The sequence below is a fragment of the Pezoporus wallicus genome, unplaced genomic scaffold (assembly GCF_028554395.1).
Source record: "Pezoporus wallicus isolate ANWC-B61680 ecotype Strahan unplaced genomic scaffold, APGP_CSIRO_Pwel_v1 contig_360, whole genome shotgun sequence".
NCBI classification, from domain to species: Eukaryota; Metazoa; Chordata; class Aves; order Psittaciformes; family Psittacidae; genus Pezoporus; species Pezoporus wallicus.
The window spans coordinates 738,156-1,026,513 of record NW_026640059.1 but is presented as its reverse complement, the minus strand read 5'-3'; the positions used below and the strand labels follow the sequence as shown (position 1 = coordinate 1,026,513).

General features: G+C 38.6%; 6 protein-coding genes across 11 annotated transcripts; 3 read left to right on the top strand and 3 right to left on the bottom strand.

Moving 5' to 3' along the window:
- The first annotated feature begins 7,574 nt into the window (after window positions 1-7,574).
- RGS2 (regulator of G protein signaling 2) lies at window positions 7,575-10,699 on the top strand. Its single transcript, XM_057417197.1, has 5 exons — window positions 7,575-7,688; window positions 8,026-8,127; window positions 8,224-8,285; window positions 9,167-9,333; window positions 9,728-10,699. The coding sequence occupies exons 1-5, from the start codon at window positions 7,576-7,578 to the stop codon at window positions 9,920-9,922; spliced, it is 639 nt and encodes a 212-aa protein (XP_057273180.1). The 5' UTR covers window position 7,575; the 3' UTR covers window positions 9,923-10,699.
- A 58,467-nt stretch (window positions 10,700-69,166) lies between these two features.
- Window positions 69,167-87,572, bottom strand: UCHL5 (ubiquitin C-terminal hydrolase L5). Of its 2 annotated transcripts, XM_057417174.1 has the most exons (11): window positions 87,293-87,572; window positions 85,829-85,892; window positions 84,024-84,129; window positions 76,268-76,393; window positions 76,123-76,184; window positions 75,915-76,045; window positions 74,239-74,302; window positions 73,054-73,156; window positions 72,497-72,610; window positions 71,582-71,680; window positions 69,167-69,783 (listed from the first exon to the last, which is right to left on the bottom strand). In XM_057417174.1, exons 1-11 carry the CDS (start codon window positions 87,372-87,374, stop codon window positions 69,739-69,741), a joined length of 996 nt encoding a protein of 331 aa, XP_057273157.1. In that variant the 5' UTR covers window positions 87,375-87,572; the 3' UTR covers window positions 69,167-69,738. The 2 variants fall into 2 exon arrangements, with proteins under 2 accessions (XP_057273157.1, XP_057273158.1); XM_057417175.1 differs by lacking the exons at window positions 85,829-85,892; window positions 87,293-87,572 and adding an exon at window positions 80,486-80,569.
- Window positions 87,573-90,324: 2,752 nt separating this feature from the next.
- On the top strand, window positions 90,325-97,290 carry RO60 (Ro60, Y RNA binding protein). Of its 3 annotated transcripts, none has more exons than XM_057417177.1 (8): window positions 90,325-90,987; window positions 91,490-91,710; window positions 91,970-92,116; window positions 92,678-92,815; window positions 93,136-93,252; window positions 93,971-94,084; window positions 94,536-94,682; window positions 95,943-97,290. In XM_057417177.1, the coding sequence occupies exons 1-8, from the start codon at window positions 90,414-90,416 to the stop codon at window positions 96,093-96,095; spliced, it is 1,611 nt and encodes a 536-aa protein (XP_057273160.1). In that variant the 5' UTR covers window positions 90,325-90,413; the 3' UTR covers window positions 96,096-97,290. The 3 variants fall into 3 exon arrangements, 2 of the variants coding, with proteins under 2 accessions (XP_057273160.1, XP_057273162.1); XR_008973168.1 differs by having other exon boundaries at window positions 90,328-90,987; window positions 93,971-94,077; window positions 95,943-96,078; XM_057417179.1 differs by having other exon boundaries at window positions 90,371-90,452.
- Window positions 97,291-102,361: 5,071 nt separating this feature from the next.
- On the bottom strand, window positions 102,362-107,227 carry GLRX2 (glutaredoxin 2). Of its 2 annotated transcripts, none has more exons than XM_057417184.1 (4): window positions 107,105-107,227; window positions 106,050-106,118; window positions 104,248-104,424; window positions 102,362-103,792 (listed from the first exon to the last, which is right to left on the bottom strand). In XM_057417184.1, the coding sequence occupies exons 2-4, from the start codon at window positions 106,107-106,109 to the stop codon at window positions 103,661-103,663; spliced, it is 369 nt and encodes a 122-aa protein (XP_057273167.1). In that variant the 5' UTR covers window positions 106,110-106,118; window positions 107,105-107,227; the 3' UTR covers window positions 102,362-103,660. The 2 variants fall into 2 exon arrangements, with proteins under 2 accessions (XP_057273167.1, XP_057273166.1); XM_057417183.1 differs by lacking the exon at window positions 107,105-107,227 and adding an exon at window positions 106,695-106,783 and having other exon boundaries at window positions 106,050-106,116.
- A 475-nt stretch (window positions 107,228-107,702) lies between these two features.
- Window positions 107,703-225,797, top strand: CDC73 (cell division cycle 73). Of its 2 annotated transcripts, XM_057417180.1 has the most exons (17): window positions 107,706-107,981; window positions 113,506-113,611; window positions 114,491-114,560; window positions 115,495-115,557; window positions 115,644-115,696; window positions 116,397-116,485; window positions 118,300-118,516; window positions 132,454-132,552; window positions 133,776-133,854; window positions 143,819-143,883; window positions 205,046-205,103; window positions 207,804-207,839; window positions 208,288-208,375; window positions 217,428-217,589; window positions 219,575-219,675; window positions 223,078-223,219; window positions 224,288-225,797. In XM_057417180.1, the coding sequence occupies exons 1-17, from the start codon at window positions 107,851-107,853 to the stop codon at window positions 224,322-224,324; spliced, it is 1,596 nt and encodes a 531-aa protein (XP_057273163.1). In that variant the 5' UTR covers window positions 107,706-107,850; the 3' UTR covers window positions 224,325-225,797. The 2 variants fall into 2 exon arrangements, with proteins under 2 accessions (XP_057273164.1, XP_057273163.1); XM_057417181.1 differs by lacking the exon at window positions 217,428-217,589 and having other exon boundaries at window positions 107,703-107,981.
- B3GALT2 (beta-1,3-galactosyltransferase 2) lies at window positions 167,731-175,270 on the bottom strand. The gene is made up of 2 exons (XM_057417182.1): window positions 174,663-175,270; window positions 167,731-169,830 (listed from the first exon to the last, which is right to left on the bottom strand). Exon 2 carries the CDS (start codon window positions 169,692-169,694, stop codon window positions 168,426-168,428), a length of 1,269 nt encoding a protein of 422 aa, XP_057273165.1. The 5' UTR covers window positions 169,695-169,830; window positions 174,663-175,270; the 3' UTR covers window positions 167,731-168,425.
- Window positions 225,798-288,358: the final 62,561 nt, after the last annotated feature.

The window sequence follows — 288,358 nt, the reverse complement described above, 5'->3', positions numbered from 1 at the left end:
TGAGGTTCCAAATGAGCTGACCAATATGGTCAGGTGGCTCTACAGCTTGGCAGCCTTATTAGATCTTTCCCAAACTTACAAATATGAGTCTGTTCACAGGTATATTTAACTCTTCAGCATCTCTGTTCAATCTATACCATCTTTTGAGAACTGGGAAGACTTCCTTTTTTTGATTTTAAATTATCTATTTGATACATTTTAGTAATTTTGGTCAGTGAAGAAATTTTAAATTATTGTTGATTCTTTTGTTAATTAAGGTTTCTTGCTCTCTTTTCTCAGTGATGCTCCAAGCAATCCTAGTAGAGTATCTTCTTGCAACCAGAAAAATACTGAGTACATTAATGTAGAGGTCTTATCACAGCTTCTAACTGAAGGCTGTGACACAGTGTGGAATCAGCTACCATCTATTTAAAATAAAGCTGGAAAAAAAACCCATGCAGCCTCTTAGAACTCTTAAGTACAACCCATGCTAATGTTCACTCCTGCACTGCCATTACCTAGCACTGTAAACACCTCCGAAAAGATTTCTTAAATGCAAAATTGCCTATCACGGTTGTCTGCTGTGACATTAGCTACTCTGCGTAAGTGTAGCACTGGAATAACTGCAGAGCATATCTCTGCATATTTCTGTGGAGTTTTACCTGTTTAACATATATCTAAATACAAGAAGTGACATGTTATCCACGTAATTAAGAAGTTTGGACCATTATTTTCCACATGAAATGATTCAGCCTAAGTCAGCTATTAATTGCTTAGCTCTGAAGACCTGCTTGAATGCTGAATTAATAGCTGATGAGAAAAATGTTCTAGGGGAACAATGTACTTGCCTGCAACTGGTACACTCAGAGGACTGAGACATTATTTTGCAACACTTGGCATTAAGGGAATGACTAATTTGTCAAGTTACTTGGCTATTTGTCTCTCCCAGGCTACCTGCAAGACAGTCTGCACCCACCGTCCAGTCCTGGCTACAGTGGAAAACTCTTCAGTGTACTCTTGAACCAGACAGGAGGGAATTCCCACAGTTTGGTGAAGCCAGACAAGCATCACCTTATCCTTCATTTCTCTCCCAGTCTTCACTCTGGGAGTAGACCAAGGTGCCACTGGATAAATGTGGGACTACTAATAGTCCACAAGAAGTGTTCATTCTGGCCTTTTCTAACTCCAGAGAGCTTAACTTTACAACTTTGTAATAGTTTTTGTCAATCTGTCAAGTAGAAAAGGCATAAGGCTGCCCTTACTTAGATAAGATGTCCTCTGACCTTGATAAGAGGATTTGCTCAGAGTGTTTTCTCTCCTCTCCATTACAAAGCATCCTTTACTACAGCTCAAGGACATTCATTACCTTTCTACTTTTCACAGAAAAACCTATACTGCAACACTGAAAGAGATAAGAAAAGTTTTAAGAAAATGGGGAAAAAAAAATATCTACTCACAAATTTGATATTTTACTAGCGTTTTAATTTTCTACTAGGAAAGTCTAATTAAACCTAAATTAAGTTCCATCCAGCATGAAGATCAGGTTGTTCCAAGTTTAAACATTTCTGCCCATCATGAAATAGGAAAGACTGACATTTTACCTCGATTTCAAAGGAAATGCTTATTTTCAAAAATTTAAGCTTTTTAGGCTTATAGTAAATATTTTATATTTATATCTATTTTATATTTATATTTAATTTATTACATTTATATTAGATTATATTATTATAAGTATATTATTATAATTATATAATTATGTCATTATTTATGTTATATTTATTAATTTTATATTTAATTTATATTTAATTTATATTAAATAAAATTATACTCCTCTCTAACCTTCAGCTTTCTCACTGTTGTGCTCCTGACAGCATTCACCTGTAGGAGCTGTAAAAGGGATTGATTTTGTAAGCCATAGATACTTTCTAGATCAATATCTGGCTAATATTATTTGGGCATTTACAGAGAGTTTCATTAACATGGATTAAATAGTCATCGAAAGGACCATATGTTGACTATTACATGCAGATAGTATGATAAAGAAGGTGCCCACATCCAGATTTAACAAATATATTTGATTATTTAATGTTCCTCTGCAGACCCGTTTAACAAATACAGCCTTTGGGGAGGGAAACAAACTAGACTGCAATTTGAACAGAATATGGAACCAGTGTTCTGCATCACCTAGTTAACCTTAAACAAGATTAACCAGATCTCTTTACCCAAGGTGGTGTAGCTCGTGTCTGCTAAGAAAAATTCATTGTTAAAAACACACTGCTTCTTGCTAAACTGTTTGCTTTCTGTATTGACAAAAGACGTAAGGAATACGAGAATGTCCTGTCCCTTAAAATGCAGACTGTATTAATGGGACTCCTTTCAGCTTGTCTTTGCAGAAGGGATAAAGCAGATCTTACATGAACAGGACAGACATCCCAGAGACCACAGGTAACCCACTGTTCCGACTCCTGCCCTCCGTTATCAAGTATCTCCCCTTTAAAAGCTAACATTTCCAAACGTCTGTGAGTAGAAACAGAATCACTACCAGCTGCTCAATGTCCAAATTTGTGTTCTTTTTACAGTGTCACTATGACAGACGTATGCATCTACATAACAGCAACACTGCAAGTATACACATAGTCCCAGTTTATGCACTTTTTGATAAATCTCAGCTCTATTTTTAGAACTTTTATAAACCAATGTGAGTGTTTATGTAAAAGAAGGTGGCTGAAGGCTGGGAATGATGAGTTCTCAGAGAGTTCCGTCTCATTTATACATTACTCAGAGGATTTTGTTGTTAAGTGAAACAAGATCCATTTGTAATGAGATATATTTTATTTTCTATTTAGGAAAGACTAAACATTTAATTGGTCCAGTCTTAGTGTTAATCCACAGTAGTGCTAAATTTAGATCCAGAACTGGCTTCTTACAGTTTGCATGTTTTCAGCTTTGTGACTGGAAAATAGTACTGGGGGAGCATAACAGCCAGTCAGACAGAGCCTGCAGGATTGAAGTCAGAGGATGTAACAGCTTGACCTCAGCAAGCTTCAAGCAATTAAAAAACCCCCAAGACCAATGCAAAAAAACCCACAACCACCAAAACCCAGCACCCACACACACTACATACCACTGAAATTGTAAAAGGGACTAGGTAAGCAGAATGCAATGAACAGAATTAGAATCCGACTGAGAGTTTGAGTAAACATCTTCACTCACACAAAAGATCTCAGAGTGGCAATCATAATATTAATCTAGAAAATAGTGCCCTGCCATAGGTACCATGCATGATTCCTATTACTTAACTATGCACAGTGCAGAAGCTTCTTCCACCCATAGCAGGGCACCTCTGTGCTCTTTTGTACAAATACCTATCAGTCCTTTCTGCCTTAGAGAAGAGACAGTCTAAAGTAGAGTCAAGAATAGAGACTCAGACAATGCTATTTTAAGCAACATGGTGGCGTTCTGTTGCTTACATGAGCCATCTCATAGACACACCACGAGGACTGTATGTCCATAAATTAAAAAAGAACATTGTAAAAATACAGGAAAGTGCCCGTGTCTAATTTGTACTACAAACCAAAAAGAGCTCAACATCTTATTCTTTCTTTTGAATATGATTTTTCAGCTAGTGAAAGACACCAAGGGTTCAGTAAGGTATTCTTCAAATAACTGTAATGAGTGGTTTGAATCACCATGCAAAAGCATATCGCCCTCTCTTGGCTTTATGAAACTCAGCTATAAAGTCTCTGGACCAGCTTTCATATGTTCTTTTGTATCATCCAAGCCTTTTCTATAAAAGGAAGAAACAAAGACTAGCGTTTCAGAAAATGCAAACATAGATTTAAGTGAGACGCAGTGAGAACAACTACCCACTGGGGACTTGGAAAAGATCAGCATAGCTCTTGCAACATATAACGTAACTGAGATGGAAAAAACCTCACCTTCCATCTCTGGATGTTTATTGCATATGTTACTGTCCTCTGTACATCCAGCCATCAGTGATGTTCATAGAAATCATATAAGCAGAGAAAGGACAGAACATTCTCAAGAAAGCCTGTACCAAGAGAAGTGTAATCTCCAGGGTGAGAGCTTGTGTCATTAAATGTCTGACATCAGATTTCACTGCAGGCAATAGTGAAATTCTCACTGACTGCCATGGCAAAGTTTGGGCTATAGGCTCCCCCCCCCAGTACTTTCCATTGGCCTTTCTCCTGGACAATAAGATTACTGTTACAGAAATAGACTGAAGCTTTAAGAAGCATGTAAAGGAAAAGACTTGGCACTATGTTTGTATTTTTCCTCAGCTACCAAGAGCTTCACTTTTTTTAAGGAGCAGAAGTTGGCATACACACAGACAAATCTGCAGTGATGGTCCGTGCACCTGTTTGACTCACACTCCAGGGTTGCACACCCCACACACCACTCCCGATGAGAGGCATCAGGAGTTGAGGACACTTATTTTTCAGCAGCATTATGCACTGGTATATGCTAACACACTGATCCTGTGCTGTAATTGCAGTCCAGGGCTTTTCCAGAAAGCAGTAATACCTAATTTTCCTGAAAAGTTCAAAATACTGCTGCAAGAGAGCATTTAGGACATGGTTGAGATGTCAAATCTTACTTTCCCAAGTCATTGTGTGGCACCGTTTGTACGAAACGAGACCCATCTTCAGGAAGACTGAGCCATTTTGCCACATCTGCTTTGAAAAACTAGAAACTGGTAAAACAAAGTAATACTTTAGTTTGGTGTATGTTAAACTGCTCAGAGAGCCCAGATGCTGTTTCATGCAGTGCCCAGTGCTGCAGCTGGACAGCCAGGGCAGCGCATGTACAGCTCCCAAGAAGAGGGGCTCAAGGGCCAATGGTTCTCTCCCAGAAGCATCCCCCTGCTATCCCTGTCTGATGGGTCACTGGACAGCACACTGGTGACATCGAGGGCCGATATGTTTTCTTGCTTTTAAAACATAAATGAAATACATCTTTTATAGTGTAGATGTGCAATTGATGGCCTGGCAAAGGATAGTAGCTTAGCCAGAAAACACACTGTACAGCATGATGAAGTGAGAAAGTGTTTTGTAAAGTTTCTCTTTTACTGAAAAGACAGTGATATCCATGCTTAGCAGCATAACAAAAATGTAAACTGAAAATATACCTTAATGCAACCAGTCAAATTCAGTATTACTCTTAATAGTTTATAAACAATATGTTACTGTGTGCATGATTTATAAGGCCATCTAACCTCATGAGTCCACATTCACCTCATTTTTTTACCTGGAACACAATTTTTTCCACTGTTTAAGATATTACAAATGTTTTAACTCCTTTCCTTAACTGGCACTTCCATTTTTATGGGTATCTGAAAGAAGCAATTAAAAAGGTTAAGAAAAAATTATCGGACAAATACATGATTCATGCTTCAATTTTCCATACGCTGACTACTGCCAGCTTTACAGCTTGGTTAATGCTGGGAGTATCCCAGCTCTACTCTTGCATGTCTCCTCCAAGACCATCAAGAAAATATTCTGTCAGGCTTCAAACACCAGCAGGACCTCTAGTGTGCTATGGGTAAGCCCCCAGAATATAAATGCTTAAACAGACCCTGCTGTAGCTTACTAGACTTTGAAGTTTCCCAGTTCCCACCGTTCCTGGCTACATTTCCCCACAGTCAACTTTAAGAATCAGGTGAAAGAAACTTGAAATCCTTATTAAAAAAAAAAGAAATGTAGAAACCTCCTACAGGCCAGGCGGAAGGTGAGGATGTGCTGCTCTCCTTGACAGCATTTAATCCTTCACAGAGGCTCAACTTTGGCTAAAGCCAGGGGCTGAGTTTCAATCTGTTATTGCAAGTCAAGACAGCCTGGCCTCTTCCCTCCCTCCCAAATCTGGGTGCTGTGTGCTGTGAGTTTTGCACTTGCAAAGTGTTCCCATCCTCAGACGTGTTACAGGCAGCTCCACAGCTCCTGGCAAGATCCTGCCCAAATCATTTGCAGCTGCACAGCTTGGCTGACCCTGGCACTCAATGCAAGTGACGATGGAAGCGCTGGAAGCGAGTCAGCACAGCTCCATCTATCACACAGGCACTGCCTGCCCCCGCCACCTCTTTGGCAAGTTCCCCCCATAAAGTTTCTGGAACTGATGCATTTACAGCACTAGAACCTTACCTCTGTTAGTGGTTCCACATTTCCTCCCTTCCATGGTAACACCCTTGTAAAAATTTCCCGTTTAAAAATGTATATACCATATACAAGACTAAAACCTACCTGTTTCAAAACTCATTTAGAGTGATTTGGTAAAGTTTAGAGGATGGAGCTTTATTTTCCTATCAGATCATCAGTATATATTGCAAAGGACTCACAATAGGCAGCACTGAAGAGCATCTTTGAGTGCTTGCACAAATCGCAGCATTCATTTTGTCTATACATCTCCTCTAAAACTGCACACCTTTACAGTTTTGTGTGTACTGGTGAGCAGCGAGGTTACAATATTATGTTCATTACCTAAAAGGATTGGACAATGCTTGGGAACGGCTGGACTTGATGATCTTAAAGGTCTTTTCCAACCTCGTTGACTCTATGATTCTATGATTTGGTGCTTCATTATTGTGCTGAAGTCAGGCAGTATTTGGGGAATCAGTCTCTCTGAACACTGCTTTTTATGGCTGGAAAATACATGCTGCAGAGTACTGTGGAGAGGCAGACACATGCACAGAAAAGAGCAGAAAAGCAGGGCAGGTTAAAGAGAAAATCACATGATTCCTAAATCCAGATTCTTTGGATATGATGCCCTTCAGCTGGACACTGCTGAGAAGGACCACATGGCCTTTTCAACAAGCCGAAGGCTGGAGTAATTGCAGTTTCAGCTTCGTGTACCGGGAGTAATTTACACAATTCACTGCTAGGTGGCAACACTATACAAAGATAAAACACATGTGCAGACAGCTTATTAAAGTGAAAAATAGCCTGGGTTAGTGGGGACGTGGACACTAAAAATACCACATACTCAGATTTATGGTTTCTTCATTTTTTTTTTGAAGATATGTGGCTAAGTCCTTCCTTACCCTGTCTCATGTACTGGCCATACTCAGAAATCTGAGTTTTCCTTTAAAATATAAATAAAAACCTGCAGAAGTGCAGGGTACATTTCTGATTGACAGAACAGAAAGGACAGGTACCCCACTGCCAGTGCCGCAGGAATGGGCACCCTTCCAGGGGGATGTCATTGCGGCAGGCTAAAAATTTCCAAAAAGACACTAGCAAGGGCAAGTGGAGAATGGAAAGGAAAGAAAAAGAGGAAAAAAATAGGGAAGGGAAGAGAAAGAAAAAGGCTTAAAATGAAAAGGAAAACAAAATAAAGGGGAAAAAAAGAGACGTAATCCCTGCGGAAAGGCAAAACTTTCCCATACTGGCACACAGGGACAAACACCCACTCCTGCCCGTGGGGCTGACGGCGCAGCACAGCCCGCACCGCCTTTCCCTCCCCTCCCCGCTAGTCGGGGCGGCCGCGGGAGCCGTGCGAGGCGGGGCGGCTCCTCCCTCCCTGCCCCCGGCAGGGCTATAAGGGCGGCCGGCGGCGGCAGCGGTGTATAGCTGAGACGCTGCGATGCCGGGTGCACTGTTTCTGGCGCTGCAGCACGACAGCGGGCGCATGGAGCGCGGTGGCCGCCGCCGCAGCGAAGCGGAGGAGGCGGAGAAGGGCAGGATGAAAAGAACGATGTGAGTGGGTACCCCCGTCCCGGGCCCCGCGGACTCCTCCAGGGAGCCGCCTCCAGCCGCGGGACCGAGACCGAAGCGGGTGGGAAGCGTGAGGGCAGAGCAGCTTGTGGGTCTCTGACACCAGTCACTGGCTAGAGGTCCAACCTGTTGATTTAAGCGAGGGGAAAGTCATTCGCTTGCCCTCAGATGCTCTGGGTGACTCTAGTTACGGTTGGCAAGGAAAAGTTTTTTTTTTTACTGCAGGAAAAGTTTTGCAGCCTTTGCCAGTAAAGGGGTGGGTGCCTAAAGATTTTTCAGTTGTTGTGTTTAACAGTCATCTTTCTCTTGGTTTTTCCAGTATTAAAGATTGGAAAACGCGACTGAGCTACTTCCTGCAGAACTCTTCCAATTCTACTAAAATCAAGTCAAAGAAAGTGGGGAAACACCGCACCTACTTCAGGCAAGTTGCTGGAAAGAGATTTTGTTTAAATACTGAGTGTTCTACAGAAACAAAGCTTGAGCAATGAAATCTAATATTCTCCATCTCTTTAAGCAGACCTTCCCCTGAAGAAGCCCAGTTGTGGTCAGAAGCCTTTGATGAACTTCTTGCTAACAAATGTAAGTTTGCCTTCAAAAAGTAACATTCAAGAGCAAAGGGGCCGTTCAGTTTGTATGTCTGTAAGAGACTGCTTCCTCATTATGCCTTTTTAATAGAAATAGATTTGATTCTGGTCTTGAAAGTTAAATCCTGTAGACAGTTTAAAGCCAAAATTATAGCAGTACTCTTTAAAAAAAAAAAAAACAACCACCCTGTAAGTTAATATTAACAACATCAAGAATACTGCACTGTAGTGGATTTTTCTTTTCTATAAGCCTTGCGATTAAAATCATACCTGTCAGTTCGGCTTTGCCAAGTATGAAAAGAGCGTTTGTTCACCGGGCTCACGGCTTAACTAAGTAAATGCATTCAAATAACTTGGGAAGGCTTCTGCAACAGAAGTTCAGCGATCTAGGGGTTTTACTGTAGTTCTACAAGGAAGAGCACTCAACAACAAAGAAAAAAGACTGAAATAAATTAGCATTTGCTCTTTGAACTTGAGTCATCCATTCCATAAAAAAAATTAAAAAACATCCAGATGTTTGTAGCACAGTCATAAATATTTACTCCAGTGTAAAGGTTAACACTAGAGTTCCCATCTGGATAGGGTTTGTTTTTGTTTTTTTTTTATATATATGCAGGCATCACAGAAAAGGCAAGTAGAAATGGGTTTCATTCTTTACATTTACCTAAATGACTGAAGTGAAACCTGCCGAGCTGTTAGAGTGCCAACTTGTTTGCATACGTAAATGTGGAATTTTTTATTGCTATGATACCCCTGAAAGAATCAGACCAGAACTACTGCAGAAAGTTTTGGTAGGAGCAGATGTGACCAGTGGATAAATTCAAGATTCCTGAAATAGTTAATCAATGTGGTTTGATTTCGTTCTCCTTTCCCTAGATGGTCTTGCTGCTTTCCGAGCTTTTCTGAAGTCTGAGTTCTGTGAAGAGAATATTGAGTTCTGGCTGGCCTGTGAGGACTTCAAGAAAACCAAGTCACCCCAGAAGCTGACATCAAAAGCAAAAAAAATCTACAATGACTTCATTGAAAAGGAAGCTCCCAAAGAGGTAAAGGAAACTTAAATATAAGTGCCCTGTTCTGTGAGTTCTTACAGCCTTGCTTTGTTTCTCTGAACTCTAAGATACAGAAGCTAAACTGCATCACATATACCTCACCATTAATATTTGTATCTGGATATAAGTCTCTCCCTAACTGCCTTCTCACCAAGCTAGAAAACAGCATGAGCAGTATTTCATAGTTTTCATCTTGACTGGGAAAAGTCAACAGCTGTATGTAATACCTGTAACATATATCAGTTTTGTATAAAAGAATTACTTTCTTTAAGCTTGATTAATTGGATCCTGTAGTAATAGGATCTTGCATTTACCTCTTCAGAAATTTTATGATGTTTTATACTTCCTTGAATTCAGTTCTCAGATGTAAATGTCCTTTTTATTTCAGATAAATATAGACTTCCAAACCAAGAACATGATTGCGCAGAATATTCAAGAAGCCACACACACCTGTTTTAGTGCAGCGCAGAAAAGGGTTTACAGCTTAATGGAGAATAACTCGTACCCGCGGTTTTTGGAATCTGAATTCTATCAGGAGCTGTGCAAGAAGACCCATATCACCAGAACACCCCAGGGAACATGAGATGGAGAAGAGGAAAAAGGAAGCCTCTCGGCTAATGAGAAAACAAGCCACAGCTCATGGCAGCATTCTGACCTGAAAGTCTGAGACACCAAGTGCTCAGTCTGTTTGCCACAATGCAAGGACAAGTACTGACTATGGTGCAAAGCTGATGGCAAAGAGTGATGCTGTTGGAGGACATTCAGTGGTGATGAAGAAGCCTGCCAGCCAGGTGCTGGCAGTGGGCTTCTTTGCTAGTGCTGAAGTGAAAGCATGCATTAGACCGAGCTGTATAACATAAAAGCCATTCTGTCATGGCTGAGGTGGCAATGCAGCAGGTCAGAACAGAGCTTTGTTCTTGTGAACAGAAGCTGCTGGGCATCACTGGGAACTTGAGTAATTGGTTGCATACTTGTTTTTCCTAAACATCAACCAGTGCTGCTGTTGCCAGTCACTTGGTTTGTTCACACTGGTTCTGTAAACTGCCTCTGGCTGCTAAGAGATGTGTTTGGTTTCTGTGCAACTTCCAGACAGTAACAGCACTGTGCAGTGAGGAAGGGATTTAACTCTGTTCCCAGAGGAACAGGCTCTGCAACTCAAGTATGCAGGGCTGGGTTGTGTCAGCAGGGCTGCACAAGGCCATAGTGAGAGCAGAACGTGGCCAAGGTGAACAGGAGCTGTATAGTATTATATGTGAATTATGATTGTGTTGAATGCTGCAATAATGTCATAATTCTGTCTTGAGGACAGCAAGCTTCAGTGAAGTCTGTTATTGTTTTTATTAAACTATTTTGATACAAAGTTTCTTTTGTTGCTTAGCTTGTTTTGCACACACAAATACATGCTGTCTGTCACTGAGCTCTAGAGTAGTGGGACTGTGTGTCCTGGGTGTGATCTTCATGTGGCTTATTTTAAAGCAGTTACTTCTTAAACTACTAGCAGGTGTTTTGCTTATATTTTAACAGAATAAAAATTCTCAGTGCTCAAAATCTTAACAGGGGAGACATATCACATTCTCAGTCTTAAACATGTCCCCATGAAACCAGTCTTGAGGGCACTGCAAGGCACATGTATGTTGTCACCCGTGACAACCGATCAGCCAGAAGGCAACAGTATTGTTGCTCAGCATCACAGGCATCAGTAGCACTGCTGATCCTGCTCAAGACCTCTTCTTCAAAGAGAGCTGAAGAAGGCTTTAGTATCAGGCTTTAAAACCTGTGCAGTGTCAGTAGAGGTACCATACAGGGTACAATAAAAACATTTCACTTGCCCTAATAAGCATTCAGGAGAGAAAGTTACTTATCATTATTCCATATCATTTTTTTTTTTTACTGATAGCATCCAAAACCTGTACTTCAAAAACAGTTTTCAATTTGTTAGTTCTGTGATTTTGCCAAGTTCTAGATATGTTTAGGTCCTGGGTCCAGCTATTTTGACTCCAATCCTCAGGCCACAGCCTTAATTGCTTAGTGCACATATATCCACCTCTGCAAGCATCAGGAAGATTCTAACTATTTTCCACTTCAATTACACTTACAAAATTGTTCAAAAGCAACTATTATGTCCATGTATACATACATACACACAAATATGTATACCTATTATACTGTCTCTATACATGGAACAAAACAAATATGGTACAGCTCCCACTCTGCTACACCCCCATTTCTAGGGCTGTGAAAACTAGCTCTCATATAGCCAAGTTTTCTGATCAATTAAGTCCACATAAAACAAGCATAAGAAACACTCAGCCCAATGATTTACTGCAACAGAGAAAGGTGTTTTTTCTCTTTTTTAATTTCCCTAACCAGGAAAAATGGATTTGGGCTGATAATTACTTCTCTAATCTAATGAAACAATTTGAAAAGCATAAAAAATAACCAGAACTATACCTATTAATGACTCAGAGCCAGGACAGGAATAATCCCATGAAACTTCATTGGCTTCAGTGAAGCTGCATTAATCTGTGCCAATTTGTGATGTGGTAATTAACCACTGCTGGTGTCTGGTTTCAGGGAAAGAAGCATTTCTAGTTTCAGCAGGTGCCCGAGCTACTTATAGCACAGTATGTAGTTCAGAGGGGAAATTAGGTGGGGCCGTTAGGCAGGGCATCACTGCCTGAAGGCTGTTACTGTATATTTTTAAGACCTCATTCATGAACATGGGTCTTTAGGAAGGCAGTGGAGGCAGCGCCGTAGCTTCCACAGAGCACACACCAGGGTAGCAAACCAATCCATGCTGAGTCCCTGGCATGGTGTGTCTACAGCACAAGAGCCCTAGTTTCAAGGCTAAGCTTTGCAGTAAATTTATGTGGGTCAACAGCAAAAGTAATAAAAAATTATATTTTTAGTAAAACACAGCAGATCTGCACACACAACATTCCTTCCAGTTGTTGCTTTCTCAGTTTTTGGTGGGAGCCCTGTTTTCCCAATCCCTAGGGTTAAGCTTCACCATAAAAAAGGGCACTACAGGCACATTAGGAGTGCTGCAACCCAACAGATTGCTATGAACATTTCCTGGAGAAGTACAAAAACACTGATTGCTTTAAGAGATGCTGGTTCCACACTCTGGGCAGCCTTACAGCTGCAGTTAAAATGGTACTCTGATATCAGTATCCAATGGCTACAAATAAACTGCTCATTCCTCCACAGCCTGGCCAAACAGTTCACCCTCCCACCCCAGTCCCACCAGGCTGCACACAGGAAAGCTTGCTGCTATGGTGGGAGAAAACTGGTCTGGGAATGGCAAAGGGAAGGCAGCAGAGCTAGAGTCCAACAGGCGAAGGTGGGGGTGCTGAGGAGCAACTGGCCAGAGCATGGTCCTTTATTTTTCAGCTTTCGTCAGGTTATAAAACTGCTCCATGCTGCTACTGACAGCCACACAGGGAAATTAAGATGGGATCCTGACAGGAGACTACATTCCAGGAACCATAGCTGTGAAGGAGCACAGGTCCTGAACGAGTCTGTAAAAAGCTTAGCATTTTTAGAGAAAGGATCAGCTGTAAAAAGCTGAGGACAGTGAGAAGTGGACATCTCTGGAGAGCAGTGGGTAGGAAAGCACCCCAACTGTGCTTGTACAGCTCAGCTTCACAGCAAGACCAGGCCAATCCTGAGAAGGTCAACGCCAGTTCATGCACTGCTAACATGACTAACGTTAGCACTTATAGTCCAAGGATCTAGAATTGCTGAGAAACACCAACAAATCCAGAACTTTAAACTAAGCATGTACCACTGTTTTTAAACCACAGTCTTAATACTGGGTGCTTTTCTTCACTGCTGGAGTCAGGCTATTCCCCTGCTTTCATGCCACAATACATATACTTCTCAGCTTTATAATTAAGAAAACTTTGAAATCACAACTGGATCATCCCTAGTAATTCCCCAAACAAGAACTTAATGCAAAGATTATGCAACCATTAAAAAACAAACAAACAAACAAACAAAAGATATTATTTTCTAAGCCAAACTCATGATTTCAGGAAACTAAGTCACAGGTTTTAACCATCTGGATCCAGAAATGGCTTCCATTTTTAAGGGCTTGTGCTGGCATTGCAGCATAAGGCCATCTGAAGGATGCTATCAAGAAGGCAACACAAAGTAATCTCCTAAAATACAACCCCAAAGCAGATGACTTTCAGCAACTGCCCTGGCCCAAAGGCTGGAGAGGACCTCTGAGAACAGGGTGAGCTCAGCAGCGATGCTGACTCACCACTCCAGTTGAATGGGAAAGCAGTGCTGCTCAGTAAACAAACTGCAAGGCAATGCTTTTGCTCCATGTATTTATGTATTGTGGCTGAAAAATGTACTAAGGCTATAAATAAATTCTGCATTTCCACTTGAAATTCCAGATCTCCATTTGGAGAAGGGGGCACTAATGACGGTTTAAAGGGGTTTATAGGCACATGCATATATGTGTGGAAGGGTTTCTTGGATGAGACTTTGTAATTTCACAACCTGCATGGAGCAGAAAGATGACCTTTAGAAGCAGGTTTAGGATCTTCATAGATTTTTTTTTTTCCTTTCCAATTTAACCTCCTGGGGTTCAAGAGGGAAAAACTGGCCAGATCATGGGACAACAACCCACATTCATCTCTCTTCAGGCGGCAAAACATTAGCAATGACTTGCCCTCATCCTACACACAGAGCAATACCTGGTGGCCCTACTGCCAGGAACAAAGTGTCAGGAAGCAACAGCAAATAGGGATGCGACTGGCAACAAAATACTACATCAAACCAAAGTCCACCCCAGAGACCTGGCAGTGACAGACCTACTAGCAACATAGGTCCTTGATCCAGTCAGGAGAGAAAAAGCTGGACATGAAATTGTACCTACACCAAAGCTCAGGGAAAATAAGTAGTCCTCAAGGCTGAGCTTAAATGGAGCCCCAGCTGATGGGCAGCAGGTGTGGATGTGGGTTCAGGTGAGGCTCAGGGCAGTTACAACCATTAGTGTCCTCAGGGTCCTACCACAAATACCAACAGTTACTGCAAGGCTACTGTGGGCTTCTGCACCAGTTGTATGTCACAAGCTGCAAAGCAGTCTGAGTTTTTGAGGAGGCTCTGCATTTGGATTTGTGGTGAACACCCCCATCAGTTAGCCTTGGACAGTTCTGTAGATGTGCTAGTTGGCATTACCATGAGCACTGTAACTGGGAAACAGTGGCTGGGCAGCACAGAAACCCAGGAAAAGCAGTCCTACTGTTATCCTATGTAGGAGTTTAAAATATGAGTCCTTTGGCAATCTTTCATTAACATAATCATTTAGATCAGAGTTTCCAGCATCTACAAAGTACCCATGAGCAGCAATTAAGCAATGTTCCATTAAATGTATTTAATATTCCATTCAAGATAATCTAATTGACAGAAATTATTACTTATGTTCCCCAGCCAGTTTTCCCACTTGGGATCTCATGGAATAAGTTGTGTTTCTGCATTACAGATTTCGACCAGAGAGCAGCTCTGTAGCTTCTTGGATGAGAGCCTGAGTTTGAGCTTTCAGGGGACATGGTACAAATAAAATATTTATAGGGCTTGGAAAATCAGCTGTCTGATATGGAAAAGGCGCTCAGGAGCAGGCTGTTTACTGAGCTGGTGTGTTCCTTCGCCTTTGTGGATGTTGAAGGGAAATTGAAATAACAGCACAGCAGGGAGCATGGCACTGCTCCCCTACAATGCATATGAAATAACATGCATTGTAGGGGAGCAGTGAGGAGCTTTGCTGCACCCTCCTGTTTCAACTGTTGCTTTTAAAGGCTGACAAGATTAACCCTTTCACTGAGACCCCCTGGAGCTGATGGGACTGAGCCCAGGACTGAGGCCATCCCCACTGTCCCAGGCTGTTGCAGCTGTGGTATATGCAGATGTGAGGCTTCTCCCACTCTCAGCAGGCTCCATACTGCGTCAGAGAGATTATCTGTCGTGTGTGGCTGCCCTTCCTGGCGTTCACCCAGGCTGAATGCGTCTGTTTGCAAAGTTGAGCTGTCTCCAGACTCGGCTGTAGTTGGCTCCTGCTGTTTACTTTCCCTGATACCACTGTGGGCTGGGACCAGGAGCCTGAGCAAGGGGAGGAAGGGCTGCCAGGTAGGCCAGGGCTCTTCCAGCTGCCTTCAGTGCTATCAGCTGACTGAAACCTTGGGTTTGCTGCTCATCCTCCCTACAGGCTGCTGGGTTTCGAAGCAAGGTCCCTTCACTTTCAAAAGGAGAGGTCAGCTCACTTGATAGCAGTGGCCCTTTCAGATGAAAATGCCAGATAAATACACAGCATAAATGGGTCACAGTTGAAAGCTGAAGAGATGATCAGCCATGACCTTAGGATCAGATAGTCACAGAACTTTATGGAGGGCAGGGTGGAATGACATAGTTACGTGATCCCACTGGCTGCATTTCTATGATGCTATGGAGATCATACTTGATTCAGGAGGCTAATGCCTGTAGGAACACATAGGTAGCTATTGAAAATGCGCAGAATTTTCCCAATAAAGCCTCTTGGCTTCATCTTTTTAGAGAAAAATCAAGGTGCTTGACAGAGCTGGTTGTGGGAAGAGGTTGGGTTAGCCTAACACAAAGATAGCAACATGAATTTTCATCTGGAATTTTGAAAACTAGCTGATGTCTCTCTCTAGAGATTTGGCCCTTATAAATAAGGGCAAAATCAGTCATTTTGAGGAACTGGAACTGGAATCAGCTCAGCATCCATATAACTTTTTCCATATGTCAGCAAGGAAGAAACAGTGGAAGTGTCTTTTGCTAGCCCTAAAGCAACAATATGCTACATACCCATCTTGATTTACCTACAACTAACATTTGCTAACTGTTCATGGACTGTTATAAATAAGCTCTGGAGCAACTGTCTGCCAGCAGGCAGATTTGGAAAGAGGTGGATACAAGTGTGAAAACAGTGCATGGTATAAGCCTTCATATCTCCTTTGGAAATTGGATTCTAGGACAGTTCCTAGCTAAACTGAGCTTCACTCAGTCACAGAGACTCTGCTGATCCTGAGACTCTGCTGACACTGACATTGGTCGCTGAGCACAGGTCCTCACAGTATGCCTTAGAAAGCTCATATCCAGAAGGGATCAGTGGAATCTGGATATTTAAAACCTAGGAGACAAACAGATCATCTTCCTCAAGACCAATATTTAAGCTGTGTTTAGATACAAAACCTGAAAAGGTTTGAAGAGCACCAGCCCCTCCCCTCTAGCCAAACTCCCTTCTCCTTTTCATACCCCCCATCCAAGTATTTCTTCCCCACAGTCTAAAATATTGCACTTGCATCATAATGTCTTGAAGTTGTTTGTCTCAGAGAAAATACAAGAGTACACAGTTTTTTTCATGAAGTGGGGTGCTCTGAAACACATACACAGTTGTAAACCATTGCTCCTTTTGCAAGTTTCCTTACAGAAACAAAAATCACAATGGCATAAAAAACAGTGCTCTGGAGCAAGCAGACTTTGCACACTGAAAGGTCACATGTCTCTTGGCATGCTCACACGCTGTAATTTATGGGGAAGCTCCCTACACTATGCACCCAAGAACTTTAGAACATCTCTTTGTATTTTTTTTCGCAAGGCTTCTAATTATGGGGAAACATCTTGAAAGTGGCTTCTAACTGCCTTCCCTTTTAATGGCTGGAATCAGAACAGGTTTCGTATTCAGCTTTACTAGTCACCTGAAAACAGTTATTATTTTTCAGTAATTTCACTCCTATGAGAAGACCAATTATTGGGGCAACAAAATTATGACAACATCCAGTGTCAGAAGGAGCACCAAGCAGCAGCTATACAGGCTGTACCACACATCCCAGCTAATGCACCTGCCCGGCAACTTTCCTGTAGTATTTAACCCAGAGTAATTACTATGTAAAGCCTGATTGAGCAAAGTCTGTTTTTTATGGTCTCCATCAAGAGTTTGAGCAAGGTGTTGGATCTGGTGTCAAATCATCCCAGCACATCGCTGAACCTCTGCCCTCTGAGTGTTAAGAGTTTATAGTTAAACGTCAGCATTGCACAGCTAACTGCCAGCACTGCAACTGGGGATACCTGCAGTCCTTCTCTAGTGTCTTCCAAACAAGGGGCTTTACATCTATCAGCAGGTTAATCACCACTGCCTCACTCTGTGGCAGAGGTGGGGAGACCATATCACTGGCTAGTTAAGTGGCGTACAAAAAAGGAAGAATGGTATATTAAAAAATAATAAATAGAGATGCTCAGCTTTGCCCGGAGCAATTATATCAATCTGGAGTATCCAGAAGATCCCAGCTAATGCAGTGTAACTAAAACAGCAAAGCAGGGAATATGCCTTTAATGCAGTTGTAATAGCTCTAGCTCACAAAAGTAGCACCTAGAAACCTTAGAGTAAGGTGAGTCTCTGAAACACCACTCCAGGAGATAGTGGTATGCTTTTAGAACACAAGTATGGTTCCAGCCCAGCACTCTAGCATGATTACAGGAGTACTGAGATTGAAGAGTAGCTCCCTTAGCATGGGAAGTGGCTTTCTTTCCTAGAGAGGACAGAGCATTCCCATCAGACCAGACACGTGGCTGGCAGCATGGTCAAAGCAGGATGTTATAGAAGGTTGGCTGGCTGGCCACTAGCAAGGGGATCAAACCTTCCAAGCACTTTCTTCAGCCCTGTGAATCGCCACCAAATGAAGGTTTCAGTGGCAGCCTTAGAATGGGAGAGTCATTCGTATTCACGCATGAGCAAGTAGAATCAGTACAGACTCAGAGGGGAGTCCATGTTGAACATATTTTTCATTAGGAAGTAGTAAGTGACTAATGATGATGGAAGTCATTAAGAAGGTGACAAGCTAGGAAATAATGTACAAAGACAGCAGCAGCTCCTCTGAGTAAGCACTGGCTGGTACAGAATCAGCCCTGCAGCTGCCCTGGGGAAAAGGTTGGGCCTGGGCAGGTGCTGCTGGTGAGAACCAGAGCACTGGGAATTGATGCCACTAGAAACAAATAAAAGGGGAACAAAGTACTATGTACAGGCAAAGAACTTGTCAACTGTAGGATTTGCATGAGGTTTTAGTGTGACAAACAACAGCAGAGTGTGGATGAAGTGTCACTAACGAAATGTGGCTGTAGCTGGTAGCAGATTGCCAGCAGATAGGAAATATTCCCCGCCTCAAATTGAGAGGAGCTGGCAGAAGCATCACTGCTTGCAGTCCCCAAGGATAGAAATAATGCAGTTGCTTTGCTGCTTTACTGTCAAGAGTGTGTAGCTTGTGTCTATGGGAGTTCAGATGGAGCAAATTACTTTTTCCTGGAGCAAGCCAATTGTAGAACTGATACAACCACAGATGGATACAGAGGACTATTTTAATAGCAGCTTACCAAAACCAGCCACATTTGGGTAGCTTGTTTTAAATCCAACATGCTATTAACAGGCACATGGAAGGGCCTTGAGCAACATCGCCAGCTGGCTGACAGCTGTTTGGTCACATCCTTCCCAGTCCTTGCCGCACTGTGTGACTGACAAGGCACAGGATATGCCTTTGCTGGGACAGTATCAGCATTCCTCAGTGAGCTTTCCGTCAGGTGTTGCTAGCAGCACGGACTCAGGGAATCTTGCTCAGACAAAAGAAGGATATGGTTTTCACGTTACGCTTCAATATGACGTCCCACCAGGAAGTGGGACAGTCACATACCTCTGCTCCATCCCCTTCCCCGGTCCCTGCATGTCCCTTGCTGCCTTTACATCTGACTTAGCAGCTGTGCAGCTGCTGCAGAACTGGATGAGCAGGCTGGTTGGGCAGGGAATTTGGGATTTTCGGTGTTTTTTTTTTTTTCTGTGGGATCAGACTGCTGATCCACTTACCCTGCAGCTACCCAGGTGTTAAATGAGGGTGATGGGGAAGACAGGAACATGCTGGGGGAGGATGCATGGCCTGAGATACAAGAAGGTAGGGCTGACCGACCTTAAGGTTTAAGTCTGTTGTCACTGTTTAGTCATACTTTCCCCTTTGTCCTCCTCCTCCACCTTTCTCTGGCACATCACCAGCCTCATCATAAGGAATGCCATTCATCTGGAAATGGCACTGCTGATTTTCTGCCCCTCCTTCCTCAATAACCCAGCCACACCAGTCAAATAACAGCATATCAGGAGATATTCAAAAACTGGGGGAGAAGTTCAAATGGTAGATATCACCAGCAAAGCTGTGAGCATGGTGATGCCCAAGCGAAGGAGCATCTTGGGTCTGTCATTAGGAAAGAAAAGGGCTCATTGGCTCTTTTAATGTCCAATAAATGGTTTCACATTACAGATGACATGAATTACAGACTGACGCTTAACAGCCTTGTTGGGAGGTCCAAGGTTCAATTATGGCTTGAAAATAATTTTAGAACACTGGCAACATGACCTGATCTGAGTCATTGTCCTAATGCAAATGGGTAAAAGTGTAAACGGACAAAGCTGCTCAGCACCATCATTTTCCAAAAGCAGCTCACCTGATACCCGAACAGAGCTAGAAAAGCAGTGATGTAAATTCATATCTTCCAGTAGTACATCCTCATATATTTATCAGTTTTCCAGTGATGAGCACAGTTTCCAGAATAAATGAAACCCATGCAGTTACGGAATAGGGAACGCTGTCTACAGTGTATTGAATTTTATAAGGCAAATATCAGATTGGATAACTCTTTACTACAAATCCACTGCCAGAAGCTACTTTTACCAGTGATGAAGACAGCTGGATTTGTTGCTTTCTACAGTATTTCAATGCCACCAAGGAGTGATGTCTTCCCAAACTAGCTAGGATGATACCAACTTAGTAAAAAATCCAGTGTATTTGAGATGAGGGTTAGTTTTAACTGAGTTTGCTGCTGTATCTTTCTCTACTGTGTAGCTTTTAAATATTCTACCCCTCTCATGCACTACCCATAAGGGAGAAAATTATTTACTGGAAACAGGCATAACTGAGAAGCAGCAGCTGAAGCTGTTGTTAGTATTGACAGCATGGCCTCTTCTGCACTTAACAGACTTATACTTTGATTGAGGCCAAACAAACTAATTTGGATTGTGAGCAAGGACTTTAACAATTCTTGATTGAACAGCTTCAACTTTCACCTAAAATTTGCTGAAGTGTCATTGAAAATCCATTTAGAATACATATGTGTTTATCAATAACATGTACGTCCTAGTTTAATCTCTAGGTAGGGGATACATTACTTACTCACTGTGACTGACCCCTGCCGCAGTTTCAGAGATATCAAAAGACTTGGACAAGTTGACGTAGTAGGTTATTTCCTTTTCCCATACCCTAATGTCTGATGATAATTGTTTCTATTCTTGCAATCTCCTCTGATTCCCCAACTACTGTTTCTATTTACTGCCATAGCTGCTGTATTGCAAAACTCAGAGAATCCTTTTCACCCACATTTACTCACTGGCAGGAGTAAATGAAGTCAACTAAGTCTTTTTTCTCCATCATCTTTTTACAAACAAAGAAACAAATCTGTCCTTTGTCATTAAAAGCTGGATCCAAGGGGCAGAAAATAACTGAGAGATGACCTTGGAACCAGGTTTCTGGTTTGAAATGCCTTGAAAAGGCTGCTTTTCCAAGTCACTGAATGATTGCCAGTTACAGACGGGCACATGTTGAGCTGCAGGCCGCCTGCACAATTTTCCTTCCGTTGACTTCATCAGCAGCAACTCTCCTCCCACGGAGAACATCTAGTGTGTGCTTTCCAAAAAGGTTCCTTGCGCAGTCAGCATGTACATTTCCAATTAACCCTTTAGAAGAAGCAGGTGTCTGAAACCAAGCTGGTGCTGAAAGCTCAACCGACACCCCTTCAGTCAAGTCACACTGCAGTAACAATGTCTTGGTTTCTTTCAGGGTGAGAATCAAACCTTTCAAGACATACAGCTTTGTTTGAAAGTCTCAGCTTCAAAAATTGTCCTCGTTTCTGGTGATAGAAATGGCTAACTGGTACAGCTCTTGCTTTAGACCCAAAATTAAGCACAGTGGCTTACATTACAAGATACCTGTTCACTCTATAGGTAGTTTAAAGCATATTCCTTTCTGACTGATAGGCAATATATCCAAATTATCCAGTAATAGCTAGATCAGGTGCAAAGGGAAATAATCACATTTACTCCGAGGACTGGTCATACATTTCAACATACAAGTTAGTGCTCAGATAGAAGTTACTATATTTAGAGATTGTATTTAAAATACAAATACTTGTTAATATTAAGACGTATATGAAATAGCAAATCTTTTGAATAAATAAATATTCCCCTCAAGTTCAGTCTTTCAGAAAAGCCTGAAATTGATACCAAGTAATCAGCAACAGCAGCATTAACGTAATCCTTTCTCATTGTTCCATCTGAGGCCTCGTCTGTACATGTATTTTGTCAGATTGCAGCAAAATAAAACAAGGAGAGTTTTTTAAATTTATTTTTTAAAACAAAACTATTAAGACATGAAAATTGAAGAAATACCATAGTGGACATTAGGGCAGCCACAACAGTGGGCACAAGAAACAAAAGCAAAAGGAATATATATGTTAAACTTGCTTATAATTCTTTAATCTCCAAGACTAACCTACACTGGTTTAAGGAAAAAGTATTATCATAAAAAGGAAGTATTTTCCAGTATCATAGAGCATAACTGTTGTACTAGGCTCTGGGTCACTAACTTTGAGCTAATTAGGTGTATGTGCAAACTGCAGTTCAAGGTAGGCATAGACAGCCCAGTGCCTATGGGAGATGGGTGACAGGGCAGCCCCATCAGCAGAGGCAGCCTCTTGCTTTGCACCTTTCCTCCTGCCCCCGAAACAGCCCCACCTGCTGCTAGCAGCCAACGTCAAGTTTCCAGCTCTGCAGCTTTCTGTCTTCGCTTCCTGAAAGATATTTGCTGAGAAGTGCTGCCAAAAAATGGTCACTATGTTCAATAATAGCAGTTGTAGGAGTAGGTGAGTAATGGGAAGATCTTCTGGCCTCTCTGATGCCCATTCCTCTGTACGGGTGTGAGGTGAACTGGAGATGAGAAAACTCATTTTGTGAAAAGGCCTAGATTTTGGGGACACATTTAAAGAAACAAGGATATACACCCTGGCTTAGACTTAGCTCTATCATACATGAAGGCTGGCACACTTCTGTTACAAAAACGGAAGTTACTTTGCTATATCTTTCTTGCTTTTCAACCTAAAACGAGGCCTGTCACTCCAAAGACAACTCTGATCCAAACTGAGTACAAGATTTTGCAAAAAGAAGATGGTTGGTGTAAGAACCGGCATTTATAAATGTCAGCATAACAGAAATTTTGACTTTTCTGTCCAAAATATCCTTCTCAGTTCTTTAGTCTGGGAAAATATGAAGCAACTCAATGAGGTTACAGTGATGCTTCAGTTTACTGGAAAAAAAAAAAAAAAGGTTTTTTTTTAATTCTTTCCACAGTTCCATTAAATATTTTCTTCACAAGAGAATTTGCTGGAATAGTTAATGTGGAATAAAATATTCCATAGCATCCAGTCCAATATAGAAATATTCAGATGCTGGTACCCAGTTTTCTTTCCCTTACTTAGTTTAGCCCATTCAGAGACTTTCATTTGGCATAAGGTTCCAGGAATATTCAGGAATCACTTCAAATTTTAAAGAAATCTGAACTAACTGCAGAGCAATTTCCTAACACTAGGTCTTATTTTATTGCCATACATTACTGAAAGGAGATGGAAAATGGAGATGTACAAAATCCCCAAGCAACATCAGAACAGCTTTGAAAAGAAATTTTGGCTTCCCTAGGCTCCCGCTGCCTTCAGTAGCGAGTGCTTAAGAGAAATCCCGTTACTGCGTTGGACAACTTTCCCTTTCAGAGATTCATTTCCCACAGAAAAGCCCATGGGAACAAGATGATAAGCAGAAAGACCTGGATTGTGAAATTGGATCCACACTCATTTCCCCACCAGGCCGGGAGCTGGTGGACAGTCCGTTCTCAGGAAGGACTTCACACTTTGTTCCCTAGCAGCCAGTTTTGAGGTGATTTAATACTTTAAGCTGAGATAAAAAGGCAGCAGAGGGGCCTGTTTATAATTTTGCAAATAGCTCAGAGAATAAAAAAAAAAAACAAATTAAATCCAAAAGTCCTCCCTGCTTCACGCAATACAGGAAGCATCTGGCACCCAACTGCATCTGCTAGGAGGCAGATTTAAAACAAACAAGTAGAAGCGCGTCCTTGCGCACTCTATAATTACACTCTGGATCATCCGGAGGCCAAAAGTATCAACAGCCTTAATATATGACTAGCTAAAATAACAAATAAATAAATAAATTGGGCCGAGTGATTATTAGAGCTGAAGGTCTGCTTGCAAGAAAGCTCCAAGCAGTGGTTTGCAGCCAAGACACAAAAGGAGAGGGATCATCTTCTACTGGCCCCCTTCAGCATGCTGAGTAAGGCATTGAGCAGCAATTCATGCTGTTGTGCAGAGCACCCTTAAAAGCTAAGGATGTTCAGCTGATGTGCATTTAGGAATGGGAATGAGTAAAAGCAAAGGTGAAAAGCTTTTCAAAGTTTTTGCTGAGGCTGTAATTAGGAGCTTCATATTTCACCTGTCCCTCCTGTGCTTTCCTATAAGCACAGATGGTCAGTGCTGCCAGTTGCTAACTGTGCAGCTAAGGAAGGGGCAAAAATGCAGCTGGTCACAAATGGTAAAAATCTGTGTGATTAAAATTTCTCTTTCTGCACACCCACTGCAAGAGCCCAGGACAAACTTCTTCAACATCACAGGCAGGCACATACACTTGAACACAAATATACTTGCCCAGCATTACATCAGGGATGTGTTTCTATATTGTGTCAAAGCTGCTAGCACATACAAGGCTTGAATAGCATAGCACAGGGCACTTGAGAAAAGGATAAACCCACATTATGCTGCAAAAAATGCAGTATGAAAATCATATGCTATTGTCAGAGACCGGAATGCAGTCCCACAGGAGCGTAGCTGGGGACTTCCCATCTATATTTAGGGTGTTGCAATCCTACCCTCTCACCCACACATCCTCACTCTCAGAGGGATGCCAGCTCTAGCATTTCTGGAGCAGAAAGTGAGCTGGTTCCCTACATCCCCTTCCATGCTGATGTCACCAGTATCAGCTCTCAGACTGAGCACAGGGTGAGGCAGGGTTTGGTAGCAAAACTGTTCATCACTTCCAGCTACGTAGATGGCTGAGAAAGAAGTGACTCGAAGCTCTTGAATACTTGATAGCACATTGCATTAAACCTATATGCATAGTTCTCATAGGAGCTGTTTGCATTGCACCTGGAGTCTGACCCACAGCATGGGCATTGATATGCCCATGGTGGTGCAAGCCATGACAGAGTTATTAACAATCCTGTAACCAATTACACTTTATAAGTATATCCCAGTGAGCAAGAAGGTAGTATTTACACTGCAGAGTCTGTGCACATTCCCTCTCTTCCAGCCGACAAGAGTGGGGATTCATATTAAGTCCCCATCATCCCACCTTACTAAACAAAGGTGCACACTTCATTGTACAGTTCTGCACAAAACCGAATGAAATGTTCAGTTTAAGAATAGAAACCCAACACTCTCTGCTTGTTTGATTTGCTGTTGACATAAGCCAGCCCAGAAAGCTTAGGTGCAGTCTATTTGTTCTTACTCTCTTGGTTTAAGACTTATTCAAACAATTGCCAGGCGTGAGGCTTTTTTTAGTGAAGCCCACGTACACCGAACCCTCCCACATACACTACTCATTATGCTGCTTCTTAATACTTTCCATATCAGTCACTGCTGCACACCAGGATATACACATTGAAATTTGCCCTTCCCTTTTGATTCATTTAGAGATGTCATTGTGCACAGATGTCAGCTAGAGATGTCAGTGTGGTGGCACTTACGTGTCCCCGTGACACAGCTTCCTGAGCAGAGCAGTAGAAGTATTGCAGTGAGGAAACAACCCCTCACTGCTACCAGAGCAATGGCAGAAAACAATGATGGCTAATTGTTGGCAATGATGGTTAATTAAATGGATATTTAGTTAAACACTGTAGTGAAATCGATTGACAAGGTATAGGCAAGGGAATATAGAAAGTGAAAGCTTAAGACTTAGAACCAAATGTAGATTAAAAGCATGTTGTCATCAGGCAGCATTTCTAACTTCTGAGATTCTTTTTTGGTTTTATGAGAGCTCTCCATTCTTGATGCTGTAGTTTTACATGACAAACTCAATTTTCTTTTTAAAACATGTTTATAGCACTTGTGGTTGCAGAGCAAAGGTTGAAATATGACTTCCAAAAGCAAAAAAACCTACAAAGCTAATAACCTTCCCTATCACCCCCCAATCCAAATCCTCTTTTTCTTATTATTTAAATGGTCTTTAATTTTTAATTCTTATTATTTTGAGTGTTTAGGGCTAACATAAAATAAAGCAATGGCATTGTCTTTGGTTAGAGCCCCTGCTGCTGCAGTGCAGGGGGCCTGCTGGAAGGTAACAGACTCTCACCACTGTGGAACATTTAAAAACAACTATTCAGACCTAGTTGCAGAAGGTCAGAGCCAGACTTGCAGCAGCATCTTCTTAAAATAGCAACTGTTTTACTCGGTTTATGAATCTAAATACCATTTATGGACACAACCCCACAGATGGGGGTGGGATCCCCTTTTGATTTATGAACCTCATGTTTCAGACTGAGAAAATCAAATGAAACTGCCAAAATAAGGGCACATCATGGAAAAACCTGCAGGCAGGCAGGAGAGGTGATATATGAGCATGGAACTGTGTGCAAATCTAGAAACAAGCACTGCATCATTGTTCGTTTAATATCTACCAGAACCCCATGTCTTTGTGACTGTCTCAGCAGACAGCACGTCCCAGTCCCTGCCACCAGTAGCAGGGACAGCAGATCCCATGGCAGCCTGCAGTATCAGCAAGGTCATGCACAAAGTGCAAGAAGACTAGCACAGGCTACTGCAAGAGTAGGCAAGAACTGCCTCGATGAGAACAAAGAAGTGATTTCACAATTTGTGCAGAAATGAAACAGACTGCTATGTTTGTCACATACCCAGAGAGTGTTGCAATGTCTGTGTGTCTCTTGCCGGCCACCATCATCTCACTTGTCAGTGCAACACCTTGTACTCAATTGAGTGCAGCTATTGTGAGCTCTCAAAAGTGAGGGCGCTTGGGTTTTTTCTTTTTCCTTTTTTGTATAATCCCAACTGTAATTAGCAATGGTATGGAAGAGCCTGAAAAGTTTCAGTGGTTGGTTTGATTGGTTTTAATTTTGCTACTGCAAGCTGAATGCAAATAGCGGTAATCACACTTAGTAGCGCATTATTTTGGCTTCTGAGGACAATCTGTGGAGTCAGTCAGGGAGCTGTTACAGACGCTGTCAGTCCCAGTTTTCATTAAGTTTTCTGTCCAGCCCTCACACTGTATCTACATGGATTCAGGATAGAATCATAGAACAGTTAGGGTTAGAAAGTACCTTAAGATCATCTATTTCCAACCCCCCTGCCATGGGCAGGGTCACCTCACACTAAACCATGTCACCCAAGGCTCTGTCCAACCTGGCCTTGAACACCGCCAGGGATGGAGCATTCACAAGTTCCTTGGGCAACCCATTCCAGTGCCAGAATCTGAGTACATGGATGTAACAGGTCTAAATATGTTTGGTTTATGTCACTTTTTAAACACACTAAGGCTCTCTTCCAAGTGGATGACACTGAGAAGAAATATGTAGAGGAGGAAAAAATAATGTGCAGGTAGAACCCAGAAGTCAAACATTTTACACAAGAGTCTCTGGAACTGCACATTTTTAAACAAGTGCTGTAGTTTAGCTCTAAACCTTGTTGCATCTTTCTAAATGCAAGAGCAGACAATGAGTAAGCATAATAAGATATTTGTATTTTCTATGTAAACATTTCAAGAGTAGAAAGAGGATGGGTTCAAATTGGATGCACAAGTTAATGTAAGGCAACATTATTTATAAATAAATTCTCTGAGGAATGATACAAGTGACTTTTCTAACACAAGACTTAAATTCTTGCCATATTTTCTTTAAAAACTTTGAGGACCTTCGATTATTCTTTCAGAGAAACTGCTAATGTCACACTCAGATCTCTGAGATAGTTTAGCAAAGCACTATGAAGTGAAGATCTCCAGAGTCAGTTAGGTCTTTGCTGCCATTATTGGGCTCAACAGATGAACTGGCTCACAAAGTTCAAAGTGAGAGAAGAGTTTGATGGCAGCTGAAAGAGTTCATGCCAGTGAGCCATGAAGATAAAGAGCAGTGCTGCAAGCCACTGCATGGGAGGGTAAGAAGACATTTCCATTACTGGCCATCCCTTACTGTAGGGAAACCCATGTTTTGTTTTGGATACCCTGGCTCTGACACCACCCTGCAGCCACAGCACATTTCTGCATGTGCTGAGTGAATAATTGAGTACCTCTGCTCTGTGCAAAGTTTTGTAGTTTTGCCTTCAAATATAAGGCAGAGCCCTGCACCTCCTCCTACCAGCAAGCCTGGATCATTGACAGGGTTTGCGACTCCTTTGCTGCATCACTGGAGATAGATTGCTTGTACATCAGAGATTACTGCAAAGTCCAGACCAGATCATTCTTGTTTGGGGAGAAAATGAGAAAGTACAAAAGGTGACTGCAGGTTATGTTTATAGACTTACTGTGCAATGGCAAAGCAGTACAGAAACTAGAGAATGCAGAAGGGCACCAAAAAATACCAGTTGCATGCGGATTTTCTGTGTCACCTAGCTGTGAATGATCAGCACAGAGATAGGGGTACAAGCTGGCTGCAGCCATGTCCAAACTAGAACAGCAGTATGCATTTAAAGTGTCTTTGAAAAATCAAAGGAGTACTTGAATTCTATATTTAAAGCCCATTTTACAAGCTACCATAATTCAAGTATTTCTCTTGCGTGCTCAGTTTTGCATCCATGATTATGTTCTTTTGACGCAGATGTACATACATAATTTATGCACTGATGCAATATCTATTTGTATAACACACAATGCTCTGTGACATTCACCAGAAATTCTCAGGCAGGAAATCCTGATGGCTTGGTGCTGCCTTCATGCAACCTTTCTTCCTTCCTTCCCCCTTCGCTGTACAGTGCAAAAAGTACAGAGAATGTCCTCTGCCATCAGCTGTATATCTAACAGTACAAATCCTTTCTCAGTCGCTTCTCCATATGGCTCAGGCTCATTTTACACTATTCACAAATAGATACACTGTGTTGTCAGATGCAATTTCACGGCATAAAATATCTCTCCTGTTTTTCTTCCCTGATGTGCTGCATGTCATTCTTTTTCTGCTTACTACACAGACAGTAAATATGTGCCTTTAATGTGGTACTTTTTCTCTGCCTTTGAGATAGCCTGCGACTTCTAGCTCAGTAGCTCTGAATGTTTGTGCCAGCTTTCTTGGAATAACTCATCTTTCAGAAGACTCACTAGATTGTCACTATTGACTTCAAAAGAGTTTAACCCTAGCCAATATTTTTGAAGCAAATAATTATTTTTATGATAGAAACAGTGTTTCTTGATATTCTTACTAATGCTTTATCTACTTTTTGTGACTCTTGATACAGTCTATGATTGGGATTATGAAAACTTGGAAAATGCAGGGGAAGGAATGGAAAAACCTTAAAGCTCCTAGTTTGGGATCTATCTGAAATGCACTGATGGATGCTGATAGCATGTACACACTCAGTTACAACAAAACACCCACTGCCACTGAGATTCCATAAATAAAAGAATACCGAACTTTGCTCTTCCATGTTCAGATCATTTCAAAGGGGAAAAATTACAGTCTCATATATTATAGTGGGATTTCTACAGTGAATGTTATTCTCAAAGAGCTTTTAAGATGAAAAGATTTTTTTTCTGTAGATGGAAATGCTAGTAACTGTGAAAGTAGGTTTCATTAGTTGTCCATAATCAGTTTTTCAAGTATTACACGTGCATGGAGAGGTTTACCACAGCATAAGCTAGCAGTGAGCCATTTGCAATTATTAACATCCAGTTCTGAGCTGTAACCCATACACCACCAAGCATCTGTTGTCCACCCACTTCTGCTGTATTTTGTAAACATTTACTGGCCTTTGCAGCTGTTCTGGACAGCTGGAAGATAACTTTATCAATACATATTCTGTATAAATTTACACCTTCCCACATCTCTGGCTTTTTCTGACCTGTGCTGCAACTGCTTCTTACCAAATGCAAGCACCTTGGACAAAATATAAAATCTCTTCCTGAGTGGAGGTCACATTGTTGTACAGCCAGAGCTTTGCTAATGCCAGGAGTGATTTATTATTGGCTAGAGGTTTTGATCTGATAACATTATTTGTGTTGGTAGGTTGTTCACGTGTCAGGATTAGTGCAAGACACTGAACAAGGAACACAGTGTTCTGCTCCTATTTATGCTTCTTGCTATAGTTCCCTCAAAGACTAATGTTATTAACTTCTCCTGTCAGACAAATGACACCCAGTTTCAGGTCATTTATATCTGCCTTTTACACCTCATGAGCTTAAAATCTGATGGAAAGCTGAAGTATAAACATAACAGTGTACAGTACATATTTATGTCAAAATAGATGTTTCTGGATGGCTCCCTGACACAATATAAGACATGAAGCCAGCAGCAGTACACTAAGAGAAGCTATATTGACTTCAGTGGCATTACTTATGTGCTTTGCCAGATGTAAGTTCTCAGCGCTTCCTTTCTGGAAGTTTTGGAGTGACACTCACCAAAGACAGACCTGACCCATGCCCATCAGACTCTGGCAGAGAGACACCTGCATTTCAACAGGGCAGGGTGGCCTCTAGCATGCTCAGCAGCTCTGTACTGCAGAGCCCCAGCTTTCTGCAAATGCCCTCAACAGGGACCCTGCTGGGACCAGTGGTATTGCAAGTAGCTGGAAAGATGGGCAAGAAGAGATCTGCAGAGAATAGTGCAAAGCAAACGCTTCTCTAAGCCTAATTTTTTGAGTTGTATATTCACTGTCTGGAGATTCCTTCTTTAAGTTAAGGAACTGAAGCCCTTCCCTCTTTACAGAGCAATCCCACTTACGGCCTGGGCTGGGACAGTGTCTGTTTATTTCATTTGCCACTGGATGCAAAGCGCTAGGCAACTAAAACACTAACACCTACTGTTACGATCACCTCAGTGATTGTAACAACCTGCATGCAGGACACAAAACAGCAAGCAAGATGAGGCTGATTATACACACAGAAAACAGACCAAGTTAGTCAGAGGCTGACATTTTTACACAGCTGCTTTCCAGCACCCAAGCGCGCTCCAAACACAGAATAGTTTCCACTGTTCCCTTTTCACACATCCTCAGAGTTTTCCAAACCATTCACCTTTGGCAAAAATCTTCATGCCTGGCCCCCACTAGAAGGTCAGCTTATTTCAAAACATGAGCAAAACTCCTTCAGTTTTTAAAGAAGTGGGGCAAACAAATTCGCTTTTAGATGTGATGTCTTTAACTCATCACAAAATCTGTGCACCTGCTTCCTTAAAATTTATAGTTCATGTTTTGAATGAGGCTTTTGCAGACAGGTGAACAGGATTATCCCCTAATAATTTAAATCTGTAGCAGGGAAATTAGGCCTCCCATTGCTACACTTTTTTTCCTTTTAGCAAAACCTATTTTAGTCCTGTACTTTTTGTGCCATTGTCAGATTTTTTTACGTACACACACTGACATTTGCATAATTTCCATGAGGGAGACTGAAACGTTTCAGGGAAACACAATGCCAAGTCCAGGAAGACAAAACTTTTCATGCAGGGAGAAAGGAAACAACAGTGACAAGGTTAACTGGAAAAGTACTTGCCATTGTGCCATGCAGGGCTTGTTCCCCAGTTCTGGCTGTGTTCATTCTGACATGTACTCTCTAAACCATACATTTTCACCAAACCGGTGGGTTTTGATCAAGTATCTCTATACAGACCAGCAGTTCCCTAGAGTCTCCAGCAGAACAAGTAAAAACAGATGTGATGCCAGTAAGACTTGACTCTAATGACAATCCTGATAAATCCCTCTGCATAGACCTTTATTTTCTAGTCACCTCTGCTCTCAGCCAGCTTGCCCAGGATCTGCTCCAACACTTGTCAGACCCTTCCATTTAACTCGATGAAATGGCATAAAATGATAAAAAAAAAAGTTTCTGTATGTTTTATATTAGAAAGATAAATTAGCTCAGTTACGGTTCAGGACTAGTTCAAGGATGGGACAGGACTGCACAGCCAAAAACAAGCAGAGGAAAGGGCAGAGGAAGGAAGAGGTAGGGCAAGGAAGAAGAAAAAGCAGGAAAACAAGCTGCTGCATTGGCTAGACTGCCACAGTAAATAACACTGAATACCTACAAAACTTCATTATGGCCATCAAGATACACCTTGGCTGGACCATAGTGGATAACAAGAGAACATAAGAAGTAGTGAGACTTGGTGGAATAGTAATAGCAATCTTAAAAATGTCTAATCATGACATACATATCATAAGTTAGTCCATTAATAAATGGAAAAAAAAAATAATCGTCCGAGAGACAGTATCAGTTTTAAGCCACATTGCAGCTATCTTTTACTTCCAGCTTTCTTCCATTTCTGTGATTATACTCCGTTAACTCTGATAATTTCTTGGCCTCTGTAAACTTTATGTGTGTTAGATTGTTTTCTCATTCAGCTTTGATTTCCCACAAAGACCCCATTTGCTATTTCTTAATAAATCTTTTCTAGCAGAATACTATTTGCATAATTGACTGCAATGGCAATGACATTTCACTGAGAGGCTCAACCATAGTTCACACCTTTACAGTATTTCCAGTTGTCCCTGTTAGACACAAATTTAAAGTCAGGAAAGATAAAAATAAGAAGGCTGGACATTTTAAATGCAGGATCTTCATATACATGATCTGCACATCAGATAGCCTCCTCTCATCTAAAGGCAAACTTTCTTTACTCTATCAGGTTATCCCCCATATCCAATAGCTCAGAAATCTAGAGCTGGAAGAGCAGAAGCAGAGAGGCTGCCAGGAAAGATGCTTTCTCTTTTATTATATGCATAGCTGATGAATTGCAGTTTGTTTTAATTATCTCACAGTTAAAAGTCACATGGAAATGTAGTATACAACAGAAAACGTTCATTTAAGGATTGAAAAAAGCATTTGTGGAAATAAATGTCTGACAATATACATAAGAGAAAGACCTATATTCATTACCCACTGGGGAAAAACAACTAAGAATATATATGCTGATGAAACAAGAAGACAGAGGTGGAGGTTAGATCTGAATCTTTAATTCGTAGTGTTTCCCTGCTTATTGCCTCCTGTCCCCTCTCCACATTTCTGGTACAGAACACCAGAAACACTCAAATACTCCAATACTGTTCTCTAAAAAACCTTGAGATTTTGGACAACTCTGTTTCCACACATTTCTGTTTCCTCATTAGTGATTTATTTATTTATCTACCTTTCTGGCCTGTTTCCACTTATAACCTCTGTATGGCAGGTAGGAGGCAAAATGAATCTCAGATGCAACAAAGCATTGAGTCTTACTGCATGACAGTAAAAGTCCTTATGACCTTCACTGGGACAGAGTAACTTCACATTTATTATTCCACTGTACAGTCTTCACTTATTTTATGAGAGCTTTCTGGCACATCTTCTTGATAAAAGCCTCACTTGTTTTATGCTTGAGAATCAATGCTGCTTTTTTTATCATTTCATATGAATCCCCCATATGTAACTCCATCCCATCATCTTTCGGTACAGGCCAAAGATTTTTTAATATTCTCAGGAATCTGAATTTGTTAAAAATAGAGACCAATAGCAGGGGGAAAAGAAAAAAAAAAGAAAAAACAAAAAGAAAAAGAGAGACAGAGACCAAAAAGCTATACAAAACCACAGCTGGTCTAAAACTTTGATGCTCACAAGAGAATACTGACTGCATTTGCACCACTGACTAAAATTAATGGACATTGCACATTTCAGCTACCCAGCTCAGACAGCTGGCAAGTCCTTAGAAGAACAATTTTACTTCTCCACAAAGTCTAACCCTGAGCAAAAGTCTGGAATGTTTGCCTTCTTGCTTACAATAATGTTATTTCTTTTAGAAGAACGTCCCTGACTCTATCAACGAGGAACTCAAGCATTTATAATACTATAATTTAAATAAAACATGAATAGTTTAATATTGGGTTAAAAAGTCTGGCTTGTAGTGCTTAATGGAAGATGGAAAATAATGCAATCAACAGAGAAACATTATACTTCACAAGAGAAATGTTCTGATCTATTCTTAACTCACTTTATCAATAATCCCCACAGTTGGCTTCTGGCCATTCCAGATGAATAATTTAGAGCCAGGAAAACAAGAAAGCAATTTGGACAGACATTATCCACATCTGTAATTCATCTGCCTTGCTATATTAAGTCATTCACCTGTTAAAAACTAATTTACTAGTATATAAATGAATTTGTTTAAAGGTTACACAGCTAAAAATAACACTGCCTCCTGGATTTTCTATACTGTGAAATACATAAGTTATCCTTGTCAGTATGCTGCTAAAAAAAGGCATTGGCTTGTATTTCCAGAGGCAGACATTTCAAAGTTCAGTCAGAGGTTACATTTTGAAAATACAGCTTAAATAGCTTTGCAGTGTATACAAAGATGTGTATTTTATTTTAAAATACTTTATTTTGACATTATTCAGCAAAATATTGGGCTCACCATGTCAATCACAGCACACACCTAAAACTGCAAAAAATTATGAGGTTTTGTTTGAGGGTTTCTTTTTATCTTTCTAAACTTTTTTTGCAAATGCTCTATGGCTGATCCAAGTTAAACCTGCAAATTTCCTTTCTGCAAAGTCACTGACCAAACATTCTTTGAGAAGGGTGACTGCTCAGCTGAGAGCTCCTTCTTCCCTCCCACAGCCATTGGATCCCAGCTGGAGCCTGTACTCACACTCCCCATAGACCCAAATCCCAGCCATGCTCCCCATCAGCTTGCAGCACAAGGGAGCCACTGTGATGCCACCCAGTGTCCATCCCCCACTGTTTCCACTCCCAAGCTATCTTGGGCTAGAGGGAACCTGGCTTTATTCTATCGTGAGCATCGTGAATAAAGCCATTTGCCAAGCTACACATGTGCCTCACAGCCTCTGTGTTGCTATTGCTACAGCCCTGGTAAGGCCTAATAGAATATTTATCGTTTGTCATTTTCTCCAAGATTGACAAATTGCTCTTTGACTCTTGGGAGCCTGAGATGACTTTCACTCTCCTGAAAAAAGGTAAAAAAGAACAGGGCTCCATCTCTACTTTGGATGTAGAAATCACTGTAGAGTTAACTCTACGGTTTACTCTAGCGGTCAGGACATATCCCTTCGGTGCCACTCAGAAAGGTCTTAACAGAAATGACTGAAGTTGTCCACATGCAGCCATTGTGTTGCAGTTTCCTTCTGATAATGACAACGCAGCAGGAAAGCCAATGTGGCAAAATGCCAGTTACATTAATTATAAAATATGCAGCTAGTAAGATTTTGTCCATAAAAGAAATTACCCGAGAGTGAAAACAACAATGGAAAATTGTAGTTCCAGTGTCAACGCTATGCCAAGTATTGTCAGAAACAGAAAGGATTTCTGCTCCAACCAAGCAGATGGAAATTATCTCTACTGCATCAAGATAAAGCAAGTTTCCCACCCAGGAGCTGGCTACACAACTACATCTCTTTCTGCCTGTGCTCAGCCTTTCAATCACCCCCTGTGCTCAACAGCTTTCAGGAAGAAGTTTTGATACTGCAGCTATTTTCACTGTTGCTCCCTATTTTTCTTGTCCAGAGATGCAAGCACAAAGATGACTCGTTCAGTGAAAAAACAAGAGACTTCCTTTGATAAACAGCATGTTGGGTTTTCTTCAGAATTGCACTCATACCTGTTCTCTTTATGGCTGTGTAAACATCCTCAACTCCCCACAGATCCTTTTATATACTGTACACATAACACATCTTCCTTTTGCTATATTTATTGCTGGGCTTCAGTGGGAGCTGTTGGCATGTTACTCAGAGTGCTGATGCTGGTAACGGGGGACATTAGTCACTCATTATCTCATTTACAGTGCTCTGGCAGAAAAGCACAAAGACAAATACATGAATCCATTCACAAACATTACAGAGAAATACACAAGATTTCCTTTTAGCAGAACAAATATTGAGAAGTGACCTGTCAAATCACAAGATCAGCTGGCATCCTGGTCTATAGTATTACTTATATTTACTTTCTCTTGTTTCATCTAACTTGATTAACTGGCATTCAGGATATAAGCATACATTCATGTTTATCTTTCCAAATATAGCACCATGACTGGAGTAAACCTCTGCTGGACTGAAATTCCACTCAAGTCAATGGTATCCAGCCACATTCCAACAAGTGGGCTGGGTTATCTTTTGTTTTGACTATTTAGATCACAACCTTAAGTGGTGCCATAGCTGCACTTAAGTCCAGCAGTGTCCATGTTGCCCTTTGGACACAGGGTCTGGGCACTTCAGCCTCTACCTCCAGCAGGATGGTTCGGGATGCCATCCTCCCAATGTTTCTGAGGAAATGAACAAGGAGCAGTGTCCACATCTCCATTTCCACCTTTCTACACTCTTGTGGGTCTGTGCTTTCAATCCAGCTTTCTTCTTCATAGCTCCTTTCCTCTCTGTCTCCCCAGATGCATCTGGGCTTTCAGTTGCTCATGTGCCCCTTTGCCTTCCTTTGCACCCAAGCATCATTTAATTCTTCAGCACAAGTCTTGGCTGGCTTTCTCAAGAGAAATCTAACTGCAGTATGTCAGAAGAAGCAGGCAGACATGAGATACTAAGTTCTGATTTAAAGAAAAGGTTTACATATAGCAGTGAGGGCACTGCGCCTGCAGACAGGAGGTTCTCCCAGCAGCAGAGGTGTCTAAGTTTACATGAAGACCTGAAGAAAATGCGTAGCATTTTACCAGATCAAAGAAACCTAGGCTGGCTTAGGGTTCAGGCATGAAAACAGAACTTCAGTTTCATATGCTTACAACTTTCAAACCCCCAAAAAGCAGCAGTTTATGAGCTGCAGCCCCCGTTCAGCTTTGGATCATTTAACTCTGAAGCTTGAATGGTCAAGTAGCAGTGCATTTATGTACCTGAAACCTTCAGGCTTTGCATGTATCCAGTTTTAGAGCTAATGAAATTTAAAGAAGATTAATATCTTTATTTCTTTAGTAACAGCAGTACCTTTTTAGAAGTAGTCTGTCTCACAGTCACTCAGTGGGAGTTAGTTTAAGAGATGTAAATGCAAACCATTGTTATCACTGTTCCTGGAAAACAACTAGTCCCTTGTTACTGACAGCCTGGAAATGAAGTAATGACACAAAGAACAGAGAGATGCTCAATGGCTCTTCTGGAGGTATTACACTTGTGATTCAACTCTTAAATCTTGGGTAGCAGTTTTCTTGTGAGATCAAAGAGATCCAATGTATGTAATGAACGACTGACTTTATCTTAAAACATTTATCAACATAATAAACAAAAGGCAGAGAAAGTAGCATGAAATTAATACATTCATTTTTAGAAATAATAAAGAACAATGATCTGAGGAAGAATAATAAGAGGAAACAGAGAAGATAAAGTACACTAGAGTAATTTTAGACAGAAAGAAGACAGAAAGAAGACAGAAATTCCTCTAAACTAGCAGGGGAGCTAGACCGAGGGTGACCTGCGTAGCTAGAAGTTATAAATAGTATAGAACAATAGAGAACAAGAAATATCAGAACTTTTTGAGCCAAGGGAGAGGAAATAAATGAAACCTGACAGTCCCACACAGGTTTTTTTCAGTAACTAATACCCATGTGAGTGAGGCACTACCTTTTTTTTACTCATCATCGTGTTTATGTGTCCCTTTCACTATATGACAGAATTAGAAAGACCAGAGCTGAAGAAAAACTTCAGCTAAATATCAGGGCTGTTGGCACAAAGCACAGGGTAAAATAAGAGAACTTGTACTTGAGCATTTCTAGTGAGACTGACAAGATTAAAATGCTGAAGAACTTAGTGAAGACAGTTTCCAAAATGACTGTGAAATAGAGGGAGATCTCAAATACAATATTTGGAGGGGGCAGGGAGGGGAACTTTCACTTTAATCCCAAACAAAATAAGAAGAAAGTCATCATTTTCCATGACTCTAGTTGCCTTGATCTTGTTAGAAATGATTGATGAACTCCATGACCAGCTTGTCTTTGAGAAGAACCAGTCTCCAGTGTAATAAGCTGTTGACCATTTAGGAACAGAGTTCATTTCACAGGGATTACTTTTTCTTTTCTTGAGAATACTTTACAAGATAATGAAATCATTCCTCTGACTTCACTCTCCACCCTACTCCATTCTCATTTACCTTCACGAAGCACCAAAGTACAACAGTTGCAGGCATTTACTATTACCCTGCATTGCACAAGGAAAAATTATAAACAATGCAACATGGGAAAGAACTAATGCAGGAGGGTCAACCAAAATAAAGACCACACTGTAATACTTGCTGTGACTTAAGAATTCTTAATCATTCCTCTAGATCAAACTCAGACAACCCCACCTCCCACCAACTTAAATGATTTGCCCAAGTCAGCACCTGGATATTTCACTGAAATCCCGTATGTAGCTTATGGAAATCTATTTATAGTAGTTACTCTAATCACGCAGTTTTCAGACCTTTCATGGGTATTTCATTACACTCTCTGCTTTCAAAAATGAGTCATTCTTGCTTCAGAGTAATTTTTGAAGACAACAATACAATATGAGGAGATAATGCAATATTTTCCTCCCTCAATAATTTTCTTATTCCATTTCAGAGGGCATTGTAAACATGTATAATGACATTTCTACTGTTCTTGGGTCATCAGCTGCTTTTAATCAGCATAGCTGCAGTTCAGTTACCAGTTTTAATGAGTTCTTTTTCACTGACATTAGTGGAAGGATATAAATATACATTCAATTAAGATTTGGCCCAATAGCATCAATAAGCTAATGCCTGTAGCAAGAAATTATTTAAAACAGTTGGAGAAACAACAATTCATTTAAATTCAAAATAACTTTAAGGATAGTACACACAGGACAAGCAGTGAAAAATAATCACATATGTGAACACAGTAATTTAAAGGGGTAAGTACAGTTCTTGATAACTAGCAACTCTTAAAAATGCTTGTGAATCACAAGGCAGTTATCTCCTCAAAACCTCTCTTTTCCCACAGAGCAGTGGAGAACAGGACATGTACCTTTTAGACCAGTGTAGTATAAATCTAAGAGTTTGGTAAATATCAATTTTAAATATTTTAATAAAGCAGGGCGGATATATTGTGGCAATTGACCTCATATTAAACATGAGGGAAGAGAGGACATGAAGGGAGAAGACACTAGTCTCCTCTCTGGCCTTCTGTTCCCAGTGAGTGTGGGACCCTCAAGAAGTGCTTTGGGTGGGAGAATTTGATTTACCTGCCACTACAACAGCTCCTCCACAAGATCCCCAGGGGGCATAAGGGCCTCTTTTGGATCTTGACTAAGTACTGCAAAATTAACATCCCTACCTGGGCTCTGATGAATAGAATAAGGAGAATGAGTCTCTAGCAAGACCCTCTTTTGCGTGCAATGACATTTTCCCCAACTTCATACTCCTAAGTAAAAAAATCTGTGTTTGGACTTCCTGCCTAGCTTTCTTTTAAGGTTAGTGAAGAGAAATAGACATTTCAGAGTTGTTTACTCTGCTTTAAATGGAAAGATGTTTAAAATAGAGCAGGCAAATGACAGCCTGGATGAACCTATTTCTCTGCTCTAAGTGGAGTGCTAGGCAAGCAGCTGAATATCAGCACCTATACTTCTAAAATCGGCAAGATAAATCCTACCTCTTTGTTTTTCACTGGAGGTAGCTGTCCAATAGCAAAGGGCATGGCCTGACTTTAAGTTCTGTCACTATCACAACTGCCATTCATTTATGTGCCAAAAAGAACGGCAGCCTCCCAGCTGTGCAGGATGCATTCAGAAGAAATCATAAATATGTCCCCACTCTGACCACCCAGACAGCACAGACCTGCAGAATGCTCAACACCAGTCGCTGACAGACCATAGTTTGCAAGTCTTGATTAAAGAGTGTTTACAGCTATTTTTAAATCCTAGAAAACAGGCCTAACAAGGAAAGACAATTAAACTATTCTATGTTTGGAAAGATAGTCGCTGACAATGAATTTGGCTTCCCTTGCCTTTGCCCTTTTCTGACCCCAGTGATTCAATGTTCATCCTGATCTTCAGCCTAAAAGACCAGGACCAGACGTCTTTGATACACATTCGATTTCCATGGCTGATCTATTTAAATATACTGATAAATTCTTGTCTTAGTTCCTCTTTGCTTCTCCTCCCTCTGCTCTTCTCCAGGCAAGAAATAAAAATACCTCTATGACCTGAAAGGTCTAGTCAATCTCATCATACAAAGTCTGGTCAGAAACAACATTTTGTCTGAGTAAAGATTTTGTAATATAATCCTTTCTGCTGTGCTACAGGATTCACTTTCACACTCGTTTAATATAAATGAGAACTGAAAACAGTAGAGTTCGGGGGGATTTTTTCACTGTATCCTTCACTTGGAAAAAATATTGAGAGGAAATGGCAAGCACTTTCTGCACAGATGTCTTCAAGTTAAGACCAAAAGAAAATCTGTGACCTGGGAACAGGCTGACTCTGTGTTGAGGAGAAAAGTACCTGACTAGCACAACAGTAAGATCCTGACAGAATGTCTTAGAAGGAAAGGGTTAGGACAAAAATAAACTCCTAAAAAATTCACAGAATGACAGAATCCCAAGGGTTGGAAGGGACGTCAAAAGATCATCTAGTCCAACCCCCCTGCAAGAGCAGGGTAACCTAGAGTACATCACACAGGAACTTGTCCAGGCGGTCCTTGAATATCTCCAATGTAGGAGACTCCACAATCCCCCTGGGCAACCTGTTCCAGTGCTCTGTCACTCTCACAGTAAAGAAATTTTTCCTGATGTTCACGTGGAACCTCCTATGCTCCAGTTTACACCCACTGCCCCTTGTCCTATCACTCCGGGATGGAATGTAATTGGTTTAAGCTAGTTACCTTGAGAGCTGTAAGCTATATCTACCCAATTGAGACTATTGGGAAGAATTTTGATAGCAAGATTGAAAACAAGAAGTTTGCAAAACTGTGGAAATCTGCTCTCCTAATAAGACAGAAGAGAGTCCTAAACTCATAGACCAGTGGTATAGTCATGAAACCCAGCTTCCCCTACCTAATTATTCTTATCAATGCTAAGTTTGCATTGGATACACTGAGACACCAGGTAGGGAAAATATAGCAGGAGTTGATCCACAGGGATTGGGCTGGTGTTACTCAAGACAGGCTAATATTTAGCATGCTAATATTTACACTCATTTTCTAGTGATGTTAATCTGAATTTTTAGAGTGGCTCCCAAACACCTGAGTTGGTCTCTAAGGGAAGGATAGCTACAGAAAACTGATTTACTCCTTACTTCATCTTGTCCTTAAGTAGCATGTCTGTCTGCTTTCAGCTATTCCAACCTGTTTTTTCAGGCTGAACCTGATGGTTTGGATTAATGTCTGTGAAAGATCAAGTCAACTTTTGTCTGCTTGTTCTCGCACGGTTTTTAATTGCTGTTAGTATCTCCTACCCTACAACAATAAAAAGCTTTCGATTTCTTGATCATGGAAAATCATGATCCCTTTCATGGAAATGCTATTAGTACCCCCTGACATATTGAAAAAGCCCTACAAACACTGATGCTTGTGGTTTAGATGAAACAGCAAAGGAGCAGTCACTATTTGTACACAGCTGAACATTGGAGAGGTCCAAGCTTGAGTATCTTGCTATTTCTTAGAATTGACTGTACAGTTAAACAAAAAAACCCCACCAACCTTAAAAGCAAACTGCCCATGCAGTCAAGTATTCCCCTGTAGTTCATTTGAAATTTCTCAAGTACACAGACCAAAATCATAAAGATGACAAAAAGACAGAAAAACCTGCAGTTAATATAATTTGCAGCAATCTATTTTCATATTGTGTTTAATGTGCTTTGATAGTAACAAGAAGATTGGTAACAATCCCTCATCTCAGTGCTCTCATCTAGGAATCTTAAATCTTACATTTCTATATTGAATGTATTGTATAGGATCAGTTACTATTTTTGTAGCACTTTAACCTGATTCTGTAAAAATCTGATTAAAAACAAATTTAAAAATACTCCACAGTAATATAGCATCATTTTCCCTAGGCCAAGATTGAGAGGAATGAGAGATTACTAGAAATGGAAGCACAGTGGAAAGAAGAGAATTCAGCTCCAAAGTAGGGACAAATCAAGAAACCCAAGCTTTTCAAGAGAACCTCATTCTCAAAAGGTTGAAAAAAAGTTAAAATTAGAGTTTCGTTTCAGCCTTCTGAATTTGGACAAAGAATTTGAGGCAATCTGAATGCAATGTCTGAGGATGAAAAGTTCATAGACGTGACTGCAGAAATGAATTACAAGGTCAGTTATATTTGCTTTTGCTTAGAAATGGAAATGATTTCCATATGTATTTACTGGGCTCTTTGACAATGTTATGGAATAGATTTCGTCAGTCAGAAGATTATTCAGTGTGGTTCAGTGTTATCATATGCTTTGCTCAGATGCATTGCAAGATGGATAGAAGTTTCTGGAAGAAATACCTGAAAACACAGTGAATTTCTTCAAAGAACTTTACTCAATCACTTCAAGCAGCCCAGGGTGGTCCTGTCCTCACTGCAGCTCTGATATGATCACTCCTCTCCTGTGTCAGATAGTATGGTTTATTATTTCAGCTGTCGTTCAGGCAAAATGAACTAACTTTCACACCAAGCAAGACCTGGTTAAACATCTACATGCATCCACTGAACTTCACATCTTTTGACACCTACACAACATAGCAACACACCTGAAGCACAGGAAGGATCAGGTTACTCAGGCATTTATTTGAAGATATATCTGTAGGCAAGGAATTGCATACCTAAAAAAGTGCTGTCTTTCCAGGTTTTCTTTGTGTCATTTTACAAAAGTTACAGTCTAACTGGAGTTTACACATTTGGTAGTTCGCATACAAGAGAAACATTAAAATCTTTGACCAAATCAGTACAGATGCGGTTTATTTTGCACTTTGCCTCAAAGTTTAAAATTATAATAATGAGGGTCAAATTCTTTTCTTTGTTGCCATAGAGTTCACCAGGATTAGAGAGGAGAACAGAACAGGATTTGTGCCACTTGCAATAAATTATGGCCAAGTGTCACTTCTTTTAAACAGGCCTTATTTTGAGTAAATAATTAAAAAACAACCAAACAAACAAAACCCCAAACAATCAAACCCCAACCCTGGCAGCTACACATTAAAGCATTCACTAAACACATCACCTCCGACACCCTCACTGATGACACCAAGCAAACCTGAGAAAATTCTGGACAAAGATTTTTCTTTATCTGACCCCTCATAAGGCTTTGTACATAGTTGCTTCCCTCTACTCAGAACTGACAGCAACACAGTTATCAAGGTGTTTTGTGAAGTAGGTTCAGCTATTCATGTCAAAGCATTTTAAGAATCCGGCTTTAATTTACTGTTGGAAGAAGCAAGACTGCTGAACCTTAGGGCTTTTGCGCATTGTGGGAACACATCAGGCCTTGAAATCTTTGCCCACAGACCCCACAATAAGTATGACTCATGAAATGCTATTCTTTTCTCAGTATGCAATAAAAAAAAATATTTATAGCATCATGCAAATGATTAAGAAACTGTTTTTCTTTGAAGTTTAGGCATAGCAAGGGAATAATCTGGGTAACTCATAGCATTTACATTTTCTTTGAATTGGGGCCACACTTCATATCTTGGCAATTATGTGGTTATGATGAAGGATTCCAATTCCCCAAAATATTTTTGACATTTGCAAGTTTTCTGAGGTCTAACATCTGAGGGTTTTTGGCTCAGAAGTGATTTCAGCAAAGTAATTTTAATAACATGAATACTGGAGCAGTTTCCTTGCCTTGGCGCTCTCACTCCCATTCCTCATGCTGGGTCTTTACATACACCCTCAAAAAGGTCCTCCAGTTGTCAAAAAATACCCTGGGTAGGATTCATCAAAAGCTTTCAGCACAAACTCATCTGTGCCCAGCAAAGTTTGTGGTAAGAGCTTGGTAAAGCTCTGCAGCAGTATTATAACAAGTTGTATGTTACAGGACTGCTACCGCTGTTGTCAGTTGTGCTCCGAGAGCTTCAACCGCACAAGAAATAGCTCAGGAGTGTTCATTTTGGCCCAGATGAAGGAGATACAGAAAGTTATCTTCCCAAAGACAATGCTTGAGGCACAAACCACCTTCTTACTGAAAATGAGACTGAATTGGTTGTTTCGCATGTAGCGGTCAGAGAAGAAACATACATACAGTTCCAAATAATGCTGCACCTTGTAACCTGGGCTATTATATACAACCACAAATCTGTGAGTGAGTGTTTAAAGCCAGGCTTAAGCCTTTTAGTTTCAAGCCTAATCTATTCAGGCTAAATTCTCTTTCTCATGCCTGCAGGCCAGTAACTTTCCAACTCTAGTAATATTTGTGCAAGACTCAAATAAGACAAAACTCTCAGTACATGCAAAAAACTACCCTATGTGAACTAGAACATGGCAAAGATCTGTTCAGGAGCAGACACCAGAAAATGGATGAGACACACAGAGAACATGAGTGAAGAAGCTTGTACACCCCCTTTAGCATTGTCTTCATCTCCAAGGCTCTTCTAGTCAGCATATAAACAGAGAAGACCTCAACGGCAGTCCTGCTATGGAAACAGCACTAGTTCTATTCAATGGTGCAAAGTATATTCTTCTGCAGTTGCTAATTTACAGCACAACTTTAAAAAAAAAAAGCATTAAAAATGTTTAGATGAAAGATTTAAAAATATGAGTAATTTCATTTTCATGTTTCCTGCCTTCCTGGCACAGTGTGAATCTGTACAACATTCATAGAACAAGACAACAGGTCACCTTTCCCCTTAGAATATTGCTTTAAGATTTTCTATTTTTTACATTTCCATTCAGAGCAATAATATAGGAATCAAATGCAATGAAAAGCTGCTGCTAAAACATACACTGAAACATGACCTGGGCTGAAAGAACAACTGTCGCATTTTGCACACAATGCAGAAGGGCATTTGGGTTCCTGCTGTCATCAGAAGTTGTATTTTAATCACTACAACACACGATATGCCCAAGATAAGCATGCAAGAGCTGAAAAACAGCCAGTATTTTTCCTCAGGTCATGTCAGGCAAAAAGTACCATGATTTCTTTTCTTTCCATCTGATTTCATGCCAACATAGAAAGCTGTTGTCTGGCCTTTCTGTCCCTGTGATATATCGCATGAATCTCCTAGTTCCCACAAGTTCATTTTTAAAGAGCTTCTGTTCATTTACGTCTGCCTCATAAAAAATTTCTTGTGTTGTTTTTCTCCCCACCCCGTTCAAGATTAATAAACATTCTGCTCAGACAAAGCTTTAGCATCAATCAGATTTCATAACTGATTAGACAGGAGATACTCTGGCTGCATTTGCAGTGAGCCTCTTTCAACTGTTTTTGCTTCTAAAATTAGCTTAGCTATTTCCTGAGAGAAATCTCAGGATAGAAGTAGACACCCCCACAATACAGTGGTGTGTCAGAAAGCACACTGAAAAGCTGATCAGGCTGTCTGAGGCTGAGAAACTGCTCACTTCCCCACTGTCACCAGGGGTCACAGAAGCCCATGCTGCAAAACCCAACCTGGAAGTCTGTATTTGAAAGACTGTACGCCTCTGATGCAACAAAGAAAAGTCAGAAATATATTTTGAGGACAGAACACCACTCAGTAACTTCACCCCCTATATAATCAGATCTGCCATTATTATTTATGCCAGGATTTCTTCTCACTTGGTTTGCTGCTGAGCAGTCAACAAACCACCTTTGCCAACAGTAAGATATAAATTTCCCAGAGATGCCCTAGGTGCAATACTGCAGCTGCCTGAAAGGCAAAAGTAGCAATTCATAAAATGTTTCCCGTTCTCATGCATAACAAGATACTTGACCCAATTTTTCATGAGTTGTCGAATTCACCCAATCTACTCAGTTCTGTGAAACTCAGTAGAATAAATTTTGGAGTAAAGGACAACAGTTCTGATAGCCACGCTGTAAGTAAAGTATGTCAGAATCTGTGCAAGCTCTATTTATAAGGGTTTACATCCTTTTGACAATAGGAAAAACACTGGAACTCAATAAAAACAGGTTAGTTACTTTTGCAAGACACACACCTCCCTTTGCTCAGGTTTACTCTCCCACCAGCCAGACCATATTATGAAATAACAAACACATTTGCTTCAGGTCATGGTGTACTGGGTCTCATGAAAGAGATTTAACAGGAGACATTTCCTTTTAAAATGAAGAACTGCAAACCCATGGTCTATTAGGGACAGCTCTGAAAGAGCAGGCTGAGGATGGGTATTTCTGAGTTAGAAGCAGTTCATGACAACTCATTAGAAGAACACAGACACTGACTACTTTTGAAGGTCTGCTCTAGCACTGCTTAAAAACAAACAAAAAGTCATAAAGTTGTACCAGAATAGGAGGTGTGCCCAATATAAGCATATGGTTCCTGTATCTAAATGCACTGTATACATAGAAAAGATTCTCAGTGACTGAATGAAGCCAGCATAAAAAAACCCAAACATGAAACAAACAAACAAAAACCAAACACCAAAAAACCCAGCACAGCCTAGGTTTCTATGGAGCTAATACTATAAATCCTGAGCACCCCTCTGAAGCAGGATAACTTGGCAATACTGCAAGTAGCACTTTTAGATTTTTAAATGACATTTGGGATGACAGAAAGAGGCACAAGGAGATCCCCGTGTTCTTTTGTTTGTTTTTTCTTTCTGAGATTTTATACCATAAATTAAAAGTTTAAATTTTAAAACTTTAAGTTTGATTTTTTTTTTAAAGATCAAAACTAAGAACAGGAAAAGAGAAGGGAGCATGTCTGCAGCCATCATTGTCTTTATGCACCTGAAGTTTAACTGATGCCAACTAACATTGACAAGCAAGCGCATAACAGACAAAGCTGCTCTTGCAGCCCAGAAAGCCAACCATATCCTGGGCTGCATCAAAAGGAGCGTGACCAGCAGGTCAGAGGAGGTGATCCTGCCCCTCTACTCTGCTCTTGTGAAACCTCACCTGGAGTATTGTGTGCAGTTCTGGTGTCCTCAACATAAAAAGGACATGGAACTGTTGGAACAAGTCCAGAGGAGGGCCACGAGGATGATCAGGGGGCTGGAGCACCTCCCGTATGAAGACAGGCTGAGAAAGTTGAGGCTGTTCAGCCTGGAGAAGAGAAGGCTGCGTGGAGACCTCATAGCAGCCTTCCAGTATCTGAAGGGGGCCTATAGGGATGCTGAGGAGGGACTGTTCATTAGGGACTGTAGTGATAGGACAAGGGGTAACAGGTTAAAACTTAAACAGGGGAAGTTTAGACTGGATATAAGGAGGAAATTCTTTCCTGTTAGGGTGGTGAGGCACTGGAATAGGTTGCCCAGGGAGGTTGTGAATGCTCCATCCCTGGCAGTGCTCAAGACCAGGTTGGACAAGGCCTTGGGTGACTTAGCATAACGTGTCCCTGTCCATGGCAGGGGGGTTGGAACTAGATGATCTTAAGGTCCTTTCCAACCCTAACAATTCTATGATTCTAAAAAACAAAAACAAAAAACAACACAACCCAAAACAAAACCAAAACACAAACAAATCTACAGCTACATGTAGGAATATGCGATACGCATTCATATCTGAACTGCTTCTGCTCTGTCTGAACTTGTTGATGCAAAATGGTGGGGGAAGAAACAAAAAACCAACCACAAATGCTAAAACATTTTGCTTTCAGGAACTTCATTAAATTTTGTGACTGAATGTCACTGACATTTTTCTGTGATAGTGGATATCTTACCTTGCTAAGAGACTATACTTTATTTCTTGTGGGGGAGGGTAGGGGATTGGTGTGGAGAAGCATCTTTTATAAGTGATAACATACAAAAATCATATCATTATTCATGTAGGATTTTAAATCAAATAAAAAGTTCTTGAGGAAAAAAAAATTCAAAATGCTGAGACAATGGTATTGATAATTTTAGGCCAACTTTCTCTTATACATGTGAAAACACTAACATGATTACTTCAGAATATAAAGCACAATATGCCTGCTCATGGAGGTCATATATAAACCTCCAAATAATAATGACAATAATGATAATGATAGTAATAACAATAATAAATATTACAGATAAAATGGTATTGAAAACCCAAACAAAACCAGGAAGTCAATAGCTGAAAGTCTTGAGCCAAAATGGGATGCTGCTACAATTATTTTTTTCAGTCCTGTTCACAATATAGACAGTGTTTTAACTATAAACATGACTGCTCTCTTTAACAATTAGTAAGTGCCAAGGACTTAAGATAAAGATACAAACTAAATGGATCATAAGAGAATTGACACAACTAAATATAAATGCAGACTTCCTCACTTAATGAATTTCCAAAATATAATATAATTGAGTTTATATTAACTTCTGGGAGCTTGTGGTTAAGCTAATGTACACATTCAGTCAGTTAAGACAAGACTCAAGACTTCTCTACATCAAAACTATTCCTAGTGACTCAGTTATTATGATTTGCTTGAATTGTATTAAAAAGCAAATTTTTTGTTGTATGCTGAAAGCCAAATCATGTTAAACTTTGTAAATTATAATCCAATTATAAACACTGTTCAGCCTCATCTAGCATACTCAGACCTTCTGCTAAAGGAAATAGCACAGAACAAACAAATCCAACATGCTACAGCAGTGCTTTACTGCAACTGGGAATGAAAATATCAAGCCAAGAAGCCAGCGGAGACCAAGAAGTAATTGAGCATAGTCCCTGCATTATGCACACCCATTCATTTGTTGACACGCTGTGCACATTGATTCTCCTCACTGCTGTTAGTAAAAAGATATAGTTCCAAAAGTAGTGTTTCATGTAAAATATATGTTGCTGTAGAAGGCATTGGAAGTGGCTGAGGGCAAAGATTTTCACAGAAGCACTTGGCATCCAACTCCATTAAAGAGTCTGGGAATTTAAATATGTATCTTTCAGTCAGATGGTCTCTGAACTCCAGTAAAGTGTTGTTTACTACAACACTGTGGGAGAACTTAGACAGTATCCAAAACAGCCAGGAAGAAATAGGCTTCTACAAGTGGCCTATAGCAAACACTCAATGTAAACACTCCCGCTCTTTTCTCTGTCAACACAGGACACTAAACTCAGGAGAATATGAGGGTGACATTGTGTGTAGAGAGTCCAGTGCACACCTGATGAACACATTACACGCTCCTACAACTTTCCTTTGCAAGAAAGGACAGGATTCACACTTTTCTTTTAAAGAAGTGCAGAGGAAAAGAGCAGTAATAGTGCTTACCTGCTTCATAACCTACCCGTGGTTAAGGCATTCCACATGGAAAAAGGCAGAAATCCTCTCCTTTTCCCACAGTGATGCCCCTGGGTGTAACTTAACAGCAGGATCAGATGTACCTTAATCTAGATAAAGTCAGAAAGTAAGAATACAGTAAGATTGCATAAACACTGTCCAACCTGTAAGCAGCAAAGACCTTTCTACACCAGCCCTTGGTGGCTGCATTTTCACTCTAATTAATCATAATAAAACACAGTTATACTGTAGCCAACTTAGGCTATATAGATACAGCCTGAAAACATGAAAAGCAAAGAGCTAGACAGGATCCCATGCTATCTGTTTTCTCAGAGTTTAAGACTAAATATTCACTGAAGACAGAGTATTTTGAACGTACTTGTAAAACAGAAGTGGCTCCACTGCAGGACAATATGCAGGCTTGGTGCTCCCCCTGTCTAGCTTAGGTAGAAAGTGGAGTCTCATTTCTGCAGCAAGCTCATCCTCCAAGTTCCTGATATGCATTATCTTTGGAAAATAAACTATCTCAGCTGACTAGACTCTGACTAGACTCCTCTTACCAGTGTCAGGAGCCTTTCTGGACATGTCAGACATCACTAAGCCTATGATGTAGTCTAAAAGACAAAAAGAATCAGTCAGTAAAACTAGCTGACACCTATCAGCACTAACTGTAGCTCACAAAGAAAGGCATGTCCAGCTTTGACTTGGTCTTACATGTTGTATCCTTGACCTACAAAAAGAGTTTGACTATTTGTAAATCCTGAAATAATATTAACAGCAAAGCAAATACCAGCCTGACTTGTGTTTATGCTTTATTAATTCTGTATGTACTAACCATGTATGTGGTACATCACGCACTTATAAGTAAAAATACGCCTGAATACTTCCAACATTTCCAAAGTCAACTGAGGAAGCTAGACAAAGAGATCAAACTATCACGGAAAAAATTACCTTTGTTTTCCACTTCTACATAGTAGTAAAAAAAAAATGAGGTTTTCAAGTTTAAAAATACATTACTGTATGCTTTATCCTCAGAGATAAAAATACAAATACATACATTAGGCCTGGATTAATACTTCATGCAAAGCTGACTAGTTTAATATTTTGTAATTTCAAAGTAGCTTTTGCATCTATTTTCTGTTTTCTTTCCATCAACTTTCTGCTTTCCCTTAACGCCTTTACATCACAAACTTGGTCAAGAAAAATATATCACTTTCACATGTTGCAAAAGAAAAAAGGTCATGAAAGCAATTACATAAGTAACAGAAATAAAGGCAAGTTTAGGTAAAAATGAAGAATAAGAACAGTGTAGACTTTTTACTTACCTGTTCAATACATGTGTTAGCAGAAAAATAAGGGCAACCTCAAACACTGAGTGCTTTGTAAAGACACAAAAGAGCAGTAAAGCATAAAACCATTTATAAATAATGGACTAAGAACAATATGGACTAAAGCCCAATCTAAATTAAACATCTAACTTTTATTTCATCACTCCCTCAGAGCTGTTCTGAATTTAGTTTTACTTAAAGCATGAAAGAAAATATTGGAGGTATTTCTCATCTGCTTCAGTTAGACACTAGGATCTCATATCTGAAAAGTTTTCAGAAATACAGCAAGCAGTTACTCAAAAGACAGTGAACTAATCAAGTACATAAATATTATATGGAGGCATGAATTCATGTCTACATTAATTATTTAGTAAGAAATCAGACTTTATTAGGACGCTTCATACACACATAAATATTTGCAGAACTGGGAAAAAAATCAAATGCAGGGAAAAAATAATGTTTCTTACACTAAGAAAAAAGTTTCAAATAGGTTCTGATGACATCTAAGAAAGTAATTATATTTCTAAATTTTTGGGGGGATGGGAGTTGGGTGGGTGAAGTATATAATGATTTTATATGGACAAAACAAACCTTTTTACCAGAGCAAAGATCTGGACTTTGGGTTCACCACAGTGAAGATTACTATCTTTAGAGCTAGCATTTTGCTATATAGCAAAGGATTATATTTACCAAGATACAAGGGCTGTAAATTCAGGTTACCTAAAATAGAACCTGAAGCATACAATGTACCCACTGTGTCTGCTGAGAATGCAATCATTAAGATTTTACAGCTTTTGAGAACTATAAACTTTATCTCCTGTACATTGTGTTTGTGTATGCAATAAACCATGCGCTAGATAGAAGTCACTGAATTTAGCTCTGCAGAGAAGCTATTATCAACAAAGAGGATGCATGAATGGCTTTGCATACCCATGTATATCTCCAGCTGCCACCTACAGTAATGTATGAATACAGACACAAGAGCAAGTTTGATAACTCTGCATAGCAGAAGCCATCCGGATCTGCCAAAAAAAAAAAATTAAAAAAAATCATAATTTCTGAGACATTAGTGTTAACAAAAATTGAGGTGAGAGTTAAGAATAATGAACAATTGCTATTTCCTTACAACAAAGAAACAGGGTTCTTCATTCCTCTTGCTCTCCCATCCAACCAAAGCATATTTACAAGTGTTTCTTCCACCTTCATTACAAACTTTCCAATCCCTGCCCCAGATTTATGAGAACAAGAGTCTCAGGACATTTTCTTTTATGGTACTAACTTGCTTCTTGCTTGTGTATCTCATTGTACTCGTTTGTTTTGGAACGTGCTATGGCAGAACATATGATGCAATTATCCTGATGCAAATACTGCACAAATATTACTACAATATAGCTCCATCTAACATAAAAACAAGTAGCTGTAGCATTATATAAATTCTTGCCTTTCTGGTTATTTTTTTCCATTTCTGCAGAAGATGCCAATTGTCTGTGTGACAGAAAAAGCCATTTTTCCTGTTTTCTCAGTCTGAGTACTCTTTGCTAGTACCGAGCTCCATTTCTCAGCCTTTTGTTTCCAGTTTTCCATAAACTCTCCAAGTTCCAATTCCAGCATCATCCTTAAAGCAGGAGAGCATTCAATTTCTGCAATGGACTAAGCCTTTTCAATCACACCTGGCTTCCTCTCAGGTGGTCACAGCTTTTACCAATTCGGTATCCTGAGTCTGTGTTGAGATCCAGGCACACTTAGTCACACTTCTGTTAAGCAACCCAAACAATACTGCTGATGTTGTTTTGGTGGCTTCAAACTATTAGCAGATGGCACAGCAGGCAGCTTTGAGTGATTCATGAAATACAGAAAGGATAACAATCTACTGGAAGTGTCTCATCCCACTTCAAAGCACTGAACCAAATTTCCAGCTGCACAGAATTTGGATACTACTGCATCATTTCCAGGGAAAACATTTACTCTTTTTCCTCCCTCTCCTTTCCCTCACACAAACACTGTTTTGGGCCAGGCCTCCAAAGCTAACCATAGATTATAGCATCCTATCCTGAACAAATGAAATAGTATTTCTGAAACAGCCAAGCTTTATCTTCTGGCTTTGACTTTATTTTACTGTAAAATTTCACAGTTATAAAATATTTTTTAAGCAAAATACAAAATATCATTGGCATTTTATATCCCATTTGGTACCTGACAAAATAAGAAATTAACACATGGAATTAGACTTTCCTACATATGGAAGGGGTTTATGCATGTAAAGGCTATACACAAAGAAGGGACCACTACCAGGACATTATTAGACGCTTAAATTGAATATTTTCTCATTGGGACAATTCTGGTATAAAAGTTACTGAGGATTGCTTTCACAGTAAGGATATGTTAACTACACCTTAGGATTGCCAGGTAGGAGAAAGGCAGAAGCTAGAAAAAGCAACATCTGCAGTGCAGTGTGAGCACTGAACAGTCTTTAGCATCACTGAAACTGATTGACTTGGAATATGAAAAGTACAGCACGAAGCAAAGCAAGTAAAGAAAAATCAAAATCTAGAAGCACATTAAGCTGCAGGGAGCCAGAATGACTGATTGATATGAAAAATAGCTAACAGACAAAATATTAAGCAAAGAATCTAAGTGCAGTGCTTTCAGAAAGCAGTGCAATTATGCATATAAACCCCATACATACCTGAGGATTCTTTAAGATTTATTTATGCATTTAAATTTGATTAAAAGGAAACACCAAGTCCTGCACACAGCTGTGATTTTGATTGTATTCGGTATGTTTTAGTTTGACCTAGGTCAAGGCAGTAGGCTGTTGTAGCCTGATCAATGCTTGGTACAAAGCAGTACACAGGCAGGGAGCAGAGAGGGCAGACTGTTCTTACCTGAGAGGATAAGCTGGGCTAACAGGCAGGCAGGGAGGACAGGGCCCTCACTAACAGCAGTGCGCACCCACTGTACCTGGCAAAGGTGAGCAGAGCAGATCCAGTGATGGGGGCCAGGCTCAGACTGCAGGATATGACAAAGGCCCAAGGTTAAGCCAAGAAGTTGAACCAGCAGGTAGGGGTCAGGATCAGATAACGCAGACAGTAACTGGGGTCAGGCACAAGCAGTAGAAGAAAGCCTGCAGCATTGAAACAGGTCTGAAGTCAATCCAGGAAGTAAAGTCTGTGGGTCAGAGCTAGGGTCTGGATTAATGGGGTAGACAGCCAGGCATGGGCATGGCTGCAATACAGGGATCTTAATTGTAGCAACAGGAGGGAGAAGCAAGAAGAGAGATCTCACAAGTTGGGACTTTTTGAGTCCAAACTGCCAGAGGCTTTATTCTGTATCCTGCATAAACTGAAAGAGGTTCAGGAATCTTCACAGCTTTAAGTCTACCATTAAAACAGAGTTTTGGGGGAAAAGTGGGATGAAGAAGGAATGTTTCCTTTAGGCATTGAACACAGATACAGCATTTTCCCCTCTTCATGTGTCAGGTTATTTTCCATGTTTGTTGTGCAGCAACAGCAAGTCAAATGCATCAATTTAAATGTATATAGTGAAATGATCTCAAAGTGAAAATATATCCTTCTTAAAACATAAAGCAATGACTAAAACTCTGTACTCAAACTTTATTCCTTTAATTTTTTTTGTCTTCAGTTGTAAGATTCAATTTTCAAATAACTTTGGTTACAGAGTTTACATAACACATTTCTGATCCAGAATGCTTCCTACAATGAAAAAATTTGAGGGGAAAAGAATTTGTCACACTACAAGAAATTTGAAATTCAGAAATGTTTCTTTTAAACTGCTCTCAATTACTTGCTTCAGTACTTTGTCTTGCTTTAATTGATCAAGCTTTTCTGGTATCTGAACTATTAAACATTCCTTATGACCAGGAATTTATAAGTAAATTCTTATGGGAAATTTCATGAACAACTGGAATACCTTCAGTTAAGCAACTACTGAACAGACTTCCCAGGCAGAACCAAATCTCTTGGCTATTTTTACTGGACATCTCCATGCATTTTACAATGTCAGGAAGATCATTTTATGTTTAATCAATGATTTATTCTGAGTCAAAGAAGTGAATCACATTTAATGGAACATGATTCACATACCACAGCATTATCTGTCGCTACTTCCTCAGGCTAAATTTCTTGCTGCTCACGGAATTCACTGATGTTTTTATTGTCCTGTCTGACACCTACATGTTTCAAACACACTAAGAGGTTTAGATTCTTCATTACTTAATATTATGAATTTCACAAACACAGCAGCAGCAAATGCCAACAGAATTAACTTTCTTAAACAACCAAACTCATCCACGTAACAGCATACTTCAGATAAGGAACTGTCTGACGTAAAACTGAAGAATGGCTTTTGAAGAGTCAAAGCTAAAGGCCAGATTCAGCATTCCCTAGATTCAAACTTAGGTTATATGATGCTCAACATGGTAGAAGAATGAAAAATAATGTACTAAGAAGAGGCTGTATATATTGAAAAGCTTCTTAAAGAAACAGCACAGTGGAACATGAATAGGTCTATCTACATCCAAAAGGCACTGCTGTACTCTGTAAGAAAAATAACTATCACAGGAATTAACATTTGTAAATATTATTACAAACCTGTCAAATTTACTTTGAAGAAATAGATCTTCTGTTTACTATGAACAAAAAAAACCCTGTCTTGAGCAAAACACTTGGCTCCAAAATATTTCAGGAAACTCGGACTCAAGATTTCATGTAAACACACGTGAAAAGCCCACATGGTTATTTCAACATGCCATGTATTGAACTGAAGGGTCACCCTAGCAGCTCTAAAGAGGAGCAAACCTTTGCCCCAAAATACTCAACATCCGAAGACTTTGCTTGCAACTTTACAGTTAGATTGTCATGTAATTACTGATCATCTCCTGATCACCAAAAGAAGTACCTTTAATCCAACTTTTCCCCCTTCTGGGGAAAGGAAAAATAACAAACTAGAACAAAAAGAAACAACTAATTATTTCTGTATCTATTATTTCTTAGGCTCTTCCATTATTACTCCCACTTGGGTTTTACCACCTTATTCCAAATTTCCCTTGCTCTTCTTTACAAGAACCAATAAACACTGCAACCTTTTAATGCTCCTGTCTGTTTTTCAAGACAAACTCCGAGGCAGAGAGAGTGAGAGACATTTCTCAAGATTCTTTGGCCAAGATACCAAGTCTTGAAGCTGGAGATTATGAGATCCAGCAAGACCACTCCACAGCCTAAGTACATGCTGGAAGTCTGCCATACCGGCATCTGGTTTACCAGCTGTTTCTACAAAAGGGAGATAGCTTCAGTAAGAGAAATCTGACTTTCCAGAAACAGGAATTTCTCTGTTTTCATATGGGGGTGTCTAAGTTCCCATACTCATCACTGCATGCACACATATGCTCATTCATTTTCTCTTAGAACTAACAAGCAACTTCATGCTTCAAAATATGATTGTTGAACTTTAAAAAGCCTTTATCACTGAACAGAATACAAGTTACCTTAAGGACCAAAGTCAGTCCTGTAGTTATTGTAAAATGAGTTCTTACAAAGTATGGGTTATAAAAGCACAGTTTCAAAATCTTAACAGTAAATACTTGATCCTTCAAGGTGTGCAGGTAGTGAGAGAGATCTTTTCTTTAGGGTAATGTGGAAATTTTGAAGCATCTCACAACATCCTTTGGTAACCACTACCTGTCACCAGAAGAACTGCATTACAGAGAACTAACCCCTGGCCAGTTAGGCTGCATTGGTAAAACCTGTTTGTCTTCTGGCTTACAAATGCACAGAGAAGAACCTAGAGAAATAAGTCAGTGCATCCAGTTGTGAGGTCTGCTTTCAAATGATTAGTAAACTGAATGACATGAGAGAAGCAGCTGCACAGATCTCATTTTCCCCAGTGTTTTCCCCATGGCACATGTCATACTATCCAGAGACATACAAACAAGTTCTAGATAATGAGTCTCAGGTATCTGGGACAGCATAATCCTACTGTCCTTACCTCTCCATTTCTCAGCACAGTGTGGAAACTCCCCTTAGACAAGCTTGTTCTTTATCATCTGCCAGTCCGGCAAGAAGTTTTCTTGCTAGTATGTAGACAATGTTAAGTAAGAGTTCTCCCAGTTCCTGTTGAGTGGGACAGTTATGTCTGGCTCACTTCCATGCATCAACATTTAATTCTAATGATTTTTTTCCAAGCAGGTAAGGCAGTGAGACAGATACAGAAAACTCATACATCCCTCACTGCCTTTTTACTTTATACCAAAAAGCTGGACATGAGTTGACATGGGTGGGAGGCAGGGGGGGGAGGGAAGTCAAAAGGGAAAACTGGTAAATCACCTTACACTAGTAACTTTCAGTAGTAAAAATATTCTCTGAACTGAGAAAACAATGGTTTGGAGGAAGACAGGAGTCACTGTAAAGGTAGCACTTCTTCCCACACCGCAGCTTGAAGTTAAAAGATGAGATACATGAACATAAATGCTTTTGTCATCCCCAAGGCTATTGTAACAACCTACATTCATCTCTTTCTCCACCACTAGAGCACTTCCAGGATTAAAGTCACACTCTGTTTGGTTAGTTATGCTTTCTGATAAGATAATTATCACTCTAAGACATATATGGGTACCAGAAAACACATACAATGCTGCTTCATCACTTTAGACAGCTAATCCCTGCTTTCCTTATGTGAGTGAGGATACAGAGCTGGAGGTCAGGGTGATATTTAAAAATATGGAACTGAGGAAAAAAAATTAAATGTAAGAGGCTGAAAAAGCCTCACTGTTAAATTTCTTCTTTTTCCCCTTAAGACCAAACTGCATTTTCAACAGCAATCTACAAATCTGTAGTCATGTTTAGATCACTTCTCATTGCTACCACATTAAGACTTCAAAGTAAACATTGAGCAAAAAAACTTCCTGAAATGCTTTAGATTTCTAAGTGATTGAGAAATGACCAAAACATTACTGGAAAAATAAAATAAGGAATGAGAAAGCTGTGGTACAAGGAAGCTCAGATTATTCTATTCCACACTTGCAGAACAATTTTTTGATTAAGAAACAAAATTCCTAAACCAAAATTTGTAATTCTTTGAAGCACACAACACAGTAATTAACCATGATGAGTCAAGTCAAATGCATCTGGACTGTTCAAAAGGTTACTTTTAAATACTATCAGCAGAATTATGCATGTGTCTTACTTCCTCAAGATTTACTCTTTGTTTTTCCATCAACTTTAAAAGCACAATTGCCTGTTAATAGACTTAACAGGGAACACTGAAATATGAACTGTTAGATCTTATATAGTACAATATTGTCCATACTGACAAGGAAGTCTTACTAGTTATTATAAAACCCATTTTTCAGCATTTGATGTGAAGAAATGGTAATTCATATACACATTTCTGAGCACACTTGCAGAAAGTGTTTCAAGTAAGAGGTGCTACTGGATATTCAAGTTGGAAATTATTTTTATGAGAAATATCTTTCAGTTGTTTCACATTTATTATTTTTTTTTAATTGGGATACAGCAGCTATCTTGGTGCCAGACTGCCATCAATAACATTAGCAGAAATTAATAAAAATATTTGCATAAAGCACTCTTTATTTTTCATTCACTGAACTGTAAATATCAGACACCGATAAAGTTACAGATGATTGCTTATTTGTTAGCGATGTAATCCTAGCAATCAGCAGTGGGTATAGTAAAAAAAAAGAAGACAAATATTAATATAATCTCCAATTGATGTAAATAAAGCATAAACAAACTGTACAAAATATGGAAAATACTTGCTTATCATGGCAAAACATTTAATGAGATTTGCAAAGTGCCTTTAATACAACAAACTCTATTAGATCTTATTAACACAGTGAAGTGAGGTTACACAGATCAGACTAAAAGGCTCCCTGGCTAAACTCTTTTTTTGCGACATTTGTGGCTATTACACATAACAGTGAAAGCTACCTCAATTTCACTTAACCTTGTAAGTGTTACTCTGTGGGAACAACTCTGCATTACCACCACTTTCACTAAATAAGAGATTTCTTGAACACAAAAGATTGAGAACACTAGCAGAACTTACTGTTAGCATTGTTGCTACTTTAGATCTTAAGGGATAAAAATACATTACATGGAAAGAAGAAAAAAAACAACAAAAACAACCCAACCCAAAACCCAACCCCCCCCAAAAAAAAAACACAACCAACCAACCAAAACCAAACCAACAAAACCCAAATCAAAACAAAAAACAACCCACCATTGCATACAGATGATTGCTTTAAATGTTCCTGTCAGGATATTAAAAAAATAAAGAACAATAACATAGAAACATGATTATTTCCTCCATAGCTGTTTCCCTAAGGCTGCATTTCTATTTACACTTGATTTCATGAGAATGCTCAGGGACCTCAGAGAAAAATCTATATTTTATAATCCTATGTACTTCCCGTTTCAGAAATGCATAAACTTTTACAGAAAGAAGTTTCACTAACAAGGCACAAAGTGGTCAAACCCACACATCCTTAATCTAATGTTGACTGACTTTTTTTTCTAACAAAGTTTGTTCCTCCTCTACAAAGCCTAGTATCTGTAACGTATTCCACAATTAATAAAACTTTTGCTGCTATAATTATTTCAACTTTACTGAACGCTCTGTAAGGATTTAGTGGATATAGCCTCTTCAACTAACAAATTCTATTAAAATGCTTTTGTGAGAAATTTTCTCAGAAATGTATTTGGCGAACACAGGCTATAAACCTGATGCTTCTTCACTGAACTTTCCTATTATGCTTCTGAGGCTGAAAACAAATAAAGATCAAGGTTTGAAGTATTCTTTGTTGGGCATGATTATTTTGCTCTAGGAGTAACCACGTTGTCAGTTTGATGCAACTTAGCCATCCTACTGACACCTAATAATTTTGAAGGGACTTATACAAGATTCAAAAAGCAGTCTAATGGTATTTACTTCAGCATCAACTCTAATTCTTCCAGAAATCTCTTTACCTTCAAGCTATTCAGGCTGATTAATCAAGCACTTTTCATCAAGTAATTGCACAAAGAGTTGCAGTTTTCTCAAGACAGGACTGAAGAAGTGCTTCCAACACTGAAGACATCTAACGCATTGTGTTTCATGTTCATCAGAAGCCAGAATGCTCCCTATAGCTGCCCTACAAATCCAATAAGGTTGGATGCTACTATTGCCATATTAAAACACACTTTAACTTAAAGAGATTGATCAGTCACTTACCAACAGAAACATATACAACATGACTGAGGTTAACATGAAATATGAAAGGTTTAGAACCACACAAGACTTTGGAAACACATAGAATGTAGAACTGTTTCCCTTCAAACCCAGTAGTTAGTAAGCCAACTTTTAAGGAAGCTGCAAGATAATCAACTGAAAAGATTTCAGCCATCAAAAGAGCAGTTTCAGAGATGTGTAAGAATTTTTTCATTTGACATTCATCAGGTCTAACCACAGAAACCACCTAAGAGTTAACATGAAACTTTCATTTATTCATATGATGTTAGGATAAGAGACAATACTTTGCCCACACTGTAAGATCACACTTGAAGTCTGACAAACATGACACGCACACTAACATGTCCCAAATTGAACAGGTAAATATTTTTACTCATCACACTGGTAAGTCCTACTTCACTAGCTAAAAAAATAGGATTTTTGTTTTCTGGCAAGTAAGCATAACTTAAAACAATAGGTAATTTGGTATTTTGAAGTTTTTGTGCCAACTCTATTACTTCGTTAGGGAACAAGAGAGAATATCTGAGAGTTCACAAAGAGCATCTAGAAATACAGGCCTGCAAGTTTTGATGGATGCACTACACAAACCACGGTAAATGCTCTTAAAGCTCAGGTTCATAGTCTAACTATGGTAAACAATGAAAACTAACAATTTTCCATGTATATTTTCCTTATCCTTAGTAACTAATGCAAGGTAACATACTTTTACAACTTTCATTAACAATGACAAATGCAACTATGCTTTGCCTCCTTCGCTAGCTGATAATCACCCATTTTATGCAGCGCTATGACATGACTGCCAAATCCAATATACGATATTAAGCAAAAAATACTTTTACAGATCTGAGGCATAAAAAAAATCCCCGCTTAGTCCCATACAGTTGAAAAACACACACCACACGCTACCTAGACACCTTTCCTTAGTATTTGCATACTTCAGTCTCCATTCATGTAGCTGTCATAACCTTACTGCCCAGAGGTCAGCCCTTAGAATATACACCACTATTGCAACTGAAATAAAGATTTATCTGTTTCTTATTCACTCTTCAGAGTATACCCACACGGCAGATTTAACTAAGTCACTAGCACCAAATATCTTGCAAAGATAAGGACTTCTAGCACTTGGAAACTCAAGGATAAATCCACTGTTAATTAATCAATGACCTTCAACATTACCCTGCAAGGTAGTAAGGTGACACACATCCAGCATTAAGTTCTGGGAGGGTAAAAGGGATCAATTCCTGCAGTTCTACGGAAGCATTGAGAGGATTCATGAATATTTATATTAAAATATAGTTAAAAAAAAAAAAAAAAAAAAAAAAATCTGTCAGTGGATAGCCAAGTTCAAGTCAATTTCAAAACACGCAGTAGGAAAAACATTCAAAAGAAGGAATTCATACAAATAAGTCAATACAATAAATTTTCCATCCCCAAGGGATTTTTTTTTTTTTACTATTCCCTCATATTTGTGTATTGGGGGAATGAATAATTTTCCTCTATCGTTTCATGGGCAAATAAAAATTTCTCTGTCATAGCAGTTGACTTCAGTTATTTTTCAATTTAATGTCTAAGAGAGGAATCTCCTGGAGTGACTGTTTTTATTGATTACATTCAGATAAATTGTACAGAAGTACCCATAGACTTCATATCCTCCTGTCATGGTTTAAACCCTAGCCAGACAGCTTGTTCACTCACTCCCAGTGAGTGGTGCCGGGCTGAGAGCAATCGAGGGCCTCCCCCCCACCCCGGGGCTCTCCCCTTCCCCGCTCCCAGAGGAACGGGGAGGAGGATCGAAAGAGTGCAACTCCCACGGGCTGAGACAAGAACAGTCCAGCAACCAATGTACAACACAAATCGCCACCGCTACCACCAACGACAACAATGATAAGAGGAAATAACAAGGGAAGAGAATACAATACCACCGGCCAAGAAACGAGTCCCACCCGGAAGCCCGTGTCCTTCCGGGTAACTCCCAGTTACCCCCCACCCCGGGCATGACGTGCTGTGGTATGGAATACCTCCTTGGCTAGGCTGGGTCAGGCGCCCTGTCTCTGCTTCCTCATGGCTTCCCCTCCTCCCTGGCAGAGCATGAGCCTCACAAAGTCCTTGCTCAGGGTAAACATCACTTAGCAACAACCAAAAACATCAGTATCACCAGCACTGTTCCCAGGCTGGAAGTCAAAACACAGCACTGCACCAGCTACCACGAAGGAGAAACATGACTGCTACTGCTGAACCCAGGACATTATCCACCCCTTATTCCATACCATTCACGTCATGCTCAGATCCTACATTTTCAATACACCACCACTCTCCCACATATATACATCCATATACATACAGACCAAGAAAAAGAGATCATTTTTTTAGTACATGGACCAATCCCTATAATGCTGCCGAGTCCATTCTGTCCATGATGTCAGGTTCCATCTCTTGTAACAATCTTTCAGGGCAGGAAAGGCTGTGTGCAGTATTGGATCATTGCCTGCTGATGCTGGTCGTTCCTTTACTGCGGAACTCATCCAGTTCTATCAAAGTTCATTCTCTGTTGGGATGATGGTTGGAGGGAAGTCAGGGCTAGTCACTGGTGACCTGGAGACATCTAGCTGATGGGCTATAAAAGTATTACACAGCAGGCAACAGCATACAATTAAGTTCACTGGCTGTTTTCCCCTAAAATCAAATCCCCTTGAGGTATACATCGGACTTGCCATCTTCCCACATTACCCACCAAGTATATCCAGGTCCCTGAGCAAAAGCAATCCCACAAGTGGGTTTGCCTTTACCTGAAGCAGGAATAACCCAGACTGTCTTCCCCAGCAAATTCTTCTATGCACCACGGGAACTTTGTCCCCCTCTACAATATGTAACAGTTCTGACTGGGCTGGGCCAGTCCTGTTGGCAGATCCTCTGGTGTTGACCAACCAGGTGGCCTTCGGTAAGTGTGTATCCCAATGCTTGAAAGTTCCCCCACCCATTGCTCTCAGTGTAGTTTTTAACAGCCCATTGTACCGTTCGACTTTCCCAGAGGCTGGTGCGTGGTAGGGGATGTGATATACCAACCCCTGGGGCAGTCGGTTCCAAGTGAACTGGACACCCCTCCAAGTAAAAGCAAACTGTGGCCTGCACTCTGCTGCCAAAGGAATTGAGAAAAATGCATTGGCAATATCAATCGTGGCATACCACTTGGCTGCCTTTGACTCCAGTTCATACTGAAGTTCTAGCATGTCCGGTACGGCAGCACTCAAGGGCGGTGTAACTTCATTCAGGCCACGATAGTCTACTGTTAGTCTCCATTCTCCATTAGACTTTCACACTGGCCATATGGGGCTATTAAAGGGCGAGCGGGTCCTGCTGATCACTCCCTGACTCTCCAGTCTACGGATCAGCTGATGGATGGGAATCAGGGAGTCTCAGTTGGTGTGATATTGCCGCCGGTGCTCTGTTGTGGTCGCAATTGGCACTTGTTGTCCTTCAACCTTCAGCAACCCCACAGCAGAGGGATCTTCTGAGAGACCAGGCAAGGTGGACAGCTGCTCAATTTCCTCAGTCTCCAAAGCAGCAATACCAAAAGCCCACCGGTACCCTTCTGGGTCTTTGAAGTACCCTCTCTTGAGGTAGTCTATGCCGAGGTTGCATGGAGCCTCTGGACCAGTCGCAATAGGGTGCTTTTGCCATTCCCTCCCAGTCAGGCTGATTTCAGCCTCCAGCACAGTCAACTCTTGGGATCCTCCTGTTACTCCAGAAATATGGATGGGTTCCACCCCTTGACAGCTTGATGGCATCAGGGTACACTGTGCACCGGTATCTACTAGAGCTTTATACTTCTGTGGGACTGATGTGCCAGGCCATCTGATCCACACAGTCCAGTAAATCCGATTGTCCCCTACCTCCACCTGGCTGGAGGCAGGGCCCCTCTAATGGTCATCACAGCGTTGGACACTTAAGTCGTGTTAAAAGGGATCATTCTTCGTTATCACAGGAGCTGGAGTAAAATCAGCTCTTCCACTCCATCTGGGAAACTGCTCACCAGAGACTGAAGCCGTAGCTCTCATGGGACGATCAGTCTTGGCCCTTGCTCCCCTCTTCAGTTCACTCACCCGTTCCTCCAAAGCTGAAGTAGGTTTTCCATCCCACTTTGCCATGTCTTCTCCGTGATCCCGCAGGTAAAACCATAGGGTAGCCCATAGCGTATACCTCCTGTATCCTCTCTCGAATAATAGGACGCCTTTTGTTAATAGCTGAGACGTGTGATGGTACACGTGAGGAGCTGGATAAATGAGATAGATCGTCCCTCAATTGTTTGAGGTCCTGGGACAGTTTTTCCACAGCTGAGATGATGGAAGGGGTGAGATTGTCTTCGAACTCTCGGAGTTTATGAACCATTTCATCCACTGTTAGTGGTACTATGTCATTCCAGGTTACTGTTGCCAATGAATGGGCATATGATGACGGTGCATTCTGTGTAAGTTTTCGCCACATGGGTCGTGTACATTCAACTTCATCTGGATCTATGGGTGTATCGCCGTTATTCAGCTTGATGTGATAGATCATCTCTACGATGGCTGATTCCCTCAGAGACTGGATGCCTTTGTCTATAGTACTTGGCCGAACGACTCATAACATCGTCCTTGTATGGAAACCTTTCTTTCACAGCTGCCAAGAGCCGCCTCCAAAGGCTGAGGGACTTTTTCTCTCTTGCAATTGCTTTGTCAATTCCCCCTTCTCTAGCAAGTGATCCTAGCTGCTTGGCTTCTGTACCTTCCAGTTCGTGACCATTGGCCCCATTGTCCCAGCATCGGAGTAACCAGGTGATGATGTGCTCCCCTGGTTGACGGGTAAAATCTTTTCGCATATTCCGCAGCTCGGTTGAGGTCCGAGGTCGAGAAGTTACCTCTTCTTCTTCTTCTTCGTCATGTGGTGATGACTCCTGATCAGATGCTAGACCGGGTGGTGAATTCATTGCTTCTTCATCTTGCTTCACCCTTCTTGCCTCTTTTTAGCTTTTTCTCTTGCGTACAGGAGCAACCGATATTGGTACGAATTGGTCCTCTGGTTTGGCTGCAGTGATTATCACTGTGGTTTGAGTAGCAACTGTACTTGTTGCTGGGGGTGGTGTAGCTGCTGTGCTTGGAGCTGGGGTAACCGCGCTGTCTGTTGCAGTTGAAGTTTGAGCAGCTGCTGTACTTGCCACTGGGGTAGCTGCACTGTTCATTGCGGCCAAAGTTTGAGTAGCAACTGTACTTGTCGCTGGGGGTGGTGAAGCTGCTGTGCTTGGAGCTGGAGTAGCTGCGCTGACTGTTGCTTTGCCCTCAGATCCACCGACATTCTTTTCCTTTTGAAGGTGCTGGATAGTGTTGAACAAGGCCCTGTAAGCATAGGCCAAGCCCCAGCACGTTGCCATGATTTGTCCGTCTCTGGTATGGCCAGAATGACCACACACCTCATTTAAGTGTTTTACTAATTCTTCTGGATTTTGCAGTTGTTCGGTAGTGAAATTCCAAAGTACTGGAGGGGCCCACTGACCTAGATACTTTCCCATACTATCCCACACACCCTGCCACTCATGGCTGTCCAGCCTCAGGGAAAATCTCTTGGCCCTCCTACATCGTCGTTTGACTCCAGACAAGACCCAAACCTGACCCTGCTTAACTGTTGAAATCAATTGTGGGCAAAACACACTCTGTATGCGTGCTAGCATGGTGATTCCCATCACGATCAGCAAATAAGTCTCAACAGCATTAAAAGGCCATTCAAAAAATTCAAAACTCTCTGGGGGGGACGACTGGGAAGGTAAAAGGATGTCTCCTTCACAGGTTGAGCACCTGAGGAGAAAAAAGATGTGTAATTGCTAAGCACCTCCATCATATACCTCCCAAAGTATAAAGATGGTGACCACACTGGGAACATAAGCCAGATCAGTTTCATGATCAATGATTCTATTGTATTACGAGTCATTACCATAAAGTACAATGAGACAAAAACCTTAGCCCAAGCCCCACACTTGAAAAACACTAATACAGCAAATACCGGATGGAAGTAAGGTACGATATACTGAAACTGTGAGAGCAAGAGGAACAACCTTGAGAGCCAATAAATCAGCATTGTGATGAGTGACTATCAATCTGGACAGATCTGTTGTTATCTCAACCCCTCAGGCCCCACGTTGGGCGCCAAAAAGAACTGTCGTGGTTTAAACCCAGTCAGGCAACTTGTTCACTCACTCCCAGTGAGTGGTGCCGGGCTGACAGTAATCGAGGCCCCCCCCCCCTGCCCCGTGGCTCTCCCCTTCCTCCTGCCCCGTGGCTCTCCCCTTCCTCCTGCCCGTTCCTCTGGGAGCAGGGATTGAAAGAGTGCAACTCCCACGGGCTGAGACAAGAACAGTCCAGCAACCAATGTACAACACAAATCACCACCGACACTACCAACGACAACAATGATAAGGGAAAATAACAAGGGAAGGGAATACGATACCACTGGCCAAGAAAACGAGTTCCACCCGGAAGCCTGTGTCCTTCTGGGTAACTCCCAGTTACCCCCCACCCCGGGCATGACGTGCTGTTGGTATGGAATACCTCCCTGGCTAGCCCAGGTCAGGCGCCCCGTCTCTGCTTCCTCACGGCTTCCCCTCCTCCCTGGCAGGGCATGAGCCTCACGAAGTCCTTGCTCAGGATAAACATCACTTAGCAACAACCAAAAACATCAGTATCACCAGCACTGCTCCCAGGCTGGAAGTCAAAACACAGCACTGCACCAGCTACCACGAAGGAGAAACATGACTGCTACTGCTGAACCCAGGACACCTCCATTTTCTACCTCTATAGTATCATAAAAATAAATAAATCTGCTACTATCTGACAGGTAAGAAGCTGATATGCATATGTACAGATTTCATTACCATCTTCCCTGCAATACTCATTTATTAAAAACCATGTCATGAACTTAAAGAAAACCCAGGTTTGCACTACTAAATCAAACAGCCAGCTGTAGGAGTTTAGATGTTGCAATTCAAATGGAAGAATAGGCCATTTTCATGAACAGATGTAAACAAGTATAAACACCTAAAGATACAAAACCACAGGCATTGTATATGCCTGACAATTTTTATTGTTCAAGAATCTCCCCGTCTCCTTTTACAGAGCAAAAGGACTGTGTCATCAGCACCACAGCCATCTGGATCCAGTCTTCCTTTTGATGCTTTGCTCTGCTCAGGGGTAACTAACTCTTCTGCTACAAGTTCATTCTATCTGACTTTTGTGTGACAAAACCAAATTTTGAGTAATTGAGGGAAAAAATAATAATCTTTTCTCTGAAGCAAACAATGAGTCTTGTGGTATGTCTCACTGATTTCTTCTCACCCTCTTAGCCAAAATCCAGACTACTGCATTTCCACATCTTTGGGCAGCTATTCACTCATAAATCCAAACACTGGTGAACATGAAAATTTGTATTTTAATTTTGCATCTGTATACCAAATTTGTTTTTTAAAGTAATTCATAAAATGTTACCCTTTGAAGGAAGACATTGGGCTACAGCAGGGCCCTTAAATTTTAATATACCATGTTAAGACTGGCAGCCAAAGAACAATGGTATGAGATAACACTGAAGTTTTATGTTGGGATTTAACGTTAAACTTTTAGCAATAAGACACACTGACCTCTATCCAGCAACAGGAAACAGCAGCTGTAAGTTAGAATTCTTCACAAAAACTGAACTTTCGGTTTATATGCATTATACCCAAATTTCAGTTCTGACACCTACGCCCCACCATATATCAGCAGAAAGCAGTGGCCCTTGAAATAAATCAGAACACAAACCTTTTGTCATTCTATATACAGAAAAATATGGCATCTAAAAACTATAAGATGGATTAAAGCTCAAATCTCTATTTTGACCTTTTTTTAGCACCTTTATTTTGGTAATCACTTTTGTGGTTTAACCACAGCCTTCAACCCCAAGGCCCAGACAGTCTCTTCCCCCCAAGTTCATATGCTGAGCATGATGTCATATGGTATGGAATGCCCCTTTGGCCGGTTTGGGTCAGCTGTCCTGGCCATGTCCATCCTGGCTTTTTGGGCTCTTCCAGCCTTCTCACTGGCAGCGCATAAGCTGAAAAGTCCTTGACTTAGTATACTAACACTACTTAGCAACAACCGAAAACATCGGTGTTATCAACACTATTCTCATATAAATGCAAAACAGCAATGTACCAGCTACTAGGATGAAAATTAACCCTATCCCAGGTAAAACCAGGAGCCATTGACTTCATATACAGTTTTAAATTTATGTGACGAACTACTGTCTTAAAAGTAGGCAACATACAAGTAACTGCCTCTAAAACCAAGATAGACATTCTGAAAAATGGTTTTACAAACTTGGTGAAAATGGTCAAAAATGAGCATATGGGTTTTGATCAAGGGAAAAAACAAAGATTCTAAATATAACAAAGTACTAGTACTCAAAACTAGTTTTGAGTTGTTCTACTTCTGCATTAAATACCCTATTTAAAAAAAATACCAAACATTTTTCACTCACACATTTAGCTAACAAACTTCGTTAAAATTAAATCTTTACATCCATCCTCTTTCTTCATTCTACAAATCCAGAAAGATTGCTTGCAGTAGAAGTTATTCTCATATATAAAGAAATGAAAGTATACTTCATAAAAGCATGGATACAATCAGAAAGGCCTCTTATAGAGGAAGTTTCCCCCTCCCCTAAACCTAAACTGCTGCAATGAATTGCTGAAGTAGGGAACCCCCACATACAGCTTATGTTCTCATCAACCTGATCAATTTTTATAAAACATTGGCATGGATCACATGTTCTTTTCTGAAACAGATCTTCCCTTTCCAGCCACAGCAATGACTCAAGTGCATCCTTTCAGCACAGTATAGGTTTTACTTCTTGTGATAAAATTTTATCCTTTCAATATATACAAAACACCAACAGGTAACAGACTTTGTTTTACCTGCTATTTAAAAAAAAAATCCCTAAATATAGTATGTTTTTACCTCATAAGCCTACAAGATTAAAGGACCTCACAGTTCAATGAAGTATGCCTATATGCAAAAGTAAGTGAAATGTATCTTTTACTGGTTGTATACGTTTTCCAAATAATCAAAATTCTTTTGCTTGTTTTTCCTTCTGTTTCTTCTCCTGGTCTTTTAGGAAGAAAAGGGAAGTTTCCTAAATGAATTTATATACACTACACACTTAACAGCGTTTCAGTAATTCAAATGGCCTATTACTATCCTTACCAAAATTATTTGCCTATTCATGTTGACATACAAGCAGCAGTAAGAGGCAGAACACTATGTGAGCTCCAATCTCCAGACATTCCCTTTGGTCTATAGAAGAAAGTTCAAGCATTTTCCATTGCAACACTGTTATCCACAAGAATCTTCAATATATGTTTTCCTAATATTAAATTACCTGCCATGGTCAGCTAAAAAGCACTGCTTTGCAGACTTAAATTTAATGGACTCTAGGAAAGTACTACCTTGTATCCAAGAGCTTTAACTTCCCAAAACAATAGCGTACCTTCTTTCTAATCCAAGCTTAGAAAACACCTATACTCAGTCACAAGGCTGATGACCTTCTAATCATCTCATCTAATAATAAAATACCACAGAAGAAATTTTGCCAAAATAAAAATGGGAATATTTATTATCTTTTCTACTAAAGCAATGCAGAACTTCTGAGGTTATACACTGGTCTTTGCAAATGTTTCTAGAGCTAAATTTATACTTTTTGATTTCGTAAAAAAATTAGAACACATACTTCATAAAAACAAAAGACACGGTATGTCACTGAACAATTGGATAGTATTATAATTGTTAGTACGGATGAGCAAAAAAAGCTCATGCTTACACAATTCTGGCATTTGCATCATTATCATATACTCAAGTGGGACAAAATGGGTACATTTTCCTTGCATATTTTCAGGCCCACTTCCCAAGCTTTCAGAAATCAGACAGACTGTTAAATACTGAATTTGACCAAGAGAACCTAGACATTAGTTAGCGGTACTACATGCACAAGATGCAGGGGAAGGAAGAAAATTAGACCCGTGCATACAGTACAAGACAAACTGTTTCAACTGTCAAACGTGCGCTGGACAAAATTCGAAGTTTATGAAAAGTTTTATTTCTTGTCATGAAAATAGTTTCGGAAGCACATAATTGTATGTATATTGCAAAGTCATCTTCACTTGGCCTCCTGAACTTTCTTGGCATTCTGTTTTTCTTTTGCCTAGAAAACAAAGGGAGATGATATTAAACTCTGACAAGACAACGACTTTCTTTTTGGAGCTTTGCATGACTACTCATTACACTTTTGAACATTCAACAAAATATGCTGAAGTAAGAGACATTTTAAATTTAAATTTATATCCTTCAGAAACACCCTACTATTAGGTTCATGCATAAAGCTTTTCAAAATACACATAGGTTTAAATACAATAATAAGAAACTAATATTAGGTAACTTTCATAGAGGGAAAGCAGAGATTAAGAAAAGCTCTATTTTTAAAACAGAATTTAGCCTTCATTTTTATACCTCCATATTAATTTAACACTGAAATAACTGTTCTTAATGAGATTTTATTTCACAAGAAAACACTGCATTCAGAAATACTGGTTATCACAGATTAAACTAAAATAACCAAGATCTTAGTTTTCTAGATCTTTCAAAACAGCAGAAAGGGAAAAAAAGCAAAGGTATTTGTGAATGGAATCTTATGTTACTTGTATCAACAGATAGATAGTTCAAATTGACAAGGAACGAGCATTTTCTTCCTTACGAATTTAGTCAAAAAAGATTAGGCAAGAAGAAAGGACAATTCAGATGCAATCACTTGTTCATTCTGAATCAGACTGCTACTTATTACCACTTACTATTGAGCAGAACTGGATCTAAGTCAGTGATTTAGAATCAAGATCTGTTATCACCAGCTGCTCAGGTGCACTGGCAATTTACTTCTAAAAGAAGCTTGCTGGTGTTATACATAACTTCTATTAACATGAAACCAGATTAAAACTTCACAAACGACCCAAAGAAGGAAAAGATTAAAAAAAAATCCAAAAGTTACTGCCTTATAAACTATAAGTATGGCCTACACATACTTTGTTAAGGAAATTCAGCTAAAGAACATACTCATTAAGTGATCTTTAGTTCTTTTATTATAGTAATAGAGATCCTTTTTCAGCCCGAGTTCAAATTTAGGGATACTCTCTATTGCACAAGATTAGATATGCAAACAAACACTCTACTTCAAATACCTGACTAGCCATACAGTTAAATAACCTTGCCAAAGTAATTTAATCAACAAGCCTAATACAAACTTTAATAGCAAACCAATGTTAGTAGCTAGACACCTTACAAAGCGGAAAACAACAAGCCACATTATCAGTATAAGAACAGAGAGATTACGAATTTCAGGCTACCTAAACTACCAGAACCTCTGTGCAAAGGTTGCCATCTAGTGCTTACACGTAGGTAAATCAACAAAACAGAGTATTAACAGTCCAAGTATGGAAGAGGGATCAATCTTTACATACATGTCTGTGTATGTATACATTCAAATAGTCTTCAGTTCAAAAAGGGATATCAGGATAGGATGGGGAACTCTACCACATACTAAACTGGAGATACACATCAGAATTTTAATGGGACTTTTAACTTCCTTTGTAGAAAAGCCCAAATCATGCATCTCTTGTACAACGTGATCTTTTATCTGATATTGAATTGCTTCTTGTTATATCACCATCAGAAAAAGTTTGTGTAGGTTATCAAAGGGGAGATACAATTTGCCTCTGTGTAATAGTGAAATTTGGTTAACCCTACAATCTCCAGTCTGTTAGAATTGTGTCTCATAAGAACTGCAAGAGTATCAGGTAAACTAGCAGTGAATGTGAACGGAGCAGATTAAATAAACCAACCCATGCCATTTACACTTCCAAGATATTTGGCTGCATTTATAATCTTAAGTAGAAGGCATGAAGAATTATAGTAATATACTATTTCTTGACAGTTAGCTAGGAAATACTCACTTTTTCTACTAATGGTATTAACTGTTGATGCTCTGCTAATGTCTTTAGTAATTCCATGATGAAAGGCAGGTAGTTATGTTTTCTTCTAATATTTTCAATCTAAAAATAGATTAAAAGCATTAACAGGATTATTTTACAGCTAAATGGGGACTTTTCCCTTTCCTGTTACTGCACCATTCCCCCACCCCCGACCCTGAATCTGGAATTCTTTCTTAAATTTCAACCAGTTAAAAATAAAATTAAAGCAATAAAATTCTGAGCACATAGTCATAAAGTACATGACAGATTAATTTACTGCTTTGGGCACAAATTCTCCTTAAAGTCTTTTGTCATACTAGCTGAAACAATGATTAAGTAGGTTATATGGTTTAGTCACTGCTGTAACACTGACAAGTACTGTTACCTAAACTATTTTTTTTCCTCAACTTATGCAGTTCGACCCAGGTATTTTTACAGTACCCTGCATAGCTCTGCCTAGGCAGAAGACTTTAACATTTCTGTAATGCAAAAGCATGCCTATTTTGTTATACTAAACACTTAGCAGCTGTTACAGTGATTAAATCGTTCAGCAAGATAGGATATTATTTGCTTTTTCAACTGAAAGACCTCCACAGACTCAAAGTAGACACCCTAACATAAAAAAATAGACTTTTAATCGGTTCCCACAATATTTCCACATACTATTAGGAACACTGCTTTAGAGACAAGAAACAACACACTTTATAACTTAACATATGTACCAGAGAAATACATTTGACATTATCATTACAACTATCAAAGTCTTGGTCTGTACATTCTCTTTCTAGTACCCACCCAATCCTTCAGATTAATTACAACATCCTCCAACAGATATAAAACCCACCTTTGTCTTACAACTTTCCCAGTAATCTCATCAGAAAAGCAAACGCTACATACCTTATATCTTTTTAATTTTTGATTCTCTTCTTCAATTAACATCTGGTACTTTGCTACTTCTGACTGTATTGAACTTAACACATTACTACTTTGATCTGTATCCATAGGCTCCTCCTTCCACAGAACAGAAAAATGTTAAATGGAAGACATTTTTGCAATTTTTAAGGTTTTTTTTTTTTATTTAATTAAATTAAGTCATAAGAGTATTTGTAATCACAGAAAGATTAGAAACATTCAATGAATTTCCGCAGTTAACTATAAGCAGATTATGTCAGGAACTAGGAAAAGGATAGTTCCATTACCGTGGCAAATTAGTCAAGACAGAGAGCCATAATGACATGGTTATACTGTACCAAGAGCTCAAATTAGCTCACACAGAACTAACCAGAGCCGCATTAGTGCATTCACAAAGCACTGCTCTGTGTCTTTTTTCTAGTGCTGTGCTTTTTATTAGTGATACTGTATTTGGAGCAAGGAAAGAAGAAGGTGAATAATAAAGCAAGGACACAGAACTATTAACAGAGAACTACTCCAATAACTTAAATACCATGGCCTACCTCTGCAAGTTGCTGCTGTAATTCTGCAATCCTCTGCTCATATATCATCTTTCTATCAGACACAATAGCCATCAAGTTAAACCTTATCTCACCTTCACTGTATCTGAGGAACAAAAAAGAAAAAAAAAAAAACAACACTTGCAAAATCAGTTATTAGCATGACCACACAGAAACCTCCTCCACAATTTTATTATAAGGGAATGCATTTTGTAGGGAAAAAAAAATGTATATGGGTTATTAAGTTGTACTACAGATCTAATCTTGACATGAAATAAAATCAGACCTCAGACGAATGCTACCCAGTAACTCATAATAACCTCCTCTTCCAAGATACTACTAATTCCTGTCTGCAGTCATAAAAAGTAAATATTGAGACTGTCCAAAGCAGAAAACAAAACATAGACTCATAGAATTGTAGGCCTTGGAAAACTTGATATAGTTGATAACAAAACTTCCACAAGCCTGGTGCACACAGTAGTTTTCACTTTCTCCTTACTGCTACTTGTTAGAAAGTGTTGGAGACTTCTTCATATAATGTGAACAGTAAACTCAACAATTAGATTAGCAGTCCTTTCAGAGTTTAAATTCTCCAAATGTGATTTGGTAGTAACATTTTGCTTATGAAAAAGACTTTGAAAATTATCTTCTAAAAATGGTGTAAAATCAACTTTATTTCCAACACATTTGGGGTCAGAGCTGAGAAGTAGGAAAACATCTACAGTGTGTTTTCCTAGCTTTAATTTCTAAAACAAACCACATAACTAAGGAAATTACCAGCTGTAGTGATATAGTTATTATCTAGTATTTTTCATTAAAAGCACACCCCCAAACTTTATTTTTATGGCACTCTTGGCTTTTACTTGCAAAGACCCACAGCTGTCTAACAGAATCAATCATCTTGCTCTCCCTTTTTTCAGTATACTAGTAGGATCTCTCTTCATTACACAGATAGTTACTTTGATTAATCATACAGAAATACAGAATATAAGAGACTTGGCTATCATCACATTTAGCTCCTGTTGGTCAATAGGGTCAAGTCACACAGTGATGTGCCGATAAAAAATAAAAAATATTCATCATTCCTCATAAATTCAGTTGAAAGCCTTTAACTGAAAGAAATTAAGAATAAAGAATTATTAAAAATATATAAGGTATTATATTCTTAAAAGCATCATGACCATTTACTTTTGTATACGTTTCTCTATGACAGGCCGTACAGCACTTATCCAGTCATCTTGATTGCATGCACCTACAAAAAAAAAAAAAAAAGCGAAGAAAAAAATTAATCCTCTTTGCAAAACTAAATGTAAATTCAGGGCTTGTATAATTCAGGTTTATCCAGCAACTTCAGAGTACATAACAAGTTTTTCCTTGGCAACTGCAGTCTCAAATTACTCGGGTGATTTTTTTAGGAGGTGGAAGACATTTTTTAGTAGCAAAATTTAGATAATATACTGGCCAAAGAAAGGAAGCAAAACTAAATTTTAAGGGCATAAGCATCTAACTTTTATTTTATTGATAATAAGGAAAATTGGGAGGGGGTAAGTATGTTACATAAGATTTGTATGACACAAATTAGTTGGTATGACAACATACAAGTAGATAGCAAAACAAAAAAGTACGGATAGTTACAGCTGTTCCATTTAAACGAAGAGTTAATACTATGTAGATGCCATGCAATGGTAAAAAGTCAGACACAGAAAAAAGCATAAAAGGATATATAATAGATAACTTGATTTTAAGATAAATGAGAGAATAACTAAAGGTGATTTTGTAAGTTGATAATGCATCTAACAATTTCAAGACCTCACAGCAAATGAAGAGACTCATGATCATGTTACCATAAAATTTATGTTACTGGTAGTCTGCAGACTGTATAGTCTCTTTAACCAGATTAAAGATGAGATTTAGCAGAAACATACTGCTCAGCCTAAAAATAAATGCAATGGTCAAGAAAACTTGGGAAACACTCTGGAAATGGAGTGTGGAACATGTCGAGATTATATCAGGCTGAAAAGTACACACACAGGATAAGCATCGTAGAACTTTTCAAGACCCAAGATGGCACACCCCGCAAGTTAAGAAAGATTACAAGACATGAAATATGAACTAGCCTTACAGAGAACCAAACTATGCTAAAAGTAGCTATTCTTTTTTAAACCACTGGGGAAATGTCTGCTACCTAAGAATGAGGGCACTGTGTAAACACCAGACACATAGCATACAGAAGCATATGGAGCCAGCTCTATACATGCTCCCACAGAAGAAATTAACAGTAAAATAAATGGATAGCTTATAGTCACCCTAGGGAAAAAAAAAAAAAAAAAAAAGCAGCTTTGAAAACACGACATCGAAATTGTCTCAGGTGACAACAGCACAAAAAGGAAGATGTGGGGAAAAATATTATCAAAAGGAGTTGCACACTATGGGTAAGGAAAGCCAAAAAGATTACATAGTTTTACCAGGTTTTACTAGAGACAGCTCAGAACAACTTATTTCCTAACATAAGGAGAACAAACATCCATGATAGGTGGGTTATGTAACCCTCTCTCTTGCAACAAAACTATTCAGATATTAGAAGCTTCCTCGAATGCACAGCCTATTCAACCGATTATTGAATGAATAGAGAGATAATCAGAAACATGGAGGAAGCAACATGAAAATTGCATTTTCATGCCAACAAAAATAAAGCAATATAAATGACTGCAAATAAGTATAAGCCTGAATAGCACATTAAGAAAACTTTAAACATATGCTTTATTTTAATACATAACTTGGTTTGCTCCTGTAACATACCACCAATTTGTTACAATAAGCTATTGTAAAAAAGAAGGATGTTCAGAAAAAATATGAAATATTACCTAGATCTATTGGCCCTTCTCTTAAGCCATCTAGTTCATACAGCCTTCCATTAACAGGAACATAGCTTACAAAGTGAAATGCATCTTCTTCTTTTGCTGAAGACTTTGCATCAAATTCAAACATCTGCTGTCTGCAAAGACAAATTGAAAATATCTGAGATGAGAAAGAATATGCTCAAATTTTGCCTAGATTTAAAACATATGTTACCTGGCAAAACTGTTGTGAACTTGCCGAATCACTTCTGAGTTGCTTAGTGCCAAACCTTTCATCTGAAAATAAGTAACAAAATTAAATTAAGCCAACGTATTACAACATTGTAATACTTGAAATACAGAAAATAGTAAGCACTTACCGCTGCATCAAAACTTTGTGAAAATTCTTTGAATTCTGACAAAGTCTCTCCTAGATGGATATCTTGATGAGCACAATTCAAAAGCACACTTACTATGGCCTGAGTAGCACAAGCATTATTAATTACCTACGAAAAAAGCATGGAGAATTTGTTCAGTAGTGGTGATAAAAATTTACTTTAAGATGGACAACATTTTTCACTACAAACACACGCTTTCTATGCTGATTCACATTAGAGTTTCACTCCAACACAGGCAACAAATCTAGCCTGAGTAGCCACAGAAAAGCCTTTGCTGCAGGAGACTAACACAACCAATGCTGAATGGTCCTCATATACAATTCATAGATAAAACTGGTATTTCAAACCTCCACTTAGAAATGCTGTCATCCTACTGTCTCACCACCTCCCTAAAGCAATTAATAAAGGACTTAGAAGAAATAAAGGAAACTTGATCCCAGTGGAAAAACAAATTAAGTACTATTCAAAGCAAGCTGCCCAAATAACACAGCTTTATCTATGGTCTTGAAGAAACAAGTCGACTCTCCCCAAAAGAACACCCTTCAAATAATCAGAATTCCTACCCTAAGTAGGAGCAGAAAAACAAAAAAAATTGGGGGCAATAGATGCAGAAGCTAGAATTAAAACAAAAACAAAATAAGCAAACAAAGAAAAAAAAAAAACACAAAAAACTTGTGTTGGACAAAAAATTTCAAAAACCCTAGCGATAAACTGATGAGATTTAGGTATTTTAAGATGCAAAGATTTTTTTTTAAGATGGTTTGCTGAGAAATAAGCCACATGAGATTTTAAGTTTTGCATGTGTTTCTTAATTTATAACATGCCAATCTTTTTCAACCACATGATTAAGTTACCAGTTTATGACATTATGACATATGACGTAAACAAACTCTTTCATATTACAGCCATGGTTTTAATGTTACTTAGTAATACCCAAACTAAAATACTGTATTTAAAGAAAGAGAGAGACTACAAGGATTATTTAATATAATCTGAGATTTAATTAAAAGCACAGTAGTCAAATGGATTAAGGCCATAATATAGTAATAACTTCTTAGCAATTTTTTCTCAGTGAGCTCTAGGCTAGGAAAAAATAATGTACTCTCAGTCTATGAGACTATTTTGCAATTGCAAATGCTACTTAGTCATTAGGACTGGCAGAGAATATGTTGCTTTTGTATTACAAAAAGAAAATTAGCTCATGCCCATGAATGCGAAACCACTTACAAGAAAAAATGAGAGAAATTGATTTTCTATACTTCAAGATGTTCTCAGTTCAGGTTTTGTATCTGTATAGTGCAGGTCATAAAGAAATAACAAAGCACTTCTCAATTTAAGAAAAATACAATCTAATTGATTTAAATGATAATCAAGGGAACCAACTACACACTGAGAACAGATTACAGCAACTGAAACTCAGGCTGCATGTAGACGAGCTAAAGGCTGGAGTTCACGCAATTACAAAATAAAGGACATAGAAGGAAAATCCATCAAGTGCGGTGGAATAATGAATAGCAAAAGAAAATTTAACACCTTCCCCCCCCCCCAACTACTAGAATGATGTAATTAGAGAGAATTAACGCTGTAACACAGAAAAATGAAAAATGAATCTTAGAATAGGCAGGGCTGGAAAGGACCTTAAGATCATGTAGTTTCAACTCCCTGCCATGGCCAGGGTCACCACACACAAAACCATGTCATCCAAGACTCCGCCCAATCTGGAATGAAAAACGAACAAAGAACTGAAGATTTTCTATGACTAGAGAATGGTACCAGAAACAGTTGTAATAGTACTAGGATGAAAGCAGGAAGATCCTAAATGGATTAGAGCAGCCTAACCTGAAGCAGTGGTGACAAACATTGCAATTAACCTGATTGAAAAAGGAGAAAGTGGTGAAAAATTATTAGAACAGTGTTATTATAATGAAGAGAGGGTCACAACAGCAAACAGCACTTGTTAAATGTGTCACGGTTTAAGCACTAATGAAATATAACTAATACAGGACAACATAGGGGGAGAAACCCCTCAGTGGTAGCTGTCTTTACTGAAAGATCAAGATGCATACTTCAGCTGGTATGGCAGATCATTAACCCAATAATGAGATCAAAAAAAGTGCAAGGAAATGAAGAGATTTTGTGCCTACAGGCAAGATCAACACAAACTGTTGGACTAGCCAGATACAGGAGCTTTAAAGAGCAGTAAAAAACAGAAGAAAAATTAAACTTGGAAGGCAATTTGTGGCTTCATCAAATATTTGCCTTTCAGCATAAATATATTTCTGTATTCCAATTACAGTAAGAGGAATATGCTTAAGTATATAAGGATCAAACTAAATCTTGTCTCACTGCTAGAAAACAATAGGCAACAGATTCAGATCTTAGATCAGCAGCCCCCAGCTGTTGAAATGGAAATATATTCTGGAACTACACTCTTCAGAAAGCGAGAGGTGGGAGGTAAGGAAAAGGCAGCAAGAATAGTCCTGTAGCAGAAAAGAAGCAAGTGCTGATATGCAAAAAAAGACTGCATTCCTGGATCTAAATAACAGGAGAGAACTAACAAGACTGAAGAAGGAGGTATCTAGCTAGTGGTACTTCATGGGCAGGGTGAAGAGCACAGAGAAGGAGGCGACTGCAGTACAAAATGTAGATGGGTGCAAGGTTTATTTGCTAAATGGGCACTGCATCCTATCAATGCACACAGACAGTCCAGCACTGCTATACACATAAGTTAATAAGTCCTTCAAGAGAGAAACTGGTCAGGATACCTATCTACCCTAATTTCCAATGTATCTCTTACTTATGGTGGTAGAAAACATGTCCTCCATTTATATACCATGATAGTATATGCAGATAGTCCAAATAATTTTGTATTTTGACTTGAGGAAGCATAAGAGGGATTGTGTATTTGTCCAGAAATCCCAATATTTGCCTGTTTATTTCTGTCCAGGAAGTCCTGCTGAGATATTTGATCAACCAATACTCAGGAACCCAACTTAAAGCAGATACCCATATTTGAAAGATTTTGCTAGCAAAACTACAAGGTGTATTTTGTAATATTTAAAAGTAATATATATACACACAGAGATATATATGAGAAAGCCACCATATCACCAAGCAAACCTTAGCTTAAAACAAACAAAGAAACCACATGAATAGCCTACTCTGGCAGACTCTTCGAATAAGATGCTTAACTTCATAAGCACGCAGCTTTTCCTAAGGATCCAATCCAAGTTTCTGGATCAGCTTAAGGCTGAAGCACTCTAAATTCATGACTTGCATACTCTATCTGATGGATTACACATTCTGTTTTTTAAACAGCTGTGGACAACCCTGTACTACTGCATTTGGTAGTATAACCAGCAAATCTCTGGGATTCACTTACTAAGCATGCCAACATTACAAACCAGTTGGCTTTACAAAGCTTAATGTGAAAAATTTAGCATTAGGACAAAGTTACAAAACATTCTTGTTTAAAACCCCCATCTAGATTTATTTATTTTTATTCCTTTGGAATAAAGATGTAGTCTTTGCATAGTTAACTTCAGTTCCTGGAACCTATTTCTGACTTTGATTAGATGTGTTGAAAGTTCATTTTACGTCTTCCAAGTTACGTTATCCCAGGTTTTGGCTTTAACAGAGATACCTGGTCTATCTTAACGTTACCAAACCTGAAAATGTCAAAATTTTGAGTTTGAAATCAAATGAAGTATTGGAAATGTTTAAAAATATAAAATATGCTTACATAAGTGGCACAAATGTAATTAAAAGACAGATTCTGTTACTTCTTCCTCATTGAGAGGATCCTCCTTTTGAAAGTATATAGATTTTATTCCCAGTAAGGAAGTTAATGCTTTATTATCACAATTGTAATCGTCTATCATCACAATGCAGTATAATACACGGCACAAACCAAAGGCATGATACCAATACTTCAGTAATAAAACCTGAGGAGGTTATTAAGCTAAAAAAAAGTTAGTACATAAGTGTGCAACAATGGCATTTTTTGTGTCCAGAGACACTTCTGCTTCTGCAGTGATCAGCACAGAATACAGCTATTCAAAGCAGTGCTGAAGATAGCCAAACACATTTAGTGGTACAATTGTGTAGCTGCTGTGTGTAAAAACAACAGCAAGGGCCTACTTAAGCAACACAGAAATCAGGAAATTCAGAGTTAAGGCTGAAATTGTATCCTTAACTCACCTCATTGTGCCTAGGTATCCTAGCTCAAAGGGTATGTAAGATCATCCAGAGTTCTGTGGCCTCAAATAGAGGACCAAATCATACCTAGGCATAACAGGGAGGCCAAATTTAACATGAGTGCACATTAAAAAAAAAAAAAAAACAAACCTTTAATATGCATGCAAATTAGACTTCAAAATTCAACCCCCCAATATACTCATGATCTAACTGTGAACAAGATCTAGTTGTCATTTCCAAGTCAACTACAACATCCTAATGAAAGTTGGTATGAACAAAGTGTGAGCATGCACTAAGTTCTTATCAAAATTGTGTTTCCTAATGCAATTTTAAAGGTTTTTGCTAGACACAATTTAAGAGCTGTAGCCTTTTACATATAACTGAAGTTCCCCCACAATTAAACAATTTCTAAGATGGAGCATTTAACTAAAATAGAACAGAAACACAGCTATGCTGCAATAACATCATTTATTTGCCGTACTAAGTTGTTGTTACATATGAACAGTTACTTAGTTTTGCTCATACACAATTCAGAATGACACTTTAGAACTTCTCTGCAATAAACTGGGCTGTACCAAATCTCTTAAGTGATAAATTTAAAAGAAGTATGTGAAATTTAAAAGATGTTTGGGAAAGCCAAATACCCGAGATTTTTTGGCCTCCAGTGTCACATCTGTTTTGAAAATACAGATCAATAGACCAATAATCTTAAGTATCATACAAATTTTCTTAACCTTGTCTTCCTTCATGCAGCTGGGTTACTTATGAGGATTCAAAGACCATGGTTTCAAGAATTGTAATAACCTCACTACTCCTCTAAAGACATTTCTGGTCTCTTTCACTTACCTTTTACCAGCTTTTGCTTGTACAGACTCACTGAACAAACAGATCTCAATGTGACAGGGGACCAGCCCAGAAAATATGCACAGAGGATCTACAGAAAACTGCTCACTGATGAACTGCACTGGCTCATAGAAGTTCAATAGTTGAGCCATTGCAAGAGAGGAGCAGAACCACGAAGTCAAAAGGAGACAGGTTGGGATGACCCAAATATACCGCTTTCACCCTCAGATTCACCATTCACTTTAGAAAATACTATCAGTCCTCAAAATATAGCTCATCAAGCTGGATCTCTAACTAAAACTAACTTCCTCCAAAATGAAAGTCACTAAAGCTAAACTGGTATTACAAATCCACCCAAAATATCAAAACCAGTTGCTTTCCTTTATCTTTTGACATTAGATTTTAATTTTTCTGACAATTTCACCAGTTGTTCAGTCACAATACCTCAATCCAGGCAAAACTGACAAGCGACATGAAACACAACCATATATATGTCTACAAGAAATGTTTTGACTTTGCTAAGCCACTGCACTTGAGTAACAGATAATAACAAAACATGAGAAAGATATTCTAATCTTATACTCTTCCAAATTACTTTTGAAATATATATTCCATGCCATGAAGTGGCATAACTGGGCACTACAATTTTAAAATTGCAAGCATTTCTAGAAATTGCTTTCCATGCTGAAATTAATGAATTCTTAGTCACCCAAGCACACCCTCCTTTAAAGCAGCAGGTGAAGGAGGGCAAAGATGAGAAAGTTCCTACACCTCTGTAAAGAGGTTTCAGGCTTAAGAAAATAGTAAAATATAGGTGTTTCAAAGAAAGCTACAACATAAAGCAGACTTTCATTATTTCATCAGCCTTTAATACTCTGGTTTTGTTAGTGAATCTAACATTATCCAAAATTTCTGATGTACATTCTGTAATCCCAACTGACAGCTTAATAAAGGTCCTCTTTGCTACTTGCTTTTAAACATGATGTCATACTTTAAAACATGAAGTGGAAGAGGAGAGAGGAAAAACAAAACAGAAGTAGTGGAGCAAGGAGACAATCGTTTGAATCTTTTCAGCACCCACAACAGCAACTCTGTGAGAACCTCATTACTCATAGGACACAAGAAAGATGAAAACTGTTGAATGATGGTAAATCTTGTCTTCACCTTCAAAAAACCTCCCTAAATTCAAATCAGAGTAATTTCCTTCTATCATGTAACTAGCCTTTGAGTGTAGTATCATAGATTCTCCCTGAGGTTCTCTGCATCAAGGTTATTCTTCACCCATGGATCACTAATCACTAGCAGTATGTTTGACTAGATATAAATCACAACCTAAACCAGTGTCTGTCAGACCTATTACCTATAAAGACATTTGTCAAACTACTGCTGATCACTCTACCCTAAGAAGAGTGGACACTGCTTGGCAGGACCCAAAAGATGCAGCAAGGCAAAGAAAACTTTATTAAAAAAGATCAAGGAATAAAGTCACCCACAGTACCATGAAACAATTAGGTGATTATAAAAGAAGCAAATTAAAGATTATTATTTGCACAACAGAAGCACATGTACAGGGCAGCCAGGAGACCTATAGATATGTTTCAACTGTTTTCTGTATTTCTATACTTTTAGCTGGAAGTATTGAGAGACTCCTTTATATCCTGAAATTCACATAGAAAACACTTCTGCATTTGTGGAAAAAAAAAACCAACCAAAACACAAACCAACTACAACATCAAAACACACACACACAACCTTCCTCTCCCAAAAAGCAAACCAAACAACAAAAAAACCAAAACATCCCCACAAAAAAACCACCACCCAAAACCACCACTCCCCTCACCCCCTAAATACCTCAAAAAAACCAGACCAACAACTTGCCTAACTGTCATTCTTGATAGAAAGCCTAATCTTTTGCCCTTTGATAGGAATGCTTTGTAATTAACACCTGTAGTAACTCTACCACTTCATGGTTGGACTGTTACATTTACCACTATTTGAGAAACACATTTTGAAAAAAATCTAAAAAAAATTATTAAATACTCCTGCTTTCATTGTGGTTACTTTCTCATGCTTTTCTTGCTTGCAAATAATATGCACGTCACTCTGTCAGAGCCAACACAAAATTTCACACCACTTGGTATTTAATAAAACCAATATAGACTATCAAACCCAATTTTTCCTGTAGTTTCTAATTCAGACTCACTGTTATGACTTATATACTGAAAACTTATATGCCAAAATGGCCTGCAAATTCTTAAACGACAGTGCTATCCTACAGTTATGCTGCCCTGGCTGCAGAATATTTGAGAAATACAATAAATGAGAACTGGACCAAAATAAATCTTTCCTTCTAGAATTTGTCGAAAGTGGTTTCAAAAAGACAAATTTGCTCATTCTGCTGAGAATATTTACTAAGTAATTTTTACTGCACTGAAGAGTTATTTACTTTTATCAGAGGCAGTTGACAAAGAAGAGCTTTACTCTTCCCTACCTGCTGATACTTTTGTCTGACTTGCTGATTAATCTGATTTGCTTTGATAATAATATTTTAATACACAGTCCCTACTCCCACAGAATTTATTAAAGTTATTTCACCTTGAAAATTGATTTTAATGTACATATTAACAAAACCATTATTTTTTACTATTAAGAGATGTATTTCATGACATATCAAAGAAAAACACTGAACCTGCCTTACCTGTTTAGCAAAAAATATCGTATCCAGTCTGGAATCCTGAACAACAGAACCTGCTGGTTCCTCTCCAGGCTGCCACTTGAAGAGGAAAATTAGCCCATGTACTGGCCTAAAAAACAAAAATGACAGGAGAAAAAAAAAACCAAACCCACATGTACTGATGAAAAAACAAAGCCAGAAATCTCAGCTATAATTTAAATGAATGCTGGTACACTCATTCTGTTAGTTATTTCCTGCTAAACATAGGGAACTTGCACTAAATTTTTCAGATGTGGTCTTTCAATTAGGTAGAACATACTTGAAGCGTCTGTCTATATATGCTAAACAATCTCAATGTTAATTAGCATTTCATCAGTAATTTAAGTCAGGACCAGTTTTCCTGGTTACTGTAATTATTACAGTTCCACAACACTCATTTGAATTTGTTAATGACAAATAGCTATCAAAATATTTGTCAATCACATACAAGAGCTAGAACTAAAGTTCTGGTAGTCCTTTCAGGCATAAATGAAATAGGCAAAGAGAAGCTGTTGTGAAACTGCATGCTTTGAGTTCTCTCTCTGAGACAAGAATTCCAGCTTTATCTTTTACTAAAATTGTCTTTTCAGACTGCAGGTCTTGCATCATGCACTGTACTTAGTTTACATCTTGCACTGTATTTAGTTATTCCCATAAAACAAAAATGTATTAGTAAAAGAAACAATTCTTACAAAATCTACAGCTATATTAAAGCAAAAACTTATTCATCATATCAACCTGCAGTTAAGGCCATCACCACAATGATGCCACAAACGGTTTATCTACAAAGAGTAAACAGACTACTGCACTGCAGAAGAAACTTTTCCAAAGCTCTGACCAGCAGATGTCTTTTTAAACAGTGGGACCACTGAGGGAATTTGAAAAATTCTACGTGTTGTTATATTCTTTAACTCTTAGCATTTAAATAATGTGTAAAATACACCTGCATGGGAAGGAAGCTGGCTACCACTCAAGACTAGGAATATATACATCAGACAGTACAAGCAAGCAAAGTTGTTACTTTATGAACAGATTAGGTAACATTCTGATGAAGTATTATATGAAGTACATAGTGCAGGCAGTAAATAAACCACTTCTCAAAGAACACTTCTGCCATTAAGGTATCACTTGTCAAATACCTTCAGTCAGACAAAAAATCTAAAGCTGCGTTTTCTGTACTAACTGCTACATCTTCTAAAACATTAATTATAAAAGTGTATGACATTCACACAGTAAGAAAGTATGGTTTGGGTTAGATGACATTTTCCTCTTCAAATCTTGTACGTAAAAATGTATTTTCCTTAATGCATCCCAGACAAAATGGTACAAGAATCTTGCCTGATGAGGCTCTAACTGTTCCATATGATATCAGTAATTGTCAGTTACAAGACTATTTGCCTTCATAAACATATGGAAGCAGTTCTGCAGGAAAAACAAGTTACAAAAGTATGCGAGTACAGTGGATTAATTTATTTAAGGCAACAGATGCAACGTTATGCGAGGAAGAGATAAAGCAAGAAGTTAGTCAAAGAACTTGTCAAGCAATGACAAAATCATTAGACATCGATTTTCACATTCTAGCTGCTATTAGCATCTTTCCAAAACCACAAAAGCTAGACAAAGAACCAAGACATTAATAAAAAATAATGTAATTGCCAGGTATTCAATTAAAACAAAATCCTAGTGAACCGCTGCACCACCAAAAAAGCCAGAGGAAGTTTAATATACGTTCTTTCAGTGACTTCAGACAAACATACATAAAATCTATGCAGATTAGAAAAGTGCCTTACTTCAATTTTTCAAAGTTCTCTGGTTCCAAACTCCATATTTCTTCAACTTGTGCTCCCCTACAACCTGAAAGAAGGAATGATACAGGTTTCTTCAACAGCCCCATTTAAATAGGACACAGCTAGTAAAGACAGACACACAGAAGAAATATAGTAATATTTACAACTTGTATGTGCAGGTTATGGAAAAGTCTATTTATCAGCTTTAATGCATGCTCATTAGAAAACCAAACAAGACAGGTCAAGAGAAATTATTTCATGAATATCTCCTGTGTATGGTGATCTTTATTTCTTTATAAACACAGCTGCTTTTAAAAAAGAAGCAGAGGAGATGAAAATATCTTTGGTCACCTCATTCCCTTTGCTCAACTGTAAATAATACTGTTTTTAAAGATGCTGTCAGCTTGTCCAAAGCAGAGCTTAAAAAAAATCTACCTCCAGAGAAAGACCCGGTAGTAGACTGAAAACACTGTAAGCAATACACTCAAAAAAGACATTTACATAATAGCCCTAGAAGTTCAAATCTTGGCATGTTGAAGATTAATCTATTAGTTAAATAGAAATGCAAAAGGAGAAACATGCCTTGGGCTACACATGTGAGATGCAGATGTGACAGAAATTACAAATCAATGTAACCTAACATAAAATCATTTTGCTTCTTTAGCCAAAATCCTGTATAGACTTATTTGCTGTTATAACCATATAACTACGGTATCTCCAAAGACGTTAAATTCAATTCAACGTAATATTTAGTATTCTAAAGGCCAAAGAAGCCCATTACTGGTTACCCAGCCTACTGCCAAGCACCACAGCTCAGCTTGGTCACACACAACCCTTCACCGCAACATCCTCCCTCCAGGAGTCTCTGCAACCGAGTCGCCTGTCACACGACCCAAACACAGACCCTTTCCAGACGCTGGTATTCCCTCCTACGAGGCATTTACTTATATTAAGCTGCCCAGCAGAAGCGTTCATGTGCCATAGGCGACAGGACGGGCTTCGCTGAACAGCGCGTCCCGCCACTGGCCACCCACAGCCCGGAAACCGAGAGCACAGGCTACGCTGACAGCCCCCTCAGCCAAAAGGCCGGCTGCTGCCGGCAGCAACGCGGGCGCACGGCCTGGGAAGCCGCACAGAGGTCACAAGAGTCGCGTTCACTCTCAGCGTCCGCGTACCGCCACGCTGCCAGAGCATGGCCGCGGCCCCAGCCAACCTCCACCGTTCTTCGTGTCCCCTGCCGCCCCCGGCCGGGCCGCAGCCACGCCGCGGCTGGGTTCAGCCTACTGGCGCCCTGTACCCTTCGTCGGGGAAAGAAGGAGCACTCCGCTGAACCGGGCGAGCGGGCGGGCTGGTGTTGCACCCGCGCGGGAACAGCCACAGCCACCAACGGGGCCGCAGACACAGAGCGCCAACGCCTGCCCACCAGCGCGACCCCAACACCCGACCCCAGTCCTGCTTTTCCCTCACCGAAGCCCTTGATGAGCTCCGTAAACACGCCCGGGTCGCTCTCCATGAGGCACCACTCGCCAGCGCTACTCCCTCCCGACATGGCGACAACCAGCACACTCCCTTAGGCCCGGCACCGCCGCCGGCCGGTTAAACTGCGAGGCCGAAACACGCCGCTCCCTTCCCGGCAGGCCCCGCGGCCCACGCCGCGCCTGTCATCGCTATGGTGAGGTGGGGCGGGAGCCGGAAGTGGCGGTTGAGATTGGATCCGGGGCAGCCGCTCGTTGCCGGTAGCGGCAGTGCCCCTAGAGGGACCACATCGGTTCGTGCCGCGCCTCCACCCTGTGGCTCCGTTCCTGTGGCGGCAGATGGGCGGCGGGTAGAAGGAATCCCCTACGCGGCGGAAGGAGGCGGTTCCGGGTCGGCGTCGCGACTCCATCCGGGCACTGGGCTGCGGCCGTGGGGGGCGGTGGGCGCGGCCCCATCCGGGTCCCGGGTATGCTGTCAGGACTCGGGTGGGGGGGGATCAGGTTGTGGAAGACGCGGAGCTGCCGGTGGCTGGAGGGACCTGCCCTGCCTGTGCCCAGCGCCCGGAGCGGGTTCTTGCTTCCGCTCTCCTTCCCAGGCTCCCTTCTCGTCGCCCGGCCCCCGCCGCAGCTCCCTGGGGCTGCGCTACTGCTCGGCGGAGGAAGCTGCGCTGGCTTGGGCGGGCCCTGCCCCGCGGCCCCTGCGAGGCCGCGTCCTCTCAGGCAAGTTGCGCCGCCCGGCTGGCGCTGAGGGTGGAGGGATCGCGCTAGCCCCGGCGGGGTTTTGGGTTTGGCGCGGGTGTTGAAGGAATGTGAAGAAGCACCCACTGTAGATAGCCACCCCCTGCTTGACACCTGGGCGGTGTAAGCTCCTTGAGGGGATTAAAGGGCACATCACTTGGGCTCATTCGCCTGCTTCGCTTCATCGTTACTTGTTTTCGTAGTTACAGAAACTGATAGCTAATTCAGAGGTCTTTGGGTATCAACTTTAGATGCTTTTTCCTCATAGTTTTGTTCTGTGTCTGCAAAGTTGCCTTCTACCACCGGTCAATAATTTTTTTAAGCAAGTATGCTTTTAAGCAACTTGTATAGTAGATGTATTTTTGATCAAGTGCCTGATTCATGTAGTCCGGTATCTCCTGTACTGTCATCATACCAGTGAGCATACCGTTTGCGATTTGCAAAGTGTTCTCCAAACATTCCTGTTTACATAGAGATACTTATGTTGTGGAATATGAGAACTTGCGTTGTCAGAGCTCTGCTGTAGTGCAAGTGTATTTTGTTGCAGCCACAGCTTTGTAAGATCTTTTATGCTCCCCAATTCTTATTTTTCCTTCAAGATAGTGGTGTTTTCCAGTATCTTGCATATATTTTTTTTTGGCTGATAAATAAACTAATGGGTGCTGACTGTGATGCCAGGATTTTTTGTTTGGGTTTTGTATATGTAGTATGAAACATTACCTACAGTTTAATGAAACCAGCCAATTGAAATGTATTGAAATAAAATGTATTTAAACATTAAAATGTACTGATATGGTATTCATGCACAGCGAATACCACCCTTGTTATTTTCAGTGTATTTGCATGCTTCAGATGTCAGTGAAAAAGTCGACTCAACCATGATGTGTATTTTAATGGGTTTGCAGGGAAACATGATTAGAATATTTAAGCACTAAGAAAAACAGCTGAACACTGGTGCTCAGAATAATGCAATGAAAGATATTTTGCAGCTAATTTTTAACTAAAATCTGAATTTTAAACCAGGTATCAACATATGGCTTCTATTTTTATGATTCTAGCAGCATAAAGAATACAGTGGGAACACTGATTATCATTCATTATGTAATTCTGGATCACTGCAGGTAGGCAAGAGTGGAGGAAAGGTACATTTCTAGTTGCTTGAAGTGAAAGGGAAATTCTGTGTCGCAGGGAAAGTAGGGAAGTTTGCAAATCAGCGTGTTACTTAAACTGGGGGGAGGATCTGTCTACATTACTGATATCTATTTGTGACAGCTTATGAAGCAAAATGGCTTTTATATTCAGTATCCAAACAAGCATCTCAGAAGTAGATAGCTTCAGTGCTTAAAATTTGTTAGGTAGATTTCTTTGGATTGGCATTTCTGTGTGCTCAGACTTTAGTATATGCCTATTTTAAGGTCTGTATGTGGTTTGATGGAGTGGATTATTGGTGCTTTTTATGTTTAAATAGGACCCCTTGGTGCTGTTTAGTGGGGTTTTTTTGTTGTTTGGTGAGAACAGCAAACACTGAATTTATTCTTGTCATATTAATGTTTTGGAGACAGTGATGATGAATTTTCTTCCCCTTACCATGCTGATTTCATTTCACCTCCATTTATTTCGGTTTAAATGTTACAGCTTGAATTTTACCATGGTATAGGGTCTCCATGTAAGAGCAGTGTTGTTGCTTACGAATATTACAGCTGAACTCTCTTGCAACTTAAAATTGTATAAAGACCTGAAAGATTGTGAATTTTTGTGTTTTTCTGTGTTGTTTTCTTGGATGTCACTTAACAGCAGCTATTTGAGTCTGTAATAATTTTTTTTTCTTGAGCTGCTGTCAATTGTTAAAAAGCTGTTGTTTAAGCCTCTCTGAAACCCACCATATTTAAGCTCTACAAAGCCTTCTGACTAAACAGTTTTTCAGTATTTTAGTTCTTTGTTTTAGCAGTGTGTTTCTTCAGTTGATTGGTATTACCAATTCCACCAAAACAGAGTAGGGCAAGATCTGTTTTTTGAGCAATTTAGTATGCAATCCAAAAATCTACCGAAGAAAGTGGTGGCAACACTTATTAGTGGCAACAGGGCATAACCGCAACCATGTTTTCTGTGTGCCATTTATTGCGGTTAAGTAGTTTCCAAGTTATTTTTAAGGAAATATATTTGTCACCATTGTAACTCAAGAGATTTTTTGTTTGTTTGTTTTCCCCTAATACATGTTACTGCACACGTAAGAGTATACTTTTATTAAATTTATGATGGAAAAATTGCAAGTGTATTACTTTGCTAAGAACTCACAGGAGGAGAGTCATCAGATTTTCACAGTGTTCTTAATGGGCTTTATGATTCTTCCACCAGACTTCTTGGAAGTGTAGACAATGGAGGACGAGGAAAAACAACTCCTGAATGAAAAGCAGGTGCCAAACTGTGAGAGTGGTTATGTGTGGCATGTCACCGATATGAATCGACTGCAGCGTTTCTTATGTTTTGGTTCAGAAGGTGGTACTTATTACATCAAGGAGCAGAAGCTGGGCTATGGAAATGCAGAAGCTTTAGTAAGACTGATTGAAGAGGGTAGAGGTTGTGAAGTTGTTCAAGAAATAAAGACATTCAGTCAAGAAGGCAGAGCAGCAAAACAGGAACCCCTACTTTTTGCTCTTGCAATTTGCTCACAGTGTTCTGATGCAAAAACAAAACAAGCAGCATTTAAAGCTGTTCCTGAGGTGTGTTGCATACCAACCCATCTCTTTACTTTCATCCAATTTAAAAAAGATCTGAAGGAGGGCATGAAATGTGGTATTTGGGGCCGTGCACTGAGGAAAGCTGTTGCAGATTGGTACAATGGAAAAAATGGCATGGCTGTTGCTTTAGCAGTTACAAAATATAAACAAAGAAGTGGTTGGTCTCATAAAGATCTTCTGAGGTTGTCCCACCTAAAACCTGCCAGTGAAGGTAATACATTTTTATTTATCTGAAAATACTGTGTTTTAAACCTTTTATACTTACTGTAAAAGTATTTAGTTTAGGAAACCCAAGTACTGATGACTTCTTAGTGATGGTATCCTGTAAATTGCACCTTTAAACCATGAGTTGTCTTATCAGAAATTGACCTGATTATCGTCAAGTTAAACAGAGTTTGTTTCTTCTTTTTCTTCTGTATGTGGAGAGAAGAGAAAATAAGACAGTTCTCTCAGTTTGTTCTGATTTGCTTACAAATTATGAAACAACACTCTTGGGAAGATCTGTTGATTTCAAATACATAAGGCTCCATTTAAGGAGAATAATACTAAAACAGTCACTAAAACTGCTGCTCTAAGTTGCGTGTGACTGACAGTATTTATAGCTGGTTGGCAGGTCTGAGAATGCGATCTGCTAACTCATTGGCTTGCTAGAATTGCTAAATGCCAGTATAAAGGTGGTAATCCTGCTTGGAAAATATTTTTATTTTCAATAGGAATTGGTATAGTCACTAAATATGTTACGAAAGGGTGGAAAGATGTCCAAGAAGCTTATAAAGACAAAGCAGTTTCTGCTGAGACTGAAAAACTCTTAAAGTATCTGGAGGCTGTGGAGAAAGTAAAACGCACAAAAGATGAATTGGAAGTTATTCATCTAATAGAGGAATATGGTCTAGTCAGAGAGCATCTCCTGACAAACCACCTGAAATCTAAAGAGGTAGGTGAACTTCATTGGCTTTGTAATCTCTTCAGAAGAACACTTTTCAGAGTCTGAAGTCTACATTTCCATAAAAAATAGCCCTTACATTGTTTGTCAAGTTATTTACCCAAGTACCTAATTTAAAATAATAAAGATCTTAATTTAAATTATATGCTTATTATTTAAAAATACACTTATTTAATGTACAGATGTAAATTCTTGTAGTTTTGGAATCTTACCTCTTTTTTTTTTTTTCATTCTCTTTGTTTGTGCACAGGTTTGGAAGGCATTGCTGAAGGAAATGTCCATTTCTGTATTGTTGAGAAATTTAGGAAAGTTGACAGCAAATTCAGTGCTTGAACCACGAGGTTCAGAAGTGGCAATAGTATGTGAAAGACTGAGAAACGAGAAACTGCTAAAAAAGGTAAGAATGTTTCCGTAATCAGTGCCAGCCTTTGTGGTTCTTAATCTCTTCCTAAACTGTAGTTCTTCAGGCAACCTCTTCACAAAACAAAAGGGATGTTCATTTGAGGAAATGTGTAGTTTATTCTTTAAAAAAAAAAAACTGCAGCAGAATACTTGCTGCTGTATTTTAAAAGTTGTACTTATAATTTCTGATATGATTCCCCTCCCCTCTCTATTTCTGAAACTATTCTACAAATTAAGTATATTGACAACTAGGGTCTTTTCTTAAATTGGCACTGTAGCAAGCTTCTGGCTTAAGATAACGCTTGGCATAAGATAACAACTGGAATTCATTGGAGGATTCTGGAAAGGGCATAATGTCATTTACCAGTAACTGAACAAGTATCAGTTCATGAAACAGCTGTCTAAAGACTGCAGGAACTCTTCAAACTTAACAAATCTAAAGGAACAATATAATAAACCAGATATTTGTAGTAGGATCTTATTTTTAGTTTCTTACCTTTTTTTTTAATGGAGTTCAGATTTTCAAAAACTGCCTATGGATTTCTTTTACCTATAGGGTAGAATACATCCATTCCATGTCTTGGTTGCATTAGAAAGCTATAAAGCTGGGCATGGAAGCAGAGGAAAGCTTTGGTGGCATCCTGATGAAGACATTTTAGAAGCCTTAGATGCCTCATTTTACAAAACATTCCAGGTAATATGGTTATTCAATTTGTTAATACTTTTAAGAAATCTCTGTATTCTGAAAGCCTCAAAAAGGATCAAGAAAAGTTTCTTGGGTGGAAACAATTTTGAAACTTTATAACAAAAATCCTAGGAATTGGGATTTTACTAGGAACCAAATCAAAATTTTATGATACATTCAGCTTTTGGCAACATTGTTTTGCTAATGTTACCCCAGAAAGAATAAAAAAAGACCCATTTCCAGGTCAAAAGCAGAAGAAGGAAGAAATGAATGTACTAACTATGTGTACCTATATTCTTTTTTTTTTTTTCTTTTTTCTATTTTTATAGACAGTTGAACCAACAGGAAAACGCTTCTTACTTGCAGTTGATGTCAGTGCATCAATGACACAAAAAGTTTTGGGCAGTGTACTCAATGCTAGCACAGTTGCAGCAGCAATGTGTATGGTAAGGCATTAAACTTCTTTTATTTATAATTATTTGCAGCTTGAGCTGCTCTTTTGATACAAAGGTGATCTAAAGCTGCTTAGATTTCGGAAGGAAACTTACCTATAATATATTTGAGTACGAAAAATGTGACCTTGTGTCTCACTGGTAGTCCAGATGCTTAAAGCCAGTGGCAACCAAATTCAGGAAGATCAATTTGAAGTTGATTTCTAGTCTAAATGAAATTGGTCAAGGCTGCTTTTTCGCTTATCCTAGCTGAAAATACATTGTATTTATTTATTGCTTCAAAAGCACTCACTGAATAACACAGATTGGATTAAGAAATTTTGGGGTAATTCTTGTGTGCATTTGAGATATCTGCATGTCCTTTGTCTCACAATCACTTTCCCCTCAATTTGGTATTCTGAAGCTTCTTGTGTATTTATATTATAAAGGAGTTAAACTTCTGTTGCTGTTTAAAAATGTTTACTGCTTTATGTCAGGGGAGAGAAGGAATATGGAAGTATATTTAGAGTAATTAGAGGAGTTCTTCACCTTTGATTTTTACAATGTTTATTTGCAGTATTACATTTAAAGTGACTAGTGAAGCATTAGTGCATATGAGAAGCCATGGTAACTTGAATGAAAAAGGATCTGTCATGTTGTGGGAATGCCTTGATTCAGACAGTAAAAATTCTGAATAACGTAACTAAATTATTTTTGTCTTCCCCTTTCTCAGGTTGTGGCACGTACAGAGAAGGATTCCCATATAGTTGCCTTTTCGCATGAAATTGTGCCCTGCCCAGTGACGACTGATATGACGTTGCCTCAAGTATTAGTGAAAATGTATGAAGTATGTAAAACAAACCAAACCAAAAACATTAGGAAATAGCTGTTACTAACATCACAGTTTAGGTGTCTCAGCAGTTACATTGTATTTTCTTTATATTCAGTTGTATACTGTGTTTAGTCCATATTTGTGTCTTTTATTTAGAGACAGTCCAGCAAGTGTCATTGTTTCAACTGCTGCATATTACACATTGCAATCTAGAACGGCAGTGTTAGGTCACAAGGAGTTAGGTTGAAAAGAATATGTAAAAAGTCAAGCAAACAAGCAAAACCAAAAAACCCTAGGCAAAACTAGTAAGGGAACTGTTGTTTAACAAAGAAGCCTCTGTATGTGATAAAACATGGAGCCTCCATAAAAATAATTTTTCCATAGTTTACTACTTTTTTGTATTATTCTGTATTCTATGTTTGGTTTGGTTTTTTATTTATTTTTATTTTTTTAAATTTATTTTAAGATTCCGGTGGGCACCACTGATTGTTCCCTTCCAATGATATGGGCTCAAAAAACACAGACAGCTGCTGATGTCTTCGTTGTATTTACCGATAATGAGACTTTTGCTGGAAATACTCATCCTGCAACAGCTCTTAGAGAGTACAGAGAGGTAAATATGCTTCTGACTGTTTATAATTGATGAACACAGTACAAAATAAATACCAGTTCTAAAAATGTCTTAAAAACTGAACTAGTTGTGGCTTTCTTCAGTAAATAATTATATGTTGCTTAAAACTGATATATTCTGCAGTTAGGCAGAATTAGTGCGCATTTTGCACTAATTGCATTTATTTAAAACCTCTGAATTGCTAAAAGGATTAATAATTACCCCACCTTGCTCAGTGTACTGCTATATCAATGAAAATCTGTTTGGTTTTCAGAGAATATATGAGTTTCTGCATTCTGTCTGTAATAGATTAAGTTTCTTATAGTCCTTACAGAAAAAAAACTTGGCTCACAGAATTAAATTGAACTTTGATGTCTGCAGTAGATACCACAAAGTTTAAATGAAGTAATGAAGATAAACCTGTATGGAAGGTGTCAATAAGATGAGGTGATAGCATCTTGTGAAGGCAGCTCATTATGATCTAAATGGGCTACTCTTAAGCTGTGCAGCTTCATAATTTTAAAATAGGACTAAGAAAAATATCCCCTTCAAACATATTGCTGTTAGAAACTCTGGTTTAATCAGCAAACCATCTTTTATGCTTTTAAGAAAATTTTTAAACTACAAGAAATATTTTTTGGCAAGCATGTACACATGGATCTTTGTATCATGTCCACCTAGTTGAAACGAATACCAAAAATCTTTAACTTGCCCACTGTGTTTCTGTTTTCTTAATTAAGACTAGCTCCCATTCCTAAATTTGTTCTTTAAAACAGAGTTCTGTACTCTTAATGCCACTTGCTTTGCTTTACCTTACAGGTGATTAACCTTCAAATTCAGCTCATTTAGCAGAATTTTTCAGGCCACGGTTGTTGTATTTGTTCAACCACAAAAACATACTCTCTGACTCCTATTAGAGGATTCAATAATTATTATTGAAAGTTCTCTCTCAGAATGAACTCCAGAATAGCAAATGAAATGTTTGATATCTATCTGTGAATAATCTGTGAATCTTAGTATTGCAGGAAAGTTGTGTACACCTCACTGCAATTATTCCCATTAATTTAAATATACCTACTGCAGGTTAAGTATGATGTCAACAGTCTGCAGTTCTGGTTATGGCACATCTAGTTCCTATCAGTATGCCTATTCAGACAGTGGTTTAGGAGGCAAGATAGCAAGATTTGGCCCTCTGTCTTGTTTAAGTTACTGTATTATGTGTGTTCTCATGTTATTTTTTCCCTTTTTTTTTCCTTCCTCTAGCAAATGGGTATTCCTGCTAAGCTGATTATTTGTGGAATGACCTCAAATGGCTTTACGATTGCCGATCCAGATGACAAAGGCATGTTGGATATATGTGGCTTTGATACAGGAGCTCTTGATGTTATTCGAAACTTCGCTTTGGATTTGATCTAATTTTCTAGGCATCTTCTCTTCCCTGTGGGTCCATTGCTGGCAACAGACTACACCCTGGGAACTCCTAGCCAAATATACTTCATTAGAATATGGCACATTAAATACATATCAGTATGTTACCTTTTTGTGAAGGGAAAACAAGAAAAGCAGATGAGAAATCTCTTTTCTCTTTTTTTCCTGTTCTACACAATTTAAAGTAACAGTGGGAAGTTTGATAAAAGTAACTACAGGGTTACACAATATATAATTTAATTTCATTTATAATAGATTATAAGTACTGAGAGACTTTTAATTCCCCCCTCCCTGCTTCCAACCTCACCCCTCCCTTCCCCCATTGCTGTGGAATGGCTTGTTTGCAAGAAGATACTGACTTACTGTTAGGATGGGGCAGAAAAACAAAAAGTGGGGTTAGTATTTTTAGTAATGTCAGTAAAGTCAGTAACTTCATTGAGAGGGATTTTTCTTTGGTCTGTTTGTCAGTCTTTGTGTTTTAAACAAATTACTAAGTTTCAACAGTTTCCATTGTTACACTTCAGATCTACAAAAGTATTTTCTGGCACATACGAGACCATGTGACTGTGACGCAGTATAAAAGCTGTCCAGTGAAATTTTATACTGATGAAACTGAAAGTGGAAGAGTTTATGCTAATCTTTTTCCTATCTAGATTATCATCCTAGTTTTCAGGAGTAAAGTGTAATTCTCTGTAGGTAAATTGAGGTGTGGTTTCAGAAGCACTATTTTTAAATTAATATGATTTACAGGAAGTTCTAAGAACTCTTCTTACTAGAAAAAGACCCTGGAAATGGCTTAGAAGCTACATTCAGTCCATCTTATAAGAAAGCAACAGCACACTTTCAGTGAGAAAGATCAACAACTGCATGTGTCTTGGAGTGCTCTTGAAAGCTGATTGGTAACAACCAGAAACAAAAAGCTACATTTTTTCCAAGACAACATATTCAATGATGCAGAAAAAATCTTCCTAACAGGAGAGTATTTCATTTTTTGAAATCTTTTTGTAGATTAATATCACTTCTGGTTTTCTTAAATTAATTCAAGCTTACATTTTTCAAAACTACCTCCACTTTATAGTGACCAATTCTAAAAACTTCTATGAAATGTACAGCTGCCTCTTTCATGTTCTCAAAGTCTTGCTTGGGAAGTGGTTGAAACTGGATTTTTTTATTTTATTTTTTTTAGTTTAATATAGTGTGAGTTAAGTAAGGAGAAAGCTAGTGAAAAACTTACCACTTCGGAACAGGAATTAATAGCAATTCATGTGTATATGTATGTAATTCTCTGTGGTTTTGTATATGTGTGTGTAGGGGGGAAGTTAAAAGATCTCTTTAGTAGGTCACAATCTTAGAAGATGGGAAAAGTTTTTAGTGATGCTTTTACAACTTCCCCTAAGACATGCACATGTCAACCTCTTTTATGCTAATTCTGGCTGTTTTAAACAGTGAATTTGATGTTAATTTATAAAAATAACCCAGTTGCGGTAAATGACATGTAAGACCATATTTTTCTGCCTAAACCCCAAGCTTTTTAATGTAAAATTCAAGTTCATATTATACTTTTGATACTTGTAACACTCTTAATTATGACTCACACATATGGATTATAAATTCAAAGCTTGCATTCTGTAGGATGGATATCCCTTTTGGTGCTAAAATGTGAGTTTACATGTTACTGAAGGTATTCTGCTAAATACTTACATGCTACCTTAATGAATAAATCATTGAGGGAAGCCTTTTCTGACATTAAAACCGTGGCTTAAAGAACTGATGGTAGGAACGTTACCTTTCCATGGACTTCTGAATTATTGCTGCTCTTATGACACAGCTTGACAAATACAGGACTGCCACCAGCTTGTCAGGTGACCTTGAGAAAAACAAGTGTTCCTAAAAAGGCTGAGACATAACACTATGAGTTTGAAGATTAGCCATTTCTTATGAAAAATTTCTTAACCACTTTTAGTATCCTTTCTAAATAAACACCATGAATATGGGAAGTAAACTCGTTTGGTCAATAACATGTCAATAATTATTCTAAGTAAATGCGCTGATGTTTTGGGGTTGGATTTGGTAGTAGTGTGTTTGAAATTACACAATAGTCAAACATCTGATAAGGTGTTTCCTTCTAAGCTAGAGATGTTGAAAATAACATAGATAAGTATCTTTTGCAAGTACTTTTTTATTATTTGGAGTAGTATTTGTGAAGTCATAGGAAATATTTTGGATTAAATATAAAAATAAAAAAACAGGTATTTCAAGTAACTTTGTGCACTTAATTGCATAAATTTACTGCAAGCGAAAGATTAGAGTAGTTACTAACAGATTGAATGAACGGTTACAGTAGTGTTGCATCTGTGAAAGCAGTCCAGTTGAAAACACAATTACTTGAACTAGAGCATAAGTTGAGATGAACTTTTCAGTAGAACTGATAGAAAATGTATCTCCCTGTATCTGTTGACACTGGATAGCTATTCACCCTGTTAAAGACGGTCATCCGTGCTGGAGTACGTAATATGCTCCTAAATATTTACTGTGTCTTTGTATTAAAAAATCTTGTTAGAAATAGAATATTCTGAGTGGTTTGATTACCTCATGTAGAACTAGCACCAGTGAGATCATGTTGTCATCTGCTTCTCCTTTAAGATTTTCAGAGAGAGGAAACTGAAGTAAATGCTGACAGCTGAAACTTTATAGTGTGTTGACCTTTGTTTCTACTGGTTTTGGTTTGCTTTCATTGTTATCTTACAATAAGGGTCATAGAAGAATGATGCTTCGTATTCCTTTTTCCATAGACTGGATCTTTTTTATCTGCCCATATACTGAATTTTAGGGGATAGTGTGACTCATTTGCCATAACACAAATTAGTCCTGATTTTCGTCTTCAGTTATTAGACTGGTAATTGATACAGTTCTAAAATGATATCTGGCCATATAAAAAGGCAGTAAGTATTGTAATGCTTTTAAAAAGAGAGAGAGAGCAGTAAAACAAAGTTGCTGAGCTTAAGCATTAGTTTAGTGTATAATAAATAACCTACTCTTTCACCAGAGGAGACATGGACTCTTTCAAGTTAATAGTGGTGTTTGCGTTGGAGGAACACCTTGACTAATAAAGCAAAACTGAGGCTATAATTGTGCACTGCAGTTTGCCAGTAAAAACTGAACAGGGACAGGTTTAAAGATTTTTCATTTTACTGCCAACCTTAATTAAAAAAAAAATGTCTAAATGCAGAGTGTAACTGTAGAGTGGGTGAATGCAGGTTTCCTGGTACCTAGCAGATCTAATAGGCTTTCAGTTTGACTGCCATTTCACTGTGACACCCTTAACAATTCTTAAGTATTAGATTGTTACGTCTAAGACTGTAATGTTCTAGCACTTTAGCTTTAAGAAAGAAGACCAGTTCCTGGTTGGAAGCACAGCAGAGGTTAAAGGTTCTTATCTTAAGAAGGGCTGTAATGAGTGAACATAAAAGATCAGGTTTCTTCATGGAAGGGATACAATCAAGATACAATGTGGAGAGGGCAGAAGAGGCACTCAAGATTTCTTAAAAAACTATGCAATGCATACATCGGCATTGTATAATAAATTGAATAAAGATGGGAATTAATTTTTCAAAGAAATAGAATTTCATGTCAGGAATTTTAGACCTACAGCAAGGAGGAGTGTTTGGGATACTTGTAGAATTAGTGCATACACAGTATGGGATCCTTACCTACAATCCTGTGTTTACAAACAGGGATGTCTAAAAGTAGGTGTAGACTTGAAGTCGGCAGGACCAGTCTAAGTGCCGAGTCTGTGAGGGCCACTAATAACTCTCCCTAAACACCTTGCTGCTTAAAACCACTGTCAAACCTGTTGGTTAAATGTGAATCGGGGGGGGGGGGGGTGGGGGTGTTTTTCATTGTTGTTGTTTAATTGTGGACCATAAATGATTATGCCTTTAAAAGGGTATTCAACGAAGTGTATGTTTTTGGCTTATAAAATACACCAGCATTTTTGGAAATGTATTTTAATAAAGGCTCTGTCTGTAAAAACACTAGGAAAATATTTTTTGCAAGATGCTGTGCTGCTTAATCATGTACCTGGCTCAGCCACCGTACCAGAAGCATCAGTTCCATTTATTGTGTTTCTTGTGTTACCTTTTTGCTTCGCCCTTCCTTTTCTCTGCTAAGGTTGGCTTTTTTTCCTCCTTTCCCATTTCCTTGTTGCCTTAGGCCTACACTTGGATCTCTCTTCACATACAAGGTGTCGTCCATTTCTTTTGCCTCTGTTCTTCAACAGCCTTGCTGTCGTTGACCATGCTGAACTAAGTAAATTACACCAGAACCTATGTCATAATATTTATCTTACTTTTTAAAAACTGGATATTTTTCTTTCATTTGATTATATTAATGTCTAATAAAACAATTTGCTGTATCTTTAGATTTTTTGGTAAAACTTTGTGTAAAGATCAATGACAAAAGTATACTTTGGTTATTTGCAAGAATCCAGCATCTGCCTTTGAATGGCTTTATTTTTATGAAGTAACCACTTAAAATTGTTTTTTCAAATTTAAAGCTCTTTTCTAGAACTAGTTCAGTGGGTTGGAGCTTTCCATTCTGTTATATGCAGAATTAGGGAAACATTGCAATTAATATTGCAGACAAACGGGCAGCTTCTTTGCAGTAAAAATCTTCAAACAATGGGCTGTAGAAGTAAACCAAAGGAAATAATTGTCTTGCTTTTGCTTTTTTTTTTTAAAGCATTTACTTAGTTTGTAGGGTTAATTTTGCTACTTGCTGTAGCTCACAATAGACAAACACACTGTAAGTAAGATGGTTTAGTAACTTTATTGCTGGAATGGTAGAGATTTTATCTTATCATGGTCCAGTAGAGTGTACAGAATTGCAGAGTCAGTTACAGGGGGAAAGTAAAACACAAGGACAGTGTATTACAGATGTGCTGCTCTGAGCTAAGATGTAAGATTAGCTAATTTCAGCAGATGGTTTGGTGTCTTTAAATACGTGTGCTTACATTGGGATTTATAATTTTGATCCCGTAAGGTGTGGTTTCTTTAGGTATTCATTCTGACTTTAAATACATATATTTGCATTTATATATGTGGTATGTTGAGAATTTTACAAATGCTTCATTAAAAAATAATGAATATAAATACCTGTTTTCCTAATGTTACAAGTTTCTTAAGCACAACTAGTTACAAATAAAATGTCTTTCCTGTTACGTTCTCCTATAAAAGTGCAGTTCTACTCTTTAAAAATAATTCTCTATGAAGAAGCAACAGATGGGTACATTCACAGCTGTATCTGCTTCATTCAGTGATTTGATGTTTCCAGCTTTTCAGGCTTCTTTAGGAGCATGGTATATGAAGTGGATGAGCAGCTTTGTCCTAAGTACAGATTCTTTTGGTAAATAAGTTTTAACATTCAGATCTCAGAGCAAGCATTATTTTAAGATGAACAGCTTTGTCCTGGAGACAACGCTCAGGAAAATCCACAGGAATTTTAAATTACTATTTTTTATTCTCTCCCCCTTTTTCTTTTTTTTTTTTTCCTTTTCCCAGAGTAGGACCACACTTTAACTGCCATATCTTGTTTAAATAACTTAAACATCATGGCTTTGTGCCAACCAATAATCACTGCACTGTCTTGCTGCTACTTTCTATGAATTGTTACAAAATTAATGAGAAATTATTTGGATGTGGAGCCTTAATATGCCTAAAAAGAAACATAATTAACCCTTTGAGTGCCTTAGGACATATCTTTTTTAACAAGTGGGCACTCACTTGGATTTGCAGGCATACAGCATGCTTTCTTATCAGCTGGAATAGAGTGTTGGCTTAAGTGACAATGCCCTGGGAGTTCTGAAACTTAGAACTCAAAGGGTTATTTTAGACTACTGTTTTGGGACTTCCTGGTTTGTTGGTATTCTGGGTTTTGTTTTGTTTCCTTTAACAGGGAGCAGAACGAAAAGGTCTTTGAAAAAATCCTTTGTATACTATTATTTTTACATGATGGACTTACCAGGTTTCAGGTGCAAAATTACTGTTAATCTGAGAAAACATTAACTGGCCTAAGAATTCTACACAGAGAAAAAGAATACTTAGTTACCACCACATGTGCAAAATAAATTGCTTTATTAAGTACATATTTAGGGAGAGAGGCACATTTGTGTGTGTTCACCATAACGAGTGTGTCCTTGTAAACAAAATTTTAATAAGGCAATGATGAAACTAGGAAAATACAGTAAACCACAGTGATAAAACCAACATTTACATGTTTAATTAGCCGATTAATATGTTAAAAGATGCACAGTGCAGCCAACTGTATACTAAAGACTATACAAATTACGTGGTTTAAACTTCTTTCAAACCCCCATCACAAAAACGAAGCTGTCAAATTTAAATGATACTTTTACAGTCCTAGTTATCTGGAGTTGAAGATAAATGTGACCCTTTTTCTCCCTTGGGGGGAAAAAAGTAGCTTAGGTGCATAGTGCTGAAAGCAATGGTAAAAACAGGAGTCTTACAAGAAGCAAGTAAAAATTCACTGACTAATGTTTTGATTCTAAACTGTGCACCTGTAGTAGTGTAATGGTCCCTTCTACTGAAGAGTGGGATATAATTTTCTACTTGCATATGAACTTGAAATAACCAAGAGTCTTGGCATTGGTCTGGCTTTGGATTTGCATTGTACTGTAACTGTTGAATTTTAGATGCTTTAGGCATTTAACTGCAAGTTCACATCGCTAGTAAACTGCATTCTGACTGTAGAATTCAAGAACTAAATAAATTCTACGCATATCACACTTATTTTACTTGGTCTTAAGCTTCATAATAGCATTGGATTGATTATAACGCAAGTTGTAGTTGCAGAGTTTAGTGACAGTGAGCTGTCTGGCTCCCCTAGAAGCTGTATTTTGTCATATTTCTGAATGACTGTATAGACTGATACTTCATAGTGCAGAAAAAAGATGAAAGACATGACCTACCTTCAAACGCTGCAAGAATCTTTATTCCCTTTTCTCTCACAACTGGACATACAATTTCATAGCTAGATGATCAGATGCTGATATGGAATCATATGGATATGGAAGAGGCAGACATGCATACACAGTATCACTACAAACTTATTTTGCTTCATACTTTCATCATTACTACAATTTGACATTCAGAGAAGAATTTACTTTAAAAGAACCATTAAACTGACCATTGGAACAAGGCTAGAATGCAAACTAATCTGCAGCAGAAAAAAACCAGGATTCCTCTTGTACAATTAATGCTTCTCTGAAACATGGCATCAGCATTATAACAGCAATAAAATGACATCATTTTGTCACACGTAGAGCCCCGAGAGTTACACAGTGGCTTTGATCACCATTTTGGTTGTAGGAAAGCTGAGGCATGTAATTTGTCAAGTCCCTAAAGCATCTGTGTCAGAAAACGATCTATGATTTGGAAATCCATGGCTTGAAGCTGTTGATTCCAGCTGATGTAGCATGTATCTATGATCTTCTAAGTTGCCTAAAATTCTGTTATACAAAGGAAGACTAAGCTGAGCTAAGTGGCTGACTGGGTTTTACTTTTCACCTGACATTGATGAATTAAAGGCAGCAGTTTGCCTTCCTCATGAAGCCTTTGAGTATCTGTAGCACCTCCAACAAAAGACCCATTGACAAACACTCTTGGGACCTATCAAGAAAATTAAAATTATGTTTGTTACTTCAATAAAATATAAAAACCTAAGCGACCCCACATGGACTGTGGTATACACACAACAGTCGAGTTCTTACATATGCATATTTAATACTACTGTACAACTCATACATTTCTGTAATATTTACAGAGATCGGAAACTGTTCACATGCCCCTCAAAAGGGGCATAAAGTCAGTATATGGGAGATTGTATTAAAATAACTGAGTCAAGTGAGACTATATAAAATTAAGAAATTACAAGGTGTATATACACCTATACAAATGAAAACTGACTTTGATATCTCAAAGTGGCACCCTCAGGGTGAGGGTCTCTTGTATCCCAAGTTTACATGTCTTGAAAAAGCAAAGAACTTGATATGGTCATAACTCATGAGAAACAAGTGCAGTGTAAGTTCTTATTTTGCTTGTTACATGTAAGAATGTATACTTACGGTTCTGCCACCAGTCATCTGCTCAAGAATGTCTTGGATCTGACTTCCATTTGTATTCATGTCCAGTTCCACAGCTGTATAATTCACATTTATACTCTCAAAAAGCTTTTTTGCCATTATGCAGTAGGAGCATGTTGTTTTGGAGAAAATCACCACACAGTTGTCTGAAATAATCTCCTGTATGCTCAAAAGAATGTTGAAGTCACCGTGTTTTGTTTTTAAGTCAGTGTATTTCAACAGTATCAAGCAGTCATGAAAACAAATGTAGAAGTTATAAATCTGCTATTACAGTAACAAATAATGGACAATTATTCTGTAAAAGGCCTTCTGAAGTATTTTTAGACAGGGACAACTGAGGAGTTCCCAGCCATGCTACAGCAATGGCTGGCTGTTTTTTAATTGTTTTCAAAACATATTTTTTACTCACTTTTTAAGGTAAAGTGAAAAGCTAGTTAATCTTCTAAATCTCCCCTAATTCTAATCTAGAGCCACAAGAATCTTAAGGTGAGGAATAAACTATTACTCTTTAAAAACAAGGAGCAGAACAGCAACTTCCTCTATCAAGGCATCTATTAAGATATCATCACCTGTATGGTGAGTGTAAAACATATCCACCCTACATCTGTTTTGAAGCCTCTGTGGTGGCCTAACACCTCCTTTAGGAATGCATCTGATACTTCTGCAACAGAAGAAAAATTGCTTCCTACCCGACTACTAAGAAAGTCAGGCTTTTAACCTCAAGTTCAGATGCTCTTGGCCAGATCCCAGAAAGTGTCTGCACAAGTGCAATAAGCAGCGAGATGCAACTTTAGCAGTTTGCAGAGCTACACAGAACATAAAAGTGACTTCTCTTGCTCCACTTGAGCTTTTCAGTTAAAGGTATGCTCTTTTCTTTTGAGTAGGGTACCAGGAATCAGTTAAAACTGATCAGTTTCTGACTTTCAGGAATGCTATGATCTTGTGGGAGCAGAGAAACAGAGGAGAGTTGACATTAATAATCGTTATGAGAAGCACTGCTGGCACTTGTGAAGCTGTGTCTGACCTGTACTTGACCCTGAAAGGGAGAAGAATGATTGAGACGCATGTGTTGTGATTGTCATGCAATGGTGCCAATCCTGAGCCCGTTTTAGCTCTGCAGTCACAGACCTCCTACAATCTGCCAAACAAGCTGTATCTCCTTGAACTATTTAGTACAGCTTTCCCTTTCCATCAGGCAAGCAGAATGTGCTGATGGCAAGCAGAATGACAAAAGGGATATTTCTTTTTTCCACCCCTGTGGAAATTGTACTTAATGCCCTACAGAGTGTTCGTTCTCTTAAATTTGTGATCCTGCAATTTTCTTATAAACTGGCTATGAAGAGCAGTGGTTTGCGGTGAGTAGGCAACTAAGCTGAAGTCCAAGGATTGAACTTCCGACCAATTACACCTTTTTACTTTACTGTAAATTCAAAGTCATTTCAGGCCTTCATTTATTATCAGGAAGTTTACTCTAAAAAACAACTTACTCTTTAGATGTTTAAACTTTACTTAATGACAGTCATTTTCCGAGACTTAGTCCCCAGTACTGATAGCACTACTGAATTAGAGTAGAGGTCTGCAAAAGATGTAAAATGGATGCAGCCTAGGAAGATAAAGTTCCAAGGCTGTGGATAAATAAATAATGCTAGCAGGCTTACTAAACATAAGAATCAGGTTGAACATATAGAACTATTTACAGAATTTCTTTATATAAATCAGAAGAGCTTTTAAGTAACTATGGCTTTCAGAAATGTTGAAAAAAAGAATTGCATTAATGATGTTACCTGTATTTGATTCACAGCGGCATCATTAGACAATCCCACGGTAGTCTGATCATTCCCCATTCTAAAACTAAAGAGAAATTAAAGTCAGATACTTGAGCTTTCAAACAAATGACACATTTTATATTTCACGAATTAAAGGTTGACTTTATACTGTTTTAACAGTCAATGTGATTTCTACATTATATGTGCCATTTTTCTGCAGCTGCAGTACCCACAGCCATGCTAGTTCTCACATGCCTACAAGATGATGAAGAGAGGGATGGTGCAGACTATAAAAATAACAAATACGGCTGTCTTGATAAGAAAAATGCTTTCCTCCCCCCCCCCCCCCGTGATAATACAGACACATGTGCCAAATCCGGCGCCGGGCTGTGCTCAGCCTCACCACCCGACTCTAAAGGAAAGGAACTCTCATTTTCATCAACAGAGCGGGCAGACGTGCTGCTCCGAGGCCTGCGCGCCACGATACCGGCCGCCTCCCCGCGCTGCCACAGCCCGGGCGGCCCCGGTGCCTGCCGTTCCGGTGCAGGAGGGTTGCTCCTATGAGAGCGAGCGTCCAAAGGCCAAAAAGACTTAAAACAGGATCCGTACCAAGCCCAAGGTGCCGGGTAGACCTCCGGCCCCGCGGCTCCCGATCGCACCTACCGACTGACGGACCGCGCGACCTGCCCACACCCCAGCCCCGTCACCACCCGTCGCAACGCCCCCTGCAGGGCCATGGCCGCCAAGAGGAAGAGGCGGGACTTCTCCCCAGTCCTCACGGCGGTCCGTCACCGCTCGCAGGTCCCCGCACCGCCTCTTAGAGGCGTAGGGCTGCCCAGCAGGCTGCCGGTGTCCTGAGGCGCCGCTGGCCGGGGCACGCCCAGCGGCTGACGGGTCCTTCCAGTGAGGGTATAGAGCCGATAAATAATTTCTTAATCACTTTGTTGTGTGGTGTTTTAACGGCTTATTCTTGTCAGAATTAAATTGCGCCTTTGTGCTTGATAAAGCAGATATTTTCTTTTTTTATTTCCTCCCCTTTGTACCCAGGTTCGGGGTGTTTTTCTTTCTGATCTGCAGTCTGAAGTGCGTACACCGCCTTCTTGCGGGAGCTCCTGCCCAACTGTCTCGAGGCGCTACTGGCCCGGTGCCAGCAGCCAAGCGCTGCCTAGCCGGGGTGCGGGTGGCACAGGCGGGCTCCTGGGCTGCAGCTGCTAACGTGACGGCGAAAAGGCTTTATGCGCCTGCCCGACACGGCGGTGCGGTGTGGACTCTGCCCGTACTGGAACTGCAAGACACCAGCGGCCACGAACCGGTCGTGATCCCCTGCGCCACATGCAATCCCCCTCACGAAGATACGTGTGTACCCGCAGCCGCTAAGGCCGTGACGATGCTGCCACGCTGGGGCACCATGACCGCGAGGGGCGACGTCGCCCAGCGGCCGTTACGCTCCGGCTGCCCAGTGGAGGGCCGGTGTAGGCCCGGGGTGCAGAGTGGCCGGTTGTCAATGGCCTGTGCCATCGATGCCTTTGACTCTCTTTGCGCTCTGGCGGTAACAACCGAACCTCACCACTCTAAACCGCGTTCGGACCACAGTATTAGAAGCGGTGCGGGCGGGGCCTTAACCAAATCAGCCGGGTGCCACCCTGAGGGCGGGGTCGCGTCCCTCCATGGCAACCGGTTCGGCGTCGCCCCCTGGAGGCGGCGGAGGTAGTGGTGTTACTCAGGCGTTTACGGTAGGCAGCCTGGGTCCTGTCGGAGGGGTCTTTGCGCGGCTGGTAGAGGTGCCGGAGCGGCAGCGGCCGGTGGCTGCGGAGCGAAAATGGCGGACGTGCTGAGCGTGCTGCGGCAGTACAACACGCAGAAGAAAGAAATTGTGGTGAAGGGGGACGAGGTGATTTTCGGCGAGTTCTCCTGGCCCAAGAATGTCAAGACCAACTATGTCATCTGGGGGTGAGCGGCGGGGCCATGGCGGGCGGCTGCTCGCGCGGGGAATAAACGGGCGGGGGGAGGAGGAAGAAGTTGCCCTGAAGTTGTGGGGGAGCGCCCGGGGAGCGGGGAGGTGGATCCTGCCTCCTGTTGTCTCCCGCCGCTTTGTAGGGAGCTGGGTGGGCGGGGGGTCTGGTTGCCACCTCTGGTAGGGCCCCTCGGGAGCTCTCCGGAGCCGTGCGCTTCCGCTCCGCCTGGGCGCGGTGTCCCGGTGGGGTGTCCAGCGGCCTACTTCACTGGTGCCTTGCGCGTCGCGTAGGGCGATACCCTTCGCCTGTGCTGTTGGCAGCGCGGTAGGTCAGGGAGGTATCGCTGGTCCCTTCGGGAAGGTTCCCAGAACCCCGCCCGGTGCCCCTGCCCCGCGCCGGAAGAGCAGCGGGTCCGTGGTGCGGCATTGCCTTGGCTCTCGGCCTTTGCGTGCCACCTGGGGAGACTGGAGGGTCGCAGCGGGGCTAGGTCTTGCGGGCTCATGCGACGAGATGGAAGGAAGTAGCTTCTCCAAGGTTTTTTTATCTGTATGCAAAATAGAGGTTATGTACTTACTGTTTTAGTTTATCTGGGGTATTTTTCATTTTCTGGAGCTTTACTCTGCTGTAGGAAAGTCAGTGAGGTCCAAATCGAGTCTCCCTCTGTGGTCCCCTGCCAGCCTTGTTGTTGTTGCACCTGTGGAGGTGCACTGCTCCTCAGTTGCTCCGAGCTGCGGCTTCTTCCTGCACTGGACCTAATGCAAGCTGGTCTTATCATAATAAACAAGTAGAGACAGCATTTTTGTTGGTTAAATGCTTATATTAGGTTAAATGCTTATTTTTAGAAAACTTCTAGAAAAGGAGACTTTGTACCTGTTGAATTTTCTGGTATGGTACGTATTGCTTGCAATGCAAGAGAGCTTTTAATTCTCCTTTCTTCTGAATTTCTTCTGAATTCTTCTGAATTGAAAACAAGCAGCTGTTTTTAATGTCCTAATAGAAGGATTCAATGAATCTCTTTTAAGCCCAAGAGAAAAAAAAAATACTTATTGTTAAGTGTCAGGTAGTGAATGTTTGAGGTACTGATCAGTGTCCCATCAAGCCTGATGGACAATCAGAAGAATCTGCAGATTTCACAAACAAAACCCCACCCTTCTACTTCGATCTATAATCAGGGATTGTTTTGTTTAGTTTTCATAGCTATGATAAGAATTTAAGTATTGATCCGGTATCCCAACTTTTAGCTTGAGGAAAAAAACCTTTTTGTCCGAGTTAACTTATGGACAGATTTATTATAAGACTGATTTTACATTGCACTGTGCTTAAAACTAGGAATGTGCTATTTTATTACTTAGTTCAAGCTTTCAGAAACTCATTTTGGATTTATTTGCTTTTTCTGGTTGAGGGGTGAATACCAATAGCTAGACTGAAGAAGAAAAACATTTGGATAAGCAGTTAAGTTTTCAAATTCTTGAAAAGTCTTCTGGTTTTTGCTGAGCAACTGTATAGACAATTGTGATGGTTTCCTTGCTGCAAGTTGATTTTTCCAAAGCAGTAGTAAGTAATGGTTAACCAGAGAGACAAATTTCATTGCTCTTTTGTAGGGAAAGAGAAACAGGTACACCAGCCTAACTCTACTGCTGCAAAACAACAGCTGTAACCTCATAATATCTATGTCCTCAGCCTTTCCAGCAGATGTGTTGTAGGATTTGGACGTTTTTTGTTGTTTGGCTTGTGTGAAGTAAGTTAGTTAGCTACTCGGTTTAGACCAGTAGTGTCTGAACTTCTGGTAGTATCAGACCACTATCAATTTGCAGTGTTTCTTGTGAATTACCATGGAATTATTTGTGTCTAATTACATTGAAGACACTGCAAAAATGAGACCAGTTATGCAAGCCATACTCAGTAGCTTTAACACCACAGTTTAGAGGCTGTTAATTTATGTAATTTCCAGACTTATGCAGGGATTTATGAGGAACACTTCCAAAAACTTTTATATTCAGATCACTTGACAGGATCCAAACTGCGCTTGCACTGAGAAAGCTTAGTGGCTTAGTCTTTCATGAAGCAAATCTTGATTTCGCTTCTAGGTGTCAACAGTGTGGTTGCTGTAATTGCATCTCAGCTGCCAGTCTGGAGAGATTAATGCAAGTCCAAATGCCATGGTGGCATTCTGTCCCTGCTAGAATTAGTAGTCCCACTAGACATTTAAGACTGTGGCTCCTTAAGCAGCTAAGCTGGCAGAAGTCAGCAGCACTGCCTTCTTTCTGTGGTAGCACAAGTGTCAACCAAGCAGTGAATTGATCTGAGAAACAGAGCCAAGTTCAAAGTAACCCAGAGGGGAAGGGAAAAAAAAAAAAGGCAGAAATTAAATTTAATCCAGGTTAGTCTCCAGATAATAATTGTATAAATGCTCTTGGTGGCACATGAAGGCTAGACAGTCTATGATTAGATGTTTTGTGTGTTTTGATCTAATGGTCCTTGAAGACTATATCGTCTGTTTCAAAACTAAAGGAAGCAATCGGTCTAACAGAGAAACTTTGCTTTGTTTACCCGTTAGGTTTGTACAGCTGAGTTTTAAACCAGTGAGCAGCTGGTCATGGGTATACTAATTTACGTGATACTCTGCATGCCTAGTCTTGTATTTTTAAAGTTTACTGTCTCGTCCGTGAAAGAAAGCAGGCCTCTAGTACCTCTATAAAAATTCGTGCTTTGAAACATGAAAGAGGAAATAAAGCAGTTAGAAATGAACGGACTTCTGACACCCACAGGTTGAGGGGGAATGAATGAGCAGAAAACAGATTTGTGGTGTTAAAAACAAGCAGGTGAAACTCCTTCTTGCATTATGTAAACATTTTCTCCATTTTTTAAGCTGGAGTTTTGTTTGTTTAAGAGATGCAATTCTTAATAACTATTAAAGCAAAATTGTAACTACTGACTTCTTAGGGTCTGAATCTTAAGATTTTTTTTTTTTTTTTTTTTTTTTTTTGTCTTAAGTAAATAAGGCCATTACTGAATATAGGAAATAAGAGAATTAATTTCTTTGGCTACTTGAGACGTTTGTGAATTGAACAAAGCAATTGAACCTCTGGGCCAGGTTGCTTTTAGTTCTTTTTTGTTGAGAGGGTTCTTTATATCGGAAAATCTGAAAGGAGCTCAAATTTATGCTGAAATGTCAGCTTAGACTTAGATTTTCTCCTTGCATACAGCTGCTTGTCCAGCTGATGCTTTCCCTTTATTGTGCAATATCTTGTCCTCCTAATAAAGCATCCTCTTAGAACTGTAATGAGCATGGGGATTTCTTGTGTGTGTGTCTTAAGTGATGAAGTATCAGATGTGCCCTGCTGAGCTTTGGCAATGCCTATAGCTTTGTAATACTGTATTTTCAAATTAATAGATAATTGTTTAGTACTTATTTTCTGTTATGCCGTTTATTGCTAAATATTGCTAAAGCTTGAACAGATGACCAGCTGGACTTTTTATATAACGTTCAATGGATATGGCACACTTCAAAGAAATAATGAGTTATTCTGAAGTGTGACATTCTAAAATATTGGGTTTAAAATGAAGTGACAACTGTATCACATGACATAGGCTTCACTTCAGAGCCAAGTGTACGTGGACTAAACGTATGGTTTTACCAGTGCTCAGAGTATGTTTAGATATCACCTCATCAAAGATAGCAGTGAAACATAAAGATACTCAAACAGTTCCTTGCTGAGGAATCCAGTTCTGTTGGCTGTAATTGTGAGGACAACTTTTGGCTTCTTAGCGGTTGAGATACTATGTCTCTTCCCATTGCTCTTCAGCAAAAAACCATACATGCACACCCTACCCCTTGCAGCAAGTTTTGGAAGTTCTTGTAAGAAAGGAACAGTGATGGAGAGATACCTTACTCTAGCATTCTCCTTATATTTGGAATCACTTCTTACTGCATGTTATTCGTTTTGTTTTTCTCAGGCATCATTATGAAAGTAGAGTTTTCAGTCTTATGCCGGTAATAAGTTCTGAACAGGTTATTGTACATTTCCATTCTAGATAATTTCAGAAAAGTAATTGGAAGGAAAGCAGTAGTGGCGTTATATCCACAATATGGGGATGAGAGACTTGCACTTCTGTTGCATTTGGTATATGTTTGTGTAACTCTTTCAGATGCAAGGAAGTTATGTTTGAGTTTTTCTAATTTCCTCTTCCTTTTGCCTGTGAGGTTGACATTTCTGTGTTGCATGTTTTGATGCTGCTGGTGGGCTATGAGTAAAGCTACTGTACTTGGATGGAAACACTCTTTCTTACACTTTTAATGAAAGTGTTTCTTCCTGAAATCTCTGGTTTGGTAGAATTTCAGTGCCAGTCTTAAATTGTACAGTTGTGTCCTGTTTTTCTGGTGGATTGACTTCCTCAGGCTTTGGGGTGAGCTGTCTGCTCTGGCTAGTTGGAGATGGATGCTGGGCCGCACAGAGGAACCCCTGTCCTGCTCGGAGCTGGGATCTGACAGATCTCCAGTCTGGGCAGTGGAATTGCTGGGCCCACTGGGGGCTGTGAATATGATGGAATATTTTAACTGATCAGAGAGTTAAAATATTTAGGGAGCAGGCTTTTTTCTGAAATGGGGACAAGCATTGCTTCTGCTACGACATCTTGTAATAATAGCATAAAGTGGTGAGTGTGTATGTGAGGGGGGAATTGCATTTGACACACATGCAGCCAAGCTGAAACTACAGTTTTGTTTAGCCTTGTTTTGTGGGAATTTTTTTGGTTGGTTTTGTTCTGCTTTTCAAATTGCTGCACAGAACTGATTCCTCCTTAGATTTAAAAGGCATCTTTCAAACAAGCTGTTTTGAAACTGAGATTGAACTTGATGTTATGTTGCTCTGAAGTTACCTGACTTCATTATGGGAGTTTGTTGTGATTTTGTAGTCTGTTTCGCTTTTGGTGGTCTTGTGTGCAATTAGTTTCTGTCTACTCCTTGTTTCGACCTTCTGGCACCATTTCAAACCTTTTGTTCTCTACACTTCATGGAGCTTCATTATATTCAGAGTTCTTCATTGTGTTTTCTCTAGTGGTGAAAATTCTGTCCCATTATACCTGAAAAGCATGTAATACGATTTTTTATTTGATTATTTTTTCCATTTGCAGTTCAGTTACGTTCCTCTACCTGTCCCAAATAAGGTAGATAGTTCCTTTGATAATCAGAATAAGTATGTTTGAGATGTGGGAGCATGTGTTCTTACACTTTCTGAAGTCTTGCTTCATGTATATTTTATAACCCATCCAGCTCTTACTTTGGATTATTTTGGACAGTTTTTATAATTCATTCAGTAACAAGGCTGCCAGAACATATATCTTTTGCTCTTAATTAACACAATTGATGGTTCACTAGTTTGGCAGTAGCCTGGTAATAATCTTACTGCTTGCTTTTTGAACTTTCATCTGAAAAGAATTGAAAACTTTGCTACAAAAGTTGTGTAAGAGAGAGATGGAGAGGTTAAATGTTTTAAAATCTTTGTTTCATGATTTTACAGGACTGGGAAAGAGGGACAACCCAGGGAATACTACACTTTGGATTCTATCTTGTTCCTGCTTAATAATGTGCACCTTTCGCATCCTGTTTATGTCCGCCGTGCTGCGGTAAGTAAATCAGAGTAGCATTTAAGTGTATGAATTTGGCTAGAGAAAGGGAAAAATATATGCAACAAAGTGATCAAGTCACAATACTTGTAGAATATTTTTCTTGATAATACATTCCCTAACAGATTATCCCTTCAATCCACCAGGTTGAATTTAAAACAAGAGTCCATCACACAAGTATTAACAGTAATGAGAGCATTTGCCTTCGTGTTCTATGGTCCCAGCTGTCTCTAGCACTAATTATTTCTAAAGTACTTTTGTCAATCTGCACTCTGTTGTGCAATCCCAATTTAGATGATCCTTTAGTGCCCAAGACTGCAAGGATCTACAAAACGGAGAAAAGTTCAGTAGAATAGCATTGGAGTGGACCTGGAAGTATGCAATCTAATTCAAGAAATTATTGAATAAACTCTACAAATAATGATAGGGCGACTGAGAAAGTCCGTTTGATTTCCAGTTGATTTCTATGAGCCCATTTTTCATCTTCCCCTGTATCACATGGTTACCTGATACAGCAGTGCTGCGTGTTATGCGTACTCAGAAAGACAAAATTGAAATACATGATTTATGTGTACCAGCATTGACTCCTGGCAAAGAAGTGTGTGTGTGTGAAAAGTTAGTTCTTAATCTTACTTGCAGATTTGAAGTGAAGGAGGAAAAAGGCTATCCTTTTGGTTTTATAGCGGACAACATGTTTCATATTGTGTAGTGGAACATCCTCTAGGAAATAATTGTATTTTTAAGCTTGATCTTTTTGGGAGGCAGGACAGATATTCCTGTCTCTGTGAGCATGAGTAATTTTCACTAAAAGTGAAAAAATATCAGCAAGAGGCTTTCTGAGGGAGTAACAGTTTAATGTCAAGTCTGCTATCTTTTCAGACTGAAAACATTCCTGTGGTAAGAAGACCCGATAGGAAAGACCTGCTTGCATACCTAAATGGTGAAACATGTGAGTGATACTTTCGTTTAACTTATACACATGGTGTGTGCTACTGCTTCCGATTTATGACACAAGGAAGCATAGGATGGGAAGGATGGTTAACGATGATCAGTTAGCAGGTTAGCTGAATATGTTCAAGTTTGTCAAATGAAATTAGGATTTCTTTTATGTCCAGAACATTGTTAAAAAATAATTATTTTTATGGTGCTTAGAAAGGAGCCACATTACTACATCCTTTGGTAGATAGCTATGTGTTATAATGCTTACTGTTTGTATTTTTTCTGTCTCTAGACTGGGAAAATTTTGGTAGTGCATTGATCATGATGCAGTAAGGGTGTGGGATAAAATGATCAGTACAGTGAAATATATCAAGTCACTGCTTTGTCAGTGTGGCAGATTTGTCTACTATTCTATCATCTTTTTTGTTAACAGGAGTCAGAAGAGAGGTTTCTGTGATGAGAGAAAGATAAATATGGCTTTAAGTTGCTCTGTTTTGCAGGTGGTCTTACAATTTCAGGTATAGTGGAATGTGAGATTATTTCTGTAATATAAGCAGTGAACCATTTTTTATATAAATATATTTTAAAGAGACTAACGTCGTCTTTATTCCCAAAACCGGACAAACTAGTAGATCTTGATCCCAGGTTATAAAGTAATTACCTTTGTGACTTTGCTTTCTTTTATGTGGTATATACAGCTCAGAATCACTGACTGATTCATGTTGGAAGGGACCACAGTAGGTCATCTGGCTCAACCCCCTTTTCAAAGGAAGGCCAACTTTCTAACTTCATATTCATTCAGGTTCTGAATATCTCCAGTGCCAGTGTTTGACCACCTTTGCTACCTAATATGTAGTTAGAATTTTCTTGTCGCAATTTATCTTCTTCCTTTTATACTGAAATACTTTTGCAAATCGTAAATGAAATGTTCTGTTTGATTACAGCAACCTCATCAAGCATAGACAGAAGTGCTCCGCTTGAAATTGGTCTACAACGCTCCACTCAAGGTACAGTTTAACTAAAAAATAACTTTGATGGTTATTTTATGAGTCTACTACAATCTCGTGTTCTTAATGTCCTCTTTTTCTTTTAGTTAAAAGAGCAGCAGATGAAATACTAGCTGAAGCAAAGAAACCAAGAATAGAGGTAATGAGAATAACTATCATTGCTGCACATTGTGGGTGGTGATAAGTAACAGTATCTGTTTTTTGTAGCAGTTCAGTTGGGCTACCTGTCCTCTGTATGCACACAGGACTTCTGTTAGTGTGAACATGAACTGGAAAGAGGTTGAAATTAAGCCTCTGATTGAAACTTGGAATTTTAGTTGCTAGATGTATGTTGTAGTATGAAAGGGGAAAGCTTGACCACGTATGTGTAAGTACCTGTTGTTGTAACCTGTCTAAGAGTTATGGGATGGGAATGAAAGTGCTCTTTAATAACTTACTACAGTTATTTGCCATCCATGAGTTGGCATTTTAACTAAATGCCAGTCTTACCTCTAGTGATGGATTCTTGTTTTACCTGCTGAGGTCTTTCATATTAAGCAGTATATGAAACTGTCCCTGTGATTACTCTTGTGTGAAGCTGTGTCTTGGGTAAATAATTTAACACTGTATTTTCACAAGTGCCTCTTGAATATAAGTAATATGTCCAGTTATCGGACAGACTGTATTTCTTAGCTCTGATTTTAAAGCCTAGCTTGCTGTTTTCTGAGTAATTGTTTTTAAACTATGCTCATCCAGGTGTCTCCTCTGAGCTACTATAAATCTGGCTGTATCTATATTCAGAGTGCTTATTTTTTTCTGAGGAGAATGCACAAAAAATTAAACATTACTGTTACTGCTAGGATGAAGAGTGTGTACGCCTTGACAAGGAGCGGTTGGCAGCTCGATTGGAAGGACATAAAGAAGGTATCGTGCAAACGGAGCAGATCAGGTAGGAATAATTTTTCTTACGGATAATGCTTAATTAAAGGACTGATAACACTTCTTGTGCTGTTCAAGGCTACAGTTTTACTCCTGTCCAGCAGTTCTCAGCAGTAGTTTTCCTCCCTTAGGTGCTATCATTAGTAATGTCCTGAGGAGGCAGAACTTCTTGCCTATTCAGACTCTTGTTTAGTGGAAGTTCAGGTGTTATGGTGTGAAATTTGGTTTGTCTTCAGAAGAGAGTAGACAGTTGTCTGTCATTTCTGCATTCTTCTGCCACAGTGTTTGTCAAAGCAGTCAGATGTAACATGCAGAACTGCAAGTGGAAGCTGATTATCTCTCTTTTAAAGAAAAATATCCTGTATTGAGGAATGTCTTGTATGCAAAAGATGGTAAACATTGTAAGGGTAACACAAGCCTCTGACTCCCTACAGAGGTGATCTTCATGCCTCTAGTAGGCTAGCAGAGGGTAGTGTACTGTCATTGCCATAAATTGTAATAAGTATTCAAGTGCTTGAAAACTTGCCTATCCCCTTTCCACTTTAGTTGTAGCCATCCAGAATTTTGCGAAGCATGACAACTAGTTTTGAGTCTTATACCGTATCTTCCCAAAACCAAGCAGGGAGGGAATTCTTTCATGAACTTGTTGATGCTAAGGATCTTGGCTTAATAGGATACCAGACTCTTAGTAGTTTGTTTTCAAATATTTGAGTTCAGGAGTCTTAAGGTAAAGGTAGCTGCTTAATTTATTTAGGGTGTCAGCTCACATAACGTGAAATGGAAATTATGTGTGAGTGTGAACTGATGTACTGTTTTGTCCGTATTGGATTTTGCAGGTAAGTAGTTTGACTTGATGGATCAACTATGTTCTTGAGAAATGTATGATTTTTAAAATTTTTTTTCAACACTGAATGTAAAAGACTGCCCTTAAAAACAAAAAGAAAACAAAAAGAGAAAAAAAAAGAGAAAAAAAAAGGAAAAAAGGCAAAGTAGCCTTACAGGCAGCAGAGCTTGAAATCTGTGCTTGTCGCTGTTGCTACTTTTAACAGCAACACAAAAAAAGTTCCCTTTCCAATAGCTTAGTTGTAAAAGGAGAACACAACCAGGATTGTATTAATTTTTCAGTGTAATCTCAGAAAAAAAAAATCGCATAGAAGCGAACTGGTTCTGTGCAGTCAGGATTGTGTAGTTCAGTCGTTTTATTTTTTTTCCTTCAGCTCAGTGTTTGGTAAGCAGATTCTGTGTTTACAATTAAAAGCAAATGGGTAAAAATGTTGCGCTCTTGGACTGAATTGAGCTACCTCAAACACAGATTAGTGTTGGCAAAGTTACTACCATCTGTTGTTTGTTTAGCCTACATGCTCTGAAAAGGTACCATGACTCCCAAGTGGTGAAGTCCATGTAATAGCACCTCAGCTGAAATTTTGGTTAATGTTTTGAAAGCCTTGGCATAGCCAGGAATTTATTGACTGGACACAAAATTGTAATCCACTAAAAATAAGGGGGAGCTGAAATTCAGATGATGTAAATAGTAGTGCTAGTCCTGATGTTTGACATTTGCAGTCTTCTGCTTGTTAATAGTTAGAGGTTTTGGATGGTTTTAATGCTAAAACTAAGATGGCGTATTTTGTCTGAAGTTTTATTCTCATGCCCAAACCAGCAATGCCAAGCTCATGTAACCTTCAAATATATGTAAGGTGTCTGTTCTGTAATTTATAGCATAGCCGCAAACTTTATGCAGAATGAAGTTACTCATTCACAATTCATTCATTCAGAATTGTTTGTACAGTTTTTCAGTCTCTCCTTTTATTTTTGCTCATTTAGGTCCTTGTCTGAAGCCATGTCAGTGGAAAAAATTGCTGCTATCAAAGCAAAAATCATGGCGAAGAAAAGATCTACTATCAAAACTGATCTGGATGATGACATAACTGCTCTTAAACAGAGAAGTTTTGTTGATGCTGAAGTGGATGTAACCAGAGATATTGTCAGCAGGGAGAGAGTATGGAGGACAAGAACTACAATCTTGCAAAGCACAGGCAAGGTAATGCTCTGGATACCAAGCTGGTTTTATGATCCAAGTGACAAATCACATTTTCTCTTTCCTGTATCTCTAGCTTGGTAACTGTAGGTGACTGGGGAGATTATGCTTACTGTTTGTCCTGGGTTCAGCTGTAACAGTTGTTTTTCTCCTTCTTAGTAGCCAGTGCAGTGCTGTGGTTTTGGCTTTAGTCTTAGAACAATGCTGATAGCACTCTGATGTTTTTAGTTGTTGCTAACAAATGCTTATCCCGATCAAGGACTTTCAGTCTCTCATGCTCTGCCAGTGAGGGGGGGCACAAGAAGCTGGGAAGAAGCAGAGACAGGACTCCTGACCCAAACTAGCCAAAGGACTATTCCATACCACAGCAAGGCCCAGATCACTGCTTGGGGTGGGCTGGGTATGGTCAGCAGGTGGTGAGCAGTTGCATTGTGCATCACTTGTGTTTACTGTTGGGTTTTGTGGTTTTTTTTGTTTGGTTTTTTTTTCCCTTTTTAGTTCTCTCCCGTTGCTATTTCCCTTATCATTATTATTGGTGGTAGCAGTAGTGGTTTTGTGTTATGTTACAAGGCTGTTCTTATCTCAGCCCGTGGGAGATACATTCTTTCAATTCACTGTCCATCGGGTTGAGAGCCTGGGGAGGAAAAAGAGGGGGGAGTGAGGGAGTAGCTGCATGGTTCTGAGTTACTGGCTGGGCTCTAAAGCATGACAGTGTTCTATATAAAGGTAGGCTTTTGTAAAGGTGGGCTGTTGACAGAAGAGTTTGTTCTTACCTCATTACAGTAAGCCTAAAATGTATCTCAAAAAAATTGCTTTAGACATTTAAAAGACATTAAGTAATTGGTTACTTTTTGAGCAAAGCTGGCACCAGCCCTACAGTTAGAAAGGCTGTATGAAAGTGTCCAAGGGTTTGAAACGGAAGTGGGGAGTTACTGACTGAAGTAGCAACATACGTACCTTTTAAATCCAAAGGTTGCTAAGCCATGGAAAACACCAGAGAAGCAGGGAGAGAAAAAACTTAAAATGAACAAAAAGAGGGAGTGTTACCATGAAGAGACTTTTCAGTGTATTTTTGCCCCTTCATGCTCCTTTAATCCATGTCTTTAGCCACACTTCATTATGTGCTATCCAGAACATGGTTGCAAACACACCTGACAGCTTGTTTTCTTTGGACAGTTCGGATGTTTTTATTGCAGTGATACTTGGCACTTAGATTTCTCATGTCAATTTCGAAAAGATTGCAGATGTCTGATTTCCTGAGGTTGTTGTCAAATTGTATCCTTTTGCCTTCACTTAAGTACTGTCACAGGAAAATAATGTCTAGAAGTGAATGAGGTCCCAGTTCTCATTTGTCTCAGTTTTAACAGTACTCATTTTTGCAACCTGGTCTCGCAGCATTAGTGGTAGAATAATTTCATTTATGTTTTATGGGGTAATTACTAGGTATGCGGTGCGTATACCCTGCTGCATGCAGAGTGGGTGTTGCTTCTTTGAGTCTGAGATATGTAGCAAACTGAGTGCTGAACTGTTGATAAAAGCTTTTAATGTTTTAATCACTGGAAATGTTTGTACTGTAGGAATCTGGATAGCTTTTCCTTCAGCAGTTCATTCATGGCATTCATAACTTTACATGTCTTCAAAGGGGAACTTGCAAAGATACTAGGGGAAGAGTTGAATGTTTTATTGTAGTATCCGTGCAGGAATGGTAAGATGAGTTAATAGTTTTAAGCAGAAAATAACATGGGGAGGAAGACAAGAAATTAGATCAATTTTGGCCTTGGACTGCAGTATGCATTTACCTCGACAACATGATGAATGTGATGGGCAGAATAGCAAGTCTTTATTTCTGTTTGTGCAGCATTGCAGGGGCTATCTTGATAGCATGGACAGAAATCATCCAATGGTAACGTTTACGGTTTTGTACAATTAACAGTGAGAGTAAGTAGATGGGGAAACATCACTTGTTACTCAGGGTGTGATTTATCCCAGAACAGCTCAGGGTTTTTTGTTTGTTTGTAGGTTGGCTGGGAGGGTTTTTTTGTTTAGTGTGTATGTGGTAGTGTGACAGTGTTTTTTTTTTGTTTGTGTTCTGTTTGCTTGTCGTTTTTTGTTTTTATTGTTGTTTTTTTGACTTTTTGAAGTACTTCTCAAAAGTTATGAAACCAGGATACTTTCTCTCAGGCAGATCATTCCTTATGTTCATTTAGAGAATTCTGATCAGGGAAGCAAGATACCCCTTGAGAAATGCTGATTTCAGTTTTTGGTTATGGTACTGGAATTGCTAATGTGCCTGATAATTCTTTTTAAATTTTCACTCTCTGGTTGGTGCAGATTTATCTGCAGTCTCTTGAATCCTCCTAGAATATTTAAAAACAAAATCGACTTCAACTGTAGTTGCATACCATGTAGTGTCAGACTTTTTTAAATGTCTGAATTCCTTTAGAATTTCTGCGTGCATGGTAGCAAAGAGTGAGCATCACAAAGTATCAGGAGTTGCCTCAGTTTGAGACAGCTCCTCAAAATCTCTTCTCCACAGAGGAAAAACTTCTGTGTGTGAGCTTTCCCAGTGTTCTCTGTAGTAAACAAGATAGTTTAAGGTGCAAAAGGAAAACAGTAGGAAGATCAGGCCACAGCAAAAAGAAAATAATCTATTGTCCTTATCAAGTTCTTGTCAGGTTTCCTCTGTCTTTGAGCAAGATACTCCTCAAAATTCTATGTAGGTGGCAATAATAATAACTATATTTATGGAGTATTTTCTGGTTTTCCTTTTGGACCCATTTTCTGATTCCAGAGCTTGACTTTTAGTTCAGAAAGCATTTTTTTGCATTATAGAACTGCTCCGGCTTTTTTTAATTTTTTTCTTTTTTTTTTTTTCCTTAGGTCTCGAGTGATGTAGTGTTCTTTCTTAGTATCTTTAAAAGTTTTCATGATGGTGGCAGTCTGCCCTTTTAGATGCTGCTTTTAATTATCTTGGATAGCATCTTCATTGTTATGTAGCTCCCCTTGCTGAAATTAGTGGTGAATTTTTTTTTTTTCCTGGCTGTAGGGCTGGGTTTTGTTTGTTTGTGTTTGTTTTGTTTTTTATTGTTTTGTTTTTTTTTTTCCATTTACAAGAATGTTGAATTTAAGTGCGTTGATACTCCTATTATAGAATGTTCTCCAGCAGCTACCTCTTTAGAATAGGTACAATGGACTAAATCGGGAGATGCTTTTCCTTTTGTGACTGCTGAGGCCAGTTGCTCCCAGAAGCAGTTACTTACTATAGCTAAAGAGTTAACCGCTGAATCGCTTCCCTTGTTAACACTTAATCCAACCTGCAAAGTTACTGGATCTTTCATAACTGCTGGTTTCTTCTTTGGAAGTCTTTGTAATGTTGCCTTCATATTGGCAATATAGCCCTAATGCTCTGATGATTTGGGACAGGTTATCAGGTTACTATAAAAGTGATTGTCATTCATAGGTTATTTGACTCAAAGGTTTCTATAATACACCTGTACAACTCCGTCTTAACCCTGTTTTGATCAGATGCTGCGTTGATCCCTTGCTGTCTTTTTACTGATTTTTGTGAGGTTCCTATTGTTTGTAAAACTAGACATTTCAGCTCACCTGCCTACTTCTGGTTTTAAGATTTTTAGAACTTGCATTTGTCTGCTTGCTTATATTTGAGTTTTGTTTAGACCTTTTTGAGGTATTTTTCCATGGTTTTCTGCCTGATTATTATGCAGTTCTAATTGGAAATTAGAACTGCATAATATTGCAAATACTGTTTAGTTTAATTGGTAGTGGATGAGTCATCCTGCACTGTCTGTTTTAAATATCTGTTGGCCTTCCTCAAGTCTGTAGTGCGGTCTTCAAGATTTTATGAATAATGTGACATTTTTATGTAATCACTTCTCAGAGACAATTTGGATCTATTGAGTCTTAAGGTGGTTTTGGTTTTTTTTTTTTCCCCTCTCATAGTAGCTTAATTTTAGAAATACTTGAGGGGATATATTGCTTAAAGCAATTTAATTTAAGGTTTGGCTAAAGAGGTACAGCGTAACACTGCAGTCGTGGGGAGTCAACTGACAGTCTAACCAACTGAAAAGTTAGTGAGATTTTTAAAAGCAATAATAAATACTTGATGCTAGATCTGCCTCTTAATACTTTGATCATTCTTTTAACAGCCACAGTTGCTTTGAGTTATAAAAGATTAGTCTCTTCTGTTTGTCTTCATTCTTCATGCAGTGCAGTTTTCGACATCTTTGCAAACAGACATAAAAATCAGGGTAAGGGAATTTCTAGGTTAAGATCCAATACAGATGGATGTGCTGGGGCAAAGAAGCAGTACAGGTGTGGAGAATATTTACCATCAGAAGTGTTTCAAGGGTTAAGTTTTGAATTACTGCTTTGGAGAGCTTTCAGTTGCTGTTGCTTACATGTTTTCAAATAAATGTCTGGCTGTTTTTTTAAATAAACCATTTAACAACTAGGAAAAAGAATTAAAACTGAAATTGATTACTTTTGTGTCCTTCCTGAATAGTCCTTTGATCTTTATAATCACTTGTAGCAGGCTTCAGCCATTTTTTTTTCTGGAGGGAAAACCATCCTCATTCCATCTTAACTGTAAATGTGTTTGTGACACTTGAATGCTTCCCATAGGAACAAATTAAGCATGAATTTCAGCATTCACAGGTGTGTTTGGAGGGTTTATTTTTGTCCGTGACTTGCAATGTACTTAATTTTTTGCAATTTTTTTGTTAATCTCCCAGATTGCTTAGAGATATTTCTTAGATAAGCAGCATGGTAACTGAGTGGGCTGGGTTGAGCATGCTCTGCTCGTACGTAGAGAAATCTTAAAACCGGAATCTTGGAAATACACTAATAGTGGCCTTCTGGAAGCATAGCTTTTTGAAATGAGCCAGTGTTCTTATAAGAATAGTGAGCTCTGGACATTTTTGCTGTTTGTTTTTTATTTTGTTTTGTTTTTACGTCTTCCATCCTTTTCTTTGTAAAGTGTGGTGTGTTGACCTTGTCGGAATTCCAGGTGCCCAATGAGCTGTTCTATCACTCCCCTCATCAGCAGGACAGGGTGTGGAGAAAATAAGATGGAAAAAAACCTGTGGGTCAAGATAAAGGCAACTTAATAAAGGGACAAGCAAAGGACACACACACAGAAGCAAAGGAAAATAAATTATTTATTCTCTACTTCTCATCATCAGGCGATGTCCAGCTACTTCCCCAGAAGCAGGGCTTCAGTACATGTAGCAGTTGCTTTAGAGGACAAATGTCATTAACAGATTACCCCCCTCCCTTCACCTCCTCTCTTTTAGCTTTTATTGCTGAGCAGACATCGTATGGTACGCAATGTGCCTTTTGTCGATTAGGGTTCAGCTGTCCTGGCTGTGTCCCCTCTCATGATCTTGCCCAGCCCCAGCCTACTGGTGGGGGGAATGTTGGAGAGACAGCCTTGATGCTGCATGAGCACTGTGCAGTAGTGGCCGAAGTGCTAGTTTGTTATCAATGACTTGCCAGCTACCAATACAAAGCATAGCAGAAGGAGGGCTTCTGTGGGTAAAAGGAACTCCATCTCAGCCAGACCCGATACCCAGGGATATGTTATAAATTATTGCTGAAACTTTGAAGTTTGGGTAGTGCTCTTGTTTCGCATTTTCTCTCAGTTGTGAGTATATTAGAATTACCTCTAAGCCTATGTACAGGAGAGAAAATACAATCCATCCTATCGATCATAGTAAAAGTTTTTAAAATTATACCACATAACCTTTCTAAATCACTTTGACTATGATTGGAACAATGGCTATACATGCTTCATGTATGTGAGTCCAGACGCAGATGCACATTTGTATGTGTGTGCAGCAGCTGAGTGGGACTTGTCCAGCTGCTAGCTTTGTGGATTTCTCAGTGTCTTTTCACAGATAGGTATATCCCTTCTTTACTGTTTTCCTGGAGCCTTCTGTAAGTCTTCTGAAGACTTGGTAAGGCACTAGGAGTCTGTAGTGACCTGTACAGTGTCTTAACTTTAGCATGTGCCTGGATATATTTCAGGGAAAAGCAGTGAAGCAGAGCCATGAAAGTTGGACATCAGAAATCTGAAGTTAATGTAAACATTTTTCTAATGGAATTAGCTGTGTATAAAACCAGTGATCAAATGTGGGCCCCTTATGCAGACATCCACTAATAATGGAGAAACTATTTAGATCATTAAAACTTGGTATGGGATTAGAGTTACGTGGAACTTGGTCCTTCCAGTTTCATAACCTTTGAATTTATGAATTTTGCCAATATAAAGTTGTTTCTTTATGTGCATATTGCTAAGTCTAGGCTGAAATGTTGAAGCAGAGGACTCATTACTTGCTTTTCTTCACTTCTGCAGACTGACCATTTTGATTCTCTCACAGTCTGGTTAGTTAATTGCTTACCTGTTCAATATTTACCAAAGACTTAAAAGAATATTCTGAATTATAGTTTCTTTAAATATATATACAAATTGCCTTCTTCCCAATAGAGAAGTAATCCTGAATCACATTGAATGTTTTTTCGGCCTTAGTTGTGATAATTTTATATTCTCTTTTCTCCTGTGAAAGACTTACACTAGGCTATTCAACGCGTATTTCTCTTAAGCTTTGTTTTGAAAGCACAGAATTTTTTTTTTTTTTTGTATAACAAGCAGTTGCTTTAAATGTTTTTTTTTGTTGTGTGGTTAGTTTTTGGACTTTTTTTCATGTGCATAACTTTTAGATTTGCTGCCTTTAGTTGTTGCAGTCCTGTTCTAATGCCCTAGTTATCTATACTTTTCTTTGTATAGAAAAGTCATCGATCCTTCATGTATTATATATGCATAAAAAAGACATTAATGCAGGCAGGAATGGACTCAGCTCAAACTTAATTTTGTAGCTCATGACTGTGAGTTGTATGTATTAAATTCCATAATCTTGATTGCATTTCCTCACTGCCTCACCCCCAGCTTCTGGGTATTTTTGTGGGCATGGTAGTGAGAAGTCCAGAACTGAGTAAGATGATTGGAGTTTGTAGCTGACCTAGCTAGAGGGATTAGTGCTTTCTTTGTATGAGGTAAACCTTGGGTCTACCCCACAAACCACAGATTTATCTAATAAAGTATCTTGCTCTGAACTATTTCAGAACGCTATTCTTTTGTGGTTTTCTTTTTTCCTATACATAGGTATTAAATAGCAGGACTTACCAATTTCTGCAAATGAATCTTATCCTTGTGGTGATCAATATTTTTAGGTTTTTATCACCAGGAAAATATTACCACTGCAGTTAGTATTTGCACACTTTATTTTACTTTTCATTAAATGCATTTTATTTGTAGGCTTGATCCTCTTAATAGTAACTAACATATTTGAAGTAAATGCTGTAAGAAATTTTTTTTTTTCAGTTATTTTGAGTTCTGATATTTTTGTTCTGATCTCTTCTGAGCTTTCTTAGTAGTGAAGTCACCTATGAGGGGATTAATACTACAGTGACAATAATTATAAAGGTAAATTCTTTTATATGATGTTTAACTCTAAAATATTTAAAATGACTTTCTAGACAGACTAATGTAGTATTTTGATCACTTCTGGTAGCTAGAATATCCAGGAGTAAAAATTTGGATATTCTTGAAGAAATTATTTTATTGTAAAAGCAACTTTACGTATGGGCTCTAGGTGGCAGAATTAGCCCATGATCCTGAAATTCATAGTGATGGTGAATTTAATAGGGAAACTGAAAAGCCGAAGGTGTGCCAGGTTTATAGCAACTAGTATCCTCATTAATATTTTGAAACAGAACAAGCATGTGGTTTTAGCATGGCAGTGCACAAGTGTAATGTCATGGTATAGCTTAAGTTCCCAGCTTCACTTTATCTTACATTAGCTTTCTTAGTAAAACTGGGAAGACTGTTCTATTTCTGCTAAGTACTAGTACAAGTGTTTTGCATACAGCATTCAAAGGAAAGATTAGCCAGATTATAAAAATTGTATTTCTGTTGAGCAATAGTGAATCTTGTTTTGTAAACAGGTACCTTGAATTTGTCAGAAGAATTTGTAGAATAAAGCATGCTTCCTGAAAGCAAATTTAGATTGACTATAAAGAAATTTCACCATTTTTAAGCACTACTTCTATAACTATTAAAAAAGAATAAAAATCCATATGCTGCCTTCATAAGAGAAATAAATTAGGTTATGTATGTGAGGGATTTTCAAGCAGATTTTAAGCTATGCTGTATCTCAAAATATTACAGTGTTTCTCATACTTCTGAATTAGCCTTTGTGCTGTTTCAAACTAAATGTTTCACTTGTCTTTCATAAAATACTCCTGCTATAAAAGTATGGTGAAGATAGTATGGAACGAGTGAGGAGTAGGATAGGACTTCTTATTGGCAGCACAGTCCACAGATACAGTGGGCTAATATCTATGCTTCCAATTCAGTGCAGTAGAAGTACTACTATAGTAGTACTTGAATGAACTTTTTGATTGGAATATATAAAAAAATGTTATTTGATTCCCAGAGTAACTTTTTGTGAAAGAGTTAGGGTCTGATTCCCCACTTCTTCCCTCTAACAGTTAATAACAAATTCGGTTTTATGAATAGTTTTTGATAAATTTCCTGATCTTTAAAAGAAATTAGGTCATGTACTCTGTTTCTGTTGGTTAGCTATATAAATTACGGTACTGGGTCGGAGCAGTCCCAGGCACAGATACAGGTTGGGCAGAGAAGAGATTCAGAGCAGCACTGCGGAGAAGGGCTTGGGGATGCTGGTCAATGAGAAAATGAACATGAGCTGGCAGTGTGCTCTTGCAGCCCACAAAGCCAACCGTATCCTGGGCCGCATCAAAAGGAGCGTGACCAGCAGGTTGAAGGAGCTGATCCTGCCCCCTTACTCTGCTCTCGTGAGACCTCACCTGGAGTATTGTGTGCAGTTCTGGTGTCCTCAACATAAAAAGGACATGGAACTGTTGGAACAAGTCCAGAGGAGGGCCATGAGGATGATGGGAGGACTGGAGCACCCTCCCATATGAAGATAAGCTGAGAAAGTTGGGGCTGTTCAGCCTGAAGAAGAGAAGGCTGCCTGGAGACCTCACAGCAGCCTTCCAGTATCTGAAGGGGGCCTATAGGGATGCTGAGGAGGGACTCTTCATTAGGGACTGTAGTGACAGGACAAGGGGTAACGGGCTAAAACTTAAACAGGGAAGTTTTGATTGGATATGAGGAGGAAATTCTTTCCTATTAGGGTGCTGTGAGGCACTGGAATGGGTTGTCCAGGGAGGTTGTGAATGCTTCATCCCTGGTGATGTTCAAGGCCAGACTGGACAAAGCCTTGGGTGAGTGAGGTGGTTTAGTGTGAGGTGTCCCTGCCCATGGCAGGGGGGTTGGAACTAGATGATCTTAAGGTCCTTTCCAGCCCTAACTATTCTATGATTCTACTTGTTACAAGTCTCTTAAATTACTGTTGTCCTGGGAGAACAACGATGATAAACCTATTTATTTAGGAGATCCTTTTTAAAGGTGTCTGTTGGTAGTGTGCTTGTTTTATAACTTACTGTAGTAAGGTATGTACAGGTCAAAATCGCATGGAGAATAGTTTGAGGTACCGTGAGCTCTCGGCAAACATGCCTGTCAGTGCCATTGGGCATCTTGTGCGTTTTAGGTGTTACTCAAATGAAAGCAAGTAAGGAAAATGGGAGAGGTGCATGTGTATGCAATGCAAAAAGGAGGATTGAGTTCATCACAACTATATAATTGAAGAGCATGTGTTTAGCTGTGGCCTTTATTTGAAGGGTTCTTGTATAAGGAGAGGAAAGATGCTGGGTCAGAAATTATGGAAATTTTTATGGTTTTAAGAAGCACAGTGTAGAGAATACCAGCAGGTTGCATAGCTGTTCTACTAATGTATTTGCATGCTTGCAGTTGCTCATGACAGTCCCAGAATATCAGTCTTTCGTATGTTAAAACTTTGATTCTCAGGACAGCTTAGCACACAATATGAAAATACAGTGCTTTAGGATTATCTTTTAAATTAGAAGAGCAAGGAGAGAAGATCGACTTCACTGTTTGTGAACAGTTCACAAGTTGAAGATGCAATTCTGAGGCAAAGGAAAGTGATGCCTTAAATAAGGCTTCCAGATTTAAATGTGTGCTTTAAATGTGCAAAATATTTTTAGATAAGCAGTTCATCAGTTTATGTTCTGTATTAACAATTTCTTAATTTCTGCTGTACTTTTAGGACATCATCTGAATACTGTTTACATTTTTCATGTCATGCAGTACCTAAGAATTGCTGAAAATGTGTGACACGAATACTGCATTTCTGGTACTGCTTCATGCCTTTCAGTCTTGTCAGTGGCTGCAAAGGACGTGGGAGTATGCCTGAGCATATCAAGCACATGTGTAAAGAGGTGCAGTAGGGACTGGATTCTTCCTTCTCCAGCCCCACTAGAAGTCTGGACAGTGATTATTAGATTTCACAAATCTTGATCGTTCTGAGATGCATGTCAATAAGTTGATTTCTTGTTTGACAGCTCAGATAGGAGTTTGAGTTTATACAGTTGTCCCTGGGCTTTTCTCTCTGTAGTGAAATACCAGAATGTAACATTCGATTGAAAATTGCTTACAACTTAGCTATGGGAAAGGTTTGAAGCCCTATAAGCCTTTCTGTGTAGCAGTGAATATGCTTCTACTTTAGTATGTTAGATTTACAATTTTATTTTTGTTCAGATGATTGCGATGAAGTATGCTCCCCCCCCCCCCGGAATTGTTTTCTATGAAGTTGAAATTGGTATTTCCCTTTGATGATTACTGTTATAAAAAAGAAGTATTTTTATTACAGAAGGAGTCTTGGTAATCATGTAACTTGATCGAGTCTTCCCCAGCAGAGCAGGCTGATCTTACATATTACTTCTCCTTAAACAGCCTGGTGTTAAATTAACACCAGTGATAGTAACTTGACTTGATGTTTGTTAGTTGCTGTGAAAAGGGATAGAGCATCTGTGCCAGTAATTTTTGAGGATTTACATACAATCACAATATGACTATGTGACTCTATTTCTGTAAGATGATTGACTACATTTATCTGACTATAGCTGCTGTTACTGATTGTCTTTTGACTACCGTTGTTCTCCCTTCCAATTTACATCTAATGCGCGAGTCTTCATTTTGGAAGCATGAGTGAGGATGGGCAGAATAATGTATTACAGTAAGACTTTATTTAAGATAATACCAAAACCCTGATTTAGTCGATCCTGAAATATTTTGCCCCCTAAGTGATGATGAATTATGAGATGTAGACACAGTTGGAATCAGCAAAGAGCTTTCGATGGGAGTACCAGTGCTCAAGGCAGGTAACAACAATAATTGGTGGAACTGGTCTTTTACATAATAAGGATATTCTTAAACATGTTTTTTAAAGCATGTTCCGGTTTTTTTTAAGACTTAGTGCAGAGAAACTTGTTTTATTTTCTTCGTTTTTTCTTCCTTTTCCTCTCTTTTTCTGTGCTTTCCCCAGATAATTTTTTGGTAATAAAATGTTGCATTTAATACTAAGTTTAACTAAATGTAGGGCAGAAGCTAGGGGATATTCGTATTCTGATCTCTGAAGGGATGAACAATGGAAACTAGAGGTCTTGCAACTCTGCAGGGCTTTGCAAATCAGTTGGTGCCTGCAGAGGACTTCCTGCTCCATCATTTTTCTGTCATAGTAATGTAATCCCACATCCCCAACCAAGCCCATGAACAGCAAGATAATGACATTGGTTTGAGTGCTTGTTAAAACACTGCTGTGTTTTCCCCTTAGAAACATGCAGTAGTTGTGGCCTTGGGGAACCTGCATTTTCATGCTATGGAAAAAGACATGAGCAAGAACACTCTGTAATTCCATGCTTATTAGCAACTTGTTTTCAGATAGGAGAAAATCCTGTCAGTGTGGGTGGTTTGGTTGGTTGGTTTTTGTTTATTTGTTTTGTTTGGGGTTTTTTACCTGAAAGAATTTTAAATTTTGTCCAGGTTATTTCAGGCTATTAAAACCCGAGATACTAAAATGCCTTGAAAAAAAAAAATCATTTGAAATTTAAGCTCACTTTAAGAGTATGTTAACGATAGGTTTTGTGAATGAAATATGGTGTGAAAGCTGGTCATAAATGCCATGTGACTGAAAGAAGACTTGGCTGCTACATAGAGAATCACTCATATAAAATTCCTCCTCTTGTTATTTAATTAGTTCCTCCTCCTGAACTTCAGAAGACTGAGTAGCTTGTCATATTGAAGAGACAGAATGGGATAAAGCAAAGCAATGACAAGAATTGTGATTGATAGGCTGCCCAGTCCACAGTTTGGGAGAAATCTGCGAATTCCCAGTAAAAGTGTGTATTTTAGACTTATGTTCTGAAGAACAGAACTGATCATGTAGTTGATATATTCATGGATCACAGCTCTTTCAAGTTTTTCCACACCACCTCCCATACTTCCTCCCCCAGGACTTTTCTGACTGAAAAGAAGTTCAAATACAGTTTTGTGTGAGTTCTTTCAGTCTTTGTGAAAAGAATTGGGTTTGCTCAGGGAATGGCTTTGCCTTTGTAAGTGGTTTCTGGTGGTCTTCCAGTTCCTGCCCCTCCAGTCTGGAGCAGATTGCCAGGATGGTGGCTGAGGTTAAGTGAAAAGACTTGGAGAACTTTTGCTTTACAGCAGTCTAAATCATTTCTACACAATTCACCACAGAAGTCTTCGTTTTGTATTTCTTGCATTTATTTTATAACACCAGCAGTGTTAAGTAACACTGCTTCAGTGTTAGTACACAATACTCTGGAAGAATCTAAGCATTTTGTGAATACTTTATACTGTTCTGAGCCATGAAAAAAACCTGTTTTCCTTAATTGATAAAAGGTTTCTTTTACTGATGAAGTGTTACTGAAAGTTGACGGTAATGACAGATGTGTACACATACATCTATAGCTTAAAATGCCTATTGAGTGGTAACGTAAAAAGTATATGCCTTTCAAAAATGTAATTAGTGTTTACATTTTTGTTTAGAATAAAGCAGTCCTACTATTACCACCAGGAGGAATGCTTTGTTTAAAAACCTTGATTGGTATTTGTTCCGCTGTGTCTCATTGATCTGGTTATCTGACAAAGTTGTGAATGTGATTGTTGTACTTGCTTCCTCCAGTTTAAAATGAAAGGCTCTACTACTCAAATTACTTGGTGCCAAATGGAGTGAAATTGTGATTCAAGGTAAATATTAAAATAACTGCGCCCCGCTGAGATGGGGTTGAGCCTGTGAACTGTTAACAACCATCTAAAGCATGTTCTGCCCTGCTCAGGAGTCTTGCTGGAAAGCATAGGGAGTGGTTGCCTGTGTTGCCTCAGCAGCATCAGGGTTCTTGAGGACTCTTCCCTAAGAGGAGCTGAACATGCTCTCTTGGTGGAGGAAAGCTTTTAGCAGGGTTAGGCAAACAAAGGAGCTGTGCCCAAGACATCCTGTCTGGAGGCCGGAGGTGAGCAGGCAGGCTCTCATTAGCAGATGTGTACTTGGGTCTCAGAGATGAGACTTGTTCTGGAAATCTTGAGCAAAACCTTTTCCTTCTTAATACATCACGAAGAGTTCTGAAGGGACTGTAAGGGCATGGTAGACAAGAGGGGAGAAGCAGATTACAAGAGCTTTTTGAAGAGTTTGGCTTACCTTGTGGTGTAATGATGCCAATTAGGTTTAAGAAGTTTGGGCCTTAAAGAATGGGGTAGCGCATAGAGGACTTAAAGAATAGGTGCCTTAAAACTTTGGATTCCATCACAGAAAAGTAATCAGGGAACATCTATTTAGAAAATTGATGTATTAGTTCTGTTTATTCTGTGAAGCACAAGTTGACTAAATGGTGTCTTTTACCCGTGGTGTTAAATGAAACCCGTACGTTCAGCAAGGTTCATGGTTATCTCATATGTTTTTCAGAACTTTGCGAAGAATATTTTTGCAATTCTTCAATCAGTAAAAGCCAGAGAAGAAGGCCGAGCACCTGAACAAAGACCTGCACCAAATACAGCACCGACGGTAAGAGCAGCACTTTTATTATGAAGACTGTGACCCCAAAAGTGAGAGTGTCATGTCATAATGAAATATAAAATTTAACTTCAAGCACAAGTTCATAGATAATCTTTGACTTAGATTGTGTACTGGTATTTAAGGAGTTGAATATATTAGTTTAATTTGTTCAGTATGTTATTGTTACTTAGAGATTAAATTGCTAGTGCCAGCTTCTGCATCTATCAAACGTTAGTGACATCCTGCATCTTTTTGTGAAAAATGTATTAGATGAGACTACTGCCATTTCAAACAAAATATTTTGCAGTTTTTCTGACAGGTTAGCAAATGTTTTCAGAATCTGGAACATGACTCATGAGTAGGAACAGCTTGAACCAGCTTTCTTTGGTCTGTAAAATCAGGAGGACAGACTTGGAGCTTTACTGGTTAAGTCTTTCTAGGTATTAGACAGGATTTGTTTTGTCTTATGATGTTTACTATCGAGTTCTATTAAAGCTAATATATTTTTGAACTAAGTGGCAGTCTGCTATAAAAGCTGTTTAATCATACTTGGATTTGTTTTTCCTGCTACTGCATTTAACTAAGAACGAAATTTAAATAGCAAGATGAATTCCAACATTTAAATATTTACTTAGTGTTGCATTTTGTAAATTGTGCACAGCACAACGTCCCATTCAGAATAGTTGTGAATATGTAACGAAGACATCCACAAAAAAGATTGGATTAGTATTTAGTGAGCCTCTATTTTAAAACTTTTTTCTCCAGAGTGCCTTTTATTTTTCCCTCCAACTTTGTTCTGGGTTTAGCAGAATTTTAGCTTAATTGGGCTGGCAAGGAACATGGTGTGTTCCTTGTGCTTGTGTGTGTGGTTGAAGGCTTAATCATGAATTGTCAGTTGACAGTATTTTTTTCCCCTGCTAATTCTTGAGATATTACAAAAACTTGGTGGTTTCATAAAACATTAAACTTTTAGCTAATGCAGTTTGTTACTGCTACTTTAGTTTTGCCTCTGGGAGTTGTCATAGCTTTCAGTATGTACTTCTAAACTGTTTCTGTTAGATTGTTAGTGGATGTTGAAGGGAAACATACGAGAATTTTTCAAATCCATTGGAACTCCTACAAAAATGAACTAGTTTTATACTCTTGAGCAGTTACCTGTAATGGCTTACTAAGTTCAAAACCCATGAAATACATTTTAGTATGTTTTACAGTTTTTATTTAACCTGTTTTAGGATCCCGCTTTACGAAATAAGCAACCTATTCCAGCTGCCTACAACAGATACGATCAGGAAAGATTCAAAGGCAAAGAGGGTAAGTTGATTGTAATACTTCTTTTAAAACAATAAGTAAATAAATTGTGAAATGAAACCAACGACCTGTAAAGTTAGGGTTAGGAGTTTTCCTGTGCAGTTACTTTTCAAGCCTAAAACAAGGAAAAAAAAACAAAACAAAGCAGTAACTATGCCTAACGATAGCTTTTCCAAGTAATTAAGTCTAAAAATGTTATTTATTAGAAATTATTTGTTAGGAAGTAAGGAAAAACCAGAACTATTTATGCATCCTTCTGAGGGCTTTCACTTCTTGCTGCTAGAACTTACATGCTACTAAATTGCATTTTAAATTGTAGATGAGTGGTTCAGCTTGCATCTTTTAGAGTATTTGGCTTTGCTCAAGTTAGTACCGTTTTTTGTTCAGAACATTCATATGCTGTGTATGTGAATGCTCAGATTTTGGAAGAGCTGTACTGTAGGTGATTGTTCAATTTTATATTGAAATGATGTGATTGTTTTTGCTATATAAATAAAAAGCAAGAGTATATCACATTATTACTTGGATATTCAGTTTTGATTGCAATGGGAGAAAGAAAAGCATAAAATATAACACCAATGGAGAATTTCATGCCATAAGAAATTTGTGAAGGTTGTGTTTTCCATGCACCTCATACTGAATAATATACAACAATTTGAAAATCTGACTGTAGCTATTTCTGCAGTTATTTAAAAAAAAAAAAAAACAACCCAAGTTTAGTAAATATGCACTTACACCTGAATACATCCTTTTGGTTTATGATTTTGTGTGTGTGAAACTGACTAGCAAAATTGGTCATATGTTCTATTATATCCTCTTGAAGTCTATTCTGTGTTGGCCTTAATATATGTTGATTTCAGTGCAGCAGTTTTTATTTACTGCTACTCATTGACAAGTGCATTTGGGGGTAGAAGGAAAAGGCTAAGCAGAATATTGGGTGGCTTTTTCAGCATGGAAAAATAACCTGCAGTAGCATTCATGAAGAATTAGGTGTTACAAGAGTCAGGAAAAGAAAGAGGGGACACGGGGGAATGGGACACCAACAAACCCAAAAATCCAAATCAGTCTTTCCATGAATGTTTTAATTAGAATCATATAATCATAGAATAGTTGGGTTTGGAAAGAACCTTAAGATCATCTAGTTCCAACCCCCCTGCCATGGGCAGGAACACCTCACACTAAACCATGTCACCCAATTAGAATTTATTCAGTTTATTTCTGATAATATTTTAATTGTTCAGCGGTGGCATATTTGCAAAGTTTTTTTCTTTTACTATCGTTTCCTATTAAGAGTTAAAAATAGTAGATAACTTTACTGTACAGTATGAAATAAAAGGTGGAGAAGGAAATTAATGGACAAGTGTTAACAGTTCAAATGTAAAATTGCCTATAATTCATTGTGGACTCTTCTTCAACAAGAACGTTAGGTAAAGGTGTAGTCTGCATGCCCCTAGATGACATAGTTCCAGTAAGCAACCTCTGTAGAAACATCTGTACTGAACAGGTGAATGTATTTTATGCTTTTACCCCATGTCTGTGGTTTGAGAGGGAGCAGAAAATAACAGGATTTGCATGGCAGGAAGAAGAAGCCAGAAGTGTTTGTCAAGCAGCTCACCAGTGCACAATTAATGTAGAGCTTTCTAAGCAGAATTCAAAAAAGAGATTAAATTATTGCAAGAGAAAAATGTTTCTGCCTGTAATTAGTAATACTTAATGATAAAATATTCCATTCATATGTTAATGTGATTCTAAGAATGTGGTCTTGGGGTTTCCTTCAGTGCTGAAGCGGACTGGACTGCCGCTCTTGTTGCAATTGAAAGGTTCTTTTGTGATGTGGTTTTGAAATGCCTCAGATGGTCATGTTCTACTTGGGTAGTTATCATTGGCACTTCTTCCTAGGACATGTTTACATGCCTTAACTTTCTGGTTTCTTATGTTTAGCGTAGTCACATATAGAGTTAATTTTGTATTTTAGTTTTCTGTGTGTATTAAAAGAAATGCACTATTTAGGAATAGTCCTGGTGTACCACCAATTTAGGTAAGCATAGGCTAACACTGGAAATAGAAATTTGGTGTTCAAAACACCGTATTTCAAACACAGGTTGACTTATAAAAGGTATTGAAGCATTTACGGAAGTTAGAATTACTAATTAATATCTAGATTTCTAAGGAGAGGGTGTAGAGATATTTGAGATACCTCAGTTACAAATTAATTTTAGAAAACAGTAAATCTTATTTACTTCTGATGTATTCCTTTATAAAACTGTAAATTTTTAACATTTTAGTCTGACTAAAACTCACAGTGCAGGTGTTTTTCAAAAGCTGTAATTGGGCATTAATGGTTTCCAATGTGATTTGCTAAAAAGTGAACTATATATGTCACTTGCAACCATATCACAAGTGAGCTCATTCACTGAAGGATTTTTATTTCGGTTGTCCTCAGGATTAACTTGTGGCCCCCAAATATTCAGTGCAGAAATGAGATTGGAAGCAGAAATAGCCATCAATAAAAGTAAAAGAAAGCGTTTTTTGTTCCTCAAAGACGGTTCTTGAGTTTTACAGCTAATGTAGTAAGAACTCGGAATTACAGCGTATTTATGGGAAGCCTGCAGTGTTGGGGATTTTGGGAAGGAAATCTGAAGTAATTGGTAATAATGGGTAACATGCGAGATAAAGTTAAACCCTATAGATTTGTGTCACTTTGAAGTTTCCACATCTTACTCTATATGGCTGTGCATGTGGTTGACTAGAAATTGTGGAAGGGAGGATTTTATGATGCGTGTAACATGTGTAGTAGTGATTTTGGTGAAAGAGTTAAACAAAGGCAAGAGAAGCAGTTTCTCCAAGCTTTTGTCTTTGTGTTTCACCTGTTTGCTCTTTCCTCAGAGGTATTAAAACAATAGGCATAATTCACAGTAATCCTCTCCTAGATGCATCCTGATTGCTGCTTACTGTCTGTGTGCAATTTCATGTAATACTACAGTATTCATGAAAATTTAAAGTTTAGGTAGCAAAGGTATGATATGTTGTTTCTTTGAATATTTGTGTGGCTTAATACAGAATTCTTCCATTAACAGTATTGCTCCTAGCATAAAGAGGTCAAAACTTTGTTGAAGTTTAAGTCCAGCCTCAGAGCCGTGCGGCTGGTTGCTCACTCCCCTCTTTGTTCCCCCCGCCCTGCTCCCAGAGGGATGGGGAGGAGAATCCAAAGAATGTAAACCCGATGGGTTGAGATAAGAACAGTCCAGTAACTAAGGTATAACACAAACCCACTATTACTGCCAATAATAATAATGATAAGGGAAATAGCAAGGGGAGAGAACTAAAGGGGAAAGGAAAAAAAACCCAAAACAAACCAACAAGACAATAAGCACAAGTGATGCACAATGCAGTTGCTCACCACCAGCTGACTGATACCCAGCCAAACCCGAGCAGCAGTCTGGGCCTTCCAGGTAACTCCCCCGAGTTTACATACTGGGCATGATGTGCTGTGGTATGGAATATCCCTTTGGTTAGCTTGGGCCAGGTGTCCTGTCTCTGCTTCCTTCCAGCTTCTTGTGCTCCTCTTAACTGGCAGAGCATGAGAGACTGAAAAGTCCTTGATCGGGATAAGCATTTGTTAGCAACAACTGAAAACACTGGTGTGCTATCAGCATTGTTCAAAGACTAAAGCCAAAACCACAGCACTGCACCAGCTACTAAGAAGGAGAAAGATAACTCTTTACAGATGAACCCAGGACAAGTTCATACAACTAAGACAGTAAATTTAGGAATTTTAACATAAGGTGCATTAAGTAAACTGCTGAGTTGCAGGCAAATTTCTCTGCTTCTTATGATGGATCATTATTTCTGATGAGGTATACCAGGATAACTCTCTGGTTGGCTTAAATAAAACTTTCATGCCAGATGGAACAGGTATTGCTGCTGAAATGGTTTAGACTGCGTTAATAGTAAATGTGAGGGGTGTGGTAGTTATAAAGTACTGCTCTTGAGGAGCAAGTAATCAGTTATATCTGAAGTAAGTGGAACTGCTTATGCAGCTCTGAGTCAGTAGTTGCTAGCTTTATCTCAAATAGGTGTCTTGTTCCTGCAGCTTTGGTTAGGCAGGAGAGGAAATCTTTCCTTTGACATTCTTAAGTTCTGTGATGTATGCCCTAGGAAATGTATTAGAATGTCTCTTGCAGTAGGACTCTATGTCCTAGATATTTCTGCAGTGAAACGTGTCACTCAGCAGTGCACCCATCATGCTACACTGTTCAAATGGTTTTCAGGTGAGGAGGCAAACTCCCTGTAATTACTTTCCTTGACTGTTGTTTCCTTCCTGTTGGTTTTGTTTCTTTCACGTTAGCAGTCAGTGATGGTATCCTCTCTTCATCAATGTAGAGCTCCATTCTGTACTAAACTTTCCCTACTTTTCCTTTTGTACTTTTATTTCTTTCCTTCATACTCCTCATTAGGGACTGATTTGACAGGACAAGGAGTAATGGGTTTAAAACTAAACGGGGGAAGCTCACGTTAACTCTAAGGAAGAAGTTTGTTACTGTGAGGGTGGTGAGGAACTGGAACAGGTTGCCCAAGGAAGTGATAAATGCTTCATCCTTGGCAGTGTTCAAGGCCAGGCTGGACAGAGCCTTGGGCGACATGGTCTAGGATGAGGTGTTCCTGCCCATGGCAGGGGGGTTGGAACTAGGAGGAAATATGTGCAAGAGATTCACATTTGGAAAAAAAAAAGTTACATTCTACTTTCTGGTGTGACCAAGTAGTTTGATAACTTTCAGTACTGTAAATCCACTTCAATGCTGGAATAGACAGTTTCATACTGCAATTTTTTTCTATTAGCACTCTGAGACACTTTTAAGAACTTGGTGTTAATTACTTGTAATATTATTGCTGAAGTATTATATATGAACTGGGTAGAGAGTTTTGTAAACTAGTAAGTGTAGCTTGGAAATGTAGACATGAAACTAACCTTCTACTTGTCAGGGTGTAGTATTGAAAAGGACTATTCAGTAAACTCTTATGCAGAATGAAATTTGGTGTCAGTGATTTAATTACCATGGGTGTGAAGTGGGGTAGTGAATCATTTCCAGGCATTCTGCAGAGCTGTTGCTATCTGGGGTTTGAAGAGTATACAGCTGAAAAAAAGAAAAAAAAAGTGGTTATTCAGTCTTACTCATCCACAGATTAAACTCAGATTTTTAACTTGAGCTCTTCAGTATTTCAGAGACACACTGCTTTGGTCTGTCTCTGTTTGCCTACACTTTCTTCCAGAAATTCAGGTTAATTTGAGTCTTTTTAAAGCTTTAGTAATGTGTCGGTGCTCAAGTTTGCACCTGCATTGGATGGCTAGAACTGCAGCAGGTGCAGAGTCAAAATGCAAAGTGACCTAGATGGATGTAGAGCAGAGGGCTTTAACCACATGGATGGCACTTTGAACATTAATAATTGTATACAGGAAAATGGAACATATGCCCAATTGGTGATGGAGAATATAACCAGTCAAAAAGTTAATGCATATTTTCATTTCCAGGTTTAATTCTTTTAAATAAGAAGGCACTTAGATTTATGCATGATGATGCTAGAAAGGTAACTAGTGATGAACCATACTGGAAAATGTGTTATTCTTTTGACACTCTTTGCGGCATGGAGCTATGAAATTGTGATCATAATACATGCAGTGACTGGAGAAGTAAATTTAGTCTTAATATTAACTGGTTTGGAAGCATTAGAATACATGATTCATTACTCATTATTGTGTTTAGTCTCTCAAGATATAGGCATTTGTATAGCAAGAATCCAGTGGAAATGCATTTGTTGATATTGGTGTTTCTAACAGTGTTTACATTTATAAAACTGATTCTAGTTGGCAAATGGATAAAGTTGAGATACAATTCTTCACAATACATTAACGTTGGGCTTTGCTAGCATTCTATACTCCCTAGTGTTAGACCTGCTTTTGAAGTATTTAATGTAGACTGCTTTTTGCCTAATGAGAAATGCATAAATTATGTAAACATGTATATGAAACATACATAAATTTTGTAATTTTATTGAAAAGTCCCAATGTATTGAAGACTCTCCTTTTTCAACAGCTGTTGTGCATCTAATTCCAGGTTTAAAAATAAGGGTCCAAAATCTTGCCATCATGATATGTTTACTTTAAGGTCTCTTTTCTGCTTAAATACCTTTTGTGTAATAGATTGCTTATAAATTTAACTGCTACCTCTATTACCATTAGTGAAGCCATGATTTTGAAACTAGAGTTACAAATGAATTCTCAGCCAGGCATTAGTATTTCATTTCTGTGCTGGTGCATGACTCAGCAGTACAGATTTGAGGTGGTGTGGGAGGGAGGGGAGAAATAATTGCTTTTTTATTCTCAGCCAGAGGGTATGGTACAGCATTTATGCTTATATATGCTGGGGGCACATCCCCTGGTTGCTCTCTGTTTTACTCCTCTTTATTGGGGCCTGTGGTTCCTCTTGTGTTTGAGGTTTGCTTTTGAGCAGCTGTATCAGGGCCAGCCACTGCTCTCAGAGAATGCTCTGGAAGAAGTGCCTCTCCGCTTTCTAGCCTAGCCCTTCAATGTCTTTTACAACCAGCTACATTAACTGGGCTAACACTCTCAGCAATTTTGAAGTGGGAATGCAGCTGTAACTGTAGAGTCCCTGGCTTGGAAGTGTTTTTTTTTCTCTCTGCACAGTCTGTATACATTGAGTAGAGCTGAGGGTACCACTGTATGTGGCCAAGTGTACAAACTGTCGAAACCTTATAAAAAGGCATAAAGTGCAAGTGACAGGACTGTCGCTTGCAGCAGTGTTTATTTCTGTAAGAAAAGTGAGTGGCTGGCTGGTAGAATATCACAGGATGAATGTGAGGTTCAGGTCGAAAAAGCTGCACTCTGAGAGAAGAATGTGCTGTTACCAGTTAAAGGAGGGTTGCTGTCGTTATCTAGAAGATGACGATCCTCAACTCATTCTCCAGATGCTGAAACCAGAATTTGAGGCAGGAAATTTGAGTTGTTGGGCAGTTATGAAGATGGTTTCTTCTATTCATCCCCCCTACTTGCAGGGCTTGGGGTTTACAGTATACCTCAAGGTAGCTTCAGTAGCTGTTTGCAGGAATGTTAAGTGGATACCGGTATCCTACTTTGACCATTGAGTATCCCTTAAATATAAATTAATGAGGAAAAGTACTATGCCGTTATTTACAGATTATCAGAAATGCTTTATTTATTACCTGAGTAACTATTAAATAGCATTAGAAGGCACGTATAGCTGCTGGAAACATTAAGCAGGCAAGAATGTCCCATCTAATGCTTGAGGTAAAAGGAGTTCTTGAGGATCCTAGCTGTTTGCTTCTCCTGCTGGGATCAGCACAAGGCTGAGAGTGGGAGGCTGCTGAGAGCCAGGGCTCTGGCTAGTAGCTTTTGTGTCTCATTAAATGAACCAGGCCAGATTTTGAGAGACTTGGGGAGATTTTTGCAAAAGGTGAACCCACTGCCGGTCGAACAGAAGCTTGTTGCCTGCCTGCTGCCTCTCTCCCCTTTGATTTGCTTTCTAACTGTGGTGCTGGTTCTGTGGGCCTTTATTCCCTTTGCAGCGCTCATGGAGACTTGAGTTAGGGTTTCCTAATCAATTGAGAAAGAATGTGAAGTTTTATTAGAGGGAAAAGTAGAAATAGAGTCCAGTGGAGAAGAAATAACTGAAACGGGGATCTAACATGTACAACTAATTAAAGACCCAGTATTTGTGCTTAACTGAAAGAAATCATGGTAGGCTGGGCACAATGGGAGATGCTTTGCTGGCCTTTTTAAGGGTTGTCTGTCATCTTTGGAGTTTTAGAGGAGCATCTGGTTAAAGTAGCTGGAAATTCTCCATGTCACAGGCAAGAGGAAACCATAACAGGTCCATCTGAAAAGGGGAGAGGTTCTGCTGTTGTTGTTCTTCTGAAAATCACAACCGTCAGCCTAGGTTATACACCTCCTGATTTATGTCACTCCAGGTCAGCAAAACCCTCTCTTCAATGTAGGGCATCTCTACCAAGTATTCTGCAGTGATAATATTCTGAGATATTAATATGCTGCTTGCCCAAAAACAGTGACCTGTATAGTCACAGAGGAAGCTATTATCCATAGAAGTGGTGGTCAGGTGCAACTTAAGTATCTTTAGCTCAAATTCAGCTCTGTCAGTCCTAATTATTCAATGCATAATTATATCTTGGGGTTGGGGAGCAAGGCAGTAAACAGACACTAGGCTTCTTTTTCTTTCCATAGTAAAGAAGACTGAATTCATGTCTGTGTATACCTGCGGTTTGCTCTCTCAGAATCAATTCTGTGTGGTTCAGAAATGTGAAATCTGGCAGAAGGGTAGAGGTGGCTTCAAGAAGCAAAGATGAAGGAGGCCTGGAGATGGTGGCTTTGTGTAAAATAAAACATGAGCAGTAACAGTAGGCCTTTCCACTTAGTAGTTGGTGGTAGGTCTGATTACCTAATTGAGGGAGTGGTGGACGGGGGGAGACAGGTAAAACAAAAAAAAAAAAAACAGTGTTCAGGAAGTAGATACCTGTCTCTGTGGTAAGATGAGTATGATCAGTTTTCAGCCCCCTTCGGGTATATTTATCTAAGCACTGTGGAGTTATTAAATCTGGCAAACTTTTCTGCTTCATTTCCTATGAGTGTCTGATAATCTTTGTCATCTAAGGAAGAAAGGATGAGCAACCACAGATGCTTCCTAGAGCCTCTCTGCGTTGTTTTCAGGGTTGTCTGGCTTTCAATTTAAGTTAATTTGTGTATCTTAAGGAGCAAGAAGCTCTACCAATCTTGAAAATCTGGTGTTTTTCTTGGAATATTTTTAGGTTCAGGTGTGAGCATTACCTCAGTTCCATTTTATTTCTGGTGTTACAGAGTTTTTTTGCTGATGCATTGTATGAAGGTGGTGTAATAAATGACAAAAAAAATCTTTCAATGCCAAATAGCTGTTTCTGCACAGTGTCAGAAACTGTTATGCAGATCTAGTTGAAATAGCCCTAAAGTTTCCTGGGTATAGACAAATGCTTGCTTATCATGGTTTGGTGATTATCATGCCATTTTAAGGATGAATTTATTGGGTGGTTGGTTTGTTGGGTCAGCTGACAGTAGATGCATGAGGCTAGGGAATTTACAGAAGGAAAATAATTTCTTCCAAGTCCTCCTGACAATACTCAGGAACTGGCTTTGCTCTTAGAGTGCTGAGAGTAGGACAGAGAAGGAGGATTCAAAGGCAAACAAGCTAGTGGAAGTAGGTTTACTCACAGAGCACTTGCAGGCTTCTAGCACATACTCAGCATAAATTCAGTCTGACTAAAAATACTAAAAATAATATAAAAAACACCAACCCAGCTCAAACCAACCTTTTTTATCACCTTTAGTCTGAAAGTTTTGAATTTATGCAAATTCTATCTTCTAGATCATATGACAATTACATTGTTGTTTCTGCACTCCAGTAGAGAATTTATCATGTTAAGTAGCCAGTTTTATAGTCAGCATGTAAACTGCTTTATTATTAAGTTGTTTTTTCTTTTTTTCCATTAATAGAACTACAAATTGAATATTTTGCATTTTATAATGCATTCTGGGAATATGAGGTAGTTCTCCATTTTGTAGTGAAGAGAATTCTGAGACTGCATGCATGTTGTAACATATTCTCACAAAAAATTAAGTATATATTCTTTGGAGTGGTTTAAATGATTCCATGCAGCAGGAAATGCTTATTCAGGAAGCAGAAATACCAAACGGACATCTGTCTAAAGAAAACACAGATTTCCTAGTTACTGACCAGGTTTTATACTGTGAACAGAACCTAAAGCACTACCAGTAGCAAGATGCGTTACTTGCAAAACTAATTTACAGTGTATTTCTAGTGTTTTCCATTTAGACGTGACACCCCTGTGTTTGTAGTGATTTACAAGTGACGTTTTTTCCTTGTAGAAACGGAAGGCTTTAAAATTGATACCATGGGCACCTATCACGGAATGACTCTCAAGTCTGTAACGGTAAGCTGAAAGTCTTGTCTTAAATATGTTTTATAGAAGTGATAGTGTACCTTTATATAAATCTTTTCAGCTTGGGCTAAGCTCTGGAACATCACTTTGGTTGACCAACAACATTGATGGAAGTTTTCTGTGAAGAGATAAAACATGTTTTGTTTGGTCTGCATGTTTTAGAGATGTTAGCTCAAGGGACCTGTCTGCTGTGAAAAGGTGTGCTGGGAAGGCTTTGCTGGCAGAGTTTTGCTGGACTTGTGTATGTCTGTGAAGGACATCTTTCATATTTATAAGCAGTAACACTATACTTGCAAAGTGGAAGTAATAAAACTAGGTTTTGGATTATCACTGTTTCCTACTCTGCATTTAGAAGGGGTAAATTGCTTTAGTGGTGGAAGAATTTGACCTCTGTGTTACTGTCCAAGCTTTTTAGTCTAGCAAGATGAATTTCTTTTGTATGACTTTACTGTGCTATCAGTGGGAATTGCTACATACACAGGTAAGAGGGACCCTTAAACAGATTTCCTTTTTTTTTGGCCAGTGTTTGGCTGCTTTTGTTGAAGTGGGTTGAATGCTCTCAAATGCTGTTTTGATCTGCTGGGAAGTAGGACAGATGCTACAAAACTAACGTAAAAACCTCATTAAGGCTTTTGCCATCTGCATACCTATATAAATCTGATGAAAAGACAGCACTAAACACTCTCTTAAATCAATGCACTATTTCTAGTTTGCACTCCTAATTTGAATATAAAATAGTATCTTGAATGTAAGATACTGTTAAAAACATTTAGCTGAAGGTTCTGGCCCAAGTCTTTTGTTCCCAACCTCCTCTGTACTCAAATAAAAAAAAAAAAAAAAAAGAAGGAAGCTACTTAGTTCAAACCAGTGTTGTTTCTGGATTAATTCAGAAATTAATTGGGTGAAGAAAGAAAATAACCAATTGTGGCCCAAGTTTGTTCTTGAACCTTGCATGAATTTAGGGCTGCTTTATGAGGGATCAAGCAGTGTTGTTATACCAAACCCAGGTGTGTGTGGTATAATGTATTTGTTTCGAGTGGTAGTGACTTCAAATGACTTAGTAAATAGATTCTGTTTAAATTGCACAGAGAGAAAAGATAAAGGAAGAAGAAGAAAAAAATAGAGGGGGCGATATTAAAGTAAAGTAGAAATGTTGAAATGTGTTAAGCTTGTTGGTATAAAACCTGTAAAAGGGATACATAGTAACTAAAAATAATTGTTTTTTTTTGTTAGTTCATTGAAAAATAAGGTGGTTTTCGTTCTAGGAATCCTAGGTCATGTATTCAGCATAGTAGCTGCAGTTTTGAGGTGGAGTTATTAAACTGTCATTGCTGGTATCTTTCATTTAGAGAGAAAATACAAGTGATACTAAATTACTAGTACATCTTTCTGCAGCATAAACTAGAATTGTGAGAAATAACTGTTTAAGAGGTGTATTGCATGACTGCAGATAAAGCATCATCTGGTGTCATGAGAAATACTAAAACTCCATCTGTCATTTAACATTTTTCTAAGGAAGAACTTGTAAGGGATTTTTGGAACCTTATTTTCTAGAGTATTAAAAAGTGCCCAAAATGTTTAGCTCATTCATAAATTGCAGCAACTGATTTTGTGTTTCAGCCTGGGGAGAAATAAATTTTTTAATTAAATGACACAGTAATGTTCATCTGTTTTTTCCTCAACTTTGCCACAGTGATGGACCACGTGGTAATAATCCATAATCTTCAGATTGTTGTTTTGTATGGAATACTTAATCTCCTACCAGCTAGTAATTTCGTGTTATTTTACCTAGTATTATTTATGGTTTGTTTTTAATTTTTATGCTAGACAAAACTAGGAAGGATATAGCGAAGTAATTTATGTCCCTAGAGGTTTACTCAAAAAGTGCATTATACTCGTGAGCTAAATCATCGGAATATGCAGGATAGCGTTGGAATTGCATTCTGTCTACATGTCATCTGCTGTCCTCATAGTATGTTGCTATATATCTATTGGTATAATCCCTTCTGTGAACTCAGCAAACACTTCAAAGGAATTGAAGTATTACGTAGCTCTTTGATAGAGACTGTCTTCAAACTTAGGAACTCTGATTTCCAGATGAATGGCAAAATTTGAAAGGTTCATTTTTATGCCGTTGTTCTCCTTGACTTAGGTAGCTCCTCTGTTTCTTCTAGGGTACTTGTTTCCATGAATGTATTTATAGAGGGCAGTCATATTCTCTTAAAACTTTTGCTTAGCTAAGCAAGGTTTACTATGAAATAAGCTTTCAATCCTCATTTGGGTTTTTTCTTTAGCTATTCAGTTACAATTCATCTTTTTGAGCATGATGAAGTAAAATTTCATGGAGTCTTGTTACTTGTTTTTACTTCGGTTGGGAGTTGCATGTTGGAAGAGACTGTTTATCCTGGTGTGGTAGTTCACTTGATGGTTAATGTTACTGGCAACGCCATCTACCTAGACTTTTTTGTTTTCTCTGTTGCCCTGAGTCCTTTAGCTTCCTTGTCACACACTGACCTTTATTTTGTTTGGCTGAATGAAACAAATTGTTTGGATAATTGGTCTTCCCTTTAGAAGATTGATGAAGCCATTAGTTTCCAAAGATTTTGATCTCATTAACCTAGGAAAAAACTTTGCACATGTGACCTGCTGTCTGGAGTTGCCCACCTGCTTCTCATGTCAAATTTGTATGAAGCTTTTACTTGTTTCATGTTATATCCCCTACATGTCCTCCACTTTCATTCAACCCTATTGCAATTCTCTGGAATGATTTTTTATGAAATGTGCAAAACTTCTGGTTTTTGTTCTTGCTGAAATGTGAGTTGTCTTAGATGCTTGTTCTTTTTAACCGCAAAACAAAAAACTTCTGCATCTTGACTGCTTTCTTTTCATCAGTGATGTTGGAAACTTTCTTAGCATTCAGAATTTGTGCAAGAACAGATGGTGAATGGTGGGCTTTTTCTGAAGTAATGTCAGCTGAAATAGCTTGTGCTGCTGGCAGTTTTTCCCTGTAACAGGGTTTTTTGCTTAATTGGCACACTTACTTTCTCTTAGGAATAACAGACTTATTTAATTAATTTTTATTGTGAAGGAATGATTTAATTATTCTGGACCTGGCATTGTTTCTATCAGGTAATCTTTCCCAGAAAGCCTTTTTTAATACCTATGGCACCTTCTGTTTGCCCAGATTGACTGACTACAGGTCTACCTGCAGGCTTCAAAGTATAATTCCCAGTAGAGCAGGGCAGCTTCTGTCTTTTAAGTAGGAAAGTTTGAGATGGATCAAATAAGAGCTATGGAAGATAGGCGCGTTAGTATTTTCCTACCACTCGGGGTGTGAAGGAAGGCTGAGAGAGAATCTTAAGCTGATACTCTCAACATGTTCTTTCTACTTGTGTAAATTTGACGTGTTCAGGGCATTAGCCTTCTGCTTTTATAAAGAGATGTTAATTTGGAGTCTAAGCCACTGTTATCTGCTGGAAGCCTGGGAAGCGAGTCTGACCTTGTGTATGCAATGAAATTGAATTTTGGTCTGCTGGTTTCCGTAAGTAGAATATGTGACGTATTTAGCTGTTATAGCTTGAGATGTCAAGATCAGAACAAGTTAGCAGTCTGCACCTATATCAGTGTATGGGAGAATTTTCTTGTTCCATGTATGTCTGATAAAGCTGGCTTTTATAGCTTGGAAGAGAATACGCTTCGGTACACAAGCTGAGGGCATGCTTTGTATCAGCTGTCTGCACTTGCAAGCAGTACTTATTTCTTCATGACAATAATAGCCATAGTGATGATGGTTGTATTTATCTTATTGTTTTTTCTAAAGTTTTCATGATGTTGATATGAAAGAAAAGTAGAATGATAGCCTGTGGGGTTCTGTGGAATGATATCCTCCGAGTTTTGAGAGTCCTGACTAGTCGTGAGCTGTGATTCAGCTGTAGTTATAAACTTGGTTGCAAGCAAGAAAGATCTGCATAGTACTGCAGTAGGCTGTTACAGAAATTGTTGCCTTTACTAATTGCTAGAACTCCTATTTCTAACTGCTCGTTCCTTTTAGTGGTCACGGATGCTGAAGCTCAAAAGTTTCCATTGTCTTTTTGGTTTTGCTGCTAGTAATGGTATCTGTCATTGATCATCTGCACTTATTAGCAGCCAGAATTACTGCTGGCATTTCTTTCTGATATGCAGCAGCTCTTTTAGGTAATGAGATGATACCCTTACCTGGTAGTTTGGGTTTCGGACTATGTCTGAAGAACCAATAAAGTTCAGTTGAGGCACTTTGCTTGTAGCAAAACTCAGATTCTTGTGTGTATTCAGACATGTGAGTTTTACTTCTGGGAAGAAATTCTTTGTGAGTTTTCAATGCCTCTGAGTTCAGTGGTAATATTTTGTCTACAAATTAACAAAAGCAACATCCATCTTCCCAGTGTAAACTGCAAGGCTTTGCAACAATCTCTCAGTTGTAATATTACCCTGAATAAACATATGAAAGTATCAGTAATTAAAGAAAATAAACTACCCTTCAGTCCAAAAATATATTAAATACATTCTGTAGTCCTGAGAGAAAACAACTGGAAAAAAAAAAAAGGTGTGGGAGAGGGAGACCCCTGTGCAAGCCGCAATTAAGCAGGTAAGTACAAGCTTAATTTCAGAAGAATTGGAAGCACTTGTTGAGGTCAGCAGCATTTTTCATCAGTTTGTGGTCAGTGTCAGATTTTGAGCATTAACTGATCAAAGGATGTTACTATCCTCCAAATCTTTTGAGTATGGTGTAGTCTCAGTGGCTTTATTATTTTACAGTGGCTTTATTATTTTACCTAAGAGTTTTGCTTAACATCTGATGAATTTTCCAAGTTTTAGTGTGTAGTAGAATGAAGGAAAATGCTAACTTTCTGGCACTGGAGAGGAAGCATGTTGAGGCAGAAGCAGTCTATGTAGTGTATGCACATATTTTATACAAAAGACTTCAGATAATCAGTATGCTTCATTGAAGTAGGTAAATCTGAGATTTTTTTTAGTTTATTGTGAGAAATTAATATTGTGATTCGGTGCCAAATCTTGAAATGACTTTTCAGAAGCATATGGTGGAATTGGCCGTTGTCTCTCAGTACACAGATAAACAGCACTTACCTCTAAAAAATAAAAATTGAATACATCTTAACAGATATGACTGCCTATCCACACATCACCAGTTTAGTGTCATGCCCTAATCTCATTAAAATATTTTAGAGAGCAGTGGTATTGAGGGAGGACTCAACAAAAGAACAGGCTCTTTGAAAGTGTTTGAAACAGGCTCTGCTTCAGAGCCTAATTTTCACCCAGTCTGTGCATAAGCTGGTCATTATTCTTAACACAAGTGGCACACAAGCCTGCCCCCGCTCCCCTCTGCGACTGAGCAGCATTCTGCGAACTCTGTGTGCTTACTGTTCAATTTTTAACCATCCAGAGGAGGTGAGGAAAACTGTAAAAATTGTCTATTAGAAGAATGTTGCATAGATGATGCTGGAGGCAGGGACTTTTGTTGTCACTGGATTTGTTCACCTTTTTCATCTGAAGTACATTTCTCCATAACTATAATTCAGGCATAACTGCAAGGTTCTCAGTCAGTGAGCGTTAAGGGCTAGGACATGACTACCAACTCAAAAAATCCTGGAGTGGGAGAAATGGATGTTTCCCCATAATTGTCTGCCAGCAACTTTACACTGCTCTGGGGTAACAGACAAAAAGCCTAGAAGTGTGTCTGTATTACTGTAATGAGAGTGGGTGAAATGCAAGCAAGTTTCCTAAGAACTTTTACTGTATTTTATATTTAGGGTCCACACGACAATTTCAGTGGTTGGTATTTGTCGTGGTTTAAACCCAGTCAGGTAACTCGTTCCCTCACTCCCCCCCTTCTTTCCCTCCCCCTACTCCCAGAGGGACGGAGAGGAGAATCGAAAAGAATGCAACTCCCACAGGTTGAGATAAGAACAGTTTAGTAACTAAGGTATAACACAAATCACTACTGCTACCACCAATGATAATAATGATAAAGGAAATAACAAGGGAAGAGAATACAACACCTCACCACCAGCTGACTGATAACTTGCCCCCCCAGCCCCAACCAAGCACCGACCGATACCTCCTCCAACCCTGCAGTCTCCCAACCCTTCCGGCTAACTCCCAGTTACATCCTGGGCATGACGTGCTGTGATATGGAATACCTCTTTGGTCAGTTTGGGTCAGGTGTCCTGTCTCTGCTTCCTCCTGGCTTCCCCTCCTCCCTGGCAGAGCATGAGGCTCACAAAGTCCTTGGCCAAACCAAAACATCACTATCAGCTCTGTTCCCAGGCTGAAAGTCAAAACACAGCACTGCACCAGCTACCAAGAAGGAGCAAAATGACTGCTACTGCTGAACCCAGGACAGTATTTCATTCCCACAGTTGTTTTAGTGTAAATAGTCAAACTGATAGAGGCCGAGGAAAATCACGCGCAAATACGGTTTTCAAGAAAATGTGTTAGGTTGAACAATGCTGCACTGGTTTTCTCAGTGACTGTAAATCATGTACATCTGTGCCAAGATATCTTGTCGTTGTACTGCGTCATACAACAGAACTGCCTGTTTTGTTTCTTATAATAGCTTTTATTTTATTTTGAGACTAAGAGCTGCAAATTCTAGAAAAGTGAATGTTGAATAATCGGTCATGCATCTGGAAGTTAGGCATTGCTATGTTGCCAAGAATGTTACTGAACAAAAGAGGGAGCAAGACCTAGAGCCATTTAGCTTTGTTACTGAAAGAATGTGTCTGAAGTCACTGTACTCCATAAAACTCTTGTTTCAGGGTGCTAAGTGTGCTTGTGGCATGTCCATCAGGTCCTTGAGTAGTTTTAATGGAGGAGTGCCAAGTGTGAGAATCCAAAGTATTTCTGAGCATGCATTGAAGTGGCACTTTAGACACCCAGGGAGCTTTGCTTAACAAAGCTTAACCCTGAATATTTTTGGTATAAATTTTAAGATGACCTGCTAGACCTGTCTTTGCCTAAAGCTGAATGGTAGGGGTTTATTTGCTAGCCCTGTGAGTGTCCCTTGAGAAACTCATCTGACATGTGCACAGTGCACAAGGGCTCGGATCCTTTATGAATGGTTCAAGAGTCACTCTTTTGGAAACATGACCACAAATAAAAATGTCTAGGGCACTTAATTTGCATGCTTTGAACTGGATGTCTACTTTCTGCTTGAATCCTCCATGGATTCTGAGATTCATTTGTGTTTCTCAGGTCTTAAGATTTATGTATAATATCTGCTAATGAAAGTTTTAAAGGGCATTGCTCAATGAGACCAGCTGAACTTGAGCTGCAGATTCCTATACTTTGCCCAAATTGTTCTGAACAATCAAATATCATGTGCTTCATACAGGTCTTCCGTTAAACAATCTTGTCAACATATTTCCCTCTATACGTTTTCTTCAAGCACCTACTGAATATGCAGCAGCTATATCTTCAGCTGACAGTTCATTGTCAAATTTCTTTGAGGAAAGACCAGCCTAGCTATCAAATAGTGTTGTAATTCACACACAGCTGTTGAAGGTGGGATAAAGGTTTAGGGATCCAGTTGAAATCAGCATGTGACAATTGTGGGACTAGAAGGTATTTAACACCCCTACTTCTCCCTGCATGTTTATGCACATTTGCCAAAACAGTCATGAGTAGCCATCCCTTGTCTTTGACTTAAGAGTCTTAACAAAGTTTCTGTCACACTCTGCAATTAATGATGTGGTAACTAAACCTAAATTACAATTCAAGGAAGTAATGATCAACTGATTGATTTAGGTAAAAAATCTGAGATGACCAAATCAAGATTTCCTTCTCTGTTCAGTTGCTGAGATAATACCATTGTCCTTAGGCCATGTGGCACTTTTCTACTTGGTTATTTGCTCATAATAAAGTAAGATATAATCCATTATTTATGGAAACACGTTTTCTGCTTGGAATACTTGCTTATGTGTAACTTAGCATCATAATCATACACTTTTCTGAGCTTGGAAAACAGGTTATCCTGGTTGTTACCCTAGCAACATCCGTAGGAACATGCCTCAAAGTCCATCCTCATGTACATTTCACTCATGTCACTTACTACTACTTTGTTAAGCCAGAGCAAATTCTCCTTTATGATTGTTTTTATTTTTGTAAGTTTTGTACTTTATCCTAATTGTCAAGGCCCACTTTGAACATTCTTAAGGACCTTTGCTTCAGTTTGCAGGCTTTTTTCTGGAGTTGCTATTTTAAAGGCCCACCTCCTTTTTTCCTGGGTTTGGTGGTTGTGTTTTTTGTTTGTTTATTTTACTTCTTCTCCTCCTTACATTGAACTCTTTTTCATTGTGTGGCTCTGTTTGAATCCAACCAGAGGGTATCTCAGTGTGGCAAAATTTCTTCACAGTTGTATAATTATTACAAGAGTATGTTATATGCAGGTGCTCATTAGTTCTTGAATCAGAATACATGAGGCATAGATGGGTCCTTTCTAAGCACATCAACCCTGCAGAGTTCAAGATTGAGAGGATCTTTGGAGGCAAATGTTAATGAAATGCCAAGATAAGAGCCCTGGTACTCAGTCTTTCAAGGGACAGATTACATGTAATGTTATTCAGCACTTTCAATGTAATGCAACATCACTAATGAGAATGTCCACTTAGAATAGCAAGAGGTGGTATTTTTAAAGCTTTAAGGCAATTTCTTCTAGCACCATTTAAGAAGGTAGTTGATTAAATCTGACTGTATTTTGATCTTTATGTGATTTTTATCATTCCATCTAAATTCAGGTGTTAATTTGCCTGTGTCTTTGATGCAGCCACATGCTGCTGAATCTGCACCCTCACTTTCAGGATGTTTAAATGGTTTATCTTTGCTAGGACAATCTTTGGGCAAAGTCCTAGCTTACTCAGGTTTGCTACTGGTGGTCCTGGATACAGTCTGTTTGAGTGTAGGCTTTCTCATTAGGTAAATGACTGTAAAGACTATATGATGAGCTCTGCATTAGTTATGGCTCACTCACCTAGCATTTAGGCAGTACTGATCATACCTTCCGGAATATACCTGTGATTGCAATCTGCTGAGCTGCCATCTAGAGCTGTATTCATGTTTTCACTGAGCAATATGCTATTGCAGAAATTACTTGCATCACCGCTGCTGGAAGGGTGGTTCTTTGGTCTTTATTCATCTGAACTCTAGACAAGATACTTCTCAGCTAAGCTGAGTTAAGGCCAGAGCTGCTTATGTATGAAAGTGCATGTAGCTAAGAGTTGAAAGATATATTTTCTGCTTTCATTATGATGCACCAATTTAGTTTGCCCCTCTTTATTCCCAAAAGGATTGTGGGATTTTCTGGAGGTTTTTGCTTTAGGAGGCTTCTAAGTCACAGGAACCTCATGTATATAGGACTTGAGACTTCGCAGCAAACATATTGAGTGGGTAAAAAAAAAAAAACATGTATTTTCTTACTCTTATTAGCCAGTAAATGCACATGTGAATGGGAACTTCTTAGTGATAAAACGTTCCGATTTAAAGCACAAAACCAAGTCTCAAACTTCTGTTTGCCGCTATATGAATGTATTATTCTTCAGTACTTAGTATTTCAAATAATGGTTTGTCCAGTGTATTTAAAAATATCAAATTTGCCTAAAGCAGTTGCTAAATTGAAAGAAATAGATAAATAACTTTGAGAACAACTGCTTTTTTACAAATACATTGATTTGGTAGGGTATAGAACTTCATACAACATGAATATTAACAAAGTGTATTTTGATTTCACCTTACATTACCATTGCATTTGGCAGACCAAGTTTTAGAAAGTCGAACTGTTCAGTTTGTATGCTGCTTTAGGAGACTTAGGGTATATTATTGGAATTAAAATAACTTTCTTTTTTGGCTCTTTCAGGTTAAAAGCAGGCAACACTTACCCTCCATAAAGGTGTATGAGTGGGTTTTGTGCATAAGCAACAGATAAGCTTTTAAGATTTAGTTAAAGTGTGAAGCAAAATTTTGTGTGACTAAGCAAAGTGATGTGGTAATGTGATAAAATGGCTTGTAGATAACTGTCAGTCTAGTTGCTGTAAATTCATAGTACTTTTAATATTGAATATATATGTGGAATAGAAACTCCAGGGTTCTTCATAGGGAATAAAAGTGCTGTATTTTTTTCTCTATAGTCACCTAAGTAAAGTGGGTATCTCCTCATACCCTCCCTTGACCCAGAAGAAAGTGCAGGTGATGAGTTAGAGGTGTTTCCTTTTGGGATGCTTGGTGCTGCCATTTTGAAGAGATAGAGAAGAAACACTGCCGGCCTTTCCTTCCTCGGGAGCAGTAATTTGAGGGTTTAATTTCCCTGGACAGCAGTTTTCATAAAAATTGACAAAGGCAATAACTTTTCTACAGGTTTAATTGAAATTGGAAAGTCAGTTCAAAACATATGGTGGAAGACGGGAGTGAATGTTACTAAAGTAGGCTGTTAACAGATCCATTTCCTGGGCAGGGACACACACACACCCCCCTCTCCTTTTACTTTGGAATAAGGAGACTTCAGTGTGTGTCATGCAGCAGTATTCATCAGTCCTACGTGCTAGTTCTCTTTGGAGCAGCTGATGTAAATCAGGCAAACAGATTGCAGTGTTACTGAAATTAAAATGTAATCTGGTTGTCATTAAAAAAGATAACTGCCTGATTGTGTTTTATTGTGGTTACTAAGTAAAACAGAAGACTTCTGGATGGAGAGGACTTTATAAAGCCTTAAGGCAAATATTTTGTAACTAAAAATATATAAAATATATTATAACACAATGTGTATAGCTACCTCATATTGGTCTATAAAATCTATTCTGTTTTAAGGTGACATATTGTGCTGAAACAAGCCGCTGATTTTATAGTAGGTTTCATATGTATAATTAGGTCTGGAAAATAGTCTCATGAAAAAGCTTCCAAAAATATCTGGACATGAACAGCAGGTGAAATGCAGATTAAAGTAGTAAAATACATATTAGAATACTAAATGGTTCAGAATGCAATCTTTGAAATTAAAATCTAAAGAGACTCATGGAATGCCTTGTGTAATGGTGCTTCTGGTTTTCAAGGTAGTTTTATAGTAGGCTTAAGTTTCTTATGTGAATTTTGAACATTTGAATCAACCTCCTTGTTCGTACCTGAAATATTTGGAAAATTGATTTTTAGTTGTTTGTTAGAGGTGCCACTCAGACTAATGTAAGAATAGCCTCATCAGGCAGTTAGCTAACCTGTATTTGGCAGGCTAAATATTTCATAAGGGTCACTTTCATATGCATGTTATTCTACAGTACAGCAAAACCACATATTCAATATATTTCTTATATTCCTTCCCCTGGCAATTCTCAGCAAGACTCTTAATGTCCTTTTATTTTCCTTTCTGAAAAACTGCCTGTACTTGGCTTGTTTATTAAGCAGTGTGAACTGTAATTCTTCCAAACATGAATGCAGGTATTTAATATTTAACCAATGAATACTGTAACAGAAATCCCTAAACAGGGAATATTTTATAGATGAAAATTTACAATAAGCAGGAAGTATTTTCAAGTATTATTTTATCACCCTTTTATATGGAGCTGAGAGGAAAAGAACATAAAAGGAAGTAAATACTCGGCGTCCTCCAATCAGAAATATATTACATTTAACCACTAGTTGCTAGTATACTAGTATTTATGAAAATTCTGTGTTATGAATAAGAATCATACCTTTAAGAAAATAATGTAACTTTTCTGATAATGTAACTTTTCTGATGTTTCTTGTAAGTGGAATGAAGATGATTGATAAACATCTCATTTAGTATTTGGCAGACCCCTAGGGGGTTCTGCCTTCTGTTCAATAAAGGGATGTTTCTTTAGTGAAGCCATATTTAAACTATGTTAAAATGCATAGAGATATACTGATACTTCATAAATGTGGCATAACTGAACAACATTCACTGCTTTAAGAAATCTGATTTAGTTTTTTCCCCTTTTCCCTTGTTTTTTAAACAAAAGAGTAGCTTTGGCTTAGTAGGCTTGGCCAGTTTCCTTTTGTTACCAGATTCCCCAGAAGAAAACTAAATAAATCCTGTCCATAAGATGATTAAAACCTGATGGGCTTGGCAGATGTTTTCTGTTCTCAGGGGTAAAGAAAGTAGAATAAGGTTCTCTGGCAAGTCTGAAGATGATGGCAGGAGGAAATGTTTTACTTCTAGTTAAATTGCAGTGAAGGCATTTGTGCCTTTCCTAAATACAGTTTGGGGTGTGGTTTGGTTTTGGTGTTGTTTTTTTTTAGTGGGGATGGGAGGGCTCTCAGTCATTGTGCCTTGTGACATCTTGGTGGAGCAAAAAGATGTTCTCTGGTTTTATTTATTAATAGTTGGGGCTGTTCAGCCTGGAGAAGAGAAGGCTGCGTGGAGACCTCATAGCAGCCTTCCAGTATCTGAAGGGGGCCTATAGGGATGCTGAGGAGGGACTCTTCATTAGGGACTGTAGTGACAGGACAAGGGGTAACGGGCTCAAACTTAAACAGGGAAGTTTTGATTGGATATAAGGAGGAAATTCTTTCCTATTAGGGTGCTGTGAGGCACTGGAATAGGTTGCCCAGGGAGGTTCTGAATGCTCCAACCCTGGCAGTGTTCAAGGCCAGATTGGACAAAGCCTTGGGTGAGTGAGGTGGTTGAGTGTGAGGTGTCCCTGCCCATGGCAGGGGGGTTGGAACTAGGTGATCTTAAGGTCCTTTCCAACCCTGACTATTCTATGATTCTATAATAGTTTGTTCACTCTAACAGTAATATGTAGTGTATTTGTTAAGTGTAAATTTAGGTATTTTTGTAAGTTGTATTTCACTTTTTAGTTCTTTGGTTTTCACTGTAAACTAACTAGAACTTTTCTACATGGAAAGCTATAAGCTTGTCTAAATCTTGGTTCAATTAATTTTCAGTTCTTTTGGTTAATATTTTAATACTTGCCACTGATAAAGCTCTGTCTGAAGTCATGCTTACTCAGAGGCATTCACACGTTGATATAAACTGATTCTTTACCACTGTAGCCTGTTGTCCAGTTGTCATAGTTTCCAGCCAGCTGCTGACCTGGGGGCTGTTTAATAGTTTAGGTTCACAAGTTATCTGCCTTTTTCAGCATCAGATCTTCCTGAATTCCTATCTTGGTTAGGGATTTTGTGAAAAATAGACAAACTTCTCAAACTGTCTTTGCACTCATGCAAATGTTAATCTAAGAAGACTACCTGTGTCTGGCTTTGAGGGGACACACACCCCACACCCCCCCTTGCCTATGTCTGAAATGTGAGTCTCTTCTGAGCCCAAGGTAGTCAATGCCCTTGAGGGACTTGATCTTCTGGAAGTTCCTTCCTCCCTTTCTTGTAGCTGCTGAGCTCCCTGGTACAGGATTTGTTTTTAAGGGTTAAAATTTTAAGTTATATTTTTCATTTGTAATTAAACACTTCAGTCTTTCCAGGGTGCAGATGCTACCACCTGAGCATGGGTAGGACCTTAAGTGTCTTCAACAATTGTCTCAAATCTCCTATTAAAGCAAGTGTTTTATAGTTTTACTATTCAGAAATTACCTTTTCCCCATAATACAAAGGATGACGCAATCTAATATGGCAGTATACAAGTGTTCCTTAAGGCTATATCTAGATCAAGGCACTCAAGCAAATTAAAGCAAATTACCGAAATGTAGAACATCAACATTCATAAGTTATAATGCATTAAATCGCCATTGGCTGGTGATATGTTCAGGAATAAAATTAGTTTAGTTAGCTGTATTTTAATTTGGTTTACAGTGGGTAAAGGCCAATTTACTCTTGCATTAGAAAATTAATGTGGAGATTTAATGCATTTAAATTAATATGCCTTGACTTCTCACCTTTACTTGAATCTGTATCCACCTTTTGGTCATTGGTTAGCCTGTTATGTTTGGCTGGATCATCATATGCATTTCATGCTTCTCTTGTTGCTGTGGTTCCATTTCTAAGAGTTGGGTGCATGTTCAGTACTAGCTCGCATATGATTACAGATTTGGTCTAAGTCAGAGCCACAAATAAACTATTGCTCTTCAGTCCAGGTAGTAATGGCTAGATTATACAGAAAACTGTGATGGTATTTATTAATAAGCCAATAAAGACTGCATTTTCCAGCATGCAAAGTTTGAGATCTTTTGGATTTCATGTAAATTCAGTACCTTTGACAATTTTCATAATGCAGTTTTTCTGTGCATATATTAAAAAAAAAAAATAAATTGCAGAGGTCTTTTTGACTTCTGGTTTTATTCCAGTCAGCAAACCCAAGAGTAGTTGGTGTTGCCTTAAGTTTTACGTAGTGTGTTTGGGGTCTTTAAGGTAAGAAAGGAACAGGAAATAAAATTGCTGTGAATGTTTAATAGAATGACTATTTATTTTAGGGCATAGTCTCTCCTTTCACACTTTACTTCAATTATCAGTACACAAGGAAAATTTCCAGTACTGAAACTAGTCAGTTGAAGCCTACCACTTTAAAATTTGTCCTCTAATTTACTTACATAAGCTGCTATGGGCAGAATTATTTTCCTCTTATAAATTTCGGTGGTGCTTGTCCTGCCTATGTATTTCCCTAGGAATCTGGCTTCCCTTGGTTTTGCGTCTTTTATTGTTCTGTTTAATAGAAAGAGATGTACTATGTAACAGTGTCTCAATTTTTAAAGTTTAGTATTGTGTACAGTAGTTACAAAGTATTTCTAGTTTATATACTCATTTAATGTATTTAGAAGCAGCACAGTAAATTTATTGATAATTTCTACTCCCATACTGCATGTATGGAGGATGTTATAGTCTCAGAATAAAATCTCCTATAGTTGAATCTGTGTAGGTGTATTTGTGTTCTATCCTTTTTTCAGTAAATGGGGAAATTTGGGTAATACTTCTGTGAATTGTTGGATAAATTCTATCAACTGTTTAAGGAGAGAGTATGTGAAATAAAAGGTTCTAATCAACAGTTATCCTTACTGTTGTGTTTTTTTTTTTTTATAATCTATATTGGTACATTGGCAAACCATGGAAAAAAGTCAGTTTGATTTGGTCTGGTATCATCAGATACCACTTAAGCAGAGACTTGGTCTGCAGTATATGACCAGTGCTCTGATGACATCGAAAGGACTCAAGCTTACTAGTAAACTTTGAAAATGTATGGGAAATAGAGAAACTGTAGTTTGGGACTTTGCTGAAACAAACAGGTTTGTATCATCTCGTCTGAATGGGGTCTTAAAAAAGGAGTTTTTAAGGAGTTAATGTTCACTTGTTTAAAACAAGACCAGTTAGAAATTCCTCTGAGAGAGAATGTTTCTTCATTAGCATGTTCTTGAAGTGTTTGGATGGGGAGGGAGATTACGGGGTTTGTCTAGAAAAATGCTTAGTGCTTCATATTGCATCTTGGAGAGATTCATTTCTAGTGGGTTACTACGTATCTTTTTCATAACTTGAGAAAAGTTTAGCTGTGAAGGGGTAGTTGTCAAAGGGAAATAGGACAGCAGGAAAAGAAAGATTTATTGGCTGTTATAAAATGGATTCCATTTTTTTGACTTCCCAAAGGTCAGGGACAACCTATGAACACAGATTCTTCTGTCTGTATTGGCCGCTGAAATCGATAGAATGCCAAATTTTTTAGTTGGCAGAAGTAGGAGGCAGGTGGTTTTTTTTTTTCTTGGTTGTTTTTTTTTTCTCTCCCTATGGTAATGCATCTCTTTGTGATCGTTTTCCACTTCAAGTAACTGACAAAGCCAGTGTAGAATATGTTCAGCAAGTCTGTAAAGCTGGTTTTGCCCAAGAGTCTGGAAGTGTCACAGATAAAAATGGATATTATCCAGCACCTTGCATTATATATCTGGATATGATAAACAATGTGAAGGGCAGCTACTCAACTTTCTGGCATGGTTGAATCAGGCCATCCTTTCAGAGCACAAGCACCGTACAAGTCTGCAATTTATCTTAACAGTAAACTGGATCATAGCTGTATCTGCTGAAATGAATATATACAGTGAATATTTCTTCTCAGCACTTTAAACAGATGCAAAAGTGCTTTACTGTATCCTAGCTAGAATACAATAGCATGTAATGCTTCCTGCTATTCAGTTCTACATAGGTGGTGAGAAAAAAATATAGGCAAGCAATTAATGCTTACGGTGATCAATTTTGTCATGAATATTCTAGGATTCATTTTAAATCAGGGTGTTATGAATCCAAGTATTAGTATTTAAAGTGCTAATACTCAGAAGTCCAAGAAAACATTGTGATGAGAATTGGGAGGGAAAATGCCCTTTATTCCCCATACTTTTATTTTTTTTTCCCCACTAAAAAATTTCAGTTCAAGATGAACAGATATTTTTCTCTTGTGGAACTGGAAGAACAAAAATATTAATATTTGACTGTTCATAAGGAGTCTTGTGCCTCAAAAAGGCTCAATTTATGGAATGTGTGCAGAAAATGCTAGAAAAAGTGGGTGTTCATGTGTGTAAGGTTTTTTTGATTACTGGGGGGGGATGGGTGGGGAAGAAATGTAGTTGTATACTTTATTCTGGCTTTTCCATTCTCCTCTGCTGGCATGAATTTTGGAAAATAACTCATTCAAACTTCCACTAATAGAAAATAAGGAAATCATGGAAGACAAAAAGTTCAAAAATTGTTGAGTGACCCAGGCAGTGCATTTTGTAAATGAAAATGGTAGATTATATTTTGCTCAGGCACGAAGTCCCTAGATTATTGGCAAAAGGCTGTCACTCCTTTATTAACTGAGGTAAGTTGGTTATCTTGTTTGCAGCATCCATTTCTCAACTGAATTTTGATCAGAAAGAAAATCATACCTTTGCTGGATGTAGCATGCAAACTTGCCTACTTGTAAGAAAGTGAAAACTCACAGCTGATAGTATGAAGTAGTAACTGACTTTTAAATATGAATGAATTACGCTTTTTTTTTTTGTAAAGCAAAATAAAGTGACTATCATTCTTCTTCTTTATAACTCCCAAAATAGATAACCCATCTCAAATATGGTAAAATGATAGAAGTATTTGGCAGCATCAACTTTCAAAAATTGTTTCAGATTTGAAAGACTGAATTTTCTCATTACATTGATGGCAGCATTATTGAAAACACTTCTTCTGTGGAAGATATGTTTATGTAGGAACTCTGTGGTTTATGTGGGTTTATTGGGTTTTCCTTGTTTGGGATTTTTATTTTGTTTTTTTTTATTTTTGATTTTGTGTTTTTTTTTTTTTATTTTTGGTTTTGTGGGGTTGTTTTGTTTTTTTTGGGGGGGGTTGGTTTTGTGTTGGGTTTTTTTGGGGGGTTCTTATTTTTTTGGTTTGGATTAGGTGTGTGTTTTTTGGTTTTGTCTTTTTCCTTTTTTTTTTTTCCTTCGGTATGGCTCAATATGCTTACAGCATAAGCTTTGTGATTAGCTTTTTAAAGAATAGATGTGTTTGTTGTCCCCTTAGTTATGTATGATACTTTTATTTTGGAGTTTTAAGTAACATTAAGAGTACCTCTGAATTGTAATCTTGTTTCTTGAAACTATGGGGACATAAAAATGTTGTTACCTGTTTCTACATTAAAAACTATCAATGATATAGTAATACTTTAAAATATTCAGACATGATATAATGGGAAATGGGTTGTTCTCTTGATTCAGAAGTTAATTGCATTGAATTATTTTGTCTACAAAAATCAATGCCTAGGTGGACTTTAGAGGAATGCCTGTAATGCAAATGCCAGGCTTTTTAAGTGGCAGTCGTAAATTTTTGAGTAGTCCAGAGATAGTGTTTCCCAGTATTGGATTTTTGTTTTATCATATTCATCAACCTATATGTCATGGCACAATAGATTTAAATTATGGCATACTAGAATATTTTTGCATACTGTGACATAGGAATCCTGAATGAAGCTTAGGATCTGTCTCTTAGTCTCAAAACAGTTCTTAGACCTCACCTTGCTGAAACGCAGGATACGTTAAATTTTCAGTAAAGTCAGTGACCAAGAATTTTGTTTTTCTTGGTGACTTGTTTGGTAGACTGTTAACAAATGATTTCTTGTGGCAGTTGTTTTTTCTTGTTTTAAACTTTGAGCTTACAGAGACGTGGGAACGCTTGGCCTTTCCACACAAAAAGATGTGGGGTTGTGGTTTTCAAGAGCGGAGGCATTCTGTCTTTTTCTGATGTCATGGATGAGGTTTTTTTAATCCACAACTTTAGAAAGTGTTAACAGGGAAAGAACTTGGAATATTTAACTTTTTAAGGACTTTTTCATGTTGGAAAGATTAATGTCTCAGATCCTTGCAAGCATGGCTATTTCTTCTAGTCTGAGTTTTGTCATCTTCGTGAATTTTAGACCTTCAAGGGTTTCGCACTGTTCTCAGTTTATTCATCTTTTTTTCAGTTGATTTAATTGCAAGACAATATCAAAGCTGGTATCCTTAAAATGTTAGGATGAGAAATACGCTTCACACGCTTTGCTTTCTAATGAGGTAAAGAAAAGGAGACTTCTCCATTATGCCCATACTGAGCATCTGGGAGAGCAGAGTGAGTGGTTCACCAAATATTCATGTTAAACAGTTGAGATGTAATTTAGTATTACATAAAGCTAAATGGGTTAAAAGGAAATGAATGCACTTGTTCTGATACACTTGTCCTCAGAGGCATAGAATCATAGAATAGTTAGGTTTGGAAAGGACCTTAAGATCATCAAGTTCTTCAATACACTTTGGCCTTCAGTGAGGTGAAGCAGCTTGCAGTGTTTTCTTATTTTAAAAAGTGTGCATTGGTTACATACTGATAAAATTGGTAGAAAAACACTGGTTTCCCCCACCTCTACCTCTTTTGGACAAATGATACCTGGGAGATAGCAATTCAGTTCACTCTTCAGAAAGCATATTCTACTCTCAGGCCTTCCCAGGCAAAAGAAAGCCCTTTGAGAAAGATGCCATCAAAGATTTTAGCAGTCTTGACTTCTCCATCCTGTACACCGACTGTGCACAACTTAAGCATTCAAATGGAGACCTCTGAAAGTATATAAAGCTGTAAGCCATGAATGCTCTCTGTGCCAGAGGGACTTTGTTTTACTTTCAGAGGAGTATTTCAAGGTTACTGTCTTGATCAGAACATTTTGACCACAAACATAGTCTTGAGAAAAGTGAAGGTAATGTTTCGTACCCTGTGGTTTGAGTTATACAGCAGTTAGCTCATGAATGAAAATGCATCATTACTATCATCCAGTTAGTGTTATCATGAAAACTGTCAGATTTAAATGCTTAAGAGAGCTCTTGTAACTGTTGCCATAGTAATATCAGAATAGAAAAGTGGTAGTTTTCATCCATATCCCATGTTCAGCTACATTCCTTAGCAGTCGTTTAACTGTAAAAGGAAGGTACCATATTGCACCAGACTAGATTTCTTTTGAGTTAACCAGGGACAAATCAAGACTGGAATTAACTCCTTATTCAAAAATGCAGTGATTTTATTCCTAGATACAAGCAATCTAGTTTGCTTTTGGTTTGCTGGTATGCTGACAGTCCTATATGTAAAATACTCTGGAGTTACTGACCTGCTATTTGTGTCATCATGTCTTGTAATTACTTTGGTTCAGGCCATAACGAAAAACAATGCACACAAACTGAAACTTTTGTTCGAAGAATTTATTTTCTCCAGAAGGGGAAAAGTTTGAATGCTTACTACTAGAAATTGAGATCCTGCTTTCTCATTTGGTCTCACTTTGAATGCTTTCCCTTTTCACTGAGCCTGCCTTATGTTATTTTACTTTTTTAACCTGTGTGGTGTTGATCAGCTGCTGTGTTTTCAGTTCCACTCTTCTGTTTTCTGAAATGACAGAGCTTTGTTAACTGACCTGCTGTAAGAAGTTGTTCTCCACAGCCCTCCCTCAGCCTCCCGCCCCAGAAAGCCTCGGGTACAAAGCAAAAACAATGTTCTCTCCTCTGACCTACATTTTCACAGTACAGCACTGCATAGTTGGTGGTGCAGCTTCCCTGCCTCCCCCTTTCCCCCGTGCTCCCCTCCCAGAGTGGCTAAGTGTTGAAAAGCAGAGCTGGAGAAGGGAAGCAAGACTGGATGAGCTAGAGATACAATTTGTGGTAATACAGCAAGTGCTGTGTCTATTATGTATGATCTGCAGTCTGAAGTTGTTGTGGTCAGAAAGTGTGAGACTGCTTGCCTCTCGAATTGCATGCTGTTTTGGAAGAACAAGCTGAAATTAAAATGACAGTAATGCTCTTAAAATTTGCTAAGTGCAGTTATCATAGTGTAATTAAGTAATTGTCCAATATTTATTTATTTGTGTTATTTGACAGCATAAAATAGGGATTGAAAAATGGGGTTTGAAATTGGCAAAATATATGAACAACTACTGATGGCTTTGCTCATTAGTTACAAGCCTATTCTTGCTAATAGCACAAATGAAAGAAGCAGTAGCTTCTATATTAGCATCTTCCCTCTCTCGTTCATCTCCTTCTAAGAAGTTTTCACGCATTGCAATGAGTATTCATTCAGGAGAGAAGATTTTTTTTTTTTTTTTTTCACTGTGGGATTATGTGGGTATTTTAGATTGAAGTATGATTGGGAATTGTATTAATGTGTTTCAGTAAAGTTAGTAGGGATGGGGGGGGCGGGTGCAGAATAAAATGATGGTGTCTAGGTGCTTCCCTTCCCTCCAGTGCCTGATTTACCATGGAATTTGGGACAGTTAATGAATGCTTAGCAAGTTAATCTAGTCTGAAAATATTTTGTAAATATGGACTGACACATTTTATATTACTACATTGCAAAGAAAAGCAAAGTACTATTCTAGTAAGGTTAACCTGAAACCCAGGCTGTCTCGTCTCGTCTAGATCACTGCCATCATACAATTTTAAATTTATGGGACATAAAAATAATTTATAACATTTAAGTGAAGAACTTAATGACATTGGATTTTCCCTCAGACCAACCACTGAGGCTTAGAAATACCTTTAGCTGTTATTTTTTTCAGAGTAGAACAGATCGTGAACTTTACCCATGAAAAAATCTGTCTGTGGCTGGAAATAGGATCAGTTCTATTACTCCAGAACCTTTAGCTGTGCATTTTCCATGCTCAAATCCACTGATACAATCTGCAAATAACCCAAGCCACTGATGTAACTGGAGATGTGAAAGGAACAATTCTTTTGTTGGTGAGCAAGGACTTCATTTTGGTCATCTAGTATCAATGTGTAAGTCTTTTTTTTAATTGAAAGTTAAATAAATAGGGTAACATTACGGAATTCCTGTTTCTTATTTTTCTCACAATGCTTGACTTTTCTAAGATTTTTTTTTTTTTTTCATTGCCATAATAATGGTGCCAGTGACACTGCATTTTTTTCTGTAAGAAGTTGTGAGTCAGTATGGCTTTTTAAATTTGTTTTGAATCTGAAGAAGACACACAGAGAAGTAAAAACATTTAAAGCAAATATAATACGGACTTCTATACTTTTTTTTTTTTAAACTGCTTTGCAGGTATGTTAGGTGTTTAGATACAAGCTTGTGTCTTATTTCTAACAAAAATGAATATAATAAATAATGATTGCGCTATTTTTAACTTGGAACAGTTTTTATATTCTACTAGAGTGAGCAAATAGCTTAAGCACAAGACGGAAAACAGTAAAAACATTCAGAGAATGTAATGTGGATCTTTCATTCCATAATTGCATATTTCATCATACAGCTGTCCCTCTTACTTCTGAAAGCTTTGTAACAAACTGCAGGAAAACAGTACTTGGCTATGAATGATTTAAGTAGCCTTGATAATGATTTGTATATAGAGTAGTTCCAACATATGGCCAAACATAAATACAAATGTTAAAAAAAATATTGGACCCTTAAAAGGGCATTATTTTTTTTGTTGTTTTCTTTAATGTCTTATACTCCTCACTAGTATTTTTGCTATCAAGAGGTTTGATAAACTGAACTCCTATCATAATTCTGCCAAGCTTGGGCAGATGGGCATCATGCATGAGCTCCAAAGTGGAGTACTCGAGAGGTTGTTTGGCTGCCAAACTATGATTCAAGTGCCAAACTGTTTAAGGTTTAGTTATTAACATCTTGGACTATACCCAATATACAGGATTTTGAACTATCCAGAGTTGGTAAAATCCAAGTAGAGTGCATTATAGTCTAGCTTGGAAGTGCTGAAGGCAGGGAACAGCATTGAAGCCCTCTCCAAGAGGCTGAGCTGTGTTCTTGGCCAGCAGTACTTGGGGAGAAGCCACTTACGGGATTGTACATCTTCCAGAACTGAATGCCGTTAAGTAGTAGCTGGCTCTCAGGACTCACTCTAGTTGTCTAAAACTAGCATTATTGTGTAAAGCTTGCATATCGTTAACTTCATCCAGGTGGCTTTCAGTTGGGATATTAACTGTGGCCTGTGTTTGCTGGAAGGAAGCAGGCAGACTGAGGGTGAAGAAAACAATAAATATGTGTTGAAAGAACACTCCCAAAGCCTTTTTCTAATGCTCTGTCTCTCAGTAACACCAACAGCCATCGCATAAACTAAGTAGAGGCACTTTCAATTTAGCTGGAGTAATCTCTTATGCAGAGCGCTGCTATTTTGATGCACATTTACTTTCCCCAGAAATAGACACACCTACAATTTGCAATATCTTGGAAATGCACAAATGTATAATTATCATACCTAAAATACAACGCATGACAGAATTTGATGGATGATGACCAACAAAAATGCTGATGAGCAAATTCCCATACACATCTTCAATAGGAGCTCCTGGAATTTCTTCAGAGAGCTAGTCCAGTGCAGTGCAGCCTCTTCATGTGTGTATGTTTCTGCATACAGACAGGTTTCGGGCCCCTGGGAATGGTTTGTCTTTTCATTACAAAAAAACCCTCAACAAAACAACTGCTCTGATCTCATGGTATGAAAACTAAGCTTTAGGAACTAGGGAACACTAGATAAGTCAAGTAATTATAAAGTTAGGAATTGTTTTCTTCCTGAGCAACATTCCCATAAAAAGTGAAGTCTGAAGACCATAAATATAATCAATTTTATTAAATAATAAAAGTACATCAAATATTTGTTTTTTATCCAATTAAAAAGTCCCAGTCAAACAGAGAACTAATCACAGTTCTATTATCTGTTGCTAAATCAGAGATGGGTATTGCTTACCCTGGCACTGTGACAAACAGTAATAACCTGAATCTGATATAACTCTGTTGTAACTCCGTTGGAAAATAACTTTTAAAAGTTCTGTTTGTTAGAAAACTGGAAACCTGTAAATAGATTTAACCTACTTCTCACAATTTATTTTCAGTGGTACATGTTGCTTTAGGTTTTAAAATCGCCTAGATTTTTGTTTTGCCCGTACTGCTGTCTGGAACTCTCAATCTTACCATGCCATAGTCTTCCCTATCTGTGAAGTAAGGCATGTGCCTTAATTTTCTCTGTCAGATGTATTTTCACTTGACTGATCTTTCCTGTTTTGGGGGGGTGGGCAGGGCAGGCAGGAAAGATCAAAATCAACAAACATTTGGTTGGTTTTCTACCTTTTTCCACAAAATGGAATATTTTTGAGACTGCAGTGAAAGACCTGAAGTTCTGTTTTGCATTTCTCATCAGCTTTTGCGTTACCTTGAAGTTGTGCAAAGAAATGAACACCAGATTCAATAAATTTGCATGAAGATGCCAAGATGAGTTTTACTTGGCACCAGGTTTTAGGAGCTCACCCTGTGACTTTTAGAGAATTAAATAACTTTAATCAGATCTTTCAGGAGAATTTGGTTGAATCTAGAGTTGAATCTGAACACCACGAACATTTCTGAAGGTGAGGTACAAAGGTGGCAGTTTTCTAAACACTGATTTTATTTATTCCTCTTTCCTGTCCAAAACAAGCAATCTTCCCAAAACTGGACTGACTTTAAGGGAGTACTTTCTTAGTGCTTTAGAGTTCATTGGTAGTGTCTTACAAAATTGTAAATGTCACATTGATAAATAAATTATACATTTAAAAAGTGTATAATAATTTTAATGTGTTATTTGAAGGTAAAACTGATCTGCCCTTTGTACATTTCCTTAGTTTTAAGTTTTTCATTTTATAACCATTCTAGATAACAAGAAATCATTCCATTAAAGAGAATGAGATCTATGAATGCATTTTTTTTAAATAAAATTTTAGCATGGAAAATATGCTCAATCATATTTTATTGGCACGTAAATCAGCAGTTGTACCACCAAAGTGTGCATGCTTATTGTTGCACATTAACACAAAGGTCTTTATATGCCATCTTCATTTTTCCTCAATTTTGCTGGGAAAACCTTTTGGTTATAGTTTCATAGTATTAGGTTATCAAGAGCTATACTTTTTTAACTTAAAAAAATAATTTTCAGACTCCACTATGTGATGGGGATCAACTAAAGGCTGTCCCATTAAGCTCATCCATTTTCACTGTACATGCTTTCAGCAGTATTTACAAATTGCACATGGAGTACACCTGACAGAGGGAGTGTTGTCCTTCTAGTGCAGTTTACGATGGCGATACCTGCCTGCTTTTTCTTTCGCTGCATTGGCGCAGGCATTGTGCTTATTTTGTTGTAAGTGGTTCCAGTATTTGATCAGTTCACTAGGTTGGAACTGATGGGAGGTAATTAGGTGGCTATATTTACAGCTGGAGTAAGAAACTCGCCAGTGATTGAAGACAAACTCATTGGGTGGAGGCATAGGGTCAATTCGCAGCTTGGCAAGACAGATCCCCACATATACATCCTCTAAATGTAAACGTCTGATGCTTAAGGAGACTTTAAAGATTTTTTCTGCTAAATCTCCAGAGAAAACATAACCAGTTCCAGAGCAGAATACAGGATAACGTTCACTTGGATACAAATCAGGTGGCATATACCACTTACTATCCTTGTTCCTATTAGGTGCATAACCTCTCATTAAATAACCTGTAAAATACTTGTGCCTTGGAGGAAGTTCTGGTTTCAGAAGCTTATGTATTAAATACTCGGTATTGACAAACATATCGCTGTCAGTTTTCATAACATATGGAACATGTGGACAGTAAGATGCAACCCAGTTCATTCCCATCAGAGTTTTAATGGTTAAATTATAGTAGGTGTCTAAGTATTCTTGTTGAATGATATCGTGGTACTGTCTACTTTCCTCTAGTATAGTACGCTGGAGGTATCCATTTACCTTGATGCTTAAGCCCAGCAAAAAAATACGAACAATTTGGATGCCAGGGGTGAGGCTTTCGTTACCCCAGGTTTGTCGAATAGCTTGTCTAGCTTCCACCTGGCCTGGCTCTGCAGCAATGAGCAATATTAGAAAAGGGGTCTTCTCCTGGCACTTCTCAGGCTCATTTATGATGTATTTGAAATGGTAGGAAGTTGAATGCCCAGTACCTTTCTTGTTGTATATACTTCCATTGGCACTGAGGGTATTTTCCAAACCAGTTACTCCTTGCAGCAACAGATCAGTGTTGTTGGAGTTGGTGACAGTTTGAGGCCTGAGCGTCTGAGGTATGGCATCTTTCCACATGTTCCTTAGAGAGCTGTGGTTTGTCTCGATTTTTGTAGATCTAAATCCTCGTATAGTGTAAGCCATGGGGTTTTCTTTGAATCCAGCCCTGCCTGGCAGCCAGTCGTGATGATTAAAGAACAGAAACATAGCGAAAAGAAATACAAGAGAGATCAGGCCAATGAGATGGGTGCGAAATAGAGACCTTTTGGTATTCCAGGTCATCTTTGCAAAGCAGCAGTGTCGTCTTCTCCACTGAAGCATGTTGTAAAAATCCAGTGATGGGATATGAGACAATGGCCAAGCAAAATGCTTTTCTGATCCTGTTTGAATCCACTGCTATTCTTTGGTATTCATCTTCTTTTGTTCCTGGTGAGTAATTGTCTGCAAATGGCTCACGCTGCAAAGATTAAAAAAATAAAATATCAGAGATCTTTAATTTTATACACTCCTGAAAGATTGCAGTGAGAACCTAGTTAGAAAATTGAGTTAAACTCTTGAAAAAACAGACCATGTAAATAAAACCAAGGTTCAATTTAGGTTGAAGGTAAACCTTGGTTATGATTTAAGTAGATTTACTAGCTTTTGATATTTTTTCATGGTAAAAATTTTGACAAATATCTGGGGTACCAAAGATAAAAAGGGGGGGGGGGTCCCCCTTTTTAAGCTGAAAAAGGTTGAAGTACACGTAAATAGCTTCATGTGTACTGGCTGTGAAATCCTTGTACAGTGTTTGAAAAGGGCTGAATGAAAAGGCCTTGATAGCAAATGGAAGGTTTATTGGCATTAATTAAAATTGATTTTTACCACGCAGAGGCTGGTACAGCTCACAGTTTAAAAACCCATTTTGTAAAATGGTCATGTATTGGTGGTGGGACAGACGGCGCAAGGTTGATTATGGCAGAGTTGTGTTAGTCACAGTACACCACTTGGAGTGTTTCCGCCGGCTCCGACTGTGTTCAGAAAGTCAATGAGAAGATGCACCTGTCAAAATTAATTTTCAGGGTCCAATAACATCACTGCACAACCCTCAGATGGTAATGCAGGATAACATTTTCTGTCACCTTTCAGGCACCTTTAACCTTCTACTGCACATTGAAAGAAAATATTGAATGGAACACTTGGCTGTTGTGCCAGCCTCAGATGCAGCTGAATTAAAATGAAACTGTAGGTAGAGATCTTCGGTAAACATTCATATTAACTGAAAATGAAATTGCACAGCACTAAGTTTCTGGCAGACTATCTGATGAACATGATTTTTAGTTTGGGTTTTGTTTTCAGGTTTTATTTTGTCCGTCTATAAATGTGTATGTAACTACCATGCTTGTGGGATCATATGGATATTTCAAGTGTTGTTACCAGCAGCTGAAACTGTAGGAGAAAGTGCCAAAATAGCATGTGCTTCATTTTCTCTTAATTTTTTTCTTTTCATATTCAAGAGCAGAGTCAATATGGCAGCTTCATGATGCTGCGTATTAAAAGCTGATCACATCATCTCGTTAATGAACCTTTCACTGCACGGTAGCAATTCGTTTGTGATTTTCATTTTGCTTTAATTTATTTCTGGGCCCTAGGGTTTTGTATAGGAGGAAGGATGACAGTTGAACAAGAGTCCACAGAAAATGCTTTTTCTCATAAAAATGTGTAATTTATTAATTGCTTTGCTATCTTCTAAAACCAATATTAGGATTAATTTCTACATTTAAAAAAAAATGACATGCTATGTGGGAATTTACAGGATTTTACATTGTAAAGAAGTAATTTAAGGTGAGATGGCAGTTGAATAATATAGTACAAAATTATATGTGATGTAACGTTCAGTCTGCCTGGCTCACGTAGGGGAAAATTTGTATTTGAAAAGGGTAGTGAAAGATGTATAACTAGGGTTTGTTTTAATTACTGTATGTTAGTTTGTATATAAACAAATTAACGTGTTCGCAGAAGGTGCCTCATTGACAGGATTTGGAAGCAAGGGAAAGTAGTATACTTCCCTGACTCAGAATTCTTTCATACTGACTTCCACTAGGAGGAGCAAGTAAGTGCGGATTTTAACGGCGGTTTATGACAGTGTATACGTATCTAAAAAGGCGACACTGCCTTAATTCTCCTTCTGAAACAGCAGATATTTGCCTATTAAGCGTTTTCCCGTCATTGTTCTGTTACACAGCAGTCCTGAATTTTGGTTTTAAGCTCACTGAAAGTATTGCTGATTTTTTATTTTATTTTTTTTATTATGGTTTCTTTTTTGAACTTCTCGGGACAGATGCCACTTACCAGAGACTGAGCTGCATTTCTAAAAATTACTTTCCAGTGTACAGCTGTTAAACATGTGTAGCTTGAGCACTAACTTAACATTCCACACAACTCTTTTTTTAAGCTGCTTTGACTTGGACATTATCCGTATGTAAAAGAAATTAAGTCCCAAATGTAAAAGACTTTATTTGACCACTTGAACCTGCATTTGCATACTCAGAAAATTAAAGTTTGCTGTCAAAACTAATAATTTTGAGTTTCTCTGCAGTGTGCAGTGAGTTTTAAATGAGCATTCAGCTATTTAGGAAGAATTATTTCTGCATAAGCAAACACAAAAGCCACTTCAAAGGGTACCCTAGATCTCAAGGAAATTAATTGGTTTTATACCAGTTTGGAAGACAACAGTAGGAATATTTGAGTAATTATTTCATTGCATGCATGTGCAGTTTAGGAAAAAACTAAAATCCAGAATTTCATAAATGTGGAATAGCAGCTGGAATTCAGATTATTTTTGTCACACTGAATTGTTCCACTTCTAAGTCTCCACTACGCTACTCATCTGTGTTTAATTTTTAATAGAGGCACTGTTTTGGTGTGCACCTACTTTCATACACTTATGTAAATATTTGTGTAAACTGAAAACTAATTTCAGGTGCTGTCTTTCCATGATGCACTGAAGAAGTGTCTCAGAAAAGCCAGTTGTAATTGCTGAAATACTTTTTTTTTCTTTTTTTTTTTTTTTTTAAAGAAGCATGCTCATGTTGTGCACATTAAAATAAGTTTTACAGTGAGAAACAGCTGGAATCATAAGAAATTTAGAGAGAGTCGGGTCTCATGTATTTCCTTGATTTTTCAAGGTGGGAGCTTCATGGAAAATCTTCAGTATCTGTTTGCCCTTAAAAAAGGCATTGTATGGGTAGGGGAAGGACCTACATCTATTCCTCAGCTTCATAAAAAGTATTGACTAAAAAAAAAAAAACACCAAAAAAAAAACCTTAGTTTTCTTTTTAATAATTCAGGTGTGAAACATTTCAAAATATACAGCAGGTCTGAGGTGTTTGAAACACATCAACAGCTATGTGAAACCTTTGAAAACATAGTACATGCTAGGATGCATTGTTCTAAAATAATGTAAATAACTGTCAATATAAAAAGCACCATCAAATAATACCATAAAAATATTACTCTCTTGCACTACTTAGGGTTAGAGCATTATTGCTTTTGCCCAAATCTTTAAAATTTAATTTCACAGCAAGCTTATGAACAGGCACCAACCGTTGGCAGTAGATAAGAAAACCTAAGTATAGCAGAAGGTCTCTACACAATTACCTTGTCCTCTGAAAGTGTGCTGTTGCATGCAACTCTGCAGTTTGAAGATATGATTTATAGTAGTTATACTTCATTTTTGGCACTTGACTGTGCAGTCAGTGATGCATTATCAAACGCCAAATATATAAACTCTGAATGCCTCTTGAATTTTTATTTGCGGTCTGTGCTCTGCTGGTGTTTTGGTTCCTGGTACTTTGAATTCTGCTCTATAATTATAGCTTTGCAGATTGAAGCATTTGACTTCCTATTCACACGTCCTGGATTTTCATATTTTGATTAGCTGTGTGGGCAAACTCTTTAATTAGAGAGAAGAGTTCAGAAGGCAGCCGGAGTCAGTATTTTGATAAACAGCAGCAGTTGTATATTAAGCCTCACATAATGTGCCTGAGTTTACTTACAGACTGCATTAATCTTTTGCACAAAACAGTACTTGGGGTAGGGTTTGATGTGCAAGTTTTTAAACATCAGATGAGAAAGTTGCACCAGTGGCTGAGCATGCTTCTCCAGCAGTATTACCTATGGTGAGATTTTTTTTTTTTTTTTTTTGTTTGCTTTACAAGTTCTGGAAAGCGACTTGATTTTCTAAATGTCTTAAAAGTGATGTGAAACCAGTGACTGTTGTGTGCTGCATCCTTAGGTATGTGAACTATTTCCAGTTGCAGTTGTTCTACTGCATGTTACCATTGCCTTGGGCAAAGAAAGCACATCTAATGATTTATTATAACTTATTGATAGATTCTGCAGGTAAGCACTTTGTGGTGTATTAAATTGCTATAGATTTAGGTCTTGAATTTGTATTGCAAATATTCATCGTGTTTGTTTGCCAGCAGTGAAAAAGTATTTAGATTTCAACAATAAATAGAAAAGAACAGCAATTAGATGGAATGTAATTTTATAATCCAAGTCAAACAGTCGGTGTTTTCATGTTAAACAGAAACTGTAATGATGGCAAGATACAAGTTACGTGCTCACCATTTTGAGAATATAGTGTTTGAAGGTTTCTTTTTGGGATGCCAGGGGAGCTTGATGTTATTTGTAAAATGTGGTGCCTGATTGCACTGCCGATGGTTTAAATCATTTCCAGTCTTTTCCATGCTCCCACTTTGTGCTTGGCCAATATTAGCCTGATTCCATTTTGCTTATGTTGGGGGGGGGGGCTGGTGAGTGTGGAAATCAAGTGTAAAAAGGTCTGAAGGTACTTTTAAGATAATGAAATTTGACTGCATTGTCTGTTTTGATGGTTCAGTGCTCTCTGTATGTCACATCATGGCCATTTTACCAGTGCTTTAAGATTACTTCAGATAAGGATTAATTCTGACCTAGTTTGAAGGGATTTCTAACTGTTTTTTCTATATTGGAGGGGTTTGAGTTTTTAATTTCTCAGTTAAAAGCAATCATTACAGTAGCTACATTATCCCTCTAATCCCTCCTCTCTAGCCACACCAGCCTTGTGCAGATCGTAAGCTGTGCATTTAGTAAGTGTAGGGTAGTGACATTGTGCTGTGGGAGAGGAAAACCTGCTAGCATTCTTTCTCCTTGTTCAGAGACGTGTTATCTCAGGGCTCTGCAAATTAGGAGTGATTGTTATCTGCAATGGCTGAAAAGGTAACAGACAATCAAATGAATATCACATACAAGGATTTGACATACCTTCCTTGGTCAGGCCATTTATGGTGAGAGGATTATACCCACAGAAAATAGTTTTGGCACGCCATCACTTCAGCAAAAAAGATGCTATCGAACATGCGCCCATCCCCCAACAGTCTGTTTCCTGCGATTGCTTTTCACAGTATCCAGTCTGTCCATCTGTCTGCCCGTTGCTGTGTTACCTTCCTTGTTCATAAGTGTTGTCCTTGTCTTGGAGCTTTTTGTTCATCCTTCAAACAAAAGGACAGTAGTTCTCGTCTTTGTTCCTATCGGGGCTCTCCGGCGTTCACAGCCAATGTGCTGGAGATTTTACATCTGGTGTTTCCCTTTTCGGACAATGCAGTGCTGTGTTCTCTTCTGCTCAGTATCCATATTTCTAATCGTAATATTAGCAGGGAGTGCTAGTGCGTAGTGCTTCAGTCGCCTTCAGCAGTAGGATTTCCCTCTGTTCCTTCCTTCATTGTTGCTAGGCAGTAATAGAAACGATTTTGAGCTGTTTTAACTGAGGATTCTGGTCTATAAAATCCGTTCCGTAGTTCTTCAGCTGCTGCACAGGCAGGCAGCAGTTTAAATGTGGACTTTGACAGATGCTGTCTTCTGACAGAGCAGAATTTAACGTCATTGCTTGGCTGAATCCCACGTGATTGTTTGCATTCATTTTGACTAAATCCAAAGGCAGACAGAAAGCTTTACAGGCTCTTGCTGCTATTTGGTAAATGATACAGACTCAGTTCAAGCGCAATGATAGGTGAATAGTATAAAAATTATATGATTATTAGATGAATGATTGAGGGTTTTTTCAGATTGTTTTCACTTTTCCTTGACACTGTAATTTATGAATCTCTAGGGGATTTTTAATGCTAGATGTGCTGTTCCTCTATTCTAAAAGCTGTTCTCCAGTGCAAAGGAATTATAAGCGTTTAAATACCGAAGCTTGATTTAACCCATTTGGCTCTATATTCAAGTATAAATCTTCTGTGCTTTCATGACAAAGAAAAAATAAAAATGTATAGTTTTACTTCCTTTACACATGCTTGTTCTGTAAAAGCTGCTTTTTAATCTTAGGTTAGTCAATTAAGATGGACAGCACTGATGCATAAGCACATGATGTTAAGTTGCTTTTCTGCTGTTAATGGCTTTCTTCCTGGTAAAGGTCGAAGACTGGTATTGCAGAATTGGAGGCACTTGATTTCAATTATTGATGGATCTAAATGTCTTTTGTCTGTTACAGACATACTGATATTATGGAATTCGTCTTTTTGGTCCTAATGAAACTTATGTTCCTTCAATTTCTGTCCTTTCAATGACTGAACCTTCTATGCTGAAGCATCTTATGTTACAAATAAAATATAATTATAAATTAAATAGTTCGGAAAATAGACAGCTAGTAGCATGCTTACCCCGGTATTTATTAGTCATTGTGTTTGTCCACTCTATTTTGAAAAGTTAATGACTAACTTTAGAATGCTTTTTGGGTTGTTGGGGGGGGGGTGGAGGGATGTGATTTGCAGTTTTTTTGTTTGTGTTTTGGTTTGGGTGGGTGTTATTGTGGTGGGTTTGTTTTTTCTGGGGTGTGGGCTTTTCCTTGATTTTTTGGCAGGGTTTTTTGGGTTTTGTTCTTTTGCTAGTTTTTGCCTTTTATTTTGGCTTGTTTTGTTTTTGTTTTATTGGGGTTTATTTGTAAGGGGGTTTGTTGTTTGTTTGTTTTAGGGCTTTTTTTGTTCGGTTGGTTTTTGTTGGTTGTTGGGGGGGGTGGGGTTGTTTTTTTGGGGGGGTGTTGTTTTTTTTTTTTGTTTGTGGTTTGTTTTTTTTTTTATGCCAAAGGATAAAGAGAATGTAATTGGTCTATCATAAGGTATCTCTGATGAGTAGGCTCAGGGTAAGTATGTCTTTTACTGGCAAATAAGGCTTCCCCAGGCAGTCAATGTGTTTTATTATTCTAGATGCATATTCCGATAATTTACTAGAAACATGATCATATTTCTATCCTTCTAACAAATTCATCAATGTACACTACTAATCTTTTCTGTTAATTTACTCTTGTTTTTTTTTTTACTATGCTTTTCTTATTCTAATGGCAGCTTCCACAAATACTGTAATCCTGTTTGAGGTCATTGGAGGAGCATGAGCATATTCTCTAGATATTAGTTATAAATATAACATGCATATCAGCAAAGACTTGTATCTCCTCCACTCTAAAAATATTGGTATTTCTAAAAGGAGGGGGAGGGTGCGTCAGCAAGAGACAACAGACCTGGGTCCAGACCACTTACTGTTCTGGGATGCTGATGAATAATTGAGAATTGGTGTTCTGAAAGGTTGCATGTGTGCTCAGTCTACTGAATTTTCCACTTAAACACACAGACTCTCTTATCCTTGCCCCATATAATATACAGAACTTTATGTAATCTTTTCTGTATGTATAAAAACATGTGGCAAGAGTTTGGCTAGGCGTATTACTGCAGTGTGGAGTACAGGGGTGGGGAGTTGAGTGAGATAGTTCATTTATCACTACTGATTTACATAGAAGCAAATAGTGGTTTTTCAAATATTCATTTTAGAATTTTCAGATAAGACACATAACATTGTATTTGGGAAACAGGTCTAAATCTCAGCAAAATGATTGCTGAAATCTTTAGTGTTTCAACTCTTATTTCTTTACTTCTTTTTCACTAAACCTAAAGTGTATCACCGAAGGTTTGAGCTACACGTAGTATGTTTACATAATGGGTTGGACAGAGCTGGTTTTATTGTTCTGTAATTGCTCAGTAGTAAATATTACAGTTACAAAAATCCAAAGGTCCTTTTTCTTTTCTAAATAGACTATTTATTGTTGGAAGGCAATAGGCATCAGCTTTTGGCTTTTAATTATGTGCATAGCTTGTGAAGTTCAGGCAGAGCTGTTGCCTGGTGATACCTGTAAAATTTGTCATCTTGCCATGTGAACAAATTGAATATTGAATTCTTAAACCTTAATGAACAGTTTCTATTGTTCGTTGATTCATTCCTTTTAAAAGATGAGCAGGTCTTACAGAAAAGTAAGGAAAAGCTTTGATTTTTATACTACTTTCTATCTGGGTGTGCCTGATGTATCTTAGAGTCTAAGTTTCAGGAAGAAATTCCTTTTAAAGTGCTTTTTTTCTTTACTGCTTTTATATGGTAACTGTATGTTCCTAGGTATTTCAGGAGGGCAGAGCATGCTTTGTACTGGAAATATGACCTGAATGTTTTAGTAATCTTGCTGGGCCGGAGGTTGGAATGAGCTTTAGTTCGGCTAACTCTCACTGTGAAGGGTCAGTGGACTGCTTGTTCTTGATCCAGGGAGTATTATGTGCTGTAATGTTACTATGGTTACATCTTAAATTAGAAGCTACAATGTTAGTGTTTGAAATGCTGCCATCTATTAAGACTAAGAAGGAGTTACTCTGATGTGAAGATGTGCAGCCTTTGTGTAAGGAACACTACAGAGTTACTGTGGCCAGTGAAAACTTGACTGTTCAGCAAGTTAGGCAAAGCTAGAAGCAGATGCAAGGAGTAGCAAAAGATGGCTGTGTAGAATAACCTGTGCGTATAACTACTGTGAGCAAAGCAAAATATACTTACGTAAAACAAAGGTGTTTAAGTTTGGAATATGCAAAAGAATAAGGAAAAAAAAACAACCTAAACCCCAAACAAATAAAAAAACAAACAGCCCTTCCTACATGTCGCTGTCATTTTGAGAGGGTATCAGCAGAATCTTGTCTAACTGGTTTTAAAGTAAATCTTCACAACATTGACAGAAGTTTCTCAGTTGTTGCAGTGGTCAGGTGTATTGGTAATTTTCTGCCTGGTGGCCACAAGTCCTAGGAAAGTTAAATGGAATATGTACAGCATAGGTGACCTGTCAACTGAATGCTCCCAAATGGACTATGCTTTCTTGGATACTCCATGGATACTTTGCAAAGTTTATTCCGTTTTGTTGTAGTAACATGTAGCATTAGTTCACCTGCAGTATGCTGAAAACCATTCAAGTAAAAGTTCAAAGTGATTAATGGTAACATTTTCAAGATTGGTTGGTTTTGCTTTTAAACGATTTATTTTTTTTTTTTTCCTTGTGGAAATGTGTTAATACAGAATGTCATAAAAACTTAGTTTTCATTTTCTGTGTTAGGATTTACTATACATATAGCCAGTAGTCATCCTCTTTGCTTCAAAAGGAACACTTCTCCAATAAGTCATTCAGAGTTGAGAAGACAGAGTTATGAAGTATCTGTAACTTGCTTGGCTATTTTGTGATCCCAGTGTATTTCTTAACTTATGTTTGTAACTGAATGAAAAAAATAGCAATCTAGAAATGACCACAAGTGTCAGTATTGCCTGCCTTATTTTCCTTAGTAGATTTTTCACTATTGCTTAGGTAGTTTCTGAAATCCAGCTTACACTTATTGCATTCTTTATAAATGGTCAAGATTTTGAGCTCTGTTCTAATTGCATCCAAGCCATAAACTTAGTGATTTAATTAATTTTTGAATGACTTTATACATTAATATAGAACAATCTGAAATGGTGATGGAAGTAAAAAAGTTTTACTTAATGTCGTGGTTTAAACCTAGCCAGACAGCTCGTTCACTCACTCCCAGTGAGTGGTGCCGGGCTGGAAGCAATTGAGGCCCGTGTGCCCCCCCCCCCCGGGGATCTCCCCTTCCCCGCTCCCAGAGAAATGGGGAGGAGGATCGAAAGAGTGCAACTCCCACGGGCTGAGACAAGAACAGTCCAGCAACCAATGTACAACACAAATCACCACTGCTGCCACCAACGACAACAATGATAAGGGAAAATAACAAGGGGAGAGAATACAATACCACCGGCCAAGAAACGAGTCTGGCACAGAACACCCCGTGTCTTTCTGGGTAACTCCCAGTTACCCCCCACCCCGGGCATGACGTGCTGTAGTATGGAATACCTCCTTGGCTACTTTGGGTCAGGTGTACTGTCTCTGCTTCCTCCCGGCTTCGCCTCCTCCCTGGCAGAGCATGAGCCTCACAAAGTCATTGCTCAGGGTAAACATTACTTAGCAACAACTGAAAACATGGGTATTATCAGCACTGTTCCCAGGCCGAAAGTGAAAACACAGCGCTGCATCAGCTACCAAGAAGGAGAAAAATTGACTGCTACTGCTGAACCCAGGACAGTTATTCTGAAGCATGCTTTTTTTTTTTTTTTTTGCTAATGAGTAGTGGATAATTGTTATCTCATTCAGTAACATATATAAGCACATCCCCTGACTTTGAAAAGTTGTGAGAGAGAAAAACGACCCAAGTGATGTTTTCAAGTGAGGGTGCTTCTTATTCCGTCTGCCTGAGGAAACATTTTAAGGGGATACATCATAATTCTAAAACTTGTGGGGTTTTTGCTAAATAAACTGACGGTATCCAACTGGAATTCAGTCCATTCTGCTATCACAGCTTCCTTTGAGAAACACAGGTTTGGAGTGCTTCAAAATTTACTTGAAAAGTCAAAATACAAAATGGCTTCAGTCCACTCTATTTCCATTCTGGTTTTGTGTTAGGCAAATTTTGCATATTGGACTATAGTCCAGATGCATTTCCTTCTTTCCTCAATATTGTGGTGTTTGTTTTATTGTAACTTCTTTTCTGTATTATGTTTTTTCATGTCTTCCCCCAGGCTTTGCATCCAATTATTGCTGGTCTCAAGTGCACTAAATGCAGAATTTATTTTTTTTTCCAGGGGATGGACAACATAATTTGTACTGTGCAGTATTTTTGGTTATGTGGTTCTCCCCTGATGAACTGACAATCCAGTGCCAGCAGTAATATTTTCTGCCTGTCACAAGTGTTCTTTTGCATTCTGAGAAGCACAGGGACTTTATGAAGCTTTGATTCAGCACAGCAGGGGAGAGTACCAAAGTAGAAGTACCAAATTTTCACAGGTAGTTTAACGAACAACTGTGGAAAATAGACTTCTGGGTTTTTTTCCCCTTACCTTATGACTTGTTTTGTTCTATTTGTCTGCACTATATGGTCAAGTTACCCCTAACACCCACACTTACACCCCCAGCAAGAGAATTTATATGAAAACTTAATTTCTTACAGAAAGTGAGACTTTAGGGAAGAACTTGTATTACATATCAAATCTCTTAAAGCAGGAAGATCTCATCCTGCGGGAGTTAATAGTCCACCAGCTCTTTTGCCTAGAGAGAAAAATGCTTTGTTCCAGCTGTTAGCACCTGTCCAGGCACAGGAAGACCCTTTTCCCTTAGGCTGTCTTTAGGCTCTTCAGGCATCCAGCATTTCTCTTCCAATGATTTGAAGAGTCTTGGCCCATCAGTTTCATTGCCAGGATGCAGACCTCCTGCCTAGCACCTGCTGGATGAGCTATGTAGATTATCTATTTTTTTTGTGAGACTGATTAAGAGATTAGCAGCTCCAACTGTTCATCTGCTTGCTAAATTCTTTTCCCTATGTGTGTTGTTTGTACGTGAATATGGAGGCATTTTGTCAGCCTCAAAAATTCCTGGTTTTGAAACTGAAGTTTGTGATGCAGATGTTTAGTGAATGTTAAATAATGTGAAATTGAAGAGCTGGACTTCCAGAGCTGTCAGAATTTCATGTGATTTGGGATTGAGACCTGTATTGACTCTTTCCATCTGTCACATTTCCTCAGTAGCTTTAGCCCATTAACTCCTACAGCTCCATTCTATAGGTATCCTAATTTACAGCTAATTATGTGGGACGTACAGGGTTTACAACAGAAATAAGAAAGGTCTAGCAAGTGTCTTAAATGCCTGAAGCCTTTTTTTCAAGGACAGGTACTAAAACTAGGAAAAACTATCTGTGGATAAAGTTTTTTCTCCAGTTATCCAAGAGGCTCTATCCCTGTAATAAATTTATGCAATAATTCTTAATGTCACACAGAAAACCTGAATCATAACATTGAAAATAAGTCTCCTTTAAAGAGCAGTTCCCTGCTGTTCTTTATTTGACATGTTGGGGGAATTAAAATTGCTCCAAAGACCCTGAGCACTACCTTGATAAAACTAATTTAGGTTGGCCAGCCAGTTTCATGGTTTTGTTTGTTTTTTGGTGTTTGTTGTTTTCTTTTTCCTGATGTTGTTCCATATTAATGATTCCCTCAGCTTGAAGTGGCTTTGTCTCAACTTGGTCGAAAGGCATGTGTGACTCAAAAATGGTCAGACTCGATATATTTGTTGCCTGGTTGGAATTAAGGCACAAACAAGGCCAGATGCTGAAACTCTTTTAAACAAACTCAGGTTGTCTGTTCCTGGAGACATCAATGCAGGGAGAGAGAGATAAGAAGAGTTGCAAGCAGATAGTCACCGCCTGGGGATCTGTTGGTGTGTTATTGGTCCTCTTCACCCATGGTATTGCTGGTGGTGGGAGCTCACCCTCTGACCTGAGCCCTGCCCTTTAGTTTTCTTTGGGGTGTTAACTGTAATTTGCATGAAAAGTGTAGAAAGGCGTTACTAGAATGATGGATGTGTTGTAGTGAGCACGTGCAGTTCCAAAGCTGGAATTCTGTAAGTGCTTGTGTTGGTGGTCATTGTCCCTCACATTAAGACCTATTCTTTGAATCAATGTTTTTCACAGTCCTGTGAAGGCTTATCAGCTTCAAAAAATGGGATCAGAATGATCTGGCATATGCAGTACTGAAAGCTAACATCCTTGTTTGCTTCATTTGCCATAATTCTTGCAATGCCTCCCATGGTCAAATGAAAATGGTATCTGAGACAAGCTCAGTTTGAGCAGTGTTTGAGACAAGCTCAGTTTCCAGGCTCTCACAGGCTTCTAGGCAGTGTATATTAATGAAAAGCTGATCTTGATGTGTGCTGAGATTATCATGTACTGTGCTTAGTATTACTGCCTGGTTTTTGGGTATTTCAAAGTTAATTCAGTTTTCTGGGAAAAAATCTGTCAGAAGTACATATTCATTTGTATATGCTTCTGATGAAAAAGAAATCAAGTTACCATACAAAATGACTGCATATCCCTAGTTGCCAGTCTGTCCTGCAGACTTTCCACTTTTGAAATTCACATTAAACTTAAATAACATCCCTTTAGTAATTTGCAGGGAAAATGAAACTGTGCTGTGGAAATTACGCTTTTTGTTTTTTTCTTCTGAATAACTGTGTTCATAATTCTTTCTGTAATCTGTGTAAGAGTCTAGAGTAATTTCATGAGCCTGAGGATTTTTTTTTTTTCCCCACATAAATTACAAATATGGAGTCAGAGTCACCAGGACTTCTAGTCTTCAAATATGTGATTTAGAGGAAATACACAGAGCTCAATTTGTATTATGTTCATCGTCAAGAGAATATTGCTTCAGAGCTAGAGATCTTTTTTATTCTTTTCTGCTATATTTCAAACTTAAGTTCCAGGTTTTTATTTTCTGTAATTTAGTGACTTCTAACCGAAGAAGAAATGAGAGACAGCTCTCCTACATCTTGATCATCTCAAGACATATTATTACAAAACACAAATGCACATTGGAAGGAGTGTGTGTTTAACAGAAAAATAAATAAAACAGCTGGATAGATTTAATGTAATAATGCTGAGTTCATACATTTTGACCTAAATTTAAAGATTATGTTTTTCTGGAATATTTTGATACATATTTTTGTAATTCTTAATCAGCATCTGCAAAGCTTTCTATCACTGATCTGTTGCACTAAAGTGAACTTACAGGATATATCTGTTGCCTAAAGAAGTTGTCCACCTCTTAAAAACACACAAATGTCATCTTCTTAAAAAAAACACAATTCTTGGATGATAAATTGCTCATTGCATGTTCTTTCAAGTCTTCTCTCAAAGAATTACGTAACTAAGCATTCAAATGCTTTTTCTGTATTTTTTGATTAATACACGTCTGTGCATTTGTGGTGGTTTACATTGCAGAATTAAAAAAATAATCCCCCCACCTCTGGTTCTCTGCCTTACTGTTTTCCTTGGAGTTACTTTCCCAAATAGAGAGAGCCCTGAAATTCTGTTAATATCAGTAAGAAGCATTATAGTGTAAAAAAGGCAAGTGTAGTTTTCTGCCTCAGTTGCATTTCTAGATAAACAAAGCAACAAAATACAATAAAAATTCTTTTTTAATTTAATGAGGCCTGGGTACAATACAAAAAGGGGAGTCATCTTTGAGAATCTGGGCCACCTAAGATGGAGAAAATCTCTTTGCTGTGACTTTTTTTCTTCCTTTCTATCGGTGTTGGTGTTACACTTGACCCTACACTGCAGCGTTGTCTGGAGCTATGTAACAGTATCTGTACTTTTATGCTGGGTTTGTCTGATGACTGAAACATTGCTTTTTGTTGGGTGTAATTAAATCTCATGTATCTGAGGTGCACTGGGGGAAGGGAATGGGCAAGGAGATGTGTCAGTAATGTAGGAAATGCTGGATGTGGTGGGGAAAGAGCAGGTCTTTTGAATCCCTCTGCTTCTCTCACTAGCAGGTTGGTTGGGACCCATGCCAGATGAAAATCGGATCTGTGTATTCACATGATAATGCACACAATCTAATAAGCCTTGTGGAATGTTGACCATTAGGGAATAGATGAATCAGCCTTCTCTGAATGGTCTGGTGGAATTGGTTCAGGTCCCATGTGGCTGGAGCTAATGAGCTCTGATGACTCTCTGCAGAATTGTTTGCTTGTTCTTGAAACATTACTGTGGCATACATGAGATGCTTTCAAGATTTATAAATAGCAGCTCCGTGCTGCGTGGCAGTGCTGTTTCTGAAGCCCCATTGGCCTGGGAAGCAAAGTAACTGTTTCTACAAAGCTGCTCTGAGCTAATGAAATCACTAAATGGAAGGCTCCTCTGTCATCTGGAATGGAAGATGTGCTTGCTAGAATATCTGATCCCATTGATGGAGATCTGATGGCAATAATAAGTTGTTTATTTTATTTTTTTTTTTTAGACCAGCATTCATACTGGTAGTGCCTTCAGATGTTTTTCTTCAAACCAGCCACTAGTCAGTGACAAAAATGTATGAGAAGATAAAGGGTTTTGCTTTCCCTTCAAAGTAAGCATGTATTCATTTACCCAAGGATATGATGATACAGAAGTTGCAAAATAGGGAACAGACATGTACTCTGGCATTAGCTCTTGAGTAGTTGCTTTTTCTTACATTTTTAAAATGTCTTTTTAGAAAAACATGAATAAATGTGAGGTTTCTGTACTCATTACAAGCCTGTTGAGCTACACATGAAATTACTATGCTGCCCTTTCTCAAAAGGTGACACTGCTATTTTGTTTTGCCATTTTTCTCATGAAAGTAGATCACTACCTGATTAAGACAAGGAGGTTATTGGGTGAGTCTCTATGAAACTGAATCTTGTGGCGACTGGTGAAGCCCTCCTAAGCACTTACAGAAAGTTCGAGGGTGTCATAACAGAGCATTCTTGTTACACTTTGAGGTTCGGTTGGGTTTTGTATTTTTTCTTCTCATTGAGATCTTGGCAATGAAAACCTAATTCTGTTCCAAAATATTATCTGCTTTTAGTGGTGTATTCATTTTCATTTCCTGCCACCTAAGTGCTCAGTTTTCCAGTGTGGGATTCTTACTCTGCAACAGATTGCTGTAGAAAACAAAACACCTTGTTTATATTATAACACTGACAGTAGACTTTTCAAAGGTTGAAACAGCTATTTGAAGTAGCAGATGTGAGGGCTGAAGAGGTCTTGCTGCTTAAGGCAGATTTCCTTCGGATAAACTCTGAAATCCGCAGGATTGTTATGGATGACTGATACTTGCTAACATGCGAGTAGCAGAAGTGATAGTTGCAGTGAACCTCACCTGGGCCTGTGCTGACTGGCATAGTCTGTCATCTTAGATGTATATGCACAGTGTGAAGTTCTTAAAGATGAAATTGTGTGTCTATGTGTGTGTATATACATAGACATAGGAGTGAGTGAAGAGAGAAAGGGGCATCCATTTGAAAACTTTTAAAACCTGTCTAAAAATATACTTTTGAATCTGCTCATTTAGTCAGGGATACTTTTTTCTGCAGTGGTGGATGAGCACTGTAGAGAAGTCACAGCATAATAGAAAGTCCCTAAAATTTGTAGAGGCTTCTGTGTGGCCCTTATCCCATCTTCATCTTTGAATAGAATGGCCCCAGACTGTGTGAATGAGACCTTGTCAGTTGACCTTCGTTTAAGAGGACTGCATTTATGCACTACCAAAAACGCAGCTGTGCTCTAGCCATTTCAAAGAACAGTCATATTATAAAACCAGGTCTCATAATGTACAGATAGAAGCTTTCAGATTGAGCATCTAGTGTATGGATTGTGTATAAAAGGAAAAAATAAAAGTTGAATGCTGTCATCTTAGTGCTTTTAGAAGGGCTTAATTTAATCTTCTCTGCTAAAGAGAGAACAATAATGGGGAATTTAGATATAATGCCAAAGGAAGCTGAAAGTAGAGGCAGAAGGCTAAATGGGAAAATTCTTCCTGCATGATACAGCCAGAATCCTTCCTGTATTTTAACTTAATGCATGATTTATTGCCACTACGTTTTTTGATACAGGTATGTAACATCATCGGTTTTTATATTCTATAGCAGGGTGGTATGAATGGTATGTTTATTCAGGATACAAATACCAATAGCAGTGTACACAATCTGTTTTTAGCACTAATACACAAATCCTGTTGCATGCATGCTAGTGCAAGACGTTTTGAAGGCAAATCTTTCAACCTAAATATTTTTCAAGAAGCACATGTGTAAAAAGCATTGATGATCAAGTATGGTATATGTTCTGTCGTCTTCAACATAAGACTATTACAAGTGACTAAAATACTTGCATCCCAGGTGACACTGTTATGTGATGATTAATATTGTGGCTCTGTTTCTTGATTCATGTATGTGATTTCTTTTTGTAGTAAAACAGCCCCATCAAAAGACTGAATAGCTTTTGTCAGAGTTAGGCTTTAAAGCACAGATGAACAACTGAAAGTTTAACAGTATGTTGTCTGTTTGCTCTTTGGGTACAAACCTGAAGGTTTCAATTTGTTGTACTGTTTGGGGATTATTAGTTTTTCTAATCTTGGAATCTGTTGGCAAAGTAGAAAGGCTTAATCTAGAAAGTAGAGAATTTTGGGTTCATGCAGCTTCCTGGCTGTTTCTGCTGACATGTACAGTACTGTGATTTGGTACTGTGTAGTAGTGATCCCTGCAAAATATTTTAACTTTGTGATGTGTTTACAGCTGTAGCTAGGGAGGGAAGCTTTGGGCCTTTTGGAGTTACCTGGTTGCACTGAGTGGGAATATTTTGGAGAAAGTGGGGGAGGAGGAAGAGTAACAACTGTTTTGGTCTAATTTGAGTGCTCCCTCATAATTGTAAAATCATATTTTAATTAGAACAGAATTCTGGAATGAGAGGTTATACAGTGAAAAGTGTGTAGTGCAATGTGTCTCACTGGGAAAGCTGGAGGGACAAAGAATTGGAGAACAGGACCATAAATGGTGTACAGCAGTACAAAACCTAATACATTTTAATTTTAGGTGTTTAGATGGTATGTCTGAAACACCGACATGATGCAGTCCAGGGAAAAGATGTGGGTAGTCTAGAACACCGCCAGATCTGCTGTGACTGGAATAAGTGGGATGCTATTATTGGAAATGCTCAGACTTCAGAATATCGCACAGAGAAAAGTATATTAATGATTTTTACCAGTGTTAGGAGCAGTCATTTGAGGATACTGAGGAGCTGAGTTGGTTTTTGTTTGTTTTTTTTTTGTGGATTTTTTGTTTTGTTTCGTTTTTTTTTTTTGGTGGGTTTTTTGTTTGTTTGTTTGGATTTGGTGCTTCCTTGTGTTTTTTTGTTTAGTTTTGTTTTTACTGAAGTTTTTTTCTGTAATGTTTTACTGTATTAAGTATATAAAGCATGGGAAATTGGAGACTGTAACTCCTAAAGTTTAATACTGAGACACTATTCATACGTTGTTTATGAGCTTTCCTAAGTTTGGTTCTTGAAGTTTTTGTGTATATCCTTTTCAATCCCAAATTGCCTCTATCCCCTGACTTAAAATGTGTGGAAAATTTTCCAAGGATCTGTTTATTTTGTTGAAGTCTGAATGTAAACATTTTGCTCCAGAAGTACACGTGGTTTTCCTTGACATTAAACCTACTAAAATCTTTTCTTTTACTTGATACAAGTGCATGAAATCACAAGACAGAAAGAAGCATGGCAATCAAATGTCAGCTTCTGTCATAATAGTTCTCAAAACAGTGCTTTTTTGTATGGCACTGTGGTACAGCAAGCCTGTGCACTGAAAATGTGAGGTACTCTGTGTCTGTTCAAAACAGTTGGTTTCTCTAGGATTTTTAGTGAAATAAAAGTTTATTCCCAAAATGACCAATAACTTTCTGTTTGTAGGAAGATTATTATGTGTCTGTCGTGGTTTAAACCCAGTCAGGTAATTCGTTCGCTCACTTCCCCCCCTTTCTTGCCCTCCCCCTGCTCTCGGAGGGACGGAGAGGAGAATCAAAAGAATGCAACTCCCACGGGTTGAGATAAGAACAGTTTAGTAACTAAGGTATAACACAAATCACTACTGCTACCACCAATGATAATAATGATAAAGGAAATAACAAGGGAACAGAATACAACACCTCACCACCCGCTGACCGATAACTCGCCCCCAAGCCCGACCAAGCTCCGACCGATACCTCCTCCAACCCTGCAGTCTCCCAGCCCTTCCGGCTAACTCCCAGTTACATCCTGGGCATGACGTGCTGTGGTATGGAATACCTCTTTGGTCAGTTTGGGTCAGGTGTCCTGTCTCTGCTTCCTCCCAGCTTCCCCTCCTCCCTGGCAGAGCATGAGCCTCACAAAGTCCTTGGCCAAACCAAAACATCTCTATCAGCTCTGTTCCCAGGCCGAAAGTCAAAACACTGCACTGCACCAGCTACCAAGGAGGAGAAACATGACTGCTACTGCTGAACCCAGGACATTATCCACCCCTTATTCCATACCATTCACGTCATGCTCAGATCCCACATTTTCAATATACCATCACTCTTATCTCGGTGCACTCTTATCTTAGTGCATGGACCAGTCCCTATAAAGCTGCTGTGTCCATCTGGTCCATGTCAGGCTCCATCTCTTGTAACAGTCTTCCAGAGCAGGAGAGACTGTGTGCAGTGTTCACACTCGTGAATAACCTGGGCAATAGTGTCCATTGTTAAGTCCACCCCTCGATCATGAGTCCATCTCTGTGTTGCATCTCTGCTCTGATGGCCTGAAGTGCCATGGGCCCACCAGGCTTAAAATAATTCACTGTCCCCTTAAGCAGTTTCTGCAGCTTGTTGCTGGGGACTCCATACAGCTGCCTTCCATCTCCAACGCTTCCAAAGCACTGGAGGGGCCCAGTGGACTAGATACTTGCCCATACTGTCCCACACACCCTGCCACTCATGACTCTCCAGCCTTGGGGAAAATCTCTTGGTCCCCCTATATTGTTGTCTAACCCCAGACAAGACCCAAACCTGACTCTGCTTAACTTTTGATTTGCAGTGTGTGGGTAACTGCAGGATGCGCAAGTCACGAAATCATAACTTTCATGCTGGATTAAAATCAGGAATATTTTGCTGTAAATTACTCTTCTTTTTCTAACTTGCTTGTCTGACATTTTATAGATATGTCTTGTGTCTCAATATTTGGTCAATATATTCATCACCAGAACCCAAGATAGCAAATCTGCTCTGTCTGGACAGTTTGTTGATATGAGGGCTTTAGCAGATGTAATGGTGGAGGTTTACTACTCTGTTTGCAAATGGGACCGATAAATTACATAAATACTTTATCCTCTCCCCCACCTCCCCTTTGTAGTATATTTTTATTTCCTGCACATACAGTTGCTATCACAACTTCACTGTAGCCAGTGAAGCAAGTGGGTGTGCTTCTTTTGGGGTGTCTTAGTATAAACTCACAAAGAAACACAAAACCAGTTAAGAAGAAAATCTGAGGTATCATGAACTTCATTACAAATGTTATTTGACTGACTGCATGGGTCTGTACATTAGTATTACTAGCAGCCTCTTCCAGTTACACAGGCCCCAAGATATCACTTTCTGTGGTTTAAAAAAAAAAACACCACCTACTCTTTTGCAGCTGAACTTGCATAGTAGATGAGTTGTTATTCTTAGAGGAGGAAGCCTGAAGTGTAAGACAGTCTGCAATTAAAATAGTTTTTCTAGACTTTTCTCTGGCCTTTGAGAATAGGCCTTTCCATGATAACAGCCCTTTCCATGTCGAAGTGGTTATAGTACGTTGTGGTTTTGCAATCATCACTGTCATCACTCAAGTCCTCTTACCTTGTGGCTCGTGTATTACAGTTTATTACGACTGCAGCTAAAGCTTTTGATACTGAAAAAGCTGATGCTGTTTTTGAACTGAGCAGTTACTTTTCTAGGCAACACAGACAACTTCAGTGATCATCACTCCATTGTTCAGCTTTGTGCATTGGCTTCTCAAGGAATATAGTTTCAGGATTTTCTTGTGATATTTTAAGTCTTTCACACTGATTACTTGGAAAATTGCTTTCATCTCTCTGGCCGTGACCACCCATGATAATAATGTTTTCTTGTACCATAATGTAATATATAACCATAGTGCCGGGGTGGAAGGTATGCAAGAATAATGTTAAACTTCTTTTCAATGAACAGAAAGGAGAAGGTCACATCAGGGTGAAGTACAACTGGGAAAATGTGGTGCTGGATAATTTGTTAAACAAGCAATCACCAAAAACCCATAAGGTCTTGAATAGCATCCTATGTGTTAGAATTCTAATATTACAGTACCTCCTGTTCTAGTAATAGGATTCAGTATAACCAAGGGGACCCTGGAAAGAGCCTCATCAGTTTCTATTGCATTGAGATGTTGAACAGCATCACATAAAGTTAGTCAACTTCTGCGTCTTGGTTTGGTTTTGTTTTTTGTTTTTTTTTTTTGGGGGGGGGGGAATTGTTGTGCTGAGGTTAAGGTTCCATCTGTATTGGTGTAGGCACTTGCAGAGCCTTTAAAAATATTCTTGTCACATAGAGCATTTTACAGGTCTTTCCAGAAGTTGCAAAGGAACCTTTCCGAGATCTTTAAGCCTTTTCCCCTGAAAATTTCCTCTGAGTCCAAATTGCTCACTGAATGCTGGCCTAAGTGGGGTCTTCCCATTGCTCTATGTCAAGCAACGTGTTCGTTACTGTACATGTGACTGTTGCCATGAATACGGTTTCCAGAGCAGGATCTGTAGAAAACTCAGTGCTTTTCTAAGCATGTGTAGAGGTTGCATGTCAGCAGTGTTTTCCTGCAAGTCAGTAACAATTACTGATACGCTTTAAAACTGAGTTTTACCTCTAAAGATAAGATTTCAAAACACTCCTGAGCAGTCTTTGGGGAGGAGGTAGAGCTCCTCACATCTTTATCCTTGCGCAGAATACCAGTAAAATTAAGATCTTCATCTTGAGTTTACGTCACCCATGTAGTTTGAAACCATTGCTGTAGAAATAGCAATTTTGACCTGAAGAGGAATGTTGGTGAGAACGCCAGATTAAACATGCAAGCGCTTCCGTCTTCCCGGTGATAAGCTGCTTTCATCAAAGACCACCTCTCAGTCCTGACAGAACTCCAGATATTTTGTTTGTTCTAAAAATGAAGCCCTGCCTATAATATACCTACCTATAGTTATTCAAATTACTCATTCCCTTGAACTGAGTGAAAAGACAAAAGCTGTTATCACTAAAACGTTATTTTTGCTTCAAGTTCTTTCCCTTTGGCTTAATTATTTGAGACAGCCTCACTCATATTATTTGGCAATAGGTAAGATTTTTGACACACAACTTGAGGCCAGAAGGATTGTTTCATCTTTTGCCATATCAATTCAATAGAACTGTAATTTGCATAACCATGAACTCAGTAGTTTGCTAATGTTTTAGCCTCCAACTTTCTACTACATGTGTTCACGCATCTGTAGTCCAATACTAAGTGTAACTGCAAGTAGTAATCACTCGTATGAAATGGTTTCTCACCAGAAAAAAAAAACAACCACCAAACATAGAATATGTGGTTTGGAGCAGAAATTGCAGTGAGTATTTTTCACATCTTTCAATGACACTGATCAACAGCCTTAACCTGCTACTGAAAAAGCCCATCAGTCCTGTTCTTTGTTGTGCTTTACAATGTAAGGGTTCCAGAATTTGAGCAGTCTTGACAGTTTTGATTCTATAATGGGTTAATTAAGGGTGAGATTTGTAAATAAAGCTTTAATTTGAATACTGTGGAATAACAAGTATTAGTTCTTCTAAGTTTCATTTAGTCCCTTGATGACACCAGTATATTTCTGCCACCCTCCATTACTTCTCCTTCCTCTCTCTTCTCCATCATTGTAATGCTGTACTCATTCAGAAAAGACTGTCTGCATCTGATTTCCTTACACTTGCAAAATTTGTTAGATGTACTACATATGAGTATTTTGAAAACTATAATGAAATTTGCCTTATCTTTGTAAGATGGGCATCAAGTTTTCTTTCTTGCAACTGAATTTGAGGATTGGCAGTCTTCCATTGGTATTTTTCTTCAAACTAGGTTTCATAAGACATGATCTTCAGTATAATCAGGTTTGTATTTTGAAATAAATGTGATTGATACATTTTTTACTAACCCCTTTTGTCTTGCCACCTCAGTTTTTTAGTTGTCAAAGTAGCGAAGCTGTGGTTTTTATCCTTAAGCAGTTGGTATCAGAAGCCTTTGATAAATAATAGTAAACATTTCCCCTTTTAGAATTAATTCTATAAAAATATCTTTTGTTCTGCTTCAAATCCCGCTTTTTTTTTTTCTAGACTACAAGGAAGTTGAAACAATGTAAACAGTTGAAATGATCTTTTTGTTAATATTACAAGCAATGGAAGTTAAAATGACTGATATTGGCTGTATTTGCACAACAATTAAGATCTTGTTATCAAATTCTGTTTTTTACATCAGAGTTTAAAATTACAAAAGCTGTTAAAATCTTGCAATTTATTATTTAAATATCTGTCTTGGGGACTGCATAAGGAGATTTCTGTGCATATAAGTATGCAAATAAGCTATATCAGTTTCATGTGTAAATACAATGATGTGAAATACGCGTTAAACTGAAAATACTACTAAACCTTCTTGATATTAAAAAAAGAGCATTATTAGGAAGACTGCAAAGGAACAGTAACTCTGGATTATTTTTTTTTAGCGTGGTCCTGTGGAAGATTTTTGCCCCTGTGCCCCTGATTTTTAAGGGCTTTAAATTGTTTAGAACAAAGCCCTGTGTTTTCAGAATCCAAGCTATTTATATGAAATAGATACATGTTTCTATTGGGCTCAAAGTAGGCCACCTGAACCAGTTGTTAAATACCTGCTTTTGAAGTCATCCCATTGTTTTGGCTGTTTGTCATAAATTTGTGTATACAAGATTTAATTTCTAGAAATATACTGTGCTCTAACTATGCAGCCATAGTTCTTAAGGCTGACTTTGGAATTTTCAGAGGTTCATTTGCGATCATTGTGGTGCAGTTTTACTACATTCATGCTTATGAACAGAACAGTCTTTGCTGAACTATCTTCTGTCATGGATGGTGAAGCTGAAAGTTACTCAGTGTTGTAAACACAAGCAGTGGCTAACACTTCTTGCAGAATCAAATGTTACTTTTTACTCATGCTGCTTCTGTGCAGGATCATGCAAGCTCCCTGATATTTTTTAGATTTTTATATAAACATCGTAATTTAAATTGTAACAAAAGAACAAGGTAAAAAATGAATTTGCCACAAGTTAAAACCACAGGATGGCATCCAATTGTCAATTCTGTCCATTCCTACTAACAGTTTTTAAAGGTCAAAATATTAGACTGCTATGGATATCTTCATAGAAACTAGTCAGGATTGTGTGTGTGCTGTGAAATAGGTTTTTTCCTCAAGTTATTTTTACTTTGCAAAGCCACAATAAGAAACTTTTAATTGTGGGTTGTTTTGTTTGGGGTTTTTTTGCTCTTCAAGGGAGTAAATTAACTTGAGTATGTGTGTAATGTGCCTCCAAGTGAATATTCTACCAACATAACACTTTTCATTCCTTAAGACAGGAGGGCTCATTTCCAAAAAAGTACCTGAGTTTTGTTCAGGCAATTTCTTACTCTGTTTGAAAAATGAGTGTAAGTAACTTAACTGTGGATCTTAATGTTCATTTAGACTTAAGAAAAGTACTAGCTGTCAAAAGTACAGACTAGTAGGGTCTTGGTATGAGATGAATATTGGTAATTTGTGATTTTATTTTTTTTTTTTTCAAATTAACACAAGGAGTTATTTATTTCTTAATTAGGTCAACAAACACTGCAGAAGGTTTTAGAAGCTGTTAAAAACAAACCCCCTACCCACTCTTGGGTAACTAAATATAAATATAGATTGACCACAGTTTACTTTTTGTTAGGTGCCTGTATAATGTAGAAGCAGAGAAGGGAAAAGGAATGCGCATGTGAAAGAGAAGGTGTCAAGTAAGCTGTATACAATATATACAGATTTAAGAGACTTTAAGACCTAAAGCTTCTTGTTATTGTAAACATAGTTTATACTCACAACACTTATCAGAGCACATAGTAGTGTCTGAATTTTTTAAGACAAACATACAAATCCTATGAAGGTGTAAGGAAGAAAAGAAGGTGCCAGAAGCTTAATTACTAGAGTGTACAATAATAGTCTAAGTCAGTTGTCCTTCAGGGTGTGAGGCTCTTTTACTTATTTGACTGTAAGAGGGAGTCTGGACTTTTTTCACATGTACTAACCTGTTTTCTATTCATGCATTGGCTTGCAAACCCAGTGGTTGTAGATGTCTAGGTAGGACAGTGCTGAATAGCAGAAATATACACTAAAGTAAAAACCGGTTATTTTGTAAATATCTAATATGAAAGGAAACATTAGTACTGACATTGAATGTGCTCAACTGAAGAGTATATACAGTGGTGTATCTGTGAATGATGCAATTAAATTCAGGAAAGTATGAAGCTTTAGTATCTTTTTCTGATTTCATTCTGTCATATTATTGCTTCTGAATGGTTAAATACTTATGTATTTAATGTAAATCATAAGTAAACTATAACTTCCTATGGTAAGTTAGTACAACTAACCCAAGTAGTATGTTTTTCATTAAAATACGATGTTAAGTGGTTGTCTTCAAGATTTGTATTTTTCAAATTACATAGGTTTTTTCCTAGATTAGTTTCAGCTTATGAATATTCATCATATACTCCTTAACAGTCTCAGACAGCTTATGCATAAGAATTAGGTGTGTCATCTTCGAGTGAAACTGTTAAGTGTTCAGAAACTTTGAGGAAATGAATGTTCTTTAAATAGCTAAAAAGTGATTTCTGCTGCTTCTGATGCTTAGGGTACAGCTGCACAAACAAAAACTCCCCTAATTGGAGTTTGAATTTTCAGTGTGTTAGTTACTTAAGAGTAATTCTTCCACTAAAAATTTCTCATTGGAAGATTTGAAGTGTCTTACTGTGCTCTAATTGAGAGCACACCAGCAGCACCTTGTGTAGCTGAATGAACCAGTCATGAAGTTTACTCTGTCAACTTTCTTTCCCTGTGAGAAATCATAGCATAGTTGTCTGCTTTGTAAACAGAGCTTGTGTCATAAATATGTGCATTGTCACAGGTAAAACTTTTAAGTCTACCAAATGCTTTTGAAAAGCATTAATGTTCTATCTTAAGGTAGCCTCTTTTATTTTCAGGACAATGTGAAATGTTAGGAAAATTATCCTGCTAAGGACTTTGCTACTGAAAGCAGGTTTTCTTCTCCACTTCGTGTATCTTGTCAACCATCACTGCTCTGTGCTGCTTTTTTCCTCATCTCAATAGTATACTTTTATCCTTACAAACCATTTAAGAAATGTGGGGTCAAAATATAAATCCGTTTCTTTTGCTATGTTGTCTGCAGTTTTTACATAATAGGAGGTGGTGATTAGGTCACTGGTAGCCGTAAAGAGAGAAAAGTTGTGGATCAGTTACAAAATACTGATGTTACACCTTCAGTTAGGTAACAATTGAACTTCTGTGCTGTCCTGGGTTCAGCAGTAGCAGTCATGTTTTTTCCTTTGTGTTAACTGGTGCAGTGCTGTGTTTTGACTTCTAGTTTTGAGAACAGCGTTGGTGAAGCCGATGTTGTCGGTTGTTGCTAAGTGATGTTTACCCTGACCAAGGACTGTGAGGCTCATGCTCTGCCAGGGAAGAGGGGAGGCTGTGAGGAAGCAGAGGCGGGGCGCCTGACCCGGGCTAGCCGGGGAGGTATTCCATACCACAGCACGTCATGCCCGGGGTGGGGGGTAACTGGGAGTTACTCGGAAGGACAGGAGCTTCCGGGTGGAACTCGTTTTCTTGGCCGGTGGTATCGTATTCTCTTCCCTTGTTATTTTCCCTTATCATTGTTTTAGCTGATAGTAGCGGTGGTGATTTGTTGCTGGACTGTTCTTGTCTCAACCCGTAGGAGTTGCACTCTCTCAATCCTCCTCCCCGTTCCTCCGGGAGCGGGGAAGGGGAGAGCCCCGGTGCAGGGAGGGGGGGGGAGACGAACACGGACCTTGATTGTTGTCAGCTCGGCACCACTCACTGGGAGTGAGTGAACAAGTTACCTGACTGGGTTTAAACCACGACAGTTCTTTTTTGGCGCCCAACGTGGGGCACGAGGGGTTGAGATAACAACAGATCTGACTGGATTGATAGTCACTCGTCACAATGCTGATTTATTGGCTCTCAAGGTTTTTCCTCTTGATCTCACAGTTTCAGTATACCATATCTTACGTCCATCCGGTATTGGCTGTATTAGTGTTTTTCAAGTGTGGGGCTTGGGCTAAGGTTTTTATCCCATTGTACTTTATGGTAATGACTTGTAATACAATAGAATCATTGATCATGAAACTGATCTGGTTTATGTTCCCAGTGTGGTCACCACCTTTATACTTTGGGAGGTATATGATGGAGGTGCTTAGCAATTACACATCTTTTTTCTCCTTCTCAGGTGCTCAACCTGTGAAGGAGACATCCTTTTACCCTCCTAGTCGTCCCCCCAGACCATTTACATTTGAGAGTTTTGAATTTTTTAAATGGCCTTTTAATGCTCTTGAGACTTGTTTGCTGATGGTGATGGGAATCACCATGCTAACACGCATACAGAGTGTGTTTTGCCCACTACTGATTTCAAGAGTTAAGCAGATTCAGGTTTGGGTCTTGTCTGGGGTCAAACGACGATGTAGGAGGACCGAGAGATTTTCCCAGAGGCTGGACAGCCATGAGTGGCAGGGTGTGTGGGATAGTATGGGCAAGTATCTAGGTCAGTGGGCCCCTCCAGTATTTTGGAATTTCACTACCGAACAACTGCAAAATCCAGAAGAATTAGTAAAACACTTAAATGAGGTGTGTGGTCATTCTGGCCATACCAGAGATGGACAAATCACGGCAACGTGCTGGGGCTTGGCCTATGCTTACAGGGCCTTGTTCAACACTATCCAGCACCTTCAAAAGGAAAAGAATGTCGGCGGATTTGAGGGCAAAGCGACAGTCGCTACTCAAACTTTGGCTGCAATGAACTGCGCAGCTACCCCAGTGGCAAGTACAGCAGCTGCTCAAACTTCAACTGCAACAGACAGCGCGGTTACCCCAGCTCCAAGCACGGTAGCTACACCACCCCCAGCAACAAGTACAGTCGCCACTCAAACCACAGTGATAATCACTGCAGCCAAACCAGAGGACCAATTCGTACCAATATCAGTTGCCCCTGTACGCAAGAGAACAAGCAAAAAGGAGGCAAAAAGGGTGAAGCGAGATGAAGAACCAATGAATTCACCACCCGGTCCAGAATCTGATCAGGAGTCATCCTCACATGACGAAGAAGAAGAAGAAGAGGTAACTTCTCGACCTCGGACCTCAACCGAGCTGCGGAATATGCGAAAAGATTTTACCCGTCAACCAGGGGAGCACATCATCACCTGGTTACTCCGATGCTGGGACAATGGGGCCGATGGTCACGAACTAGAAGGTACAGAAGCCAAGCAGCTGGGATCACTTGCTAGAGAAGGGGGAATTGACAAAGCAATTGCAAGAGAGAAAAAGTCCCTCAGCCTTTGGAGGAGGCTCTTGGCAGCTGTGAAAGAAAGGTTTCCGTACAAGGACGATGTTACGAGTCGTTCGGCCAAGTGGACTACTATAGACAAAGGCATCCAGTCTCTGAGGGAATCGGCCATCGTAGAGATGATCTATCACATCAAGCCGAATAACGGGGATACACCTATAGATCCAGATGAAGTTGAATGTACACGACCCATGTGGCGAAAACTTACACGGAATGCACCGTCATCATATGCCCATTCATTGGCAACAGTGACCTGGAATGACATAGTACCACTAACAGTGGATGAAATGGTTCATAAACTCCGAGAGTTCGAAGACAATCTCACTCCTTCCATCATCTCAGCTGTGAAAAAACTGTCCCAGGACCTCGACAAATTGAGGGACGATGTATCTGATTTATCCAGCTCCTCACGTGTACCAACACGCGTCTCAGCTATTAACAAAAGACGTCCTATTGTTCAAGAGAGGAGATACAGAAGGTATACGCCACGGGGTACCCTATGGTTTTACCTGCTGGATCACGGAGAAGACATGACAAAGTGGGATGGAAAACCTACTTCAGCTTTGGAGGAACGGGTGAGTGAACTGAAGAGGGGAGCAAGGGCCAAGACTGATCGTCCCATGAGAGCTACGGCTTCAGTCTCTGGTGAGCAGTTTCCCAGATGGAGTGGAAGAGCTGATTTTACTCCAGCTCCTGTGATAACGAAGAATAATCCCTTTCAACACGACTTAAGTGTCCAATGCTGTGACGACCATTAGAGGGGCCCTGCCTCCAGCCAGGTGGAGGTAGGGGACAATCGGATTTACTGGACTGTGTGGATCAGATGGCCTGGCACATCAGTCCCACAGAAGTATAAGGCTCTAGTAGATACCGGTGCACAGTGTACCCTGATGCCATCAAGCTGTCAAGGGGTGGAACCCATCTATATTTCTGGAGTAACAGGAGGATCCCAAGAGTTGACTGTGCTGGAGGCTGAAATCAGCCTGACTGGGAGGGAGTGGCAAAAGCACCCTATTGTGACTGGTCCAGAGGCTCCATGCATCCTCGGCATAGACTACCTCAAGAGAGGGTACTTCAAAGACCCAAAAGGGTACCGGTGGGCTTTTGGTATTGCTGCTTTGGAGACTGAGGAAATTGAGCAGCTGTCCACCTTGCCTGGTCTCTCAGAAGATCCCTCTGCTGTGGGGTTGCTGAAAGTTGAAGAACAACAAGTGCCAATTGCGACCACAACAGTGCACCGGCGGCAATATCGCACCAACCGAGACTCCCTGATTCCCATCCATCAGCTGATCCGTAGACTGGAGAGTCAGGGGGTGATCAGCAGGACCCGCTCACCCTTCAATAGCCCCATATGGCCAGTGCGAAAGTCTAATGGAGAATGGAGACTAACAGTAGACTATCGTGGCCTGAATGAAGTCACACCACCATTGAGTGCTGCCGTACCGGACATGCTAGAACTTCAGTATGAACTAGAGTCAAAAGCAGCCAAGTGGTATGCCACGATTGATATTGCCAATGCATTTTTCTCCATTCCTTTGGCAGCAGAGTGCAGGCCACAGTTTGCTTTTACTTGGAGAGGTGTCCAGTTCACTTGGAACCGACTGCCCCAGGGGTGGAAACACAGCCCTACCATTTGCCATGGACTGATCCAGACTGCACTGGAACAGGGGCAAGCTCCAGAACACCTGCAGTACATTGATGACATTATTGTGTGGGGCGATACAGCGGAAGAAGTCTTTGAGAAAGGGAGGAAAATAATCCAAATCCTGCTGAAAGCTGGTTTTGCCATAAAACGGAGTAAGGTCAAGGGACCTGCACAGGAGATTCAATTTTTGGGAATAAAATGGCAAGATGGACGTAGACAGATCCCCACACATGTGATCAACAAGATAACAGCAATGTCTCCACCAACTAATAAGAAAGAAACGCAAGCTTTCTTGGGTGCAGTGGGGTTCTGGAGAATGCACATCCCAAATTACAGTTCGATTGTAAGCCCTCTCTATCATGTGACCCGGAAGAAGAATGATTTTAAATGGGGCCCTGAGCAGCAACAAGCCTTTGAGCAAATTAAACGCGAGATAGTTCATGCAGTAGCCCTTGGACCTGTCCGGACCGGGCCAGATGTAAAAAATGTGCTGTACACTGCAGCTGGGGAGAACGGTCCTACCTGGAGCCTCTGGCAGAAAGCTCCAGGGGAGACTCGAGGTCGACCCCTCGGCTTTTGGAGTCGGGGATACAAAGGATCTGAGGCCAGCTATACCCCAACTGAGAAAGAGATACTGGCAGCCTATGAAGGGGTTCGAGCTGCTTCGGAAGTGATTGGCACTGAAGCACAGCTCCTCCTGGCACCCCGGCTGCCCGTGCTGGGCTGGATGTTCAAAGGCAGGGTCTCCTCTACACATCATGCAACTGATGCTACATGGAGTAAATGGGCTGCACTAATTACACAACGAACTCGAATAGGAAATCCCAGTCGTCCAGGCATTCTAGAAGTCATCATGGACTGGCCAGAGGGCAAAGATTTCAGGAATGTCACCAGAGGAGGAGGTGGTGCGTGCTGAAGAGGCCCCACCATATAATAAACTGTCAGAAAGTGAAAAGCAGTATGCCTTGTTTACTGATGGCTCTTGCCGTATTGTGGGAAAGCATCGGAGATGGAAGGCAGCTGTATGGAGTCCTGGACGACAAGTTGCAGAAACTGCTGAAGGAGAGGGTGAATCGAGTCAATTTGCCGAGGTGAAAGCCATCCAGCTGGCCCTGGACATTGCTGAACGAGAAAAGTGGCCAGTACTTTATCTCTATACTGACTCATGGATGGTGGCAAATGCCCTGTGGGGGTGGTTGAAGCAATGGAAGCAGAGCAACTGGCAACGCAGAGGTAAACCCATCTGGGCTGCTGCACTGTGGAAAGATATTGCTGCCCGGGTGCAGAACCTGGTGGTGAAGGTACGTCATGTAGATGCCCATGTACCCAAGAGTCGGGCCACTGAGGAACACCAGAACAACCAACAAGTGGATAAAGCGGCTAAGATTGAAGTGGCTCAGATGGACTTAGATTGGCAACATAAAGGTGAATTATTTTTGGCCCGGTGGGCCCATGACACTTCAGGCCATCAGGGCAGAGATGCAACATATAGATGGGCCCGTGACCGAGGGGTGGACTTAACAATGGACACTATTGCCCAGGTTATTCATGAGTGTGAAACATGTGCTGCAATTAAACAAGCCAAGCGGTTAAAGCCTCTTTGGTATGGAGGACGATGGTTGAAGTATAAATATGGGGAGGCCTGGCAGATTGACTATATCACACTGCCACCAACCCGCCAAGGCAAGCGCCATGTGCTTACCATGGTGGAAGCAACCACCGGGTGGCTGGAAACATACGCTGTGCCCCATGCCACTGCCCGGAACACCATCCTGGGCCTTGAGAAACAGATTTTGTGGCGACACGGCACCCCAGAGAGAATTGAGTCAGACAATGGGACTCATTTCCGGAATAACCTTATAGATATTTGGGCCAAAGAGCATGGCATTGAGTGGGTATATCACATCCCCTACCATGCACCAGCCTCTGGGAAAATCGAACGGTACAATGGGCTGTTAAAAACTACACTGAGAGCGATGGGTGGGGGAACTTTCAAGCATTGGGATACACATTTACCAAAGGCCACCTGGTTGGTCAACACCAGAGGATCTGCCAACAGGGCTGGCCCAGCCCAGTCAGAACTTTTACATATTGTAGAGGGGGACAAAGTTCCCGTGGTGCATATGAAGAATTTGCTGGGGAAGACAGTCTGGGTTATTCCTGCTTCAGGTAAAGGCAAACCCACTCGTGGGATTGCTTTTGCTCAGGGACCTGGATATACTTGGTGGGTAATGCGGGAAGATGGGGAAGTCCGATGTATACCTCAAGGGGATTTGATTTTAGGGGAAAACAGCCAGTGAACTCAATTGTATGCTGTTGCCTGCTGTGTAATGCTTTTATAGCCCATCAACTAGATGTCTCCAGGTCACCAGCGACTGGCCCTGACTTCCCTCCAGCCATCATCCCAACAGAGAATGAACTTGGAACATCATGGACCGGATGGACTCGGCAGCATTATAGGGATTGGTCCATGCACTAAGAAAATGATTTTTTTTTCCTCTTGGTCTGTATGTATATGGATGTATATATGTGGGAGAGCGATGGTGTATTGAAAATGTGGGATCTGAGCACGACGTGAATGGTATGGAATAAGGGGTGGATAATGTCCTGGGTTCAGCAGTAGCAGTCATGTTTTTTCCTTTGTGTTAACTGGTGCAGTGCTGTGTTTTGACTTCTAGTTTTGAGAACAGCGTTGGTGAAGCCGATGTTGTCGGTTGTTGCTAAGTGATGTTTACCCTGACCAAGGACTGTGAGGCTCATGCTCTGCCAGGGAAGAGGGGAGGCTGTGAGGAAGCAGAGGCGGGGCGCCTGACCCGGGCTAGCCGGGGAGGTATTCCATACCACAGCACGTCATGCCCGGGGTGGGGGGTAACTGGGAGTTACTCGGAAGGACAGGAGCTTCCGGGTGGAACTCGTTTTCTTGGCCGGTGGTATCGTATTCTCTTCCCTTGTTATTTTCCCTTATCATTGTTTTAGCTGATAGTAGCGGTGGTGATTTGTTGCTGGACTGTTCTTGTCTCAACCCGTAGGAGTTGCACTCTCTCGATCCTCCTCCCCGTTCCTCCGGGAGCGGGGAAGGGGAGAGCCCCAGTGCAGGGAGGGGGGGGAGACGAACACGGACCTTGATTGTTGTCAGCTCGGCACCACTCACTGGGAGTGAGTGAACAAGTTACCTGACTGGGTTTAAACCACGACATGTGCTAAGATGCCAGGTTATCAGGAGCTGTGAGCAGAGGTTCATCCACGAAGTTATTGCCATCTAAAGCAGTGATTTACAACATTTAAAGCTGTGACCTCCGTTTATTGATTTGCAGTAATTGTTCGTACAAATCAAAAGGTCGTACACATGGAAGTGGTGGCTCTTTTGTATCTACTCATTTAAATGAATTTATTTCCTACCGTTAATCAGATATTGACATGCATTTTTTTTTAATTTTCTTTCTTTTAATGTGCTGTTGTTGTTTTGGGATTGTTTGTTTCAGTTGCAGTGTTCTCAAAGCCATTTTGTTTGAGACTTCTGCGCTAAGTTTCCCATTAATCATTGTAGAGAAGACATTTCAGAGGAAATGATGAGCAACTCCCAAATAGGCAATTTGACACTTATGTTGTTAGGCTACATTGTATGTATGTTATGGTGCTCTATGGGCATTTTGGTGAAGAGGGAAGTCCTAAGTACAAGTGGAAACCAGAGCAAGGATTAGGTTATAATTTGCTTACAATTCTTTACAAGAATTTCCAAAAACTCTAGAATGTCTGAAGCAGTTCCTGACTCCCTCCCTTCATTGCATCTGCTGTAGCACCTGCAGGGTCTATTCAAGACACTGGAGGCGCAGAGTAAGTGGAAGGGGAAGCAGAAAACTTGCATTACTGATTCTGTAGGGAAGGAGGCATATGACATGTGGGACTGCAGACAGTCATAGTTAAGTATCCAAGTAAATTGGATTGGATTTAGAAAATTGAAACAGCATCTCAGAAATTGACATTTCTTTAGCTTGATGTTCTTCTTTCCATTTCATGAGGTGCTGTGAATTTAAAGAAATGTTGTGGGAATTCTTGGTATTTCTTCAAAAAGTGTAATTAGTGCACCATAGGAACAGTCTTTTCACACAGAAAATTACATTTTTATATAGAAACAGGTGCAAAATGTTTTATTTCTACTTTCTTGGTAAAAAGGCAGTGTTTCAAAAAACTGCTGTTTCTAAGTTGAAAGGTTTCTCTCAAAAGTAGTCAGCCTTTCCTGCTTCTCTTCTTTTAGTGTGGCATTTGATTTTTATCATTTTCTGTATAATTATTGTCAAAGGACATTGGCAAAAATGCCTTTTCTTGGACACCTGAAAAAATAAGTATTAATATAAGAGTTACTGACTCAAGTGCCCTACATAGTTGTTAGCATTTTAATAATGAGAAAAGAGTACAGCAGAATTTGGAATTAATGTGTTTCTTGCAATGCAGGGTTAAATCCTTATACTGTCAGTTGGAGGTTGCTAACTGGAAAAGCTGTGTGCTTTACCAAATGTCAGCTCTGGTCTGTAGTAACAAATCATGGCTGGATTTGACTAAAGCTCAGGGAATAAAGGTTCTGGGTAAGTTTGTGTTTTCTAAGCGCTTGTCAAGTGATCTTCTCTTCTAATTGTACTTTACAGTTCTTGAGATAAAAACAGTTCTAACTTTCATGGGGGAAACTTAAAAGCAGTTTAAGTGTTATTTAAATTGTGGAACTTGATGCTACTTGGATGTAGTGCCCTGCTGATTAGCTTTTTTATTTTGAATTACAAAACATACTGTTGTTTTTGCACAGACATACAAATGTGGTAATGCTATATTGGAGTACTTTCCAACAGGTTTTTCCCAGAGTGGGATCTCTGGCATTTCCAGGTGTCTCACAGTTGTAGTATATGCCTGACATAGCATTTAAGTAATTTTCAGCTAAAATTCATGGTTTCATGTTAAAAGGTTTTCTGTCAGCCTTGCAAATTGAAATGGCTGGAATATATAGCAAGCTTTCATACAGTGTTAGTAATACGTGTTTTGTTCAGTGAGGTTTCACAGCAGTAGCTGAGAACAGAATTTGTTCTTGCAGGAATTCACTGTTGCTTTGGAACCCAACATGTGACTTCACTGTTCTCTTATTTGGTGTGTTGACTCTGTAGAGTTAACCAGAATAAGTAGTTGTGCAGGTCTTTTGTTTGTTACATTAAGGTAATTGGATAAGGCATGAGCAGAGCTAATTATCACAAGTGGGCTATTTCTGGGCATGAAACTCTGGGAGGAGTGCATTGCGATTTCTTAGTCCTTCTTTTCCAACAAGAGTATAAACAGATCTTGTTGCGAAATCACTTCAGCCAGTTGCTTATATTGACATTACAAACCCTTGGTGAAAGTTACCATAGGTAAAATGAAACAATACTGTAAATAGGAAAGGTTTCTTTGAATGTACAAGAAGTTTCTGAATGGCATTTGATGGTTAAAATGTAAACATATAAAACCTTATAAGATTTGCTGTTATCCCCAAGTCTAAAGTTGAATCTGTAGAGTTCTGAATATAGTTGTTAATATTACCTCTTCTATCTTTTCAAAGGAAGGTGCTTCTGCTCGCAAAACTCAAACGCCAGCAGCACAGCCTGTACCACGACCAGGTAAGGTGTTCTACTGTCATTTGTGCTTCTATTCCAAATAAGTGTGAGTTTCAAAGAAGTGCTATTTAAAACTTGAGTTAGCTGAAGACTGAATTGGGGATAGTTTATTTGTGGTCTTTAACTTCATATGTGTTGGAAATAACACATAATTGTTTGGTTCATGTTATATTGTGGCACTTGGGTTCATTCTTTTCAATGTGTTGCCTGATTAGCACATTGAAAGGATGTGCTAGTGAAATTAAAAAGTGACAGACTTGTTTGTCAGCTTGGTAGTTCACAAATGGCAGCTTAAGTGTATAATAAGAGCTGGTTAATACTCCAGTGAGAAACTGCCTACATAGAAAAGCTAATCTCAAAAAGAAATAAGTTATTACTTCTGTTATTACTGTATCAGAAATAAGTCTTTCTCCATATGCATTATCATTACTTCTTCACACTTTTTGGCACATAAGGTATTCATAACGTGGCCAGAATCCTCAGCTGGCTTTTTAATTCCCAGTTGGAAAACTTTAGCTACCAAGCTGGTTTTATATGTCAGATTGAATATCAAATTGAGATTCAAAGATAGTATGATGAGAAACCTTAGACTTTTTTTAAAGGTTGTAAGAGTACAGACAGTATATGAGAGGATTCCAAACAGCTATGTGCATATCTGCACTTAGTTAACATACTATGAGAGTTTCTGGTTGGGTGGAAGGAAATCTCAAGTGAAGGGTGTTATTTAAGAACAAGATGATGTTATGAAGGTATTGGAAAGGGGACATTTTGGGGTTTTGGGGAACAAAACTGCCTTTTAAAATGGATATCATTTTCATAAAAGTACCGCTGGAGTACTCCATATTCTTGTTAGGGCTACTAAATGCTTTCAGGGTGTTGCCTGAGATTTATTAGTAGGACTCAATTTTAAGACTTAGTATTGCAAAAATTATTCTTCCCAAAAAATCTATGCTAATATTGCATACTCTCAGCATACCTAAATGCTGTTGTGCACAGATTCTTCTGTTTGGTTATTTTCGTACTAGAAAGGTCACGCTGCCTGTCATCTTAACTAGCCCCATTAAGCATAGTCATGCAAATGGGAGTTGACAGCAGTATGAAAAGGGTAGAAGTGGCAAAGATAGAAATCTGACTGACTTGTCACAGGTTCCTACTGCTAGCTGTGACTTCATGCACATTAACTGACAGAAATATGTAAATTATATATTTTATACTGATACTGCCCTTCAGTAAGGCCAGTGTAATCTTGCCTCTATATTGTAAGTTAAAGAGAGAATAATGAAGTACAGTCTGCAAAAAGTATATACTGTTTCATTCAAAGAAAAATTGGGTTTGAAACTTTTAAAAATACAGTTTAAAAAAGGCTGCTTTGCACATCAGCAGCATTACTGGAATTGGACAGTGCAGTTGTAGATACTGATGTGAAAAAAATATCCAAGATGTGATTTCATTTTAAGATTATTTTTTCTGCACCTTTCTGCAGTATCAAAGTACAAAGCAGTCAAATTTCTTCCAGATGCTTTTCCCCTCCTCCCCCAATTCCTCCTTAGGGCAGCTAATGCTGTCCATGTATTTCAGGAACGTCTTTAGATCAAGAAGATACCTAGATTAAAAAAAAAACATAAAAATGTCACTGAGTAGATAAAGTTCATGTAGTTCAATATAGTGTTACCAATTCTATCTGTGCATTTGACAGTGTCAGGAAAAGATAATTAAGTATATGGTCTTAGTATTTCAACAATGGCAACTATGTGTTTTGAATATTTATACTGTTCTAGGAAGTTTCAGAAACAGTTGGTCATAAATAAACATGAGCACGTTGGTGCTACGAAATTGGAAGTCAATTAATTAAATTTGTCATGCATAGTAGCAGCTGAGACTGGAGTTAGTCTGCATCAATCTTCCTACTACTCACCATTTTGTGATATCTTTTTGTGTGAATTAGGATAAACAGGTATGATGATAATTATCCAGCACGAAAATTCTTTTCTCAAGTTAGGACTCCTGAAAACTTAAGTGTAAAATGTTTCTTTGGAGGAAGCCAGGTTATTCAGTAATAGTGCTGAAGTGAAAAAAAATTGATGGCTGTTCCAGTTTGGGACTGAATTATCTCCTGTATTGAAGAGGTCACAACTTGGAAGACTGAAGTGAAAATGTTTTATAGGCAGGGTGTAGGGGAGAATTCTGTGGTTTTTATCTGGCCTATATTGTTTGTCTGATTTTCTTGGTGGTTTGAGGCTTTTCTGGGGAGTTCAACCATCAGCTTTTGATTGCTGCAAGTTCTGTATGTGTTATGGATCACCAAATCCTGCAGATGTCATGTGCAATAATAACTACTAATGAAAACCTGAAGGTCTGTAAAGATTAGTTTGTTGTCAAACAATCTTCCTGTTGGCTCAGCACTACTGAACTTAAGATCTACAAGCAGGGTTTTTTTAAGGTTGCTGCAATTTTTGCCAGTGTTGTAGTGCCCTGAGTTTTTGAGGAGGTTAGAGAGGGATGACTAGTTTCAGAGTAAAATTAGGATAGAGTCAGTTGTCGTAACACGTTTCAGATGGTCAAAAGCTGTTTGTTTTCTGTGAAAATGATCTAATGACAGTAGTGTGACTCTCTTCACTTCTGCAACTAGAAACATTTAAGTTTTGCCTTATGATGCCATTTGTATTAATCATTCAGCTGTCTTTTCTGTTTGTTTTCCCTCAGTTTCTCAAGCAAGACCACCTCCTAACCAGAAAAAAGGTGAGTCAATTTTAGTTAAATGATCCTTTTCATTTTCATGTGAATTGTACTCACTCTATCTCTTGCTTGGAACCACAAACCACAACATAAGCTGTAGGATGCAGACAACATTCTGTTTCGCTAAATATGGGTCCTGCCCACATTTATAGACTCCTGATAGAGGTCAGCAGTTTTTTTGGTCAATGAAAACCTTAAGGTTTGAAAATATTTAGTACAGTTTTTCATGATTATTTTTCCATGATTTTGATCTGTTAAACAGGTGTGGGTTTTTCTTATGTAAAGTTCCTTTAATGAAAAAAAAATACCAAAAACAAGTGAGAGGGGCACAGGATGAGATACCAGTGATCAAAACCACAAAAAAATGGTCAAAACCCCAAAACACACAGACAAAAACAATGAAAAAACCCTACACATGAACCAGCCAAATGTAACTCTGTTATGTCTACAGGATCGCGAACTCCTATAATCATTATTCCAGCAGCCACGACCTCTTTAATAACGATGCTTAATGCCAAGGACCTTCTGCAAGATCTGAAGTAAGTAGCTGATTAGAATATACTTTATAAAAACGGTTTGCAGATATAAAGGTATCCTAGTACCAAATTAATTAAGCAGGAGGGAGTATCTGTATCTGCTGTCTCCTGACTACCTAATAAAGGATAAAAGTAATTAAAGCCTCTTGAATAGTAGGAAAAAAAGCAAAAACTTATTTTCAGAGGTTTTGCACAGTTGTGACCTATGACCCGAGTGGGCAGATTGAGAAGGTGGTCTTACAGTACCATTTCTAATGTCCATAGTGCTTTTCTTTTATGTACTATTTATGCACACACCAGTCGTCAAACCCTTACAATGGAAGAAGTCTTAGAGAAAATGAGCAAGGACAGTCTGCTGTGAAGCTCAGAAGACATTTTGGGAAATGATCACAGTTTATATAAAGGCAACCAGAGGCTGGCCTCTGTGTTAGATAAATGTCAGTATCAGCTGCACAGGTCAGCTGGTTGTGTAAATAAAGGGTTTTTTTTAAGCTTGCATGCAACAAAAATAAGAATAAAGCATTGCTATCAAGTATTTATGTAAACTCATTCAGGGAAATATTAACAAGTTGCTAAAATTTGCTTGTTGCATCACATACATGTTTCTGAGATTTACTTCATTATGGCTGAATGCCATCAACATTGCAAATTAATTCATGGTAAGACAGAATTCATGATTATGGTAAAAACAAACAAACAACAGCACCCACCACACTGCCCAAAAAATATATTTCTGCTTGTCCAGCAGATGCTGGAGAGGGACTCTTCATTAGGGACTGTAGTGATAGGACAAGGGGTAACGGGTTCAAACTTAAACAGGGGAAGTTTAGATAGGATATAAGGAAGAAATTCTTTCCTGTTAGGGTGGTGAGGCACTGGAATAAGTTGCCCAGGGAGGCTGTGAATGCTCCATCCCTGGCAGTGTTCAAGAGCAGGTTGGATGAGGCCTTGGGTGATATGGTTTAGTGTGAGGTGTCCCTGCCCATGGCAGGGGGGTTGGAACTTGATGATCTTAAGGTCCTCTCCAACTCTAACTATTTTATGATTCTATGATGGTATTTAGAGTTGCCTGTCAGTTATTACCAGTTAATTTTCCTGAAACAAAACTCATTTTCACAGAGAAATGCACTTTACACACTGTCTATAATGGTATGTTAAGAAAATGGAGAAAATGGACTCTATTTCACCTTCAGCATTTTGCTCCTTTTTTATGAGGCCATACACAGCTGCTTTTTTTTTTTTTCCCCAAAAAAGAGGCTGTCCTTAAAAAGTGGTGCTACAGCTTTCACTGAGTTGCCCTAGAATTCTTTCAAACTATGCTGCAAGATACCACTGATTTCTTCTGAGCTCCAGCTATTTTGAACTCCTAGATTGCTGCTGCATCATCAAAGAATTCAGTAAGCATACTGGACTCTTAGTGCCTCTTCTGAAATATTTAATAGATGAGAAGGCTGGCTCTTACTATTATAGTTTAATGTGCAAGCAGTTACTGGACTGATGTAATTGTGTTGATGGCAGACACAGAAGACCTTAGGCCAACTGTAGGAGAGGATCTGGTTCACGACCATCTTAAGAACCTGAATGTGCACAAGTCCATGGGTCGTGATGAGATCCATCCGCAGGTCCTGAAGGAGCTGGCGAATGAAGTTGCTAAGCCACTGGCCATCATATTTGAAAAATTATGGCAGTCAGGTGAAGCTCTCGACAACTGGAAAAGGGGAGATATAACCCCCATTTTCAAGAAGGCGAAAATGGATGACCCGGGGAATTACAGACCAGTCAGTCTCACCTCTGTGCCTGGCAAAATCTTGGAGCAGATTCTCCTGGAAGGCATGCTAAGGCACATGAAAATCAACAAGGTGCTTGGTGACAGCCAGCATGGCTTCACTAAGGGGAAATCCTGCCTGACCAATTTGGTGGCCTTCTATGATGGGGCTACAGAACTGATGGACAGGGGTAGAGCAGTTGATGTCATCTACCTGGACTTGTGTGAAGCGTTCGACACTGTCCCACACGACATCCTTGTCTCTAAATTGGAGAGACATCAATTTGATGGATGGACCACTCGGTGGATAAAGAACTGGCCGGATGGCCGCACACAAAGAGTTGTGTCCAATGGCTCAATGTCCAGCTGGAGATCAATAACGAGTGGTGTCTCTCAGGGATCGGTGTTGGGACTGGTCTTGTTTAACGTCTTTGTCGCTGACATGGACAGTGGGATTGAGTGCACCCTCAGCAAGTTTGCCGATGACACCAAGCTGTGTGGTTCATTTGAATGCCATCCAGAGGAACCTCGACACGCTTGTGAGGTGGGCTATCCTGGGATGCATCAAAAGGAGCATGACCAGCAGATCGAAGGAGGTGATCCTGCCCCTCTACTCTGCTCTTGTGAGACCTCACCTGGAGTATTTTGTGCAGTTCTGGTGTCCTCAACATCAAAAGGAGAAGGAACTGTTGGAACAAGTCCGGAGGAGGGCCATGAGGATGATTAGAGGACTGGAGCACCTCCTGTATGGAGATAGGCTGAGAAAGTTGGGGCTGTTCAGCCTGGAGAAGAGAAGGCTGCATGGAGACCTCATAGCAGCCTTCCAGTATCTGAAGGGGGCCTATAGGGATGCTGGGGAGGGACTCTTCATTAGGGACTGTAGTGACAGGACAGGGAATAATGGGTTCAAACTTAAACAGGGGAAGTTTAGATTGGATATAAGGAAGAAGTTCTTTACTGTGAGGGTGGTGAGGCACTGGAATGGGTTGCCTAAGGAAGCTATGAATGCTCCATCCCTGGCGATGTTCAAGGTCAGGTTGGACAGAGCCTTGGGTGACATGGGTTAGTGTGAGGTGTCCCTGCCCACGGCAGGGGGGTTGGAACTAGATGATCTTAAGGTTCTTTCCAACCCTAACTATTCTATGATTTTATGGAAGATGTTGCCTGTTTATGTGGGATTTTATGCTTAAGTATAAAAAATTCACAACTACAAGCCCTGGATTTTACATCTTTGTAATTTGTGACTTTTTGATATAAGAATAGTTAAAATGGAATAAAGCACCTATATCTAATGTGTAAGTATCTCTGTGCTAAGAGGCCTGCGGTATTTTCAGCTCCACTGGGGCAGTTACACTTAACTTCTTAAGACCTGCCCCAAGAGGATCCTGATAAGAGTGCAAAGAACATGAGCCAGAAAAAAAATGAAGTTTTAGGGTTCAAAGGAGGATACACTGGTGTAATTAATAAGTACAAAAGACACAATGAAAAAGGTACGTTAATGAATGAGAAGTGCAATAGCCGAAGAGCGAAATGTTAATTTAGCCGTGGCAGTTCTAGCATTCTTCTAGTAAATATGCCACCTGGCCTGTAGGTTTTGCGGGGGGGTTGGTTGTGTTCGTTTGTTTGTTTTTCATTCAAATGTATTGAGGTACCTTGTAGGAATGTCTACTGGGTTTTTTTTTTACTGTTCAGATATGTGGAGTTTGGAACTAGTCTTGATGTCGAGTGTGATTTATAGATATGTGGTGGTTTTCCAACGAAAGAAGACTTATCTAATTTCTGCCTCTAAGTCACTGCTGCCTTTAACCCATTCCCCACTCTCAGCTAAATTTGACAGAAGAGTAGAGATTTGGAAGACGCATGTCATTGCTGCAAGTTTTGGCATAAGGAAATATTGTCCACATAGAAAAGACACACACAAATTAATATTCCCTGCCTTACCCGGGCTGATGAAGATGCAGGTAGATTTGAATTTCTTGTATTTTTAGAGGTAATCAGATTGGTTTTATTAGCCATCAGAGAAGATCAGTAATACAGCACAAGGAGGAGTTTTGGAGCTGGAAGAGTAAGAGCCATTGCAGTGGAGACTGCAAAGAAACGTAGGAGAACGAGGGCCCCAGGGTTGCATGAAAGCTTTGATACATGTGATGTGGGCTGTTTACAGGCCAACCTGTTCTCCCATGCCTGATACTCAGAGCAGCACAGTTCTGTGAAGTGTGTAATAATAAAGAACATTTGGGTTTCATAAATAAAACAAATTTTTGTTATTCCCTCCATTTAAATGTTTTTTGGTTGGTTGATTGGTTTCTTTTAAACAAAATAAGGAACCAAGTTAGCAGAAATTATAATGAGAGATCAAACTGTTTAAAATCAAAGCTTAGAGTAATAGTTGGGAATTCCTGTGTGACAGTATATTTTTTTTGTCTAGGATGCTGGATTTTCTTTTTTTACAAGTAACTGCACTGCAACACATTGTCACTTTGGATATCAGTGGCTGAAATTTTAGGATGTTTGTTGTAAAATAAAAAAGGATGGTCTTCATCCAGTATTATGGCATTAAATTCAATTGTCAAGGACTAAAAGAAGCCTATTAATTATACCAATGATTTTAGTAACCTTTTTCCTAGCTTTGTAGTATTTTGGGGTTGTTTTCCTTGCGAAGTTTAGCTGTCATATGTATGATGCTTGGCATCTTTAATTCATTGCTAATGTTATGCTTTCTTTTGAAGTAGAAAATGTGGAACACAGAAAAGCTATCATGAATAGAATGAAATATATATATAATGATAAAGTGGAAGCATGTTGCTGGTTTAAGATTATTTTTTTTAGATACCTGATTTATCTGTTGGATATATTTGTTGCAACTTAGATTTTGTAAGAGGACATTTGTATATATATAATTGTAACATGTACACTTAACATGCTATATAATATGCAAATATTCTTGATATTCTTGATAGCCATTTTTTTTAAAGGCTGGTTTTCTAGGGAACAAAGTACAAGATGAAAATGGAGATTTTTCTAAAATATTAAAAAGATATAATTTATTTTAAAATCAGAACTGCAATATCTTGTAGTGTATTGTGAATCCTCTGAAAAATATTTCATATAATACACTTTATTCTTTTATCCCTATCTGAATGCAGCACTAGATAATTACTGTGTAAAATTTGGCTTTCCAGATGAAGTATTTGAGCATATACGTTAGGCTTATCAGGCAAGACTTCTCCTTTCCATGGAACAAAAGTGAGACAGGAATTAGGCAGATTAAATGATTAGATGATTATGTATTTTTATTATGATGATGTTTTCAGTCATGATGTGCTTCACCGTATGTGGCCAGGCAACTGACTGAGATTTACACCGCTTTGATAATGAGCAAACTATCTGATAGATTCAGGGATGCTGTATTATAGAAAGAAGCTTTGTTCTCTTGCAAGAACAGGTGTATGAAGCCTTTGGTACTGTAATGTAACAAAAATATTGAGAGGGTTGTAAAAATAAGTCCTAGTTCTAAACACAATCCTACGGATATTACAGTGATCTCTGTTACTTTCCAGCGTTGGAGTTGCCTTATTCTCTTTTCCTGCTTTTTTCACTATGCCTGAGTTAGGGGCTAGAAAGTGCTGACCTGACTTCAGTAAAAATGTGTCAAAGTTATTGCTAGCAACTGGTGTGCATTTAGAGCCTAGGCATGAGTAACTCGCACAGTTCAGTGCTTAGTATCTTACTAGTTATCTCCCATAATTTGATTTTAGTCAATCACTTGCCTGTTACCTTAGGAAAGGGACCTGCTGTCTTTATAAAGTGAGAGTGCACCGGGTTTTATGTGGATAATGATTTTGTCAATTAACAGCAAGAGAATTGAGTGCTATTAGTTTCCTAGTTGGGGTATAAAAATTAATTTTTTTTACTGGAAATAGTAATATGAGAAGTCATTAAAAAAATAAGCTCCCACACAGCTGGGTTTCAGAACACATTTCTAGTGATTTGGGTGATTTAAAAAGGTGTCAAGTACAATTGTGTAGTTAAGCCATCCATATAGCATTGTGGCAGAGAATTCCCAAGAGAAGATGAGGTTTTTGTTTTTTTCTTTAATACTCAGACTTTTTTTTAAGCTTGACTTCTATGTTTAGGTAGTGATGGAGCAAGCCATGATTATATTTGTAATCATACAATAATTTTATTGATTCTCAGTTTCTGAGCACATGGCTTTTATTATGCTTACTGAATTGATGGTTCCCAGAAATGCAAGCATATAGTTTATAAACTTCTTTAAACTGTCATTTATTTGTGTAGTCTGTGTGTTTGCCTATTTGTAAGCATTTCTTTCAATGCCTTTGTTATGACAGTCATCTTCTCTACTGTTCCATGTGAATCTGCTTATTGATTTTTTTTTTCTTCAGAAAATTCAGATAAGACATTTCATGTTCTGTCCTTAAGAAATGTGCTCAGAACCATTTACAGTAGGTAAAACTGAAACTGTTGTGCCTCAGCTATGTACCTGCTAGACAACTGAATGGTGCCTTAATCGCTGTAACACACTTTCTAGCTGAAATGGAGAGAAACTCTGAATCAGCTACTGTTGAAATGAATTCATAAACATAGAAATATTTAAAGGTAGAAGTAGAACTGAGAAAGCCTGTTTCAGCCAAATTTGAGGGGTCTCACGTAGAGTGGTGAAATTGTTAGGCTCTGTAGAATAGCAACATTGCTTCTTGTCTAACATGGCAGGCATGGCTAGGTTTCCTGTTTCCATTTAAAATGTGTTTGCTTCATCACATTTACAAATTAAATTTAAAATGTGACCTTTTAGGCTGTTGTTCATTCAGATGAATATTCAGTTATCACAGTAATGTATGTATGGCTGTTTGGTTTTTATTTACATATTCTGTAAGAGTTTGTTCTCATTTAGTGCATGGGACAGGTAATAAAAGAACGATTCTTCTTTAGCTCTCCGCCATTTTAGGTGATGTTGGCTTTTCATATAGACCTTGCCATTTGGGTAAAAGGTGGTTAGGAGAAAGTTAGGGTGTTTGTAACTTTTAAAGTTACGAAAAAGAATAAAATTCGTTTTCCAGCCCAAATTCCCTAGTTGTGATTGCTGAGGAGACACTTATGAATGGTTTTCTTAAAAGCTCAAGACCTCCAAGCAAATCCTTATTTTAAGTTACAAAATACAGTTTCATATCAGTTGTTATTGGCAAAGCAAAGCCTGCAGCATGCTGGCAGGGCAGGCCATTATGCATGTTCATGATTAAAGCTGCACCTCACTTTTGAGTTTTTAAATTGGCAACTTGACTAGAAATACTTAATTCTGAGGCTGTGTTTGGTAGCTTCTACCAAAGTAAAGCTGTTTTCTGATTACTTCAAGTACTGGTGAAGTGACTTAGCTTTTAAAAGTATTTTTTTTACATTTTCATAAATAGTATTCTAGGTGACCAAAGTGTACTTTCCCCAGTGTATCCTGTACAAGCCTTTTTGTCTGTATTTTCTGTAGAATGGTGGTGTTACACATGTACGATACAGATAAGCATAATTTAAGTGATAGGTTATCCTCTAGCATTTGTAATGCTTTTTCTGTATTTACAGTGCTAGCCAACTTTAATGTGCAGTTTATAGTCATTTGCAGGTTGTTTGTTGGTTTTGTTTTGTTTAAATTTTCCAGTGCAGCTGTACGCATTTGGACTCGGGCCTCAAATTGGTTGTGACTTTCTGTTTTTGAAAGACTGTTAAATCATTAAGACTATAAGGGGGCTTCGTTTGTTTATATTCATTAGGAAAGGAAAATAGTTTTGCTTGAAAATTTATCAACAGTTTCCAAGTGCTGCCTTAAAACATGTTTGCTTGGGGTTTTCCTCCAGAAATGCTGGCAAAAACAACTATGTTCAAGTTCTCTGAATAATGCATGGGTTTTTTTCATACTTCATTTTTCATTCCTTTCATCTATTTTTCCAGTGACAGGAAGTGTGGTCTGCCTGTTCAAGCACATTCAAATTGGTTTTTAGTATTAAAATAGGTTATAGAAATAGGTGAAGAGAACAAATAGAAATGGTGCAAACAACTTAACTGAAAAATGTAGTAAACTTTTAAGAAGCAGCATCTGTACTATAATGAAGAGAAATCTTACCAGTTATGTAGAGTATTGTGCTTTTAAAATGTAGCAGTAATACTGGTGACTTTTGCAGTTAAGTCAAATGTAGTGTTTATTTGTATCAGCAGTTTTGGAAATTAAATGTCAGTGGCAAACAGTAGTGCAGCTGGGCGGTTCTGAATAGAGTATTAGGAGAACATGGGTCTGAATCCTGCTTCTCTGCTAATCTAGTAGGTGATACTGGTCACATCACTTTACCTTCTTATCTGTGACATAATTTTAGTTCTATAAAATGCATGATTTTGTTATCTTTACTTTTGATAAAATCCACAGAGATTCATCAGTAAAAAGGTTTACACTACTCTCACATTTATGATGCCAATTTTGAGAACTGTTCTGTGTATTTTATTTTACTATTGCAATAAAAAAAGTGACTCTTGAAATGGAATTGCATTTGGTTTTTTTAAGTTTGGTGCTGAAAGAGAAAAGATCCATAATTCATTTTGGGGGGTTCCATTTTAAGCATTTCTTTTTGTCATGCTGAGATTCCATAAGACATGAGGATTATGTTATCCTTATTTTTTGAGCACTTAACTACCAGAGAAGCTATTTAGAAAAAAATAATAAATCCAGCATTGTAGTATCATGCATCTTGGTAAACAAATGAGTGATTGATAATGTAAAATCACCATCATCCAAAAAAATAAAACCTCACTGAAAAATCTTTTTGTCAGAAAACCCTGTCTTTCTTGAGAGAACATAATTCTGGTGGTTACAAGAGCAAGAACTCCAAAGTTTGCTCCTAGAATCGTTTCTTAGTGCCAAAGCTTTCCTATGTTACCCTTGATCACTAAAGAGAATGAGTTATGGCCATTTAGGAGATTGTGTTCTGGCTGATTATTTGCAAATTTATTGGGTAAGGCCTGCAGAGAGTACCCCAAATGCATAAGAACAGGTCAGACATAGTTTTGAGGAGCAGAAGACCTTTTAGTATGACTGATTTTATAATCTTGGCATATGAAATATTATTGTGTTTGTTCTTCTGAATGTGCAATGATGGAGGCTTGGCATAGTGAAAATGAGATTGCTTTAGTGACCTTTGGCAATAATGCAAAGTTTGATAAACGTGTTGCTTTTCCTGCTGATTACATCAAATAAATTGCTTTTGTCTACTGACTGTTTCTTTATTCCCCAAGGTTTGTACCATCAGATGAAAAGAAAAAACAAGGCTGTCAGCGAGAGAATGAAACTCTAATACAGAGAAGGAAGGACCAGATACAGCCTGGGGGAACTACAGTCAGCGTTACTGTACCTTATCGAGTAGTAGACCAACCTCTGAAACTTATGCCGCAAGACTGGTAAAATAAATTTCCCTTTTACAAAATTTCTTAAACAGGAGAATTCAGGGGGACCAATAAAATGCTACTAAATTTACTAAAAAGTGACTATATGGATATAACAGTGCATCTGTCTCTTAACCGTATGTGAGTCTTTTCTTCAGGTTAAAATAATATGAAACTAAACTTAAATGTCTTAAGAAATTGCAACATTTCGTATTTTAACAGTATGACTAGCACAACTAATCTTATTAGGTTTGCTGGAAATGTGCCAGAAATTCAAACAGGAATAGAATCATAGAATGGTTAGGGTTGGAAAGGACCATAAGATCATCTAGTTCCACCCCCCCTGCCATGGGCAAGGACACTTCACGCTAAACCGTGTCACCCAAAATATTTATATTCTAGTTTGTGATACTGTAGTATGCAAGTTGCTGAAATGTGAACTGAGAGGAAAAGTCCTCCTTTTCTTGTCTGCTTTCTGGATAAGACTCTATTGGGAAGATATGTTTGCAGGCTTTCAGCATCTGACATTTTAACTTCTTTAGTAGTTCAAGAAAGAAAATGCATCAGACAGTAAAAGCTGAACTTTGATTTCAGCATTGAATCAGATTTATTGAATTGGATTCAATGGTGGAATCTCCTTCTGAAGGGAGAGCCCTAGTTGGGGAAAGGGAATCATAGGTAGCTTTTTTAAGAAAAAGCCGGAAGCAGATTGTTTTGTCTGTAGCCAATTCTTCAATGCTATAAAAATATTTTTCCCGTTGAGCAGGAAAATTCTGGAGAAAAGACTTTTGTTGTTTAATGTAATGAATGAGGTAACATTTTTATTTCTTCCTGCCAAGTGTGAAGATTTTGGTCATGCACTTTGACATTTTGGGGGGGTTTGTAACTTCCAAATTAGGTTTGAATAACGAGGAATACTTTGAAAAGGTCCCGTTCCTAAATTAATTGTTCTGTGTATTGAGAACTTGAACTTATCAGAAATCCATGGTTTTGGAATTCTAAAGGGCAGACAGCACTTAAAGGTTTGATCATTAAACAGTTTAAGAACTGTCTTTAATGGTTCCTAAAGTGCTTCTGACCAAAGAGATGAAGTGGTGTGGGTTTTCAGCTTGATTTTATCCAAGGGAGAATTAGGTATAAATATCTAGAAATTACCATGTTGCTGCTGTGCTGTTTGGAGGTTTTTTGGGATAGTTTTTTTTTTTCTGTTAGCCATTGCAAAGCCTGCAGCATCATTTTAAATGGCAAACCTTTAGTCTGTCTTAAAAAATAATCCCCAAACCAAACAAAAAACCCCTAAACTCCACCTTCATCGTTCTTTTCCCTTTGAGATTTGGTAGATTTTATGATGAATTAAATTTGGAGATTAGGGAGGTAACCATTTATTTTAGTAGCTAGGGACCATGGTTGGATTATGTAAATGTTCAAGAAAAAGACAGTTCCTATATGGGAGATCATTTTTTCTTAAAGGTGGGTTTTTTTTTATTTTTTTTTAATATAAAAGCTTCATCTTCAGAGATTTATTTTCTCAGACAGCAGGTAACAGTTACATACTCTTACAATAAATGATGCTCTTTGCAGAAATTTAGCAGTTGTCTCTTCTAATAAATTTTTAGAGAAGTAGTTCACATTATTCAGAATAAAGGCTTTTAAATTGACACATCTCAGTTTACACTCTTGTTCATAGAAGATTACCTCAAAAATGTTGGAGCACGTTTTAAGACCCAGGTTGTAATGACCAGGAATAAACATGATTTGACCTCTTATAAATGCATCATGAGAAACTGAGCTGCATTCTGCGAAGGGATGGAGCTGTAAGTCTAGAAAAGTCACATTAATCTTTCTTTTCTTAACAGCTGTGCTGGAGGTATGGTGGTTATATGTGCTATACTGCTGTTACTAAAATAAGAAATTGTGCTATAATATATTGTCTGGTTAAGAGAGTGTGTAATTTAAATGTTGAAGGCCATCAGCACGTCCATCTCTTTGTGTGTTCATAGGGATCGTGTGGTGGCAGTGTTTGTACAGGGTCCTGCTTGGCAGTTCAAAGGCTGGCCTTGGCTCTTGCCTGATGGATCACCTGTTGATATCTTTGCAAAAAGTAAGGGGGAATTTTGTTCTGGTTTTAAGTGTTTTGGGGTTTGTTACTCAATTTGGGTTTTTCTGTGGGGTGTTTATGCTTATGGCAACATCTCGTCAAAGAGCCTGCTGGTTGAGAAGATGGGGCTTAGGTCTCTGCACCAGTGGCAGATGTGCCCTCAGCAATTCTATTATTCTGACTTGTGGAAGCTCACAGAAATCTTCTCAAAGCTGTCATCTCTACAAGAGGCTCAGAAATAGCTTTCTAAGATTCTATAAAACTGTGAAAATACAATGTATAACACCTCATAGGTAACAGGTTTACAGGCTGTTCTCAGATTTCATTGCAAATTCGAACAGAGGATTAATCACCTAGTATCTCACTCAAAAGGCTTTACAAATATGATATGGTGTCTGACAAAAATGTGAAAGTTTAATAAGATACAAATACTTTTAAATTGTGAGCTGGATGTTACCACTGTAGATCTGAACGGGGTTTTTTTGAGTTATCACAATTACACACAATATACCTTGAGATACGCTGCACTTTACTCACTCAGTTCACTCTTCTGACTGCAAGGTGTGCAATAACATCTAAAGAAACTGTCAGCTTCTGTTCTGTTGCTTCATTGTGAAGCTGCCTTAAAAAATAGACCTTTTTATAGTGTCTGCTGTTTTCTGAGCTAAAACAAAAAATCCCCAATAAACCAAACAAAACCCAAACAAATTAATGCATACACAGAAAATAAAATAAAAAAGCAACCACCCCAAACCCAAAAAACACCTTATTTCAGTCTCTCATCTTCTAGTCAGTGATGAGGAAATTAGTTTCATCAAGTTTTATGTTGTGCACCTACTTGGTATGTGAAGTAGAAGCTCAAAAGAGAATGGTAGTTTGGTAAGGAGGAAAAAAAAAGTGTTGGATGGAAGGCGAAGGATGTATCTATGAACAAGGAAATAGAATGAGTTGCTTAGGGGGGTAATGAGAATGAGCAGGGAGAGTGTGAAAGAGCCTGAAAGTGAATGTTAAGTAAAAGTATACCACCAGAGACAGTTTAACAGAAGAGATTAATGAAAGAAGAAAATAACACTTCAAAATCAAGAGACAGAGAAAATGGTAATTGTGAAAACCAAGCCAAGAAAAATGCTATAAACTCTTTCAGGTCTTGGTAGTTATTTGCATGCTAGTACCTATTAGTTCTAACTTTCTGTATATGTATATATATGTATAGAGGGCCACAGGAATTATTATGACATGCTTTGACATTTTTCTAAGTCTTCACTATGCCATAAGATGAAAATCATAGCCTGCGTAGTTCAGACTGAAGGTGTGCAAATTCTTACATTTTTTAAGTGAAAGAAGAGTATCATTTCTTATTTAGCTCATGAAGATGCTTTGAAATGGACTTTTTTAATTTAAGAAGTGTATTCTGTTGTTTCACAGTGAGGTATTTGTGAGGTACTTTGCTGATAAGAGTATCTGTGGGACTTTTCCTAATGACTTCGCTCACTCCTCAAAATAAAACAGTGTAAAGAGAGAGCACAGGCAACGTCAGTCTGGTTGTGCATGTTTACCTCTTCTTGAAGCTATCACTTTACCCATATTTATAGTCTTCGGTAGTCTTCATAAATGGGTGTTTCTGAGATCAGCAGTTTACATTTCTTCATTTAAGTCACTGAGTCTGTAGTGATTAACAAATATTAATAAAATATTAACAAATAGCTTATTGCTGTTGTTTTGGAAAGCAAGCAGGTAGCTTACCATAAGCAATTCCTCAATTTGTATTGGACCAGAGCCTGCCAAAGTGGTTTTATTTGTTCAGTTGATATGCCACTTAGCATTTTGTTAGTTGAGTCTTTAAAATTTTTCTCCTTAGTTTTCTTTACACATGGTCTAAGTGTTTAATGTTCACATTGCAAGCAAGCTTATTTTTGCGTTTACAAGTCAGTGTTTGAGATAAAATTTTAAGTGATGTCCCTTTAATCAGAAATTAAAATTATTAAAGCTTTACAACAAGAACATATATTTAATTTTGGATACCATTCTAAAGGTCTTGCTCCTAGAGAACTTAGTGCACTAATAATAATAAATATATATAATAATAAAGTTAGTGCACTTTAATACTGATTTATTTCAGATGCAGAATTGGATTGTCTTCTGCTGTGTACCATTTAACCTTAATGCAGAGACTCTGTCAGGTGTCGATTAAGTTTTCGGTAAATGCATAGCCCCAGTATATCTTCCTTTCTCCAGAGTTATTTTAAAACATGCAGCATCATTTAGCAAAGGTAAATGATACGTATGCATAGGTTTTGTTCACAAAACTTGGAAATTTATGTGGCAGTGGCACAAGACAGATGATCACTTCTTGAGTTAATAGGAAAAAAACAGCAAGCTGATTTCAGATACCATTCTAGAAAGCTTGTAGGTATATCATTGCATATCTACCTGTATCTGGAAAAAGGAACTAAGGTTTTTGTGGGGTTTGGGGGGTTTTGTTTGTTTGTTTAATTATTATTTATTTCAGCTATTTGGCTAAAATTGAAGGTGCATTTTGCGAAACTAAAAATAGAGTGTAGTACAAGAAAAATGTCTGACCATGGCTTTAAAAATAGCTAGTTTCCACTGGCTTGGTTCTATGCTTCTGCTTTACTTCTCCAGTAATAACCAAAATAGAAAATGCATCTAATGGGTTACCAGATAGGAGCTGTACAAGACTTAAATACTTTGCACTGGATTATGTCAAAACTATTATTTGGCTAAGGAAATGAAGAGGAATTGCAAGAAGATTTTAATACTCACTGTGTTAATGCTTGGGCTTTACATAATTCACATGTGACAGTACTTCCCAAGAGCAAAATAACTGTTAATGTTTTACCATTTTTAACCTGAGTAATCAATAGATCAGGGGAAAGTGGCAGCTATAAAATTTCTCACAGTGTTTCATGTAGTATTTGGGAATTATACTGGCATTCTGCTAACAGTCTTCTAAACAGGCTTTTGTGAAATAGCCATGCTTCCTCCTTACTGATCTCAGAAATGCCTTTTGTTTTTTCTTTTTTCTTAACTCTTGGACACATTAAAGTTTTTCAGAAGGATCATCTTTGTTTCCCAAGGAAGATGTACTTGAATTGGCAATGAGATTTTGCTGTTCTTCTGGAATCTACGCGTCTAAAAATAGGGGCTGCCCTTTAACTTAAACCTGTAATATCAGGAGAGCCTGATATTGGGCACTAACCAGTATATTTAGCTCAGTTCCCTTTATTAACTAGTCAACTTTCTTGGGAGATGATGGGCTCATTAAGTTTCTTCTCCGGCTCTCCTCTGAAAAAAGAGCAATGTGGTTGGAATCATTTTTGATTAATAATGAAACACTGCAGAGTCATCATGTTTGTTTACTAAATGTTTTCCTGTTTCCTATAGTTAAAGCTTTTCATCTCAAATATGACGAAGTACGTCTGGATCCAAATGTACAGAAATGGGATGTAACAGTGTTAGAACTAAGCTACCACAAAAGACACTTGGATAGGCCAGTATTTCTACGCTTCTGGGAAACTTTGGACAGGTATGTTTCCTGTTCAAAATCCTGTATACTCATGTTCGTTGAGAATGAAAAGCTATGGCAGCAAGGGAATTGTGTACAACTTGAACATCAAACAATGTTTTAGCTTGAAAATACTGCTTGTTTAAATTTTCCTTGACGATACAGTTAAATATACACCACTATACTTTATTACGAGCAGTAAGTAAAAATCTCCAAAGTGTAATATGCATGGATTTTAAGGAAGGGGAGTTACTTTTAATCAGTGATTAGTACCGTGATTCCCCATGTCCCTTTAAACAGAAGGAAAGGACTAGAGAACAAGCTAGTTGATGTAGAGCTCCCCCAGCCCTCCTCTTGGACTGCAGTTCTGAGCTTAAAAGCTCTCCTCCATCCTCTTTACATCTTACTAGATGACAGTCTTCCAAGTACTTGCCCCTGCCTTTCGTGAGAAGCAAGGGATGGAGTGGCACCAGCAAGTCTGTGAAAAGCAGCATTGTTTCTGACTCTACTTCTTTGTGGTTCAGAACCCTCTCAGAATAGGAAGTTCATCGCAATACCTTTTCATGTTATAGAGAAGAAAACTTTCTTATCGTGAAGCAGTTGAAGAAATATTGAGGGAAAGGAGAAGCCGCTGCATTTCATGAATGTTTAATCTTTTCATGCTGATTGCACAGCAAACTGCTGGAATGATTGAGTGAACTTCAAAAAGGAAAATCCTATAGGAATCGTCAAAATAATTCCAACCATCAAACATTCTATGGCTTCTTATTTAAGTCTCATCTAAACCGTATTTCTGAATGCCAGAATGAACTACAGTTAACAACAGTCTTCCAATACTAGAAGTCATGTGATGCCTTGGTAAACACGCATTTTCTTCAAAACAAACATTTTAGCTGACTTTCAGTGGGCCAAATATTGTGTTTAATACAGACCTATATGGCATATAAATTACACGTTGTATCTCTTTGGCCACTTGCCAATTCTCTTAAGAGTTTTGTCTTAATAAAGTCTGGGCATATTGTTCCTTGGAGTAAAATTTCTGTAAATACTGAAAGAATAGTAATGTTGTTTTCTGTTGATTTTTTTCAGGTATATGGTAAAGCACAAATCTCACTTGAGATTCTGAATCCTCCAGCTGCCATTTATTTCCTGAAGTATGGATTGAGAAAAATGAAAGGGGCTCCAGTTTGGAGACCAGAGCTCGCACTATATGATATGTCAAGAACTTTACAGACAAGGAAGGGTCACAGTTTAAACTTTTTATAAAATCTTGTTTGGATGCTTCATGCTATGGCAGGTTGATACCTGTTGTTCTTCAGAAGCAAAGGGGTTTTGCTTAAAACTATTTTTTTAATGTTGTTAGCCTCTAGTCTGCAATCCAAATTGTATATTTTGATAGCAGCAGTTTCTTCTCCGTTTTGTTAAATTAGCCACATTTTTAAATGATGTGTTTTGTTCCTTATTAGAAAATAGATCAATCTTCACTGCAGGTTAAAAATGTGTGTGTGCGTGTGCGCGTGTGCACACGTGTGTGTATATATATGTGTGTGTGTGTCTATATATATAATGTATAAAACAAATCAGGCACACTTACGCACACATAAATGTTACCAGGCTTTCTAAACCACTTAGCTTCTGAGCTTAGTTTTGGTTTTCTTTGCATATTGTTTCACTTACTGAAAGATTTTTGTTGTGAATTATATTACATTTTAGTCAATAGGACTTAAGAATTGAGCAAAGTGAAAATTGTTTTGGATAAATCAACATGTCAACCTGTATATGTATATTCTGTCAGTCTTTGTTGAAAAAGGGAAGATGAAAAATATAGAAAGACTTTTTTGGGTTTGTAATGTCCCTGTTTACTAAATCTTTAAGCTTCATTATAGGAATACCTTCAAGTCATGTTAATTTTAAATTGCCATTCTCCACACAGGTCTCTTTATTTAAACTGGAAGTGTGCATGTGTACATTCCCATCTATCAAAATGCCTTTACATATGAGTCTAAATGTTACCTAGATTAAACAGTGAATAGAGAAGGAGAGAGTTTGGATTTTTTTTTTTCTCCTGAAACAGCCACCACAAGGAATGAATAATTTTAACTTCTTTGCATTTATATCTCTTAATACCACCTCTAATACTATCTTCTTGCGACAAAAGTAGCCCAGGCTATGTTTACAGGAGTTGTAGTTTTCTGAGATGAGTGGCTAATATGGCCTTCTAACAGTCCTGCATTGGAATGGAAAATGAACCTACTCCAGTTACCAAAGAACAATTTGCTTGATCTGCAGTATAAGGCCAGAAGACCCTGGTATTTGTATGAAATTTATGGTATCTCTGTATCTATTGAATAATGTTACTTTGATGTGGCATACCAGTGGATGTAGAGAAAGATCAAATACTGTAACACCCTCATGAATTTTTTCCTGCAACACAAAATACATGTTTATATTCCTGTTCTTAAAGTTCCAGACCATGTTTTCTTAATATACTTTATGTTTAAGGTTTGACAAAAGTAAAATGTTCTATCCTATTCTTCTTTAGTTTTGCTTTTTGATGTTACCTTCATTTTTAATAAAATCAGAAGGCACATCTCCCTAAGAGATTTTTAGAACTGTTTCTGAAATCTGAGGGCTGTGAGGTCTGACTTTTAATTATGTATTTCCATCCCTGCTGTATCGAGACTGCTGTTTTTAAGTGGTCTTAATAGAAATGTAAAAAAAAACCTGAATCTCCAAACAAAAAATTTCAGTGACTCCAAGATTAGAAGTTGGCACTGGCTTTTTAAATGGATTCTGTGAAGTGACTGGGAAGAACAGGCAGTACAGAAGTGCTAGAAGGACTCCTATTTGTGTGAGCAGTTGGCCAGTACCAAATGACTTTTTCTCCAGTCCTTAAACTCATTTTAAATGTATCCATGTCATACGTGAGTGAACTAAAACATTCAGTACTTTGTTTTAACCTGTGCTATAATTAGAAAAGCTGTAATGGTTTTCAGCACAGCAATCACAACTATGATGAAGTGGTTCAATTTAGGGTTCATTACCGCTTTAAATAGCGGGATATCATGTATGGGGTTTTAACTCTCAAGCATTTCCTATTAGAAATGTGTTTGGGGTTTGTTGTGGGTTTGTTTTGTTTTTTTTTTACCCAGACTTATTCAGCACTTCAGGGCCCGTGCAGTTTTCAAGAGACTTCTGCAGTGGGCAGCAAACTTTTAAAGCAAATTCTGAAGAAATGTGTGTTTCTTGTACACTGTAGCATACAGACTGTTATAGTGGTCTTCAGGCAAGGTCCAGTTATGTTTTTCTGTCCTGTATTTCACTTGTGTTTTAAACACGTGTAATCTTACCTCAATTATTGTATACAGGTGATGGCTTGATTTAGATACAAATTTATGTATATACTGGGAATAACTTCTCTGAAACTAGTGAAGTTACATGGATGTGAAACTGGCAGAAGAACAAAATCAATGACATCTTTGCATGAACTGTGCCATTTTTTATGGATTGAGCGTAGACCTTTAAAATCATGGAATTTTTACTTGCAACCAGTTTACAGTACAAGTTGTAAAACATGTATTTGTGAAGGAGTTGGCACCTGATAGTGCATATTTTTGTCAGTCATAAAAGCAGTGATGTTTATAAAATGAGCCATTTTGCAATCAGATACCTGCTCACATTATTGGAAGTTTAATTAGGTTGTCAGAATAGCATTCCTGCTGCCTTCATAAATAACTGCACATAGGTTATGAAACTACTCGGACTTTAAAATTTAGCCTTACAACAGCATTTTCCAACAGAGCTGGAATTTCAGACACTTATGCTTTATTTATCTACAAGTTAATGTAGAGTAATAAAGGAACTAAGAACTGAGGAAGCTGGAGGATCAGACATCTGTTTTAGTGAGCTGCATTCTCCTTGTTGAGTGAATTGGATGCACTACTTAAGAGGTGTATAGAGCATGTAAATTGCACTCAATTAAAACGCATAACTAAAACTGAGATATTTCACTGACTGTAGTTTATTAACAGTAGAATGTTACTAGCATTGGAATTGGATATCAAATTGGTTGTTTCTATTAAACATTTTAACTGTCATAGCTCCACACTCTTTCATAAGTACAAGGTGAATGAGATGAAACAAGATATAACAAGATGAAAGCTGTTTTGAAGTCTGTTATTGGGCTCCCTTACTGGCAGCAGGTGATTATTTCTTTTAGTAGCAAGGTTATAGGGGCCAGTAGGTATGTCTGAAGTAACAATTTTATACTAAAAACTAAAATGCCTATGATTTATACCGTTTGAGCTTTCTGAATGCTACCCTGAACAAAGCAGGCAAAGGGGGAATTTTTTTTTTAGGTGAAACAGGGCAACCACACGTCTTGCATACCTGAATAAACTGCAGATGAGCAGCCTCAACTGATTAGGCTCAGCTGTTTAGTTATTACCTGGAAATTTTTGTAGGAAAATACTTTCACAAATAGGTACTAAAGTCAGTGCTTGAGCTAGACAATTTATAGAACTGTTCTGCAATGCTGTAAACCTTTTTATTTCTGAATACAGAAGAAAATGTAGATAGCAGATTGTGCGTTAAGTTGCCCGTGATCATAAATCGAACTGGTACATTAAATGTGACAGATAAGCCTTTATCAGAACAGCAAATTTGGTTTTGGCATTCATTTGATATGCAGTCAGGGTATAAAATACTACCATTCTCTGCAGAGACCTGCAAAAGTAAGTTTTATTAGTACAGCTTTCATTCTTTTGCTGGTGAAATATGCACTTGGTTGGTAATTCTTGCAAACACTATACAGACAAAAAAAAAAAAGCCCTGATCAAAAGTAATGGCTTAGTGATTTTAAAATTTATTGTCATGAATACATTTTAATTCAAAAGCCATAACTAATGCTAAGTACTTTATTAGAGCAATGTGTTCATGAAAGTTAAAATCCCTGCCTGAAGAAACTGTTGGCCAAGTAGTTCAGCTAATTTGTGGAAAAATGTACTACAAACTGGACTCTCCAAATGTCATATTCCCTGTTTCTAATTTGTTACTTGACTGATTTTTTGTTTTTCAAGAGATGGCAGTTGTGCTTTCGTTTGCTGAGCAGCTGTGTACTTCAGTAGCAGTTGTGTTAGTTTACCTTCTTTGGTTTGGTTTTGCCCTAAGACAACACAGCAGTTCTGCGATTGAAAACAAATCACTTCATACTTAAAGTTGTTTAAGTGGAGTTCATGAACTTGACAAAGATAAAGATGGTTTTGTTATGGAACTGTGATCCAGTGGGTAACATGGAACCCATTGTTCAGCTGTCATTGGCGTGTCTGTAGGTCATTCTTCTCAGTGGTGATGCTATCATAGAGGGCAAGTTTGAGAATAATGAGATTTAATCAAGCAAGATTCATTTGTAGGTAGTACACAGCGACAGGCCGTGCATCTAGACTGACTTACTGTGTTGATTTTAATCAAAATTTTTAAAAATTTTTAATCAGAATGCAAATGCAAAGAACAGTCTTGAATGTTTGAAACTTTATTGCAGAGACTATTTCACATGTAAAATTGAAAGATACGAGGTGGTACATAAAATCTGTAAGAAAAATACCTTGGTTCATGTTTTTTATTTGCATCTTTAAATTCTTTTGCTGTGGTTTGCTTTATTTCAAATTCAGAAGAGCTTGTACTTGCTTCACACAAGGTGTCTGCATCACTGAAAACTGTCAGAGGTAAATCTTTAGCTGCAGTTACTGAAAAGTCTGGTTAAACGAGTTGGTAGAGTATAAATTCTGGCCTCTGTCACTGGGCCCAAATTTTAGCAGGGGTTTTGAAGGTTCAAGTTAAAATGAAATCTTACAGGAATCTGATGGGGACAGCCGCTCTTGAGTGAAAGAAGACAAACTCCTCATGAGATTAAACCTTTAAACTCAAGTAACTGTCAAACTTGTGCTTAATGACTGTATACCTAAATCTTAATCTTTTTTATGTTTTGCTACTTGACCTAATATTTAAGACTAGACTATGATGATTTTACAGAGTTAATAGTTCAAGATCAGCTCAAGTCCAACTTCTGAAAATTCTTGACAAAAATGTCTTGTGGACTTCCAAAGGTGAGGTGTCTTTCTAAATGCAGTAGTCAACTTAGCTGTGAAAGAAGAAATGTTTATTTTGTTCCTATCAGTCAAGGCCAACCCTGTAGTTCCATAATTCTGAATGGATTCTTAATGGTGAAGTAGGATGTAAAAAAATGTCTTAGAGAGCGTGCTTCTAATTTTTCAGTTGTTCCTGCCCTCTTGAAACCCTGTCCAGGATACCCAAGTAGTCGTTCAACTTCTTCCCTTACTTCTTTCTGTTTGTTTCTCCCAGATTGGGACTGCTCCCAAAGGTGCAAGGTTTCTGAGGACCTCAGCTGAGTGCACATCCATGAATTACTCCTCTGCCCCATCTTCATCAGTGCACAGACAGGGCAGAAGCACAAGCTCTTGTGCCAGAGTTGGTTACAAACATTAATAAATAAATAAATAAATAAAAAGTGCAGGTATGACCTACTGAATACTTCATCATGCTTCATTCTAGTTTAATTCTGACCTGTAGCATTTAAGCTTTGAGGTTTTGAACATAAAAGTACTGAAGGCATGCTAATTATTATAATGTCTCTACTTATTCTTCAAAGGTCTTTAATTGTAGATTTCTCCCTGTTACTCCCTATTACTTACTAATACTGTAAGTATTAGGAGCAGAATGATGAGTGGTCATCCTGAGCTCCACTGAGTTGAGTCAGTCTTAACCTGAGACTGAATTAAATGTAAATACTTAATCAACTGACAGTGGATGTTCAGCAGCTGGCAAGTTATTTGAGGAGCACCCTAGTTTTCTTTGTTAGTGGTTTTAAGAGAGACAAGTCTAATAAAATTATGAGAAGAAAACCAAAAATTGATACTTGTTTTTCAGATGCTATTCAACGCTCTTATTAGAGCTATTTTCAGTTTAGTAAGAACTGTGTGGCAACTACAGCGACTAATTCTAGAAGCTGAAATACCAAGATTCGATTCTTTTCTAGGGTTATGAGTTATTGATAAATTTCACAGCATGCCCTTAAAAAGTTCATACCTTCACAGAAGATAGTGTAACTGACTGGGACCTCATCAGCTGCCTCTGCCCCTTCTTCAGTTCTAGTATTCCCACTCATGATCACTGGCAGTGAGGAAGGAGATGATCTTTTGTGTATTCAAATCCTCGGTTGTTGGTTTTGGTTTCTACCAGGTGTTCATTCTGGTATTCCTGAGAATAGCTGTCATGATTTTCTTGATGCTAATGACATGCTATTGAAAGTATGTCTGTAGTTTTTAGAAAGATGTAGCCTAAATGAGTAAAATTATTTAGCAGTACTTATAGCTTTTACTTATTACAAATATCACTGCTGACGATCCTGCGAATAACAGGTATTAGAGTTGAAGATTAATTCCTTCAGAATGTCATGTATAGCTGCATTATATGGGTAGGAATTTTCAGACATCATTGACCTATCTTTGTTTAAATTCAGTTGGTGCATCTTGTGTGAAACTTAAGATGTCAAGTTTCACTGGAGAGAGATCATCTTCTGTAATAAAACTTGTATGAAAGAGCCTCTGTTTTATGCATGATGGAAGCAATTAGTCTGGTTGCTTAAAAGTTGCTAAAAAGGGAACAATAGGATTAAAGATTTAAAAATAAATCAAACACAGAAAAGCTTCCTAAAGTAAGATTACTAAACTGAAATATGTTTACAACAATTCATAAGTTTGTGTAGAACAAATTTGTTTCTGTGGATTAATGCCCTAAATTACTTTCCCTTTAATCTTGGTTTAGCATTACCAAATGGAACGATCCACAAACTCACTCAGTGATATAAAATCCCTTCTGAATTTGATTAGTTTTCACATTTAATATTATTGATTTTTCTGGCTTTATTCAGTACCTGTTGGTCTGCTCATCTAGCCTTTTCCCTAAATATCAAGGGAGCTGATTGATCTTGTAAGTACAAAATTAAGTAAGTACAAAATTATAGTTAATTTTGTGTTTATATGCATGTACATTCACATTTTCCCACTGAGAAAAATGTGCATCCCTCATGGTGCATGTTGTAATTTTTTACATCATTACTTTTGTAATGTCTCAAAATTAAACTGCAGTGCTCTCCATATGTGGAAAATTTTTTTCAGCACAAATTTGACATTTGGCCATAAAATAATCAATATAGTAACTAAGCAACATAAGAAATTATGGGTAAGGAGGCCTCTGCATTTAATAATTTGCCTCTTGGGAGGCTTATTTTTACACTGATGCAGACTGAAGAAGTCTGTGTTCTCTAGCTGAAAAGCAAGAAATAGCCTTTTGAGAACTTGAGCAGAACAGCATCTTCCAAAAATCTGCTAAATGCATTGAATATGTCAAGGATTTATCTGTTTAATAGGAGATAGTGCTGAAATGTCATGCAGGTATCTTCAAAGCATTCTTATCTTGGTTTGAAAGTCAAACAGGTAATAAATTTGCCATCGCCAGCCCAATAATTCTTTATGCAACATATTTTTTAATGTGCTTCTCTTCTTACATTCTGGAATCGTGATTTATACTGTTATTTCTGGGATTTAACGTGTTACCAGTCACATTCAAGGGAGGGGGTGGGTGTAAATATTTTCTAATTTTTAGCTCCTCATGTGTACAGTGTTTCTTGCAAAAGTAAATTATGCCCAGGTGGTAGTGTGTCTGGGAAAGGACACATCATAGAAACTGGAAAAATAAGTAGATTTTGGTCATTGCTTAATAACGGGATGTTGGGAGCAGAGCACCACAAATGCTTAAGTCTTCATTCCCACAGTATCTCAGCCTGTAGCGGTTTTCTTCTGTCCGTTGGTTCTTTCACAGCATTTACTTCCAGTTGTTTTCTCAGTCTCCCATCTTTCTGCTGTATTGCAGTACCTGTGTACTTTTTATTTCTGTAAAAGCAATTGAATTTATAGTAGTAAAACATGAGATGTTTATATCTGAAAAACAGAGATAAATGTCTGGGTTTCTTTAATGTACCTCTTTATGTTCCCTACCACACTTAGCAGTGCAGCATATGGCATTGTCTGCAGACTAAAAGACTCCTTAAAAACCAGCAGTAACCTTGAAGCTTTTAGCAATAAGCAAGAGAAACGGGGGTTCTGCTATGTAATTCAGTGATGATAAGGTGATGAGGTTCAGAACCATCAAAGGAGTTGTGTTTCAAGACAACCTACAGGCAGCTGTTTATTTTGGATCAAATTTTTGTTTATTTTGCCGTGGGGTTAGGCTCTGGAGATTAAAGGAAACGATATGTAGTTTATTATCTGAAACGTCAGGGAAAAGTCTATATAGAAATGTTCGGGATAAGATTTACATGCTAAAAATGATACGAGTTTTGCCTCATGCCATTTGTTTTATTAGAATGTGCAGCTGAAACAAGGAAGTGGTTGTCTGACTCAGCAAACTGCTGCATCTTTCTCCCTGGGTAAGCTAGCTGACCCTGCAAATCCCTAAATTAGGTCATGAGGTAAACTGACATAGCCTTTACATTCGCTGAGTATGTGGCTGATAACTGCTAAAGGCAGCAGGTTTTCTGCTATTGGAAATTGATCACAAATTTTAAAAATTTATCAAGTATTTTAAAGTAAGGAAAAAGCTTAGTCCACACCTGTGTCTGAGAAAAAAGCTGCTTGCATGGGGCCAGTTTCATTTTGCATCAGCAATAACATGAGTGATAAAAATTATTTTACACAGTATTGATTTTGAGATGGATTACTTTTAATCTTTAAATTCTCTAGAAACTCATTGCTTTTACACAAAGACACCAGTGTTTGATAACGTCCTTGCCTTCCTGTGAAAGTAGCGTGTCCAAACATGTAATGTATATGCCTGGAATGCAAAAAATCTGTTTACTGTTGGCTATGCTTCTAAGTGGCATGCCTTATGCACTTTACAAAGAAATTCTGTGCTATTAACGTCTACCCTTATGTTACACACCTTGTAACTCCAATTATTTGTAGTAATATCTGCATCCTTCAACAGATTGGTAAACCTGATTTATCAAAGTGCAAACCCTAATATCATTGTGTCTTGCAGAGGTAATACAATTTTTCTGTCATTTTCCACAGGTGTCCTTAACTATTATGATGGCAAAAGAGCAGAAAGAAAGAAAATTAATGATTCTAGATCAACTATTTCCATTATTAAATTTATCTAAATTTGATGTGAAAATTCTATATAGCGTGCAACAACAGAGAGTACAAGCAAATTAAGGGAGGAATGTTTAGCTTTTCTGTGGGAACAAGTTCCTCGTTCAAACTGAAGCACCCCTGTGTAGGTGCGTAGGTGCACCTGTTGAAAAAAGGTCAAGAATGACCAACCTATATTTCATGGAAAAAGAGAATCCTGTGAAACTTGGGTTTCTGTTACTGTGAATTCAGTTGACGCAGAAGGATCTTCTAAGCCTTCAGGGTAGGTGAAAGGCTTGTGTAGTCTTAGCCTAAAACTTGTGTAGCCTTCATCTTGAGTTTGATCCTGCAGAGGTGGGGGTCACTTTGTGGCTCATGCAGGCCCTCCAACTAGTTCTTTTGGGGTCTCTGTGTTACACAAAACATTTTTAAAGTGGAGGTTGTATGTAAATGTAACCAATATAAACAGGCTACTTGGGTTTCACTTTTCAGAGGTACAGATACGTTTTGTCAGTGTTACTTTTTCCTTAAGAAGATGCAATTTTGGGGGTTTGGTTTTGTTTAGGGTTTTGGGGGGGGGGTGGGTGTTTGGTTTTGTTTTGTTTGTTTGTTTGGTGGGGGGGGGATGGGATTGTTTGTTTTCTTATTTTTCCTGTAGTATGTTTCTCCCATGTTTACTGGGTTCCCCATCTGACATCAGTGTTATTTCATCACCAGAAATTAACATGGTGGTTTTGAAGGCTTTGGTAAGATGTATTGTGTTTTCCTGTACCTAAAATGTAACTGTAGAGGAGACGGCGGTTCTTTCTTCACACGGATTCACAGTAACACAACAAGAGGCAACAGGGACAAGTTGCTTCAGGGAAAACTCTGTCTGGACAAAAGGAAAGAAATAAATCTTCATTCGAGCAATTCAGCACAGGAATTGGTTACCCACAAAATGGTGGAAACTTATTTTCTCACTGAAAGTACTCAAGACTTGGCTTAACTGGGCTCTGGAGCACCTAGTTTACGGCCCTGCTTATAAGAGGAGGTTGGACCTGGGGCTGTCCAAAGACCTGTTTTTTTCCATGAGCCCACAACTCCCCGAGTTGTCTCTTTATGATCTTGTGGTTTTTAAAGGTTACTGATCATCCTTGTATCTGGTAGAGACATACAATATGTCCTTAGGACCCAGTTAATCGTGAATCTCTCTTTAAACAGAAGAGCCTAAAGTGGGTCACGTGCTAATGTTCCTCACTGAGTCGAGGGCTTCCATGACAATAGACTTACTGGTGCTTTCCGGGGAACACTAACAACTGCTTCAAGGCAAAACTGCCGCCAAGGTCCCACTGTCCTGGCTGGGGCCTGCGGGGCGGTGCCTCAGGAGCTCCCGCCTGGGCCCTGCCGGCTGGTCCCCCTCACAAAGTGCTGCCCCTGCGGCTCCTCCCTCGGCAGCTGTAACACACACCACCTTACCTTCCCCTCTCTGCCCTGCTGCCATGTTGGAAATGGACCTGGCTGTGGAGTCTGAGGCGTTGGGGCACAGAGGGGCGGTGAGTTTGGGCCTTCACGCCTGTTACTGTGTTCTAGTTGTCGCCTCAGTTGAGTCAGTTTATAATTAGCAGAAGATGGTGGTATTTAAATGTTGTTCTGAATAATCTTCTAATAATGGCCAGGATGATTTTCCTATGTAAATATTAACAATCAAGTTTATTCGCTGATTGTTTCACATGCCAATTAGTAGTGCTGCTTAATTCACACCTATCTCAAGCAGAAAAACACAAGAGTTGCTTCGATTTTTTTCACATCCAGATTGAGAAAGTTACATTCTTGTACTTTATATACAGTCCTTTACCCATATTAGAATTTCTGTGTGTATATGGAAAAACATATTACTGCCTTCACATATTAGCTATGGCTTTTTCCCTCCATTATTGAGACAACCACAGGAGATTTTAATTGATACCCAAACATTTTAAGAATGCTTCTCTCTGATTCCTGTGGTCCCCTTTTATATGTGGGAATCCAAACCATACTATGAAAACCCTGTTGTTTTTTTTTTTAACAAATATTCCCTGTATTTTCAGAGATACATGAAAAATGTTCCTGTTTCATGTAAATTTCATGTATCTTTAGAGTAGACAATATGATTTAGAAAGGCAACTTCCAATATAATTAGCCCTCATTTATTTTCATAATCCTAACAGTTTTCATAAGCAACTTGCTAATAGACTAAAAAATTATGATTTCTCACAGAATGCTGGAACTGAACCAGGTATTACCATCAGTTGATGTGCTTCTGGCTGTACTTGTGGGAGATGTATGCATACTTCACAAACCTTCTTGTATTTATATTCACAGGAAAAATAACATTTTCCACATGACTGATAGATTGGGCACAGAAGTGAAGTAAATTCAACTTTTTAACTTGAAGTCCAGGTTAATGCTGAATGCTTTTTAAGAAGTAACATACTTGGTGACAAAAATGACATATGGTGGGAGAAAGAAGCTAGTTGTGAATCAGCCTGAATCTAGAGAACTGAGGTGAAAGACTGGATGTTGAATGGTTAAATGAAGCAAAGAGGTAAAAGATTTGGTTTCCAGTCCCTCTCCCTAATCCATGTATATTAACTTGATACAATTTTTTTTTTGCATTAAAAAAAGCCTGCAAACTTCAGAGACCTGTGGAAGCCTTCATATGTTTACATGTGTTGTGGACCTGTGTGCCCAGTGTAGCGTTGAACGTGCTGCTGAAACAGCCAGGAAGCTGCTCTGCCGTAGTCTACAGCTGTTGACTAAGCTCAGGCTGTTCCAGTGGCTCATGTAGTGGGGATAGGGTAGCCCTGTTTCTGGCCAGTTTGGCTGAAAAGGGATAGCAAAGAAGAAGCAGACCCTTTGAAATCCTTAGAGTTAGATACACCCTAGTACCTTTTCATGCCTGTTCAGTCTCAGCATTCTCTTTTTATCACACTGCTGTTTGCATCATCCTCCCAACCAGTTGTAAGCCTTGACATGTTGGTGTACAATTTTGATACTCATTGAAATAGTGATCTGTCTGAAGTGCCTTGTGCCTTACTAACTACTGTTCAGAGGGTGAGATGCTTCTTGTCACAGTGTTGAGGCACATCCAGAGCTGGCACCTTTTCACCACCATTCCTTTCCCAGATCTGTTTCTGTGGCTATATCTGTCCTGGTATGGGAGTTGTATTCAGAGAAAACTCATTGCAGCTATCAACAGTGTGCAGGGTTTTTCAGGATTAGGGGATTTGCAGGTGAAATACAAACAAATAGGCCCAAAATTTTTCCCTCACGGAAGTGGCTGAGCTTTGAGACTCATGCACAACGAATTAGACCCATCTGCTTGTAAGTTTGCCTCCTTGCTCCTCTAACAACTGGTGAATGAGTTGAGTCAGTCTGTGCTTTTTATAAGGAGGAGATTCTACTATCTTCAGGATTTTATTTTATTTTTTGGGTTTCAGGTTATTCTGAGAGACTTCTGTTTGTCTCTGACAGGATAACAGGATAATCAGATTTAAGTCTGTTAGTAGTCTCTGCCTTTATCTTCCTAGTTTAATTTAAGGTGTGTGCTTTCTTCCCCTGCAGTTGAAGATATTGGTTGATGGAAGACCAAAGGTGGCTTTGATGGCTAGGGTGAGACACAAGGCAAAAATCTGTTATCCAGTTAGTTTTATGCATCTTATGAACATTCTGACATCTTATTTTCTGCTCCCAAATCATTCTGAGTTACTGAGGTTTCACTGGTCTGGTCTCACTGAATCAATCTTTTTATCAGTGTTGCGGCTACTCATCAGTAAAGGTGTTTTCTCTAACAGTGAAGAGATCTCCAAGATGCATGTACCTCACAAAATGAACCAGGTTTTCAGCACTTATCTTTACTGAAACTGGGTACTGAATGTTTTAAATTAATTATGTTTAGAGATCTCAAATTTCTCCCTTGTGAAATGTGAAGTGAAATTTAATAGAGCTCCTTTACCTGTACAGCCTGTCAGTTCCAGGAAGCATCTGTTATTCACCCTATCCTTTTACAGTTCTTGTAAAGGTTAACAGTAAAGATACCTCTATCAAGGCTGTCTTGTGACGGAACACAGCGTGTTTGTACTTGTTGGGCCTTCATTTTAACCACTGGCAACTTACTTGCTTACCTTACTGTTGCTCTTTTCTATAATGGTATCTTTCCCTATAGGTATCACCTCTAACAAGGCATTGGAGGCAATTTAATCCCTTCTGATAAAATATCTTTATACAAAACAGGGGGGTGTTTTTGTGCTTTGGTATCCTTCTGCTTTTCCTGATAATTCAAGAAATGAATTTGCCTTCCACAGAATACATCTTGAGTACTCTTTTTAATACAGGGGGAGGTCAGGAAGGCTTTCTTTTATAGAAACAGGTCTTTCAGACATATGTCTGCATTTCTAGCTGACAAATTTAAAACAATGGCCATGTCACAGGCCTTTTTCACGTGCACAACAGATTTTGCTGGCCTGCAACAAAGCCACCAAATGGAATCTTCACCTGTGTTTGTGGGACCTTCCATCCAAAACTTGGCAAAAAGGTCATGAACCTCCTGAGAAGCATCCCTATTTCTAACACAAAAGGAACAATTAAGGATAAACTCGAGGTTTTCATGGGGCTTTCTGAGGCACAAAGGACTGACTCAGTGCTTGGTAGGGAAGTACACCAAGATGCCCTGTTTGATAAATATATGTGTATGATTCTTGCTTTCAGTGATCGGTAGAATAGATATGTAAACTGTTACTCAAAGTCAAAACTCTAGGTGGTTGATGATTAGGGATTGAGATTTTTCAAGATGCACATGGAATAATGAGTTTTAGAGATGAGTTAGATTTAGGAATTCCAGGATTAAATTCTCTGATTAGTTCTGTGGGAAGCTGCATAATCATCATAGTCTCTTCTAGTCTTAAAACAAGCTACTCTAAAAATCATTTTTTACAGAGAAAATTTGAAGATACTTGCTTTACTGTACCAGAAAATACAATCTGCTGTAACTGTCACAAGAACATCATTTGCTATCAGAGTAGCTTGAAAAAAGGAAAAGGCAGAACATACAAAACATTTGCATAATCAGGTTTATTTGGACAATGCTAGAAGGAAATCTAGTAGAGCGGGTTCTTACATATTAAAAATAACAATTGCTTGAAAATGTCTTGCCCCTGAAAGCTGTTGAATGAGTTCCAGAGTTTTCTCATTTGATTAAGACAATCTGTTCTCTTCATAGGGAAGCGCAGTGGATCAAAATGAAGAAGTGAATTCTTGTGTGGGCAGGTGGCATAAGGTGATGCACGGATTGACTCCACAACTTGTTAAAACTGTAAAGTAGGTATGCTTTTTATTCAGCACTGAGACGCAGGGGGGTAATTCCTCAAAGTCATGCGTACTTCAGTGTTGTTTCCCTCTACATTTATTCTCTAAAGTTATATATATTCATAAGGTTGCACAATGCACCTATACGTATTCATGTCCTATCCCCGCTTCTTATTATAATGAGTTAGAAGGTCCTTTGCGCCTGCACAGTGCCCCCTCTGGTCATGGGCTGGGGTCTCAAGATGAAGTAAATGAGTCTTTCTCCTGTGGATAGGAGTCTTCAAGATGAAGTAAATGAGTCTTTCTCTTCTTGAACTTTTCACCGTTTAGTCTTCATGTATGGCCTTAGGGTTTGGTCGGTGTTCCAGCCATAAACCATCTGCATCTCCCTCTTCAGGCGTCTGCTTTTCCTTATCAATAGCTGCTTATCAGTAGAATCAGGCCTCTGCTTTTCCTTGTCAATAGAACCAGGTGTCTGCTTTTCCTTATCAATGGTTAGTGCCTTTGTTCTGCTTAGTAGGCATGATAGGTACAGACAATACTTTTGTTTAAGCAAGCAGATTCCTCTAACCCCCCTGTACATTGGTTAGCCCTGTATCAAAGGTACATACCCACTGCAAAAGAAGGGGCCATTATCTGGCTTTCCAGAGTACATCATCAGCTAAAGAGTAGTTTATTTTGGGACACTGGTTTTGATTCTGGGCATTAACATTTGAGTTAGAGCAGGTACCTTAATATGATTTGCTTAATTCTTAAAGTAGAATCATAGAATCGTTTGGGTTGGACAGGACCTTAAAGATCATCTAGGTCCAACCCCACTACTGTGGGCAGGGACACCTCACACTAGACCAGGTTGCTCAAACCACTGACGAGCTTGGCTTTGAACATTTCCAGGGATTGAGCATCGACAGCTTCTTGGGGCAGTCTGTTCCAGTGCCTCACCACACTCCCAATAATTTCTTCCTAATGTCTAATCTAAATCTACCCTCCTTCCGTTAACACTTTTTAGAAGTGAAAAGCAGGTGTGCTGTTTTTCCAAACTGCGTTTACAGATGTCATTAATATATTTGCATTAACAGGTTGATGTCTTTGTGTGCAATATTTAAAAATTCCTCCCCTGAGCTTTACAAAAGTATTTTGTTATGTATTTCTAATTTTTCAAGAGGAGCTGTCAGTGTTTTAGTGCTCTGGAATGCTGTAGTTACCATGATACCCATAAACATCCAAGCTGTAATAATCAAATTGTATCACAGATTAGAGGACAAATAATACTCGCAACACTACTAATTACCTCTGTCCAAAGCAAAGACTTCTTAAAATGATATGTCCTGATGTGTGCTACACTTCAGAGGCAACCAGAAATTATGAATAATATCTAACCTCTTACTCAGGTTGAATATTATTAGCCATTAATTTTGAGTATCAGGGCTCTTTCCAGGTGTATCTGTTACCTTGTAATTGCTTCATTATCTTTACCTCCAAATAAGTAAAAGATACGCCCACACAATCTACTGAATTTTATTAATGCAGTAGCATCATGTATGAAAGATTTCCATGAGTAAGAATAGAATAGAAGACTGCAATGTTGTGGGGTTTTTTTCTTTTTAAAAATTTCCTCCTTTCCCTCCAGTTAGCATGGAGACTATAGAAAAGGAGTACAAGTCGAAATTCTTCAGAAATATCTGATAAATGCAGCTGCTTAAGCTCTCGGCTCCAACAGTTCTTCTGTGAGAGACTGAAGCCTTGCTTCTAGTTATTCAGTGCATCTCTGTGCTGCAGACAGCCACTGAACAAGTCAGAGGAGGGAAGACAAACACAGAAATATGTGATGGAGATCTGTAACATGTGGAAGGGCTATTTCAAAGAATTATACAGGAGTTCTTTAATAATAGCTAATAGCAAAATAAAAAACTTATCTGCTGACTTTTCTGGGGGTGATGTTTTTGTTGTTGTTTTGTAAACTAGAGGATGTTTTCTAGCCTGGTCTCCCCTCCCCAGGGTGATTCCTGTCTTATTACTCAGATCAGGGAAGGTTTGCATTTGAACAGAGATAAAAGAGTGTCATTGGCAGCTAAGGCCAAAGATGGGTTGCAGCTGATTCATGAGGTGAATGTGCTTTTGTGCTGGGAAGTAGTTCATGCCTTTAAAGTAATAGGATCTAGCAGTCATCGGTTGAGATAGCAGCAGTTGGTGCTACAGTACTTAATTTAGGAGATCGAAAGCAGTTTTTCCTTCAGAAGTAAAAGGCAGGCAGGTTTCAGAACCAAATCTTCAACATATGTATTTGGCAATATTGGTCGTTCTTTGTGCAGTGCGGACTGCCTCAGATTCATCTCTTCTTAAAATAAAACCAGCACTTTATGGTAGCAGCATATGTTTTATATACAATTTCTGCCAGAGACTAGTGATTTGATGTGACTCAGTTTTCTCAAGAAGTGTCAGACTCTGTATGGTATCATAACATGAGTGCCCAAAATCAACTTTATAAATATTTTGCTACCCTGATGGTTGGAAACGGCTCAACTGAAATCTCAGGCTGGTCTCAAGATTGAGTAAAGGGAGTGGAGAGGGGGGCTGTGCCTTCCTGTATCTGTTTGGTGTAGCTTCCATCTCCTAATCCCTAGGGCTGTCAGTCCAGGGCCGTAGTGCTTTTCCTCTGGCACTATTCTCAGGGGATGGCTAAGGAATGGGCATACAGGCCCTAAATGGACAGCTGTTTGTCTCGTGCATTCCTCTGTGGAATTAAAGGCTGACAAAGCATTGCTTGCCTTGCAGTCTGAGTACATTTGAAAAACCAGCTCATAATCAAAACACTGATTTGGAGAAAACTGCAGGAACAAACTCACCAACAGAGTTTCAAGTTGACAAGTAGGTATTCTTTATTGCGGCGCCGGGAGACACGAGGGATAGCTCCTCCTAACGTGTGTCCCCGAATTGCTATACAGGTCATCCTTATATGGTCACCGAGCATATTACATCATTTCCCAAAAAGTTTCCGGCATGCATACAAAAATATGGTGGTCTTTAAGGGTCGTTTACTTTTCCCAACAAGCTTAATTAACATTACAGACAGACAGGGCTTCTGGAAATAGCATCAGGAGCCTGGAAAAGCAATACAGATTTGCAGACTAGGTTGCCAGTCTCATAGCGATTGTCATAATCAAGCAACAAGGTACAGTTGCATACTGCCTGCCCAAATGGGGTGGTCTGATGCAACACAAGTGATGGGATGCAGCCAGCTCCGCATGCTCTATTGATTCATATCTAAGCTGAAATTAATATCTAAAAAATCCATCTTATGTTTAGACAATATTTTTTTTAAGGCTTCACAATGACAGCTGGTAAAAGTCAGGAAAGAGAATGTAAGGTCCAGCACTGTCTAAATTTATCTCTTCAGCCTTGCTTAGTGGGTTCTGCAGTGGGATCAGGCAAGGTCAGGTAGCACTGTTAAACTTTGCAGGGTTAGGAACAGCTCTGTCAGGAAAAGATGGTATTTGTTCCTTCATCTCTGTAAACTGAGGTCACTTTATATTCAGCATAAAATGGTGTTCTTCATGACACCTTTATTGCATGCAGTTGTATTTAAATGCCATTAAGTTCTATAGAAGGCAATATTTTCTTGCTTATCACAGCAGCATGACTGACTGAGAATAGTGGGAAATAGTGTATTTGAACAGTTTATTTTGTTAAGCTGAAGTCCTCAGGTAGTCTCCAGAGAGAAAAAAGAGTTGTTTGGGTTTTTTTTTATAAGGTTTCTACTCAGCAGTCATGAAACAAAATTTTGCCTTCCCTGTGCTTGCCTCTTGCCAAGTATCTTGGAGCTGTGGGTTTTTCCGTACCCTTTTCATATGGAATGAAAACTGAGCACACCACTTTTAAGTCACATATTTTTATGTTTTGTCTTGCGATTATGAACTTGAAGCACTAAAATGTGTCAAACTTTTGATCTGCATAGAAATTAGCATATGCAAACAAGGAGAAATGAAGGACATACCTCATTTGAAAATAAATTTCACCTTGAGATTAGGAAGAGAGAAATGTATGGGTTTTAAATAGCTTTATAGTCCTTTAAGGCATAATAAAACTCACTATTCAGACAAGAGTGAACAGACAATGTTTTCTAAAACCTAAGGAAACCTAAAGAAAGAAGCAGTACATAAAAATACTGAGAGAAAAAAAGGCAAAACTGTCATCTTAATGAAATCAGGCATAGGCATTAAGCTTACTGGAGTTGGAGAGATTCTTCTATTTATTTGTAGGGGTTGTGTACAAAACCTTTACTATTGAAGTCTGTATGTCAGGTGCTTCTCTGCTGGACCTTCTAAGGAGCTGCATTTTCCATTTTCCAGCAATAAGGAATAAAAGAACATCAACCCACAAGATTTTAAATATGCATTAAGTTTAGCAGGGAAGTTTCTCTATTTGCCTTCTCCTTCAGGTTTTTAAATGGAATACTGAAACACTTTTCAATACAAGCAGAAATTAATTTTTCAGATCAATTCCTTGAAGCGATGGGAATAGCAGGAGAATGAATTAGTAGAACAAAATTCAAAAGTGTTGACTGAAATGTTAATCTAAAATGGTTGTGCCAACACTGGTATTGATATTTAAAGTGTTCACAATTTTTCGAAAGAATGCCTTTCTGTTGGAAAACACTTCATCCTTGAAGTTCCCTGGGAGTGCTTTGGCTTTGTCTAAGCTTCCAACAGAAATCAATCAGGGCATTTATCTAACTTTGAGAAACTAGCTTTTTGTAGGCTTAGATAGAAGGCCTTTGAACTGAAAGAAATGGGGTGTTGGGGAAAGAAAAACGAAGGTGTGGGGTTTTTTTGTGAGTTGTTCTCACCCCTTCTTCCCATGCTCAACTTTGACATTTTGTTCAAGACTGGTCTTCCCTCACCCATTCCAACAAAATCAGGAAACTCTTATGATGGCTTACAATTTCTATCTCTACCTTTGATGCTTCAATATCTCACGAAACAATGCTAATCCAGCCAGTAGCTGTATTAGATAACTGCGCTAACATACAAAGACTTTTCTGAACTAAGAGCACACATCCTTCTTCTCTGGGTGATGAGTCAGGACTAATAACTGGGAACATCAGGCCCACATGCCAACCCTTGGGAGACTACCCGGAAGAAAGTGGGTAGTAATTAGGTAAAAGGGACAGGGGCAACACTACCATTGACTCGAGAGAAGAGAAAGCCTGATCAGCATAAGAAGTGAGAGGGACCTTCAACCAATAACGGGTAGAATACTAATTAACGAACTAATTGTACAACTCTCAACCAATAGACACTGATTTCTTTGTCAAATTGTAAAAATAGCTTAAAGTTATAATAGTTGATAGCTTGATTTGTGGGGACTTCCACCAAGCATCCTATGCAGAATGAATAATGTTTCCTTCCTAAACTAGACTCTAAGTCTTTGTTTAGAAAGCCCAAATCGGGAGCACCTTCATCTCTCAAAATGAAATTGCTTTTCATTAATTCACGAAGTACAAAAGTGTATAGGCTTCAGCTCAGCTTTCCTAGTTATGTTAATGAAACCAATTACATGATACTTTCCAAGCTTCTCTTACTTGCAATACAGGCTCTTCACTCCAGGATCTAGAAGGTCACTACAGAAGCTTTCCTGTAAGTATTTTTGAAACGGAAAACACTATCAAATATTCCATGTAAGACATTTTTTAAAACCCAACCCAAACCTGCAATGATTTTACTGCTTTATTAAAAAATTGCAGAGAAAACTCTGAGTGAAAACGTTAAACAAGGAAATGACAAAACAGCTTTCAGGGCACTGGAGAGATCATGAGAAACTTCAGGGATTTCAGCAGGAAATGCAGTGGTATGACACATGCTACTCAGTGGTCAAGGTTACAACCCAAGTCCTAGAGAAAAACAAATTCATGGGATCCTTGCCTACGTTTTTTCCCATGCATGTTGATCCTGAAACAGACTTACAGTTCCTAGAAAGTGTTTCTCTTTGTGTTTTCCATAACTCTTAAATTCCCAGAGCACATTCATGAGTATTTTTAGCCATTGTAACTACAAGGATAGTCTTGCAGATATAGCCCAAGCATAATTTACCCAGGCAGAAAAATCAAAACAGTCTTATTCAGTTCCAGTTTTCAGATCATCTTATTCTGTGTTAGTCTCCTATCTGAAATACACAAAGGTGACAAACACTTTGTTTGCCTAAAGTTAAAGAGCACTTGCTTGAATACTTACATGTTTACTCAGGATTTCTGTGTCAAATACAGATTTGGTGTTTAATCTTCTGTTTGTGAAAGTATAAAACATTTTTGTCCTTGAATGATGAGAGGCTGCTTCTGATATTATTTGGCTAAGTTTCTGGAAATGTAATTTGTATCCAAATACATTTATAAGAAGAAAGGAAAGATGAATATTAGTGGAAAAATGATCCAACCAAACATATGCACATGCTTTTTAGAGTAAGCCTTGTACATGGAGCAGAAATAACAACTGAAATCTTAGTTAAACTCCTAATATTAAACTGTAAAGAGATAGGATATTGAACATAGCAGGTAACAATATCTTCTTATAGATCTGCACAGCTACCCAGGAAACTAGAGCTGTGTAAGTCTTTTTACTATGATGGATGCATTTTTATGATCTATGGCATAGTCTTGTAGAAGAGAGAATGTGGAGCTCCTGTTGCTTGTAACTCGTCACAGTGTTGTGCTTAACAGTGCAGACTTCAACATCTGTCAGACTCTGTCTGGGTTTGTCTTGGCCAGCGCGGAGATTCATTTTCTACCCCCTGCTTATTCAGCTGTAACAGCAATTCTCTAATTGCTGCTGGATTATTATCTAGAAGGGGATTATTGCCTACCTCGTTTTAGCTTTTGGTTAACTTTGTACAGTTGTGTGACAACACTTAACATTATAAATATTTTTTAATATATTGCAAAGTAGTTATAACTGGTTATTCTCTGGAGAGTAAGCTGTCTGTGACATTAGACCAGAGCAGAGCAGCACAGGCATAGGCAGAAGCCTTGAAAGTATAGGTACATGAGGATACGGGTTAAAACTTAAGCAGGGGAAGCTTAGATTGGATATAAGGAAGAAGTTCTTTACTGTAAGGGTGGTGACGCACTGGAATGAGTTTCCTAGGGAAGCTGTGAATGCTCCATCACTGGCAGTGTTCAAGGCCGGGTTGGACAGAACCTTGGGTGGAATGGCTTTGTGCGAGGTGTCCCTCATGGCAGGGGGGTTGGAACTAGATGATCTTAAGCTCCTTTCCAACCCTAACTGTTCTATGATTCTATGATACCAGATGGCCCACAACTAAAAATCAGCAAGCTTATGATCAGATACTGGCCATTAAAGGAATGCAGCCTTGGAGCTGTGCTAAACCAGTTTTAGAGGTCACAATGAGAGCAGAAGTAATTAATCAAGTATAAAACACAACATGTAGTAAATTCAGTTGTAATGAAAATGTGCAGACCAAGGAAAATAAAGGGTAGAGCATGTTAGCCAACATCCAAAAACTTGTTTGGGATGAATCATTAGGGAAATTTGAGAAGGAACAGAAAAGACTCTTAAGCAGACGTACACTAAAAGTAATTGGTGACCTAGACATGCTTTACATAACCTTAAATGCCATTGTTTACTTATGTATTTGTTTTTCTTTTTTCAAATACTTTATTATTAAGCTAATAATTACAAGAACCTGCCAGCCTTTAAGATAATGAAAGAATATTAAAGCTTGACACCCCTATAAAGCTAAACTGAGCGCTGTGGAGGAGCTGGATTGAGATAGATTTAGTTTTAGAGTATACACTCTTAAGTACCGACAAGAAAAATCAGAGACCTATGAACTCAGGTAAAGGTGTGTCTATGAGGTTGGATAATTGCTCACTTATCAATATTCCTGCATCAGGTGAGTGGTTTGGATTATGTGAAAGCAGGCAAAGCAGGAAAGCAGAAGCCTTTGGACTTTCAGTGTCACTGCTGGCCTCTGTCAAGATGTCCTCGGTCCTTCCATGTTATCCAGTCATAGAATCATAGAATCATAAAATAGTTATGGTTGAAAAGGACCTTATGATCATCTAGTTCCAACCCCTTTGCCATGGGCAGGGACACCTCACACTAAACCATCTCATCCAAGGCTTCATCCAACCTGGCCTTGAACACTGCCAGGGATGGAGCATTCACAACCTCCCTGGGCAACCCATTCCAATGCCTCACCACCCTAACAGAAAAGAATGTCTTCTTTATATCCAATCTAAATTTACCCTGCTTTAAGTTTGAACCCATTATCCCTTGTCCTGTCACTACAGTCCCCAATGAAGAGTCCCTCCTCAGCATCCCTATAGGCCCCCTTCAGATACTGGAAGGCTGCTATGAGGTCTCCATGCAGCCTTCTCTTCTCCAGGCTGAACAGCCCCAACTCTCTCAGCCTATCTTCATACGGGAGGTGCTCCAGTCCCCTGATCATCCTCGTGGCCCTCCTCTGGACTTGTTCCAACAGTTCCATATCCTTTTGATGTTGAGGACACCAGAACTGTACACAGTACTCCAGGTGAGGTCTCACGAGAGCAAAGCAGAGTCGAGGGGCAGGATCACCTACTTTGACCTGCTGGTCATGGTCCTTTTGATGCAACCCAGGATACGGTTGGCTTTCTGGGCTGCAAGCGCACACTGCCGGCTCATGTTCAGTTTCTCATCGACCAGCACGCTCAAGTCCTTCTCTGCAGGGCTGCCCTGAATCTCTTCTTTACCCAACCTGTAGCTGTGCCTGGGATTGCTCCAACTCAGGTGTAGGACCTTGCACTTGGCATGGTTAAACTTGATGAGGTTGGCATCAGCCCACCTCACAAGCGTGTCGAGATTCCTCTGGATGGCATTCAAATGAACCACACAGCTTGGTGTCATCGGCAAACTTGCTGAGGGCTCACTCAATGCCACTGTCCATGTCAGTGACAAAGATGTTGAACAAGACCAGTCCCAACACCGATCCCTGAGGGACACCACTCGTTACTGATCTCCAGCTGGACATTGAGCCATTGGACACAACTCTTTGTGTGTGGCCATCCAGCCAGTTCTTTATCCACCGAGTGGTCCATCCATCAAATTGATGTCTCTCCAATTTAGAGACAAGGATGTCGTGTGGGACAGTGTCGAACGCTAAAAAAAAAAAAAAAAAATAGCAGACTGCCACGTGCAGCGCCTCACTTGGATGTGTCTGCAGTCTTGGAAGCTTCACTACCCTACGTTCTCCTACAACTGGACCTTGAGCTTGTTTGGAGGTTCTAGCAGGGGAGTGCAGCTACCTTATACCCGTGACCAATGAACGGTACTGCCTGTATCAGGGAAGGTCATCCTCTTCGACTGAGCGCGCAGCTTCGGGAGGGACGTACGTGGAGCGGTGAGGGAGGAAGGGGATACCTGCCTAGCCAGCCAGATCATCCGAATCAACCCTGGCGATCAATGGGGTGACAGGTATCGCAGCCAGATCACCCTAACATCTGCCATATCGCCCTCACATGCAGCAGTCATGTTATTCAATCCTTTCTTTCTCTCCTACTTTCCCAGTTTAATTTTCCTATCAGTTATATTCCATGTTTGTCCTTCTTACTTTCTCTTGCATTGCTTTTAGTCTCAATGTTCTCTTCATTTCTCTTTGTTTAGCTTGTTCCTGGCTTTTTAACTTATTCTTTCTTCCAAAGAAATAAGGATAAATCCTTGATCACTCTGCTTTGTGTCTGTATTCTTTTCTCCGCATTTTATCTGGGATTTTTTTCCTGCTCAGGCTGCTGTAATGTACTGGTCTTTTTCAGTGTTTACAATAGCAAGTCTCACTCTCTGTTGGCCCTTAAACATTAGTTTTGTGTTTACATTTGGAATAATTAGAGCACAATTCCTTAGTGGTATATGTAAATGCTAAGTGCTGAAGTGTCAGTTTTGACTTACAAGAAATTATTTGAATAAATCAGTGTTCTTTAGAATTTGAATTGGCATAGTAATTTGATCACTAATGATCACTGTGCCTTTAAGAATGAATGGCTGTGATTTTGAAATTATTATTTTCAATGCTTAACTTAAAAGTAGAATCCTTGATTTTAAGAATTCAGATGTTCCACATCCTCTAGAAAGCAGCTTTTAGGGGTCTTAATTTTCCAAAATCAAATGCTATCAAAATTACATTCCTCTGCAAAGTACTGGCCAACAAAATTGAATTCTCTTCAATTCCTATTAGCCTAAATACAAAAATGGCAGCAGGTTGTGATTTATTTGCCTATTTTCCCCAGGAAAATAGGAATTCAAAGTTGTGTCCTTGCTCCTCTGATTTAATCTCTACCTTTTCTGTTGGTGTTATCATTTCTCTAGTTACAGAACTGTATCTGTCGCTAAAAAGTTGACGTTGCTATGTGGACCTTGCTTATTTAGATACTTAACTGCATGGATGCCAGGAATTATTGGTGACCAGGATAGTCCTTTCTTGATACTAGGCAGCACCTGACCACAATATACCATTTCAAAGAGAGGAAACAGAGATGCTTCCTGCTCAGAACAGGGGTCAAGTACAGCAGCAGAGTGCTGAAGGGCTCTTACAAAAATGCTCATTTTATGGCAGAACTCCGATGCGCCTGCTAGAGCTCTGTTGTATGTCTCTGCTTACCGTAAGAGCAATTGCTGTGGAACCTTTCCACTGGCAGGTGTTTCTGCAGTGTGAATGGATCACAATTATGTTTTGGTGCTTTGGGAAATTGGAAAGCTGAGAAATTGGACTGACTGAACTGGTGTGTTATCTGAGGAGATTACAGCAGTAGGTGATATAGGCAATAGGGTTTTAATTTGACAATTCATTCTGGAATTGGCTCAACCCTATATGACTGCCACATGCAAATATCACAAAACATCAAAGCACAGTTATTTATATCAATGTTATGGAATCTTTGACAATTTTGATAAAAAATTATGCTTTATTCCCTCATTTCTGTGTAATTTATTCCACTGGGGGAATGTTGTCATGGTCCCAAAAAGCAGAATTCCTGTGTGCCTTTCAGCTTTTTCAGTGAGAGATGAAGTGATTAATGGTAGCAAAGAAATGAATCCCGAGTGCATGAGTTAAGCTAGTGGGAGCTCAGCTGTTTTACCACTAGTAAATGGGAAGGGAAACTTTTCTTCTTCCTGATACTGAAGAGCCCTGCTTCATCATCCCCTTTTCTCTGCTTGTTTTTGTTGCAGAATTCTCATTACAAGAAGTAGGAGCTGACATCTGCTGGAGAGAGTTCTTATGGATGACTGTTTTCCTGTTAACAGAGGCAAAAACCTGGTGGAGTAAAAGGGAGGAAAGCTATATTAAGGTGCTGTTTTTCTTGGACTCTAAGGGGGGAAAAGCGACAATACAAACGAAAAGACTTTTTTATCCTTTGGAGGATATATACATGTAAAAATTCTGATAGCTCCATCCGTATCCAAGGGAAAGTCAGCTCTGCTTAGATCTCATGAATCATCTGTTTTCTCCTCTGAGTATCATCAAGGTTGAAGAGAGATCAGAATGATGATAATTGTAATAAGCAATTGGTAGGATAGGCAGGCATAGAGGAAGGGAAAACTAAAGGCATGGAGAAAAGGTGACAGCAGAAATGAGTGGAGGAAAGATGTGTGCTAGAGTAGGGAATGGTCAGAATTCACAGATGACTAAGGGGGAATCACAGGACAAATATTCAAACTTAATAGATAATTGCAAGGGGGACCTTTTAGGAAAGGGAATCTTGCAAAGCCAACAGTACCTAGGTAGCCATATCAATAATCCCAGATAAGATTAAGATGACCTTGGTAGGGAGGTCAGAAATACCAACTTGGGTACAGACAATGTTGTGAGCTTACTTGGGTTTCACAGGGGATAAATGGGATGTTAGGTGAGAGACAGTGAACTTCACAGATAATTGGAGGGCAGTACTGGGAACCTGTGCGGGACTGAAATCTTGCAATACCAACAGAACTTAGGTAACCCTGTCAGTAGAAAGCTTCGATGACCCAGATAATGAGATCAGAAACACCAGATGTTGGCATGTGTGTAGCAAAACTGGGACCAATGGGAAAAAAAATACGTAGGAGTAGGATGTTCATCTGTGGGGAGATAAGGGCAGATCAAGATGAATGGTGAAGGAATGAACATGCTAAGATAGAGAGGAGGGGGGATAAAAAGGGCGGATTAAGTGCCAGCAGGCTGCTGGTCAGTACCCTTGCCTGGTTGAGCACTGTGTGTTGTCACCACAGCTTGCCTTCTTAGTGAGCCGTATTCCTGACTGTTTTCTGTATGAGTGTGTTCTTGTCTGTGTCTATGTAGGCATGCTACAGGCATACTACTGAACTTGGGGGTGTATATTTGTGCATGTCCAGACTCAGCCCTTCCACTGGCTGCATACATAAATAGGAACTGCATCAGCCACCTATGTCTGACGGGGAAGGGAGAAGTCCTGGGTCAGAGCCCACCAAGCCAAGGGGGGGAACTCCCCTGCATCCCCAAGCTGTCTGCATTCATCTTCACTTCACAGCATGAGAAATGTAACCCTGTGTAGAGAGGGTAACAATAACCATACCATAGTAAATTTCCTCTTTCCTTGGACAGTGCTGCATGCATCAGTAGTGATTGCCATGACATGTTACAGAAATAGCTCCCCTCCCTCCCCTCTGGGAACTTCAGGTCTTGCAGCTGGGTGCACAGGTGTGACAAACTAGCCTCAGCTCAGCTCCTCAGGGCAGCCAGCCAGAAAGAGACTCATTTCTCACTACTGCTGTCTGTACCACTAGTCAGAAGGGGCTTCAAAGAGTTCCTGTTAGAGGCAGATTGCCTCAGGACCTCTTCTTTTGACAGTGTGGCACAGGCATGAATCTGTGCTATACCTAGATATGCTCTGACAGAAACATCTTGGTGTGCTGGAGGTGATAGGAGCACATGAAAGCATTAGTAGTTGCCAGAAGTAAGCTGGAGAAGCAGGTAGGCATGTGATAGCAAGAGTAGGCAGAGAGAGGAGGTCTTCTCAACAGGACAGAGAAACCGGGCTTTCAAAAAATTAGGAATTTGGGAGAGGACAGCATGCAAGAGCAGCAGAAGCAGGATATGGAGATTTGGAAGGCAGGTGAATTAGAGCAGTGACAGCATGGCAATGCCAAATATGTTATCTCATAATTCTGTGTGCCCTAAATGTCAAAATCTCCATCTTCTGCATGGCTGGGACCTTCTTCCAACCTTTTTTCTTTATAAAGGTCTGAAGTTTGTTCCAAATGTACGCATAAAACACACTAAGCCTCAGATCAAGTTCTACTGCATTAAGTGCATTTCCTGTCCTTATTTCCTTTGTTTAATGCATCTGAAGATGTTACACAATGTGTTACTCATATATCATGAAGAACTGGGAACATATTAAAAGTGCCCCAGTATCCTAGTGGGAGGAATGAAGGAAGTTAGGCTTCTTGTGCAGTGAAAGGATTCAACAGTTGTAAGGTCTATTCTTTACTTTGTCAAAGACTTACTTTGAGACTTACAACAAAACATTTGGATACTGGCTAGATACTGGCTAAAGCCTTTTGCCTGTGAACTAGATGATGATGGGAAGGAAGGTTAATGCTTGCTAATTTTGTTTGGGGTATTGGATGAGTATGAACTGTAAAGGCATTATTACTTTGAGATGTACATTTTCTTTTGTAGTAGTAGTATTTCACTGCTAAAGTAACATATTTCTATAAGTCATTAGCAATACTTCACGGTGTTATAATCCCTTTTTGTTAATTTCTTTTACTAGTACCTCTCTTGGAGGAGCAGCATGTTACCTCTGTTAGATTGCTTTATCCATCCTAAAGTGTATGGAACAATAATTTTAGCTCTTTCTGTGATACAATGCAACTTGTTAAAGATGTGGTGATATGCAGGCTTCCTAATCATGATGTCAGGAACATAAGAGGAGGTCCTTTTTGACAGTATAAATAAAAGTGACAGTCCACTTAGACTCGTTGCATGGTTTGTCAGTTCCAATTCTCATCCGTGTTTCTAAGTATTCTCAAACATGTTGGGATCACAACATGCTTGGAATAACTTAAAAAGTATGATTTAAAATCTATCAAAATCTAATGGAGATCTGCACTCCATTCTTACTGCATCTTTTACCTTAAGTATCAGTTGAGCAGAAAAAAACTCCTGACTAGCTGTAGACCTGTACTTTTTCTCACTGACTTGTACACACACAGTGTTGATCTAAAACTGTTGTAAAACCAATCAGCAGAGCATTTCCACCCACATTGTAATAACTTGATAAATATTAGTGTAGCTACAACATGTTATCTAAGCTAATTCATGATGCGGTGTAAGACCTTTCAACTGGTTTATCTGGGGGATAAACTGGAACCTATTTTTCAGAAAGAAACACAGACATGGTTTAGTCCTAACAATGGAGATGCCCCTGCATGCCTTGGTAAGATATTTCAGCAGCTGTTCTATTCTCTGGGGTAATGAAAGCATGACCTTCTTGTCATTAATTTTGCTGATGCTAGGTATTATGGTATGTGAACATGCTGATTATTGCAATGATGCTGAATATTGTTTACTAGATTAAATAAGTCTTTTTGTTAGGAAAACTCGGTGTTTGGATTCTTCAAGTCGTGAAAAGCTTTGCCTGCTTTTTCATTTGGTTCTTGAAGTTAAGAAATGAGAGTAAATTTGGTATATTTCAGTTAAATAAGTGTTTTCATTTGGCTCTGCAAAACCATCTAAAAGCTGTCTTTATATTGTCAGATACTTACCCTCAAAGTAAAGAAGGGCTTTATACTGGTCTGTAAAGGAACTTTCCTTGCTGCAAAATCACATTTTGAGGAAAAATATAAAGGGGAAACAGATTTTTTTAAATGTCTGTAACAGTCTCCTTTCTACTTAAGGATACTTTTGCATTTTACTACAGTTTGTTTCATAAAAGTAAAGTTCAGAATAACATGCACCACAAGTCTTTTACAACTGGCCACAAAAAGCACAAAGTTCAGAAAATCTAAAGGTAAGCGTGACTTTAAAATAAACCTGAACTTACTAAAGTAGGCATTACTATGGCACCAAAGCAATCTTATTTTCCCTGTCACTATCATTTTCTTAATGTTTCTAAGCTGTCTTGTATGACACTAACTATAGTTAAATACGGGGTTTCTCTTCCCTTCCGCTCATAGGAGTGAATTCAAGCTGTCTTTGGAGACAACAAAGGAGTTACAAAGAGGAAGGACAGAAAACAGAGAAAAATGGATTAAGGCAGTAAGTTTTCAGATTCCTTTTAGTAGAAAACAGTAGAAGCTGGTGGGCTGGTAGCCATTTCTAAACAAGTTTTCTTCAATTATGCTGCTGCTGATAAATCCACTATAGCAAGTGGTCATGAGAAAATATCAATTGCTCCAAACATACCATATGTAAGAGAGTTAGTGAGTTCTCATTATACACAGGCTTTCGTGAAAAATGTAGTATTCTAAGATTAAGATTTGAAAAAGGTAGTGAGTGTGAGTAGCCCACTTCTGTGTTTTAAAATTAAATGCATTCATTATTTTACACATTATTTTTTATGGGAGACCATTCACTATTTTTTTATGCTCCAAAAAGAAGAGGAAACATTGTTGTTAGTGCAAAACTCAACTCAGTCTCACTTAGAAACCTCCAGATGACAGCTGCTGTTCCAAAAAGGAAAAGGGGGAATGAGATATTTGAACGTATGCATCTTAATTGAATAGGCTTTAGTACTTTTTATATTGACTGATGATGTTCCAGTTCTGCTTATCCACCTGAAAAGCTTACCAGATGACACTCATCTCCAGGATAACTTACTTTAAACATACATCTTTTAAGCCCAGCCAGCAGCTCAGTACTGTGCAACCACTAGCTATTTTAGCAAATGATTTATTTAATCATCTTTTGATTTATTAGTATGTCAGTGAATAGACTAATTGGTCATTGTTTATCAAAAGTTCTTCAGATAAATAAATAAATATAGAAAAAGTATTAGGAGACTCTTAGTCAGATGAAGGGTTAGAATCTCCTTTGTAATGGGTGCTGTTTATTTTTAGTCGGTGAGATTTTTATAATTCTGACCTTTGTATAGCTCTTTCTTCTTTTGAATAAGCACTCTAATTTCTGAAGACAGCATACTAAGGTTTACTGTAATTATAATACTGAAATGTAAAGTTAGAAAGCTAAAATTAGCTTTGACATATGTGAAGTGTTCATAAGGACAAAAATGATCTATGTATGATGGTAGATTGTCCAGTGACTTAAGGAAGAAACTGGTACTCTGTGCTCTAAAATAGAATACGATTAGTAGTATTTAGAAAGGCTTGCTTTCAATCCTGAATGTTAAGAACTATTCAAAGAATGTATCAATCATATTTTTCTTTATTCAGACATGATTTTGAGCAGGCCCCTAACTCTTTTACTCCAAAATCCCATCTGAAAGCTTGCCCTCAATCTCCTTGGGGATTTGCTTCTGTTATACCTGGGCATATATACCAACATTTATTGCTATATGTTTTTATTTAAAAAATAGTGTAGCTGTAGAGAAGCAAGTAATACAACAATAGTATCTTGCAAAGGAAATTGATCTTTCATAATATTCTGTCTCAATTTGATTCAAAGAAATTGATGATCAGGTCTTGAAATTGTGGTAGAGCAGCACCAGGCAACTGAGAAGGATCCTTCAGCTAAGAAGAAAATCATTGCAATGTGAATAATATTTCCAGTGATATACTTTTTTAAAAAACCCAAATTACACAGCTGATTGTAGCTTTTAAATCTCTGCTCTTGTGATTTACAAATAAGATCTCGTACATGTCAAATTGAGCTTTAAAACTGGTAATGTACTTGATGTTGGAAATCACAGTCTAGAACTGTAGCATGGTGAGCATAAGCTGCTTTTATCATTCAAGAATATTCTGTGACAGAGCTATGCTCAAACATGATATAATTTAATATTCCAAATTTAATTTAGGGTCAAATATATTAATTTTATATTAGTTATCTTTTCTTGTTTGTGTAGAATTGATTTGTGTGTGGCACAATGTCATACACTGTATTTCCTAAATTCTTGAAAAAGGAGGACTGCTTCAAGGGCTACCATAATAATCTTGTTTTCAGAATTCATTTAAGCATGAGAATGAAATACATGTGGATATACCCTCTTGTTTTCAACATTTCTATCCTATATGGGCTAGACAGCTGCTGTCACTTAGCAGAAGGTTAATGCTGGTGTTAAGAGGCAATGTGTAACACCAAGTGCATGAGTTGTTTTATCATTCATCTGGGCATTATGTTTCTGTATTAATGCAAGATGACAGTGATATTTCAAGATTGTATAGCTTGTTTAATTATTTAAATTTCATGACATTTACAATTCAAGTGTGTGGTTTCTTCTGTCATCTCAGTGAAAAAGCTCTGGATGAGATGACTGGCAGGTAGTAGTAGGTCATTCTGAGCAACTGATATTTGTAATAGATTCTTTTTCTGATCATAAAAAGATACCTTTTATATATCCATATTAATTGAATTTTTCATTCTATTTTTCTTCTAAAAATTGTTTATCTCTTTGCCTAAACTGGAGAATTAAAATGTAACAGAAAAGAGCTGGTATGTGTTGCATGTATAGTTACATATAGACATTCAAAGTACTGCAGAAGTTTCTGTTAAATACTCATCACCATCTGTGTTCATCAGTTTCACAGAGGTTTTTTTCCACTAATCACATTTGCACTGTTACCTTCTCTTGCTATAAAGGGAGTTCTTTAGTGGATAGTTTTGACTGAGTTTTCAACTGGTGGTAGTCAATATGATCTTAATATATTCAAGATAACTAAGTTTCTTGAATATGTTAATTAAAATGTGTGAGCTTTTGTTTTAGTTCAACAGCCATTGCTATTTGGAGACTGCTGTTGCATTTTTTCAAGCTCCATTTTGAACAGCTAGCACAAAGATAAATGTGGGAATGTTTTTCATTCTATAGGCTTCTACAAAAATGGTTTTCAGCTATTTGATTTTTTTCCTTTCAAGCTTGTATGATAGAGCATCATACCTCCACAATAAACATCTACTCTGTACATGTGGTCATTTGCAACTTCTGCCACTTTCCCTCCTTTTTTTTTTTTTTTCCCTCGCAAAAAGAGTAATACAGAAATGAAGAGGTATGATCATTCTGGGGAGCTTCTGGTAAATAAAACATTTCTGTTTTCAAGGAAAGATCACCTTCTAACAGACTCTCTTTGTCAGTGATGTGAATTAAGTATGATTTTTCAAAACTTAAATGGAAGTTTTGAACCATTTTGATGAAAACAGGAGCTTTTTGTTCCCTGTTGGGAGCCATGTTTCTTCAGTTTAGATAGTGCTTTGGGCTGATGGCTGCTAAAGGGTTTCTAGGACTTGAGCCTGATAATCAGTTTGTAACATTATTCATGGCATGTTGCCATACAGACTTCTGACTAATTACTTTTGACTTCAGTCTACTTCCAGAAGTGCTTTGTGGCCATAACTGTAAATTACTAGCCCTTTTTGAGAAATTGGTAACTGTTGCTTACTGGTCCTGGTAGGATATCTGATCCTGAATACTAGCTGATACCTTGTCATAGATCTCTTTGCTGCAGTTTTTCAAGTGGAGTCATCGGAAAGTAAGCTATTGTAGGAAAAATAATCCCACAGATGAGGCCCAAGCAATGAGCTATGTACAAACTAAGAAACAACTAAATTTTTTCCTGCATGTTTTCTTGCATTATTTATGCTGTCTTTGCTTAACAGCTGCCATTTGACTTTTCATCTAAGGACTTCTTATTTCTTACATTTTCAGTAGTTTTCTGACTTAAGAAAACAATAATCAGACTATTTTTTACAGGAAAATTACCTGTTTCTGAGTGAGAAAATTAATTTACCATCTTCTAGCCTTTTAGGAGAATAATAACCCTATATCCCTATACAGAAGTGAAGTTTTAAGCATTAGATTTTTGTTTTCCCCCCTAAGCTGGAAAGGAATGCTATATGTAGATATATTTATTGACCATTAATTTTTATTCTTAGGTAGTCCCCAGGGAAACACTTCTAAGTAAAAATAGAAATATGAGGGTTTGATTTGCTCTGTGACAGGTTCCTTGAGGTGCTACAGACTAGTGTCTCTAGCAGGATGTCACCTGCTTGTGGCTTAGACCTTCCCCTTTGTCTACTCCAGAGTGGATTACTGCTTATGCTATCAGTGGGCTATACCAGATAGCCATTTAGAAATTGCAGTGACTGGAGGTTGAAGCAGCTCTCTGCTTTGTGTGTTCTCTCTGGAAAATACCACTTAAGCCTGTGTTTCCGAGAATCGTGCCAGTTTCTTCTTGATTTGTAGGTGAAGTTCATGGTATTAGCTGGTTCTCATTCCTCATGATGGTTGTGAGCACATGGTGCTTGAAGAAAGAGTGGGTCAGAGCATGGTTCATTACTCTGGAAAATGCTGTCTGCACAGCCCGCTATCTCTGTCTTCTGGGTAATACTTTCTGAATAAAGCTTTTTGATTTTATCATATTTTATGAATAAAGCATATGATTTTCTGTTTCAAATTTGTGATACAGCAAAGAGTAAATAGTGTTGAGTATTTGTCCTAGACTGTATTTATTAATACTTTCTGCAATATTAATGCATTCACCAGCACATGTAGAATAACTATGAACATCTATGAACTAGAACTATGCAAAACTTTGGTGATAAGGGCAAAGTTACCTGTTGCCTTCTTACCTCACTTTGTGACATCTTCAGATCTCAGCTATGGCAGGGGTATCAAGCATTGAAAATATATAAACAGGAAAGTCCAGGGTGTGATAAAATGGTATCAGCGAATGTTTGTCTTTTTGAGGCCAGTAAAACAAAACAGGAATCATAACAGCTCTCTGATGTCAGAAGTGCCTGTGCTCCTAAAGACACCATTTCGGTGTAATCTCTTCAAATCCTGAGGCTTTACTAGATGAAATCAGTCAATATCTGATTGCACCTAGAGGAGTCAGTTATGAGCCCACTTTATCCATGCCACTTTGTCTGTTGCAGCTGACCACAGTGTTTTTAATTTCCTGACATGAATTGGCACGTGGCATTACTGCATGCTGCTAAATTTCAAACCAGTCCTTCACTTTTTTAATTTAATTTCTGACTTTTAATACCATAATTATCCTGAGGATATCTGAGAGACTAATTTGAAGAGACAAATAGATTTCTTCTTTGAATGAAATCATTCAGATCTTTCAGCATATTGGGGTCTTCAGAATTCAGCACAAGGGTAGTAATACATTCTGCCAGCTGTGGCATTTGATGGAAAATTGAAGGATGTATTTAATAAAAGTCATTTTTTCTGATGAGTGGAGTATTTTGCTAATACAGTCAACAAGGCCAAAAGAATGTTAGAAATTATTTGAAAGTAATGGAGCAGAAAACAGGAAACTTGTCATGTTATTATATAAATCTGTGAATGTCTGCTTAATCCACCAGCTAAAAAAGTTGAAAATATAGACAGTATGTAATAAAGAACTTTAAAGTGTAGAGAGAAGGACAGTCAAGCAGTAGAACGTGTGGAATATCTAGAAGAGATGAAACATTTGCGGAGTTTCCAGCTTAGGGGGCAGGGGAAGAAAGATTACCAGGAGGGAAATAATGTAATGTTATGAGTTACTTGTAGAGAGTTAATAGAGAGCCATTCTTCTATTTCTTACCATATGAGGTCCAAGAAAGATGAAATAAATTGACAGAGCAGACTGATGAAAACTGGCAAAATACAGTGGTGAAACATGTTGCTTAAACATCTGCTTCTGCTGAGGTATGGCTGTTCTAATATTGTGCTCCCACTGTGAGGCAGAGAAGTGATACAGTACTCAGTTTATACAAGCCCTTGGGAACTGAATGCCCAAGATCATGATGGGAGGTTGAGACAGTGCAGTGCTTTTAATCTAGGTCTTTCTATAGCTGTAGTTGTACTAATGTTTTCCTTCTGTTTCGAAGAAATGAACATCCCCCTCCTCCCCCAATCCTTTCTTTGAAAAAAAAAAAGTCTTAATTAAAAAAAAAAAAAAAAAAAAAGAAAAAAGATTGGGTGGCTCTGACCATATTGCTGAGCCTTTCAACCACGTGGTTGTGGTTTTAAGTCATCAGTTCAGGGGTGTTCACCTGTGTTTTTAGCAGGAGTCAGAAACTAACACCTCTTCATGGCTTGGCACAACCATCTGTGAACATGCTCTTCTATTGCTGTGGTGTCATCTCTGCTAGCAACTTATTTGCCTAGTTTGTTGGGCTGCTCTGTCTGTTACTGTCTGAGTATTATGAAAACTGTGGGCTTAATAATTAACTGCCTTTAATTGCAGAAGTATATGAATGGTACAGAATCTACTGCTGGAATGTGTAGTTCTTCATGTTCCAGGTGATATCATGACACAAGTGACCAAATACCTGAAATTAGGCTAGAGCTCTAAAAATGGATTGTAAATATATGAGGGGAAAGATAGGTCAGTGAAATTTTAGAATAGATTAAAATTGTGGGTTTTCCAGCCAAGGAATGTGTTGAAACTTGTATTTATATGTCCCATTTCTGTCCTGTGGGGAACCTTTGAGCTTGGGCAGAACCTCTGTCCAGGCATTCTAGAATAAAAACCTCTAAGGGTAAAGAAGTGCCTGGCTTCCCATAGTGAAAATGTATGCAAACCCTTATATCTCCAAAACTCAAGAAATCATCGAGAGGGGCTAATTTTGCTGACAGATCCTAAGGCAAGTAACATTTTAAGCATGATCAACATAACACATTACCGTTTGATTGTCTAGAGGGATCTCACTTTGTACAAAAATGTGAGCAAGAATGATTATAGAATGATACCAACAGCATGCAGAAAGCCTGAAAGATCTTTTATCCAAGCTTTTTCTTTCTTTTTTTTTTCTTTTTTCAAGTAGAAATGTGGAGGAGGACAGTAATCTCTTGATGTTTAAGAAGAAACCAATCCTCATCTTAATGTAAACATTTGCTGCTAAGTAGAAATTAAAAATCTGAATTAGGAAATGGAGCTATTACTGCGTGAATATAGCAGGAAAAGTATGGAAAAGAGAGAATAATATACATTTACGGTAACATTCTGTATGGATAATACTCATAATTGACTGACAGATGTAGGTACTGATAATTATTGCTATACAGTGATAATCATTATCAAAGTAGTAGTAAAATGCATTTAAACTTTTGGCCTAACTGGGTCATTGGCAGGAAAGCCTTGAGTTACCAGAAAGTATAGCCTTTGCTGTTTGAGCTAAGAAGTATAATTCTGTTAAACAAGAAAAATGTATGTAAAATATGCAATTTTTAAAAACAGAAGGAGAGGATATGACTTGAAGTGGATTTGAATGTCATATGCTATTGATTTTGCCTCCCAACCTATGAGCAGCATATTGCTTATAAGACCATATGACATTATTTGCATTCACACAAATCACAATTAAAAGTCGAGTATACTATTGCTTGTCAAAAAAAATCTAAGTATGATGTTGCTTTTCAAACATGTTATTCTCAGTCTGTGGGCCAAGTAATTTTAGAAACTATTGTAGTAGATATTGTTACATATAAGGTCTAATTTACAAATAAATTCCCTGACCCAGCAAAGGGCTGAAGTATACGCTTTAGGCATGTGAATATTTTCATCCTAAAATATAAATTCAGCAAAGATATTAGACACATTATTTAGAGTTATCACAGTGATTTTGTCCCTTGCTCTATTTCTTATATTTGTATTGTTGCTCCATTCGCACTGTAAAGAGAGATTTACGATCAAAATCTGCTGTTAAATCTTCCTCCCTCCCCTTTCCTAGTTTTTCTAGAAATGGAAACAAAGTAGTGTCAAGTATCGCAAGGTTACTTTGACATCCTAAAATCTTCCAAGTTGTTTGCTATGCTGAAATTTGCAGTAGAATTTCATTTGAACCATGGCAGTTTTACTCAAGAGATGATTATTATGAGAAGAAAGACAAAGAAAAAAGGAGGAAAAGGGAAAGAAAAAAATCTCTGGGCTATAACAACATTATGTACCTAAATGCTGTGTTTCACTTGCTATCTCTGACCCTTGCAGAGAAATCTTCCTCTGAAGTTTCTAGTCGTGCTGCCTTCATTTTCATATTAAAGCAATCCTCTAACAGTCACCGTAACAATAACAACATCCACGAAGAACGTTACTGAGAAAAAATTAATTACTGCAACCTTTGAGACAGGCAATGAAAGTGTTGCTGCATTTCATCCCCGCCCCGACCCCCCCCCCCCCCCCCCCCAAGGAATTCAGACCTTGAACACCATAGAGCTGAAAAGGTTGTCTCTTAATCACAGATATTTCTGGCTCAACAGAATGGCCTGAAGCCCTTGTGGTATGGACTTTGCCTTGTATTTTAACAAGTGTAGGAGTGTAGCCTCAACTGTGCCAGACAGTTATAGAGGAAGATAAGAAAGGGCAATATAATATTTGAAAAGAGGAAATTGTTCTCATACAGCCCAGATAAATGGCTTGCATCAAGCTTTTGTAATCTTAAATTTCAAGTGGAATTTGCTAGGATAACTTTTATACAAACATAATTATACATGGATGTAAGATTCAGTCTCAGTCACTCAACAAGAACAAATGGCAGAAGTAATTTGTGCTTTCTTCTGAAAATTTGATACAGAACAACAAAAGTAAATGTTGACAAGGAGGGAAAATTGCTGTATTTCAGAACTAATTTCCAGTTGCTGGTATTAACTGATCTTTTAAGCATAAAACCATGTTTATTAAAACCAACAAAAAGATACACCAGTTTCCCCTCATCCTCTTGTGGAAATTAACACAGAATCTATTGCAGTATTGGTAAACTCAGTGGTATTTGTAGCATATAGACTGTTTTACTCAAGACAATTTTTTATATAGTTTATATGTCCATCGCTTCTGTGAAAAGAGTAGATGGATGCTGAAAAACAGCATGCAGTGTTGTATAGGTTTCATATTTGTGTAAAAAAATGAGTGATCCACTCCTTTACACTGAATAAGTAATTTTACCCATATCTTTACTGCCATGCTGATGTTTGACCCTGGACTTCTGAATGGCATTATTAATCATAGCATAATAAAACCTTTTTTCAGGCAAGACCACCACAAATTTGGGGGAGGTTGTCTTGGCAGATTAATTTTTGCCCATCTGTTTCTGTGTGTGGGCTGTAAGCATTGCCATTGTCATAAGGCTCTGCAAGAAAAAGTTAAACTGCTCTTCCATTTTCTTTCTTTAAAGATTGCTTTATGGTCCATTAAAACAGATTGCTACTTCTACTGAAGACTGCTATTGCAGTCTTCTTTTACTTGGCTGAACTGTAGCTTGTGTTATAGATGCTGTGTTTTGTGATACTGTCTTGTTACATCTATTAATCCGGGCTAGGATTTTTGAGAGATGTGGAGGTGACTAATTTGTATTAGTGTTATCTTTATAATTGATTATCTGAGGGTTTCAGTCTTTACAGAGCTACACAGTGATATTTCAAATTTCAGGAATGCCCTACAAAACCTTCTGTTTTGTGTGGGTTGCTTGGGGTTTTTTTTGGTTGGTCCATGCACTGGATGAGTGAGGCTTTCCTGCCTGATTAAAAACCTAAAGGAAAAAAGGAGCATATAAACCTGGCTCATGGTCAATACTTGTCTGGTAGATGCATTTTGGTTAGTCTGCACTCTATACTGTGCCATTTTTCTCAGGAGGGGGACAAGAGTGAATTCCATTTTACATTATATTAGTTCATCTGCTGGTGGCAGCTCTGTGGAAAGGGATCTGGGAGTCCTGGTGGACAAGCAACTAGGTATGGGTGAACAGTGTGCAGCTGTGGCAAAGAAAGCCAACAGGGTGCTGGGTTACATCAACAAGGTCATCGTTAGCAGAGATAAAAGAAGTCATCATTCCACTTGGCGCTTGTCAGGCCACACCTAGAACACTGTGTTGTATTTTGGTCCCTGCTCCACAAAACAGATGTGAAGAGGGTCCAGAGAAGGCAGTAAAGTTGGCCAAAGGATAGCTATATGAGGAAAGGCTGAGAGAATTGGGTTTGTTCAGCCTAGAGAAAAGAAGGCTCAGAGGAGACCTTATCACCATATTCCAGTATTTAAAAGGTGGCTACAAAGAAGATGCAGGTTCCCTTTTTAGAAGAAGTCACATGGAAAAGACAAGGGGTAATGGGCAGAAGATTCCTGGCGAGGTTTGGACTGGTCATAAGAAGAAAATTGTTTACAATGAGAACAGTCAGCTTCCCCAGCCTCCCTCAGTTACCTCCTCAGGATTCCCCACTGTTGGATACTTTTAAGACTCAGCTGGACAGGGTGCTGGGCCATCTTGTCTAGACTATGCATTTGCCAAGAAAAGTTGAACCAGACATGATTCTTGAGGTCCATTCCAAGCTGCTGTTCTGTGGTTCTATGATCTTGCTTGCTAGCTGCATCATTGAAAGTACCATAACATATCCTTATATGCTTATTATCCATGACAGTAACTGTTTCTTGCTTGGCTTTCTAACTGGTGTGCTTTTAACTCATACTGGGTTACAACAGGTTTTTTTACCGTGTTGCCTCATTCAATGAGAAATGAACTGACATATACCTGTTGTAAGAGAAGCTGGAAATTTTAGGATAAAACCATTTTCTATATAAGCCTAGTGATTTAAAGAAAAAAGGTCTTCTTTTTCCACCAGGAGCTTCTGAGCTTTCTCTGCCTGAAAGGTAAATTTGGACATTGCTCTATTATTCAAGTACGTCTAAAGTGTAGGAGCAAACCTAGACTTAATATCAGTTTATGTAATTATATGTATTTCCAGTTGACAGCATGTCTGAATATAAATGAGACAAAGATGTATTGGGATGTAGGGAGAGGTATAACAGGTTCTGTGTAGAAATATTAGAAGAAGAGGCGAAATGGAGCATTCTTTTCACTTACAGCTTTCCTTCCTGCTAATTTGTGCTCTTTGCTAGCAAATTGTGTGTGAGCGCTTGCTTTGTAAGTCAACCATTATGAATTTAGCTTGATTTACAATTGCAGTGGACATTTGCATTTGGGAAGGTTTTGTATCCATGAAGGGGAAAGGAACATGAAAGAAGTCCTATACAGTGACTACAGTTACTAGTTTTATCTTTCTGTCAGGTGTTAATTCTGCTGTTAAATGTTAATGCTTTTTGACTTTGTTTCTTGAAGGTAGGCTATTCTTCACCCTAAAGTGAATGCAGAAAAAATCTGTCTCACTAATAGTGATGCCAACACAGCACGATCCTCTCTGGCCATGCCACTGACTATTGCTCTTTGCAGCTTTCATTACACAGAAAGAATTGGTGTGAATGAGAATTAACTTTAGTGACTGGGTAAAGGCAGCAGTTGCTACTAAAAATATTCTCAACTGTCCTGTTCTGCTAGGAAATTTCAGACAATCCCCTGTAAGGAATAAGAGCTTTGAAAGAAACCTAGATTTGATGCCCATATTGGATTTTCTTTCAGAAACTGGATGTATCTAAACTGAAAATATTCAAGTACAGGAAGATCCAAAAATTCTACTGAGTTTATAATACTCTATTGAATCTATCTAATTCTACACCTTTATTTTATTCCTTCTGATGATATATAATATGAATAAAAATATCCCTTGTTCTTTTTTAAAACATTTTTTGATAGAGAAGGGAAGGAAAAGGTTTATCTTCATTATTGACAGGCAAGCAGAAAGTGAGTTACTGCTGCTTTAGAAGCACCAAGTGGTACAAAAGACTCTTATGAATATTCCCTTGTCTTGGAGAGATACTAAACCTCTATCCATATTTCTTCCCCTCCATTCTCACATTCAGGGTGACAGCCTCATCATAACGTGGATGGGAAATTTGACATAATTAGAGAAACTAATCTCATGGCTCAAACCCTTTCATGAATATTTATCTACTTTCCAATAGAAATTTCTGTTACTCATCAAAACCAGAAAGCATTATCAGTCTTAAATATTCTTTTCTGACACCTTGATATCTTTGCTCCCTTCTCATTGTAAAATGTATTTTGTTAGCGTACTAATGTTATCCCAAGCTGACCTCTTAAAACCAGTAGGTACCTTGAAAGTTTACTCTGCTACCTGGGGTGTACTTTTGTCAGTCTGAGATTGACCTTCATGCAAAGCTGAGAAAAAAAATTAGCCTCTAGCCAATGATAGCTTATTTTAATAATATTAATATTTAAGGTCAATCTTTTTCTAGAGCTGTCTTTGTTCCTAAGAAAGATTCCATTAGGAGCTGATTTCTGTATTGGTCATGTTGATTTAGTGCTTCACTTCAGTTTTACATTTAAAAAAATGTATCTTCATTTACATCTTAATTTCTATTTTGAACTAGGAAAATTCAGGTTTGCATCTTGTCACCAATCTTTCTTTTCTATGATGATCAAACTTAACCGTAATTTGTCAGAAGTCAAAAATCACATGGAATATATGTGGCAACCAAAAAAGGATGAGAAGGCTGACATTATTGGCTACGATTTAGTCATTGCTTAGCAGAAACTGTAGCAAGGAGATGACTTGCCACACTTAACATTGCCAGTCCCCAAGTTTGGATATTTGTAACCTTGAACCACCTCTAGGTAAACTGGGAATCTGCCGGTTACTTTACAGGAATTTTCCATGTAATTTAGTAATTATTTGTCCAGTCTTCATTACACAGCCAGTAGATTCTTCCAATTTATCTTCCTCCATTTATTTTATTAAACTTTATTATTTTCAGTAGAAAACAGAAGTGTAGATGTGCTACCTTATGTCATTCTGAAACAGGTTGCTCAATGTTTCTGTTGCAGGAGTGCTCTGTGGATTACAGTTCCCTTGAGATTCATAGCACTAGTTATGCAGCTAACTGACAAAATTGAGTATAGTCCAAAACTTTATCTGTTTCTAGGAATAATTTCAGAAAGAAAAAAGCATTTAATGGGACATCGCAACATTCTATAAAGAATTCTTTTTCTAATCAGAACAAACCCTGAAAATTCTGTAATTTATTTGGGAACACAAATATCAAAAGGTGTAAAAATTTTGCATTTTTGATAGCATTAAATGATATGATAAAAGCTGGCTCTAAATCTTTTTATTATTGCTCTGTTAGAGGCAATGACTTTTATGGGAGAAAAAATATATTAAAAAAAAATGGTTTCCTTTAACATGATCACATTTAACAAATGTTAGCAGATTCTGAGTATTTCCATAAAGTTACATTTTTATAATCTGAGATATTCCTTTTCAAGTCCTGTTTGATTATTGCATAGGAACAATATGTAGAAAGGAGTGTGTATAGATTAACTGATTTATTCCAGGAATCACTAGATTCAGCAAAGTCATTACTCTGTCTTCCTAATATTTTCTTTGTATTTTTTGCAACCTGTCTGTAAATATTCAATTTTTCATACATAACTTTTTTCCATCCTGTTTGATTTTTACTTTCATGTAGTGCCTGCACTTCTACTGTGTGAAGAATAATTTTCAGCCCAATAGTTTTCATTGTATAATCCTATATAAAATAGGAACAATTTTTATACTTACACTTCGTGTTATTAACAAAATGTAATGTAGTTGCATTGAGATAATTTCGTTATCACCAGCTGAATTTACACCTGTCATTTTAAAACTTTATTACTAGGCCATACTTGAATATTTTATGGGTTTTTTTTTTACTAAGATAATTAAAATATATGCAAAATTATTTATTAAAATATATAAGATTATATATAGCTCTCATAAAGATGGTTCATATGCTAAATATAGCCTTATTCAACATAAAAGTGTTATGGACACAGAACATTATGAAAAGTAAATTTCATCATGATCATTAGAGGTCAGTGGATGTTTGTGAAGTGACTGTAATAGCATTTTACTTAGAACTTGCCAGAGATGGAATAGAACTCAAGACAGGTGTGTAAATTAATATTTATTAATGTCAAACTTTAATATTTTATTCACGTTTTATCCTACAAATGTAGACGTGATTGGTATTCTGCAAGGAAATTTGAATAAGCCAACAATATATCAAAAGCTGTCATAAAAGTTCACCAAATGTGACTTTTGATGTTAGTACAATTTCCATATAACCTTTTCAATATTACCAGTACTGTTTTGTTAGTAATTTATATAAAATCTTTTTCTGTGACAACTGAAAGGTGAAAAAAAACCAAACCAAACCCCCAAAAACCAATCAAGCTTGGAAATGAACTTTTTTTTGTGAGGTTTTTTTATTTCCTCAGAATATCAGGAAATAAGCAGAGCTGACATTCTTCCCTGTGTAGTCAGATCTATTACTGCCCAAGTTTGCTGATCCCTTGGGACAGGATCAAATTGAGCTGACTTCTTTAGTGAGAAAAAGTCTTGCTAAAGTAAATTAATGTTTAGAAATACCTTCCTTTTTAGAAAGACCATGCACCAATCATTATTTACTAAGTTAAGTATATTTGCCTAATGGCAAGTTAAAAAAACTCCCACAAAACCAAATATCTTTTTGTAAGGCTTGTGTATTTCAATATGTATTTATAATGTGTCATTACACATTATATAGAATTTTATTAATATAAATGCACAATACTAGGTGGATTGCTATTACAGGGTTTTCAGCTGAAAGAAACATGAAAAACAAAAATTGTAATGATGTTAAAATCTATCCTGCTTTAAGATGCTAATTTGCACTTTACAAATGTACTGCAGGTTACCTGTCTGCTTGTACACACAAACATGTCTTTTTCTGATAGTTAACACTGATTCTGATCACTCTGGAGTTTGTATAGCACTTCCAGTAAGATATCATGAAGTCCCAAGAGATACTAATTTTCATAATCTATAAAAATAACTGTAGTTTAAAGTGCTTGCAGCAAGATGAGGCAGGTGGTGAAATTAGTAACTCTTCACTGTTGACTGTCTGTGATTTAAGGAAGCTCAAATATTGGCAACTTAGTAAAAACTAGAGTTGCATGCAGACTGTAGATGCCCAACCTGAAATGCTGCTGCTCAGAGGAAAATGCAGTGAGTTTGTATCAGCAATTCAGAAGGCAAGATTCCCTTTAATTCGTGAAGTATTTCTCTGAAACTGGGGATTTGTGCTGCTCAGCAATTAGTACCAATGGTATCTGTAATGTGTACTAATTTATATCAGTATATGTTTGATGGTAAGTCCCCTCTCTTGTTTTGTGAGTTCTAAATAACAAGCATTCTTAAGGAAAAAGGGCTGCTGCCTTGTCTAAATATTTTTAAAAATCAGTTTTCATAAGGAATTTTTTCTTTTAAAAATCAGGTTTTCAAAGAATTTGGTAGAACTAAGTTAATTTAAAGAACATAAAATTCATTGATTTCTGAAATGAGGAGGAGGAGATATGAATTTAATGCTTCAGGAGATTGAATGGATCTCTAAGGAAGCCTTTAAAAATTCAGGCATAGGGCTTCTTGTCGGAACAGAGCAAATACTGTAACTTTTCCGCAGGATACTGTCATGGTGAACAAGTTATTTACCTGGAAAGATCAACTGTTCATTATTCATGTAACTTTTTCAGAAATCCAGGCTCCTTCTATACTCTTGATCTGCCCTTTATACTTACAGACTCACTCAAACAGCTCCACTGTATTTGTGAAGCAAGATTTTGCCTCACAGGTTGGTTTTATTCCTATCAGGGTATCACCTTTGTACATATATCCATGGGTGAAATATTACATATTTTGTTTCCTACCCATTTTCCCAGTAAGGCTGCCAGTCTTTCTGCCTGATCCATTCTGTGTAACCATCTGAAACCCTTCTCAAAATTTGGCATTACATTTACCATGACTCAAAGGCAGTTTTAATAAAAAGGTTATTGTCATTTGTTCAGACATTTTGAGTTCCTTTTGATGTCTTGAATGAGTATCATATGGTTCAGACGACTTACTAAACCTGTTTTCTGTTGGAGAGCTTGATACAGAAGGCAATGAACACCGGAATAAAATGTGTTTTTTTTATTGCTGGGGATCCGTATATTTGGAGAAAATGAGAATTTTGCCAGTACATCTGGGAGAAAAATCTAGGGGTGTTTAAAAAGAAAAAATCTTACTGAATAAATTTAGGGTAATTTGAAGTAGAATACTAATGTCTGGGTCTGTGACAAGAACAAATAGACTCAAATTGCATAAAGGGGAAACTTTTAGTATTTTTAAGGAAGAGATTGTTCTATAATTTAAGGCTTTTAACAACAGACTAGGCACATGTCTGCTGAGGATATCACAGGTACAACTGATATTTCTTGATGCAGAGAAAGCAGAGAACCACCTGTGGAAGCAGCCTATGTTGTTACTGAAAGTGCTGTGAATGGATGCAAAACCTCTCAAAAGGTAATTTGTAGAGCTGTAAAAAGTTGTGAAATATGTATGTAAAGAAATGTAGCAGATAGATGCTAATGACACCACATATTAGGGATCAAACTCTTATCTTAGGAATCAAACTCAATGCACAATTGGTGTGTCATGACAGTAATAACAAAATATATGACATTATAAAAACAATAAAATTGCATGGAGTGATATGCAAACTAATGCTTTGTTTCCACCTCACTTTTTCAGCCTCCAAAAAAAGATATATAATATAGCTCTAGATCTGTTTTTCCTAAGAAGAGTCACATGATTCATCAAATCAGTAGATTATTTTTTGAGGTGATCATTGTATTACATAATTCTGTCACATAGAATATATAACTAGGTGGTAGAGCTGATCACTTGGGGTTTCAATTGTAATTTTTCATGTATTTGATAATGGAGTACAAAATTTCCCTAAGGATTATTTTCCACTGCTTTGAACACTTTTTTCTTTTAATGTTTCTGCCTTTTCTTATAGTTTTTGGATTCTGACTTGAACTGTATTCATGCTTCCTTTAAAGGTCTGATTTTGAGGTAGGCAGAATTATCTGGGAGAGACTTTTCTTAGAATTATCTGGAGAGACTTCTTTTTTTTTCTTTGGACTATCATTCATTCCTGATGGATAGATAGATACTGGGGTCACCCACACAAAATAGTGAATCTAAATGCCTAATTTCCCATTTGTTAAGTTTAAGGTCTGCGTCCAGCAGTTCAAGAACAGTAATAGTCTGATTCTAGCAGCAGTATTTTGAGCACATTACTGGGTACATAACACTTTTAATATATTTATGAAGCAAAGCATACATTATATGTTAGTGTTGATTATCGTCTCAGGGCTGGAATGGGGTTGTTTCTTGTGGAAACCTTAGAGAAAGCTTATAAAGAAAATCTTTTTAAACAGCAGGAAAGAAATGTTCAATTTTTTCTTTTTAAACCCAGAAAGAAAATCCAACTCAGCCTGCTTAAATCCTAGTTGGCTTTTTAGCATGTTGAACATTTTCACAAGACTTAGGAGGAAATTTATTTTTAATGCCTGTGTGAGATGGTCAGTCACTGTCTAGGAACATTCAACAAAATGCTGGCTGGTTTTCTGGCTTCATTAAAATCCACATGTTCTTCTTTTTCAAGCAGATCTGTCCAATTACACAGTCCTGAATTTAAGCTCCCTGCCAGCTTATAAGGGGATCTTCCCATGTTTGTTAGAAGTGATAATTGAAACCTCTTTGCTTATCTATCATTACAAGAGAGAGTTTGCGTGGAGGAATGCAGAATTATGGGAGTGTATGGTACAATTATTGCTACTAGAGACAAGCAGTGACAGACAAACAGGAAAAGGATGCTGTACTAAACCAACATTCTTAGGTGTCATAAATATTTTCCAAGTGAGCAAAGGAGTGTAATGATGTTGGAACACTTATGTCTAGAACTGGACAGTGAAATTCCACCCTGTGTAATCAGCCACTCACCCTCCCTGTAAAGAGCAATTGCCAGGTACTAGTAGCACTTCAGAATTTAACAGTAATGTCAAATTCATTGTCTTTCTATCGAAATACTGTTTCAGTTGTACTGCATGGCAAATTCTCCTTCTAATTGCCGTCATGTTCCCTATAAATTTCTTCACAGTATGAAACAGAATTCTCATAGTTAACTGGCCATGACTTTTTAATATGTATTGTTGGAGAGATGAAACTTGTTGATATGGTAAGATCAAATCTTTTTGTAGAAGTGCAGTCTTTTGGTAAAGATTTTATTGGGGGCATTTCTGAAGTTCAGGAAGGGAGGAATAATAATGTAAAGGCAGACTGATACACTGTGGAAGGGATCTGTAGCAGGAAGAACACCTTCCTGGGATGTAGAGCCTGACTCTGTCTAATTTAGAATAGAAACTTCAACCAGAATCTGTGCTCACTGCATTTTCTTCAGGGCAGTACAGTTAAAGTGAAGTTTCAAGAGATGGCTGATAGTCCATGACTGAGGATAGGGCTGGATTTCTTTTCTTTCCTACTTCTGTGAACCTAATCTGTTATGTGAGCTCTGGAGAGATGTCACGTCTTGCTCCTTGAAGAGCCTGCTAGTCTTCCTAAGCTAGAAGAAAAAGGCATTTAGAAAAAAAAAAATAAAATTAGCTGAATGGGCTCACTGAGAAGCCAGGCAAGTACCAGAGATGTTGTAAAGGAAAATGAGGGCTGGGAGGATTGAGAAAGTAGAGTTCTCCTTTGGCAGCAACAAATCCTTGGACTAAAAGTGAAACATAAGAAAATCTGCTGATCTGCTCTTTCATAACATTATCTCCTATTACCATGGCCCTATTTTATATAAATAAACAGTTATTTGGCTAGAGACCTTGTCTAACTCTAAAAAAGGTTTGGTTATGACATTAACCAGACATGCAAAAGACTGTGATTGATAGACTTTGTTTTTATGACATTTTCAAATGATCTCGGTTCTGTTCCGATAAAAGAAGCACTGTGTTTCAATGTTCTGTTCCAATAAAAGGAGTGTGTTTCAGATGTATTTTTCCTTATTCGTCCCAGTGATGAGGCTGGTCTAGTGCAGGAAAATACTGTTTTCTGAGCTAGTTAAATGATTTTGGCCTATAAATAGGTTCTGAATCTTTGTGAAAGATCATAAGACTTGTACATAAAATGGCATCAATTTTGCTCATTCCTTCTGTCAAAATTCAGAACTCTGCACCTGTCTAAAGTTTTTTTCTCTTAATGCAGTGTTATGTTTTGGGTTTTTGTTTTTCTGTCGTCTTTCTGCTCTTCAGTATATTCTTCCTGGATACATTTTTGTATCTGCACTTTTGGTTTGTTTGTTCCAAAAGAATTTGAAATTCTTTTATGGTATCATCTAGAATAGGACTTCTTTACACAGGATTGATCACTGGGATTGCTCTTTCTGATTCTTCTTAAGTGTAGCCTAAAAAATGGGATTACTCCTTTCATTTATTTCCTTTTCAATGCTGTCACAGGGGAATTTTGGTGGGGTTGCCCCCCAAGCAGAACCACACCACTGAAGGACTAGAACAACAGAGGGCTTTAAGTTATTTGAGGAAGAATAAGCTGTTAAAATAAAATGACTCTCCTGAGTCTAAATGCAGCTGTTGGAGACCTTTTAGTCTACATATTTAAATAGCAACAGTGGGGATGGATCATACTCTTGGCCCAATAGATAATCTATCAAGACATTGAAGCCGGATGAGGTGCTGAGACCAGCTAAGAGCAGTGAATGCTGAGATAAGTCTTACTCTTCGTTGTTGAGGGATGGGTTTTTTCACTTGTTGCACCCTAGAAGGATTTGTACTGATCCCAGCTCAACTGTCTGAGGTGAATTAGACACTCCAAAGATTGTATTCTACTATTTTGGTTTTGTTTTAGTATTTATGTGCTGCATTCTGCTCTGATATGCATGACCACTTCTTTCACTGAAACAAATATATAGAAAATGTTTATGGACAAGAGTGATGTAAAGGGAGATTGCAAGTTTTCAGCTGAAACAGATAAAGTTCTTTTTACTTCACACTGTCTGTTTCATTACCTGATTTGGGGGAGTTCTTATATGCAGATCACAGTGGTATAAGAGACCTCAGAAACATAAAGCAGTTGAAGGATTTGACTCCGTGAGACTTGTTGGAGCAAGGACTGAATGATTTGTGCTACTTCCCTCAACATAGTAATCACTATATTTAGGTGTGGAGTGGGGTGGGAGCCGTTTTTGCATACTGTAGGTTAAAACATAGTGGAAGAAGTAGGAAAAATGGTGAAATGCTGCAGTGTTTGGATTGATAGGAAATCAATAGTCAGCCGGTGAAGAGAGACCATTTCTCAGCAGCCACAGAACCAGCATACTTAAAAGCGCATAATGGCTGTTGTAAACTAGTTAACAGAGGTTATAAAAGAGCTAATCCCCTTGAAACTTAATGTTACTACATATAACTTTTTTTAATGTCAACTGCCTTCTGGTCAGGTAATTAAAATAAATAATAAACCAGTAGTTAATTGTCCTTGGTGGCTACTAATGCAAGGATCTCCACTTTAATAATTAATAATATGCTCTTTGCTCATCAGCCTGAATATATTTTTCTTCCTGCTTTTCCTTCATCTCACTTGCTGCCTTAATTTTTCTGCTTTTTTGAAAGAGAGCTCAAGTTTTTACTAGTCTCTTCATTTGGTACTATCTCTGTATTATAGTGCTACTGCTTGTCCACCTCTTCCAGTGGAACAGTTACTGTTGCTGCCTTTTCTTTGTATTCAGTGATAGTTGTCACAACTTTTTCTGGCATGTAATTACCACAGATATGTCACTGGTATTACACAGATATGTCACTTCTCCTTTTCAAGTGTTAAGTTTTGTAAAGAATTCTGCAGTATGAAATCTTTATTTGTAGATTTCACGGGGTCCTCCAAAGCCAGACGGTTGAGATAAAGGAATAAAAATTGTAACATAATAAAATTAAAAGGTTCTTTCTACTAACTTAATCCAGAATTGTTAACTGCTGTGTTTACAAATTTCAGACCCCTGCACATTACTATGGAAGTGATTGCACTTGACAGGGTGGGGGAAGACAAAACACTTCCCCCTTTTTATATTTTCATCAATAACAAAACTGATACTTAATTCTCTTTTTTTCCTGTTTCTGACTTTCCCCTAGCTTTTTATGTGTAGTAAGCCATGTGTATGCTGATAAAGATGGTATAACTTTGTGGTGGCGTTAAGTGGGTCCTGGAGGATGTTCTGTTTGTTTTGGCTTGTTTCTTGAGATTTTCTTTGTTACAGGTTGTTGATGGTTCACATGCTTGGAAACTATTGTAGCAGGAAAGGAGGAGTAAGGAAAATGCTTATGCTTTCCTGATACCCTGGTGTGAAGAAAGTTAAGAGGCTCAAAGCTTCTCTAACGCAGGTTAGGCAATGACCTTTCCAGTGGCCTTGAATATCTAAACTAAAAAAGGGTCCTTAATGTGAACCATTTCTCATGGCTGTGTCATTTAATGTGGGCATATCTTTCTGTAGGAGCATCAGCTTAAACAGAATTTATATCTGCATGCATATTGTGACCTTCTGAGCTGTGCTAGTACAGTTGTTTGTGCATCTGTGTTTGAAAACAGATACGGGAAAAACTGGGTTTAATAGAAAACAGACCAGATCTATCACATATCTATTTTCATTGCACAACTGCAGAAATTGTTGTAAGAAATAAGAAAGAATATACTTTGTGGGATGGGAATTGAAGCTGCAATTTTCAGGCATTAGGAAAGGGTGGAGCAGTATGTTTGTAATGATGATTGTATATACCCTTTGGATTACCTTTGGTGGAGTAATGTGCCACTGTCCATAACCAGGATGTGTGAGGAGCTTTGAATAGTCATTGTGAAAAGCCCCAGATAAGTTTCTTATTTCTTACTTTGACATATTCAGTAATATCTGCCTGTCATTCGTACCACAGGGTCTTTGTGCCAGCGCTTTTTGTTTACACTAGAATGATAAACACTCTTTGTTTACACTATTTGTAATTTATCAGTTACTTGTGTTACTAGTCAAGCTACAAAAAAGGAAAGGACGGAGAGAAAGCTTTTACCTACAAGATTCTTGACTATTAAACACTAGGGTTTGTGTCATCCTTTTATATAATAAAACCCTCAATTTTTCACAAATGACTACTGTAATTAGACTTCCCTTCTCTGATCTGAAACCTGATCTTCTGAAAGGAGACATAGCAGTGTTATCAATTGACAGGTTCAAACATGAAAAATAAGATGATGAACACTGGAAAAAGTAAATGAAGTACACATAATACACCCAAGATTATATATAATTTTGTTAAATTAATACACCATGTCTTAAAGGTAGCAGAAATACTGTGAAATGTCTTGATGAAATGGAAAAAGAAAATGTTTCATATTAATGCCATTCTATTGGAAAACCACTTAGAGCAAATAACTGTAATTTGCATTCTGATCCTTGTTCTGTGAAGTGCCTTATCAAAAAGAAATACTCCATTACTTCTCTATAACAGTTCTAATTTTGAATTAAAAAATACTTTTCAGGTGGATCATTAGAACAAATTCCATCCTTTAAAAGCCTGTCTCCCTTATCAGAGTGAAACTTGCAAAAATGCTTTTTAAACAATTTTGCTCTGTACATGACAGCCTAATTTTTATGTTCAGGGGTAATTTTTTTAAACTAATAAGATTCCTGTCCATTTTTTCCTTCCTTGTGCACACAGACACTAAATTACTTTAGGAATGACCTTGTTCTGTTCAGAGATTTTTTGTAACAGCTTTTTCAGTTTGGTGGATTTTGTTTTAATTCTAGACACAAACTATGTTCTTTGAAAAAATGTGCAGAAACATATTGGTAGAGACAGTACTACAGCTGATAATTTAATAATTAACTATTCATCATTTATAAGCACGTTAGAAATTTATGCAGTTTAGTTCCTATATAGACTTTGTTTAAATCACGGAGTTCCCACTCATTTTGGTCCTGCATAATGACTCAGTATTTCTTCTTCCCTTTTTTGTAAATGACTAGTGATTCTGGAGAAGGATCAGGATTTCCGAATGGTAAGAAGATGGTGATTTCAATGTCTCTAATTTGGAGAAAGGAGATAATTAGTAAATTATGTTAGCCTTAGGAAAACTACAGATGAACACCTAAAAGTGGTCAGAGTAACTGCGCATCTGAAACTTAATGAAGCAAGTATAATTCATAATGGATTTGCTGTGATGTGGAACATTTTAAGATTTATGTACTATACTGCATGAATGACAAGTAGTCTTTATTGCAGCTGCCTTTATTTTTGAGGAGGTGAAAACCTGCTGTGCTCCTCTAAGGGCAAGGGACCATCTCTTGTTTTGACAGGCCTCATGGCTTAAACAAGTTTTTACGTTTGGAACTAATGAAATGGTGGTTAATCACTGAAAATGAAAGTGAGAAAATGAATCTGTTTAAATTAATTTCACTAAGTACTGGTAGGCAGCAGTAGAATGTTGCAATCGATATTTGCTTTGATCTTACAGCATAGAGTAATGTTGTTGATTTGTTTACTTTAATGTCTAGCCTGTTCGTGATGAAATGCATCTTACCTGCTCTTTTAAACTAAAATATGGTTCAGCCAATGCATAAAACATTTTAAATGCTTGACTTCTGTTGATAGCACTGTAATGAGGTTGGAAATGTACTTATCTGTAGGCATTGTATAAAGTCTAAGTATAGCTGCCAGGGTAGGAGCAATTGCTTTGGAAAAGAGATTTCTGAAACATTTAGGGTTCTGCTGAATGCTGAATTATTTCTACTTTCTCGGTGAATGATTGCGAGAGACCTCACTAGAGCATCCAAGTGCTGGCCTGTTTTATAATAGGAGGGACCCGTGGCTCAGCATAGTATTAACTTTTCTGTAACAAATTAATGACTTCTGTACAGCATGCTCATCGTGGGAAAGCCATATAATATGGGCTAAACAAATGCAGGGGACCAAAACGTGTTTTAAGTTAATAACCGTTTTCTAATTAATAATCATGCATCAGTTTCAGATTTAGAAGAAGAGAGGGAGGAGAAAAAGCAGTGGATGGATGATTTAGGAACTCTTCCATGCAACAGTTTGAAATCATTTTGAGAAGCCAAATTTAGACACACCCCACGTAGTGTTCTCAGTTGAGGGTCACAGAATTTACCAGACCCATTCTCAGCAGCTAGGAAGAAAACAGTCATGTGTTTGAAAGACAAATCATGCTGCAATGACAGCTTCTTGCAGAGATGACTGATGTTATTTAAAATACAGTCAGGAATGCATGACAGCTAAAATGTGTGTGCCTCCTTGAACCAACCTGTTACCTGTAAGTATATGCATGTTTGTCTGTAAGGAAAATTTGGAACCTTTGTGAGTGATTTGATAAGTGCCTGAGTTTTGGTAAATGCTACTTTTACTTTTTCTATAATTCAGTAACGATAGTGGAGTAACCTGTATAGATTTTGTTATTATAGCTACCACCAGTTTCTATCTCCATCTTTAGCAGTAAAGATGCAATTAATCAAAGACCGGACTTTGCATAACATTAACTATTACAATAAATAAAGTAACAATTAAATTAAATGCTACTTAGAATATCTGAAATTAATTAATGGAATATTAATTGACAATTTTGCCATCATTTTGCTTGAGGGACCAATCTCTTTCTGAGAATGGCTATACTGAAGTTAATAAATAAATCCAGGAACTAGAGTAAATACAGTAGAGTACTTATTAAAAGAATTAGCTGAACGGGCTCTTTACAAATAAAATCAACTTTTTCTTGTGATGCTCATTACTCACCTATGGGAGACTTTTGGATGGGTGACTTATTCCTGTGTTCTTCTGTGGGTAAGTATTAAAATTCTTTCTTTCATATTTACTTTTACACTTGGTACAGTTGAATATCTAGGGTTTGGAAAAATTGGTTTAGGCTGAGCCCTATTCACTTTTAAGTACCAGCCCACCAGTGCCATTTCAGTAATACGGGCTGTTTCTCTTAGCTGCTGCATATAATCCAGGCTGTGAATAACATCCTTCTTCTCCCTTGGCCCAGGAAGCATCTCACAATTGCAGCCTCTGCAGTGTCTTAGATCATTCTTCCCACTCAGATTCCATGCCTTTATAAATCAGCTCAATTCATTTGTATGTCACATCAGGCATGGTGGTCAAATGTAATTACAGCATTTTCAACAGTGTAGAGCTGGACTGAGTGAGCCATATGAAAGAGGAAGATTGTTTTTGATTTCCCTTTTTTGTCTAGTTTTAGAAGTGCTTTTCTGTTATTTTTTCTGTCAAAAAACACTGTTTCAAATACCTTTTTAGTTTGGCCTGAAACTCATTTGGCAGAAAGCACTAAGGTGACTGGATCCTGAGTAGTGTGCTTTGAATTGGTCTTGACTAGAGATGCCAGGTCTTAGTGAAACTCTGTGATGCAACATATGTCAATACTGTTGCTTTCAAGACAGAGTCTTGCGAAAAGTTATCCAGTGAAGCAGTATGAATTACTGACAGACTAAACCCTTGTCTGTCTTATGCTACCTGCGCCAGGTACCTGTATCTGCAGATGTTGTAGACTGGATCAATTCCTCTTTTTGCTCCTGCTGCCTTTCTTCATCTCCTAACGCAGCTGATCACTGCCCAGCCACTGCCTTCATAGTGTGCACCTCCAGTAGCCACCTTGTGCTCTATCACCTTTAGCTGACACTATTGATTACTATTTTTCTCATTAGTCTCTCTTTTAAAAGCTTGAACAGTATACAAACCTACGGAGAGCTTAAATAAGTCAAAAGGAAAGAACCCTTTCTTTCATTCTCCACCCTCGAAAAGCACTAAAGTGTGTGTGTGTGTGTTCTTCCCTCAGACAGATGTTATTTCTCCTTGACTTTCCTCCTTTCCTGGGAAAAAAACCCAACAGAATCTCAAATATTAACACTGGCAGCTTGCAGTCTTGTGTTTCTTCTCTGAGCCTACTGGGCATGCCTTAGGGAGTTTATGTTCCCTTCCAAGCAAGACTTAGTGTGGTGCTTATTCCCTAGAGCCTGAATTGCTATTTAGTGAACAACCTCACTGCAGCAGTAAAGAGGAAAAAAGTTGTGTACTCAGGGAGGCTGAGGATTTTTTGAGCTTTTTGCTTTCTAGAATCTTGCCCATGGTTCTGAAAGTAACAAAGATGATTAGAAAGTCTGTAAGGAAAGGTGATGTCTTGGATTTTGTCATATCCACCCATCAATGCTCTATTCTCTTTCATGCTATCTAGAGGCTGACATCAAAATGGCAACTAATTAAAAGTAAAAATGTTGGCATCTTTTGAACTCGAGTGATTCTTCAGAGATGAGAGAGGTAGCTGTCCTCGATATTTTCCTAGCTGCTTACTTTTAACTCTTAAGCCTGCTTGAAGTATGTTTGGGTTATAAGTTAATATTGTTGGCAGATTTATTCTGAAATGCAGTACACCCACTAATTAGCTCACTTGCAGTGTTAGCTAAGGTGTTTTTCTTTTTGTTCCCTTTCCAGAATCTGTAATTTTTCCTTCTTCCCTAGAAATTATGGTAAAATTCACATCACAGTAACAATAATAATAAAAAAAAAACACAAAGAAACCCCACACAACCAAAAAACAAACCCAACAACAACAACAAAAAAAAACAACACAACAAAACACAAAAGACACCAAAACAAACTAACCCAAGCCAACCTGGGTTCTGATTCAATTCAGACAGAAAGCCCCCTTTGGTATAGGTTAACACAAAGTTGGGATACTGTATTTTGCTTCTTTGGGACCATTTTTCATTTAGTGGAATTTGTTTGGATTCTGTTTCACGTAATATGTATTCTTGTCATATGAATTTTGATTGCCTTTTCTCCCTTTTTACCACCCCCTCCACCAGTGTGTATAAGGTTCTTTTGCTACTGGCCTGATCATACTCATAGGTTTATTCATTACTTTACTTTTCAGTTGACTTCCACCCAATAGGAGCTCCAGTCCTTACAGGAGTTAGAGGTAAAGCAGTCCTGTGCAGTTATTCTTGCTAGTGCGGGTTGTTTACCAGTATACATTTTCATACTATTTATCCAGGGCATTTTTGTTTAAAGGGATCAATTAAGTGTATTGGGGAACTTTTCAAATGCCTAAGAGAATTCGTGCTCAAATGTGTTTCATGATAATCCATCACAACTGTCTTTTTTGTTATTCCTTATAACTCCTAATTCCTTGTATTTTTCTGGTGCATTAAAATATTTATAAACAGTCTTCTTCCTCTCTCACTTCCCCATTCTCCTTATATGCATGTTTCCATGCTAGATGTGTGTGTATATTGCTTCTTTCAATGATCTATTAACTCTAAGTTGCGTATCTATAAATTTTGCTGCTCTTCTCTGGCTTCTCTGGTTTACCAATTGCTTTGCATTAATGCAGTACACAGAATGTAATTAAGTTCACTGGAAAAATGTAGAGAAAACTACTACTTTTGTGGTTTTAATACTGTGCTCCACCTTTTTAGTCTAAAATTGCCTCTGATGTTTTTGGATCTTCATTTCTTCTATTTTGGACATGTTTCTTTACTGGTTGTCCTGGGTTCAGCAGTAGCAGTCATTTTTCTCCTTCTTGCTAGCTGGTGCAGTGCTGTGTTTTGACTTTCAGCCTGGGAACAGAGCTGATAGCGATGTTTTGGTTTGGCCAAGGACTTTGTGAGGTCCCTCCGGGAGCAGGGGGAGGGCACGAAAGGGGGGGGGAAGTGAGTGAACGAATTACCTGACTGGGTTTAAACCTCATGCTCTGCCAGGGAGGAGGGGAAGCCGGGAGGAAGCAGAGACAGGACACCTGACCCAAACTGACCAAAGAGCTATTCCATACCACAGCACGTCATGCCCAGGATGTAACTGGGAGTTAGCCGGAAGGGCTGAGGGACGGCAGGGTTGGAGGAGGTATCGGTCGGTGCTTGGTCGGGCTGAGGGGGGCGAGTTATTGGTCAGCTGGTGCTGAGGTGTTGTATTCTCTTCCCTTGTTATTTCCTTTATCATTATTATCATTGGTGGTAGCAGTAGTGATCTGTGTTATACCTTAGTTACTAAACTGTTCTTATCTCAACCCGTGGGAGTTGCATTCTTTTCGATTCTCCTCTCCGTCCCTCCGGGAGCAGGGGGAGGGCACGAAAGGGGGGGAAGTGAGTGAACGAATTACCTGACTGGGTTTAAACGACGACACTGGTGAATCTCATCTTGTTGATCCACCCATATTTTGAGTTTAACTTCTGTTACCTCAGGATTGATATTTCATCATTCTTGAACCTTAAACCTCTTGGGCTCATCATGGACAATCCAAGCACTCAAGTGTCATGCAATAAAAGGAACCCAAACTATTATCCTTTAATCTGTTCTTATATTGGGTTGTCATCTGAGCAACAGGCACAGGTTTTCCTCCCACAGCCATAGCAGTAAGAAACTTTGCAATACTTTTAGGTAAATGCTGGTTTGGCTGAGAATCAGATTCCACGCTAGTGGCTTAGTTATTGAGCTACTGTGAAGAACACACCGCTGGATTTAATATAACAGTGATACATTTCTAGGCTAGTCAAAAGTCTTTAGAGTATTTTCTTCTTGTAGTGGTTAACTAGAAATGGATTGAAATCCTAGCCTTGGAAAGAACGCACTATTTACCCTGCTTACAGTTTCAATAAAGAAAAAATGCCTTGTGTAAACTCTAGCAATTATCCTGCATATTTTTTTTTTTTTAAATAATCCTATTTAGTGTATGTTGACTCCGAGCAGCGAGTAGTCAAGCCTGGATAGTTAAAAGTTACAGAGTGAAATGTGTAAATCCCGATTCAGTTGCTATGGTTTAGAAGCAGCTTATCTGTACTGGAAAGAAAGAGCAGCAAATGAAAATGCTTTTATGAGAAAACAATGTTTAAGAAATACATTAATCCTAGTACTCTGCTAGACATCCTTTGTTTTCATTTTCTGGTGAACACAACTGCTTTATAATGAAAAGGAAAACAAAAAACTTTTTGGGTGTCCAATTAAACACCAATTTATGATTCTAAGCATATGCAGCAGCTGGCTTTAAATACAGACCTGGAATTACTGTGATTTAGAAACAGCAACATGGGAGAGAAGTCCTTCGTAAAGGAGAGTGCAGATTTTTTCATTCCTTTGTATATTTTGGAACTATTCTGGTTCAGATCCATTGGTATTGAGGGTTGTTGGTTTGTTGTTTTTTTTTTCCTTTTAAATTTATTCCTATCCCCTCCTTAGCTCCTTAATACCTCCTCCTCATACATGCTTTGCTCATTTCAAACTGTATCCCTGTAGTCATGGTTGGGGCACTCTTTTCTCAAAAGGAGGAATTACAGTATGATGAAGTAAAATGGTTGTGCTCTGGATGAAGATACTCTGTGACTGGGAAATTCCCTGCGGTGAAAGGTCCAGGGAAAGTATATGGCTCCCATGTTCACATGAGAGTTGTGTACTAGCTGCAGATATCTCACTGGATGATCTTAAGGTCCTTTGTATATCTCTGTCATCAGTGAGCTTTGGGTTTTTACTCTAGTTTTCTCAGGAAGGAAAGGTAGAAGCAAGAGCTCAAGCACGTGGTTTGATAGTAGAGAATCTGCAAAGAGGAAAACCATGGGAAATCATAATCCAGAAATTCTGCTTCATCCTTAATTTTTGCTAGTTGTCTGGAATATAGTGAACTGATAGTTCAGTTTTCAGCATCCACCTGGATATGCTGAACAACTGATAAGAAATTGGTGGACATGAGAATGTGGGGATGTAGTGACATCTCCACATGCAAAGAGTAGAATGGCAAGACCAGAGGAAGAAATTTTCTAGCAACAGAAGGCAGCTTTTTTTGTGAAGAAACACAGATCACTTTAATCTGCGCTCTAATATACTTTACCTGATGAAGAAGGAAGGCTGTTTATTTTAGGACTTAACTCTAATCTCAGTTCTTCAGAAAATCTCATTTTAAAAAGAGTGTGGGTTTTATGAATTAATAGTTCTTGTCCTTTCAAGGTTTTAGCTCTTTTAAGCATGTACAGGCCAAAAGCCTCAATAGAGTTTGTTTTTTCACTATGGGGTGAAATGTTGAATGAAAGACTATTTTTTTAAACCTTTAATAGAGCAACAAATAATTTTGAACTTCCTTATTCTTTGTGTTGATTTGTGCAGTATTCATCAGTTTTGGTTTTGTGTAAAAGTGTATGGATTTATGAACATGTATATATTTTAAGTTGTTATTCAACTTAGTATTATGTTATTTCTTCTCGGTTGTCTGGAATAAAAGTGAAGTTTTCACCCTCTTCATGCCAGCTGGCATTGTGGCTTCTTCTGGTTGTCCTTCATTAGGCTGGTTTTGCATTTGTTTGAGATATTTGGTGTATTGAGGGTCAAATACAGTGAGCAAATGAAGTATCCAAAGGGATGTCTATAACAGTGCTCCTACAGTGCTTCTGTTTTCTATTTGAAAATATGATGATGAATGGAAGCATCATCCAAGAATGGAAAACATGATAAATATACGGAAGCTTTCAAAGCAGTGTCTTGAGTGACTTCTAGATACGCCAATCTGAGAATGAACAAGAAATTTACCCAGTGTGAGTTATATTACCCTTTTTTTCTTCACTCAAGTTTTTTTTGTGTATTCTCTTAGAATACTTTACACTTATTTAGACTAGTTTTGATTATTCATTTTTTCTTTAATGAGAATATTTGGTTGACCATTAATTAATATTCCAGATTATATTTTAAAATATTTTCATGCAAGAAAATAAGAACTGTAAATCAGACTTTAGGCCCCATCTAGATTTTCTACCTTCATTAAAACTAGAATTTATCTCTGTATTTGCTTTATATAAGCATTTGTGATAAAATAAAAAGTGTTTCTTACTAAAGATTGAGCTGAGTAATTTTCCTGTTCTGTGAGCACTTCTGAGATTTAAAAACTTCCTGTATGGATATGAATCTGAACAAACAAGAGGAATTAGAGATGTGTGCACGTCTACAGGGGTATGATATAACAGGCATCACAGAAACATGGTGGGATGGCTCCTATGACTGGAGTGTTGGAATGGAAGGTTACAGGCTCTTTAGAAAAGACAGGCCTGGCAGGCGGGGAGGGGGAGTTGCCCTTTATGTTAGGGATAGGCTGGAGAGTATGGAACTCTGTCTGGGGACAGGTGAGCAACCCACAGAGAGTTTGTGGGTCAGGGTTGAAGGGAATATAGCTATGGGGGGACATTACTGTGGGGATCTGTTACAGACCGCCTGATCAAGGAGAACCTGCGGATGAAGCACTCCATAGACAGATAGGAAAAGCCTCACGCTTGCAGGCCCTTGTTCTCATGGGTGGCTTCAACCACCCTGACATCTGTTGGAAGGACCGTACGGCCCGGCACAAGCAATCCAGGAGGTTCCTCGATTGTGTGGAAGACAACTTCCTTCTGCAAGTAATAGGGGAGCCGACAAGGAGAGGTGCCATGCTTGACCTCGTGCTCACCAACAGGGAAGGGCTCGTTGGAAATGTGACGCTCCAGGGCAGGCTTGGATGTAGCGATCACGAGATGCTCAAATTTGAGATCCTCAGGACAGTGAGAAGAGCGTGCAGCAAGCTCACTGCCCTGGACTTCAAAAGAGCAGACTTTGGCCTCTTCAGGAACCTGCTTAGTAAGGTTCCATGGGATACAGTCCTAGAGGGCAGAGGGGCCCAAGACTCTTGGTTGATATTCAAGGATCACCTGCTGCAAGCTCAGGAGTGTTGCATCCCAACCAGAAGGAAGTGCAGCAGGAGGGCCAGGAGACCTCCTTGGATGGATAAGGAGCTCCTGAGGAAAATTCAATTGAAAAAAGAGGCTTATAATAAGTGGAAGCAAGGACAGGTGGCATGGGAAGAGTACAGGGATGCTGTCTGGGAAGCTAGGGACCAGGTTAGGAAAGCTAAGGCTCAGTTAGAATTAAATTTAGCTAGAGGTATTAAAGATAACAGGAAGGGATTCTACAGGTACATAGCAAATAAAAAACAGACTAGGGAGAACGTAGGCCCCCTCAGGAAGCTCTAGGGAGAACTGGCTACACAGGATTTGGAGAAGGCTGAGGTTCTGAATGACTTCTTTGCCTCGGTCTTCACTGGCAAAGGCTCTGACCAAACCACCCAAGTCTTGGAAGGCAGATGCAGGGACTGTGAGAATGAAGACCTCAGGCCCACTGTAGGAGAGGATCTGGTTCAAGACCATCTCAAAAATCTGAATGTGCACAAGTCCCTGGGTCCTGATGAGATCCATCCGCGGGTCCTGAAGGAGCTGGCAAATGAAGTTGCTAAGCCACTGGCCATCATATTTGAGAAATCATGGCAGTCAGGTGAAGTTCCCGACGACTGGAAAAAGGGAAATATAACCCCCATTTTCAAGAAGGGGAAAATGGATGACCCGGGGAATTACAGACCAGACAGTCTCACCTCTGTGCCTGGCAAAATCTTGGAGCAGATTCTCCTGGAAGGCATACTAAGGCACATGAAAATCAACAAGGTGTTTGGTGACAGCCAGCATGGCTTCACTAAGGGGAAATCCTGCCTGACCAATTTGATGGCCTTCTATGGTGGGGCTACAGAACTGATGGACAGGGGTAGAGCAGTTGATGTCATCTACCTGGACTTGTGCAAAGCGTTCGACACTATCCCACATGACATCCTTATCTCTAAATTGGAGAGACATCAATTTGATGGATGGACCACTCGGTGGATAAAGAACTGGCTGGATGGCCGCACACAAAGAGTTGTGGTCAATGGCTCAATGTCCAGCTGGAGACCAGTAACGAGTGGCGTCCCTCAGGGGTCAGTGTTGGGACCGGTCTTGTTTAACATCTTTGTCGCTGACATGGACAGTGGGATTGAATGCGCCCTCAGCAAGTTTGCCGATGACACCAAGCTGTGTGGTTCGGTTGATATGCTGGAGGGAAGGAATGCCATCCAGAGGGACCTTGACACGCTTGTGAGGTGGGCTGATGCCAACCTCATGAAGTTTAACCATGCCAAGTGCAAGGTCCTACACCTGGGTGGGAGCAATCCCAGGCACAGCTACAGGTTGGGCAGAGAAGAGATTCAGAGCAGCCCTAAGGAGAAGGACTTGGGGGTGTCGGTTGATGAGAAAATGAACATGAGCCGGCAGTGTGCGCTTGCAGCCCAGAAAGCCAACTGTATCCTGGGCTGCATCAAAAGGAGCGTGACCAGCAGATCGAAGGAGGTGATCCTGCCCCTTTACTCTGCTCTTGTGAGACCTCACCTGGAGTATTGTGTGTAGTTCTGGTGTCCTCAACATAAAAAGGACATGGAACTGTTGGAACAAGTCCAGAGGAGGGCCACGAGGATGATCAGGGGACTGGAGCACCTCCCATATGAAGACAGGCTGAGGAAGTTGGGGCTGTTCAGCCTGGAGAAGAGAAGGCTGCGTGGAGACCTCATAGCAGCCTTCCAGTATCTGAAGGGGGGCTATAGGGATGCTGGGGAGGGACTCTTCATTAGGGACTGTAGTGACAGGACAAGGGGTAACGGGTTAAAACTTAAACAGGGGAAGTTTAGGTTGGATATAAGAAGGAAATTCTTTCCTGTTAGGGTGGTGAGGCACTGGAATAGGTTGCCCAGGGAGGTTGTGAATGCTCCATCCCTGGCTGTGGTCAAGACCAGGTTGGATGAGGCCTTGGGTGATATGATTTAGCATAAGGTGTCCCTCTCCATGCCAGGGAGGTTGGAACTTTATGATCCTAAGGTCCTTTCCAACCCTAACAATTCTATGATTCTATGAATCTGACTCTGTTCCAAGTTTTCCATAAAAAAACCCTGAGATGGGAATGCTTGGGAACAGGAGGTTACTCATTCTGTGTGGTAGGTAGGATTGATTCTACCAGGGCCATTTCATAGCTGACTAAACATATACCACAGAGGACTTCTTTCTCTAGTTGGCTCCACTCATTTGCTGTAAGAAACTGGAGTTCAAGTACTGAGGTTAAACAGGGCTTAATATGGCCTTCTCCATCCGTTCAGATTCCCTTTAAAACTGATTTTCTCCCTGGTTTGCATTTAGTATTTCTCCTGGTGTGACCAGACATTTCATTCTGGATCCAAGGAACTACTTTCACTCAGAATGTTAACCAAACATCTTCTATTAAATGAATTCTTCTGTTAAAAATTACTTTATTGGAAAATAGTTGACCATCACTGTCTTCTGCGGATTAATTTTGGCACATGGTAAATGACAGTGTTAAGCATATAGTGCAAACTTCCCCTGCCTAATTATTTCCAGAATTGCCTTTTAGTTTGCTTTTGGGTTTTTTTGCTTTTCAAACTTTTGTGATTTGGTGGTTGCTCTTCCACACCGCTGGCCATATGGAATATTCAGGTACAGTGAGTGAGTCTGTATCCACTGAAGTGCAGATCATCTCACCCTGGGGCTTAATCTGCAGCCTTGCAATCTGCTTGGTGGGGAGGTGTGACAGCAAATAATTACAGTTACTCAGGTGCAAACCACAGAAGAAGCTATGGCTCAGTCATGACTATTTTCTAGCTCTTTTTTATGGCACAAGCAAAAGGACAAAAAAAAAAAAAAAAAAAGGCAAGCTAATTCACATCAACTGGCTCATCTCCTTTCATGTCCTTGCTGTCCATGCCAGAGATTCTCCTCCCGTTTCCCTCAGTCCAACCTTTTACCTCATGCTCGTTAACTAGTGA

What these genes read in the sequence shown, in the direction of transcription:
- GLRX2 (XM_057417183.1), bottom strand. Translation starts at nt 106,768, where the DNA reads ATGGCCCTGCAGGGGGCGTTGCGACGGGTGGTGACGGGGCTGGGGTGT. An exon ending in GTCGCGCGGTCCGTCAGTCG is followed by an intron (nt 106,117 to 106,694) that starts GTAGGTGCGATC and finishes ATTTCTCTTTAG; the next exon opens with TTTTAGAATGGGGAATGATC. An exon ending in CCGCTGTGAATCAAATACAG is followed by an intron (nt 104,425 to 106,049) that starts GTAACATCATTA and finishes TTGAGCATACAG; the next exon opens with GAGATTATTTCAGACAACTG.
- CDC73 (XM_057417180.1), top strand. Translation starts at nt 107,851, where the DNA reads ATGGCGGACGTGCTGAGCGTGCTGCGGCAGTACAACACGCAGAAGAAA. An exon ending in AAGATTCAAAGGCAAAGAGG is followed by an intron (nt 133,855 to 143,818) that starts GTAAGTTGATTG and finishes TTTTCCTTGTAG; the next exon opens with AAACGGAAGGCTTTAAAATT. An exon ending in TGTTGATATCTTTGCAAAAA is followed by an intron (nt 219,676 to 223,077) that starts GTAAGGGGGAAT and finishes TGTTTCCTATAG; the next exon opens with TTAAAGCTTTTCATCTCAAA.
- RO60 (XM_057417177.1), top strand. Translation starts at nt 90,414, where the DNA reads ATGGAGGACGAGGAAAAACAACTCCTGAATGAAAAGCAGGTGCCAAAC. An exon ending in TTGCAGCAGCAATGTGTATG is followed by an intron (nt 93,253 to 93,970) that starts GTAAGGCATTAA and finishes CCCCTTTCTCAG; the next exon opens with GTTGTGGCACGTACAGAGAA. An exon ending in CTCTTAGAGAGTACAGAGAG is followed by an intron (nt 94,683 to 95,942) that starts GTAAATATGCTT and finishes TCCTTCCTCTAG; the next exon opens with CAAATGGGTATTCCTGCTAA.
- B3GALT2 (XM_057417182.1), bottom strand. Translation starts at nt 169,694, where the DNA reads ATGCTTCAGTGGAGAAGACGACACTGCTGCTTTGCAAAGATGACCTGG.
- RGS2 (XM_057417197.1), top strand. Translation starts at nt 7,576, where the DNA reads ATGCCGGGTGCACTGTTTCTGGCGCTGCAGCACGACAGCGGGCGCATG. An exon ending in GGCAGGATGAAAAGAACGAT is followed by an intron (nt 7,689 to 8,025) that starts GTGAGTGGGTAC and finishes TGGTTTTTCCAG; the next exon opens with TATTAAAGATTGGAAAACGC. An exon ending in AAACACCGCACCTACTTCAG is followed by an intron (nt 8,128 to 8,223) that starts GCAAGTTGCTGG and finishes CTCTTTAAGCAG; the next exon opens with ACCTTCCCCTGAAGAAGCCC.
- UCHL5 (XM_057417174.1), bottom strand. Translation starts at nt 87,374, where the DNA reads ATGTCGGGAGGGAGTAGCGCTGGCGAGTGGTGCCTCATGGAGAGCGAC. An exon ending in CACAAAGTTTTGATGCAGCG is followed by an intron (nt 76,185 to 76,267) that starts GTAAGTGCTTAC and finishes ACTTATTTTCAG; the next exon opens with ATGAAAGGTTTGGCACTAAG. An exon ending in AAAAATTAAAAAGATATAAG is followed by an intron (nt 71,681 to 72,496) that starts GTATGTAGCGTT and finishes ATCTATTTTTAG; the next exon opens with ATTGAAAATATTAGAAGAAA.